The 283010-nt window shown below is 47.7% G+C and overlaps 9 protein-coding genes across 20 annotated transcripts; 3 read left to right on the top strand and 6 right to left on the bottom strand.

Moving 5' to 3' along the window:
* Positions 1-50287: 50287 nt before the first annotated feature.
* LOC114603214 (cation channel sperm-associated auxiliary subunit gamma) lies at positions 50288-96677 on the bottom strand. Of its 5 annotated transcripts, none has more exons than XM_028742033.2 (30): positions 96559-96677; positions 91693-91929; positions 89864-89917; positions 88115-88259; positions 87074-87200; positions 86129-86198; positions 85123-85278; positions 84581-84752; positions 82716-82853; positions 81416-81481; positions 79430-79540; positions 78413-78463; positions 76359-76488; positions 72375-72486; positions 70169-70333; positions 68612-68730; positions 66481-66694; positions 63884-63946; positions 63158-63341; positions 60792-60919; positions 59931-60011; positions 59636-59692; positions 57728-57884; positions 57533-57596; positions 56198-56296; positions 55015-55113; positions 54097-54189; positions 53588-53687; positions 52011-52137; positions 50288-51182 (listed from the first exon to the last, which is right to left on the bottom strand). In XM_028742033.2, the coding sequence occupies exons 2-30, from the start codon at positions 91903-91905 to the stop codon at positions 51055-51057; spliced, it is 3423 nt and encodes a 1140-aa protein (XP_028597866.2). In that variant the 5' UTR covers positions 91906-91929; positions 96559-96677; the 3' UTR covers positions 50288-51054. The 5 variants fall into 5 exon arrangements, with proteins under 5 accessions (XP_028597866.2, XP_028597867.2, XP_028597868.2 ...); XM_028742034.2 differs by lacking the exon at positions 96559-96677 and adding an exon at positions 96472-96496; XM_028742035.2 differs by lacking the exon at positions 96559-96677 and adding an exon at positions 94909-95148.
* Positions 96678-98911: 2234 nt separating this feature from the next.
* On the bottom strand, positions 98912-101452 carry LOC144328555 (uncharacterized). The gene is made up of 2 exons (XM_077932518.1): positions 100857-101452; positions 98912-100287 (listed from the first exon to the last, which is right to left on the bottom strand). Exons 1-2 carry the CDS (start codon positions 101450-101452, stop codon positions 99279-99281), a joined length of 1605 nt encoding a protein of 534 aa, XP_077788644.1. The 3' UTR covers positions 98912-99278.
* Positions 101022-103783, bottom strand: LOC144328515 (uncharacterized). The gene has a single exon (XM_077932327.1). It carries the CDS (start codon positions 102600-102602, stop codon positions 101775-101777), a length of 828 nt encoding a protein of 275 aa, XP_077788453.1. The 5' UTR covers positions 102603-103783; the 3' UTR covers positions 101022-101774.
* Positions 103784-104088: 305 nt separating this feature from the next.
* LOC144324866 (cation channel sperm-associated auxiliary subunit gamma-like) lies at positions 104089-148752 on the bottom strand. 6 transcript variants are annotated; one of them, XM_077932321.1, is made up of 30 exons: positions 148670-148752; positions 143884-144120; positions 143214-143267; positions 141459-141603; positions 140418-140544; positions 139479-139548; positions 138466-138621; positions 137924-138095; positions 136062-136199; positions 134767-134832; positions 132783-132893; positions 131766-131816; positions 129724-129853; positions 127625-127736; positions 125424-125588; positions 123865-123983; positions 121731-121944; positions 119457-119519; positions 118730-118913; positions 116377-116504; positions 115521-115601; positions 115226-115282; positions 113075-113231; positions 112880-112943; positions 111603-111701; positions 110408-110506; positions 108268-108360; positions 107759-107858; positions 105802-105928; positions 104089-104984 (listed from the first exon to the last, which is right to left on the bottom strand). In XM_077932321.1, exons 2-30 carry the CDS (start codon positions 144094-144096, stop codon positions 104857-104859), a joined length of 3423 nt encoding a protein of 1140 aa, XP_077788447.1. In that variant the 5' UTR covers positions 144097-144120; positions 148670-148752; the 3' UTR covers positions 104089-104856. The 6 variants fall into 6 exon arrangements, with proteins under 6 accessions (XP_077788447.1, XP_077788448.1, XP_077788450.1 ...); XM_077932322.1 differs by having other exon boundaries at positions 148583-148695; XM_077932324.1 differs by lacking the exon at positions 148670-148752 and adding an exon at positions 148625-148663.
* An 86-nt stretch (positions 148753-148838) lies between these two features.
* Positions 148839-159023, top strand: PSMD8 (proteasome 26S subunit, non-ATPase 8). Its single transcript, XM_028742040.2, has 7 exons — positions 148839-149062; positions 151539-151611; positions 152612-152714; positions 153886-154051; positions 156585-156685; positions 157598-157706; positions 158365-159023. Exons 1-7 carry the CDS (start codon positions 148889-148891, stop codon positions 158500-158502), a joined length of 864 nt encoding a protein of 287 aa, XP_028597873.1. The 5' UTR covers positions 148839-148888; the 3' UTR covers positions 158503-159023.
* GGN (gametogenetin) lies at positions 158393-170938 on the bottom strand. The gene is made up of 4 exons (XM_028742041.2): positions 170883-170938; positions 165979-168455; positions 161773-161975; positions 158393-160574 (listed from the first exon to the last, which is right to left on the bottom strand). The coding sequence occupies exons 2-4, from the start codon at positions 168274-168276 to the stop codon at positions 160442-160444; spliced, it is 2634 nt and encodes an 877-aa protein (XP_028597874.2). The 5' UTR covers positions 168277-168455; positions 170883-170938; the 3' UTR covers positions 158393-160441.
* Positions 170939-177394: 6456 nt separating this feature from the next.
* On the top strand, positions 177395-214067 carry SPRED3 (sprouty related EVH1 domain containing 3). 3 transcript variants are annotated; one of them, XM_028742042.2, is made up of 6 exons: positions 177395-177454; positions 201194-201365; positions 203745-203913; positions 206740-206807; positions 210651-210812; positions 211448-214067. In XM_028742042.2, exons 2-6 carry the CDS (start codon positions 201198-201200, stop codon positions 212165-212167), a joined length of 1287 nt encoding a protein of 428 aa, XP_028597875.2. In that variant the 5' UTR covers positions 177395-177454; positions 201194-201197; the 3' UTR covers positions 212168-214067. The 3 variants fall into 3 exon arrangements, with proteins under 3 accessions (XP_028597875.2, XP_028597876.2, XP_028597877.2); XM_028742043.2 differs by lacking the exon at positions 177395-177454 and adding an exon at positions 177471-177817; XM_028742044.2 differs by lacking the exon at positions 177395-177454 and adding an exon at positions 178669-179081.
* Positions 214068-226764: 12697 nt separating this feature from the next.
* On the top strand, positions 226765-243409 carry FAM98C (family with sequence similarity 98 member C). Its single transcript, XM_028742045.2, has 8 exons — positions 226765-226887; positions 230516-230652; positions 232029-232163; positions 233360-233547; positions 234087-234170; positions 234371-234487; positions 235293-235460; positions 242368-243409. The coding sequence occupies exons 1-8, from the start codon at positions 226865-226867 to the stop codon at positions 242506-242508; spliced, it is 993 nt and encodes a 330-aa protein (XP_028597878.2). The 5' UTR covers positions 226765-226864; the 3' UTR covers positions 242509-243409.
* A 2437-nt stretch (positions 243410-245846) lies between these two features.
* Positions 245847-282787, bottom strand: RASGRP4 (RAS guanyl releasing protein 4). Its single transcript, XM_077932318.1, has 17 exons — positions 282579-282787; positions 273976-274178; positions 270479-270583; positions 268792-268855; positions 268552-268683; positions 266484-266637; positions 262288-262461; positions 261433-261549; positions 259600-259875; positions 257090-257170; positions 256186-256290; positions 250469-250578; positions 248619-248763; positions 247580-247616; positions 247352-247486; positions 246791-246987; positions 245847-246293 (listed from the first exon to the last, which is right to left on the bottom strand). Exons 1-17 carry the CDS (start codon positions 282599-282601, stop codon positions 246126-246128), a joined length of 2226 nt encoding a protein of 741 aa, XP_077788444.1. The 5' UTR covers positions 282602-282787; the 3' UTR covers positions 245847-246125.
* Between the last annotated feature and the right edge of the window lie 223 nt (positions 282788-283010).

Genomic DNA, 283010 nt, shown 5'->3' with positions numbered 1-283010 from the left:
GTTTCATATTTTTAAGTCTTTGCCCTTGCATGGAAAGAGTGGCATAATTTGATGCTCTGTTCCAGGCAGCACAATTTATTGTGAAATTTAGCTTAGAAACCACATCAAGGATGGGGCCTGTGACTCTTCGAATGTTGCTAGGCTACAATTCACATCATCCCTGACCATGGGAACTGTAGTTCGACATCTGGAGGGCTACAGGTTCCCTGATCTACATACTCCTTCATCACTTCTAAAATTTAACAGTTATTTAAAGCCAACCGCTGTATCTCATTGTAAGCAATATTTCCAAACCAAACTATGGTTTTGTGCTAGATTGCTGAAAGATGCATATTATTCCCATTCCATTAGAGAAACTGAAGCAGAGAGGGTTGACTTGTCCAAGGCCTCCCTCATAAAAAGTCTTCTTCAGTTTTTGCTCTGTTTGTAAGGTGTGACCTTAAAGTTTGCAAGACTTCAGTGGCAAGGCAAGCAAACTTGTATTTTTTTTTTAAAAAAAGATATTTATTAGAATTTTACAAAATGAAAAAAGAAAAAAGAAAAATACAAAATAAAAATAGTTTTAAAAAAAACAATTCCATCTTTCCATCACTTATCTTTCATTTGCTTGTTTCCCAGACCTCCTCACACCTCCCTTTTTGTATTCCCGTTCAATTTGTTAGTTCAGCAAATCCTTCCCCTCTTTGTTTATCCTAATCTTTAATCTTAAGATAATGTAACATTCAATTTTTGTCTGTTAATAGTCCATTTTTTCATACTCCTTATAGCGTTATAGCTAAAAACCACATAACTTTTCAACCAACATCATTCTAACATTCATTAATTTTACAATATTTCTGTAGATAGTCTTTAAATTTCTTCCAATCTTCTTCCACCGACTCTTCTCCCTGGTCTCGGATTCTGCCAGTCATTTCTGCCAGTTCCATGTAGTCCATCACCTTCATCTGCCATTCTTCCAGGGTGGGTAGATCTTGTGTCTTCCAATACTTTGCGATAAGTATTCTTGCTGCTGTCGTGGCATACATAAAAAGGCAAGCAAACTTGTAAGGCACTTTGGACTTGATGGATGGCTGTGTGTGTGTGTGTGTGTGTGTGTGTGTGTGTGTTCTAAGGTCTAATCATCTGCAACTAAACTCTTGCAAAGTTGTCCTTAACTTCAAGATACACAATCTCGCAATGCATCTTGGACATGATAGATTTGTTTGTGTGTTTCCTTTCTGTGAGACAGAATCCTTAAAAGCACCTCCCCTTCTCCCACAACTGTAGATTGAACCAACAATTCCCAGAACTATTGGCTTCTAGAGGATATCTCTTATATTCTCTAAGAACAGCATCCAAACCATTACAAATCTACTAAAATACCACAATACACTACAGAACCAAGCCGTTAGGGGCCCTTCAATGGTCCATCTCAATTACACCATCCTCTGTCACCCTCCTCTTAGGTCAGCGTCAGACATTATGCAGCCACTGACCCAAGTCTGCCACCAACAAGGAGCTGTAGCCAATCTCTGAAAAGTATATACTTGATAGCACATGTTTCCAAACACCTGTTTGCCAGATTCATACGTATTAAGGTGTACAGCTGGGTTGGGGGGGAAACTTATGTCTACACCAAAAACAATTTGATGTGTGATGAGATCCTTAAAACTATAAAAGGGGCTGGTCAGGAGTATGACTGGAAATGCAACACACACTCTTCCTCCACTGCCCTCCCTTCCCCAGAGTTCTGGTTCCTTTCTATTTAAGATTTATGGGTAGCTTCTTATCATCTATGAACAGCCCACGTTCCACCTGGAGAGAGCATAGAGGGATCCCATCCATCATTGGGGGGGGGGGGAACTGTCACTGCCGGAGCTGGGTGAGTAAGGGGGAAGGGATTGCTCCCAGCCACCCTGCCTTAAAAGGGTTTGGCATTGCATCTTCCTTGCTGCGTACATGTTTCGCTCTCCCAGCCCTCCCCTCCCCGTTTATTCTGCAGCCCTGGAATACCCAGAGCCAAAACTCCATCCATTATCAGGCGCAGCCATGAGAGGGCAAGCCAACCATCTCTTGGAAAATAAATCTCCATGAAGAGGCAGGCCGGCTTGTTGGAACAAACCTCCTCCGTTTAACCCCCTGCTCGTGGCTCCCACAACAACGTAACCACTAGTCCTTCCTTCTACCTGTCTGCTGACGGTATAAGCAGATCCTGGGTTTATCCTCGATTACTCGCTCAGGTGTTTCTTCCTATATGCTCATTTGGCTGGCAAGGTGGGCAAATCCATGCACACTCCCATCTGTTGTTTAGTCGTTTAGTCGTGTCCGACTCTTTGTGACCCCCTGGACCAGAGCACGCCAGGCACTTCTGTCTTCCACTGCCTCCCGCAGTTTGGTCAGACTCATGTTTGTATCTTCGACAACCCTGTCCAACCATCTTGTCCTCTGTCGTCCCCTTCTCCTTGTGCCCTCCATCTTTCCCAGCATCAGGGTCTTTTCCAGGGAGTCTTCTCTTCTCATGAGGCGGCCAAAGTCTTGGAGCCTCAGCTTCACGATGTGTCCTTCCAGTGAGCACTCAGGGCTCAGAATTGATAGGTTTGATCTTCTTGCAGTCCATGGGACTCTCAAGAGTCTCCTCCAGCACCAGAATTCAAAAGCATCCATTCTTTGGCGATCAGCCTTCTTTATGGTCCAGCTCTCACTTCCATACATCACTACTGGACACTCCCATCTACCACTTTATAAACACAATGCAGGTTGTGGTGCAAACAAAGAACTATCTTCCCCAATCAGTTGGGTGCAAGCAAACTACTAGCTTCTGCAGTGGCTCAATAGGGTACTTGCTCTCAACTATTTTGGCCTGCGTTGTGCAAATCAAGCGATAAAATGTGCATGAAACAACGAAGGAAAGAGTCGGCTTTGCACGCGCATGCACACGCACACACAGTGTATGTGTCCACCCCTGTGTCCTACTGTTGTTGTTGTTGTTTAGTCGTTTAGTTGTGTCCGACTCTTCGTGACCCCCTGGACCAGAGCACGCCAGGCACTCCTGTCCTCCACTGCCTCCCGCAATTTGGTCAAACTCATGCTGGTAGCTTTGAGAACACTGTCCAGCCATCTCATCCTCTGTCGTCCCCTTCTCCTTGTGCCCTCCATCTTTCCCAACATCAGGGTCTTTTCCAGGGAGTCTTCTCTTCTCATGAGGTGGCCAAAGTATTGGAGCCTCAGCTTCACGATCTGTCCTTCCAATGAGCACTCAGGGCTGATTTGTGTCCTACTAGCAAGGTGCTTTTTCAAGCCTATAGCTACCACCTGGATCTATATTCACAGATGCTAACCCACAATGGAATCTCCATAAGCATGTACAGTACTAAAACCGTGGGGTCAAAGCTGTTTCTTTATACCACTCTTTAGCAACGGAGAGCAAGTAAAATGGGAAGTAGCTCAACGCATGACTAATCTGCATTCATGCTTTGGTGAATGTGCGCCCTTGAAGACCCTGGCCAAGCATTCTCAGCCTCAGTCTTCCTGTCTGTGTAATAGGGAGAAACTACAGAGGCCCTCAAGGGTCGTCCTGGGAAGGTCAGAGAGAAATGCAGGATGGAGTCGGAAGCGCAAGAGAAAACAGGCCATCGTCCTCACCATGTTCAGGCTATAAAACATTTCTTCCCCTCCTCTCCTTGCTGGGCACCCAGCCAGGGTCTGCATTTAGCTGTAAAATCATCCTGAGGAGTGCCAGAGGAACGGCCCACCCCAACCCTCCCCGGCAGAGTCATTAAAAGCTTTCAGAACACTGTCCCCAGCACAGTACACAACCGCCCACGCAGTGGCTAACACGGTGTCCTTGCTGGGCTGTGCCCTTGGCGAAAGCCATTTCCATCCCTCCTGCAAACTTTGGGAAATGCAAGCTTTTATGTGGTTCGCTCAGCCCACTTTAGACTGTAAGCTCCTTGGAGTCAGGGAACCAGTTTTATTGCATATACAGTCATAGGTAAAGGTAAAGGGACCCCTGACCATTAGGTCCAGTCGTGGCCGACTCTGGGGTTGCGGCACTCATCTAGCTTTACTGGCCGCTTTGTTTGTCCGCAGACAGCTTCAGGGTCATGTGGCCAGCATGACTAAGCCGCTTCTGGAGAACCAGAGCAGCACACAGAAATATCGTTTACCTTCCCGCCGGAGCGGTATCTATTTATCTACTTGCACTTTGACATGCTTTCGAACTGCTAGGTTGGCAGGAGCAGGGACCGAGCAACGGGAGCTCACCCCGTCACGGGGATTCAAACCGCCGACCTTACGATCAGCAAGTCCTAGGCTCTGTGCTTTAACCCACAGCGCCACCCACCTCCCTATATACAGTCATACCTCGGGATAAGTGTGCTTCAGGTTGAGCGTTTTCAGGTTACGCTCCTCGGCGACCCAGAAGTAACAGAGCACTTTACTTCCGGGTTTCGTCGCTCGTGCATGCACGGACGCTCAAAATGACGTCACGCGCATGCGCGGAAGCGGCAAGTCGTGACCCATGCACACACAGACGCGGGTTGTGTTCGCTTCAGGATGCAAACGGGCCTCCGGAACGGATCCTGTTCACATCCAGAGGTACCACTGTATATCCCACTTTTCCTCCAAGGTTCTCAAGGTAGCACATATGGTTCTCCTCCCCATTTTTCATCGAAACAACCGGGTGAGATGGATTAGGCTGACAGTGAGGGACAGGCACCCAGGCACCCAAGAAGCTTCATGGCTGAAGAAGGATTAAAACCCAGATCTTCCCAGTTCTGGTCTGGCATTCCTCTGGAACTCTGCCTTGCATCCAAAGTAGTGCTGTCTCTCATCCCATCAACGCAAGGATTTATGCTTGTGCAGTTGATCTTTCCTCGCTCTCCTCTCCCCATGCAGACCCTAAATCTGTTCCGGGGGGTTCCCCCCCAACCATCTGGAGCAGATTTGAGGAGGGTGTGGTGTATGCACGAAGCAGGCGGTGTGTTGGGCAAGAGAGATCCGTTGCGCAACTCAAATCCTTTCGCTAACAGAACAAGGGCACTGGAACCTGCCTTCTGTAAGACACCAGGGGAGCTTCCAGCTGGGAGCTTAATACTGCAAACAGGTTATTCGGGTATTGCAACAAGTTTTTTTAATAAAAAAACACCATCAGATGCAAACTAGAAGGGGTAAACCCAGAATAAAGAGAGCAGGAAATTTGAGCTGGCATTCTGATGACAACAACGTTGTGCATAGATGCTGTAGGGGGATAAATGCAAGGACACCTGTCTTGCAATGAACACCCACCTGTAAGCACCTGAAATAAGTAATAAATGTGGACCTGCCTTCTGATGCAAACCAATAGCCCATCTAACCCTTATATTGTCTTCTTTGACTGCCAATGGCTCTCCAGGGTCTGGGACTATTAGCTTTCATATTTCCGCTAACTAAGACCCTTTCAAACTGGAGGTGCTGCCGGAGATTGAATCAGAGATCTTACGTTTGCAAAGCATGTACTCTTCCACCAAACTCCGACTCCACTGAACTCTGCACATGCTCAGGGGCAGTGCTGCTATTGGGGCCCTTTGTAAAACGTAAGGCAACTTTTGCCTCCCACATGCCCAGAGGCACTCAGCCTGGGGTGCCAGTACAGTGGTACCTCGGGTTAAGTACTTAATTCGTTCCGGAGGTCCGTATTTAACCTGAAACTGTTCTTAACCTGAAGCACCACTTTAGCTTATGGGGCCTCCTGCTGCCGCCGCGCTGCCGGAGCACGATTTCTGTTCTCATCCTGAAGCAAAGTTCTTAACCTGAAGCAATATTTCTGGGTTAGCGGAATCTGTAACCTGAAGCGTATGTAACCCAAGGTACCACTGTACGGACTTAGCAGGGACATAAACTCCTCGTGGATAGTCAGTGCTGACGCAAATTCTCACACAAGTGGGATTTTTCTCCTTAATTTCCCTTTTTAGAAAAAAAAAAAGAGGGGGGTGTACAATGCCAGAATCTGACAGCATAAGGAGGAGGGACCCATTAAGGAATTAGCGCTCCAAAGCTGTCAAGGTTCCCCCCCCTTCCCTTCCCCTTAATGAGACGGCTCAATTAACCGCCTGGAGGAAGCCAGGCATGAAACACAGGGGGGCCCGCCCCCCACCCACCCTTGCCGTGTCTCTGCTGACGGCTTAATAGCCCCCTCCTCTTTTCCCAGACATCCTCTGTCATTTTCACAGGGCCCTCATTATAGCAGGGATGGTTGGTGGTGGAAAGCTCCTCTGCAAATATTCGCCACTTTCTCCCCATCCTCAATTTGAGGCACACGCAGCCCTTGCCCTTCTCGAGTTCTGCCTTGCTACTGTTCCCGCTTTCCTTAGCACCCTCCTCCCTCCTTTGCAACCCCCCCCCCCAAAAAATTTAACCGGCAAAAATATTTGCGGGGAGGGTTGTGGTTCAATGGGAAGAGCCGTGGCTCAGTGGCAGAGAACGTGCGCAGCGTGCAAAAGGTCACGGGGTTCAGACCTGGCAGCATCTCCAGGTAGGTGTGGGAATGACACCTGTCTGAAATCCTGGAGTGCCGCTGCTGCCGGTCTGAGCTAGACTGGACCAATTGTCTGCCTCGGTGTAAGACAACTGATTGGGTCCCTAAGAAGAAGAAGAAGAAGAAGAAGAGTTTGGATTTGATATCCCGCCTTTCACTCCCTTTTAAGGAGTCTCAAAGCGGCTAACATTCTCCTTTCCCTTCCTCCCCCACAACAAACACTCTGTGAGGTGAGTGGGGCTGAGAGACTTCAAAGAAGTGTGACTGGCCCAAGGTCACCCAGCAGCTGCATGTGGAGGAGCAGGGAAGCGAACCCGGTTCACCAGATTACGAGTCCACCGCTCTTAACCACTACACCACGCTGGCTCTCTAAGGGTCATCCAGCCCAATCCTCTGCAATGCAGGGATCTCAAGCACCCATGAGAGAGGGCCACCCAACCTCTGCTTAAAAACCGTCAAGGATGGAGAGTCCACAACCTCGCGAGGGAGTCTGTTCCACGTTCAAGCGCTGTTCCTGCCAGTGTTCAGTCAGAATCTCCTTTCTTGCTATGCTGATGCCATAGACCTCACTCTCTTGCAGTATAGTGGTACCTCGGGTTACAGACACTTCAGGTTACAGACTCCGCTAACCCAGAAATAGTACCTCGGGTTAAGAACTTTGCTTCAGGATGAGAACAGAAATTGTGCTCCGGCGGCGCGGCAGCAGCAGGAGGCCCCATTAGCTAAAGTGGTGCTTCAGGTTAAGAACAGTTTCAGGTTAAGAACAGACCTCCGGAACGAATTAAGTACTTAACCTGAGGTACCACTGTACCTGCTATGTGGGAAATGCACACCCACTGAAGACTAATGAGGTAGCCTTAAGCACTTGTCGAGCTTCAGCCTATCATATGCTCCACCAGGACGGCGCAAAGTGCAACCATCTATGTTTGCAACACATGGGTGAAGCATAATCTGTGCAAGAAACCATGGATAAGAGTGACTCTTCCTCTGAATTCATTAACATGCAAAAGTAAGGTCCCAAATGCAGATCCATGTAGGTAATAATAATAATAATAATAATAATAATAATAATAATAATAATAAATTTTATTTATACCCCGCCCAAGACTGGGCTCAGGACGGCTAACACCAGGTATAAAAACAATTGATTAAAATACAACTTAAAAACAAGATTAAAATACAACATTAAAATGCAGCCTCATTTCAGTAGAAACTCAAATCAAAAACTTTTTGGGGAATGAAAACGTCAAGTCTTCACCAAGGCCAACTATCCAGACTGGTCCTACATGGGCCAGAAAAAAAGCCAGGGAAGTCCCCAAAGAGGAGTTCCATCACAGAAGGAGAAAGAAAAAAAGGAAAGATGGGAAGGGGATCAAGTTGATTCCAAGCCAAAGGCCAGGCGGAACAATTCTGTCTTACAGGCCCTGCGGAAAGAAATCAGACCCTACAGTACTTCCCTGGTCACCTATGGGAAGTAAAGATCACTTCTATGAGACCAGAAGCAGCAATATCTGTCAACTAATTTCCAACCATTGCTACATTTCCAGGTCAGGAACTCCTAAGTGGGCAGCCCTCTCCATCTCTGTCTTCAAGACTGCAGTATAGTGGTACTGGTATACCTGCAGTATAGTGGTCGATTGACAGCCAGAAATTCCTATATATAAGGATAATCTCCAGTCTGGAACCAGGGCTATAGTTACGGACGTGTGGAGCTAAGGATCTGGTTCCCTTGGCAATATTCTAGGTCCCTCCCTGGACTTTTGCCATTCTTTTGGAGAAGTAAACCTTTGCTCTCTTTTGCTTGTGAAGATATAATGGGAGAGGTGCATGCAGATGCAAGCCAACTGCTCACCAAATTGTAACACCATCAGAGAACTTTAAACATATTAAAGGTAAAGGTAAAGGGACCCCTGACCATTAGGTCCAGTCATGACCGACTCTGGGGTTGCGGCGCTCATCTCGCTTTATTGGCCGAGGGAGCCGGCGTACAGCTTCCGAGTCATGTGGCCAGCATGACTAAGACGCTTCTGGAGAACCAGAGCAGCGCAAGGAAATGCCGTTTATACCTTCCCGCCGGAGTGGTACCTATTTATCTACTTGCACTTTGACGTGCTTTCAAACTGCTAGGTTGGCAGGAGCAGGGGCCGAGCAACAGGAGCTCACCCCCTCGCAGGGATTCGAACCGCCAACCTTCTGATCGGCAAGTCCTAGGCTCTGTGGTTTAACCAACAGCGCCACCCGCGTCCCTTAAACATATTAGTCTACCTGTATTTCTGTTCTGGAAGTTCTGCAGTTGTTTCCTCCGGCCCTTTAGGTCATGCGACCATAATTTTTTTGGCTCAAGGCCTACCCGGAATGCTGTTTGTGGTCCACACACAGCCACATATGTCCTCTGCTGATGGGAGTTGCAGTCAAAAACATCTGGATGGTGATGTAAAGGAAATAGGTGGTGGGTTTTTGACCATTAGTCCCAGTTTCAACCCCAGAGCAGATTATGGAAGTTCAGAGCCTTAAATTCTGCCCTTAGATTATCAGACTTTGGATAGGCAGCAATCCATCAGTTATGAGAGAGGGAGAAATTTTGTGCCTGCTGCAGTCCCCAACACACACACACACACACACACACACACACACACACACACTCCTACTCCCCCCTCTCTCTCTTTTTTTAACAAAACAAATCTAGTGAAATTTCTACAGGCCATAAATCTGGCTAAGATTGAACTGCACTCGGCACCCATCAGCAGGAGCCATCCATCTTGCCAATGAAGTTTCATTCCGAGGGAAGAATGAATCGCGCTGTGAGGGTACCTGGTAATTAAATTCCGTTCGCCACCCGTTCCAGCCTGGGCTGGTCAATGGAGAAAACATTTGTCTTTGGGAAAACCGCCACCCTTCTCCAAACTCCAAATCAAGACTCTAGGAGACTGTTTCCCATCTTATGGATTAAAGCCATTGATTACTGTCTGGGCACATTTATCATGGGAAATAGCTTTATATTGCAAAGTTTAGAGCTCTAATTTGTCATCCACCCATCCCCGGCGCTAATCATATTTTTATTCAGATTTAATTTGTTTTCTCTTTGCTTGCTTTCCCAAACCCACACCCCCTCTTTGCTCAGCAACCTCGCTAAATTTACGCTTCTTTTGTGCTTATGGGTTTGATAGGGAAGCCCCACCTCGCCCAGGTATTTATGACCTGGTGAAATTGTGACATCTTGGGGGGTGGGAGGAGATTCTTTTGTGGGGAGGGAATTAGCAACTGAATTTACACAGATGTTTCGAGAGCACTTACTTGGACGTGGGGTTGCCAACATTTGGACGGGCCCCTTATCCTATGCCCCATATGGCACTTTGACCTGCAGGTGTTAGTATGCTACCAAGCTCATCTCTACGCCATGAAAAGTTTTTGTGGCCAAGCTGCCGTAAAAGGCACGGGGCAGCCTATTTGCCGATCGGCTGGTAAACCCATTTCAACCCATGCTAAGAAGCTTTGTCTTTAGACAAGCCTACACCAGACAGGCAACTGTTTCATGCATATTTGTTTTATAAAACCATTGATTTTTTATCTATATTTTGATAAATTGGATTATGCCTGACTCAGATCATAGAATCATAGAGTTGAGGATCATCTAGTCCAACCTTCTGCAATGCAGGAATATGCAGCTGTCCCATCCGAGGATAGAACCTGCAACCTTGGCATTCTCAGCACCACGCCCTAACCAACTGAGCTATCCACTTGTCTTCATACCTGTATTCTGTCTTACTTGTATTTAATGCTTTCAGTATTTTCTTGTTAATATTTTATATTGCTTAATGTAAACCTCTTAGATGGGTTTCTTTTATTAAGCAGTACAGTGGTACCTCGGGTTACATACGCTTCAGGTTACAAACTCTTCAGGTTACAGACTCTGCTAACCCAGAAATAGTGCTTCAGGTTAAGAACTTTGCTTCAGGATGAGAACAGAAATCGTGCTCTGGTGGCGCGGCGGCAGCGGGAGGCCCCATTAGCTAAAGTGGTGCTTCAGGTTAAGAACGGTTTCAGGTTAAGAACGGACCTCTGGAACAAATTAAGTACTTAACCCGAGGTACCACTGTATATAAATCTAGGTAGATGATAGAGATGATAGATAGATAGATAGATAGATAGATAGAGAGATAGAGAGATAGAGAGATAGACAAGATAGATGATAGATGATAGATAGATAGATGATAGATAGATAGATAGATAGATAGATAGATAGATAGATAGATAGATAGATAGATGATAGATAGATAGAGATAGATAGATAGATAGATAGATAGATAGATAGATAGATAGATAGATAGATGATAGATAGATAGATAGATAGATGATAGATAGATAGATGATGATAGATAGATAGATAGATAGATAGATAGATAGATAGATAGATAGATAGATATAGATAGATTAGATAGATAGATGATAGAGATAGATGATAGATAGATAGATAGATAGATAGATAGATAGATAGATGATGATAGATAGATTAGATAGATAGATAGATAGATAGATGATAGATAGATAGATAGATAGATAGATAGATAGATAGATAGATAGATAGATAGATAGATGAATGATAGATAGATGATAGATAGATATAGATAGATAGATATAGATAGATAGATGATAGATAGATAGATAGATAGATAGATAGATAGATAGATAGATAGATGATAGATAATAAATACCCTGAACTCCTTCCTACTGAAATAAATCCTTGGCCATGTGTCGCTGGCCACTACCCTTGCAATCCCAAGCAAGGTAGATAGTAGTGGTCAAGCAGCTGTTTCCAGGGGCATAAGTAAAAGTGGAATTTGTGAAACTGGGACTTTGGGGAAACCTGCTGCCTGTGGCTGAGGCCTAGTCTGATGAATTTACCTGTATGTGATCTTAAAGGTAAAGGTAAAGGTACCCCTGCCCGTACGGGCCAGTCGTGTCCGACTCTAGGGTTGTGCGCTCATCTCACTCTATAGGCCGGGAGCCAGCGCTGTCCGGAGACACTTCCGGGTCACGTGGCGAGCGTGACGAAGCTGCTCTGGTGAGCCAGCACCAGCACAGCACACGGAAACCCCGTTTACCTTCCCGCTATAAAGCGGTACCTATTTATCTACTTGCACCCGGGGGTGCTTTCGAACTGCTAGGTTGGCAGGCGCTGGGACCGAACGACGGGAGCGCACCCCGCCGCGGGGATTCGAACCACTGACCATGCGATCGGCAAGTCCTAGGCGCTGAGGTTTTACCCACAGCACCACCCGCGTCCCACCTGTATGTGATCTTAGTCTTCTCCAAATCCATATGAACATAAGAAGAGCCCTGCAAGTGGATCAAGCCAGAGGCCGATCTAGTCTAGCATCCGGTTCTCACAGTGGCCAATCCGATGCCCCTGTGGGGAGCCAGCCAACGGGACCCGAGTGCAATGGCAGTACTCCCCAGTTGTGGTTCTCAGCAGCGGACATTCAGAGGTCTTCCACATTGGAGGCAGAACACAGCCGTCATGGCTAGTAGCCAGTGATAGATTCAACAGCCATTAATTTGTCTCATCCTCTTCTAAAGCCATTCAAGTTGATGGCCATTACTACTTCCCCTGGGAGGCAGCTTAACAATGCACTGTGGGGAGAAGGACTTTGTTCTGAATCTTCCAACATTCAGCTTCGCCGGCTATCAATAAGTTCTAGTGTTAGGAGAGGGACAGCAAAACCTCTCTCTGTGTCTCCACTGTCTTCATGTTGTTTAGTCGTTTAGTCGTGTCCGACTCTTTGTGACCCCATGGACCAGAGCACGCCAGGCACTCCTGTCCTCTACTGCCTCCCGCAGTTTGGTCAAACTCATGCTGGTAGCTTCGAGAACACTGTCCAAACATCTCGTCCTCTATCGTCCCCTTCTCCTTGTGCCCTCCATCTTTCCCAACATCAGGGTCTTTTCCAGGGAGTCTTCTCTTCTCATGAGGTGGCCACAGTCTTGGAGCCTCAGCTTCAGGATCTGTCCTTCCAGTGAGCACTCAGGGCTGATTTCCTTCAGAATGGAGAGGTTGGATCTTCTTGCAGTCCATGGGACTCTCAAGAGTCTCCTCCAGCACCAGAATTCAAAAGCATCAATTATTCAGCGATCAGCCTTCTTTATGGTCCAGCTCTCACTTCCATACATCACTACTGGGAAAACCATAGCTTTAACTATACAGACCTTTGTTGGCAAGGTGATGTCTCTGCTTTTTAAGATGCTGTCTAGGTTTGTCATTGCTTTCCTCCCAAGAAGCAGGCGTCTTTTAATTTCGTGGCTGCTGTCACCATCTGCAGTGATCATGGAGCCCAAGAAAGTCAAATGTCTCACTGCCTCCTTTTCTTCCCCTTCTATTTGCCAGGAGGTGATGGGCCCAGTGGCCATGATCTTCGTTTTTTTGAGCTTCAGACCATATTTTCCGCTCTCCTCTTTCAGCCTCATTAAAAGGTTCTTTAATTCCTCCTCACTTTCTGCCATCAAGGTTGTGTCATCTGCATACCACTGTCTGCATACCATGTATATATAACCTTTCATCACGTCACGTGGCTATTCACAACCAGTTGCACCAGAACATGGATGACCATGAATCCCGCTAGCATCCAGTTGAGAGTATCACAGTATGGGTGGATGGGTGCCATTCATTCAGTCATCTTTATTTAACAGAAGAACATAAGCCTGCTGGATCAGGCCAATGGCCTATCTAGTCCAGCATTCTGTCCTCACAGTGGTCAACCAGATCGCTGTGGGAAACCCACAAGTAGGATTTGAGCACAAGAGCCCTCTCCACACTCACCCTGGCTTCCAGCAAGTGGTATTCAGAAGCTGTGGATGCAGAAGCTATAGCCATCATGGCTAGTAGCCATCGATAGTCCTCTTCTCCATGAATTTGTCTACTTCTCTTTTAAAGCTAGCTAGGTTGGAGACGCCTGCTTCTTAGGAGAAAAGCAATGACAAACCTAGACAGCATCTTAAAAAGTAGAGAACAAAGGTCCGTATAGCTCAAGCTATGGGTTTCCCAGTAGTGATGTATGGAAGTGAGAGCTGAGGGGGTTGGACTAGATGACCATTGGAGTCCCTTCCAACTCTACGCTTCTATGATTCTAAGAACCTAAGATGATCCTTGCTCAATCACACCAAGGACCCATCTACGGCAGCAGCTACAACTCCCAACACCTTTTGGCTATGCTTGTAGGGCTGGTGGGAGCTGTTTGGCAACATCTGGAGGGACAGAGGTTCCCAACACTAATAATAATAATAATAATAATAATAATAATAATAATAATAATAATAATAATAATAATTTTTATTTATATCCCACCCTCCCCAGCCGAAGCTGGGCTCAGGGCGGCTAACAACAATAAAATAATACAACATTCTAAAATCATTTCATTATAAAATTAATTCAAATCAAATTGATGGGAACCATTGGGCTAGAGGTCTGTGAAGATTTACCAAAGGCCTTAGCCAAAGGCCTGGTGGAACAGCTCTGTCTTGCAGGCCCTGCGGAAAGATGTCAAGTCGCGCAGGGCCCTAGACTCTTGTGACGGAGCGTTCCACCAGATCGGGGCCACAGCCGAAAAAGCCCTGGCTCTGGTTGAGGCCAGCCTAACCTCTCTGTGTCCTGGGACCTCCAAGATGTTTTTATTTGAAGACCGTAAGTTCCTCTTTGGGACATACCAGGAGAGGCGGTCCCGTAAGTACGAGGGTCCTAGGCCGTATAGGCAGCATTCTGTTGCCCAAACAGTTTCCTCTGGGAAGACCAGGAGCAGGAGATGAGCACAAGAGAGCTCTCCCGCTCATTAATTTCCAGCAACCGGTCTTCCAGAAGCATTGCGTCTCTGATCCTGGAGGTCACACGTGCTCATGGTTGCACATGCTTCCATTTGCACATCCCGCCTCAAGCAGTGTGCCTAGTCGCCATCACAATGTGTAGCTACAGCAGGATCGGGGCGGCAGTCTTTGATCTACGGCCCTTCACAAGGACCTGTCATACCGGTGACGCTTATTGCGCTTGCGAGTGGAGGCAGGCGGTGGAAAGGTCCAAAAAAATACGGCTGCTCTCTTGGCTGCATTTCTGAGGAGAATGATGCCACTTTCCTGGAAACGGAGACGCCTGCTCTGCCATAATTCTTAATTATGCTGTTTAATGGAACAAAAGGGGAACTCCGGTGTGGCTGAAGGTCACTCCGTGCCATAGTGGAGAAAAATGTGGCTGGGGTCCCATATTGCTTTTGACCTTCAAGTTCTGGGAAGTGGGAGAGGGAGGAGGGGAGGAGGAGGGGAAACGAGAAGAGGCAACTTTTTGGTCATATAAAGGCAAGATGGACCACGTAAGGAGGTTGAGTAGATGGCTGTGCTTTGGCGACAGAGGGGTGGGGGAATGTTGAGTCAGTTTGAATGTGGAGGGGTAACCTTTTTGCAGCGGTGTAGCGTGGGTTGTCAGCACCCGGGGCAAGGCAAGTAATTTGCGCCCCCTAACCCGTGGATTTGCGCCCCCTAACCCTACAAATCTATGCCTATGAATGATGGTCCCTCTCTCTCTCTCTTTCTCATATTCCAATTGATTCCCATTTCCGCCGATCGATCCCCGAAGCTCTCACCCAGCGAAATTTGTGCGTAATTAGGCTTCGCCATCCCTAATCCTGCCGCTTCCACCGGGAAATCATGACGGTGCGTTTCTCCTCTCCAAACTTTCCCCGGCCCTTTGCCAGCCGGCGCAGCCCTTTTGGCTACGAGCTCCCCTCCTTCTCTGCCCGCTTCCGACCCCACCTCCCCGTCCAGCCTCCCTACCTCCTGAAAAAAGGCGACGGCGCCGAGCAGGACACCCCCGCGGCCATCAGAGAGAGGCGGGGCCGAGGGGGGGCAAGCCAATGGGCGAGGCGAGGGTAGGTGGCCATGGGGGCGGGCGCTGCCGCAGTCCTCGGGTGGGCAAGGTAGGAGCAGGCGGAGGCTGGCCGGCCGCTCTGACAATAGGGGCGGGCCGAGGGCACGACGGGGCTGGGCCCTCTGGACTCGCGCCCCTCCAGATGTTGCAGCCGGTGCGGCCGGCACCCCTGGCACCCCCCACGCTACGCCACTGCCTTTTTGTAGTGTATAGTGGTCACATTACAGGAGGGCCCTGAATCCCCTTACCTTTTGTAACGGCTCCCTTAGCTACTGTTTTTAGCATACTATGGGGAGGTGCGACTTGGCTAAAACTGTTGGGGGTCAGGACTTTTCATTCAGGGTCTACATATTTTTCAAAGGTTGGAGGTAGCTGCACTTTAAGTGATAAGGTAAAGGTAAAGGGACCCCTGACCATTAGGTCCAGTCGTGGCCAACTCTGGGGTTGCGGCGCTCATCTTGCTTTATTGGCCGAGGGAGCCGGCGTACAGCTTCCGGGTCATGTGGCCAGCATGACTAAGCCGCTTCTGGCGAACCAGAGCAGCGCACGGAAACGCCGTTTACCTTCCCGCCGGAGTGGTACCTAATTATCTATTTGCACTTTGATGTGCTTTCGAACTGCTAGGTTGGCAGGAGCAGGGACCGAGCAACGGGAGCTCACCCCGTCGCGGGGATAGAACCACCGACCTTCCAATCGGCAAGCCCAAGAGGCTCAGTGGTTTAACCCACAGTGCCACCCACGTCCCTACTCTTTAAGTGATAGGAGGCAACAAATTCTGAAATGTAGGAAATAGGTGGTTGCCTTATTTCATTTATTTATTTACTAAATTTGTATACCGCCCTTCATCGAAAGATTACAGAGCAGATCACAATTTCAAACCTTTGCCTTGGTGGGGTGGGGGTGACAGCAGAAAGTATTTGATTTGCTGTTATCACAAATGCTGTAGAGGTGAAATTAGGGTTGGCACCTTTGGTCAGGCAAAACATTGGACAGGTTGGGCAAAATAAATAATAGGTCGGGGTGAGGAGTGCGAGATATACACACACACACTATAATGACACGAAACGCCCCTTTGTGGAGGGGCGTTCCTCACATTCAGAGTCCTGCCTTCTGGCCCCGGTCTTCCCCTTGATGCTCGTAGATGCGCAGGGTCAGGGGTGCAAGGGGTGCGGGGCACCTGAGCGCCGAATTCTAGGAGGCGCCAGGCACCCACCGCTGAAGCCACCTAAGCTCTTAACTATCTACCTGTTATGAAATAATTTTGATCAAGCTAGAAAAACAAAATACATATATACCGAGGTATTACCGAAATGTATACCTACTGTTTCACTAAAGGAATTTTTACTTTGTGCGCTCATTTACCAAAGACGCGCTGCGCTAGCGGCGGCGCTTGTCATTCACAACGGCGGCGCTTGACTCAACGATGGCGCTTGTCATTCTCAATGGCGCCATGCATGCAAAATTAACTCTTACATCAAAATATTATGTTACGTATTGTATTGAGCTGCGCTGCCTTGCAGCAGCAGGGTCAGCAACGCCTTTGACACGACTGATGTTTCTCCTAAGTAGGTGCCTAAACAATACTTATAAGTTTAAATGTGGTGGTGTTGTATAAGTGTATTGTAAATAAATGAGCAAATAAAAAAGTTTGTTTCTTTTTCCTCCCTTCTTTCGTAAACGAGAGATAAGGCGTAAGCGTGGTGTCTGGCATAAGCATAATGAAAGTTAATTTGGGGGCTAAACTAAATTTGGGGGCGCTGGGCGGATCTTTGCACCCCGGCGGCACATATGCTAAAGACTGCGCTGGGCAGGGTCTAGGGGTAGATGGAAGGGGAGGTCAGGTCAGGGTGGCAGTAGAGTCGCCCCATGCTAGACTGGCGGGCGGCGGCTGTGGAGGAGCACCAGCGAGAGGGAAGGAAGGAGAGGGAGAGGAAGCTGCTCCTTCCCCCAGGGATTGGCAAGGCATCTTAAAAAGCAGAGACATCATCTTGCCGACCAAGGTCCATATAGTTAAAGCTGTGGTTTTCCCAGTAGTAATGTATGGAAGTGAGAGCTGGACCATAAAGAAGGCTGATCGCCGAAGAATTGATGCTTTTGAATTATGGTGTTGGAGGAGACTCTTGAGAGTCCCATGGACTGCAAGAAGATCAAACGTATCCATTCTGAAGGAAATCAGCCCTGAGTGCTCACTGGAAGGACAGATCCTGAAGCTGAGACTCCAATACTTTGGCCACCTCATGAGAAGAGAAGACTCCCTGGAAAAGACCCTGATGTTGGAAAAGATGGAGGGCACAAGGAGAAGGGGACGACAGAGGATGAGATGGTGGGACAGTGTTCTCGAAGCTACCAGCATGAGTTTGACCAAACTGCGGGAGGCAGTGGAAGACAGGAGTGCCTGGTGTGCTCTGGTCCAGGGGGTCACGAAGAGTCGGACACGACTAAACGACTAAACAACAACATCAACAACAACCAGGCATGGGCCAGATCACGCCCGCTGAGATCCTCCGTGGGCCAGGCTAGCCCAGCGCAGCGCGACACTGAAAATCATGTCTGTGCATGTCTGCGGCACCAGAAATCACTTCTGCAAATGCCCAGATGCCGAAAATCGTGCCTGCACAGAAGCAATTTTTGGCGTCTGGGCATGCGCAGAAGCAATTTCCAGAGCCGCGGAAGAGAGACCCCACGCCACGCCACGCCGGTTTAGCACAGCGTGTGGGGACTTGCTGAGTGGACGGCTCGTGGGCCGGTTAAACAGGCTCTGTGGGCTGCTTCCGGCCCATGGGCCTTAGGTTCCCTACCCCTGTCCTTTCCCCTTCTCTCTATTGTCGCTCGTGTCAGACCAGGCTCCTTGTGGGACACACTGACAGCAAAGCAACCACAATTTGGGGCCGGCCAAGCTTGAATACAGGGGGGAAAGGCTTCTCGTTTGAAGTTCAGATGGGACAGGGGACACTTTTGCCCAAATACGGAACAATCCCATTTTTCTAGGGATGGCTGGCAGCCCCAGGTGAGATCCTGGATAGTGCTCTGGCGCTCTGGGTGTGTAGCACATCCCAGGACACTGGGAGGCATAGGAAATATGTTTTCCCCTGATCCCAACATCCCTAGAGGAAACACACACGCAGGGCCTGGGGCCTTCATTCCAGCTGCAGCATTCCATCGAGGAATGGGGCCTCTCAGTTATCTTTCCAACCTCTAGTGATAACAGCTCAGTGGGGAGAGGCAAAAATACCCCAGTTCTTCCCAGGAAAACCTTGAGGTAGAGAGAGAAGCCCTAAGCCATGCAATTATACTATTGAAAGCCAACAAAAGACAGGCACCTGTTAGTTAGTTAGTTAGTTAGTTAGTTAGTTAGTTAGTTAGTTAGTTAGTTAGTTTTAGTTAGTTAGTTAGTTAGTTTTAGTTAGTTAGTTAGTTAGTTAGTTAGTTAGTTAGTTAAAAAAAAATACAGTGGTACCTCGCAAGACGAATGCCTCGCAAGACGAAAGAGTTTTCGTTTTTTGAGTTGCTTCGCAAGACGAATTTCCGTATGGGCTTGCTTCGCAAGACGAAAACGTCTTGCAAGTTTGTTTCCTTTTTCTTAAAACTGTTAATACCCAGGGAATTCTGAGGGAATTCTGGAAGGACCACTTCGACATCGTCACCTGCTTGAAGATGATCACCACAGCCTGGGACGGGATCAGTCAGAGAAATTTGAATTGCGCTTGGCGCAGCCTGTGGCCGGACTGTGTGGCACCAAGTGACTCTGATGCACCAGAGTCAACAGTGGTGCAGGACATTGTTTCCTTGGGGGGGACCATGGGCCTGGAGGTCACAGAGGAGGACTCTTTACAGTATGTGTGACTTTAAGGAGCACTTAATAAACTCTTTTTGTACCAAATTTGGCTTTGTTTGGACTTTTTTTGACCATAGGAACGCATTAATTGATTTTCAATGCATTCCTATGGGAAACCGTGCTTCGCAAGACGAAAAATTCGCAAGACGAAAAAACTCACAGAACGAATTAATTTCATCTTGCGAGGCACCACTGTACTAAAATTGAAGTATGGAATATATATTTTTCAATAAGTAAATAAGCATGGGTCTCTTTTCCTTTTGAGCCAAACTGAAGGAAAATTTCACCACACCATCAGATCAAAGTCTGGAGGGGCAGCTAGATAAAGAATTGGTTAGTCCAACTCCAATAATTGGGCCCTCAAGTTTCAGCCATTTTGAAAGCCCAATACACTGAGATAGCACTACGTGGTAGGAACTCAAGATGGTGGGGGAAACTTGATTCAGTTTACATTTAAAGGCAAATGTACATAAATTGCACTTTCTGAAGCAAATAGAGAACGAAAAGACAGTCATCGTTCGAAAACGGCACTCTTCCAAACTTAGCAGGGCAGTTCTCCAGCTGAATAATGCCTACAAAAATGAATTCACGGAGGCAAAGTGTGCCTATAATGCATGTACAGTGGTACCTTGGGTTAAGAACTTAATCCGTTCCAGAGGTCCGTTCTTAACCTGAAGCTGTTCTTAACCTGAGGTAACACTTTAGCTAATGGGGCCTCCCGCTGCTACCGCACCACTGCGGTGCGATTTCTGTTCTCATCCTGAAGCAAAGTTCTTAACCCGAGGTACTATTTCTGGGTTAGCGGAGTCTGTAACCTGAAGTGTCTGTAACCCGAGGTACCATTGTATTCATGAAAATAGCACACAGTAGGCCCACAATTTATGTGGTGGTTATTTTCCAAGGGTTGCTCCTAAAGCCCAAATCGCATAATGTCGAAACCTGTTGGGTTCAATGTCAGGTGCGATTGCCAAAGTCGTTTTCCTTGGAACCCCGCCTCCTTCCTAATTGATTCGATTTTTTTTGGCCAAGAGCATAAAGCTGAATGCGCCCAAGTTAAACGCGCCCAAGGCTTACTGTGCAAAAATGCATTATATTGGAAATGTGAAAAATGTGCATATTAGACCAAGCTGCATGCAAAGATGTGTCTATTAGGATAGATTCCCCAATAAAATGCTGGTGAATTTTCATGAGGATTTGCTTTAAAAGGAATTCACAAACTGATGTGAACTGAACATTTAAGATTGGAAAAATGAGACGGGGGGAAACCGAACCATTCAGATTTGCCCATCCTCACTGAAGACACAAAAAGGTGAAGAGAGTGGTTCAGGCTGGACTCGCCCCTTCCCTAAAGACTGCCCGCCCCTCTTTGGGGCAAGACCCACTGAGGCTTGGGTCCAGGCAAAAACGCCTCGTTCCAGCCCCCCAAGCCTCTTGTTTCCTTGCCTCCAACCTCTTGGCCCCCTCTCGCTTTCTCCCTCCTCGGCACTTTTAATTTTCCAGGCTGCGCTCAACTCCTGGGTCAATCGCAACATTTTTCTTCCCTACTGTCAGCCAAGCCATCGCGCTGAGCCAGAGAAGGCAAAGCCCAATCAACCGCTCTATGGATTGAAATCGTTGTTTACGGCTGGGGACCATTGATCACCTAAATGGCTTTATGTTAATGAAGGCGGTTTTCACTTCCATTTTTCTTAGCCGCCTTCTGAAAACCTTTGACAGGTGCCGCAAAGCTGCAAGTCTGCCTTTCCCCCCCTCCTTCCTTTAAAGCCACAGCAGCCCTCTTCTTTTTTTGTCCTTTAATAATAATCATTTTACTTTAAAAAAAAAAAAGAAGAAGAGGAAGAAGATTTTGTAACAATAAGAGATAAGTCCAGACCAAAAAGAGAGAGAGAGAGAGAGTGAAAAAAGGAAAGCTTCGAAAAGGGGCAGCTCTTAAAGAGCTCCAGAGATGAATCAGAAATAGGTTACGGATTATACACAATTGGAAAGAAGCCCGAAGGCTGGTGGCGCAGCACAAGTATAGCTCTGGAGGGTGGTGAGGTTGGGATCCTGACACTGGAAAAGGGCCTACCCCCATTTCCAACAGCACCACCACACTCACTTTCTTCACAACACCCAAGAAGTTCAGAGACAATGGGAGGGAATTCTTTGTTTACACGACCCACCTAGAATCATAGAATCCTAGAGTTGGAAGAGACCACAAGGGCCATCGAGTCCAACCCCCTGCCAAGCAGGAAACACCATCAGAGCACTCCTGACATATGGTTGTCAAGCCTCTGCTTAAAGACCTCCAAAGACGGAGACTCCACCACACTCCTTGGCAGCAAATTCCACTGTTGAACAGCTCTTACTGTCAGGAAGTTCTTCCTAATGTTTAGGTGGAATCTTCTTTCTTGTAGTTTGGATCCATTGCTCTGTGTCCGCTTCTCTGGAGCAGCAGAAAACAACCTTTCTCCCTCCTCTATGTGACATCCTTTTATATATTTGAACATGGCTATCATATCACCCCTTAACCTCCTCTTCTCCAGGCTAAACATGCCCAGCTCCCTTAGCCGTTCCTCATAAGGCATCGTTTCCAGTCCTTAGATAAATAGGTACTACTCCGGCGGGAAGGTAAACGGCGTTTCCATGCGCTGCTCTGGTTCGCCAGAAGCAGCTTAGTCATGCTGGCCACACAACCTAGAAGCTGTACGCCGGCTCCCTCGGCCAATAAAGCGAGATGAGCGCCGCAGCCCCAGACTTGGCCACAGCTGGACCTAATGGTCAGGGGTCCCTTTACCTTTATTATTATTATTATTTTCATTATTATTATTAATCTCTAAACAACTTAATCTGTTTTAGCTTCAAACCATCCTCCCCTCCCCTGTTATAGAGAAAACACCCCACCATAGCACTCTTAACCTCGCACAGGTACTCCACGCATGGCCATACCTGCTCACTTTCACCTCTGTATGTTGGTGCCTCTGTTCCGCTGCTCTAGGGGGAAAGTGAGCTTCCCTCCCTCCCTCCTGCTGGGTCCATGAGCCCTAATCCCAAGGCTGCTGGTACATCCCAAACTTAATCCTGCTCTAAGCTCTTTAGAGATTGTTTGCTGGGGGAATCCTTGAACTCGCAATTGGGAGAGGCGGGGAACACGGGGTTTCTTGCCAATCTCCTTTGGGTCTTTGTGCGATTTAAGATTTCGGAGTTCTTTCTTTCACGGCTGTGCTTGACGAGCGACTGAGCGACCCACCACCCACCCTCGCCCCCTGCGCACATCCCTTTCCCGTGGGACCCCATCCCCACAAGAGAAGTCTTTGCAGCGCAGTTAGAGACAATATATGTCCTCTCGCTACACATAAACACATGTGCGCACTCATGTCCGATTTGAGCATTCGGTTTTTCTCTTTGGAATCTTCCCAATTTTCTGTTATTGGTTTAATCATCGCTGTCCTCAACATTTGTACAGAGCTTGTGGCTGCACAAAGTGCTTTCACACACATGATCTCCTCCTTACAATCACCCTGGAAGGTTGGCCAGTATTCCCATGTTGCAGATGGATGGTGAGGAGGAGCTAAGTGATCTTGTCTTACATGCAGGCTCGTTCAGGCTAGAGGCAGACGGCAGCTTTTTCCTCTGAGAGTCAAGAGTAATTGCTGGTAGGGCAGAAGGCAGGGAGCCCAACAGTAGGTGGCGTCAGAGGCAATGACAGGCAGAACCAACCAGTTACGGCTTTGTCTCCATCCTTCTGCCTTGCTGAGTTTTGCAAGGGCAACACTGAAACAGAGGAGGAGGATGTTGGCAGCCAGGTCATCCTTTGAACTGGTTATTATAATTACAGTGGTACCTTGGGTTACATACGCTTCAGGTTACAGACTCCGCTAACCCAGAAACAGTGCTTCAGGTTAAGAACTTTGCTTCAGGGTAAGAACAGAAACCGGGCTCCAGCGGCGCGGCAGCAGCAGGAAGCACCATTAGTTAAAGTGGTGCTTCAGTTTAAGAACAGTTTAAGGTTAAGAACGGACCTCCGCAACGAATTAAGTACTTAACCAGAGGTACCACTGTATACTTAATTTTTAAAATTATCTTATTGATTAATTTTGTATACCGCCCTTCACAAGACAAACACACAATATATATATTAAAAACAAAACAAAACAGACCAATAATCCCCTCCTACAAACACATTTAAAAGGGCATAGGATGTTAGTCAGCCAAAGGCCTGGTTGAAGAGGAATGTTTTTGCCTGGCACCTAAAGGTGCTAGCCAAAACTACCTGGGGGAAGCATTCCACAAGTGAGGGGACAATGCAGAAAAGGCCCATTCTTCTGTTGTCACCCTCCAGACCTCTTGCAGAGAAGGCACATGAAGAAGGGCCTCAGATTATTATCCACAAGGCCGTAGATTGTTGAATTAGCCAAAGGCCTGGTTGTAAGAAGGCAGGCAGCTGAGGGCTGGTTAAGGGGAGACTGAGGTTGGTGGAGCAGTGCCCCATTTGCACAATGGACCACCCACCACCAGTGTTGATTCGAAAACTTGGCAAGCGTTTTTCACCAGAGATGACAGCCAGATCAGAGTGATGTCCACATGAAGCATGGCAGGCAAAATGTTCCCTAAGCTACTCTGAGAAACTTTTGTCCCACACCAGCTTCTGTTCATTTGTGGCCTGCCAAGATTTGAACCCAGCACCTAGAGTCATAGAATTGTAGAGTTGGAAGGGACTATGAGGATCATCTGAGTCCAACCCCTCCAATGCAGGTATCTTTTGCCCGAGTTAAAGTTTGATCCCTTTGGTATTAGGCTGCAAACATTTATCAAGTAAAATATTTTTAGCAAGAATGCTGCCAGGGCACCCAAACCTCTACTGCTGGCTTATGTAGGCCATGAATCCACCAGGAAGTTCTCAGGAATAAGTCTCCCTTGCACAGCTTCTTTTCATTGCAAAGACTCACTTTTAGGTGGGTTTTGTGCCCCAAGGTCATCTCTGTCCATCCCTCCTGCTCCACTGCTTGTAATGGCATCTAAGAACAGGGATGTAAAGGAGGCTGTGATCTGCATGCTATCCTAGGTTCACTGCAATCATCGCTATTTCGGTTCCACTACAGTTTGGCTTCTGCTGTAGCCTATATTATTTGCCTCGCTGTCCGCTGAAACATGTAATTACTTATGCAATAAATTTGAAGGCGTTTTAGTGGGAGGAAAGCAATGCGTTAAGCAACATAATTATTTATGCAACATTTGTGGACTAAAAGGAACAATGATAGTGAACGCTGCTCATATTCCCTTGCATAATTTCCATTCCTGCCCTCTGATGAACATGTGAACTGTGGGACTTCCAGCTCCCGTTTCCATTTCCAGCAGAATCCCCCAACACTGTTTCCCAAGAAACACTAGCAGAATGCAGCCTCCTCATAACCAAGCCACCCTGGTCAGTTCAGGTCCCAGAAAGCCCCTGGTTTAAGCTGTCAGGTACGGCATTAGAGTTTTCTCTGTTGTTCCCACTTTGCAGCTAAAACAACTATGGCTGAAAGGCAGTGAAAACAGCTAAGATGGTATTTGAGTTTAGGCCTTTTGGATTCAAAGCCCAGACCCTCCAAGTGTCCCTATTTTCCAGGGACAGTCCCAGATTTACAGAAGCCGTCCCAGTTTCTGATTTGATCCTGGAATGCCCCGCTTTTCCTTAAAGGTAAAGGGACCCCTGACCATTAGGTCCAGTCGTGACCGACTCTGGGGTTGCGGCGCTCATCTCGCTTTATTGGCCGAGGGAGCCGGCGTACAGCTTCTGGGTCATGTGGCCAGCATGACTAAGCCGCTTCTGGCGAACCAGAGCAGCGCACGGAAACGACATTTAACTTCCCGCCGGAGCGGTACCTATTTATCTACTTGCACTTTGACGTGCTTTCGAACTGCTAGGTTGGCAGGAGCAGGGACCGAGCAACGGGAGCTCACCCCGTCGCGGGGATTCGAACCGCCGACCTTCTGATCGGCAAGTCCTGGGCTCTGTGGTTTAACCCACAGCACCACCCGCGTCAATAATAATAATAATAATAATAATAATAATAATAATAATGGGGTTCAGGCTTCTATGTTGGGTCAGACTGCTGGTCCCTCCAGCCCAGAATGGTGTCTTCTAGCCCCCAGCACCCAAACCTGGGATTCCCCATTTTTTGAGCGGCGACGCCAGGGATTTAATTTAACTGAGGTAGCAATCCTAACTCTGTTTCTACCCAGAAATAAATCCACCTGAATTAAATGGGGCTTACTCCCACGTTGGGGTTTACTCCCAGGGAAGGAGGGTTAGCACTGCAGAGTCATTATGTTTTTATCACTTCCTCCCACGAAAGAGCTCAAGGCAGTGCAAACCACAACCCTGTAAGATAGGCTAAGCTGAGCGGTAGTTAACTTGTCCAATGTGAGCCTGTGAAATTTCTGCCTGACTGGGGATTCAGACTCCTCAATCTGAGGACAACACTGCAGCCACTCCGCTGCCACACTGGCTCCCAATCTGAGACCCTCCCGTGACCAGCATATCCTCGGTCATCCAGTTATTGGCTCTCCCCTGGAAAAAGAGAACACAATAGAATCATAGAATTGTAGAGTTAGGAGGGACCCCCCAGGGTCATCCAGTCCACCCCGTTGCAATGCAGGAATCTCAGCTGAAGCATCCATGAGAGACGGCCATCCAATCTCTGCTTTAAAACCTCCAAGGGAGGAGGTTTGGCAACAGGCAAAATATTTATCGCCACAAAGTTCTTTGTGTCTGCCCCTTTTTCAAAGCCCTAAATAGCCTCGGTCCAGTATACCTGAAGGAACGTCTTCACCCCATCGTTCTGCCCAGACACTGAGGTCCAGCGCCGAGGGCCTTCTGGCGGTTCCCTCGCTGCAAGAAACCAAGTTACAGGGAACAAGGCAGAGGGCCTTCTTGGTGGTGGCGCCCGCCATGTGGAACGCCCTCCCATCAGATGTCAAAGAGAACAACCACTACCAGACTTTTAGAAGACATCTGAAGGCAGCCCTGTTTAGGGAAGCTTTTAATGTTTAATAGGTTATTGTATTTTCATATTCTGTTGGAAGCCGCCCAGAGTGGCTGGGGAAACCCAGCCAGATGGGCGGGGTATAAATTATTATTATTATTATTATTATTATTATTATTATTATTATTAGCGCTGTGCAAACTGACAGTGCCATCCAACTCTACCATTCTTGTGACTCTATAATGATGATAATGTAGAGATGGAGAAAGGAAGCTGACGTACACTGCAGCAGTCCACTCTTTTATCTAGTATTGTCTGCACTGACTGGCAGCAGCAGCAGCTCGATAGGGTTTCAGCCAGGAGTCCTTCCCAGCCCTATCTTGAGATGCTGGGGATCAAACCTGGGGCCTGCGCTACAAAATAGCACCAAAATAATCGGTGCCAATTAGTTCATGTGCCATAAGGTAAAGGCAAAGGGACCCCTGACCATTAGGTCTAGTCGTGGCTGACTCTGGGGTTGCGGCGCTCATCTCGCTTTACTGGCCGAAGGAGCCAGCGTACAGCTTCCGGGTCATGTGGCCAGCATAACCAAGCCGCTTCTGGCAAACCAGAGCAGCGCACAGAAACGCCGTTTACCTTCCCGCCGGAGCAGTACCTATTTATCTACTTGTACTTTGACGTGCTTTCAAACTGCTAGGTTGGCAGGAGTAGGGACCGAGCAACGGGAGCTCACCCCGTCACGGGGATTCGAACTGCCGAACTTCTGATCCGCAAGTCCTAGGCTCTGTGGTTTAACCCACAGTGCCACCCACATCCCAGCAGGAATGGTAAAAGGTAAAGGTAAAGGTACCCCTGCCCGTACTGGCCAGTCGTGACCGACTCTGGGGTTGCGTGCTCATCACGGTTAAGAGGCCGGGAGCCAGCGCTGTCCGAAGACACTTAACCCACAGCGCCACCCGTGTCCCATGCACCATATGCACACGCAATCTATCTAGCAATTGTTCTCTAGGGAGACGAGTTGGTCTTTTAATATTGGGGATTTGTGAAGGGGAAACTGCCACAGCCTCCAGTTTTGGGGAAATTGAAGATATTGTTTCATCTCATTTTTTAAAAATTAAGAATAATAATAGTCCAAACACAGGCCTGCAAAGATGTGTGTTTGAAGATACACATGCATAAATGCATATATACAGTCTGGCTACTTATTCTGCACCCCCCCCCCACCTTGCCACAGCCCCATAAATACATGCACAACACACACACACACACGCTTTAGATTCTGGCGCCCTGACTGAAACAATAGTCCTTTTGAACAAGGGCAATAGGACTTGGTAAGGGGAGCGAATATTCTCCTCTCATAGCTGCCCCCCCCCCCCCGGTTGCTAATTGTGCAGTGTCTGCCCTTTGCAACGGGGTGGGGGGAGGGTGCTTGGGTTTCAGCCGGTTCCTAAATGATGCTATTTGTACTGTTTGGTTTGGCTGTTAATGGAGCCAGCCGGGGCAGGAGCTAACGCCTGGGGGTCACTCCCAGGCCTCTCCGACTTCTCCTCGTCGCCTGCTTAGGCACACGGTCATCAGGCCTGACCTTCCGCTTCCTGTATTTAGTCTGGCAGAAGCAGGGCAATTAGGTGATGGCACAGGGTTGGGGCAAACACTTCCTCATCCACCCAGCCACAGTGCTGCTGTGCCATCTGGCTCAACACCAGGGTCATGACAGTCAACAACAGGGTGCATGTTCACGCCACAGCTGGGGATGAAGGTGTCACTAATGCATAGAAGAGCCACATAAGAGATGATTGGGCCAAAGTTGGGTGGAAGAAATGAATCCAGGAGTCCAAAATCTGAGCTTTCTGCAAGCGGTGCTTGTATAATTTCAAGCAGATTTCCAGACCCTCCATGTGTCCCTGTTTTCCAGGGACAGTCCCAGATTTACAGGAGCTGTCCTCGGGTGCAAGTAGATAAATAGGGACCGCTTACTAGCGGGAAGGTAAATGGTGTTCCGTGTGCTGCGCTGGCTCGCCAGATGCAGCTTGTCACGCTGGCCACATGACCCGGAAGTGTCTCCGGACAGCGCTGGCCCCCGGCCTCTTGAGTGAGATGGGCGCACAACCCTAGAGTCTGGCAAGACTGGCCCGTACGGGCAGGGGTACCTTTACCTTTACCTTTACCCAGTTTCTGATTCGATCTCGGAACGACCCTCTTTTCCTTAAAGGTAAAGGGACCCCTGACCATTAGGTCCAGTCGTGACCAACTCTGGGGCTGCGGCGCTCATCTCGCTCTATAGGCCGAGGGAGCCGGCGTTTGTCCGCAGACAGCTTCCGGGTCATGTGGCCAGCATGACTAAGCCGCTTCTGGCGAACCAGAGCAGCGCACGGAAACGCCGTTTACCTTCCCGCTGGAGTGGTACCTATTTATCTACTTGTACTTTGATGTGCTTTTGAACTGCTAGGTGGGCAGGAGCTGGGACTGAACAATGGGAGCTCACCCTGTCGTGGGGATTTGAACCGCCGACCTTCTGATCGGCAAGTTCTAGGCTCTGTGGTTTAACCCACAGCGCCACCCATGTCCCTCTTTTCCTTAGGACGTACTTATTTTCATCAGAGAAATGTTGGAGGGTATGGAGTTATGTGACACACACACACACCCCGAGCCAAAGAGATAAGTAACTATACCATCTTTAGAAGACACTTGAAGGCAACCCTGTACAGCGGTACCTCAGGTTACATACGCTTCAGGTTACATACGCTTCAGGTTGCAGACTCCGCTAACCCAGAAATAGTGCTTCAGGTTAAGAACTTTGCTTCAGGATAAGAACAGAAATTGTGCTTCGGCGGTGCGGCGGCAGCAGGAGGCCCTGTTAGCTAAAGTGGTCTTCAGGTTAAGGACAGTTTGAGGTTAAGAACGGACCTCCGGAACGAATTAAGTACTTAACCCGAGGTACTACTGTATAGGGAAGTTTTTAAATGATTAATGTTTTATTATGCTTTCATATATGTCAGATGGGCAGGGAAGAAGAAGAAGAAGAAGAAGAAGAAGAAGAAGAAGAAGAAGAAGAAGAAGAAGAAGAAGAAGAAGAAAAAAGAAGAAAGGAAGTCCCTGTTTTCATCAGAGAAATGTTGGAGGGTATGCATTTCCAGAACACTGAGGGCTAGGAGCTCACTAGAAAGAAGGAAGGCTAATATTCTGAGGAAGCTGAATTCTGTGTCCACATTCCATGCTTTTTTCTGCAATCCAGCATATCCTCAGCAACTGCAGAATCATGCCCGTGAACATTTTGAGACTTAGCAAGCTCTTTCCTCCTCTTATCTTATTCTTAGGAACACACTTATTTTTTAAAAAAGCATGAAGACAAGCTCAAAGGCTTTGGGATCTTTGGGCACACAAACCCAGCCCATATGGGAGCCATCAATTCCACATGACGCCAAAGGTGAAAGGTCAGCTCTGTGTCCATGCTGCCTGCCCAGGAAATACGACCTTTCCCAATTACACGCAGCCAAGCTGACCCCTAGCCACTGGACTGCAGGCCTGATCCTGACTGAGGAGACCTAGCTAAAGTACTGGCACCTCCAGAGCAGCCTTGGCTATCTATCCTACCCAGAGACAGTCTCTGTCCCCAAAGATCATACAGTCAACATGGAGGCAATTCTGGTCATCCCATTTTGGAGTATGTAGAAATAAGTGTTTAAAAACACTGCAAAATTGTTCAGAATAATATGGAATAATATGTAGTTGTGGTTGTTCAGGGCTGTTACAGTTTAGAAAGTTGGCTTTGTATACAGTGGTACCTCGGGTTACATACGCTTCAGGTTACACATTCCACTAAGCCAGAAATAGTGCTTCAGGTTAAGAACTTTGCTTCAGGATAAGAACAGAAATCAGGCTCCAGCGGCGCAGCAGCAGGAGGCCCCATTAGCTAAAGTGGTGCTTCAGGTTAAGAACAGTTTCAGCTTAAGTACGGATCTCCGAAATGAATTAAGTACTTAACCCGAGGTACCACTGTAGATGCAGTTGCGAAAACCTCTGGGGAGGGAGAGAAGTTCAGTTTGGCTGGGATTTTGATGCGAATCTAATTTAACTGAAACACTGCTATCGCTTGAAATTCACACCCCGAATTTCGTGATGCAGTTCTCCAACCAAATAACGTGCACAAAAAATGTGTTTGCTGTGGGAAAGTGTGCTTAACGATGTGTGTATTGGTGGAAAAACTATATAAAATGCACTAAGTTAGGGGAAACTGCTTGCAAGAATGTGCATGTCAGAATAAATTTGCCCTTAGATGCCGACAAGTTTTCATGAGGATTTCTTTTTAAAAAAAAAAAAATGAACTAATCTGAAAACATGGAGAACTGAAGAGTAGGGAAATTAGAAACTCAGAGGAAATAAAATTGACAGATTTGTTCATCCCTAGGGGTAGGGGAAGCCCCGCCCATTGTCTACAGGACCTGCAAAAGGAGAGGGAAGTGTTCCAAATTCTCGTGATTTTACTAGCCAAAGCAGAAAAGCATCAACTCAAATATAACCAACTATTGATTTAAACAGTATTTAGTTTCTTTTTTAAAAGAAACGGGGAAAAGTTTTCCCCATCACTTTTTAATATTATAATTATTTTTTTAAGAGAGAGGACAGAAGCATGTCATTAAGGACAATGGGGAACTTTAATCAGGTTTGCTCGAAATAAAATATATATAGAACCTCACTAAAAAGATTTGAATGAAGGTTTTAGGAGCGCCGGCATCAAAGCCTGGTTGCCTTTTGAAGTTGTTAATCCCTCTTGGAAATCATATTTTGGGCATAAAAGCTCACAATAGAAGGAGCTATGGAGGTCAGGCCCTGGATGTCGGCAAAATCATATCCCTCCGAGATGTCTCTATTATATCTCCCTCCTCGTCTCTCTTGGCTTCACAATCCCCCTATTGTTGCCAGAGGTCCCCACCGTTATCGTGTTATACGAAGCTGGGGTGAGACGGAGCTGGAGGGAGAGACAGAAAAGAATCTTGCAGAGGACAAATCAGGTCTAGCAAGGAGGTTGGAGAGAGAGAGAGAGAGAGAGAGAGAGAGAGAGAGAGAGAGAGAGGGAGGGAGGGAGGGAGGGGGTATTTTCCCCAGGAAAGGTGGTTGTCTGTTGAAGAAGGAAACCCCTCCTTTTTCGGAAGCAAAGCCCCTCTGCCTGGGAGCAATGCGATGGCCACAATGTTCTGTCATATTATTTATAGCAGCATAAGAATTAATGGCAGCACCTCGATGGAGAATGCAGCACAATATATAGGTAAAGGTAAAGGGACCCCTGACCATTAGGTCCAGTCGTGACCGACTCTGGGGTTGCGGCGCTCATCTCGCTTTACTGACCGAGGGAGCCGGCGTACAGCTTCCGGGTCATGTGGCCAGCAGGACTAAGCCGCTTCTGGCGAACCAGAGCAGCGCACGGAAATGCTGTTTACCTTCCCGCAGGAGCGGTACCTATTTATCTACTTGCACTTTGACGTGCTTTCGAACTGCTAGGTTGGCAGGAGCAGGGACCGAGCAACGGGAGCTCACCCCGTCTCGGGGATTCGAACCGCCAACCTTCTGATCGGCAAGTCCTAGGCTCTGCGGTTTAACCCACAGCGCCACCCGCGTCCCTGGCACAATATATAGATTATTATAAAAAGGTCTCTGCCCCAAAGAAGCTGCAGAGTTCAAATACAAAAAAGGACAGGAATGGTCTCCTTTGAGAGGTTGTGGACTCTCCTTCATTGGAGGTTTTTAAGCAAAGGTTGGGTGGTCCTCTGTCATGGATGCTTTAGCTGAGATTGCAGGGGTTGGACTAGATGACCCTCGGTGTCCCTTCCAACTCTATAATTCTATGATTTGGGCCCATAGGCACAAATCTGCATAAAATCTGCATGTGCTAATTTCATGTGCAGGTGTAAATTTAGGATTTAAGTGTCACAGAACCAACCAATTCCCCATCCAAATAATTCCCAAGTATATTATTCGGTCAATTGGCACCTCACCCCAGAACAGTTGTTGCTCCTGTTGCTGTTTTATTGAATTTATATAACCAGAGGTCTTAGGTTCTCTTCAGTTTGTTTATCCCCAGTTCTTTCCCCAACCGATTGTGCTCCAAACCAATTCCCTCTCCAAATCACCTATCAATAAGATAAACTTAATTTATTTCCCTAAAATTCATCTCCTACCCAGTAATTCAGAACACTCCCCAATGCATTACCTCTCACACCTACCCAGAAACATTTGTGGCTCTTAGGGAGAGACCAGGGGCTGTCTGCCGGGGACCAACCCTCTAGCAACACCCCCTGATTAGAATTCCTGCAGTTCATTAATGGACGATGGGTGTAAACCTCTTCAGAGTCATCAGAAGAACCCTGCTGGATGAGACCATCTGATCTGGCATCCTCTGTCCCACAGTGACCCACCAGACACCTGCCTGGGGACCCCACAGGGAGGACTCAATGGCAGTCGCCCTCTCCTGCTCTTGCCACCCTTGCCAATGGTGCTCAGAGGCAGCCTGCCTTGGAACATGGAGGTTCTATATGGCCACTAGAAGGGACGCGGGTGGCGCTGTGGGTAAAACCTCAGCGCCTAGGACTTGCCGATCGAAAGGTCGGCGGTTCAAATCCCCGCGGCGGGGTGCGCTCCCGTCGTTCGGTCCCAGCGCCTGCCAACCTAGCAGTTCGAAAGCACCTCCGGGTGCAAGTAGATAAATAGGGACCGCTTACCAGCAGGAAGGTAAATAGCGTTCCATGTGCTGCGCTGGCTCGCCAGATGCAGCTTGTCACTCTGGCCACGTGACCCGGAAGTGTCTGCGGACAGCGCTGGCCCCCGGCCTATAGAGTGAGATGAGTGCACAACCCTAGAGTCTGGCAAGACTGGCCCATTCGGGCAGGGGTACCTTTACCTTTATATGGCCACTGCGGTCAGTTGCCATTGATAGACTTATCCTTCGTGGGTTTGTGTGGCTTCCTTTTGGAAGCTATCCAAATCAATGGTCTTCACTGCATTTCACGGGAGCACATTTCTTAACTCCATTGCATGATGTGCAAAGAAGGGTTTTTATTTCGCCTGCCCTGAATCTGTAAAAGCATAACTGATCAAGATTTGGTATGGTGTGGCTGGGTGTGGTCATAGGGCTGAGTTTGGTGGTTGCTTGTATTTTATTACCTGTTGCTTTTAAATTCCCGAGAATCATTAGATTGAAAGGTAGGGTATAAATCTTCAAAAGGAAGGAAGGAAGGAAGGAAGGAAGGAAGGAAGGAAGGAAGGAAGGAAGGAAAGACGTCAGATTTCAAGCTCCCTCTCAGCCGCAAAGCTCACTGGGTGAACTTGGGTGAGCTGCCCTCCCTTGGTCTAAGGATGGATGCATCTGCCCCCATTTTGGTTCCTCACAATTTTACATTTTTCCAGTCTCAAGTTCAGGTCTCCACATTTCCACACCAGTTTGCATTTTCTTAAAAGTTTCCAAGAAATTTTGTCCGCATCTTACGTTTGCACTTCTCCTATTATACACATTATCGTATGCAATTTCCCCCAATATAAGCATTTTTGCAGCAATTTACTCCTGATATAATGTACTTGGTTGTGTTGTTTTCTCTAAAATGTGCATTTTAACGTACACTCCCCCCCCCCAATGTATGCATTTTGTACACTTTTTTGGTGTGTGTGTGTGTGAAAAACTGCACTGCAAAATTCTGAGAAGTGTGGATTTTGATGGCTAGCTACATTCCGGTTCATGCATTGCTTTGGAAAGTATGAACTGATTCTCTTCCCTGCCTGCCTCCTTCCCCCTTCCTTCACGCTAGCCAATGTCATCCATTCATTATACCTAGCCTCAACCCTGGTAGGGAAAAGAGATGGCAGTGGTGAACACTGGTGAGCCTAGGCACAAAGTACAACCATCGCCTCTGGCATGAACCTGTCAGCATCGCCCTTGAGCCAGTGCCACCAACTGGACTCATCCACGTCAGCCCTGACTGGGCTAGGCGAGCTGGGTAGCACTTCCAGAGACCACCTTCTGCACAGGAACAGGTCAAAGTGCTGTGGACTCACAGCTTAGAGTTGTGAGCACTGGATTCACTTCCACAAGAAGACAGTCATCGCACAGCAGAGTACAGCAGAGCATAAACGACTCGGAGAGCAGCTCTGTAGAATATCTTCTTTTATTCTATGTACAACTATAATACACAACTATGTGCAGAGCTAAATGAGGTCTAAGCGAAAATGCTGAACTGCACTGAGTGTCTGCAGCTGCTCTTAGCAGCAACCTTATCTATACACACGATCTCTCTCTAACTCTCAGTCTCTCTCTCTGTGTGTGTGATGTGAGGCTGGAGCGGAATAAGTAGAGAGCAGAAAACCGCCCCCTCCTCTCTGGAGAATCAGCAGAGAACATCAGCAGATTCTTGGATATGGGAGGGGGGAAATCTCCTCAGAACCCACCCACTTTCTGGGACCATCATCTTTGGCTTCGTCCAGGGTGGAGACTGCCTATGTCAGAAATATCATTACCAGGGACAGGACCTTCTCAGTGGTAGCCCCCGAGCTACTGAAGAGTCTCTTGAAAGATATTTGGTTGCCCTATACTCTGTCTTCATCAAATCCCTTTTAGTTTTACAAATGTTTAGCTTTATAAATATTTAGCTGTTGCTGCTTTCTGGGTGTTTTTTCACTGGTGTGTGCATGTGTGTGTGTTTTAAACTCATGTTTTATATTGATGCTTGCTGCCTGGTAGATTATACTGTAGAAAGGTTATAAATATTTCAAACCAACCAACGAAAAAGAGAATTAAGAACCCTTTGACAGCATGTGCGCACAAACACACTTTTTAGTTGTGTCTGTTTAATGCCCTACCTCCAAAGAGAAATAAATAACTAACCATTTTCTTTTTGGTTTGGTGTTATAACATATTGGAATTAATTTTCTTTTCCTTTAAACTTTAAAGGAACAGACAATGGATGGAGGTTTAAAGAAAGTGCCTGTCCAAAGATGGGAGGGGCCAGGGGTGGGTGGGGTTATAGAAGTGGGTGGGGCTACATACCGACGAAAGAAGAATGGCAGACAAAATTAATGGACTACGCAGAATTGGATAAAATGACAGGAAGGAGTCAAAACCTGCGGGACCAGAGATTTACAGAAGATTGGAAGAAATATACGAATTATTTGAAGAGCAACTGCAGTCAACAAATTACGTTAGTAGGACTACAAGAAGTTTTGTAAGGAGAAATATATGAAATATTACAAAGTGAAAAAGAACAGAGATATTAGTTATTAGGATTTAAATGTAATAGTGAAAGTAAGAAACGTATATTAAGTGATTAGATTGGAAAATTTTCAGGTGTGATTGATGGAAGTCAACAAAATTGTATAAGATGTAAAAGTATGTTTAATTACTGTTGAAAATGATATGTTAAAAAACTAATAAAAATTTATATATATAAAAAAGAAGTGGGTGGGGCTACAAGACCAAACACCACAGAAAGAGTTTCAGAATACGTAGTCCTGTGGGATAAGACTTAAAATGTCTTAAAATGTCTTCTTTATGGTCCAGCTCTCACTTCCATACATCACTACTGGGAAAACCATAGCTTTAACTCTAGGGACGTTAGTTGTCAAGGTGATGTTTCTGCTTCTTAAGATGCTGTCTAGGTTTGCTCTTGAAAGCAGCCTTCCCCAAACCAGTGCCCCCCACACCTTTGAGATTACAAAGCTCATAAGCGCTGGCCAGTTGTTTTGTGCTACAGCTCCCTTAAGGCACAGCCAGAAGCTTTGGACTACAGTTCCCACCAGCTGGCTACTTGTGCTGGCTGGGGCTGGTGGGAATTATAGTCCAAAAACACCTGGAAGGCTCCAGGTTGGCTGATTTAAAGTCATGCAGAGCTCAGGGAATGGAAAGCAAATCTCTCTCTCTCTCTCTCTCTCTCTCTCTCTCTGTGTGTGTGTGTGTGTGTGTGTGTGTGTGTGTGTGTGTAAAAGGGAGGGTGGTTTTCCTTCCCAGCAAAGACGGCAGTGGCAGACCTTGGTGTCTCAAATTTCAACTGTGGAACAACAAAGTTTTGCACCCCCCACTTTTCGCCTTCTAATAATAATAATAATAATAATAATAATAATAATAATAATAATAATAATTGCACCCCACCCATCTTAACTGGGTTGCCCCAGCCACTCTGGTCAGCTTCCAAAATACAGTGGTACCTCGGGTTACATACGCTTCAGGTTACATGCGCTTCAGGTTACAGACTCCGCTAACCCAGAAATAGTGCTTCAGGTTAAGAACTTTGCTTCAGGATGAGAACAGAAATCGTGCTCCGGCGGCGCAGCAGCAGCAGGAGGCCCCATTAGCTAAAGTGGTGCTTCAGGTTAAGATCAGTTTCAGGTTAAGAACAGACCTCCAAAACGAATTAAGTACTTAACCCGAGGTATCACAGTATATAAAAACATAATAAAACATTACAAATTAAAAACTTCCCTATACAGAGCTGCCTTCAGAGATTTCATAGTTGCAGCACCCTCCGAGGCTCCATGCCCAGTGCGACCGAACCGGTCACGCTCCCCTAAATCCGCCTCAGAAGACATACCCCATAATTGTTTACAGGGCAGTGGGGTATCATGCACACCCCTCACCAGACCCGCTTTGCACCCTCCTTGAACGTTTTTGCCTGGCTGGAATGTGTCCTGCACCCTGGGGATGGAGGATATCATGGGTGTGGGTGGCAACATCTAGTCTACGGTACAACATTTACATTAATGGCTCCATCCACTCCATCCATTATTGGCATGTGCCATTCCACTCCCACCTCCTGAATGCCATCCTAGAAGAGAATGTAGCTGTTGAGCTGAGAATTGTTCCCTGCCTCTGACTTGTAAGAACTTTGTACCTAAGAACAAGAGCCTGGGTATAATTTTCCCTCTTTCGCCCAATCCACTCCCCCCTCCTTTTGTGTTATGTCCTTTAGATTCTAAGCTTGAAGACACGGACTGCCTTCTTATTTTAAGCTGCTCTGGGATTTTGTGAGGGTACAAGAGTGAGGTGAAAACGCTCCAAAAAGGAGGACTCTCTGGCTTGGACTCTCCTGGTCTCAGGGAACTTGCTTAGCTAGTTCCCAACTTCTGACCATACAGATTCCTGGTTTAAGCATCAGAGCTCCCAGCAAGACCCTCTCTGGGACCATGGTTAGCCTAATTTCCCCAGAGATATGAGGCATGCCATGCCATATATCCGCCAACTCTCTTAATCAGGATGGATCCAAATGATCACAGTACGACATGATCTAGTTTCTGTTTTCGTTGGCAACGGGGAAGTAACCTCTCTCAGCCAAGCTCTCAGTGCTAGGCAAAACTGAATCTGTTCTGTGACTTCTGTGATTCCAGATGGAAAACACGGTTTCTTGGAGACCTCCAGTGGCTAAATGGAGAATAGCTATTGGCAACTGAGAGTCTCTCTTCTCACTAGGCCTGGGTTGACCAGAAGTGCTTTTGGTCCTTTGCTTTTTACACAGGTGCATCTGGGAAAGTAAGAGCTGGCGGACAGATTTAATGATGAAAGGAGTTGGGTGGATGCTGAGGTCAGTGACGGATGGGTGGATGGATGACCTTGACGTTTGGTGGGATGCAGAAGCAATGCCATTCCAAAGTAGCCCCCTTTTCCTGCTCTGACCTCTTTTTCTTAGCTTCTCCCCTCTTTCCAGTCCTCGGGGCTCTGTTTTGCCCTTTTATCAGCTCTTGAAGCCCCTTCTACCTTACAGACCTCTCCTGTCTGTGTGTCCACGGATTGTGGGTGACACGTCTTCCCTGGGACATTTGCTTACACCTCACTTGGAGAACAGTAGGACATTCTAGTAGTAGTGATGTATGGAAGTGAGAGCTGGACCATAAAGAAGGCTGATCGCTGAAGAATGGATGCTTTTGAATTATGGTGCTGGAGTAGACTCCTATGGACTGCAAGAAGATCAAACCTATCCATTCTGAAGGAAATCAGCCCTAAGTGCTCACTGGAAGGACAGATCGTGAAGCTGAGGCTCCAGTACTTTGGCCACCTCATGAGAAGAGAAGACTCCCTGGAAAAGACGCTGATGTTGGGAAAAATGGAGGGCACAAGGAGAAGGGAACGACAGAGGACGAGATGGTTGGATACTGTTCTCGAAGCTACCAGCATGAGTATGACCAATCTGCGGGAGGCAGTGAAAGACAGGAGGGCCTGGCGTGCTCTGGTCCTGGGGGTCACGAAGAGTCGGACACGACTAAACGACTAAACAACAACAACAACAAGGACATTCTAGAACGTCTTGATGCAGCTTGCGAGGATAGACTTGTGCAACTTTGGTCAGATCTGCTCATTTACACGCGTACACAATCATGATCCTTTGCACAGACGATCACCCCTGCTGCATTGAAATGAGCACGATATCCTTTGCAGGCCCAGGAATTAGCGTGGTCTGGTGATTAGAGAGTCAGACTAGGACTGAGGAGGCCGAGCTTCAAATTCCCACCAAGCTGTGAAGCTGGCCAGATGACCTTGGGCCTTTCGCACACTTTCTTTCTCAGCCTAACCTGCTGCACCAGGTTGCCAAGGGAATAAAATGGCTGCAGGGATTAACCGTTTGTCTTGCTCTGAGCTCCTTGGAGGAAGGGCAAGGTAAAAAAGAAGAAGAAGAATAAATGACTCTATGTTCAGCTCACTGGCCAGGGTCTGGTTATAAGCACAGAATGCTGATTAAACCATGTTAAGATGTAGTTAATCTGCAATTTGTTGAGATTAGCTGAGACTCTCTTGAGTTTAGGTTATGCCCCAGAGTCTTGATGTCACGTTAGTTCGGCACACACAGAAATATTGTTCTCCATTTATTGGGTGCAGTTTGGGGAGGGAAGAGGACACTCAAATACTCTTTTTAAAAAAGCTTGCCTTTGGGATTTGCTTGGAAATAACCTACTAGGCCTCTTTCCTGTGCAAATCAAGCCCATCTCCAATTAGTCCAGGTCCTCCTCCTCAAGGCAGCGAAGTCTTCTTTTCCTTTGAACCCCTCCGAAGCCGGAACAGGTCTCCATCTCCGCTAATTCCATTTGACACCCGTGGCCAAAAACCTACCTTCAAAATAGGCGATTTCTCCTGCTTTAATTGGGGACACTTCTTCCTTAATTCTCTTTAATTAGACAAATTGGCCGCGGCCTCCAGTGACGGCGGAGAGGCCCTAACAGTGGGAGGCAGGAGGTTAATAGCAGCTAAAAATAGCTTGCCGGTAAGGACCTCAGTAGGAACACAGAGCAAAATACATTCTTCCCTAATTCATCCTGGGGGAAGAGGTGGAAGGTAGTGGCTTTTGAGGGCCTGCGGGTGTTTTCTGGAGGGCGCAGTCTTCCTGAACTCAGTGCTCCCTTATTTTGTTTACCATCAAGTGAATGGATTTTCTCCCTGGACACCAAGAATACTTTCTAGTAGAGGCTGTGTAGACAAAGCCACTGGCAAATGTTCTGCCAACATTCCCCCACAGGGAAGCCAGTTACCATATTTTTCGCTCCATAAGACACACTTTTTTCTTCCTAAAAGTAAGGGGAAATGGAGAATATTATGAAAATGATATACAGGTGGTACATGACACCAGTCAAGCTTGCAAAAATCTATCATTTGCCCGATAATAAATGTTGGAAATGTAAAGAAACTGAAGGTACATTCTTTCACCTTTGGTGGACGTGCCCAAGGATTAAGGCTTTCTGGGAGATGATATATAATGAAATGAAAAAGGTATTTAAATATACCTTTCTGAAGAAACCAAAGGCCTTTCTCCTGGGCATGGTCGGCCAACTGGTGCTAAAGAAGGATAGAACTTTCTTTATGTATGCCACAACAGCAGCAAGAATACTTATCGCAAAGTATTGGAAGATGCAAGATCTACCCACCCTGGAAGAATGGCAGATGAAGGTGATGGACTATATGAAACTGGCGGAAATGACCGGCAGAATCCGAGACCAGGGAGAAGAGTCGGTGGAAGAAGATTGGAAGAAATTTAAAGACTATTTACAGAAATACTGCAAAATTAATGAATGTTAGAATGATGTTGGATTGAAGTTAAGTGGTTTTCAGCAGTAATGTTAAAAAGATGTGCAAAAATGGATTGTTAACAGGTGATAATTTAAAGTTATAATATATTAAGACTAAAGATTAGGATAAAAACAAAGAGGGAAAGGATTTGCTGAACCAACTAATTGAATTGGATACAAAAAAAGGAGGTGTGAGGAGGTCCGGGGAACAGGCAAATGAAAGATAAGACACAGAAATATTGAATTGTTTTTAACTGTTTTTACTCTGTATTTTTCTTTTTTCTTTTTGTAATATTTTGAAAACCTTAATAAAAAAATTTTTTTTTAAAAAAAAGTAAGGGGAAATGTCTGTGCGTCTTATGGAGCGAATGTGTGGTCCCTGGAGCCGAATTGCCCCCCTGGGAGGGGGGAGGTAAAACCCCATGGATCCTCAGGATTTTTGCATTGGGTCACCCCAGATTCACCATCAGATCACATAGCATGTCCATGGCTACAGCCTGCACCAAAAAAACCACGCATCCACTGTTTCATGGGCACAAAAACGTGGTTACAAAGCACGGATCCACATGGATCCTCAGGATTTTTGCATTGGACTACCACAAATTCACCGTCAAATCACATGTCTGTGGCCACAGCATGAACCACAAAAACCATACATCCACTATTTCGTTCAGAATAATTTTTTCCTCCTCTAAAAACTAGGTGCATCTATGGTCAGGTGCATCTTATGCGGCGAAAAATACAGTGGGTGCCAACGCTGACTTTTCCCAACCAGGTTAAGAATTTTCAGAGGATTTTAAAGATCTGGGGATGGGGGAGTTAAGTTCCTGTGCTGCAATTGGCAGCTTTGTACCTTGGTATGTGGTTGGTATTGCCTTAGCGTTTTATTGTACTGGTTTTGCATTTGAGTTTATACGCGGGTTGTCTCTTAAGTTTATTGCGGTTTTATTTTTGTATGGTTCTACTGCTATCTTTTTATTCTCCTTTTATTGTACGATGCCCAGAAAAGTTGTTTTATGAGGCGCCTTGTAAATAAAATACGGTTTAGCAGCAAGGCTTGCAGATGAGCTGGAACTTCCAACTTCACAGACCCTATCTATCTGGGTGAATTTTTCACTTTTCGACATTTTCACACAATACCTTGTACCCAGAAATAATAATATTTCGAACTTCAGTGAAGAATGGAAAGGGTCTGAGTTCCCCTTATCCAAGAATATTGATGGAACAGAGCCCTGATGTGTATGAATAACAGCTGGCAGATCCATTGTTGTGTAGAAGGGGCTCAGATTACTTAGAACTTCTCGATGCATTTTAAAGATCACGGATCCTCTTAAGTGTGAAGCAATCTACAATGTGATGCACAATTGCCACCTCACCGTGGGATTCTGGTTTGCAGCTTTGGGTTGGAGGGCAAGTGCAAACAACTTCCACTAAGTTCAGTTGTAATTGCAATCTACAATTTGTTTGAAACCAATAAGTACCTATATTTAAGCGAAGTACGAGAGGAAAGGGGAAAGCAAACAGAAGGTTCCCTAAGCAGAAGAACTGATTGCTAAGCCACTGTGTGAACTGTAGCTCTGTGAGGGAAATAGGCACCTCCTAACAGCTCTCAGGGTTAAACCACAGAGCCTAGGGCTTGCTGATCAGAAGGTCGGCGGTTCGAATCCCTGTGACAGGGTGAGCTCCCGCTGCTTGGTCCCTGCTCCTGCCAACCTAGCAGTTCGAAAGCAAGTCAAAGTGCAAGTAGATAAATAGGTACCACTCCAGCAGGAAGGTAAACAGCGTTTCTGTGCGCTGCTCTGGTTCGCCAGAAGCGGCTTAGTCATGCTGGCCACATGTACGCTGGCTCCCTCGGCCAATAAAGCGAGATGACCGCCGCAACCCCAGAATCAGCCATGACTGGACCTAATGGTCAGGGGTCCCTTTACCCTTTACCTTTAACAACTCTCAGCATCCTTAATAAACTACAGTTCCCATAATTCTTTTGGGGGAATCCATGACTTTAAAATGGCATCGTGCTTCTTTAAATGGCTAGAGCCAATGGGGACTAATTCAGCCCAATTTAGTTGACTAATCACCTGCCTTTTAATGCATTTGTTAAATAAATTTAAATGCATTTGCTGACTATCAAATTCTCGATATAGGTTCCTCCTTGAAATTCTAAAGGAAGCATGAAGTGCCTTACAGTTTAACATGCAAATGCTCAGCCTTCTCTTACCTTGTGCCCTCCACCAGATGTTTAGGGAAATAACTCCCATGAGCCCCAGGCCATATGACTACACTGACTGATGGGACTTGTAGTCCCAAAAAAACAGATTGGGGAAGGCTGTGCATGATGGAAATCTTTTATTTGTTGTTGTTGTTTAGTCGTGTCCAACTCTTCATGACCCCATGGACCAGAGCACACCAGGCACTCCTGTCTTCCACTGCCTCCCGCAGTTTGGTCAAACTCATGCTGGTAGCTTCGAGAACACTGTCCCACCATCTCGTCCTCCGTCGCCCCCTTCTCCTTGTGCCCTCCATCTTTCCCAACATCAGGGTCTTTTCCAGGGAGTCTTCTCTTCTCATGAGGTGGCCAAAGTACTGGAGCCTCAGTTTCAGGATCTGTCCTTCCAGTGAGCACTCAGGGCTGATTTCCTTCAGAATGGATAGTTTTGATCTTCTTGCAGTCCATGGGACTCTCAAGAGTCTCCTCCAGCACCATAATTCAAAAGCATCAATTCTTCGGTAATCAGCCTTCTTTATGGTCCAGCTCTCACTTCCATACATCACTACTGGGAAAACCATAGCTTTAACTATACGGACCTTTGTTGGCAAGGTGATGTCTCTGCTTTTTAAGATGCTGTCTAGGTTTGCCATCGCCTTTCTCCCAAGAAGCAGGCGTCTTTTAATTTTGTGACTGGTGCCACCATCTGCAGTGATCACGGAGTCCAACAAAGTAAAATCTCTCACTGCCTCCATTTCTTCCCCTTCTATTTGCCAGGAGGTGATGGGACCAGTAGCCATGATCTTCACTTTTTTGATGTTGAGCTTCAGACCATATTTTGTGCTCTCCTCTTTCACCCTCATTAAAAGGTTCTTTAATTCCTCCTCACTTTCTGCCATCAAGGTTGTGTCATCTGCGTATCTCTTATTTATGTTGAGCCATAATTTACAACAGAACACACCAGTACCAGAAATAGTGTAAACAAAGGTGGCTCCTTAACACTGAATTACTGGCACTTACTGAGTAGTCAAATTAAACTTTAGCCCGTTTGCTTTGAGAAGGAAGTGTCTATCATGGGCACAAAGGGGGATGCCAGTGGGTCACTTGTTGCCACCAGCCCAGAGCTCCCTGGAAATTCTCCTGATCCTTCTCTAGATTCTTCTTTTAGACTCCACATCCAACAGCAATGTTAATGATCCTGTCTTGATTAAAAGTTCTGATCCGGTGGCCGTGGGCCCCGGAGGAATTGTGGAGTGCTGGTGGACAGAATTATGCAATGCAGACTTGGATTCCTTTATCTCTGCTTCCTCTCACTTTCTCTCTCTTCTCTCCTCCTTTTGGGAGTTGAGACCTTCGTAATTCTAGCTGAAAAGGAGACTAAAAAGGAGCTACTACCAGAGGGCTGTCTGAAAGGCACTTCCCAGGCCCTTTATCTGTCTAGGAACTGCTGCGGATTAATAAATGGCAACCAATGATGAAAAGGAGCTGGCCCTTGAAAGGGTTTGCTGAATGGAGAAACCTCCCTCTCTCGCTTTGGGTCTCCAGGGCCGGCAATGTCGCTATCTGCCAGCGAAGATTCAGCACTGCTGCCGAGAGATAAAAACCAAGGCCCACAGAGCCAGAGCCAGCTCTGAGAGATCTTGTCAGTGAGATCTAGGCTGCAGTTGGATGCAAGAAACAGAAAAGCCCTGAGAAGGGTGGAGTCACCACCCAGAGAGATTTACTCTAAAGTAATAATGCTGGGCTCTGCACTGGGGCTAGAGCAGCAGTGTGCCTTATACCAGGATGGATCAAGCCTACAAAGTCAGACTAACAGTTCATGAACAGAACATGTATGCAAGCCAGCAGCAGATTGCAGGGAACCGAGCAGCCTGTGTCAGATAGCAGAACCTGCAGGACCCCGGAGAGCTCCCAGGGATCACAGATGTTACTCTATAGCAGTGTTTCCCAACCTTGTGCCTCCAGCTGTTTTTGGCCTACAATTCCCATCATCCCTTGCCACTGGTCTTGCTAGTCAGGGATGATGGGAGTTGTAGGCCAAAAACATCTGGAGGCACAAGGTTGGGAAACACTGCTCTATAGCAGGCATAGGCAACCTCGGCCCTCCAGATGTTTTGGGACTACAACTCCCATCATCCCTAGCTAACAGGACCAGTGGTCAGGGATGATGGGAACTGTAGTCCCAAAACATCTGGAGGGCCAAGGTTGCCTTTGCCTGCTCTATAGCAGCATTTCCCAGACTTGCATCTCCAGCTGTTTTAGGACTACAGTTCCCATCATCCCTGACCACTGGTCCTGCTAGCTGGGGGTGGTGGGAGTTGTAGTCCAGCAACAGCTGGATACCTGTTTGGGAAGCACTGTTCTATAGAATATCAAACCTTCTTCAGTCAAAGGGCTGCATTTCCTCATGGGCAGCATTCCAGGGGCTGCATGTCAACGATTGCGGGGGGGGGGGGGGGCAGAGTAGTGGACAGGGCCAGAGGCAACAGGTAGACAGGGCCAGGGACAAAAGCAGGCTTCCTCAACCTCGGCCCTCCAGATGTTTGTGGCCTACAATTATTATTTATTTATTCATTCATTCATTCATTCCCTGCCCATCTGGCTTGGCTTCCCCAGGCACTCTGGGCTGCTTCCACAGTGAGAGCCAGTGTTGTGTAGTGGTTAAGAGCGGTAGTCTCGTAATCTGGGGAGCCGGGTTTGCGTCTCCGCTCCTCCACATGCAGCTGCTGGGTGACCTTGGGCCAGTCACACTTCTTTGAAGTCCCTCAGCCCCACTCACCTCACAGAGTGTTTGTTGTGGGGGAGGAAGGGAAAGGAGATTGTTAGCTGCTTTGAGTCTCCTTAAAGGGAGTGAAAGGCGGGATATCAAATCCAAACTCCTCTTCTTCTTCTTCTTCTTCTTCTTCTTCTTCTTCTTCTTCTTCTTCCAACAAAACACCAATATACAATAACCTATTAAACATTAAAAGCTTCCTTAAACAGGGCTGCCTTCAGATGTCTTTTAAAAGTCTGGTAGTTATTTTTCTCTTTGACATCTGGTGGGAGGGCGTTCCACAGGGCAGGTGCCACTACCGAGAAGGCCCTCTGCCTGGTTCCCTGTAGCTTTGCTTCTCATAGTGAGGGAACTGCCAGAAGGCCCTCCCATGATCCCTAGCTAGCAGGACCAGTGGTCAGGGATGATGGGAATTGTAGTCTCAAAACATCTGGAGAGCCGCGGTTGAGGAAGCCTAGACAAAAGCAAGCAGAGTAACGGATGTGACTCTTTTACTTTCCTATATTCCAGCCAGGCAAAAGGGATTTCAGCACCTCCCCACACACAATGCTTCAGTCTCCATCCAGGCATGCAAGGAACAGGATCCCAATTCAAGGACATATTCCAGCCAACAAAGTCTAGAGCGCGCTACTTCCGGGTTTTGCCGCTCGCGCATGCGCATGCGCTCAAAATGGTGTCACGTGCATGCGTGGAAGTGGCAAAACGTGACCTGTGCGCGCACAGGTGTGCCGTTGCGTCTTACATTCCATTCAGGATGCGAACGGGGCTCCGGAACGGATCCCGTTCGCATCCTGAAGTACCACTGTACTGGTAGTAGTAGTAGTAGTAATAGTAGTAGTGTGATGGCCTGGGAATCCGATTCAGAGAGTGAATCGGAGGAATCCCAGCCTGCACAGGAGTCCCCGCCTCCAGGGCCGGCTGAACTGGGGCAGGGCCTTGATTCTGAGGCGCCTGCACCTGTGCCGGATCCTCAGGAGCAGGCACCAGGTGAATCCATTCTGGCTCCAGAGGTGGTTGAGGACTCAGTGCCTGCAGGTGAGTCTCCCCCGGGGCCCAGTAACCCTTCAGCCTCTCCTGAACTGCAGAGGCTTAGGGCAGAGAGGCGAAGGGAACTGGTTTCTCCCAGGAGGAGTGCTCGCCTTAAGGCCAGGAGAGGCGGGGCTCCTGGGGGCCGGGACCGCCCCTGGCCTCAGAGAAGATAAAGGCCAGTCAGCCCAGTCCCAGGTTGCGGGAGCAACGTCGTCATTGAAGAGCTGTTTCGGCCAGCACCCAGTCCTGTTCCTCCAGTGTTCCTGTTCCCCGCCCGGCTTCCTGCTTCTGATCTTCGAGTGTTCCTGTCCCTGCCCGGCTTCCTGCTTCGGACCTCGCCTCGCACCTTGTGAACTATTTCCAGGCTAGTGACTCAGGACTGAACTTTGACTACGGTAACAGTAACCTTCCCCCCGGGACCAGCACAAGTAGTATTACTCCAGTCAAACAGCACAAGGAGTACAGCATGCAAGAGGGGGTCATGGAGAAAAGTGCACATCTTCAGGCCAGTTGGTCCTTAAAAAACCAAAAAAACAACAACCTCTAGTCCTCAGAGGCAGGCTACATTCAGAGGCTCAGGAGGCCTTGGCTCACCTCCAGCCCACATGGGAGCAAGTTGCTCATTTGGAGCTCTCCATGGTCCTGCAACAGCGGACCTACCTTCAGTAGTCATCTGGAGCAAGATACAGGTTAGCTCATGGCTGTGCAGCAGCAGAAATATCCCTGGAAGCTGCCTTACACTGAGTCAGACCATTGATCCATCTAGCTCAGTACTGTCTACACTGACTGGCAGAAGCTTTCCGGGGTTTCAGACAGGGAGTCTCTCCCAGCCCTAGCCGCAGATGCCAAGTATTGAAGTTGGGGCCTTCTGCATGCCAAGCAAGTTGTGATTCAGAGGCTGAACCGGAGGAATCCCAGCCTGCACAGGAGTCCCCGCCTCCAGGGCCGGCTGAGCCGGGGCAGGGGCTTGAATCTGAAGGGCCCTCACCTGTGCTGGATCCTAAGGAGCAGACACCAGCTGAATCTGCTCTGGCTCCGGAGGTGATGGAGGACCCATTGCCTGCAGGTGCTCCTCTCCCAGCCCTGTCAGGGGAAGGTGAGGTTGCCTCTGGGTCCAGTAACCCTCCAGCCTCTCCTGAGCTGCAGAGGCTCAGGGCAGAGAGGCGGAGGGAACTAAGTTCTCTCAGGAGGAGTGCTCGCCTTAAGGCCAGGAGAGGCAGGTCACCTGTGGGCCAGGACCGCCCCTGGCCTCAAAGGAAATAAAGGCCAGTCAGCCCAGTCCCAGGTTGCGGGAGCAACGTCGTTGGAAACCTGTTTCTGCCAGCACCCAGACCTATTATTCCAGAGTTCCCGACCACGCCCGGCTTCTTGCTTTGGACCCCGCTTCGCCCTTGACGGACAGCCTCCAGACCCTCGACCCAGGACCGGACTCAGACCACGCCGTACGGTAACCCCCCCGGGACCAGCACACAAGTGCTCTGTCACTGAACTACAGCCCTTCCTCTACAGGAGGACCTCTTGGGGCACCCACGCTCACACTAAGCTATGGCTTGGCATAGCATGATGTGAGGAGACACAAAATTGAAGCAAAAATTGGTTTCCACATGTTGCAATCTCTAACTACCGACTGTTGAAGAGTGCTTATCAGATACACCTTGATATTGCTTGCAAAGCTCATGAGAGACAGTACGGAATGCTTCACCTCGCCTCATGTGTGGACTGCCCCTGAGAAGGGGACTCTCATTTATATGCGTGAAGCAAATTCTCAATTTCAATTCCGGAAAAAGAAGTGCCTGTCACCAGTGCTCTTTTTCTAGAAAAAGAGGTGCCAGAACTCACCATGAACACCTGCCTTGTTCTCTTATAATGGCAATGGTGCCCACCTGAGAGGTGCCAGAACTGAGTTCTGGCTTTAAAAAAGCCCTCCCTGTCACCTATCAGAAGTTTGGGCATCACCAGGCAAGGCAATCAGATACATTTATAGCTCCCTTCACTCTTGGGGAAATTTCTTTTTCTCTTGTTTTCTTGTTAACGCTTGCAAAATAAATTATTTCCTACAATGCAGTCAAGCTCAGGAATCAATGATTTGGTGTTTGCAGCGGGTGCAGACTGCCCTCTAGTGGATTACCATAGTAGCACAGATCTTAAAAACTGCATTTTTCTTAATTAAAAAACCAACAACTGGTTTTAAGGAAATGCAACTTCCTTAATACTTTATCCATATTGTCCAGGGCTTTCTTATCTGATATCTGTCGTAAGTGTAGGTTGCCTGTGGCAATACCTGTTCAGAGCCATGGACTTGTTAATAGCTTGGAGATGTGTTAATTGGCAAAAGCTTCTTGATATAACACGTTTTGGGAACCAATCAAGGATGGGCAGCAATTAGCAGAGGTGGACCTTGGGGTCTCAAGTTTCAGCGGTGACCTGTGCAAGGTCAAAGTTCAACGCTCCTCTTGCTTCTCGCACACCATTCTAAATAATAGTTACAGCATCCTCAAGGCTCCATGCCCAGTGCAGGTGTAGTAAGCAAGCAAGCAAGCAAGCAAGCAAGCAAGCAAGCAAGCAAGCAAGCAAATAAATAAATAAATAGTGTGTGTTTCATAAATTCTGAAACAAGGGGAGTTGAGTAGAGTAGAAAAATCAGGAATGAGGACTGGGGCGGGGGGGGGAGGCAGCGCTTCTCTTTCTGGGGGAAATGGTTCTTTATAAGGATTTACCTAATTCACTCTGCGCAGTAAGAGGGGCAGAGCTGTACTGCTGAGTTACTTTGGAATGGGTATGGAACTGAAAATACTTTGGAGAACGTTAGTCCAGGGTTTGTGTGGGATTTGTTGTCTAACTGCTATCTAGCTGGACTGGAGGCAATGGGGTGAAGAAGCCTCTGCATTCTACAAACTGTGGCTAGCCTTCCCTGGCAGGTTTTAGTAGCCAGCTGCAAAGTCCAATCCTATGAGCAAGGATACTTAGAATTAAAGCCCGATCCCACTTAAAGTATAATCTCTAGTTGCATTTAGGCACCTAATGTATAAATACTACTGCTTTAAAAGAATCCTTTGCACATTTACCATATGTTCCGGCATATAAGACAACTATTTAACCCAGGGAAATCATCTCCAAAGCCTTGTCTTACTCCTTTCCCAATTTTGAACCAATCAGTTATTCTGTATCCAGTTTTAACTGTAGCTTCTTGTCCCACATAGAGATTTCTCAGGAGACAGATGAGGTGATCAGGCACTCCCATTTCTTTAAGAACTTGCCATAGTTTGCTGTGGTCGACACAGTCAAATGCTTTTGCGTAGTCAATGAAGCAGAAGTAGATGTCTTTCTGGAACTCTCTAGCTTTCTCCATAATCCAGCGCATGTTTGCAATTTGGTCTCTGGTTCCTCTGCCCCTTCGAAATGCAGCTTGCACTTCTGGGAGTTCTCAGTCCACATACTGCAGCTTACCCCTCACAAAGCTAGATTCCCAGCACCCTTTAAAAGCTATGGTTCCCAGAATTATTTTAGGGAAGTTGTGTGATTTAAATGTATGGCATGCAGGCAGCCTCTGTCCAGAGGAGCTTTCAGAGGTCAGCAAAGATGAATTTAGAGCCCCTTGTGAGAGACAGAGCTGCTCTCAGGACTTCTGCATGATTCCTCCTTCTCTCCATTTTAATACCAGATTACAAGGAGGGAGAAAATGCAAACTGAGCCTGATATTCTCCCCTCTTTATCCGCTTCCACCTCGCAAGTTAACCCTCTTGTAGTTTCCTGATCCCCAAGAATTTGCCTATAAAATGAAACTTGCATGCTTTTAAATTCATGGATTGCTCAGTCCTTGTGGGAGTGCACTGGGGGGAGGGAATCCTTGCTCCTGTCCTGACTGGGGTGTCTCTGTGTGTGTCAATAATAATAATAATAATAATAATAATAATAATAATTTTTTTTTATTTATACGCCGCCCTCCCCAGCCAAGGCCGGGCTCAGAGCTCAGCTCATAGGTCAGACCTGTGCAATGAGAAGATGATGACTTTCCACCTTTATGTTCTGCACTCACTGGAGGACAAAAGATACTCCTTACCAACAACCAAATTGCACAGCAACCAAATGTTTAATGAACCATGTAACGTCTTGGAATGACCATCAAAAACTAACAACAACATTAAGTGGACAGATAAGAAAATTGGTAAAAAGGATTATCTGCCTCCTTTTTAAAGAAATGACTGGGGAAAGGTGCAATGGCTTTACATTCATTCACAAACTGCCTCTACACAGGCAGATGTTAAGCTGAAAACAGGCCTGGAGTTTCATGTACAGGATCAGGCACTTGTCATGTGTAAGGTGGATCAATCAGGTTTTTAGTTAAGTTGGCCTGTCCGGTTTAATTCTGCAGCTGCTTTCTAGCGTCAGGATGAGACACAGCAGCTGAGGAAGCATCAGGGCAATGGAATACATTACATATTGACCTGAGATGACTAAAGGGGTTTGAGGAAAAGCAAAAGGGTGCTGCCTAGGGTGATATAGTTGAAACTGGGTAGTCTCTGGGTATCTCCCACCAACTGGTCTTAGTGGTTTTACTGACACAGATTTCTGGAATGGTTCCCATGCATCTTGCAAATGGGCCAACTGAACAACTTGCTCACAGACCATCGTGTTTTGTAGTTTTTTAAAAGCTTTGTGATTCAGATGTCATTCGGTTGTTATGTCCAAGGTGGCTGTTGTTTGCTCCATGTCAGGACACTGCAAGCAAAGAGGAGCCCTTTGCAAGCTCATCAGAGGAAGGAGAATCACAGAGGGATGGTGCACCCAGACACAGTGCAGGGCTAATGGCAGAAAGGGCCTGGAAGCTGTAGCCGACATTAGCGCGTTTTTGACTGGGGGGGAGGCCCTTTCGTGGATTGTGGTGAACTGATCCCGCTGAGTTCAGAGGCCAAGTGTTGCAGGGATCCTTGACTGGTGAATGAAGATGAGAAGGTGAGGCTGGATTCTGGCAGGAGAGAGAGAGAGAGAGAGAGAGAGAGAGAGAGAGAGAGAGAGAGAGAGAGAGATTCAAATGGTTCCAGAAATAGCTGAAGATGTAACTCACAAGACGCTGAGAGGCTCAATACGTTGACTGTTAAACTGGTTCCATGGAGCATGCTTAGTCCCAGTTTTTGGACTAGCAAAGCAAAAAAAGGGGAGGCAGGCCTGGTACAGCATCTGTGAAAGTGTGCCTGCCTGCCCTAGTACAGCTGAGCTAAATCATTAGGTGACCATAGGCCAAGAGTCACCAATGGCTCCCATGAGGGTCTCCTCAAAAATCCACAACTGACAGGAGATTGTTCACTCTTTCTACTTCATTCCTGTTTGCACGGGCCCAGCCTCTCCTACACTGAATATGCCCTTTTAAACCATTCCAACAGTTTAGGGCAGAGGTTCTCAAACTTTTTGAGTCCACAGCTCCCATGACTAACTACATTCTTTCTGCAGCAACCCTGTGGAGAAACACGCTCTGAGCCTCAGAAGCCCAGCTATGTCACCCCTCGCCTGCAGAGACGGCAGCCCCTCACCCCATTTCAAACACCCTTTCTTGTGATGTGTTCCCTCAGCCTCCTCTCCTCTCCCCTCTTGGTGAGTTAGGATTGCCATATCCCTGCCTCCTCAAGATACAAATGACATCTTCCCATGTTGATGGGACTGGCAGACCTAAGTCCATAAGGCAAACCAAAATTGTCCTTCCTGCTAAGAGATCACATTTTCCCTATCGGATGGTTCCCTAACAGAAGTCTCAAGGAGGTTTTGTCCTCCTTAGTGCCCCTGCTTGTTGCCAACTCACCTATTCGCATAGCTAAAGCTTCCTCCAATCTCCGGAATGTTTTGTTGAATACGCCCTTGACCAAGGGGCCCGCGATGTAAACCACTATGTATAGAAGAAGCAAGCCAATGATGATGGCTACTGTAACCTTGGAGCGGAGAGGGGGGAAAGAGAGAAGGTGGTTGTTAATTCCTAATTGTTAGCAATACCTGTTTGTGAACAGAAACCTCAAAAATTGCTAGGAGAGGGAGCAAGAAAGGAATGTGGGACTGCACACAAATGTTCATTCCCTTCTGCAGATTCAGGCTAGCAAAAGATAAAACCAATGGGATCAGCAACAAGGGTGTTGCAGTGTATCCTCCTTCCTAGAACGACTGTTTCTGTTTGGGTTCAGCCACCTATTCTCACTCCCTGCCATGCTGCTTCCCTTTTCCTAAACGGCACAAAGCGTGGCAAGAACGATGGCATTTGTTCCCATGGCAGAATTCACTTGCACAAGACATACTGATGGCCACCAACTTTAGAACAGGGTAGGGAAATTTATGCAGGATAAGGCTGTCAGTGGGGTACTGGCCACGGCGGCTACCTTCTACCTCCACTGTTGGAGGCAACCAGCCTCCGAATACCATTTGCTTTGAATCACAAGTGGGGAGGCAACTCTTATGCTTGCTTGCGGGCTTCCCAGGGAGATCTGGTTGACCATGGTGAGAAGAACAATTCTATACTCACTTTGGCCAAACAGATGGCAATGAGAAGCCCCCAGGCAAGACAATAGGATTTGCCCCATTGGTGATTCCCAGCAACTGGTTTTCAGAGGCCTACTGCCTTCATTCAGTCTTCTACAGTGCTATGCTACAAGCACAGCTGGTTCTCATCTTTATAGCCTGAAGTAATAATAATAATAATTTATTATTTATACCCCACCCATCTGGCTGAGTTTCCCCAGCCACTCTGGGCAGCTCCCAATCAAGTGTTGAAAACAGTACAGTGTTACATTTTTAAAACTTCCCTGAACAGGGCTGCCTTAAGATGTCTTCTGAATGTCAGGTAGATGTTTATCTCTTTGACATCTGATGGGAGGGCGTTCCACAGGGCGGGTGCCACCACCGAGAAGGCCCTCTGTCTGGTTCCCTGTAACCTCACTTCTCGCAATGAGGGAACCGCCAGAAGGCCCTCGGAGCTGGACCTCAGTGTCCGGGCAGAATGATGGGGGTGGAGACGCTCCTTCAGGTATACAGGACCGAGGCCATTTAGGGCTTTAAAGGTCAGCACCAACACTTTGAATCGTGCTCGGAAACGCACTGGGAGCCAATGCAGATCTCTCAGGACCAGTGTTATGTGGTCCTGGCGGGACTTTGAACTTGGGTATCCATAGGGCCACTTTATTCCACATGACGCTGGCCATCACCAGAGCCCCCCTGAAGTATAGGGGGGTCTGTCATGTCTAGATGGCTGGGGGGGGGCTTTTTCAAGTGGGGCACTCCATATATGCCCTCTACAGGGAGACTTGCATGGTGTTGACCCTGATGTCCTTTTGGTCATCAAGCAAAGGCTCCATACAGAAAGAATGAAGATGCTCAAGGCACGGCGGCTGTTACCTTCAAGAGAAAGATGGCCCGGGTGGGGCTGAGGCGCAAGCCATGGACATGGATAATGAACTCCAAGGCATAATCACAGTAGGTGCTTTCGTCGACACCCCTATGGAAGCAAAAGAGGCAGGACGTCAGTTGACTACTGGTCTGAGCAGGCCAGCTTAGCTTTGGTCAATTGCTGTTTACAGCTCTCCCAGTGCTTAGATCTTTACATAGGCTCTTCTTGGTTTCTGACATCATTCATCTCCTAGTACCTTCCAAACCATGTTTCTTCTCCATGCTTTCAGAGTGGTACTTTCCCCCATCCCCACGACTTAAGTAAGGCCATTAATTTCAATGAGTCTAGTCTACGTAAAACTCAAGTTGAAAACCACCTTTTGATTGTGAATTGTTTTAACTTGTGCTCAGGAGTTATTATGGCGGATAGGTAGCCTATCAGTATAATTCAGTTCAACTGTAAATTAATTTAATTCTTTTTAAAATGAACCAAACACATTTTAAAAACTCACACCTACCTGTTTGATACTTCCACCACAAAGAAATAATCAGGAGCAGCCAGACCCTGGGGGACAATATCATAGCAAGGAGAATTCGTCTGGCAAACCCACCTGTGGGAGGAAAGGGATTTTGCCTTATGATGTCTTACATGGTAGGCTGTTTTAATTCATGTCCCTAGCTGGGGACCAATAAAGTGGTTTAGTCATGCTGGACACATGACCCGGAAAGCTGTCTGTGGACAAACGCCGGCTCCCTCGGCCTGAAAGTGGAGATGAGCGCCACAACCCCATAGTCACCTTTGACTGGACTTAACTGTCCAGAGGGAACAGTTTAGGGAAGCTTTTAATGTTTGATGTATCACAGTATTTTAATATTTTTTTGGAAGCCGCCCAGAGTGGCTGGGGAAGCCCAGCCAGATGGGCGGGGTATAAATAATAAATTATTATTATTATTATTATTATTATTATTATTATTATTATTATCCAAGGAAGATGAATGTTAGAAGATTCAGGACAGGCAAAAGAAAGGCCTTCTTCACACAGCACAGGGTTAAACTTGTTCCCACCCGATGTAGTGATGTCCACTGACTTAGGTGTTTTTAAAAGGGAATTGGGCAAATTCAGTGGCTACTAGCCACAATAGCTATGTTATATGTCCGCTGTTGGAGACAAATGTGTCTCTGAATGCCAGTTGCTGGAAAGCACAAGTGGAAAAATGGCCGCAACCCCAACGCTTCTTGAATGCTTCCAAGAGCACTTGGTTGGCCCCATGACAATCTGAAGCTGGACTAGACAGGTCTTTGACCTGATTCAGCATGGCTCTTCTTATGTTTTATTGCCGACCAAATTTCATATTTCATTTGGGAAGAAGAATTTGGGAGGTTTTAGATCAGAAACTGACACCCACACCCAAAGACGCAGCAAATGTTTCCTTACAAAATCCCAGACTCAGCTTGAGAGAGGATATGGAAACCTTCGGAATCAACTTTATCTTCGTGCATTTCAGCCCTAAGCCAGATCAGACTTGATGTTGCACTGGAAAGAGAATATGAAATCAACCATGAATTAAGACAGCTAAGCTTTGCAAGGAAGCCTAAAGTGGTTACCAGACCACTCACATCCTTAATAGCCCGTTGTTACCCACCCACCCTTGCCAGCCTTTACATTCCTGTGTTCATCAGCTATCGCTCATTATCAGCTTCAAAATAGAAGGGGGGGAATCAAATCTCTTACAACTCGCCAGTGCTTTTTTCTGGAGGAATGCTGGGGTACGCATACCCCTACACGTTTTGTGAATCTTTGTACTTTTGTCTATTTGCTGTATTTATTTTTCCCAATTTGAACAATAAAATGGTGATTTTCTTGAGTCAAAATGAGAGTACCCCTAAACATTTTTTTAAAGAAAAGAAAAAAGCACTGCAGCTCACAGCTATTTCTCTGCTCTATCCCCCAAAGTGGAGGCAATTCTCATCACAGACCAGACAAGTGGCTGTTTGTAAGCCACAACCCAAGGGGCCACAGATCAGTAGGCAGAGCACATGCCTCATTCTCAAAAGGGTCCAGGTCTGAGCACTGATATCTCCAGTTAAATGGTTACAGGAAAAAGGACCAGGAAAGATTCCCCCTTCCTTAGAGACTGTGGAGACACTGCCCGTCAGAGTGCACTGGCAATAGTGGCCCTCCAGATGTTGTCAGAATTCAGCAAGTCCCCAGTCCCTGGACAGAATAATCCAATGGTCTGTTGCAGTCTGAGGCAGTTTCCTCTGTCCACAATTCTGAGAAGGCGGCCATTGGCTGCTTCTGCACTAGGGCCATTTAGCACTGCTGAGGTATTGCTTCCCCTTAGTCATCTGGAAGGAGTGAACCAGCAGGAGGAGGAGCCTCCTCTGTGCATAGGCAGTTGGGGGACCACAGGAGCCTGTGATTATTTAATTGCGCTCTCTCACTCTCATACGGCAAACCAGCACTTTTCTTACGTGGGCATGTTCAGCTTGGAAAGACTGGTCCCAAATGGGGGTCTTTTAAACTGACTAAAAATGTTGCATTTGAATAAGACATAGATACTAAACAGCTAAGGTCACAATGCTAGGCACTGTGTGGGTCTGCAAAATGTGGTCACCTGCCATTCACTGTGTTGTACTGAAAGGTCTCTTCCTCACTGAAGTATCGGATGTTCTCTATCGAAAATGGTCCCCCACCAATTACTCTGAAGATGTAGCTGCCAGCAGAATAAGCAAGATGGAGGTGAGTTTGCACAAGCTTTAACGGTTAAAAAAACCACACCCATTCACAAACAGCTCAGACAAAACTGCCATTTCTCCTATCACAGCAAGAAGAAGAAGAAGAACAAGAAGAAGAACAAGAAGAAGAAGAAGAAGAAGAAGAAGAAGGGGAGGAGGAGGAGGAGGAGGAGGAGGAGGAGGAGGAGTTTGGATTTGATATCCAGCTTTATCACTACCCTAAGGAGTCTCAAAGCGGCTAACATTCTCCTTTCCCTTCCTCCCCCACAACAAACAACAAACAAGCCGGGGACCCACTCTCAGAGGATACCAGTCACTGAGAGGTCAGGGGAATCAACAAGAGAATTTCCTTCAGTATCTCGCCTGATAAAGGTTGCCAACCAGGGCAGTTTTAGAGCCATTCCTAGGCCTGAAACCAAATTAAAATGGGTCGAAATAACCCATTTCCTCTGGGCATGCTGGCACGTGGGCCACCACGATCCTCCCAGGTACCTTTCCCTTTTAAAAAATTAGGATGTCCTATTCATAGATCACCTGTGTGTCCCATCGAGTGAAAACTTGCCTCTGGCCACCAAGCTAAGCTCATGGCAGAGGTTCCCTGGCTGTGTCCTTAGCCGTGATGCTAGATCAGTTGGGGTGTACCGTTAGTACAAATGTATACCTGCCAGACAATTTTCTTGCCTTCAAGGGTGTCACATAGCAACTAGGGACTCTTGAGGAATTTGTTCTTGGTGTGTTTTGATACAAACTGACCCAATCAACACCACTCAAACTAAGGTGCAGATCAGAAGTTAGTCATCCTTCACACCTCTCCAGAGTTCACGATGCAGTTCTCAGTTCAAAAAGAAAACGCATCAAATTGCATATTTTGAGAGAAAATGTATTAAAAACACGTATCTAGATGCAGATTTGAAAATTAATGTGGACATGGGGTGGTGGAATGCGTTTTCGAACACATACAAAAATGGAAGGGACTGGAAACAGTCTTCTCTGTCCTTCCCTAGCGACAACAGGGCTTCATCTGATTGGCCTTCAGCTTTACCTGGAAGTCCCCAGCGAAAACCTCTTGGGTCATACCGGCCCCAAGGCCTGGGCACCCTGGCGTTGACCTAGGTGCCTCCATCTTACCCTCCCCCTGGCCTTTGAACAATATGCTCAGTGGAGATTCACTGCAAAGCGACAAAATGCCATGAAAAGCACAGCTCAGCCCTTACCTTCCATTGAAACGTCCCGAGTCTCCTGTCACCATATCTTGGATCAAAAAAGAAGGGTAAAACACTGCAAATGAATCAAGCAGGTGTGGTATCACCATGTGTCTTCTGCCTGGCACCCATCATTCCTTCATTAACTTCACCTATGAGCCTCACAGATCTGACCCACCCAGACACCCCACTTCACCCCAGCCTTACCATCACTGAAGGAGAAGCAAGGCATCTCAGGGTCTTTCTTGATACAATCGAAGTAGCGCTTGTTCTTGACGGTAGTCTCATTCTTGGTGGAAGTGATGTCAAAAGCTAGCCTCTTGCCTGGGGGACAGCCAATGTAGACCGTGGACACATAGCTGCCCTGTGGGGGCAAGCGAATTGGAAAAGGAAAAGGGGCCTTTTTTTCTCTTTTAGAACACTGGATTGCAAACTCCCTCTCTTAAAAGGACCCCTTTTCACCTCTGTGTCTGCTGCGGAATCCCTGCATGTTGCAGAGGATAATTTGGACAGGCATCTCCTCGGAGGACCCCTCGGTCAATGCCTAAGGTACCTTCACCTTGACCTTCATGAAGGGTTCCCTAGAACAGTGTTTCCCAACCTTGGGCCTCCAGCTGTTTTTGAACTACAATTCCCATCATCCCTGACCACTGGTCTTGCTAGCTAGGGATGATGGGAGTTGTAGTCCAAAAACAGCTGGAGGCCCAAGGTTGGGAAGCACTGCCCTCGAATGCACCCGAGAGGACTCGCCACGCTTTTGTACTAGTTCTGCTCCTCTGCCTTGGAACAGAAGTCTGGCCTGCAGGAATTTTTTTGATTATTTCTTTTCTGGCAAGGCAAGGATTGCACCTCCTGGCAGGTGTCGCACGGAAGGCAACAGGCAGACTTTGTTGCGCCCTTGCGGTGGCCACTCCTCACGGAGGTTGCCAGCTGGTCACAGTGTTTGCCCTCCCAGCTTGGTGAGCCCCTGGTGGGAGCGGCGGCTGATGATCCTCGGCTGGCTTGGTGGTCTCTCAGCAGCACCAGAGCTGCAGCTACAGCAGGCCTAGGAGGAGGGCAGTTGAGACCAGGCTGAGGTGCCAAGTGCAGCCTTTTACCGGCTGCCTGTCCTTGGCTGCACAGCACAAGGGCAGGTGCCAGCGGGTCCCAGGTGAGTGGGCAGCTTTCCTTCTGTGCTCCCGCTGCAGGGCACATGCCTCAGCCAAGGGAGGCCCTGGGGAAGGAGTGGTGCAGGCCAGAAAAGTCCAGATTCCAGCCGGTGGGAGTTCTGCCCAGAGGTGAGCACCCCTTAGCCAGCCACGAGGAGAAAGAGGCACCACCGTGGCTCCAGAAGATGGCAGCCATGTGGCCTTGTCATGGGGGCGCCTGGTTGCGCACCCCCCAGAATTCTGCACCCGGGACTACGAACCCCATCGTCCCCCTCACATTATGCCACAGTCTGGAGAAGAAAAACATGGCTTCCTTAATTTGCCACCCAGGTACCCCCTGCCCAACAGGGCCTGTCATGACCGACTCTAGGGTTGCGCGCTCATCTCACTCAAGAGGCCAGGTGCCGGCGCTGTCCGAAGACACTTCCGGGTCACGTGGCCAGCGTGACGTAGCTGCATCTGGCGAGGCAGCACCAGCGCCGCGCACAGAAACGCCGTTTACCTTCCCGCTATAAAGCGGTCCCTATTTATCTACTTGCACTTAGGGGTGCTTTCGAACTGCTAGGTGGGCAGGAGCTGGGACCGAACGTTGGGAGCTCACCCCGCCGCGGGGATTCGAACCGCCGACCTTACGATCAGCAAGTCCTAGGCACTGAGGTTTTACCCACAGCGCCACCCGCGTCCCTTTGCCACCCAACAAAGGCACAAAAGCAAGGCCAGTCAAGGTGGCTGCCACACCTCTAAACCATTCCCACAGCTGTAGGCTGCAGAGGAAGACTATTCACGGCAAACAAGCTGCCTTTCCAGAATTACTGAGCTTCTCCCAGACAAGCTCTCAAGAATTTTCAGCATTGTCAGGTACCATGGTGGGGAGTATCAGGTGCCAACTGCCTCCTCCGGGGCTGCTACCAGGAGGAGAGAATTGAGAGAAATTACCTTCCCTTCAAGCAATCCAAGCCACCCTTACCCTTATCCGTGGTCCGTTGGATGTGTACTCGTAGCAGTTCATTCCCGAGTGTGCAACCTGGGGGAAGTAAATACAAGCCAAGCAAATGTCAGGGGAAAGGCAAATTCTAGCCACTTGTATCCCAGAGGAGTACAACTCAACAGATCAGAAGCAAGAAGCAGTGTGGCAGGAGACTGATTTCACGTGCCACCTTTGGTACACTGAAGCGGCACCAGGTGGCCTATCCTAGCCCAAGAGCAACAATTCTGTGATAGAAGACAAGACCCTGGGACTTCAGCAAAGACTGCCTTCTTACCTTTAAGCCAAAAGAACTCTTCAGAAGGTTCTTCCCACTCAGCTGCTGGTACGGGTAAACACCTCTGTCATGAATTTCTATCTGTTGTTGTGAGGACGAAGAGATGCAGTGGTGCAAAAGAAACAGAAGTTTAAAATGGAATCAGTTTTAATAAGAAACCAGCTCTCTAATGGCATTTCCCCCTTGTGAGCCACTCAATGGTGCAGAATGGATGGCCAAGAATACTCATAATATCAAATCTTGCCACCTCTAAGCGCATGTCAGGAATCTTTGCTTGCCAGTGATGCACCCTTAAATAACACGGTGCTTCTTCTCGGCATTTCCGGCTGTTGTTTATATTGGTTCTAATGATCTATAATCCTGTGATTTAACATATATTTTGTATTCCATCCTGGAACCTTAAGGTGAAGAGAGGCTATAAATCATATAATGTGGTTATGGAAGAAACAAGACCTTCTGGGATGCAATGCTATAAGCTCCTCCATCGTAGACTCAGCATGTATGTGCGTGTAAATAAGCTATATATGACATAAAGACGCCACATTCCGAGGAAACTGAACCTTGGGTAAGCGCCTGGAACCCCTGGAATCACACAAAGCTCAGAGACTGGGGTGGCATGCAACAAAGTAAATATTTGTAGGCCTTCTTTACACTTGCAGAAAGGCACTCTGTATATGCTCAGAGATGCCAGGAATTTTGCACAAACGTAAGATTGCAAGCATAGTTTCAAATATGTCTCAAAATAAGAATGGGGTTCAGGTTTCTCACATATCAAAATGCTGATCGGATCAAGCCTGCATTTCTGACTTTTCAAGGGGGATTTTGCCTCATTTCATCATCTAGGATTTGAGAGGCCCTTACCTGATATAGTACTGAACCTCTGCTGATGAGCTCCTGCCTATGTAGATGTGAATGAATATATTCAGGATGGGCTAAGATGAGAGTGAGCCAGATGTTTTGGAGAGAATTTTCATCTGCTGACTCCCCCACTGCAAGCAAAATGAAAAAGCTATCAGCCAATGCAAAAGAATAGGGCATGTACATGTGGAACAGAATGTTGGTGCTTGCCATGAATATTCTTCTCGCTGGGCATGCAGCAACCATGTGAGATATGACCCCCTCTTACTTCTTGGCAGTAGCACCCCAGCTATGGAAAACTCTCTGCTTCGAGCTCTGACTGATGCCAAAGTTGGTTATCTGTCGGCACCAGCAGAAGACTCATTTTCCACCAGGCTTTTTGAGGAGGCTGAGGGCTATTGTCTGTCTACTGGGTCACATGGCTATTCTATCTGATATACTGTATTTAGTAGGCAGAGGATGACTGTACAGTGGTGCCTCGCAAGACGAAAATAATCCGTTCCGCGAGTCTCTTCGTCTAGTGGTTTTTTTGTCTTGCGAAGCAACCCTATTAGCGGCTTAGCGCTATTAGCAGTTTAGCGGCTATTAAAGGCTTAGCGGCTTAGCGGCTAAAAGGCTATTAGCGGCTTAGAAAAAGGGGGGGGAGCGGAAAAAAATCGCAAGACTCGCAAGACGTTTTCGTCATAGGGAAAATCGTCTTGCGAAGCAACTCAAAAACGGAAAACCCTTTCGTCTAGCGGGTTTTCCGTCTTGCGAGGCATTCGTCTTGCGGGGCACCACTGTATTCTATTTATTCTATTCTAGTATATTCCATTTTGTTCTTATTGCTTTTTGAATTGTTGTGGCCCACCGTAAGATCCCGTGAAGAGGGATGGAACATAAATCTTGTAAATAAGTAACACTGCTGAGAAGAAAACCTGTGACCACGGTTTTCCTGGAGACCTCTCCCGTCAGGGGTGGGGTGCCAGGAGCAGGTCAGTAATAACTCACATGGTGTCAGTGAAGTTAACTCTTTATTCAGAGGAACAAAGAGCTCCAGAGACCAGGCCTAGTGAGCACAGCAACTCTTCCCGTTAGATCTTGCCCCAATGAGGCAGTTGCAAGGACTGAAGGTCCCTGTTTTCCCACAGTGGCCTACACTGCCCCAGGTCCTTCCCAAGCAATCTGAGCCTTCTCCGCCTTGTTTGTCTCTGCTCCAGCCTCTTCAGGTTCTGGGAGACATTTGAGGAGGAGAGCTGGTCACAGCAAGAGGGGGAGACACCCTGGCTTCTTCACCAGCCTGACCCATCTCTGCTTCTTGCCCCTCCCTCCTCTCCGGCCTCCGCTTCTGCCTCTATTTCTGGACTGCTCTCTGCCGCCGCCTCTTCCTGCTCACTAAACCCTGCTACCTCTTCAGCTTCCGCCTCCCAGTCTGCTCCCTCTGACCACTCATCCTTGCCCCACCACCACTCCCCGGGCTCTGAGCCTTCTTCCCTTGGGGATTCCCCACCTGGTTCCTCCCCCCCCCCCATTTCTCTGTGTCCAGCCAATCCATGACATCCCTCTGCCAGCCCCTCAGTTCTGTTCCATGTCTGTGCTACTGTAGAACCAGAAATTAGAAGAAGGGAGGATCACAAGTCAAAATTAGGAGGAAGCATAGCCTGGGCCAACTCGTATTACCACTGCAAGACATCCACATATACAGGGTGGGTCTTTTAAAAGAGGCCTCGTGGAACATGTGTACTCTGTATCCACAGGGCCTCTTTTAAAGGACTCACCGTGTGTGTGTGTGTGTGTGTGTGTGTGTGTGTGTGTGTGTGTACAGTGGTGCCTCGCAAGACGAAATTAATCCGTTCCACGAGTCTCTTCGTCTTGCGGTTTTTTCGTCTTGCGAAGCACGGCTATTAGCGGCTTAGCGGCTATTAACGGCTTAGCGGCTATTAGCGGCTTAGCGGCTATTAACGGCTTAGCGGCTATTAACGGCTTAGCGGCTATTAATGGCTTACCGGCTTTAAGAAAAAGGAAACAAACTCGCAAGAACTCGCAAGACGTTTCGTCTTGCGAAGCAAGTCCATAGGGAAATTCGTCTTGCGGAACGACTCAAAAAACGGAAAACCCTTTCGTCTAGCGAGTTTTTCGTCTTGCGAGGCATTCGTCTTGCGGGGCACCACTGTATAAACACCTTATGGGGGGGGCGTGTTGACATCATGGCTTCACTGAGTGTGGCCTTAGATATCACCACATGCCCAAGAAACAAGAAGTTCACAGTAGATATCAACATTACATTCTCAGTTGGGTGTGGGAGATGCCCTGTAACTGCTGTGTTTTATGTGACAGATCCGCCCCTCCCTTCCTCTATCACAGCAGTTCCTGAGCTCAACACCCCTTACTGCTCTGTTTCGTTGTTCTCATGCTCAGGTACAGAGAGAAGGTGTATTCGGTGTTCTTGTCAAAGTAGAGCTTGGAAGGCAGTAAGTTTTCAGGCATCTGATCGTACATCTTGATGTAGTTGGCCATGTCGACATAGATGCCCGCCGAGGTGTTCCAGTTGCTGGCCACATAGGTGTAGTATTCCTGGGAAGCAAGAAAATGATCATCTTCCACTCCCCGCCCCCACCCTTTGTCTCTTCCTTCCAAGTGCTCCATAAACTGTGCCTTAGTCATGGTTGCAACAGCCCTGGAAAGTAGGCCAGTATTGCTATCCATTGACAGTGTGATTGGTAAGTATTGGCTTGCCTAAGGTAAGGCATACAGTGAAGATAGGGGCAAAGCCCAGGTGCAAACTTGGGTGTTGCAGCAGTTAAAGGTGAAGCGTGTTGGTTAGGAAAAGGAAACACTCATACATCAAAATTATGACTGTTTCTTTACTAAACGATTCATATTGCATGTGTGTCTATCACACATCAACTGACTGTCAAATCCCTTAGCAAGCAGTCAAAAAAAAAAATGGTGTCTTCAGGAAACACAACAGTATTCCTCTCTCTCCTTGAATATCAAAATCACTTTATTTTGGTTTTTTTACTTAAAAAAGAAAGTTTAAGACCAGGTTAATGTTAATCATGGAGTGGTGAGGGCAGTTGTTTCTAAGGAATGCTTTTCAAAATGTTTGTTCTTACCGCATCCTCTTTCTTGTTCTTCCACCATCTCCATGTGGGGTCATGGACTGGGTCAGCATAAGCCTAGGGAGAAAAAAAGAATTGGTAAGGGTGAGTTTGAAGACAGACAGGCGCACAAAAACTATCACTAAATTAGCAGCAAAACCTGTTTAGAAATGCAGAAATAATATACAATTTTATTTAGTGTGGGACAGCATAGAAACCTCCCTGCTATGGTCCACCAAAGCAGAGGTCATGGCAACCGATCTGGGTGGATGAAGTGGCAGGTGGTGGCAGCTCCTAAGAGGAAGGGCTTGAAGAAAGACAGACGGTGGCATGAGAGATAGTAAGCTGGCATGTTGGAATCCTGGAAGCCAAGACCCTAGTATGGTGGGAGAAGCCCAGCAGAGATTTAACATCACAAAAACATGCCAGAGAGAAATATAGTCTGTGAAACCTTTAAAATGTGCCCTTTTGAGTCCCAAAATGTCCCCTTCTAGAAGCTCTTTCCATCTGTCCCACTTCCCTGGCACAGAGCCAGACCACATGTTTGGCAAGTCATAAAAAGGTTTACTTACAAAATTCAAAGGTCAGATTCATGTGCTTTTCCATACAGCGGTCAGAAAATATGCACAGGCATTTAAAACACTGTCTATTTACAGAAGGTAAAAGTTTCTAAACTATTGATAGAGAGGGGAAATTAGTATTACTACTACTACTACGATTATTATTAATTACTATTATGAAACAAAGGATGCTGGTTAAAGTCATGAGGCTGGAGTGACCAGTTCAGAGCTCCTTACATACTGAAGTCCACATGGGGAATGAAAGATACCAAAGGCTTAGTCATTCATTTCTTCTCCAGGCTTAGCCTATGGTTTAACCCCTTCATGCTCTTATTAGATTGGAACATTCTAGAGTTATAGGAGGCTAGAACTTTACATAGGCCTTCCCTCTGACTACTGGAAGTGGGATGCCTGCTGCGCTATTTAAGGAGACAGTGGAGACAGAAGATTCTTATATGCTTATGATGATGAGTGAAGCATCTCTCACTTGGACAAGAAGGATGTAACCAAAGCGGGGGGGGGGGGGAGGAAATCCAAAGGTCATTTAGCTGCCTCATCCAACACTGTTGAACTAAAGCAAACAGTAGGGACCTTTGCAGAAAGCATTTTTAAAAGCTTTCAAATGTTTTTCCTTCCATTAGCAAGAAAAGAGAGGGAGAAGTTTAGAGGTGCTCAAATGTGTAGTTAAATTTTTATCCCAATTTCGAGGAGGTGAAGGGAAAATCAGAGCAGCAGGGGGGCTTCAGATTCCAGCTGCTTCCTGTTGTAAACAAAAATTGCCCTTTTCCCTTACATTACCATATATCTAAGACCTCAAAATTCCTATCACATTCCCTACATGGAGGATCTATAACTCCAGTTGAGCCAGGGCTTCAGAGAGGCCGACAGGGTCAGAAGGGGGGGGGCCCTACTACATTGGCTCTCCATCTATGATGTCAGACAGCATTCTCCAAAACATCCTGGGATGCTCTCCAGCAGGAGTAGGCAGCCTAAGGCCCATGGGCCACAAGCGGCCCACAGGGGTCGTTTAACCGGCCCACAAGCCTCCCAATCGGCGAGTCCCTGCGTGCTGTGCTAAACCGGCGCAGCGTGGCATGGGGACTTGCTTCTGTAGGGCCAGAAATTGCGCCTGCGCAGACACCGGAAATTGCAGGCACGTGTGCTCACACACACACGCAATCCAGCCCACAGAGGGATCTCTGCTGGAGTGAACCGGCCCAGGCGAGGTAAACCGTACCGACCCCTGCTCTTCAGGAATGTTACAATTGAGCTTGAGTGCCCAGAAATAGATGCTGGATCAGGGGTTCCACTGGCTGAGGCCTGTGTTTAAATAGTAAGTCTAAGGGATAAAGGTAAAGGTAAAGGTACCCCTGCCCGTACGAGCCAGTCTTGCCAGACTCTGGGGTTGTGCGCCCATCTCACTCAAGAGGCCGGGGGCCAGCGCTGTCCGGAGACACTTTCGGGTCACGTGGCCAGCGTGACAAGCTGCATCTGGCGAGCCAGATCCGCACACGGAACGCCGTTTACCTTCCCGCTAGTAAGCGGTCCCTATTTATCTACTTGCACCCGGGGGTGCTTTCGAACTGCTAGGTTGGCAGGCGCTGGGACTGAGCAACGGGAGCGCACCCCGCCGCGGGGATTCGAACCGCCGACCATGCGATCGGCAAGCCCTAGGTGCTGAGGTTTTACCCACAGCGCCACCCGCGTCCCAAGTCCAAGGGATAGCGACCCTTATTTTGCTGACTTTAATTTGCATAAGCAACATGTGCCTTTGTGGCGCAAACAGCAGAATGCTTTGCCATGAAGAATGCAATCACTTGGTTGTTTTAGGCAGCTGGTTTTTAAAAAATAAAGGCCTTTACACAATTTTCTTTTTGCTGGTTTATCGTTGTTAGTTTCAACAGCTGTTTTGGATTGGGGGTGGGGTGGGACTTAGCTTTGAGGACTTTGCTGCCAGACAGAAGCTAAAGCCTGTGTCTTGTGGTGGTTCTGAGGCCAGCGACTTTTCAGCCCCTCAAAAGAGAAACACAAATAAACAAAAGGTCTCCTCACTCTGTGGTAAGATGAGTGCAACTGGAGCAGCTGGTAGACGAGTCCCTGGTACACAATCAGCGACTTCTCATCATGAAAGCCAGTTTTTTCCATGATCTCAGGAGGCATAGCAAAATAATGTTCCATCCGGGTGAATTCCTGTGGCTGAGGTAGGTTCACATAGCGCACAACAGCGAATGGGCAAAGGTGGGCGAATCTGATGTAGTCTAATTCACTAAGAACAAACAGTTGGATGGAGTTTATAGCGGTGTGAGTAGAAAGTTCAAATGTTAGGAGAGCTTAAAACACCATCCCTTGCAGCATTAAAGTGGAAAATCTGGGACTAGGCTGTGTAGCCTTGTTGCAATTTTATTTAGGCTGGATTTTCTCCCTTTCCCTCTTAATTAAAAGAATCACGCAACAGGCTGCAGATTATGAAATAGTGGTTAATTACATAAGGTCTTGCACCTGATTCCAGCAGTTAACAGTGATGAAAACAAGGCAGGCAAATTCTACTTCTAGATTACAAAATACATAAAGGTAAAGGTAAAGGGACCGCTGACCATTAGGTCCACTCGTGGCCGACTCTGGGGTTGCGGTGCTCATCTCGCTTTACTAGCCAAGGGAGCCGGGGTACAGCTTCCGGGTCATGTGGCCAGCATGATTAAGCCGCTTCTGGCGAACCAGAGCAGCTCACGGAAACGCCGTTTACCTTCCCGCTGGAGCGGCACCTATTTATCTACTTGCACTTTGACGTGCTTTTGAACTGCTAGGTTGGCAGGAGCAGGGACTGAGAAACGGGAGCTCACCCTGTCACGGGGATTCGAACTGCCAACTTTCTGATCGGCAAGTCCTAGGCTCTGTGGTTTAACCCACAGCGCCACCTGCATCCCTACAAAATACATATTTTAATTCAAAAAGAAGCAGAGACCAAACAGAGGTCTGCCTCAGAAGCATGGTGGGCTGAGTTCTGAAGCAGGGGAAAGTAGAAAAGATTAAACCCTTTTGCCTTTATCACACCAGAGAACTCAAAGGAAGTGATGTCACTGCCTTCTCTTGTCATCAGGAACTCTGTGAGTCTTAACCCCTTCATATCCTTATATTCACCAAAACAAACAAAGTTATTTTGACTGCAAATTCCCATACAAAAAGCACATTCTAAACACAACCCCCAAGCCCTATAGCCTCTCTCCTCTTTCCAAAAATTTCAGGGCATAATACTGTGGGAGATGAATTAAGGATTAAATCCATAGATTTAGATCTAAACCTCCTATCCCATGTTTCTGTGAGAAATAAAAAAAGTGAAGGCTTTTTAGCAGAATAAGAACACTTATAATTTTGCAGCTTATTAAAGCCTGTGAGTTAGGTAGTTCTATCTTTCTAGCTCTTTCTTATGTGGTCTGCTGACCTTACCCTCTTCATCCCCATAGCAGAGAATGAACTACACATTTTGAGTAACATAAATGAAAAAGGTTTACTTACATTTCAATGCAGGCAGCAAATACAGCAAAGTAGTGTGCAGAAAAATACTTACAAGGTAAAGGTAAAGGTACCCCTGCCCGTACAGGCCAGTCGTGTTTCGAACTGCTAGGTGGGCAGGAGCTGGGACCGAACGACGGGAGCTCACCCCGCCGCGGGGATTCGAACCACCGACCATACGATCGGCAAGTCCTAGGCACTGAGGTTTTACCCACAGCGCCACCCACGTCCCTACAAATTACAGTGAAATAAAAGTTGATCGTCTTAGCTAACATGGCTGAAAGCAGAAGTTTTGCCAAGATTCCCAGAAGACCCCTTCCCAGAAAAGTACAGTGCTGCAGCTGACTGGAGGTCAGGTGTGAGATGATACCCCTCACTGCTAGCTGCTCCTGCAACCAGTTATTTCCCCTGGTTGAGGAGAAGCACTGGAGACCTGAGCAAGGCCTCTAATCTAAGGTGAAGAGCCCCCATCATCCATAGTCTGCTGTTGCAAACACTGCAGAGAGAGGATAGAAAAAAGATTTGAAAGAGGAAATGGATCCCAGGTACCTTGCAAATGAATGAGACAGTAGGCCTGAGACTTTGAAGAGCCTTTGCAAAACTACTTCTGCCCTGCCAGATGTTTGAGAAAAGTTCAAACGTGATGACACCACACTTTGTGTGTTCCACTCACTTGTGTCTCATCTCTTTGTTAGGGGTTGTTATCAACAGGTCATAGGTAAGGACGTGACTCAGAGGGAATTCCCTTCTGACTAATCTTCCATTGTCTGCAGTATCCGCCAAATAAACCAGCTGAAATAAAAGAAGCCCGGGTTAACAGATTTAGAGGAATCAGGTAGACAAAACACGTTTTAAATTTATCACCTCTAGTGTTTTGTTACATAATGGGATGCACGTCAATAATGTAATGGGATGTACGTGTATGGAGTGTTAGGGGAGGGGTCGTACCTCTGGTGGGGGACACATGATGCTCCTTCTGGGGTAGTTTGTCCACCTTTGGTCCCTAACCGCCCTAGCAGCTCTGCTGCTGCTAAGAAAACCTTGCCACCAACCTGAGCAGCTGGCCAGCTCTTTGTCTTGCAAATGTGATGAGAATCCAAGCAACACAGCAATGGGAGCAAGAGCGAGACTGTACATCCCAGTGTTACTTTCAATTCCAAATGTTTCAGATCAGGATGTGAGCGGCAGTGGTGAGTTGGGTGTAGCTGCTCTCTTGACAACGGCTGTTGATCTGATGTCTCCTATTTATTTGGAGCTGGGGCAATGGCAAGGCTGGGGGTTCATGGGGACGGCATCAGCACTCCCACCAGTGCCCCCTAATTAAATCTCACCAAGGCCTTGCCTCGGCCTCAGCCAGCTATTATTATTTATTCAATAATAAACAGCAGTGACATCCAGGGCTTTTTTTCAGCTGGAAATCAGTTCTGGCACCTGTCCAAGGGTGCCATTGTCATTACAGTGGTACCTCGGGTTACATACACTTCAGGTTACATATGCTTCAGGTTACAGACTCTGCTAACCCTTAGCCCAGAATAACTAAGGAGATAGTACAAGAATACTTGGCTAGTTTAGATGTATTCAAGTCTCCAGGGCCAGATGAACTGCATCCAAGAGTATTAAAAGAACTGGCAGATGTGATCTCAGAACCACTGGCAGTCATCTTTGAGAATTCCTGGAGAACAGGCGAAGTCCCGGCAGACTGGAGGAGGGCAAATGTTGTCCCTATTTTCAAAAAGGGGGAAAGAGAGGACCCAAATAATTATCGCCCAGTCAGTCTGACATCAATACCAGGGAAGATTCTGGAGCAGATCAGAATCTGGCTTCAGCAGAGAGGAAGAGCTGCGCAGCGCCCCTTCAGCGAAGCGGGAGGAGAAATGGAAGGGGCTCCGTTTCTCCTGCCGCTTCGCTGAAGGGGCGCTGAGCAGAGAGGGGGAGATTTTTTTTTATTTCTTTTTCTCCCCCACTAAAACCAGGTGCGTCCTATGGTCGGGTGCATCCTATAGAGCAAAAAATACGGTACTTAACCCGAGGTACCACTGTATAAGAGAACAAGGGAGCCATTCACAGAGAGTTCTGGCATTCTTTTTCTAGTAAAATAGCACTGGTGACTCCGGATTCAAGAAAACGCCTCCACACCACCACACATGCCTTGAGTGGTAACATGGCTCCCTTTTCAAACCAGCTACCTCCCGGATTACCCGTCAAGGCAAACACAGCCTAATGCACTCACCTCTTTCAACTGTCCATCAACAAAGAAAATGGTGAGTATGGAATGTTTCACGGTCAAGCTGTAATGTGGTGAGCCTCTCATCACCTGCAAATAATTGAACACATCCCAGGCTTCTGATGGATATACCTTTTTAATCTCTGTGCCAAGTTCTTTGGAAACCCAAATCTAGACAGAGGAGGGAAAGTAATGCTCAAGCGATGTAGTGCTGTGTGTGTGTGTGTGTGTGTGTGTGTACACACACAAACACACACAGCTGGGTTGATAATGTAGCAGAATGATTAAGAGACTAGCAATCTCACTTGCATTAACATGTCCTTATTTTCATCGGAAAAATGTTGGAGGGTATAGTTATCCGACCCCTGAGCCAAGGAGATAAGTAACACTACAACCTTTGCAAGACATTTGAAGGCAGCCCTGTGTAGGGTAGTTATTTAATGTGGCTGGGGCAACCCAGCCAGATGGGTGGGGAACACAACACCTGAAAAAAATCCTGTTGGAATCATTGGGCTTTCCTTCTGAATAAACATGGATAGGGCTAGATTATACACTACAAGCTATGAAATCTTTGGTTTATATAATGGCTCTAACATAAATTCCTAAAATATCCTTTATTTCTGCCACATGCTGTTCTGCTATAATTTCATTAGTTTGCTGTGTCTGTGTGTGTTATTTGTTAGCCACCCTGAGAATCCCACAAGGACAGAAAGGCTACAAATAGTTTAACTAAACTGTTTTGTCCCTTTTGGGACGCGGGTGGCACTGTGGGTAAAACCTCAGAGACTAGGACTTGCCGATTGCATGGTCGGCGGTTCGAATCCCCGCAGTGGGGTGCGCTCCCGTTGCTCGGTCCCAGCGCCTGCCCACCTAGCAGTTCGAAAGCACCCTTAGAAGTGCAAGTAGATAAACAGGTACCGCTTTATAGCGGGAAGGTAAACGGGGTTTCCGTGTGCTGCACTGGTGCTGGCTCGCCAGAGCAGCGATGTCACGCTGGCCACGTGACCCGGAAGTGTCTTTGGACAGCGCTGGCTCTCGGCCTCTAGAGTGAGATGAGCGCACAACCCTAGAGTCTGTCAAGACTGGCCCGTACCGGCAGGGGTACCTTTACCTTTACCTTTGTACCTGTTGGCCGATGCCTTTTGTCCTGTTTGTATTGTTTTGCATTTCAAAATAAAGGTTATGAAAAAGAAAGAAATCATACGTTCCTCAGCAATATTAAGCCCTGTTCCTCTAGAATAGACATGTCCAACTCCCAAGAGACTGCGATCTACTCACAGTATAAAAGAACTGGCAGTGATTTACCCATTGTCATTAGAATATTGACCAGTTTTTGGAGTCGGTGGAAGAAGATTGGAAGAAATTTAAAGACTATTTACAGAAATATTCAAAACAAAAAAAATTCCTTCCAGTAGCACCTTAAAGACCAACTAAGTTAGTTCTTGGTATGAGCTTTCGTGTGCATGCACACTTCTTCAGATACACAGAAAAGCTCATACCAAGAACTAACTTAGTTGGTCTTTAAGGTGCTACTGGAAGGAATTTTTTTTGTTTTGACTATGGCAGACCAACACGGCTACCTATCTGTAACCAGAGTTTTTGGAGTCGGTGGAAGAAGATTGGAAGAAATTTAAAGACTATTTACAGAAATATTGTAAAATTAATGAATGTTAGAATGATGTTGGATAAGAAGTTAAGTGGTTTTTAGCTATAATGCTGTAAGGAATATGAAAAAATGGATTATTAATAGGTAAAAATTTAATGTTACTATATTTTAAGATTAAAGACTAGGATAAACAAAGAGGGAAAGGATTTGCTGAACTAACAAACTGAATTGGAATACAAAAAAGGGAGGTGTGAGGAGGTCCGGGAAACAAGCAAATGAAAGATAAGTGATGGAAAGATGGAATTGTTTTTAACTATTATTTATTTATTTATTTATTTTATTTTTTTTGTAATACTTTGAAAATCTTAATAAATATCTTTTTTTAAAAAATAATAGAAGATTGACCAGAGTTTTTGAGATTTTTTAGAGAGCAAGCGTTGCTGAGCTTTTCTTTCTTTCTTTGGAGAACAATCAGGGGATCCCAAGATCAACCAGGATGAACCAGGGACACCTCACTATCGACAAGTAGATCACGATTGACCTGGTTGACATGTCTGCTCTAGAACAGCCAGCCCCTGGATCCATGAGAAAGATAAGCAGACATACCTCCTCTCGGTCAGTCACAAAGGCAATTTCCCCAGTAAACGACTGAACGAAATATTTGATGGGGGAATCATCTGGGAAGCTGGAGAGATATATATAACTCTGCTTGTCATTGCTGTAAAGAAAACGAGAAGAGATCTTTGTTTTAAATCCCCACCTCCTACAACATTTTGGTTGGAGCCAAAACAAATGTCTGCATTTAAATAGGAGTCACAACATATTATTTTGCCCACCTTGTGAACACTACCTCTCTATTAAATCAGAACCAGTGAGGGCGGTGAAGGTCCTGTGTGAGTGTCTGGAGGCGGTTGGAGGGTGGATGGCGGCTAACAGATTGAGGTTGAATCCTGACAAGACAGAAGTACTGTTTTAGGGGGACAGGAGGCGGGCAGGTGTGGAGGATTCCCTGGTCCTGAATGGGGTAGCTGTGCCCCTGAAGGACCAGGTGCGCAGCCTGGGAGTCATTTTGGACTCACAGCTGTCCATGGAGGCACAGGTCAAATCTGTGTCCAGGGCAGCTGTCTCCCAGCTCCATCTGGTACGTAGGCTGAGACCCTATCTGCCTGCAGGCTGTCTCGCCAGAGTGGTGCATGCTCTGGTTATCTCCCGCTTGGACTACTGCAACGTGCTCTACGTGAGGCTACCTTTGAAGGTGATCCGGAAACTACAACTAATCCAGAATGCGGCAGCTAGACTGGTGACTGGGGGCGGCCGCCGAGACCATATAACACCGGTCTTGAAAGACCTACATTGGCTCCCAGTACGTTTCCGAGCACAATTCAAAGTGTTGGTGCTGACCTTTAAAGCCCTAAACGGCCTCGGCCCAGTATACCTGAAGGAGCGTCTCCACCCCCATCATTCTGCCTGGACGCTGAGGTCCAGCGCCAAGGGCCTTCTGGCGGTTCCCTCATTGCGAGAAGCAAAGCTACAGGGAACCAGGCAGAGGGCCTTCTCGGTAGTGGCACCCGCCCTGTGGAACGCCCTTCCAGCAGATGTCAAAGTGATAAACAACTACCTGACATTCAGAAGACATCTTAAGGCAGCCCTGTTCAGGGAAGTTTTTAACGTGTGATATTTTACTGTATTTTTGGTTTCTATGGAAGCCGCCCAGAGTGGCTGGGGAGGCCCAGCCAGATGGGCGGGGTATAAATAATAAATTATTATTATTATTATTATTATTATTATTACTACTACTACTTCCATTACTGTATCAAGTCAAACACGGGAGCAGCTGTTAGCCTTACAATCCAGTCCACCGGCCTAATTATGACTGGTAGGACACTTCTCAAGTTGGCATCTGGTGTCTTGCCAAAGTTGGCCCACTGTGACTTAGGGCTTATCTGCATTTCGTGCTGCTTTACTTCTCTGTCGGAGCAAATGGCAGTTTTGAGTTTTCTCCAGATTCACATTTGCTCTGATCTATCACTAAAGTTTTCCCTTCGAAAGGAATGGAGCAAGCGGGAAACTGCTCAGACCTATGCTTTCCAGGCACCGCACAAGCGAAAGCGAAGGGTGGAAGAGCCCTCGGAGACAGTCTGGCTTATCTATTGAAGAGTGTTTCATACAACCTCCCTTAATAGCGTCAATATTGGAGGCGGTTGTCAGGGTCAACCCTGCGCTAGGCTCAAAACTGAAACGAGGCAATAAGTCAACCCTTCTAACAAGTGATTCTAAGCAGCAATCTAGGGCAGTAATTGGTATTAGAAATGTTATGAGAAGTGTAAGGTCTAAGATAGGGGTAGGCAACCTAAGGCCCGTGAGCCAGATGCGGCCCAATCGCCTTCTGAATCCGGCCCACGGACGGTCTGGAAATCAGTGTGTTTTTACGTGAGTAGAATGTGTCCTTTGATTTAAAATGCATCTCTGGGTTATTTGTGGGGCCTGCCTGGTGTTCTTACATGAGTAGAATGTATGCTTTTATTTAAAATGCATCTCTGGGTTATTTGGGGACATAGGAATTCGTTCATCCCCTCCCCACCCCCACCCCGCCAAAATACAGTCCAGCCCACCACATGGTCTGAGGGACGGTGGACTGGCCCAAGGCTGAAAAAGGTTGCTGACCCCTGGTCTAAGATATAAAATAAATGTTCACAAATGGACCAGGCAAATACATACATCAATATATAAACCACATGTCTGAAACAGTAATAATAATAATAATAATAATAATAACAACAACAACAACAACAATTTTTTATATATATATCCTGCCCTCCCCAGCTGAAGCCGGGCTCAGGGCGGCTAACAACAATAAAATAGTACAACATTCTAAAAACATTTCATTATAAAAATTAATTAAAATCAAATTGATGGCAACCATTAAGCTAAAGTTCTGTAGAGATTGCCAAAGGAGGGAGTCAGGCTGCACCCTGACCAAAGGCCTGGTGGAACAGCTCTGTCTTGCAGGCCCAGCGGAAAGATGTCAAGTCCCGTACAGGAAAAAAAAGTCCTGAATCTGTGTATGAATAGGGTGGATTCAGGTGACCATTATCAGGTACCCTGGCAAACAGGATTTCTGCTGTTGACCGCCTCCTTCTGTGATGTATGTATGATGTTTCAGGGGGGTGGTCTTGGGCTCCAGGGTGGGCAATTTCAAAAGTCTATATAAGAGCTTGCACTCCAATGTTCTGGGTTCCCCCTCCCTCCTGCATGTGGTAAGTGAGGACCCTGTTATAACAGTTTAATAAAGACCAGGCTTACTAGCTGCTTTGTTTCTCAATATTCTCTGGCTGGCCTCTGTTATTTTCTCCTACCGATAGAGAACCTACATAAGGACTCTATACGGGCTCTTGGGTACCCCATAAGGGAAAAGGAGAAGGTTTTTTCTTATAACAGAGGCAACAACCATTTTACACGCACCTAATTAACAAGCGAAAATTGCTGCAATCCGGAAGTGGTTGGAAAAGGGGGCGAATGGATTCAAGATGGACTTCTGCACGCAGCAGTTAGAAACGCAACTTCCGTGCAAAACGGTTGCTACCAGTACACTTCATGCATTCATGAAGTGGGTTGTGATCCACAAAACTTTATGCCAAGTTCCCCAACATCTCCCCCTCCCCCAACCACTTGAAAACATTTGCAGATCCTAGCAGAGCCTTTAATATCATTTTCTCCTAGTGCTACCGTTTTGTAATACACCGAGCTAGAAGCTGCATAATTTCTATGGGTTCTTTTATTTCTTATATGTTGTAGTGTATTGCATTACAATAGGAATACCATAGAATTCAAATTGTAATGCAATATAAGAAATAAAAATACAAAAAATACAAATAAAATCTATATGAATATTAATGCAATGGATGAGCTGTCTCCCGTCTTCAACCACAAATCCACAGACACACCACAGACCACTGAATGATGCTTGAGGACCACTGGTGGAATGAGGATCAGTTTGGCAGATCCTGTCTTATACCATAATAAAATGGTTAGTTTTTAAGGTGCCACAATACTGTTGTTTTTGGTCTTTTCCAAGCTTTATAGAAACAGCACTGTGAGAAAACTGAAGATAAGCCAAGAGAGTATAAAAATTATGGTCGACATCGTAGGAAAGTCCATTGCTACTAGGGTGCAGATTTAGATTTCTGGGCACTAGATTCAGTATTTTCTCTTTTTTTGACATACTTTTTTGTTTTTGTTTTTTCAAAAACACAGAATATAACAACCTTTCAAATACATATCAAATACTTTTGCTCCACCGAACACGTGACTTCCCTCCTTCCCTTCAACTGGCTTTCCCATTTCTACTAAATTGTATGCGCATTTCAACTGCCGGTTTCTGTCCTTCATTACGTTACAAGATTTATTTCAGTCCTGCTAGTGTCTTCACATTTTTGCAATAATCTTTCAAATCCTCAATAAATTTACTCCAATCTCTTTGGAATTTCTGGTCGCCTTTAGATGCAGTATTTCCTAAAGATGAAAGTAATATAAACAGAAAGGTGTCTGGAACCATATTCACACCAGCAGGCTTTTCGCAGGGAATCTTACCTTTGCAAGATAGCATTCCCCCAGATGTAAAATATATTACTGAAGGGGTTCAAAGCCAAACCTCTTGGTATAAGGGTTGTGTTTGTGTAATGCTCCAGTCCTAGCAACAACACAAACCCTTTATCAGAGGCTGCAACAGAAAAAAGAAGAGAAGTTGACTACAATGGATGTTCTAAATGGGGGTGATAGCAGTTATGAGAGTAACTAGAAAAAAGGATGCAGCGGTGGAAACCATCTCTCTTTCCCACAGCTATTCCCACTCCATATTTGAAGATTCAGCTTGACTTTTTGAAACAGGAGCAAACTGCACAGTTTTGCATTCTTTGCTTCTCTGAGAGATAGATTTCAATGGACTGCCTTTTCCTGGGTCAGTTCTCTAGAGATGAGGGATAATATAATAATATAGTGATAACGTGGCATACGGCAGGGTTGAGGAAGCTGTGGTCTGACAGCTGTTGCTGGACAACCTCCATCTTTGATCCTCCAGGTGCTGCTCACCTACCATCCCTAGCCATTGGCCGTGCTTGATGGGCCGGCCAACAACATCTGGAGAACCAGGGGTTCCCCACTACTGACATATGGGAAACCAGGGGAGGGAACCGCCCTGAGTGAAAGAGTCCTGGCCCTCACCCTGCCCCTCTCCTGTGGCTGATATTTAAAGGGGGAAACAGGTACACGTTAATGACACAAGGGACTTGTCCCTTAAGCAGGGAATTCTGATGACCCTCGTATTTTTCGCTCTATAGGACGCACTTTTTCCCCTCGAAAAATTAAGGGGAAACGTGTGTGCGTCCTATGGAGCGAGTGCAGGCGTCCTATGGAGCGAGTGCAAGCAACGCGAAGCCTCCGAAGTGCAGAGGGAGCACTCCCTCCGCGCTCCAGAGGCTATGCGTTGCTTTCGCTGAAGCCTGGAGAGCGAAAGGGGTCGGTGCGCACCGACCCCTCTCGCTCTCCTGGCTTCAGCGAAAGGAACCCAAAGCCTTTGGAGCGCAGCGCGAGGTCCCGCTGTGCTCCAAAGGCTTCAGGCGGCTATCCCTGAAGCCTTTGGAGCGCAGCAGGAACTCGCGCTGCGCTCCAAAGGCTTTGGGGTTAGCTGCGGAAAGCCTCCGCAGGACAGCAGGGTGCCTGCGGAGGCTTCAAAGGCTGTCCCCAAAGCCAGAACAGCCAGACGGAGCGCCGCTGCGCGGCGCTCCGTCTCACTGTTCTAGCTTCGGGGTTAGCGGCGCAAAGCCTCCGCGGGGCAGCGGGGTGCCTTCATCCCGCTGCCCTCCGGAGGCTTCGCGGGCTGTTCCAGAAGCCTCCGCAGGACACGGGGATGAAGGCTCCCTGTGCCCTGCAGAGGCTTCGCGCAAAGCTAGACCAGCTAGAGGGAGCGCTGCACAGTGCTCCCTCTAGCTATTCTGGCTTTTGGATGGCCCTGCGAAGGCTCCGCAGGGCACGGGGATGAAGGCTCCCCGTGCCCTGTGGAGGCTTCGTGCAAAGCCAGACCAGATATCCCAGCGGCTATCCCAGAAGCTAGAACAGCAAGAGGCTATCCAGAAGCCAGATCCCTCTTGCTGTTCTGGCTTCTGGGATTCAGATTTTTGTTTGTTTGTTTGTTTCCTCCCCCCCACCCCCAACTAGGTGCGTCCTATAGAGCGGAACATACGGTATGCGCTGCTTTGTGAGGAACCATGACAAAGCAATGTAAAAACGCCCCATGAATCCACTCCACATATCTGCATAACTTGCTCTCATTATGAATTCCCTTCGGTTCAGAACTTGGGGTTTTGGCAAAGAGTTCCAGGATTAATACATACTCAACGCCCCTTCCAACTTGTCTGACATTTAACTATCCTCCTGTCCTTGCAATCAGAAGGGTCAAGGGTTTCGTTGCCATCCCCGCCCCCATACCTTTGAATGCACAATAAAGGGAGAAGTAGAAGCTGCAAATTCCGCTAGCAAGTTTGGAGCCCGGGTCTTAATTTTTGTGGCTTAACACAGAGTACACAAGTGTTGTCTTGTGCAAGTAGCAGCAGATTCTGCCTTGTCTCAAATGCTGCAGCCTAACTTACCCTTGGGAACTTTTTCAGGGATATGATAAATAAATTCAAAATGCTTTACATCTGCAAAGTGAGCAGAGAAAACATCCAAATGTTAAAATTGCCTACTTATTTACTTTATTCCATTCATGCATAAGCTTGGGGGAAATGAAAAGGATGCAATAGATGGTATACCAGTAATTACAATTAGTTGGACTGAAATTACGCTTGTAACTGAATTTTCTATGGAGTACAACAGCAATTGACTTGGACTAATATATGCTTCCTTCTATCAGAATACAGTGAATCCATACATTTGATAACAACTCATGATCGATAAAATTAATCCATTTTTGCCTGCGGATATCCTGCCTTTGATTTTGTTCTCTAAATCTAATAAAGTAGGTTTATTTAGCCATGAAAAGCCTAGCTCTTTAATTTATCATACCAATCTTTACTTGATGGTACATTTGCCACTTTCCATTTTCCCATGTACAGTGGAACCTCGGTTCCGAAACGTTCAAAAACCAAAGCATGCATTTCCAGAACAATTTTGGCTTCCAAAAAGCGTTCAAAAACCGAAGCAGTTATTTCCGGGTTTTGGGCGTTCAAAAGCCTAAACGTTTGACTTCCGAGACCTTGAAAACCGAGGTACCACTGCATAAACCTCTGGCTGCAACTAATGAACAGGAAACCATTTCTACACACTCGTTCCTTATAATGTCTTTCAGACAATATAGTAGGACAATAACGCAGTGGAAAGGGTCTCAGTATTTCAACATCTTTTCCAAATGATATTTTATTTTCCTTCAGTTCCCCTGTGCCCCCAAATCACATTTTGGCACTTCTAGCATGTGGCGGGGTAACTTCAGTGCACCTGAATTTGCTCATTTTACTCTTTATTTATCTGTCCCTTTCTCTTTTTGTGTCATGATTGTTAGACAGGTTCCTGCCAGAATAGATTTGATTTTGATTTTTTTAACACCACCAACAAGTTGAATTTCAAGTACAATAAACAATACGAATAACGCTTAAGAGAGCCAGTCTAACCTAGTAAGTATACCACAATGGTGTGTTTGTCTGTTCCCGTCTCATGCACCAGCAAATATATCCGGTTATCAGCCAAGGAGTAAGTGGCCCATTTGATGGAGCATGCCGAAGCTAGAAGGGAGAAGAAGATTGGGGCAATGGGAAAATTGCATTATTTAAAGAGATGTCACTGTAGGTTTTGCATTTGTGGCATGAACACATCTTCCTGCTGGCCACTCTGAACAGACCACATTGCTCCTACTATTATGCCATGTCTCTGTTTACCCATATGTTGAGTTTTATACCAGCTTAAATGTCATCTTCCAAAGAACTCTGGGAATCATCCTTTAGTGGAGCTATTTAAGTACACTGGGTGAAATCTTTAGTGGTGTTCCCAAGGAACTACAATTCCCAGGATTTCCTGGGAAGAGGAAATGAATGCTAAATCCCTGCAGACTGGTGGCGGGCAAATGCTGTTCCCATCTTCAAAAATTCAAAAGAAGACCCAGGTCATCCCTGACCAGTCAGCTTGATGTCGTTAGCAGGAAAGGTCTTTGAACAGACCAGGAAAGGTCCTAGAACAGAAGATTAAACAGTTGGTTTGTGAGCACTTGGGAAAGGACGCTTTGATTATTGAGACCCAGCGTGGCTTTCTCAAAGACAAGTCACGCCAGACGAATCTCATTTCTTTTTTTGACAGAGTTACAAGCTTGGTAAAGGGACGCGGGTGACGCTGTGGGTAAAAGCCTCAGCGCCTAGGGCTTGCCGATCGAAAGGTCGGCGGTTCGAATCCCCGCGGCGGGGTGCGCTCCCGTTGCTCGGTCCCAGCGCCTGCCAACCTAGCAGTTCGAAAGCACCCCCGGGTGCAAGTAGATAAATAGGGACTGCTTACTAGCGGGAAGGTAAACGGTGTTTCCGTGCGCAGCTCTGGCTCGCCAGAGCAGCGATGTCACGCTGGCCACGTGACCCGGAAGTGTCTCCGGACAGCGCTGGCCCCCGGCCTATAGAGTGAGATGGGCGCACAACCCCAGAGTCTGGCAAGACTGGCCCGTACGGGCAGGGGTACCTTTACCTTTACCTTTTACAAGCTTGGTGGATCAGGGGAATGCTGTGGATGTAGCGTATCTTGATTTCAGTAAGGCTTTTGACAAAGCCCCACATGCTGTCCTTGCAGAGAACGCAACTGTTAGCTGGATTTGTAGGTAGTTGACTGACCAGACCCAAAATCAATTATTTAAAAGACTGTCACACGGAAGATGGAGCAAGCTTGTTTTCTCCTGCTCCATAGTAATGGAACTAAATCAGTGGGTGCAAGTTACAAGAAAGGAGATTCTGATTAAACATCAGGATGAACTTTCTGATGGTAAGAGCTGTTCAACAGTGGAAAGGACTCCCTTGGGAGGTGGTGCACTCTCCTTCCAAGGAGGTTTTTGAAGCAGAGGCTGAAGGGCCATCTCTTATGGATACTTTAGTTACCTGCATAGAAGGGTTTAACTAGATGACCCTTGGAGTCCCTTCCAATGCTACAATTCTATGATTCTATGAAATAATAATTGTCAGAAGTGCATACAGTTATTCCCCCCCCCCCATTATTTATACCACCTTTCATCTGAGGATCGCAGGGTGGTTTACAATATAAACAAGATATACATAAGATATGCCCAGAATAGTTATTCATAATAAAGAAACCATTCCTGGTCTGCATCTGGGTTAGAATTGTTCTTAAGAGGTTTTTGTTTTGTCTTTGCTGATTTTGGATTCCTTTGGAAGGACAGGATATAAATGTTATAAAGAAATAACAGTCACGGAGAAAATTAGCTCTCCCCAACCCAGCTCATTCCATGTTGTACTTGGTTGGATTTTGGGTCCTGAATTGTGATCAGGGAAACAAAGACATATATGGCCCATTCTGGCTTTACCTCCCTCACTACAAAGCTCACCATAGTGGCACGAGACTGTGGAGGCTACCCAGTGGGAGGCACATTTTAAAAATCAAAATGGACGTACCCCTTACAAAATCACATACTGTCTCTTCCTTTTCCCTCAAGGATCCAGAAGCCTTCACAATCCCATCTATATAGAAAAAGGAACCATGGGTAGGGTTAAAATGAGTGGACTGCTTCTCCTTTCCCACTCTCCAATGGACAAAGCCTCCCATTGCCAGCACACGTATACCCTCCTTATGATCCAGGAGTCATGCTCTGCCCACTTTCTTTATTCAATTTGTCAGGAAATGTTCCGAGTCATCCACACAGTAATAACATAATTTAAAACGCATTAAAATAAGGCAATTATGAATTACCATAATACCTGAAAATTATCAAACATTTCAGCAAACGTAGCTTAAAACTTGAGGACAGTCCATAAAAACAAAGAATTAAAAATATGAACCTGAAAGCTCCCCCAATATCCTACAGAAATTGACATTTCCCTACTATTTGGAAGCGGCTTTCTGGAACCCAGCATCTCTAGCCTAGACTCGCTAATAATAATAATAATAATAATAATAATAATAATAATAATAATAATAATTTATTATTTATACCCTGCCCATCTGGCTGAGTTTCCCCAGTCACTCTGGGCGGCTCCCAATCAAGTGTTAAAAACAGTATAGCGTTAAATATTAAAAACTTCCCTGAACAGGGCTGCCTTCAGATGTCTTTTAAAGATAGGATAGCTGCTTATTTCCTTCACATCTGAAGGGAGGGTGTTCCACAGGGCGGGCGCCACTACTGAGAAGGCCCTTTGCCTGGTTCCCTGTTGCTTTGCTTCTCGCAATGAGGGAACCGCCAGAAGACCCTTGGCGCTGGACCTCAGTGTGCAGGCTGAACGATGGGGGTGGAGACGCTCCTTCAGGTATACAGGACCGAGGCCGTTTAGGGCTTTAAAGGTCAGCACCAACACTTTGAATTGTGCTCGGAAACGTACTGGGAGCCAGTGCAGATCTCTCAGAACCGGTGTTATGTGGTCTCGGTGGCCACTCCAGTCACCAGTCTAGCTGCCGCATTCTGGATTAATTGCAGTTTCCAGGTCACCTTCAAAGGTAGCCCCACGTAGAGCACGTTGAAGTCCAAGTGGGAGATAACTAGAGCATGCACCACTCTGGCGAGACAGTCCACAGGCAGGTAGGGTCTCAGCCTGCGTACCAGGTGGAGCTGGTAGACAGCTGATCAATCATCCAGCTGAGACCACACCATTCAAGTCTTGCTCAACACCCCGTTGCACAGAACAACAGAAGTGCATGCCCCTCCTCAAGCTAGCCCCCATCCATTCTGTCCTATAGTCCTACGTGGGGCAAGATAAATACCTCTAATTGTGATAAGAAAGAATTCTCCTTCCTGCCAGCCGCCACCAAGGGCAATCACATATTCAGAGCCATTCATTGGGAAAAAGACTGGGTTCAAGGTTCTCACGCAGACATGGTTCAATATGCGTGTCCAGAGCTCTAAAGAAATAGAAGAGAACATGTGAAGAGCCTGGCAGCTGGATCAGCCCCCAGCCTGCCCAGGATCCTGCAACCAGATGCCCCTGGGAAACCCGCAAGGAGTATGAGTTAAGTATCCTTCTGTGCCTTTTGTTCCCTGGCGACTAGTATCCAAAGGTATCCTACCTCTCATTCATGTATCGTGACAAGTGGTCACAGACAGTGCTATCCTCCATGAAGTTATCTATACCCTTTATGACAGTCCATGACAACATCTTGTGGTAGCGCATTCCAGAGAGAGATGTTCCCGATCAGTTACTCTAAGCACCTCGCAAAGGCATAGGAGCCTTGTTTGCCGGATGGTTTGTCAGATTACAATGTTATGAGGGGGTGCATTATGGGGTGTTAGGAGAGGGATAGTACCTCTGGTGGGGGACACGTTGTGCTCCTTCTGGGGTACTTTGGTCCCCACCCTGCACTCAGCTCTCACTTGTGGCTCCTAGAAGCTGTCAACCTGTGACAGCTTCTCACACCCTGGGAACATTTTCAACAGGCTGGCTAAACCAGGTGAGGGTAGCCAATGAGTCTCAAACCCTCAGTGAGTTAGGGACTTCCCTGCATGCGCAGACAAACTGTGGCAGATTAAGTGGGCTCAACCAGTCAAAAAGGAGGTTTCTGCACATGCTGTAGAGAGAAGTGAGGGGCAGATGGGGCTCACCAACCTGGGGAGGTAGCCCATCTAGGAGAAGGAAAACACTGATCCTCAACTTCCACTGCCTTGTGGGATATCTTCAGGAGAAGAAAAAGCTATGGAATGAACCCCACACAAATCTGGAGTGGAATCCCTAAGACGGTTGGATGGTGCCTTGTATGCTTCCTTTCGGCAACTCCTGCAGTCAAGCTGCTGCCAAACATCTTGCCCAGGGAATCTTGTCGTCTGGGCAGCCCGGGACCTCCATACACAGGCTTGAGCCCCAAGGAGGTCACTGCTCATACAGCGGTTTGAATTCACTCCTGGAGGCACACTCCACTGTCTCCTGAGACAGATGGATGCCAATAACAATGGGCCCTCTTGGTAGAGCCTCTCAGAATTTGGAGCTCCCTTCCTAGAGAGGCTAGACTGACTAGCTCCTTGCCACCTTCCACCATCAGGTGAATACTGTTTCATTCTGGCAGGTTTGGGGAAACTGGCTGTTTTTAAGGAAAGGGCTTTTAACAGCACTGTGCTGTTTTTAATACCGCATGATGATGTTAGTGATTTCCTAAAAGCTCATTGACAGAGGTGTACTGTATATGACAGAGGTGTATATGACAGACAGAGGTCTGTCATTGACAGAGGTGTATAAAATTATGCATAGCATAGAAAAGAGGATAGAGAGGAGTTTGAATTGGGCCCAGACACTAATTGGCGGTCAGTGCTGTTTTGCCTCTTCCATTGTCAGCACTGCGCTGCCAATGCAGTTACAGTGGCATAACCATGGTGCTACATGGGGGTGGGTCCTCCACAGTGGCACACCTTCAAGATGCACTGCCACAACCAGGGGTTAGTCCATACTCTATCCTTGTCCAGCCAGTGCAAGTTGAGGGCAGGACAGCTGTTAACGTGACTAAGGATTCCCTGCCCCCAGAGAAAACGGAAGAGCATAGCTCTCATAGAATTCCATCTGTTCCGTAACGGAAGGCATGACAGTTAAAGTGGCATAAAACCAATACAAAACTGTGCCTTTTGGCTTCTCAGGCTCACGTACCAGACCCAGAGGTGTTCACATGCAAGATTGGGTAATGTCCCGTGTAGTAATAGACAAGCTGGTTCTGCCGGATGAACAGGGTGCTCTCTGTACTAATGGCATCAACAATGGCAGAGGAGAATGTACCCTGTGGGCATGAGAGGGAGCCAATCCAGCAACTGTCAATGCCCACCTGTAGCAGAAAAGGAGACAAAGAGAGACAAGGGTGGAAACAGGCTCAGCTCCTACCAGGTTAAGAGTTGTGTGGGAATTCCCACAATGCTGTGCTTTGTTAGCTGTAATGGGCATCCTCTGTGTTAAGGGTGTCAGCTCTTGAGCTGCTTTCAACTGGAGACGCTGGGGACTTAACCTGGGACACACTACGCACAAAACATGCGGTCTGCCGAAGTCAAGGTCCACCACCGTTGGACGGCTACAACTTCACTTGCCGGCACCAAGCTCATGTGTGAACCACTGGGGGAGTTCCAGCCCCACCGCACCCTTGCCAACACAGAGATGCCATGTCAGAGATGTGCTTTGCAGAGGGCTCATTTCCCCTTTACCTCTATTGGAATGTAATCCCAAAACATCGAGTCCGACATGAAGACAATCTTGCTCCGGGGAATGCCGCCAAGGATGAGCACAGGGGCTTGTCCATAAGTGTACCACAAGGGACGCGATGGGTCTTTCAGTTGCAGGACATTCTTCAAAGAATCTAGCTGTGCTTGGTAAGAAGGGACCAGAGAGGAGAGTCTGTCTATCACACCAAAGCCACTGAGGACCAACAGGTATCTTCTACAGAATCCAAGGGTAAAACTTCAGGGGTACCGTGCCAGGCCCCACCCACAAGGGCAGAGTCAGGGAGTGTCAAGGACTGGCTGGATGCCGAGGAGCAGTGGGGGGCACCAGCCGGGTTACTCCCAGGGGAAGAAGGCTCAGAGCCAGGGGACTGGTGGTGGGACGATGATGAGTGGTCAGAGGAAGAAGACTGCGGGGAGGAGGTGCCGGAGGCTAGAGGGCAACAGGGTTTAGTGAGCAGGAAGAGTCTGTTCCAGAGTACAGTTCAGACTCTGAGGCTGAAGCAGAGGCTGGAGAGGAGGGGGGTCAAGAAGCTGCAGAGGAATCTAGGGAATCTCTCTCTCTCTCTCTCTCTCTCTCACACACACACACACACACACACTGCAACCAGCTCCCCGCCTCGCCCCCCAGTCTCTAAGAATATGCAGAGAGATGAAAAGAGCAGACTGCAGAGTTTTTACTGCTACTGTCACTAGGAGCCAGTGCATGATTATAAAGGAAGTAAATCTAATTTTCAAACTTACTTTGCAAGTTGTTGCCCGATTCTTTGTTTAGCAGGGTAAGGAAGAGGAAGCCAGCTTACTTCATAGCTGGACTTGCTCAAAAGGAGACTTTGCAGCCTAATTCCTATGCTTTTCTGCTACCAAAGATGGGATCCGAAAACTCTGTTTAACCCCCACAGGCAAATGCAACCAAATCTGCAGACTGCAAGTAGCAGTGGTTAGCAGACTGTAAGGCCACTTGAGATCGCTACCAACCCCAGCATTTTACCTTTTCTCCAATCTTGATCTTCACCTCATTTTGAACAAATCCCACATAGCCATTGATATTTATGGCAAACCTATACATAAGGAGAAAAAGAATATATGTGTTTTCTTTTGCTACATTTATATACTTTTTCTTAAAAGCTGTCAATTCCATTCAAAATACCGTAATGGTTTGCTGTCAGAGAGACTTGAAACAAAAGGGGGGAGGGGGGAGGGGAAAACTAGCCAGTTCAATTACCAACACTTTCATGTAATTGTTACAGAATGGCCAAATGGAACTGTCAGTCCAGGAAACAGTTCTGGGAGGGGAGGAGCCACACGGCAGTCGGCTCCAGCCAGGAGGATGGAACAGGCCTTGCTGTGTCCCCTTGGCCCATAGACACAGCCAGGTGGAACTGTCACTGGTGGAAGATGGTTCTAGTTCTGCTGAGCTGATCAAGAGAGCTTTGCTGCCAGTTCTCTTTCTGTAATAGACTGACAGTTTTGGGTTTTGTTTTGTTTTAGGTTTCATTCAAAAATATGGCACAAGCAAGATACAGTGGTGCCTCGCAAGACGAAATTAATTCGTTCCGCGAGTTTTGTCGTCTTGCAATTTTTTTCGTCTTGCGAAGCACGGTGTCGGGAAAGTTTTGGAAAAGCTTCAAAAATCACCAAAGTCTTTAAAAACCTCAAAAAAGGCTACCACACCGCGTTCTATGAGTTGCACCTCGAAGTCAAGTCGCAACTGTATTAATGGTGTTAAGAAAAAGGAAACAAACTTGCAAGACGTTTCCGTCTTGCGAAGCAAGCCCATAGGGAAAATCGTCTTGCGAAGCAGCTCAAAAAACAAAAAACCCTTTCGTCTAGCGAGTTTTTTGTCTTGCAAGGCATTCATCTTGCGAGGTACCACTGCACTGGCACACGTGAAAATGTTCTTGCTGGGTCTACAAACTAGAAACGTATCCCTCACCTTCTCTTTTTCACAGGGAGACCAATGCCGTTGCTCTCCACCAACACATCCAACACAACAGTGCCGTTCAAGAAGGGCATCGGCGTGAACCAGCACATTTGGCAAACTTCCTCGGTGTCGCAATTTGCTGGAGGCAGAGAAGGCATGGAAAGGTCAAACGGTAAAGGACCCCTGGACGGTTAAGTCCAGTCAAAGGCGACTATGGAGTGTGGCGCTCACCTCACTTCAGACCGAGGGACAGACAGTTTTCCGGGTCACGTGGCCAGCAGGACTAAACTACTGGTGCATGGAGGAACATGACGGAAGCCAGAGCACACGGAAACACTGTTTACCTTCCTGCCACTGCACTACCTGTTTCTCTACTTGCACTGGTATGCAGTGGTATGCACTGGTAGGTTGGCAGAAGCTGGGACAGAGCAACAGGAGCTCACCCTGTTGTGCGGATTTGAACCGCCGACCTTCTGATCAGCAGGCCCAAGAGGCTCAGTGGCAGAGCAGGAATCCCCTCCAAAAGCCTAAACAGAGGGAGGACTAGAAGTGGGGAGAGGCTGCATCCCAGTAAATGCCTGCTCCACCCAGTGCTAGAGGCAGGATCATACACATGTTGGCGGAAGAGTGAGACAAAATATTATCCGCTATTTAAATTAGGTGATTCTTGTTCTGACTTCTGCCAATACATACATACAAACAAACACACACACACACAAACACACGTTTGGAGGCAACGGGGAAATGAGCTATTATCATCCAAGGCAGAAAATCCAACTGCTGCCTTCCCTTCTGCCAATTAACCTACAATGCAATCTATGAAGAGGTTCCCCAATGCAAGCTTAGAGAATTTACAAGTGAATTGGGCCAAACTGGGTCCAATCTGTCTGTCTGCTTATTTGTGGCCATTAGTGGCATCCAAAATTTGCTTTCTGAAGCTGAAAAATTCCGAAGGGAGCAAAGCTCCTTAAAAGGAAGCTACTCTCTAATGAGATACTTCCTTTTGTGCTTCCTGCTTCCGCACTGCCTCTTGGGGATGACATGCTGAAATACCTTTATCCCTATACGGAGCAGCCCTCATTTCGATCTGCAGCTGCTCCTGTTTCTGACGCACAGGGTGGACGGGTTCTGAAAAAGTGACAGTCACAATCGGCCTCAGTCCAGTGTAGTGACCTGTCCGCATTGCCCATGCTGAGTTCTGGAAGGAGGAAAGAAGTTTGTTGACCCAGAGTCCTTGTCACAAAATTACTCTAGTGTCACTTGCCTGTGCTGACTCAATCCAAGCACAGGTCTGTCAACTATGACATTAGTGTTGCGACTTACAGGGGAGAGAAGATGGCAGATTTTGTCGGTGTTTGATGATACAGTCAACACACACAATTGCCTCATTACGTAAATCATGTTCAGAATACCACAACACACACATAACTGGCTGTAAAGCAACATAACATTATATATACTAAAACTGTAATTGTCATATCAAAAAAATGCAAAGCACAGTTCCTGATGGCAGTAACATGATGTTGTTGTTTAGTCGTTTAGTCGTGTCCGACTCTTCGTGACCCCATGGACCAGAGCACGCCAGGTACTCCTGTCTTCCACTGCCTCCCGCAGTGATATGTTATCCCGCAATAATATATCATATTACCATTAACCTTCTATATGTTTTTATTGTCGTAAAGTCCAAGGATAGTCAAGTCCAAAGATTGTCAAGTCCAACGATTACAATGTACAGTTCCTGTTGGCAATGCCATTTCATACTGATATCATCCTTCTACATAGTCCTATGTCTTGAGAGTGTAACAAACAGAACTACTTAGTAACAACCAGTTCTCAGGATACACCCTTGTTTCGCCCATTGGGCTTCTTCAGCAACAAGGTTTCCAGGAGATTTTTTAGTTTGAAAAGAATACTTTATAACCCAAAAGAGTTTGAAATGAGGAATGAAATTAAGCCAGAGATGAATGAAATGGAACAAGGGACTGGAAAAATGAAGAAAGACGAATAGTGGGTTGTTATTACGGAGAGAATGTTCGAATAATTCTTTTTATGTAACTGACAGGACACAGAATAAGAAGCCCTTTTTCTTTTCTTTTCTTTTCCTATCCAGTCACTTACCCAGGGTTTGGTTTCCTTGGAATAAGAGACCGTGGTTTCTTTATGACATGTGGTTTATTTACACACATATGCAACCTAAACCTACAGTGGAGGGGCTCGCAGCATTAACACCCCAAGTGGTCTTGTTTCTCCCATAGACACAGCCTTGGATTCCAGCAGAAATCAAGCATGGCTCTGACTCCCTGGCTTATGCCAGCAGCCTGCTTCTAGCCCAACTCTCTCCCTCACACAACTATCCTGGCTTTTGTCCGTCTTACTGGCAGCCAAACAAGAGAGGGGCGCCCATCCATTTGTCCTCTGGCACAGAGCAGCTTCCTTTGTTATACAAAGGACCATACTGAGTTGGCAACTATGAGCCTTGTCTGGCTAATTCAGCAATGGAATCCTCCATTAGATTTTAATCCTTGGTGGAACCAGGAGCCCAGGAATTATAAAGGACTAGGGCATCAGGCAGGCTGACCGCACCTCCCCCCCCCCCCCAAAAAAAGACCTCACAAGATTATCATGCATCTCACAAACAGATGAAACAGAAATGCCACTTTAAAGCAGTGGCTTAAAACAGATTTATGTCCATAGTGCAAATCTGTCCATTGCTGAAGCAACAGGGGAACAAGGGGAAATGCCCCTTCAAATACAATGTGTAAGTATCCCTGGCCCTGACAAAGCATGTGGCTCTTCCCTTACCTGAAGTGTGCAGCTCAGATTAATTTTCAGGTAGTATGGAAATCCCAGGTATTTCTGTAAAAAGAGAAAGTTATTTCAATAGCTCTTTTCACTTGGACAGATTGTTGGCTTGACCTCTGCAGAGTAACAAGCTAAACGTTCTGGTTGACTGCTATACCAGCAGAGCCAACAGCAGCCCTGAATAAAACAGTTGATTTAATAAAATAGACCAAAGTAGCTGAGACTGTAAGGGATTCAAGCACTTGTGCCTGCTAGGAATCATCAAGGATGAAAGCAGAAGCTCCAGATTTATACACTGCTGTGGTGAGCTGGTCAGGTCTGCAGTTTGAGAGGGTCTCACAACTGGGATCTCCCCCTAAACTCTAGGTTGACGCTACCCACAAAGGCAGCCCATTGGTTCCCTCCGTTCTAAAAGCTTCCAAGTCAGGCTTGGCCTTTGCCTGGGATGCAATCAGCCCTGGCCTCTTCTGTTAAGCCTAGACTTTTGAGGATGTGTGCGACTGCTGTTTGTCTGATTTCCCTTCAGCCCTTGGTTCTAGGGGCTCTCTAAGTGACCTCTTGCCCACCCTCCTAACAGCTCCAGCTCAAGAGCCATGGGACCCAAGCAGCCCTTACTAGATAGATAGATAGATAGATAGATAGATAGATAGATAGATAGATAAATTTATTGTCATTGTCCGTATATACACAGTATACACAACAACGAAAATCAAACACCCACCCAAAGACCGGGTTCACATACATATTTGCACGTATCTCCAACACTCTCATCCTATTCAGACATAATCTATAAAAACATAACATAATCCAGAATATAACATAACCTATTAAAGGCATAACATAAACTAAAACCTATCTCATTCCTTCCTACTCCCTGCTTGCTATTTCTTGCAACTGGCCCTGAGATCATTATTTAGTGCAATCAGAGCTCTTGGATAGAAACTATTCAGAAGGCGTGTGGTTCGTGTTTTCATTGTCCTATATCTTCTGCCCGAAGGCAACAGTTCAAAGAAGTTGTAAGCAGGATGGGTGGGATCTCTCAGGATATTGTGTGACTTCTTCAAAGTGCGAGACGTGAAGATCTCATCCAGGGTTGGTCGTTGGAGCCCAATAACATTCTGGGCAATTTTAATTATTCTCTGTAAAGCTTTTTTATCCGTTTCAGAGCTGCTCCCATACCACGATAATATACTATAGGTTAAGACACTCTCGATGGTACTGTGATAATAGGACAGAAGTAGGTGCTGAGATAGATTCAGTCCCCTGAGCATTCTCAGGAAATACAACCTCCCCTGCACCTTCCTCACAACCGTATTAATATTTGCAGTCCATGAGAGGTCCTCAGAGATATAAATGCCCAGGTATTTAAAACTACCAACCCTCTCCACCTCCTCGCCATTTATGTGCAATGGTAAAAATACACTTTTCTTTCTCCTAAAGTCAATTATGAGTTCTTTGGTTTTTTTGGTGTTAAGCATAAGATTGTTTTCTTTACACCATTGAATTAACCCCTGTACTTCTTTCCTATAAGCAGTCTCATCGTTCTCACTAATGAGCCCCACCACTGTTGTATCATCCGCAAATTTGATGATTGTGTTGGACTTATACAGTGGGGTGCAATCAAATGTGTACAGGGAATAGAGAAAGGGACTTAGCACACATCCCTGAGGGGCTCCTGTGCTTAATACTAGAGTAGAAGAATAGTAAGGTCCCATTCTCACTGTCTGCGGCCTATCAGTCAGGAAATTCCTTACCCACAGACCCATGGCATACTAGCCATGGAAGGAAAGGAAGATCTTCTCTCCCACACCCAGGCATGTTGTACTCACTGCATTTTTGTCATCAGGGTCTATAGCTGAGTCTGTGAGTTCCTTGAAGATCTCAGCCACCCTTTTAACTTCCCGCTGGGTAAAGAAAATCTTTCGGTCGGTCCCAAGGTCAGCAAAATCATTGACTACAGCTACCCATTTGCAATCTGATGCAAATAGATGTTTCATGCACAGGAAAACAAGGGACAAGGTAGCTGCGAAAAGTTGCCACATCACAGATGCTCCTTGCAAAGGAACCTGCCAAAACAACAACAACAATCCCCTACCTTTTAAATTAACCCTTTTATGCAGGTGTTCTAAATAAGTAAGCCTCTTCCCAATATTTTATCTAACCTAAGAGGGGGCTTTCCACAGAGGGACTGGCTTGATATTTCATGGTAAGCTTCAAAGGAGGCAAAAAACAATATTAAAGTCCTATGTGGATCGTGTCCTTCAAACACACACCTTTACTTTCTCCTGTGTTAGTGAATAGCTGCTATTTACCCCAGAGGAAAAAGTAACATACTGGCAAGTGCTGCACAGAAGGCAAAACCAGTCGGTTCTGGGCTGTTAGCAATTCCTCTAGGATTCCACAAAGGAAGAAACATGTCACGTGGCACTTTTCGCTTGGCTGGTTTTTGCCTTAACCTCTTGTGTGTGGTAACAGGCACACACCTTTGTCTCTTGTGAAAGATGAGTGCCAACCTTTCCACTCCAGAAACTGTGCTCAGGGCAGTTTCCAAAGACTTAAAAATTGTCAAATAAATAAAAACAATAAACAACACAACTGGCCTTCTCCTTTTGTGGATAAGGAGCTGATGAACAGGAATCAAAGGACGAATTAATGGACAGTTCTCCCATTGGAAAGATGTAGAATGGAGTCCCCCAAGGATTGGTAGTGGACCTGTGCTTTTTAACTTGTTCATAAATGATTGAGAATTAGGGTGAACGGTTAGGGGCCAAGTTTGCTGATAATACTAAATTGTTCAGGGCAGTTAAAACAAAAAGTGAAGACCTCCAAAAGAACCTATATGAACTGTAGGAATGGGTGGTAAAATGGCAAATGCAATTCAGTGTAAACAAGTCTGAAGTGATGCACATTTGAACAAAAAAAAACTCCATTTCACTTATACCTTCACGGGGTCTGAACTGGCAGTGTCTGACCAAGGGCTGGTAGCTTGATAAAGATGGTGACCCTGTGTGCAGCAAGCTGTGAAAAGGGCAAATTCTAATCTTGAGACCATTAGAAAATAAATTAAAAATGAAACTGACTTTCTAATAATATGGGTATACAAATTTATGGTGCAATGGCATTTGGAATAATATTTATTTATTTATTTATTTATTTATACACCGCCCATCTGTCTGGGTTACCCCCGCCACTCTAGACAGCTTCCAACAAAGATTAAAAGTACATTAAAACATCAGTCATTAAAAACTTCCCTAAAGAGAGCTGCCTTCAGATGTCTTCTAAACGTCAAGATACCATGTTCCAGATCGCCTCACTTCAAAAAGGTTATGGTAGAGATTGAAAAAAGTTAAGAAAAGAACTACCAAGATGATCATTTAAGAACTGCTTAAATGTCTGATGCTGCGTTGTTTTTAATATTCAGTTGGAAGCCACCCAGAATGGCTGGGGAAACCCAGCCAGATGGGCGGGGTATAAATAATAAATTATTATTATTATTATTATTATTATTATTATGCACAGTACTATGGAGAAAGTGGATAGAGAAAAGGTTTTCTCTCTCCTAACATGTCACGAGTCCCAAAGTGTTGATGGGCTCAGGAGCAGAGTGGCAGACTAAGACGTATGAGGAGAAAAGGATGGTGGGAGAGCAAGGCCTGAGACCAGGGAGCAAAGGCGAGGGTAGGCACGTCCCTCTCCCAGAGCTGCTCTGGATGGGGGAAGCAGGACTTTCACCTCCACTCTTCCCTGCTGGGTGGGGAAGTGTGGAAACAGAATCTGGCGAGGGCCTCTGCCAGTGACTGAGAGTGGAGGAACCAGAGTTAGGAAGCAAAGGCACAGCCGGGTCACCCAGGTCCCAGAAACACTCAGCACTGGGAGCAGATGCATCCATTCGGATATGGTGAACATCTGCACACTCACAAGATTGGGCTTGACTTGCCCAGTCTTTAGAAACTGAGCAGATAGGCATGCCACCCCATGAAATTTACACCATCCATGTACAGTGGTACCTCCGGTTACATACGCTTCAGGTTACAGACTCCGCTAACCCAGAAATAGTACCTCGCGTTAAGAACTTTGCTTCAGGATGAGAACAGAAATCGTGCTCCGGCGGCGCAGCAGCAGCGGGAGGCCCCATTAGCTAAAATGGAGCTTCAGGTTAAGAACGGACCTCCAGAATGAATTCAGTTCTTAACCCGAGGTACCACTGTAGTTCTGAACTCATTTCCGATGCTGGAGTTCTTAAACTTGAACCGCTGCTTCTAGCCTGGCTAGCCATGCCTTAAGTGTCACCTTAAGCCTCAATTTGTAAGATAGTTTGTATTTTCAGTTAAAAGCGAAAGGCTGCATTTCAGCTGGCTGATCTTTTGCTAAAGCCAAATGTGTTTTTCAAGCTGAAGCTATGCAGTCAAAAGTTAGCACTACAGTGGTACCTCGGGTTAAGAACTTAATTCGTTCCGGAGGTCCGTTCTTAACCTGAAACTGTTCTTAACCTGAGGTACCACTTTAGCTAATGCCGCCACCGTGCGATTTCTGTTCTCATCTTGAAGCAGTTCTTAACCCAAGGTACTATTTCTGGGTTAGTGGAGTCTGTAACCTGAAGCGTCTGTAACCCAAGGTACCACTGTATTGGGTTCTTCCAGGAAACTTTGCATAGGACTGTGGTTATGCCATTCTGAATAAACTGAGTACAGTGGTACCCGGGTTAAGTACTTAATTCGTTCCGAAGGTCCGTTCTTAACCTGAAGCACCACTTTAGCTAATGGGGCCTCCTGCTGCTGCCGCGCTGCCAGAGCACGATTTCTGTTCTCATCCTGAAGCAAAGTTCTTAACCTGAAGCACCATTTCTCGGTTAGCGGAGTCTGTAACCTGAAGCGTATGTCACCTGAAGCGTATGTAACCCGAGGTACCACTGTATTCCGCTATGTACGGCTACGCTTCAGTGTCTATGAATGTATATAAAATAATACACAACGCAATCTCTGGGTTCTTCATGGGGGCCTGGCTGTGGGGGCTTTAACAATCAGGTCCTGTAGTTTGTCATTTACCCTCCTTGGTGCTTTGCTGTAGTGTCCTGAAAAGGATCATTTGCTGGCAACCCCATGGAGGCCTGGAAGTCCTCCAACAGGGAGGCCTTGGCCGGGATATTAAATTGCTCATTACAACCAGCATGGGAGACTCCAATACTACATTCTCAATGCCTGTTTCAATCTGTTACATCTGGCATAAACTCTGCTGTGTGTTTAATAACAACTTAAACCTGTCAAACATAAAAAATTAGAAATTACTTGAAAGAAAACCAATAGGCCTAGGATTAAATTAAGTTACAATTAAATAAATGGGATTTAGAATGTTAAGGAAAGTGAATAAGATGGACTATAAGATGGCAGCTCTACGCGGGGCTGCCCTTGAAGCTGTCCCAGAAACTCCAGTGGGTGCAGAATGCTGCAGCGAGGCTCCTCACGGGGTCTTTGCCATGGGAGCATATTCACCCAGTGCTTTTCCAGCTGCACTGGATCCTGGTGGAGTACAGGGTCAGATTTAAGGTGCTGCTTTTGACCTTTAAAGCCCTTCACGGCCTAGGACCCTCGTACCTACGGGACCGCCTCTCCCGGTATGCCCCACGGAGAGCCTCAAGGTCCATAAATAGCAACACCCTAGTGGTCCCGGGCCCTAAGGAAGTTAGATTGGCTTCAACCAGAGCCAGGGCCTTTTCAACACTGGCCCTGGCCTGGTGGAACGCTCTGCCTCATGAGACCAGGGCCCTGCAGGATCTGATTTCTTTCCACAGGGCCCGTAAGACAGAGTTGTTCCACCTGGCCTTTGGCTTGGAGCCAATTTGATTCCCTCCCTCCCTCTCTTTCTTTTTTCTTTTCCTTCTCCTCCTGCAATGAGGCTACATTTTAATATTTTAATGTTCCATTATTTTAATGTTGTATTTTATTTTTGTTTTTAAGTTGTAATCATTCTTCTTGTTTTTATTATTGCTTGTAAGCCGCTCTGAGCCCAGCCTTGGCTGGGGAGGGCGGGGTATAAATAAAATATTATTATTATTATTATTATTATTATTATTATTATTATTATTATTATTGTTATTATTATTATTATTATTATTATATAATTGGAAATTGTTTTAGTTTAATAATGATATTGGAAAGCTGTTACTTTTAACTACAAGGAAACTCAGAAGGGAGGGACTTGAGGAAGTCAACTAAGATGCTTAAAAGGTTGGATTTGTGAAGAATTAAGTTTGTTGTTATTGTTTATCTCTTGTTTTTTCCCCTCTCTTTTTTTTCTTTTTCTGTTTTTGTGTACCACTCTGCTTTGTGGTTTTTGTTATCATTTATGAAATTAAATAAATAAAAATTTATTTTTTAAAAAAAACACAAATTAAACCTGTCAAATAAACTTCTGCAGCAACGGAGCTACGTTGCCTGTGTCATTGGCCTGCGTTTCTCACGCCTGGCATCACACGCCTAGCCCCTTGGCTGGTGACGTCACGGGGCCTCACGCAGACACCTCCCTACTAGTGACGTCACCCTGGTGACGTTGAACGCTAACAGCTATTTCAAGACACTACGCTTCACAAACGTTCTCCTCAGCCCTCATACCTTCTCCCCCTCGCCGCCGCCGCCCCCCAAAAACCCGCCTACATCGCGCTCCCCAAATTAGCGCCTCAGCGCCCCCGCTTCAAACACCTCCGCTCGCTTCGCTGGGAGCCGTTACTCCGCCTCGCGCATGCGCTCCAAAAACCTTCCAGCCAATCGGGAGCGGAGCCGTTGGTGCGTCGCCGACACGCGCGCGCGCGCGCCGGCCTCGAGGCCGGTTGCCGTGGAGACCGCGCGGGCGGCCGCCAAGCGAGGACGTCGCGCTGGGCTTTTGTGACAGCTGCTGCCGCGGCTCCTTCCCCCTCCTCCTCAGCCGGCTGCCGATTCATGGCAGCGGGAGTGACTGTGATGGCGGCGGCCGGAGGGCCGGTGCTGAACGGGGCGGACGCGGGCGCCGCGGGGCTGAAGGAGGCGGCGGGCATGTACGAGCAGCTGAGGGCCGAGTGGAACCGCAAGAACCTCAGCCTGAGCAAGTGCGGAGACCTGCTGGGCCGCCTCAAGGCAAGGGGGCCGGCGGGGGCGCTTGAAACGGGCAGGGGCCCGAGAAACCGTCGCGGTGGGGGGGGGGAGCCTGGAAACAGCCCCGCCGAGGGCGGCGCGGCGCCACTAGAAACCGCCCTCGAGGTGGAAAAGGGGCGATAGAGGGGAGACGCGGGAGGCAAGGAGGGGAAGAGGGACCCCGGGTGGGGGTGGCTGGGGTGCCGTCTCGAGGGCTGCAGGGAAAGCGGGGACGGGGGGAGACTGCCATTTACAGCGAGGTTCTTAGTGGAAGCAGGCGCTGGGGAGAGGGGCGAGGAAGGCGGCGCAGGGGGGGGAAGCCTTTGTTCCGCGAGAAGGTCGGGCGGAAACCCGCGTGTGGGAGGCAGGGAGAGCGAGTGGTTTGCATGGAGGGGTGAAAAGCGGGGACCGGGGCGTGAAATAGGGGAAAGAGAGGGCGATCACCCATCCCGAAATATTGTGCATTAGAATGACAGAATCGTGGAGTTGGAGGAACCAGTCAAGGATGGGCAACAATTAGCAGAGGTGGACCTTGGGGTCTCAAGTTTCAGCGGTGACCTGTGCAAGGTCAAAGTTCAACGCTCCTCTTGCTTCTCGCACACCATTCTAAATCATAGTTTCAGCATCCTCAAGGCTCCATGCCCAGTGCAGGTGTAGTAAGCAAGCAAGTAAATAAATAAATAGCGTGTGTTTCATAAATTCTGAAACAAGGGGAGTTGAGTAGAGTAGAAAAATCAGGAATGAGGAGGACTGGCGGGGGAGGAAGCGCCTCTCTTTAGAAATGGTTCTTTATAAGGATTTACCTAATTCACTCTGCGCAGTAAGAGGGGCAGAGCTGTACTGCTGACTTCCTTTGGAATGGGTATAGAACTGAAAATACTTTGGAGAAAGTTAGTCCAGGGTTTGTGTGGGATTTGTTGTCTAACTGCTATCTAGCTGGATTGCAGGTAATGGGGTGAAGAAGCCTCTGAATTCTATAAACTGTGGCTAGCCTTCCCTGACAGGTTTTAGTAGCCAGCTGCAAAGTCCAATCCTATGAGCAAGGATACTTAGAATTAAAGCCCGACCCCACTTAAAGTATAATCTCTAGTTGCATTTAGGCACCTAATGTATAAATACTACTGCTTTAAAAGAATCCTTTGCACATTTGCCATACGTTCCGGCATATAAGACAACTATTTAACCCAGGAAAATCATCTCCAAAGCCTTGTCTTACTCCTTTCCCAATTTTGAACCAATCAGTTATTCCGTATCCAGTTTTAACTGTAGCTTCTTGTGTGGCAAGTCCCCTCCCCCATGTGAAATGAAGACACTGGACACAGTATTTAAGGTTAATGGGCATAAAAAGGCCACAACTTTATTGATTACAGAATTGGAAGGTATTGGCCTTAGGCATTGGCTCCTATCGACTACCTGGCATGGGGACCGGGAAGGGTTGTCCACAAGCTGTGGGAGTCCTGTTGAAGTACGCCAACTAGGATCCCACGGGTGTCACCGCTCTGGGGCGTGCCGGAGGCCCTTACCTCCCTAGGTTTCGGACAAGGCCACGCCCCCGGAGTCCTCTACGTCTACCGGACTACCCTTTCTTTTGGGGAAGGTGATGGCGCTTCCTTCCCCCCTTCATTTGCATAACAATTGCCCCTGCCAATGCCTAACCGGCACTCGAGCAAAGCTCGCCGCCAATACCTTCAAGCCTGCAACCAATTCCTAATCCCTGCTATGATGTCCCCCAACCAAATATCGTTTCCATCGTCAGACAGATGCACGCCATCCCATCTGTAGAGGGCCTCGTTGCTGTACTGGATGCTCGGGTGGCCAATGACGCCCCCGCCCAGAGCTGCCACTCTACGCTCCACAGCCCGCTGCAAGACCCTTCTTGCTTTATTGATTCCAACCGGGCTCACACAATCCCTCCATGTCCTCCTCTCAAGCAACGAGGACCACAGGATAGTAATGTTTGGGTAAACCGCCATCAGGCCAGCAAAATCGTCAAAGATGTTCCATCTCAAATCAATAGCTTTGCGGTACGCTAGGTCATTTTCCCCCAACTGGATGATCAAGGCATCCGGTGGGCCCTCAGAGGCGGCTCTCGCCATCACGGTTGGCTTAAATTCGCTCCAGCGCATCCCTCTTCGCGCTATCCACGTCAGCTCAACATTAGCGGGTAAGTTCAAGTTTTGCCCCAGCCTGGTACTCATGGCACGATTCCTGGCCCAGTGCACAATGCTGTGGCCCACCAACCAAATGCGAACCTTTCGGAATTCTGAAAAGCAAATAGACAAAGAAACCGAGGTCAGAGACGCGCCCACTAGTCATAGGTTCTTTCTTACGTAAGCTCTGTATGCATTAGATTTCCACCGGCCCAGATCCTTTATCCTCTCCGTGGAAAGCCCGAGGTGCACGGCGGTGGTTGCAGCACCAATCCGAAAGGAGTGAGCCGCAAATTCGGCCGCGGGCTGCCCACATGCAGCCAAAGCCCTGCGCATCACCCGTGTAAACTGGTTCCTAGCCAAAGGCGATCCGTCAGCATGAATTAACAGGGGGCCTGGGCTACTGGGTCTTAGGTAGAGGAAACGCCTTGTATCCCTAACCGGGCAGGGGCCACTACCTTGCGCAGCTGGTAACCGTAGAAGGGCCCCCCTGCCCAGCTGGTCAGTCTTGGAGCTCCGAACTAGGACTATAAGCTCGTTTGCTGAAAGGGTCAGATCACTTAAGAGAATACCCCTCTGGGCGTGGAGAGCCCCTCCTTCACAAACCATTTCCCCTATGCGAAGGGCCCCAAAGAAGGCTATGGAATAAGCGGCCGAGAATAGGCGAGCTTCGTATTTTGACCAGCATATTGCACGTAATTTTTTGTGTATCTGGGTCAGAATGTCGAAAGTTATGGGCCTCCTCCTGTCAGGGCTGGGGGGCTGAAGCCGGCGCCACCCTTCTAAAGTCTTACGCACTATAAATTTAGCACATGGGTCGGTGGCGAAAAAGTTTTTACAAAAATATGAAATCCCTGCGGACTGAATATTGAGAGTCTTAGGTGCCCTGCCCAGCTCTTTCAGGTGGGCTAAATAGTGGAGGACCTCCCTCGTTGAAGGAACAGATGTCCGTTTCGCGCTGGGAAATTTATTGCGGAACTTTAGGAAGTCAGCCCACGCTTTCTTGTAAGATCTCATTGTGGAAGGGGCGACTGCACCGAATACTCCTTTCATCACTTCTTCCTCCCAAGACTCCAGAGATGCTCCGGGAAAGGCATCGATGATTGTTCCGCATCCGGCGCTAATGAGCGGAAGTGCTCCATCTGAAAGCGAGACAGAGCATCCGCGATGTCATTATTGATACCAGGTACGAATTTGGCTGAGAAATATATATTGTTCTCGAGACACAGGAGGACGAAGGACCACAACAAGTTTCCCACCCTAGGGGTGCGCGCGGACTGTCTGGAAAGAACCGCTACCACTGCCTGGTTATCTGTGTTGAAACAGACCCTATGATCGCGAAACTGCTCTGCCCAGAGATGTACTGCCACTAGGATAGGGAAAAATTCCAAGAATGTAAGGTCCCGAGAAATGGGCTGGCCCTGCCAATCTTCCGGCCATTTTTTTGCACACCACTGACCCCTGAAATAAACTCCGAAACCCAAGGACCCTGCTGCATCTGCTTGAACTTGGAAGTCAGCATTGAGTGCCATGGAGTCCTGCCACAGGGATATACCATTGTATTTATCTAGGAATTGTAGCCAGACTTCCAAATCTGCCTTGACTTCCTTAGAAAGGTGGACCCTATGTTGCGGTGCCCTAAGACCAGCCGACAGCCGGGCCAGACGGCCACAAAAAGGTCGGCCCGGTGCCACCACCCTACAAGCGAAATTTAAGTGACCTAGCAGGGATTGAATTTGCCTTAGAGTAACCTTCTTTAGAGGCAGCAGCTGTTGTATCAATTCCCTAAGGGCTGCCAGTTTTTCCCGAGGCAGTCTGGACGTCTGGGCCACGGTGTCTAACTCGATGCCTAGATAGACCAATGAAGTAGAAGGACCCTCCGTTTTCTCCACGGCCAGTGGCACCCCCAGCTCTCCTGCCAGGGCCATGAAAGCCTCCAGAAGGGAGGAGCATCGTTGCCTGTTATCTGCCACCAAAATAAAATCATCGAGGTAATGCGATATGCCCAACGATCCTGTCCTGAGGCGTAGGGCCCAATCCAAAAAGGTACTAAAGGACTCAAAAGCTGAGCAAGCCACAGAGCAGCCCATAGGCATTGCTTTGTCAATGAAATACGCCCCCTCAAATCTAAAGCCCAGCCAACGGAAATCCGCTGGATGGACGGGAAGAAGGCGAAACGCCGACTCAATGTCACACTTGGCAAGGAGTGCCCCACGCCCAAATTTGCGGATCATTTTTACTGCTTGGTCGAAAGAGGCGTATTTCACCGTACAAAGCTCCTGGGGGATCGCGTCATTGACCGAGCCTCCCCTTGGGTAAGAGAGGTTGTGGATCATGCAGAATTCCCCTGGGGTCTTTTTTGGTACAATACCTAACGGGGATAGATGAAGTCCTTCTACTGGCGGCTCGGCAAAGGGACCTGCTACCCTACCTGCGCTGATTTCCTTCTCTATCTTTTTCCTGACTATCTCTGGCCTTTCTCTAACTGATTTTTGATTTTGTGGGTCCCCGGTGTTAGGGGGAAAGGACACGGGGATTCTGAAACCTGAGGAGAAGCCCTCCCAAAGGTACCGCGCGGCTTTCCGATCGGGGTATTGATCCAGCAGGGTTCTGAGGGGCTGAAGACGGATGGGGGAGAAGGCCAAGCCAAGATGCAAGTTACTGGCGGCTACCGGGCCCTTGGTGGGAGGATCCGGGGGCGCCCCTGTTATTGTTGTGGAAGAACCCCCTGCCCCCACGAAAGGGCTGCTGTTTGTTCTTGAAGCACGCAGAGGCGGGGTGGTTGTCCCAGCACCTCTCACATTCATGAAGATACTTACAGGAGGGTCGCGAGCATACACCCCTGTTGTACTCCCAGCAGTGGCGGCGCCGTTTCGCCTCTGTCTTACCCGCCTTGGCTGAATCCTCGTTTTTCTTCTCAATGTAAGGATTGACGTCCTCGCCCCAGTAATTAGGATCCATTAGATCCCATCGGGTAGAAGGCAGGAGAGAAGTGTTTCTACGGAAATTCTCATCATAAATTAAAGCGGCATTTTCTCCAGCTAGCGCGTGTGCCCTCCTCACGTGAGCCAGATAGGCAACCAAATCCATGGAGCGCCGCGGATAAGCCGCGCAAACGACTCCCATGAAAACCTGGGACCCATCCAGCCAATTCTCAAAGGTGCGCTCCGCTCTAGGGGTCCTATACCTCCGCTTACCGAAGGAGCGCCTCTTCTCACCTTTTCCTGTTAGCTTAGTCGGGGGGAGGAGGGTGAACATGTCCACGTAGTCCCCATTGAGGATTTTATTCCTCTTCTTCTGGGACAAATGGTTCCCCAATATAAAGTCGGTGGACTGATTGGTGGCAACTTTTACATCCTCCACTAAAGCCCCATCTTTCCAGTCCAGCACACCATTAAAGGTCTTACAATGGGAATTGGCCCTCCTTTCATGCGCCCAAAGTGGGATCCCATGATTCGATTCACCCAGACCCCAGTAGCTATCCATGGGGCCCTCGCTATCCAAATCCGAGGATGACGTACCTGAGTCGTCCTCAGTCTCGGACTGCTTACTTCTTTTCTTCTTCAAAGAAGTGTGCTTTTTCTTGGACTTTCTTTTCCCTCCTTGCGCCTCGACGTTGGCTGGGTTCACATTGGCGGCTGCCTGAGCACCTTGAGGTTGCACATGCTCCTCCACCAAGGCAGAGCCCGCGCTGTCATCGGTAGAGCTGTGCTGGGGCTGCTGCTCCTGGAATACACTAGCAATGTCTACAACCTGTGAAACCGTATTGCTGCTGGTCCCTTTGGCTATAGACTTCCCCCTGGTGTGACCTTTAACTGGTACCTTGCCCTTTCCAGCGCTTTGGCTGGCTTTCTTATTAATGGCTGCCTGGGCACGGGTATTGGGGCGACATGCATTTGAGGTTTCCTATTGTGCGCCGCCCACTGCCGCAACTGTGATGCCCAGCTGGCCTTGATTGTTAGGGGGGGTGTCAGGTATTACATCCTGTGATGGTTCCGGGGCCGGAGGAGCCAGAGCCCCAGGCCTGCATTGCCTGTAAAATGTTTCAAACGCCCTAAAAAACTGAGCAAAAGCTTGAGGATCGCAGGGCATGGCCATAACCTGGGCGCTACCGCCACTTGTGGACGGTGCCAGCTGATTGCCAGAAGTGGATGGCTGCTGGTCCCCGCCAGAAGCCATTGCAAGCTATATGCAAGGCCTGCTAAATCTCCAATTAACACCCCAACCAGGAATGCACCCGCTCCAAATCGGCACGCTGCCGCGGGTTTCCGGCTAGTTCAGTATTGTCTACACTACTTAAATGCACCTACTCAAAATCTATGCGCTGGCAAAGGAATCTGCCTAGTTCAGTATTGTCTACACTGGTTAAGGCCCGCCAATGATCTAAGATGCAGTTACCTTTTTCTAGAGATTTTCCTTATAAATTTACTCCCTCGGTTTATTTATTAATTCGCAACGACTACTGAAAAGAAAATACAGAGGTTGACAGCCGCAACTAAAAAGAAGGGCTATTGGGTGTAACTTGATTAACATACAAGAAAGAAGTAATTATTGATTCCCCTTTATTTATGTATTAATTATTGCCGTTATTATAATTATTCTTATTGCAATGTTCTCTTCAAGAGCAAGCGATGGGTTAAACAGGCGAAGTTAACCCTCTTGCAGTTTCCTGATCCCCAAGAATTTGCCTATAAAATGAAACTTGCATGCTTTTAAATTCATGGATTGCTCCGTCCTTGTGGGAGTGCACTGGAGGGGGGTAATCCTTGCTCCTGTCCTGACTGGGGTGTCTCTGTGTGTGTCAATAATAATAATAATAATAATTTTTTATTTATACGCCGCCCTCCCCAGACAAGGCCGGGCTCAGAGCTCAGCTCATAGGTCAGACCTGTGCAATGAGAAGATGATGACTTTCCACCTTTATGTTCTGCACTCACTGGAGGACAAAGGATACTCCTTACCAACAACCAAATTGCACAGCAACCAAATGTTTAATGAACCATGTAACATCTTGGAATGACCATCAAAAACTAACAACAACATTAAGTGGACAGATAAGAAAATTGGTAAAAAGGATTATCTGCCTCCTTTTTAAAGAAATGACTGGGGAAAGGTGCAATGGCTTTACATTCATTCACAAACTGCCTCTACAAAGGCAGATGTTAAGCTGAAAACAGGCCTGGAGTTTCACGTACAGGATCAGGCACTTGTTATGTGTAAGGTGGATCAATCAGGTTTTTAGTTAAGTTGGCCTGTCCGGTTTAATTCTGCAGCTGCTTTCTAGCGTCAGGATGAGACACAGCAGCTGAGGAAGCATCAGGGCAATGGAATACATTACATATTGACCTGAGATGACTAAAGGGGTTTGAGGAAAAGCAAAAGGGTGCTGCCTAGGGTGATATAGTTGAAACTGGGTAGTCTCTGGGTATCTCCCACCAACTGGTCTTAGTGGTTTTACTGACACAGATTTCTGGAATGGTTCCCATGCATCTTGCAAATGGGCCAACTGAACAACTTGCTCACAGACCATCGTGTTTTGTGTTTTTTTTTAAAGCTTTGTGATTCAAATGTCATTCGGTTGTTATGTCCAAGGTGGCTGTTGTTTGCTCCATGTCAGGACACTGCAAGCAAAGAGGAGCCCTTTGCAAGCTCATCAGAGGAAGGAGAATCACAGAAGGATGGTGCACCCAGACACAGTGCAGGGCTAATGGCAGAAAGGGCCTGGAAGCTGTAGCCAACATTAGCGCGTTTTTGACTGGGGGGGAGGCCCTTTCGTGGATTGTGGTGAACTGATCCCGCTGAGTTCAGAGGCCAAGTGTTGCAGGGATCCTTGACTGGTGAATGAAGATGAGAAGGTGAGGCTGGATTCTGGCAGCAGCAGAGAGAGAGAGAGAGAGAGAGAGAGAGAGAGAGAGAGATTCAAATGGTTCCAGAAATAGCTGAAGATGTAACTCACAAGAAGCTGAGAGGCTCAATACGTTGACTGTTAAACTGGTTCCATGGAGCATGCTTAGTCCCAGTTTTTGGACTAGCAAAGCAAAAAAAGGGGAGGCAGGCCTGGTACAGCATCTGTGAAAGTGTGCCTGCCTGCCCTAGTACAGTTGAGCTAAATCATTAGGTGACCATAGGCCAAGAGTCACCAATGGCTCCCATGAGGGTCTCCTCAAAAATCCACAACTGACAGGAGATTGTTCACTCTTTCTACTTCATTCCTGTTTGCACGGGCCCAGCCTCTCCTACACTGAATATGCCCTTTTAAACCATTCCAACAGTTTAGGGCAGAGGTTCTCAAACTTTTTGAGTCCACAGCTCCCATGACTAACTACATTCTTTCTGCAGCAACCCTGTGGGGAAACACGCTCTGAGCCTCAGAAGCCCAGCTATGTCACCCCTCGCCTGCAGAGACGGCAGCCCCTCACCCCATTTCAAACACCCTTTCTTGTGATGTGTTCCCTCAGCCTCCTCTCCTCTCCCCTCTTGGTGAGTTAGGATTGCCATATCCCTGCCTCCTCAAGATACAAATGACATCTTCCCATGTTGATGGGACTGGCAGACCTAAGTCCATAAGGCAAACCAAAATTGGCCTTCCTGCTAAGAGATCACATTTTCCCTATCAGATGGTTCCCTAACAGAAGTCTAAAGGAGGTTTTGTCCTCCTTAGTGCCCCTGCTTGTTGCCAACTCACCTATTCGCATAGCTAAAGCTTCCTCCAATCTCCGGAATGTTTTGTTGAATACGCCCTTGACCAAGGGGCCTGCGATGTAAACCACTATGTATAGAAGAAGCAAGCCAATGATGATGGCTACTGTGACCTTGGAGCGGAGAGGGGGGAAAGAGAGAAGGGGGTTGTTAATTCCTAATTGTTAGCAATACCTGTTTGTGAACAGAAACCTCAAAAATTGCTAGGAGAGGGAGCAAGAAAGGAATGTGGGACTGCACACAAATGTTCATTCCCTTCTGCAGATTCAGGCTAGCAAAAGATAAAACCAATGGGATCAGCAACAAGGGTGTTGCGTGTATCCTCCCTCCTAGAACGATTGTTTCTGTTTGGGTTCGGCCAGCTATTCTCACTCCCTGCCATGCTGCTTCCCTTTTCCTAAACGGCACAAAGCGTGGCAAGAACGATGGCATTTGTTCCCATGGCAGAATTCACTTGCACAAGACATACTGATGGCCACCAACTTTAAAACAGGGTAGGGAAATTTGGGGCGCGGGTGGCGCTGTGGGTAAAAGCCTCAGCACCTAGGGCTTGCCGATCGAAAGGTCGGCGGTTCGAATCCCTGCGGCGGGGTGCGCTCCCCTTGCTCGGTCCCAGCGCCTGCCAACCTAGCAGTTCGAAAGCACCCCTGGGTGCAAGTAGATAAATAGGGACCGCTTTCTAGCGGGAAGGTAAACGGCGTTTCCGTGTGCGGCTCTGGCTCACCAGAGCAGCGATGTCACGCTGGCCACGTGACCCGGAAGTGTCTCCGGACAGCGCTGGCCCCCGGCCTCTTGAGATGGGCGCACAACCCAAGAGTCTGGCAAGACTGGCCCGTACGGGCAGGGGTACCTTTACCTTAGGGAAATTTATGCAGGATAAGGCTGTCAGTGGGGTACTGGCCACGGCGGCTACCTTCTACCTCCACTGTTGGAGGCAACCAGCCGCTGAATACCATTTGCTTTGAATCACAAGTGGGGAGGCAACTCTTATGCTTGCTTATGGGCTTCCCAGGGAGATCTGGTTGGCCATGGTGAGAAGAACAATTCTATACTCACTTTGGCCAAACAGATGGCAATGAGAAGCCCCCAGGCAAGACAATAGGATTTGCCCCATTGGTGATTCCCAGCAACTGGTTTTCAGAGGCCTACTGCCTTCATTCAGTCTTCTACAGTGCTATGCTACAAGCACAGCTGGTTCTCATCTTTATAGCCTGAAGCAATAATAATAATAATAATAATTTATTATTTATACCCCACCCATCTGGCTGAGTTTCCCCAGCCACTCTGGGCAGCTCCCAATCAAGTGTTGAAAACAGTACAGCGTTACATTTTTAAAACTTCCCTGAACAGGGCTGCCTTAAGATGTCTTCTGAATGTCAGGTAGATGTTTATCTCTTTGACATCTGATGGGAGGGCGTTCCACAGGGCGGGTGCCACCACCGAGAAGGCCCTCTGCCTGGTTCCCTGTAACCTCACTTCTCGCAGCGAGGGAACCGCCAGAAGGCCCTCGGAGCTGGACCTCAGTGTTCGGGCAGAATGATGGGGGTGGAGACGCTCCTTCAGGTATACAGGACCGAGGCCATTTAGGGCTTTAAAGGTCAGCACCAACACTTTGAATCGCGCTCGGAAACGTACTGGGAGCCAATGCAGATCTCTCAGAACCGGTGTTATGTGGTCCTGGCGGGACTTTGAAGGACTTTGAACTTGGGTATCCATAGGGCCACTTTATTCCACATGAAGCTGGCCATCACCAGAGCCCCCCTGAAGTATAGGAGGGTCTGTCATGTCTAGATGGCTGGGGGGGGGGGCTTTTTCAAGTGTGGCACTCCATATATGCCCTCTACAGGGAGACTTGCATGGTGTTGACCCTGATGTCCTTTTGGTCATCAAGCAAAGGCTCCATACAGAAAGAATGAAGATGCTCAAGGCACGGCGGCTGTTACCTTCAAGAGAAAGATGGCCCGGGTGGGGCTGAGGCGCAAGCCATGGACATGGATAATGAACTCCAAGGCATAATCACAGTAGGTGCTTTCGTCGACACCCCTATGGAAGCAAAAGAGGCAGGACGTCAGTTGACTACTGGTCTGAGCAGGCCAGCTTAGCTTTGGTCAATTGCTGTTTACAGCTCTCCCAGTGCTTAGATCTTTACATAGGCTCTTCTTGGTTTCTGACATCATTCATCTCCTAGTACCTTCCAAACCATGTTTCTTCTCCATGCTTTCAGAGTGGTACTTTCCCCCATCCCCACGACTTAAGTAAGGCCATTAATTTCAATGAGTCTAGTCTACGTAAAACTCAAGTTGAAAACCACCTTTTGATTGTGAATTGTTTTAACTTGTGCTCAGGAGTTATTATGGCGGATAGGTAGCCTATCAGTATAATTCAGTTCAACTGTAAATTAATTTAATTCTTTTTAAAATGAACCAAACACATTTTAAAAACTCACACCTACCTGTTTGATACTTCCACCACAAAGAAATAATCAGGAGCAGCCAGACCCTGGGGGACAATATCATAGCAAGGAGAATTCGTCTGGCAAACCCACCTGTGGGAGGAAAGGGATTTTGCCTTATGATGTCTTACATGGTAGGCGGTTTTAATTCATGTCCCTAGCTGGGGACCAATAAAGTGGTTTAGTCATGCTGGACACATGACCCGGAAAGCTGTCTGTGGACAAACGCCGGCTCCCTCGGCCTGAAAGTGGAGATGAGCGCCACAACCCCATAGTCACCTTTGACTGGACTTAACTGTCCAGAGGTCTTTTGCCTTTACTTTTTTACAGATGGCAGGTGACCCAAAGAAGAGAGAAATAGAAGGGAAATAAAGCACATGTCCTCAAAAAGGATACTCGTAGAGCCGTAACATTTTTAGAGGAGGATAACCAAAATGATTTAGGGGTGGGAACAATTTCCCTGTGAGGAAAGTTTACAACTTTTAAGCCTTTTTAAATTGGGAAAAGGGCAAGTAAGAGGCAGGGACATGATAAGAGGGACAGGAAGTTGGGCATGGCTTGGAGAAAGTGGACAGAGAGGAGTTTTACTCCCTCATAACACTAGAACTTGTGACAGGTAGGTATCCGTGTTGGTCTCCCATAGTCGAAACAAAATAATAATAAAATTCCTTCCAGTTGCACCTTAGAGAACAACTAAGTTTGTTATTGGTATGAGCTTTCGTGTGTATCTGAAGAAGTATGCATGCACATGAAAGCTCAAACCAATAACAAATTTAGTTGTTCTCTAAGGCAGTGTTTCCCAACCTTGTGCCTCCAGCTGTTTTTGAACTACAATTCCCATCATCCCTGACCACTGGTCTTGCTAGCTAGGGATGATGGGAGTTGTAGTCCAAAAACAGCTGGAGGCACAAGGTTGGGAAACACAGCTCTAAGGTCTACTGGAAGGATTTTTTTTATTTTGTTTCGATTAGAACCTGTGGACATCCGTCAAATCTGTGTCCAGGGCAGCTGTTTACCAGCTCCATCTGGTACGCAGGCTGAGACCCTACCTGTCCGCAGACTGCCTCACCAGAGTGGTGCATGCTCTAGTTATCTCCCGCTTGGACTACTGCAATGCGCTCTATGTGGGGCTACCTTTGAAGGTGACCCAGAAACTACAACTAATCCAGAACGCGGCAGCCAGACTGGTGACTGAGGGCAGCCGCCGAGACCATATAACACCGGCCTTGAAAGACCTACATTGGCTCCCAGTATGTTTCCGAGCACAATACAAAGTGTTGGTGCTGACCTTTAAAGCCCTAAACGGCCTCGGTCCAGTATATCTGAAGGAGCGTCTCCACCCCCATCGTTCTACCCGGACACTGAGGTCCAGCACCGAGGGCCTTCTGGCGGTTCCCTCGCTGCGACAAGCCAAGTTACAGGGAACCAGGCAGAGGGCCTTCTCGGTAGTGGCGCCCTCCCTGTGGAATGCCCTCCCATCAGAGGTCAAAGAAAACAACAACTACCAGACTTTTAGAAGACATCTGAAGGCAGCCCTTTTTAGGGAAGTTTTAATGTTTGATGTATCACAGTATTTTAATATTTTTTTGGAAGCCGCCCAGAGTGGCTGGGGAAGCCCAGCCAGATGGGCGGGGTATAAATAATAAATTATTATTATTATTATTATTATTATTATTATTATTATTATCCAAGGAAGATGAATGTTAGAAGATTCAGGACAGGCAAAAGAAAGGCCTTCTTCACACAGCACAGGGTTAAACTTGTTCCCACCCGATGTAGTGATGTCCACTGACTTAGATGTTTTTAAAAGGGAATTAGGCAAATTCAGTGGCTACTAGCCACAATAGCTATGTTATATGTCTGCCGTTGGAGACAAATGTGTCTCTGAATGCCAGTTGCTGGAAAGCACAAGTGGAAAAATGGCCGCAACCCCAACGCTTCTTGAATGCTTCCAAGAGCACTTGGTTGGCCCCATGACAATCTGAAGCTGGACTAGACAGGTCTTTGACCTGATTCAGCATGGCTCTTCTTATGTTTTATTGCCGACCAAATTTCATATTTCATTTGGGAAGAAGAATTTGGGAGGTTTTAGATCAGAAACTGACACCCACACCCAAAGACGCAGCAAATGTTTCCTTACAAAATCCCAGACTCAGCTTGAGAGAGGATATGGAAACCTTCGGAATCAACTTTATCTTCGTGCATTTCAGCCCTAAGCCAGATCAGACTTGATGTTGCACTGGAAAGAGAATATGAAATCAACCATGAATTAAGACAGCTAAACTTTGCAAGGAAGCCTAAAGTGGTTACCAGGCCACTCACATCCTTAATAGCCCGTTGTTACCCACCCACCCTTGCCAGCTTTTACATTCCTGTGTTCATCAGCTATCGCTCATTATCAGCTTCAAAATAGAAGGGGGGGAACCAAATCTCTTACAACTCGCCAGTGCTTTTTTCTGGAGGAATGCTGGGGTACGCATACCCCTACACGTTTTGTGAATCTTTGTACTTTTGTCTATTTGCTGTATTTATTTTTCCCAATTTGAACAATAAAATGGTGATTTTCTTGGGTCAAAATGAGAGTACCCCTAAACATTTTTTTAAAGAAAAGAAAAAAGCACTGCAGCTCACAGCTATTTCTCTGCTCTATCCCCCAAAGTGGAGGCAAGTCTCATCACAGACCAGACAAGTGGCTGTTTGTAAGCCACAACCCAAGGGGCCACAGATCAGTAGGCAGAGCACATGCCTCATTCTCAAAAGGGTCCAGGTCTGAGCACTGATATCTCCAGTTAAACGGTTACAGGAAAAAGGACCAGGAAAGATTCCCCCTTCCTTAGAGACTGTGGAGACACTGCCCGTCAGAGTGCACTGGCAATAGTGGCCCTCCAGATGTTGCCAGAATTCAGCAAGTCCCCAGTCCCTGGACAGAATAATCCAATGGTCTGTTGCAGTCTGAGGCAGTTTCCTCTGTCCACAATTCTGAGAAGGCGGCCATTGGCTGCTTCTGCACTAGGGCCATTTAGCACTGCTGAGGTATTGCTTCCCCTTAGTCATCTGGAAGGAGTGAACCGGCAGGAGGAGCAGCCTCCTCTGTGCATAGGCAGTTGGGGGACCACAGGAGCCTGTGATTATTTAATTGCGCTCTCTCACTCTCATACGGCAAACCAGCACTTTTCTTACGTGGGCATGTTCACATGGTGCGCGGGCTTGGAAAGACTGGTCCCAAATGGGGGTCTTTTAAACTGACTAGAAATGTTGCATTTGAATAAGACATAGATACTAAACAGCTAAGGTCACAATGCTAGGCACTGTGGGGGTCTGCAAAATGTGGTCACCTGCCATTCACTGTGTTGTACATAAAGGTCTCTTCCTCACTGAAGTATCGGATGTTCTCTATCGAAAATGGTCCCCCACCAATTACTCTGAAGATGTAGCTGCCAGCGGAATAAGAAAGATGGAGGTGAGTTTGCACAAGCTTTAACGGTTAAAAAAACCACACCCATTCACAAACAGCTTGGACAAAACTGCCATTTCTCCTATCACAGCAAGAAGAAGAAGAAGAAGAAGAAGAAGGGGAGGAGGAGGAGGAGTTTGGATTTGATATCCAGCTTTATCACTACCCTAAGGAGTCTCAAAGCGGCTAACATTCTCCTTTCCCTTCCTCCCCCACAACAAACAACAAGCCGGGGACCCACTCTCAGAGGATACCAGTCACTGAGAGGTCAGGGGAATCAACAAGAGAATTTCCTTCAGTATCTCGCCTGATAAAGGTTGCCAACCAGGGCAGTTTTAGAGCCATTCCTAGGCCTGAAACCAAATTAAAATGGGTCGAAATAACCCATTTCCTCTGGGCATGCTGGCACGTGGGCCACCACGATCCTCCCAGGTACCTTTCCCTTTTAAAAAATTAGGATGTCCTATTCATAGATCACCTGTGTGTCCCATCGAGTGAAAACTTGCCTCTGGCCACCAAGCTAAGCTCATGGCAGAGGTTCCCCAGCCGTGTCCTTAGCCGTGATGCTAGATCAGTTGGGGTGTACCGTTAGTACAAATGTATACCTGCCAGACAATTTTCTTGCCTTCAAGGGTGTCACATAGCAACTAGGGACTCTTGAGGAATTTGTTCTTGGTGTGTTTTGATACAAACTGACCCAATCAACACCACTCAAACTAAGGTGCAGATCAGAAGTTAGTCATCCTTCACACCTCTCCAGAGTTCACGATGCAGTTCTCAGTTCAAAAAGAAAACGCATCAAATTGCATATTTTGAGAGAAAATGTATTAAAAACACGTATCTAGATGCAGATTTGAAAATTAATGTGGACATGGGGTGGTGGAATGCGTTTTCGAACACATACAAAAATGGAAGGGACTGGAAACAGTCTTCTCTGTCCTTCCCTAGCGACAACAGGGCTTCATCTGATTGGCCTTCAGCTTTACCTGGAAGTCCCCAGCGAAAACCTCTTGGGTCATACCGGCCCCAAGGCCTGGGCACCCTGGCGTTGACCTAGGTGCCTCCATCTTACCCTCCCCCTGGCCTTTGAACAATATGCTCAGTGGAGATTCACTGCAAAGCGACAAAATGCCATGAAAAGCACAGCTCAGCCCTTACCTTCCATTGAAACGTCCCGAGTCTCCTGTCACCATATCTTGGATCAAAAAAGAAGGGTAAAACACTGCAAATGAATCAAGCAGGTGTGGTATCACCATGTGTCTTCTGCCTGGCACCCATCATTCCTTCATTAACTTCACCTATGAGCCTCACAGATCTGACCCACCCAGACACCCCACTTCACCCCAGCCTTACCATCACTGAAGGAGAAGCAAGGCATCTCAGGGTCTTTCTTGATACAATCGAAGTAGCGCTTGTTCTTGACGGTAGTCTCATTCTTGGTGGAAGTGATGTCAAAAGCTAGCCTCTTGCCTGGGGGACAGCCAATGTAGACCGTGGACACATAGCTGCCCTGTGGGGGCAAGCGAATTGGAAAAGGAAAAGGGGCCTTTTTTTCTCTTTTAGAACACTGGATTGCAAACTCCCTCTCTTAAAAGGACCCCTTTTCACCTCTGTGTCTGCTGCGGAATCCCTGCATGTTGCAGAGGATAATTTGGACAGGCATCTCCTCGGAGGACCCCTCGGTCAATGCCTAAGGTACCTTCACCTTGACCTTCGTGAAGGGTTCCCTAGAACAGTGTTTCCCAACCTTGGGCCTCCAGCTGTTTTTGAACTACAATTCCCATCATCCCTGACCACTGGTCTTGCTAGCTAGGGATGATGGGAGTTGTAGTCCAAAAACAGCTGGAGGCCCAAGGTTGGGAAGCACTGCCCTAGAATGCACCCGAGAGGACTCGCCACGCTTTTGTACTAGTTCTGCTCCTCTGCCTTGGAACAGAAGTCTGGCCTGCAGGAATTTTTTTGATTATTTCTTTTCTGGCAAGGCAAGGATTGCACCTCCTGGCAGGTGTCGCACGGAAGGCAACAGGCAGACTTTGTTTTTCCAAAAGATATTTATTAAGATTTTCAGATTTTATTTTTTTTAATATTTTAAGATTAAAGACTAGGATAAACAAGGAGGGAAAGGATTTGCTGAACAAATTGAATTGGAATACAAAAAAGGGAGGTGTGAGGAGGTCCGGGAAACAAGCAAATGAAAGATAAGTAATGGAAAGATGGAATTGTTTTTAACTATTTTTATTTTGTATTTTTCTTTTTTCATTTTGTAATACTTTGAAAACAGGCAGACTTTGTTGTGCCCCTGCGGTGGCCACTCCTCGCAGAAGTTGCCAGCTGGTCACAGTGTCTGCCCTCTCAGCTTGGTGAGCCCCTGGTGGGAGCAGCGGCTGATGATCCCTGGCTGGCTTGGTGGTCTCTCAGCCTAGCCTAGGCCTAGGAGGAGGGCAGTCGAGACCAGGCTGAGGTGCCAAGTGCAGCCTTTTACCGGCTGCCTGTCCTTGGCTGCACAGCACAAGGGCAGCTGCCAGCAGGTCCCAGGTGAGCGGGCAGCTTTCCTTCTGTGCTCCTGCTGCAGGGCACATGCCTCAGCCAAGGGAGGCCCTGGGGAAGGAGTGGTGCAGGCCAGAAAAGTCCAGATTCCAGCCGGTGGGAGTTCTGCCTAGAGGTCAGCACCCCTTAGCCAGCCACGAGGAGAAAGAGGCACCCCAGTGGCTCCAGAAGATGGCAGCCATGTGGCCTTGTCATGGGGGCGCCTGGTTGCAACCCCCCACCCCCGAATTCTGCACCAGGGACTACAGACCCCATCGTCCCCCTCACACTATGCCATAGTCTGGAGAAGAAAAACATGGCTTGCTTAATTTGCCACCCAGGTACCCCCTGCCCAACAGGGCCTGTCATGACCGACTCTAGGGTTGCGCGCTCATCTCACTCAAGAGGCCAGGAGCCGGCGCTGTCCGAAGACACTTCCGGGTCACGTGGCCAGCGTGACATAGCTGCATCTGGCGAGGCAGCACCAGCGCCGCGCACAGAAACGCCGTTTACCTTCCCGCTATAAAGCGGTCCCTATTTATCTACTTGCACTTAGGGGTGCTTTCGAACTGCTAGGTTGGCAGGAGCTGGGACCGAACGTTGGGAGCTCACCCCGCCGCGGGGATTCGAACCGCCGACCTTACGATCAGCAAGTCCTAGGCACTGAGGTTTTACCCACAGCGCCACCCGCGTCCCTTTGCCACCCAACAAAGGCACAAAAGCAAGGCCAGTCAAGGTGGCCGCCACGCCTCTAAACCATTCCCACAGCTGTAGGCTGCAGAGGAAGACTGTTCACTGCAAACAAGCTGCCTTTCCAGAATTACTGAGCTTCTCCCAGACAAGCTCTCAAGAATTTTCAGCATTGTCAGGTACCATGGTGGGGAGTATCAGGTGCCAACTGCCTCCTCCGGGGCTGCTACCAGGAGGAGAGAATTGAGAGAAATTACCTTCCCTTCAAGCAATCCAAGCCACCCTTACCCTTATCCGTGGTCCGTTGGATGTGTACTCGTAGCAGTTCATTCCCGAGTGTGCAACCTGGGGGAAGTAAATACAAGCCAAGCAAATGTCAGGGGAAAGGCAAATTCTAGCCACTTGTATACCAGAGGAGTACAACTCAACAGATCAGAAGCAAGAAGCAGTGTGGCAGGAGACTGGTTTCACGTGCCACCTTTGGTACACTGAAGCGGCACCAGGTGGCCTATCCTAGCCCAAGAGCAACAATTTTGTGATAGAAGACAAGACCCTGGGACTTCAGCAAAGACTGCCTTCTTACCTTTAAGCCAAAAGAACTCTTCAGAAGGTTCTTCCCACTCAGCTGCTGGTACGGGTAAACACCTCTGTCATGAATTTCTATCTGTCGTTGTGAGGACGAAGAGATGCAGTGGTGCAAAAGAAACAGGAGTTTAAAATGGAATCAGTTTTAATAAGAAACCAGCTCTCTAATGGCATTTTCCCTTTGTGAGCCACTCAATGGTGCATAATATAATATAATATCAAATCTTGCCACCCTCTAAGCGCATGTCAGGAATCTTTGTTGTTTGCTTGCCAGTGACGCACCCTTAAATAACACGGTGCATCTTCTCAGCAGTACTGACATGTCCGGCTGTTGTTTATATTGGTTCTAATGATCTATAATCCTGTGATTTAACATATATTTTGTATTCCATCCTGGAACCTTAAGGTGAAGAGAGGCTATAAATCATATAATGTGGTTATGGAAGAAACAAGACCTTCTGGGATGCAATGCTATAAGCTCCTCCATCGTAGACTCAGCATGTATGTGCGTGTAAATAAGCTATATATGACATAAAGATGTCACATTCCGAGGAAACTGAACCTTGGGTAAGCGCCTGGAATCACACAAAGCTCAGAGACTGGGGTGGCATGCAACAAAGTAAATATTTGTAGGCCTTCTTTACACTTGCAGAAAGGCACTCTGTATATGCTCAGAGATGCCAGGAATTTTGCACAAACGTAAGTTTGCAAGCATAGTTTCAAATATGTCTCAAAATAAGAATGGGGTTCAGGTTTCTCACATTTCAAAATGCTGATCGGAGCAAGCCTGCATTTCTGACTTTTCAAGGGGGATTTTGCCTCATTTCATCATCTAGGATTTGAGAGGCCCTTACCTCATATAGTACTGAACCTCTGCTGATGAGCTCCTGCCTATGTAGATGTGAATGAATATATTCAGGATGGGCTAAGATGAGAGTGAGCCAGATGTTTTGGAGAGAATTTTCATCTGCTGACTCCCCCACTGCAAGCAAAATGGAAAAGCTATCAGCCAATGCAAAAGAATAGGGCATGTACATGTGGAACAGAATGTTGGTGCTTGCCATGAATATTCTTCTCGCTGGGCATGCAGCAACCATGTGAGATATGACCCCCTCTTACTTCTTGGCAGTAGCACCCCAGCTATGGAAAACTCTCTGCTTCGAGCTCTGACTGATGCCAAAGTTGGTTATCTTTCGGCACCAGCAGAAGACTCATTTTCCACCAGGCTTTTTGAGCAGGCTGGGGGCTATTGTCTGTCTAGTGGGTCACATGGCTATTCTATCTGATATACTGTATTTAGTAGGCAGAGGATGACTGTACAGTGGTGCCTCGCAAGACGAAAATAATCCGTTCCGCGAATCTCTTCGTCTAGCGGTTTTTTCGTCTTGCGAAGCCACCCTATTAGCGGCTTAGCGGATTAGCGCTATTAGCTGTTTAGCAGCTATTAAAGGCTTAGCGGCTTAGCGGCTAAAAGGCTATTAGCGGCTTAGAAAAAGGGGGGGGGAGCGGAAAAAAATCGCAAGACTCGCAAGACGTTTTCGTCTTGCGAAGCAAGCCCATAGGGAAAATCGTCTTGCGAAGCAACTCAAAAACGGAAAACCCTTTCGTCTAGCGGGTTTTTCGTCTTGCGAGGCATTCGTCTTGCGGGGCACCACTGTATTCTATTTATTCTATTCTAGTATATTCCATTTTGTTCTTATTGTTTTTTGAATTGTTGTGGCCCACCGTAAGATCCCGTGAAGAGGGATGGAACATGAATCTTGTAAATAAGTAACACTGCTGAGAAGAAAACCTGTGATCACGGTTTCCCTGGAGACCTCTCCCGTCAGGGGTGGGGTGCCAGGAGCAGGTCAGTAATAACTCACATGGTGTCAGTGAAGTTAACTCTTTATTCAGAGGAACAAAGAGCTCCAGAGACCAGGCCCAGTGAGCACAGCAACTCTTCCCGTTAGATCTTGCCCCAATGAGGCAGTTGCAAGGACTGAAGGTCCCTGTTTTCCCACAGTGGCCTACACTGCTTCCTAGCCCAGGTCCTTCCCAAGCAATCTGAGCCTTCTCCGCCTTGTTTGTCTCTGCTCCAGCCTCTTCAGGTTCTGGGAGACATTTGAGGAGGAGAGCTGGTCACAGCAAGAGGGGGAGACACCCTGGCTTCTTCACCAGCCTGACCCATCTCTGCTTCTTGCCCCTCCCTCCTCTCCGGCCTCTGCTTCTGCCTCTATTTCTGGACTGCTCTCTGCCGCCGCCTCTTCCTGCTCACTAAACCCTGCTACCTCTTCAGCTTCCGCCTCCCAGTCTGCTCCCTCTGACCACTCATCCTTGCCCCACCACCACTCCCCGGGCTCTGAGCCTTCTTCCCTTGGGGATTCCCCACCTGGTTCCTCCTCCCCCCCCCCATTTCTCTTTGTCCAGCCAATCCATGACATCCCTCTGCCAGCCCCTCAGTTCTGTTCCATGTCTGTGCTACTGTAGAACCAGAAATTAGAAGAAGGGAGGATCACAAGTCAAAATTAGGAGGAAGCATAGCCTGGGCCAACTCGTATTACCACTGCAAGACATCCACATATACAGGGTGGGTCTTTTAAAAGAGGCCTCGTGGAACATGTGTACTCTGTATCCACAGGGCCTCTTTTAAAGGACTCACCGTGTGTGTGTGTGTGTGTGTGTGTGTGTGTGTACAGTGGTGCCTCGCAAGACGAAATTAATCCGTTCCACGAGTCTCTTCGTCTTGCGTTTTTTTCGTCTTGCGAAGCACGGCTATTAGCGGCTTAGCGGCTATTAACGGCTTAGCGGCTATTAACGGCTTAGCGGCTATTAATGGCTTAGCGGCTTTAAGAAAAAGGAAACAAACTCGCAAGAACTCGCAAGACGTTTCGTCTTGCGAAGCAAGTCCATAGGGAAATTCGTCTTGCGGAACGACTCAAAAAACGGAAAACCCTTTTGTCTAGCGAGTTTTTCGTCTTGCGAGGCATTCGTCTTGCGGGGCACCACTGTATAAACACCTTATGGGGGGGGCGTGTTGACATCATGGCTTCACTGAGTGTGGCCTTAGATATCACCACATGCCCAAGAAACAAGAAGTTCACAGTAGATATCAACATTACATTCTCAGTTGGGTGTGGGAGATGCCCTGTAACTGCTGTGTTTTATGTGACAGATCCACCCCTCCCTTCCTCCATCACAGCAGTTCCTGAGCTCAACACCCCTTACTGCTCTGTTTCGTTGTTCTCATGCTCAGGTACAGGGAGAAGGTGTATTCGGTGTTCTTGTCAAAGTAGAGCTTGGAAGGCAGTAAGTTTTCAGGCATCTGATCGTACATCTTGATGTAGTTGGCCATGTCAACATAGATGCCCGCCGAGGTGTTCCAGTTGCTTGCCACATAGGTGTAGTATTCCTGGGAAGCAAGAAAATGATCATCTTCCACTCCCCGCCCCCACCCTTTGTCTCTTCCTTCCAAGTGCTCCATGAACTGTACCTTAGTCATGGTTGCAACAGCCCTGGAAAGTAGGCCAGTATTGCTATCCATTGACAGTGTGATTGGTAAGTATTGGCTTGCCTAAGGTAAGGCATACAGTGAAGATAGGGGCAAAGCCCAGGTGCAAACTTGGGTGTTGCAGCAGTTAAAGGTGAAGCATGTTGGTTAGGAAAAGGAAACACTCATACATCAAAATTATGACTGTTTCTTTACTAAACGATTCATATTGCATGTGTGTCTATCACACATCAACTGACTGTCAAATCCCTTAGCAAGCAGTCAAAAAAAAATAATGGTGTCTTCAGGAAACACAACAGTATTCCTCTCTCTCCTTGAATATCAAAATCACTTTATTTTGGTTTTTTTACTTAAAAAAGAAAGTTTAAGACCAGGTTAATGTTAATCATGGAGTGGTGAGGGCAGTTGTTTCTAAGGAATGCTTTTCAAGATGTTTGTTCTTACCGCATCCTCTTTCTTGTTCTTCCACCATCTCCATGTGGGGTCATGGACTGGGTCAGCATAAGCCTAGGGAGAAAAAAAGAATTGGTAAGGGTGAGTTTGAAGACAGACAGGCGCACAAAAACTATCACTAAATTAGCAGCAAAACCTGTTTAGAAATGCAGAAATAATATACAATTTTATTTAGTGTGGGACAGCATAGAAACCTCCCTGCTGTGGTCCACCAAAGCAGAGGTCATGGCAACCGATCTGGGTGGATGAAGTGGCAGGTGGGGGCAGCTCCTAAGAGGAAGGGGTTGAAGAAAGACAGACGGTGGCATGAGAGATAGTAAGCTGGCATGTTGGAATCCTGGAAGCCAAGACCCAAGTTTGGTGGGAGAAGCCCAGCAGAGATTTAACATCACAAAAACATGCCGGAGAGAAATATAGTCTGTGAAACCTTTAAAATGTGCCTTTTTGAGTCCCAAAATGTCCCCTTCTAGAAGCTCTTTCCATCTGTCCCACTTCCCTGGCACAGAGCCAGACCACATATTTGGCAAGTCATAAAAAAGTTTACTTACAAAATTCAAAGGTCAGATTCATGTGCTTTTCCATACAGCGGTCAGAAAATATGCACAGGCATTTAAAACACTGTGTAGTTACAGAAGGTAAAAGTTTCTAAACTACTGATAGAGAGGGGAAATTCTAGAGAGAATGCAGGCTGGGGAAACCCAGCCAGATGGGCAGGGTATAAATAAATTAGTATTACTACTACTACTACGATTATTATTAATTACTATTATGAAACAAAGGGTGCTGGTTAAAGTCATGAGGCTGGAGTGACCAGTTCAGAGCTCCTTACATACTGAATTCCACAGAGGGAATGAAAGATACCAAAGGCTTGGTCACTCATTTCTTCTCCAGGCTTAGCCTATGGTTTAACCCCTTCATGCTCTTATTAGATTGGAACATTCTAGAGTTATAGGAGGCTAGAACTTTACATAGGCCTTCCCTCTGACTACTGGAAGTGGGATGCCTGCTGCGCTATTTAAGGAGACAGTGGAGACAGAAGATTCTTATATGCTTATGATGATGAGTGAAGCATCTCTCACTTGGACAAGAAGGATGTAATCAAAAGTGGGGGGGGGGGGGAGGAAATCCAAAGGTCATTTAGCTGCCTCATCCAACACTGTTGAACTAAAGCAAACAGTAGGGACCTTTGCAGAAAGCATTTTTAAAAGCTTTCAAATGTTTTTCCTTCCATTAGCAAGAAAAGAGAGGGAGCAGTTTAGAGGTGCTCAAATGTGTAGTTAAATTTTTATCCCAATTTCGAGGAGGGGGAGGGAAAATCAGAGTAGCAGGGGGGCTTCAGATTCCAGCTGCTTCCTGTTGTAAACAAAAATTGCCCTTTTCCCTTACATTACCATATATCTAAGACCTCAAAATTCCTATCACATTCCCTACATGGAGGATCTATAACTCCAGTTGAGCCAGGGCTTCAGAGAGGCCGACAGGGTCAGAAGGGGGGGGGCCCTACTACATTGGCTCTCCATCTATGATGTCAGACAGCATTCTCCAAAACATCCTGGGATGCTCTCCAGCAGGAGTAGGCAACCTAAGGCCCATGGGCCACAAGCGGCCCACAGGGGTCGTTTAACCGGCCCACAAGCCTCCCGATCGGCGAGTCCCTGCGTGCTGTGCTAAACCGGCGCAGCGTGGCATGGGGACTTGCTTCTGCAGGGCCAGAAATCGCGCCTGCGCAGACACCGGAAATTGCAGGCGCGTGTGCTCACACACACACGCAATCCAGCCCACAGAGGGATCTCTGCTGGAGTGAACCGGCCCAAGCGAGGTAAACCGTACCGACCCCTGCTCTTCAGGAATGTTACAATTGAGCTTGAGTGCCCAGAAATAGATGCTGGATGAGGGGTTCCACTGGCTGAGGCCTGTGTTTAAATAGTAAGTCCAAGGGATAGCGACCTTTATTTTGCTTACTTTAATTTGCACAAGCAACATGTGCCTTTGTGGCGCAAACAGCAGAATGCTTTGCCATGAAGAATGCAATCACTTGGTTGTTTTAGGCAGCTGGTTTAAAAAAAATAAAGGCCTTTACACAATTTTCTTTTTGCTGGTTTATCGTTGTTAGGTTCAACAGCTGTTTTGGATGGGGGGTGGGACTTAGTTTTGAGGACTTTGCTGCCAGACAGAAGCTAAAGCCTGTGTCTTGTGGTGGTTCTGAGGCCAGCGACTTTTCAGCCCCTCAAAAGAGAAACACAAATAAACAAAAGGTATCCTCACTCTGTGGTAAGATGAGTGCAACTGGAGCAGCTGATAGACGAGTCCCTGGTACACAATCAGCGACTTCTCATCATGAAAGCCAGTTTTTTCCATGATCTCAGGAGGCATAGCAAAATAATGTTCCATCCGGGTGAATTCCTGTGGCTGAGGTAGGTTCACATAGCGCACAACAGCAAATGGACAAAGGTGGGCGAATCTGATGTAGTCTAATCCACTAAGAACAAACAGTTGGATGGAGTTTATAGCGGTGTGAGTAGAAAGTTCAAATGTTAGGAGAGCTTAAAACACCACCCCTTGCAGCATTAAAGTGGAAAATCTGGGACTAGGCTGTGTAGCCTTGTTGCAATTTATTTAGGCTGGATTTTCTCCCTTTCCCTCTTAATTAAAAGAATCACGCAACAGGCTGCAGATTATGAAATAGTGGTTAATTACATAAGGTCTTGCACCTGATTCTAGCAGTTAACAGTCATGAAAACAAGGCAGGCAAATTCTACTTCTAGATTACAAAATACATAAAGGTAAAGGTAAAGGGACCGCTGACCATTAGGTCCACTCGTGGCCGACTCTGGGGTTGCGGTGCTCATCTCGCTTTACTAGCCAAGGGAGCCGGGGTACAGCTTCCGGGTCATGTGGCCAGCATGATTAAGCCGCTTCTGGCGAACCAGAGCAGCTCACGGAAACGCCGTTTACCTTCCCGCTGGAACGGTACCTATTTATCTACTTGCACTTTGACGTGCTTTTGAACTGCTAGGTTGGCAGGAGCAGGGACTGAGAAACAGGAGCTCACCCTGTCACGGGTATTCGAACTGCCAACTGTCTGATCGGCAAGTCCTAGGCTCTGTGGTTTAACCCACAGCACCACCCGCATCCCTACAAAATACATATTTTAATTCAAAAAGAAGCAGAGACCAAACAGAGGTCTGCCTCAGAAGCATGGTGGGCTGAGTTCTGAAGCAGGGGAAAGTAGAAAAGATTAAACCCTTTTGCCTTTATCACACCAGAGAACTCAAAGGAAGTGATGTCACACACTGCCTTCTCTTGTCATCAGGAACTCTGTGAGTCTTAACCCCTTCATATCCTTATATTCACCAAAACAAGCAAAGTTATTTTGACTGCAAATTCCCATACATAAAGCACATTCTAAACACAACCCCCAAGCCCTATAGCCTCTCTCCTCTTTCCAAAAATTTCAGGGCATAATACTGTGGGAGATGAATTAAGGATTAAATCCATAGATTTAGATCTAAACCTCCTATCCCATGTTTCTGTGAGAAATAAAAAAAGTGAAGGCTTTTTAGCAGAATAAGAACACTTATAATTTTGCAGCTTATTAAAGCCTGTGAGTTAGGCAGTTCTATCTTTCTAGCTCTTTCTTATGTGGTCTGCTGACCTTCCCCTCTTCATCCCCATAGCAGAGAATGAACTACACATTTTGAGTAACATAAATGAAAAAGGTTTACTTACATTTCAATGCAGGCAGCAAATACAGCAAAGTGGTGTGCAGAAAAATACTTACAAGGTAAAGGTAAAGGTACCCCTGCCCGTACAGGCCAGTCGTGTTTCGAACTGCTAGGTGGGCAGGAGCTGGGACCGAACGACGGGAGCTCACCCCGCCGCGGGGATTCGAACCACCGACCATACGATCGGCAAGTCCTAGGCACTGAGGTTTTACCCACAGCGCCACCCACGTCCCTACAAATTACAGTGAAATAAAAGTTGATCGTCTTAGCTAACATGGCTGAAAGCAGAAGTTTTGCCAAGATTCCCAGAAGACCCCTTCCCAGAAAAGTACAGTGCTGCAGCTGACTGGAGGTCAGGTGTGAGATGATACCCCTCACTGCTAGCTGCTCCTGCAACCAGTTATTTCCCCTGGTTGAGGAGAAGCACTGGAGACCTGAGCAAGGCCTCTAATCTAAGGTGAAGAGCCCCCATCATCCATAGTCTGCTGTTGCAAACGCTGCAGAGAGAGGATAGAAAAAAGATTTGAAAGAGGAAATGGATCCCAGGTACCTTGCAAATGAATGAGACAGTAGGCCTGAGACTTTGAAGAGCCTTTGCAAAACTACTTCTGCCCTGCCAGATGTTTGAGAAAAGTTCAAACGTGATGACACCACCCTTTGTGTGTTCCACTCACTTGTGTCTCATCTCTTTGTTAGGGGTTGTTATCAACAGGTCATAGGTAAGGACGTGACTCAGAGGGAATTCCCTTCTGACTAATCTTCCATTGTCTGCAGTATCCGCCAAATAAACCAGCTGAAATAAAAGAAGCCCGGGTTAACAGATTTAGAGGAATCAGGTAGACAAAACACGTTTTAAATTTATCACCTCTCCTCTAGTGTTTTGTTACATAATGGGATGCACGTCGATAATGTAATGGGATGTACGTGTATGGAGTGTTAGGGGAGGGGTCGTACCTCTGGTGGGGGACACATGATGCTCCTTCTGGGGTAGTTTGTCCACCTTTGGTCCCTAACCGCCCTAGCAGCTCTGCTGCTGCTAAGAAAACCTTGCCACCAACCTGAGCAGCTGGCCAGCTCTTTGTCTTGCAAATGTGATGAGAATCCAAGCAACACAGCAATGGGAGCAAGAGCGAGACTGTACATCCCAGTGTTACTTTCAATTCCAAATGTTTCAGATCAGGATGTGAGCGGCAGTGGTGAGTTGGGTGGAGCTGCTCTCTTGACAACGGCTGTTGATCTGATGTCTCCTACTTATTTGGAGCTGGGGCAATGGCAAGGCTGGGGGTTCATGGGGACGGCATCAGCACTCCCACCAGTGCCCCCTAATTAAATCTCACCAAGGCCTTGCCTCGGCCTCAGCCAGCTATTATTATTTATTCAATAATAAACAGCAGTGACATCCAGGGCTTTTTTTCAGCTGGAAATCAGTTCTGGCACCTGTCCAAGGGTGCCATTGTCATTACAGTGGTACCTCGGGTTACATACACTTCAGGTTACATATGCTTCAGGTTACAGACTCCGCTAACCCTTAGCCCAGAATAACTAAGGAGATAGTACAAGAATACTTGGCTAGTTTAGATGTATTCAAGTCTCCAGGGCCAGATGAACTGCATCCAAGAGTATTAAAAGAACTGGCAGATGTGATCTCAGAACCACTGGCAGTCATCTTTGAGAATTCCTGGAGAACAGGCGAAGTCCCGGCAGACTGGAGGAGGGCAAATGTTGTCCCTATTTTCAAAAAGGGGAAAAGAGAGGACCCAAATAATTATCGCCCAGTCAGTCTGACATCAATACCAGGGAAGATTCTGGAGCAGATCAGAATCTGGCTTCAGCAGAGAGGAAGAGCTGCGCAGCGCCCCTTCAGCGAAGCGGGAGGAGAAATGGAAGGGGCTCCGTTTCTCCTGCCGCTTTGCTGAAGGGGCGCTGAGCAGAGAGGGGGAGAATTTTTTTTTCTTGTTCTCCCCCACTAAAACCAGGTGCGTCCTATGGTCGGGTGCATCCTATAGAGCAAAAAATACGGTACTTAACCCGAGGTACCACTGTATAAGAGAACAAGGGAGCCATTCACAGAGAGTTCTGGCATTCTTTTTCTAGTAAAATAGCACTGGTGACTCCGGATTCAAGAAAACGCCTCCACACCACCACACATGCCTTGAGTGGTGACATGGCTCCCTTTTCAAACCAGCTACCTCCCGGATTACCCGTCAAGGCAAACACAGCCTAATGCACTCACCTCTTTCAACTGTCCATCAACAAAGAAAATGGTGAGTATGGAATGTTTCACGGTCAAGCTGTAATGTGGTGAGCCTCTCATCACCTGCAAATAATTGAACACATCCCAGGCTTCTGATGGATATACCTTTTTAATCTCTGTGCCAAGTTCTTTGGAAACCCAAATCTAGAAAGAGGAGGGAAAGTAATGCTCAAGCGATGTAGTGCTGTGTGTGTGTGTGTGTGTGTGTGTGTGTGTGTACACACACAAACACATACAGCTGGGTTGATAATGTAGCAGAATGATTAAGAGACTAGCAATCTCACTTGCATTAACATGTCCTTATTTTCATCGGAAAAATGTTGGAGGGTATAGTTATCCGACCCCTGAGCCAAGGAGATAAGTAACACTACAACCTTTGCAAGACATCTGAAGGCAGCCCTGTGTAGGGTAGTTATTTAATGTGGCTGGGGCAACCCAGCCAGATGGGTGGGGAACACAACACCTGAAAAAAATCCTGTTGGAATCATTGGGCTTTCCTTCTGAATAAACATGGATAGGGCTAGATTATACACTACAAGCTATGAAATCTTTGGTTTATATAATGGCTCTAACATAAATTCCAAAAATATCCTTTATTTCTGCCACATGCTGTTCTGCTATAATTTCATTAGTTTGCTGTGTCTGTGTGTGTTATTTGTTAGCCACCCTGAGAATCCCACAAGGACAGAAAGGCTACAAATAGTTTAACTAAACTGTTTTGTACCTGTTGGGACGCGGGTGGCGCTGTGGGTAAAACCTCAGAGACTAGGACTTGCCGATTGCATGGTCGGCGGTTCGAATCCCCGCGGCGGGGTGCGCTCCCGTTGCTCGGTCCCAGCGCCTGCCCACCTAGCAGTTCGAAAGCACCCTTAGAAGTGCAAGTAGATAAACAGGTACCGCTTTATAGCGGGAAGGTAAACGGGGTTTCCGTGTGCTGCACTGGTGCTGGCTCGCCAGAGCAGCTTCGTCACGCTGGCCACGTGACCCGGAAGTGTCTTTGGACAGCGCTGGCTCTCGGCCTCTAGAGTGAGATGAGCGCACAACCCTAGAGTCTGTCAAGACTGGCCCGTACCGGCAGGGGTACCTTTACCTTTACCTTTGTACCTGTTGGCCGATGCCTTTTGTCCTGTTTGTATTGTTTTGCATTTCAAAATAAAGGTTATGAAAAAGAAAGAAATCATACGTTCCTCAGCAATATTAAGCCCTGTTCCTCTAGAATAGACATGTCCAACTCCCAAGAGACTGCGATCTACTCACAGTATAAAAGAACTGGCAGTGATTTACCCATTGTCATTAGAAGATTGACCAGAGTTTTTGGAGTCGGTGGAAGAAGATTGGAAGAAATTTAAAGACTATTTACAGAAATATTCAAAACAAAAAAAATTCCTTCCAGTAGCACCTTAAAGACCAACTAAGTTAGTTCTTGGTATGAGCTTTCGTGTGCATGCACATTTCTTCAGATACACAGAAAAGCTCATACCAAGAACTAACTTAGTTGGTCTTTAAGGTGCTACTGGAAGGAATTTTTTTTGTTTTGACTATGGCAGACCAACACGGCTACCTATCTGTAACCAGAGTTTTTGGAGTCGGTGGAAGAAGATTGGAAGAAATTTAAAGACTATTTACAGAAATATTGTAAAATTAATGAATGTTAGAATGATGTTGGATAAGAAGTTAAGTGGTTTTTAGCTATAATGTTGTAAGGAATATGAAAAAATGGATTATTAATAGGTAAAAATTTAATGTTACTATATTTTAAGATTAAAGACTAGGATAAACAAAGAGGGAAAGGATTTGCTGAACTAACAAACTGAATTGGAATACAAAAAAGGGAGGTGTGAGGAGGTCCGGGAAACAAGCAAATGAAAGATAAGTGATGGAAAGATGGAATTGTTTTTAACTATTTTTTATTTTTTTATTTTGTAATACTTTGAAAATCTTAATAAATATCTTTTTTTAAAAAATAATAGAAGATTGACCAGAGTTTTTGAGATTTTTTAGAGAGCAAGCGTTGCTGAGCTTTTCTTTCTTTCTTTGGAGAACAATCAGGGGATCCCAAGATCAACCAGGATGAACCAGGGACACCTCACTATCGACAAGTAGATCACGATTGACCTGGTTGACATGTCTGCTCTAGAACAGCCAGCCCCTGGATCCATGAGAAAGATAAGCAGACATACCTCCTCTCGGTCAGTCACAAAGGCAATTTCCCCAGTAAACGACTGAACGAAATATTTGATGGGGGAATCATCTGGGAAGCTGGAGAGATATATATAACTCTGCTTGTCATTGCTGTAAAGAAAACGAGAAGAGATCTTTGTTTTAAATCCCCACCTCCTACAACATTTTGGTTGGAGCAAAAACAAATGTCTGCATTTAAATAGGAGTCACAACATATTATTTTGCCCACCTTGTGAACACTACCTCTCTATTAAATCAGAACCAGTGAGGGCGGTGAAGGTCCTGTGTGAGTGTCTGGAGGCGGTTGGAGGATGGATGGCGGCTAACAGATTGAGGTTGAATCCTGACAAGACAGAAGTACTGTTTTTGGGGGACAGGAGGCGGGCAGGTGTGGAGGATTCCCTGGTCCTGAATGGGGTAGCTGTGCCCCTGAAGGACCAGGTGCGCAGCCTGTCCAGGGCAGCTGTCTCCCAGCTCCATCTGGTACGTAGGCTGAGACCCTATCTGCCTGCAGGCTGTCTCGCCTGAGTGGTGCATGCTCTGGTTATCTCCCGCTTGGACTACTGCAACGTGCTCTACGTGAGGCTACCTTTGAAGGTGATCCGGAAACTACAACTAATCCAGAATGCGGCAGCTAGACTGGTGACTGGAGGCGGCCGCCGAGACCATATAACACCGGTCTTGAAAGACCTACATTGGCTCCCAGTACGTTTCCGAGCACAATTCAAAGTGTTGGTGCTGACCTTTAAAGCCCTAAACGGCCTCGGTCCGGTATACCTGAAGGAGCGTCTCCACCCCCATCATTCTGCCCGGACGCTGAGGTCCAGCGCCGAGGGCCTTCTGGCGGTTCCCTCATTGCGAGAAGCAAAGCTACAGGGAACCAGGCAGAGGGCCTTCTCGGTAGTGGCGCCCGCCCTGTGGAACGCCCTCCCATCAGATGTCAAAGCGATAAACAACTACCTGACATTCAGAAGACATCTTAAGGCAGCCCTGTTCAGGGAAGTTTCTAACGTGTGATATTTTACTGTATTTTTGGTTTCTATGGAAGCCGCCCAGAGTGGCTGGGGAGGCCCAGCCAGATGGGCGGGGTATAAATAATAAATTATTATTATTATAATTATTATTATTATTATCAAGTCAAACACGGGAGCAGCTGTTAGCCTTACAATCCTGTCCACCGGCCTAATTATGACTGGTAGGACACTTCTCAAGTTGGCATCTGGTGTCTTGCCAAAGTTGGCCCACCCTGACTTAGGGCTGATCTGCACTTCCTGCTACTTTACTGCTCAGTCGGAGCAAATGGCAGTTTTGAGTTTTCTCCAGATTCACATTTGCTCTGATCTATCACTAAAGTTTTCCCTTGGAAAGGAATGGAGCAAGCGGGAAACTGCTCAGACCTATGCTTTCCAGGCACCGACCGCAGAAGCGAAAGCGAAGGGTGGAAGAGCCCTCAGAGACGGTCTGGCTTATCTATTGAAGAGTGTTTCATACAACCTCCCTTAATAGCGTCAATATTGGAGGCGGTTGTCAGGGTCAACCCTGCGCTAGGCTCAAAACTGAAACGAGGCAATGAGTCAACCCTTCTAACAAGTGATTGTAAGCAGCAATCTAGGGCAGTAATTGGTATTAGAGGTGTTATGAGAAGTGTAAGGTCTAAGATAGGGGTAGGCAACCTAAGGCCCGTGAGCCAGATGCGGCCCAATCGCCTTCTGAATCCGGCCCACGGACGGTCTGGAAATCGGTGTGTTTTTACCTGAGCAGAATGTGTCCTTTGATTTAAAATGCATCTGTGGGTTATTTGTGGGGCATGCCTGGTGTTCTTACATGAGTAAAATGTGTGCTTTTATTTAAAATGCATCTCTGGGTTATTTGGGGACATAGGAATTCGTTCATCCCCTCCCCCCTCCCTCCCCGCCAAAATACAGTCCAGCCCACTACATGGTCTGAGGGACGGTGGACTGGCCCAAGGCTGAAAAAGGTTGCTGACCCCTGGTCTAAGATATAAAATAAATGTTCACAAATGGACCAGGCAAATACATACATCAATATATAAACCACATGTCTGAAACAACAACAACAACAACAACAACAATCTTACCTTTGCAAGATAGCATTCCCCCAGATGTAAAATATATTACTGAAGGGGTTCAAAGCCAAACCTCTTGGTATAAGGGTTGTGTTTGTGTAATGCTCCAGTCCTAGCAACAACACAAACCCTTTATCAGAGGCTGCAACAGAAAAAAGAAGAGAAGTTGACTACAATGAATGTTCTAAATGGGGGTGATCAGTTATGAGAGTAACTAGAAAAAAGGGTGCAGCGGTGGAAACCATCTCTGTTTCCCACAGCTATTCCCACTCCATATTTGAAGATTCAGCTTGACTTTTTGAAACAGGAGCAAACTGCACAGTTTTGCATTCTTTGCTTCTCTGACAGATTTCAATGGACTGCCTTTTCCTGGGTCAGTTCTCTAGATGAGGGATAATATAATAATATAGTGATAACGTGGCATACGGCAGGGTTGAGGAAGCTGTGGTCTGACAGCTGTTGCTGGACAACCTCCATCCCCCGTGTATGGAATCTTTGATCCTCCAGGTGCTGCTCACCTACCATCCCTAGCCATTGGCCGTGCTTGATGGGCCGGCCAACAACATCTGGAGAACCAGGGGTTCCCCACTACTGACATATGGGAAACCAGGGGAGGGAACCGCCCTGAGTGAAAGAGTCCTGGCCCTCACCCTGCCCCTCTCCTGTGGCTGATATTTAAAGGGGGAAACAGGTACACGTTAATGACACAAGGGACTTGTCCCTTAAGCAGGGAATTCTGATGACCCTCGTATTTTTCGCTCTATAGGACGCACTTTTTCCCCTCGAAAAATTAAGGGGAAACGTGTGTGCGTCCTATGGAGCGAGTGCAGGCGTCCTATGGAGCGAGTGCAAGCAACGCGAAGCCTCCGAAGTGCAGAGGGAGCACTCCCTCCGCGCTCCAGAGGCTATGCGTTGCTTTCGCTGAAGCCTGGAGAGCGAGAGGGGTCGGTGCGCACCGACCCCTCTCGCTCTCCTGGCTTCAGCGAAAGGAACCCAAAGCCTTTGGAGCGCAGCGCGAGGTCCCGCTGTGCTCCAAAGGCTTCAGGCGGCTATCCCTGAAGCCTTTGGAGCGCAGCAGGAACTCGCGCTGCGCTCCAAAGGCTTTGGGGTTAGCTGCGCAAAGCCTCCGCAGGACAGCAGGGTGCCTGCGGAGGCTTCAAAGGCTGTCCCCAAAGCCAGAACAGCCAGACGGAGCGCCGCTGTGAGCTTCGGGGTTAGCGGCGCAAAGCCTCCGCGGGACAGCGGGGTGCCTTCATCCCGCTGCCCTCCGGAGGCTTCGCAGGCTGTCCCAGAAGCCTCCGCAGGGCACGGGAATGAAGGCTCCCTGTGCCCTGCAGAGGCTTCGCGCAAAGCTAGACCAGCTAGAGGGAGCGCTGCACAGTGCTCCCTCTAGGTATTCTGGCTTTTGGATGGCCCCGCAAAGGCTCCGCAGGGCACGGGGATGAAGGCTCCCCGTGCCCTGTGGAGGCTTCGTGCAAAGCCAGACCAGATATCCCAGCGGCTATCCCAGAAGCTAGAACAGCAAGAGGCTATCCAGAAGCCAGATCCCTCTTGCTGTTCTGGCTTCTGGGATTCAGATTTTTGTTTGTTTGTTTGTTTCCTCCCCCCCCCACCCCCAACTAGGTGCGTCCTATAGAGCGGAACATACGGTATGCGCTGCTTTGTGAGGAACCATGACAAAGCAATGTAAAAACGCCCCATGAATCCACTCCACATATCTGCATAACTTGCTCTCATTATGAATTCCCTTCGGTTCAGAACTCGGGGTTTTGGCAAAGAGTTCCAGGATTAATACATACTCAACGCCCCTTCCAACTTGTCTGCCATTTAACTATCCTCCTGTCCTTGCAATCAGAAGGGTCAAGGGTTTCGTTGCCCTCCCCGCCCCCATACCTTTGAATGCACAATAAAGGGAGAAGTAGATGCTGCAAATTCCGCTAGCAAGTTTGGAGCCCGGGTCTTAATTTTTGTGGCTTAACACAGAGTACACAAGTGTTGTCTTGTGCAAGTAGCAGCAGATTCTGCCTTGTCTCAAATGCTGCAGCCTAACTTACCCTTGGGAACTTTTTCAGGGATATGATAAATAAATTCAAAATGCTTTACATCTGCAAAGTGAGCAGAGAAAACATCCAAATGTTAAAATTGCCTACTTATTTACTTTATTCCATTCATGCATAAGCTTGGGGGAAATGAAAAGGATGCAATAGATGGTATACCAGTAATTACAATTAGTTGGACTGAAATTACGCTTGTAACTGAATTTTCTATGGAGTACAACAGCAATTGACTTGGACTAATATATGCTTCCTTCTATCAGAATACAGTGAATCCATACATTTGATAACAACTCATGATCGATAAAATTAATCCATTTTTGCCTGCGGATATCCTGCCTTTGATTTTGTTCTCTAAATCTAATAAAGTAGGTTTATTCAGCCATGAAAAGCCTAGCTCTTTAATTTATCATACCAATCTTTACTTGATGGTACATTTGCCACTTTCCATTTTCCCATGTACAGTGGAACCTCGGTTCCGAAACGTTCAAAAACCAAAGCATGCATTTCCAGAAGAATTTTGGCTTCCAAAAAGCGTTCAAAAACCGAAGCCGTTATTTCCGGGTTTTGGGCGTTCAAAAGCCTAAACGTTTGACTTCCGAGACCTCGAAAACCGAGGTACCACTGCATAAACCTCTGGCTGCAACTAATGAACCGGAAACCATTTCTACACACTCGTTCCTTATAATGTCTTTCAGAGAATATAGTAGGACAATAACGCAGTGGAAAGGGTCTCAGTATTTCAACATCTTTTCCAAATGATATTTTATTTTCCTTCAGTTCCCCTGTGCCCCCAAATCACATTTTGGCACTTCTAGCATGTGGCGGGGTAACTTGAGTGCACCTGAATTTGCTCATTTTACTCTTTATTTATCTGTCCCTTTCTCTTTTTGTGTCATGATTGTTAGACAGGTTCCTGCCAGAATAGATTTGATTTTGATTTTTTTAACACCACCAACAAGTTGAATTTCAAGTACAATAAACAATACGAATAACGCTTAAGAGAGCCAGTCTAACCTAGTAAGTATACCACAATGGTGTGTTTGTCTGTTCCCGTCTCATGCACCAGCAAATATATCCGGTTATCAGCCAAGGAGTAAGTGGCCCATTTGATGGAGCATGCCGAAGCTAGAAGGGAGAAGAAGATTGGGGCAATGGGAAAATTGCATTATTTAAAGAGATGTCACTGTAGGTTTTGCATTTGTGGCATGAGCACATCTTCCTGCTGGCCACTCTGAACAGACCACATTGCTCCTACTATTATGCCATGTCTCTGTTTACCCATATGTTGATTTTTATACCAGCTTAAATGTCATCTTCCAAAGAACTCTGGGAATCATCCTTTAGTGGAGCTATTTAAGTACACTGGGTGAAATCTTTAGTGGTGTTCCCAAGGAACTACAATTCCCAGGATTTCCTGGGAAGAGGAAATGAATGCTAAATCCCTGCAGACTGGTGGCGGGCAAATGCTGTCCCCATCTTCAAAAATTCAAAAGAAGACCCAGGTCATTCCTGACCAGTCAGCTTGATGTCGTTAGCAGGAAAGGTCTTCGAACAGACCAGGAAAGGTCCTAGAACAGAAGATTAAACAGTTGGTTTGTGAGCACTTGGGAAAGGACGCTTGGATTATTGAGACCCAGCGTGGCTTTCTCAAAGACAAGTCACACCAGACGAATCTCATTTCTTTTTTTGACAGAGTTACAAGCTTGGTAAAGGGACGCGGGTGACGCTGTGGGTAAAAGCCTCAGCGCCTAGGGCTTGCCGATCAAAAGGTCGGCGGTTCGAATCCCCGCGGCGGGGTGCGCTCCCCTTGCTCGGTCCCAGCGCCTGCCAACCTAGCAGTTCGAAAGCACCCCCGGGTGCAAGTAGATAAAAACGACTGCTTACTAGCGGGAAGGTAAACGGTGTTTCCGTGCGCGGCTCTGGCTCGCCAGAGCAGCGATGTCACGCTGGCCACGTGACCCGGAAGTGTCTCCGGACAGCGCTGGCCCCCGGCCTCTTGAGTGAGATGGGCGCACAACCCCAGAGTCTGGCAAGACTGGCCCGTACGGGCAGGGGTACCTTTACCTTTACCTTTTACAAGCTTGGTGGATCAGGGGAATGCTGTGGATGTAGTGTATCTTGATTTCAGTAAGGCTTTTGACAAAGCCCCACATGCTGTCCTTGCAGAGAACGCAACTGTTAGCTGGATTTGTAGGTAGTTGACTGACCAGACCCAAAATCAATTATTTAAAAGACTGTCACACGGAAGATGGAGCAAGCTTGTTTTCTTCTGCTCCATAGTAATGGAACTAAATCAGTGGGTGCAAGTTACAAGAAAGGAGATTCTGATTAAACATCAGGATGAACTTTCTGATGGTAAGAGCTGTTCAACAGTGGAAAGGACTCCCTTGGGAGGTGGTGCACTCTCCTTCCAAGGAGGTTTTTGAAGCAGAGGCTGAAGGGCCATCTCTTATGGATACTTTAGTTACCTGCATAGAAGGGTTTAACTAGATGACCCTTGGAGTCCCTTCCAATGCTACAATTCTATGATTCTATGAAATAATAATTGTCAGAAGTGCATACAGTTATCCCCCCCCCCCATTATTTATACCACCTTTCATCTGAGGATCGCAGGGTGGTTTACAATATAAACAAGATATACATAAGATATGCCCAGAATAGTTATTCATAATAAAGAAACCATTCCTGGTCTGCATCTGTGTTAGAATTGTTCTTAAGAGGTTTTTGTTTTGTCTTTGCTGATTTTGGATTCCTTTGGAAGGACAGGATATAAATGTTATAAAGAAATAACAGTCACGGAGAAAATTAGCTCTCCCCAACCCAGCTCATTCCATGTTGTACTTGGTTGGATTTTGGGTCCTGAATTGTGATCAGGGAAACAAAGACATATATGGCCCATTCTGGCTTTACCTCCCTCACTACAAAGCTCACCATAGTGGCACGAGACTGTGGAGGCTACCCAGTGGGAGGCACATTTTAAAAATCAAAATGGACGTACCCCTTACAAAATCACATACTGTCTCTTCCTTTTCCCTCAAGGATCCAGAAGCCTTCACAATCCCATCTATATAGAAAAAGGAACCATGGGTAGGGTTAAAATGAGTGGACTGCTTCTCCTTTCCCACTCTCCAATGGACAAAGCCTCCCATTGCCAGCACACGTATACCCTCCTTATGATCCAGGAGTCATGCTCTGCCCACTTTCTTTATTCAATTTGTCAGGAAATGTTCCGAGTCATCCACACAGTAATAACATAATTTAAAACGCATTAAAATAAGGCAATTATGAATTACCATAATACCTGAAAATTATCAAACATTTCAGCAAACGTAGCTTAAAACCTGAGGACAGTCCATAAAAACAAAGAATTAAAAATATGAACCTGAAAGCTCCCCCAATATCCTACAGAAATTGACATTTCCCTACTATTTGGAAGCGGCTTTCTGGAACCCAGCATCTCTGGCCTAGACTCGCTAATAATAATAATAATAATAATAATAATAATAATAATAATAATTTATTATTTATACCCCGCCCATCTGGCTGAGTTTCCCCAGCCACTCTGGGCGGCTCCCAAACAAGTGTTAAAAACAGTACAGCGTTAAATATTAAAAACTTCCCTGAACAGGGCTGCCTTCAGATGTCTTTTAAAGATAGGATAGCTGCTTATTTCCTTCACATCTGAAGGGAGGGTGTTCCACAGGGCGGGCGCCACTACTGAGAAGGCCCTTTGCCTGGTTCCCTGTTGCTTTGCTTCTCGCAGTGAGGGAACTGCCAGAAGGCCCTCGGCGCTGGACCTCAGTGTCTGGGCTGAACGATGGGGGTGGAGACGCTCCTTCAGGTATACTGGACCGAGGCCGTTTAGGGCTTTAAAGGTCAGCACCAACACTTTGAATTGTGCTCGGAAACGTACTGGGAGCCAGTGCAGATCTCTCAGAACCGGTGTTATGTGGTCTCGGTGGCCACTCCCAGTCACCAGTCTAGCTGCCGCATTCTGGATTAATTGAAGTTTCCAGGTCACCTTCAAAGGTAGCCCCACGTAGAGCACGTTGAAGTCCAAGTGGGAGATAACTAGAGCATGCACCACTCTGGCGAGACAGTCCACAGGGAGGTAGGGTCTCAGCCTGCGTACCAGGTGGAGCTGGTAGACAGCTGATCAATCATCCAGCTGAGACCACACCATTCAAGTCTTGCTCAACACCCCGTTGCACAGAACAACAGAAGTGCATGCCCCTCCTCAAGCTAGCCCCCATCCATTCTGTCCTATAGTCCTACGTGGGGCAAGATAAATACCTCTAATTGTGATAAGAAAGAATTCTCCTTCCTGCCAGCCACCACCAAGGGCAATCACATATTCAGAGCCATTCATTGGGAAAAAGACTGGGTTCAAGGTTCTCACGCAGACATGGTTCAATATGCGTGTCCAGAGCTCTAAAGAAATAGAAGAGAACATGTGAAGAGCCTGGCAGCTGGATCAGCCCCCACCCTGCCCAGGATCCTGCAACCAGATGCCCCTGGGAAACCCGCAAGGAGTATGAGTTAAGGATCCTTCTGTGCCTTTTGTTCCCTGGTGACTAGTATCCAAAGGTATCCTACCTCTCATTCATGTATCGTGACTAGTGGTCACAGTCAGTGCTATCCTCCATGAAGTTATCTATACCCTTTATGACAGTCCATGACAACATCTTGTGGTAGCGCATTCCAGAGAGAGATGTTCCCGATTAGTTACTCTAAGCACCTCGCAAAGGCATAGGAGCCTTGTTTGCCGGATGGTTTGTCAGATTACAATGTTATGAGGGGGTGCATTATGGGGTGTTAGGAGAGGGATAGTACCTCTGGTGGGGGACACGTTGTGCTCCTTCTGGGGTACTTTGGTCCCCACCCTGCACTCAGCTCTCACTTGTGGCTCCTAGAAGCTGTCAACCTGTGACAGCTTCTCACACCCTGGGAACATTTTCAACAGGCTGGCTAAACCAGGTGAGGGTAGCCAATGAGTCTCAAACCCTCAGTGAGTTAGGGACTTCCCTGCATGCGCAGACAAACTGTGGCAGATTAAGTGGGCTCAACCAGTCAAAAAGGAGGTTGCTGCACATGCTGTAGAGGGAGGTGAGGGGCAGATGGGGCTCACCAACCTGGGGAGGTAGCCCATCTAGAAGGAAAACACTGATCCTCAACTTCCACTGCCTTGTGGGATATCTTCAGGAGAAGAAAAAGCTATGGAATGAACCCCACACAAATCTGGAGTGGAATCCCTAAGACGGTTGGATGGTGCCTTGTATGCTTCCTTTCGGCAACTCCTGCAGTCAAGCTGCTGCCAAACATCTTGCCCAGGGAATCTTGTCGTCTGAGCAGCCCGGGACCTCCATACACAGGCTTGTGCCCCAAGGAGGTCACTGCTCATACAGCGGTTTGAATTCACTCCTGGAGGCACACTCCACTGTCTCCTGAGACAGATGGATGCCAATAACAATGGGCCCTCTTGGTAGAGCCTCTCAGAATTTGGAGCTCCCTTCCTAGAGAGGCTAGACTGACTAGCTCCTTGCCACCTTCCACCATCAGGTGAATACTGTTTCATTCTGGCAGGTTTTGGGAAACTGGCTGTTTTTAAGGAAAGGGCTTTTAACAGCACTGTGCTGTTTTTAATACCGCATGATGATGTTAGTGATTTCCTAAAAGCTCATTGACAGAGGTGTACTGTATATGACAGAGGTGTATATGACAGACAGAGGTCTGTCATTGACAGAGGTGTATAAAATTATGCATAGCATAGAAAAGAGGATAGAGAGGAGTTTGAATTGGGCCCAGACACTAATTGGCGGTCAGTGCTGTTTTGCCTCTTCCATTGTCAGCACTGCGCTGCCAATGCAGTTACAGTGGCATAACCACGGTGCTACATGGGGGTGGGTCCTCCACAGTGGCACACCTTCAAGATGCACTGCCACAACCAGGGGTTAGTCCATACTCTATCCTTGTCCAGCCAGTGCAAGTTGAGGGCAGGACAGCTGTTAACGTGACTAAGGATTCCCTGCCCCCAGAGAAAACAGAAGAGCATAGCTCTCATAGAATTCCATCTGTTCCGTAACGGAAGGCATGACAGTTAAAGTGGCATAAAACTAATACAAAACTGTGCCTTTTGGCTTCTCAGGCTCACGTACCAGACCCAGAGGTGTTCACATGCAAGATTGGGTAATGTCCCGTGTAGTAATAGACAAGCTGGTTCTGCCGGATGAACAGGGTGCTCTCTGTACTAATGGCATCAACAATGGCAGAGGAGAATGTACCCTGTGGGCATGAGAGGGAGCCAATCCAGCAACTGTCAATGCCCACCTGTAGCAGAAAAGGAGACAAAGAGAGACAAGGGTGGAAACAGGCTCAGCTCCTACTAGGTTAAGAGTTGTGTGGGAATTCCCACAATGCTGTGCTTTGTTAGCTGTAATGGGCATCCTCTGTGTTAAGGGTGTCAGCTCTTGAGCTGCTTTCAACTGGAGACGCTGGGGACTTAACCTGGGACACACTACGCACAAAACATGCGGTCTGCCGAAGTCAAGGTCCACCACCGTTGGACGGCTACAACTTCACTTGCCGGCACCAAGCTCATGTGTGAACCATTGGGGGAGTTCCAGCCCCACCGCACCCTTGCCAACACAGAGATGCCATGTCAGAGATGCGCTTTGCAGAGGGCTCATTTCCCCTTTACCTCTATTGGAATGTAATCCCAAAACATCGAGTCCGACATGAAGACAATCTTGCTCCGGGGAATGCCGCCAAGGATGAGCACAGGGGCTTGTCCATAAGTGTACCACAAGGGACGCGATGGGTCTTTCAGTTGCAGGACATTCTTCAAAGAATCTAGCTGTGCTTGGTAAGAAGGGACCAGAGAGGAGAGTCTGTCTATCACACCAAAGCCACTGGGGACCAACAGATATCTTCTACAGAATCCAAGGGTAAAACTTCAGGGGTACCGTGCCAGGCCCCACCCACAAGGGCAGAGTCAGGGAGTGTCAAGGACTGGCTGGATGCCGAGGAGCAGTGGGGGGCACCAGCCGGGGAACTCCCAGGGGAAGAAGGCTCAGAGCCAGGGGACTGGTGGGGGGACGATGATGAGTGGTCAGAGGAAGAAGACTGCGGGGAGGAGGTGCCGGAGGCTAGAGGGGCAACAGGGTTTAGTGAGCAGGAAGAGTCTGTTCCAGAGTACAGTTCAGACTCTGAGGCTGAAGCAGAGGCTGGAGAGGAGGGGGGTCAAGAAGCTGCAGAGGAATCTAGGGAATCTCTCTCTCTCTCTCTCTCTCTCTCACACACACACACACACACACACACACACTGCAACCAGCTCCCCGCCTCGCCCCCCAGTCTCTAAGAATATGCAGAGAGATGAAAAGAGCAGACTGCAGAGTTTTTACTGCTACTGTCACTAGGAGCCAGTGCATGATTATAAAGGAAGTAAATCTAATTTTCAAACTTACTTTGCAAGTTGTTGCCCGATTCTTTGTTTAGCAGGGTAAGGAAGAGGAAGCCAGCTTACTTCATAGCTGGACTTGCTCAAAAGGAGACTTTGCAGCCTAATTCCTATGCTTTTCTGCTACCAAAGATGGGATCCGAAAACTCTGTTTAACCCCCACAGGCAAATGCAACCAAATCTGCAGACTGCAAGTAGCAGTGGTTAGCAGACTGTAAGGCCACTTGAGATCGCTACCAACCCCAGCATTTTACCTTTTCTCCAATCTTGATCTTCACCTCATTTTGAACAAATCCCACATAGCCATTGATATTTATGGCAAACCTATACATAAGGAGAAAAAGAATATATGTGTTTTCTTTTGCTACATTTATATACTTTTTCTTAAAAGCTGTCAATTCCATTCAAAATACCGTAATGGTTTGCTGTCAGAGAGACTTGATACAAAAGGGGGGGAGGGGAAAACTAGCCAGTTCAATTACCAACACAGTCATGTAATTGTTACATAATGGCCAAATGGAACTGTCAGTCCAGGAAACAGTTCTGGGAGGGGAGGAGCCACACGGCAGTCGGCTCCAGCCAGGAGGATGGAACAGGCCTTGCTGTGTCCCCTTGGCCCATAGACACAGCCAGGTGGAACTGTCACTGGTGGAAGATGGTTCTAGTTCTGCTGAGCTGATCAAGAGAGCTTTGCTGCCAGTTCTCTTTCTGTAATAGACTGACAGTTTTGGGTTTTGTTTTGTTTTAGGTTTCATTCAAAAATATGGCACAAGCAAGATACAGTGGTGCCTCGCAAGACGAAATTAATTCGTTCCGCGAGTTTTGTCGTCTTGCAATTTTTTTCGTCTTGCGAAGCACGGTGTCGGGAAAGTTTTGGAAAAGCTTCAAAAATCACCAAAGTCTTTAAAAACCTCAAAAAAGGCTACCACACCGCGTTCTATGAGTTGCACCTCGAAGTCAAGTCGCAACTGTATTAATGGTGTTAAGAAAAAGGAAACAAACTTGCAAGACGTTTCCGTCTTGCGAAGCAAGCCCATAGGGAAAATCGTCTTGCGAAGCAGCTCAAAAAACAAAAAACCCTTTCGTCTAGCGAGTTTTTTGTCTTGCAAGGCATTCGTCTTGCGAGGTACCACTGCACTGGCACACGTGAAAATGTTCTTGCTGGGTCTACAAACTAGAAACGTATCCCTCACCTTCTCTTTTTCACAGGGAGACCAATGCCGTTGCTCTCCACCAACACATCCAACACAACAGTGCCGTTCAAGAAGGGCATCGGCGTGAACCAGCACATTTGGCAAACTTCCTCGCTGTCGCAATTTGCTGGAGGCAGAGAAGGCATGGAAAGGTCAAACGGTAAAGGACCCCTGGACGGGTAAGTCCAGTCAAAGGCAACTATGGAGTGTGGCGCTCACCTCACTTCAGACCGAGGGACAGACAGTTTTCCGGGTCACGTGGCCAGCAGGACTAAACTACTGGTGCATGGAGGAACATGACGGAAGCCAGAGCACACGGAAACACTGTTTACCTTCCTGCCACTGCACTACCTGTTTCTCTACTTGCACTGGTATGCAGTGGTATGCACTGGTAGGTTGGCAGAAGCTGGGACAGAGCAACGGGAGCTCACCCCGTTGTGCGGATTTGAACCGCCGACCTTCTGATCAGCAGGCCCAAGAGGCTCAGTGGCAGAGCAGGAATCCCCTCCAAAAGCCTAAACAGAGGGAGGACTAGAAGTGGGGAGAGGCTGCATCCCAGTAAATGCCTGCTCCACCCAGTGCTAGAGGCAGGATCATACACATGTTGGCGGAAGAGTGAGACAAAATATTATCCGCTATTTAAATTAGGTGATTCTTGTTCTGACTTCTGCCAATACATACATACAAACAAACACACACACACACAAACACACATTTGGAGGCAACGGGGAAATGAGCTATTATCATCCAAGGCAGAAAATCCAACTGCTGCCTTCCCTTCTGCCAATTAACCTACAATGCAATCTATGAAGAGGTTCCCCAATGCAAGCTTAGAGAATTTACAAGTGAATTGGGCCAAACTGGGTCCAATCTGTCTGTCTGCTTATTTGTGGCCATTAGTGGCATCCAAAATTTGCTTTCTGAAGCTGAAAAATTCCGAAGGGAGCAAAGCTCCTTAAAAGGAAGCTACTCTCTAATGAGATACTTCCTTTTGTGCTTCCTGCTTCCGCACTGCCTCTTGGGGATGACATGCTGAAATACCTTTATCCCTATACGGAGCAGCCCTCATTTCGATCTGCAGCTGCTCCTGTTTCTGACGCACAGGGTGGACGGGTTCTGAAAAAGTGACAGTCACAATCGGCCTCAGTCCAGTGTAGTGACCTGTCCGCATTGCCCATGCTGAGTTCTGGAAGGAGGAAAGAAGTTTGTTGACCCAGAGTCCTTGTCACAAAATTACTCTAGTGTCACTTGCCTGTGCTGACTCAATCCAAGCACAGGTCTGTCAACTATGACATTAGTGTTGCGACTTACAGGGGAGAGAAGATGGCAGATTTTGTCGGTGTTTGATGATACAGTCAACACACACAATTGCCTCATTACGTAAATCATGTTCAGAATACCACAACACACACATAACTGGCTGTAAAGCAACATAACATTATATATACTAAAACTGTAATTGTCATATCAAAAAAATGCAAAGCACAGTTCCTGGTGGCAGTAACATGATGTTGTTGTTTAGTCGTTTAGTCGTGTCCGACTCTTCGTGACCCCATGGACCAGAGCACGCCAGGTACTCCTGTCTTCCACTGCCTCCCGCAGTGATATGTTATCCCGCAATAATATATCATATTACCATTAACCTTCTATATGTTTTTATTGTCGTAAAGTCCAAGGATAGTCAAGTCCAAAGATTGTCAAGTCCAACGATTACAATGTACAGTTCCTGTTGGCAATGCCATTTCATACTGATATCATCCTTCTACATAGTCCTATGTCTTGAGAGTGTAACAAACAGAACTACTTAGTAACAACCAGTTCTCAGGATACACCCTTGTTTCGCCCATTGGGCTTCTTCAGCAACAAGGTTTCCAGGAGATTTTTTAGTTTGGAAAAGAATACTTTATAACCCAAAAGAGTTTGAAATGAGGAATGAAATTAAGCCAGAGATGAATGAAATGGAACAAGGGACTGGAAAAATGAAGAAAGACGAATAGTGGGTTGTTATTACGGAGAGAATGTTCGAATAATTCTTTTTATGTAACTGACAGGACACAGAATAAGAAGCCCTTTTTCTTTTCTTTTCTTTTCTTTTCCTATCCAGTCACTTACCCAGGGTTTGGTTTCCTTGGAATAAGAGACCGTGGTTTCTTTATGACATGTGGTTTCTTTACACACATATGCAACCTAAACCTACAGTGGAGGGGCTCGCAGCATTAACACCCCAAGTGGTCTTGTTTCTCCCATAGACACAGCCTTGGATTCCAGCAGAAATCAAGCATGGCTCTGACTCCCTGGCTTATGCCAGCAGCCTGCTTCTAGCCCAACTCTCTCCCTTACACAACTATCCTGGCTTTTGTCCGTCTTACTGGCAGCCAAACAAGAGAGGGGCGCCCATCCATTTGTCCTCTGGCACAGAGCAGCTTCCTTTGTTATACAAAGGACCATACTGAGTTGGCAACTATGAGCCTTGTCTGGCTAATTCAGCAATGGAATCCTCCATTAGATTTTAATCCTTGGTGGAACCAGGAGCCCAGGAATTATAAAGGACTAGGGCATCAGGCAGGCTGACCGCACCTCCCCCCCCCCCCCCAAAAAAGACCTCACAAGATTATCATGCATCTCACAAACAGATGAAACAGAAATGCCACTTTAAAGCAGTGGCTTAAAACAGATTTATGTCCATAGTGCAAATCTGTCCATTGCTGAAGCAACAGGGGAACAAGGGGAAATGCCCCTTCAAATACAATGTGTAAGTATCCCTGGCCCTGACAAAGCATGTGGCTCTTCCCTTACCTGAAGTGTGCAGCTCAGATAAATTTTCAGGTAGTATGGAAATCCCAGGTATTTCTGTAAAAAGAGAAAGTTATTTCAATAGCTCTTTTCACTTGGACAGATTGTTGGCTTGACCTCTGCAGAGTAACAAGCTAAACGTTCTGGTTGACTGCTATACCAGCAGAGCCAACAGCAGCCCTGAATAAAACAGTTGATTTAATAAAATAGACCAAAGTAGCTGAGACTGTAAGGGATTCAAGCACTTGTGCCTGCTAGGAATCATCAAGGATGAAAGCAGAAGCTCCAGATTTATACACTGCTGTGGTGAGCCGGTCAGGTCTGCAGTTTGAGAGGGTCTCACAACTGGGATCTCCCCCTAAACTCTAGGTTGACGCTACCCACAAAGGCAGCCCATTGGTTCCCTCCGTTCTAAAAGCTTCCAAGTCAGGCTTGGCCTTTGCCTGGGATGCAATCAGCCCTGGCCTCTTCTGTTAAGCCTAGACTTTTGAGGATGTGTGCGACTGCTGTTTGTCTGATTTCCCTTCAGCCCTTGGTTCTAGGGGCTCTCTAAGTGACCTCCTGCCCACCCTCCTAACAGCTCCAGTCAAGAGGCATGGAACCCAAGCAGCCCTTACTAGCCATGGAAGGAAAGGAAGATCTTCTCTCCCACACCCAGGCATGTTGTACTCACTGCATTTTTGTCATCAGGGTCTATAGCTGAGTCTGTGAGTTCCTTGAAGATCTCAGCCACCCTTTTAACTTCCCGCTGGGTAAAGAAAATCTTTCGGTCGGTCCCAAGGTCAGCAAAATCATTGACTACAGCTACCCATTTGCAATCTGATGCAAATAGATGTTTCATGCACAGGAAAACAAGGGACAAGGTAGCTGCGAAAAGTTGCCACATCACAGATGCTCCTTGCAAAGGAACCTGCCAAAACAACAACAACAATCCCCTACCTTTTAAATTAACCCTTTCATGCAGGTGTTCTAAATAAGTAAGCCTCTTCCCAATATTCTATCTAACCTAAGAGGGGGCTTTCCACAGAGGGACTGGCTTGATATTTCATGGTAAGCTTCAAAGGAGGCAAAAAACAATATTAAAGTCCTATGTGGATCGTGTCCTTCAAACACACACCTTTACTTTCTCCTGTGTTAGTGAATAGCTGCTATTCACCCCAGAGGAAAAAGTAACATACTGGCAAGTGCTGCACAGAAGGCAAAACCAGTCGGTTCTGGGCTGTTAGCAATTCCTCTAGGATTCCACAAAGGAAGAAACATGTCACGTGGCCCTTTTCGCTTGGCTGGTTTTTGACTTAACCTCTTGTGTGTGGTAACAGGCACACACCTTTGTCTCTTGTGAAAGATGAGTGCCAACCTTTCCACTCCAGAAACTGTGCTCAGGGCAGTTTCCAAAGACTTAAAAATTGTCAAATAAATAAAAACAATAAACAACACAACTGGCCTTCTCCTTTTGTGGATAAGGAGCTGGTGAACAGGAATCAAAGGACGAATTAATGGACAGTTCTCCCATTGGAAAGATGTAGAATGGAGTCCCCCAAGGATTGGTAGTGGACCTGTGCTTTTTAACTTGTTCATAAATGATTGAGAATTAGGGTGAACGGTTAGGGGCCAAGTTTGCTGATAATACTAAATTGTTCAGGGCAGTTAAAACAAAAAGTGAAGAGCTCCAAAAGAACCTATATGAACTGTAGGAATGGGTGGTAAAATGGCAAATGCAATTCAGTGTAAACAAGTCTGAAGTGATGCACATTTGAACAAAAAAAAAAACTCCATTTCACTTATACCTTCACGGGGTCTGAACTGGCAGTGTCTGACCAAGGGCTGATAGCTTGATAAAGATGGTGACCCTGTGTGCAGCAGCTGTGAAAAGGGCAAATTCTAATCTTGAGACCATTAGAAAATTAAAAATGAAACTGACTTTCTAATAATGTGGGTATACAAATTTATGGTGCAATGGCATTTGGAATATTATTTATTTATTTATTTATTTATTTATGCACCGCCCATCTGTCTGGGTTACCCCCGCCACTCTAGACAGCTTCCAACAAAGATTAAAAACACATTAAAACATCAGTCATTAAAAACTTCCCTAAAGAGAGCTGCCTTCAGATGTCTTCTAAACGTCAAGATACCATGTTCCAGATCGCCTCACTTCCAAAAGGTTATGGTAGAGATTGAAAAAAAGTTAAGAAAAGAACTACCAAGATGATCTTTTAAGAACTGCTTAAATGTCTGATGCTGTGTTGTTTTTAATATTCAGTTGGAAGCCACCCAGAATGGCTGGGGAAACCTAGCCAGATGGGCGGGGTATGTATAAATAAATAAATAAATAAATAAATAATAAAGGAGAAAGTGGATAGAGAAAAGGTTTTCTCATAACATGTCACGAGTCCCAAAGTGTTGATGGGCTCAGGAGCAGAGTGGCAGACTAAGACGTATGAGGAGAAAAGGATGGTGGGAGAGCAAGGCCTGAGACCAGGGAGCAAAGGCGAGAGTAGGCACGTCCCTCTCCCAGAGCTGCTCTGGATGCGGGAAGCAGGACTTTCACCTCCATTCTTCCCTGCTGGGTGGGGAAGTGTGGAAACAGAATCTGGCGAGGGCCTCTGCCAGTGACTGAGAGTGGAGGAACCAGAGTTAGGAAGCAAAGGCACAGCCGGGTCACCCAGGTCCCAGAAACACTCAGCACTGGGAGCAGATGCATCCATTCGGATATGGTGAACATCTGCACACTCACAAGATTGGGCTTGACTTGCCCAGTCTTTAGAAACTGGGCAGGTAGGCATGCCACCCCATGAAATTTACACCATCCATGTACAGTGGTACCTCCGGTTACATACGCTTCAGGTTACAGACTCCACTAACCCAGAAATAGTACCTCGCGTTAAGAACTTTGCTTCAGGATGAGAACAGAAATCGTGCTCCGGCGGCGCAGCAGCAGCGGGAGGCCCCATTAGCTAAAATGGAGCTTCAGGTTAAGAACGGACCTCCAGAATGAATTAAGTTCTTAACCCGAGGTACCACTGTAGTTCTGAACTCATTTCCGATGCTGGAGTTCTTAAACTTGAACCGCTGCTTCTAGCCTGGCTAGCCATGCCTTAAGTGTCACCTTAAGCCTCAATTTGTAAGATAGTTTGTATATTCAGTTAAAAGCTAAAGATTGTATTTCAGCTGGCTGATCTTTTGCTAAAGCCAAATGTGTTTTTCAAGTTGAAGCTATGCAGTCAAAAGTTAGCACTACAGTGGTACCTCGGGTTAAGAACTTAATTCGTTCTGGAGGGCCGTTCTTAACCTGAAACTGTTCTTAACTTGAGGTACCACTTTAGCTAATGCCGCCACCGTGCGATTTCTGTTCTCATCTTGAAGCAGTTCTTAACCCAAGGTACTATTTCTGGGTTAGTGGAGTCTGTAACCTGAAGAGTCTGTAACCCAAGGTACCACTGTATTGGGTTCTTCCAGGAAACTTTGCATAGGACTGTGGTTATGCCATTCTGAATAAACTGAGTACAGTGGTACCCCGGGTTAAGTACTTAATTCGTTCCGAAGGTCCGTTCTTAACCTGAAGCACCACTTTAGCTAATGGGGCCTCCTCCTGCTGCCGCGCTGCCAGAGCACGATTTCTGTTCTCATCCTGAAGCAAAGTTCTTAACCTGAAGCACTATTTCTGGGTTAGCGGAGTCTGTAACCTGAAGGGTATGTAACCTGAAGCGTATGTAACCCGAGGTACCACTGTATTCCGCTATGTATGGCTGCTCTTCAGTGTCTATGAATGTATATAAAATAATACACAACGCAATCTCTGGTTTCTTCATGGGGGCCTTGCTGTGGGGGCTTTAACAATCAGGTCCTGTAGTTTGTCATTTACCCTCCTTGGTGCTTTGCTGTAGTGTCCTGAAAAGGATCATTTGCTGGCAACCCCATGGAGGCCTGGAAGTCCTCCAACAGGGAGGCCTTGGCCGGGATATTAAATTGCTCATTACAACCAGCATGGGAGACTCCAATACTACATTCTCAATGCCTGTTTCAATCTGTTACATCTGGCATAAACTCTGCTGTGTGTTTAATAACAACTTAAACCTGTCAAACATAAAAAATTAGAAATTACTTGAAAGAAAACCAATAGGCCTAGGATTAAATTAAGTTACAATTAAATAAATGGGATTTAGAATGTTAAGGAAAGTGAATAAGATGGACTATAAGATGGCAGCTCTACGCGGGGCTGCCCTTGAAGCTGTCCCAGAAACTCCAGCGGGTGCAGAATGCTGCAGCGAGGCTCTTCACGGGGTCTTTGCCATGGGAGCATATTCACCCAGTGCTTTTCCAGCTGCACTGGCTCCCGGTGGAGTACAGGGTCAGGTTCAAGGTGCTGCTTTTGACCTTTAAAGCCCTTCACGGCCTAGGACCCTCGTACCTACGGGACCGCCTCTCCCGGTATGCCCCACGGAGAGCCTCCAGGTCCATAAATAGCAACACCCTAGTGGTCCCGGGCCCTAAGGAAGTCAGATTAGCCTCAACCAGAGCCAGGGCCTTTTCAACACTGGCCCCGGCCTGGTGGAACGCTCTGCCTCATGAGACCAGGGCCCTGCAGCATCTGATTTCTTTCCGCAGGGCCTGTAAGACGGAGTTGTTCCGCCTGGCCTTTGGCTTGGAGCCAATTTGATTCCCTCCCTCCCTCTCTTTCTTTTTTCTTTTCCTTCTCCTCCTGCAATGAGGCTACATTTTAATATTTTACTGTTCCATTATTTTAATGTTGTATTTTATTTTTGTTTTTAAGTTGTAATCATTCTTCTTTTTTTTTATTATTGCTTGTAAGCCGCCCTGAGCCCGGCCTTGGCTGGGGAGGGCGGGGTATAAATAAAAAATTATTATTATTATTATATAATTGGAAATTGTTTTAGTTTAAAAATGATATTGGAAAGCTGTTACTTTTAACTACAAGGAAACTCAGAAGGTAGGGACTTGAGGAAGTCAACTAAGATGCTTAAAAGGTTGGATTTGTGAAGAATTAAGTTTGTTGTTATTGTTTATCTCTTTATTGTTTTTTCCCCCTCTTTTTTTTTCTTTTTCTGTTTTTGTGTACCACTCTGCTTTGTGGTTTTTGTTATCATTTATTAATTAAATAAAAAATTATTTAAAAAAAAAAACAAATTAAACCTGTCAAATAAACTTCTGCAGCAACTGAGCTACGTTGCCTGCGTCATTGGCCTGCGTTTCTCACGCCTGGCATCACACGCCTAGCCCCTTGGCTGGTGACGTCACGGGGCCTCACGCAGACACCTCCCTACTAGTGACGTCACCCTGGTGACGTTGAACGCTAACAGCTATTTCAAGACACGACTACGCTTCACAAACGTTCTCAGCAGCCCTCATACCTTCTCCCCCTCGCCGCCGCCGCCCCCCAAAAACCCGCCTACATCGCGCTCCCCAAATTAGCGCCTCAGCGACCCCGCTTCAAACACCTCCGCTCGCTTCGCTGGGAGCCGTTACTCCGCCCCGCGCATGCGCACCAAAAACCTTCCAGCCAATCGGGAGCGGAGCCGTTGGTGCGCGCGCGCCGGCCTCGAGGCCGGTTGCCGTGGAGACCGCGCGGGCGGCCGCCAAGCGAGGACGTCGCGCTGGGCTTTTGTGACAGCTGCTGCCGCGGCTCCTTCCCCTCCTCCTCAGCCGGCTGCCGATTCATGGCAGCGGGAGTGACTGTGATGGCGGCGGCCGGAGGGCCGGTGCTGAACGGGGCGGACGCGGGCGCCGCGGGGCTGAAGGAGGCGGCGGGCATGTACGAGCAGCTGAGGGCCGAGTGGAACCGCAAGAACCTCAGCCTGAGCAAGTGCGGAGACCTGCTGGGCCGCCTCAAGGCAAGGGGGCCGGCGGGGGCGCTTGAAACGGGCAGGGGGCCCGAGAAACCGTCGCGGTGGGGGGGGGAGCCTGGAAACAGCCCCGCCGAGGGCGGCGCCACTAGAAACCGCCCTCGAGGTGGAAAAGGGGCGATAGAGGGGAGACGCGGGAGGGAAGGAAGGGAAGAGGGACCCCGGGTGGGGGTGGCTGGGGTGCCGTCTCGAGGGCTGCAGGGAAAGCGGGGACGGGGGGAGACTGCCATTTACAGTGAGGTTCTTAGTGGAAGCAGGCGCTGGGGAAAGGGGCGAGGAAGGGGAAGCCTTTGTTCCGCGAGAAGGTCGGGCTGAAACCCGCGTGTGGGAGGCAGGGAGAGCGAGTGGTTTGCATGGAGGGGTGAAAAGCGGGGACCGGGGCGTGAAATAGGGGAAAGAGAGGGCGATCACCCATCCCTAAATATTGTGCATTAGAATGACAGAATCGTGGGGTTGGAAGGGACCCCCAGGGTCATCCAGTCCAACCCCCTGCAATGCAAGAATCCCCGTGACTGCTTAAGATCCTCCCAAGGAAGGAGAGCCCACCAGCCCTTGTGGTACAGCTCCTACTGTCAGGAAGTTCTTCCTGATGCTTAGCCCGGATCTCCTTGGCCCCCGCATGTCTCCAGTGGGAAAGACTGTGTGCCTGACCGCTGCAGTACAGTGGTACCTCGGGTTAAGTACTTAATTCGTTCCCCAGGTCCGTTCTTAACCTGAAACTGTTCTTAACCTGAAGCACCACTTTAGCTAATGGGGCCTGCTGCTGCTGCTCTGCCGGAGCACGATTTCTGTTCTCATCCTGAAGCAAAGTTCTTAACCTGAAGCACTGTTTCTGGGTTAGCGGAGTCTGTAACCTGAAGCGTATGTAACCTGAAGCATATATAACATGAGGTACCACTATACTGAACTAGATGGAGCAGAGGACCTCATTCTACATTGGGCAGTTTCCTGCGCCCCTGTTTGAGGTGGCTCTGTCCCGGCAAGCTGGGTGCCGGGCTCCTTTGCTGCCGGAAGAGGAGGCCAGTGACTCAGCGGAGATGTTTTTGCCTGAGCTGCAAACCTGTTTACGAGCCTCTCTCTCTCTTTCGGCTGAGTCAGGTCGCTGAGACTTGCCGTGATTGAGGCAGTCCTTAACAGCATCCGGTCTCCAGCTGCAGCCAGCCAGCTGCCTCAATGGAGATTTCAAACAAAACAATTAGGCACAGCATCATAGCTGTCAACCTTCCCTTTTTCTGCGGGAGATTCCCTTATTCCAGCACCACTTCCTGCTGCTATCCCGGATTGTTAGATATCCCGTAGACTGTCCCCAGGACAGGTGAGGCTGCTGATCCCTTATTTTCGAGGCTGCTGATCCCTTATTTTCAAATCTGAAAGCTGACGGCTACACACAGCGTTCATGCACTATCCCAAAAGCATCATATAACAAGGGTACACAGCAGGGTTGGGAAAGGCGAGAGCCTGCAGTTGTTGGTTTTGGACTTCAACTGCCATCATCCCATTATTATTATTATTATTATTATTATGTATTGAATTTGTTAGTCACTTTATCTTGCCCAGGATAACCCAAAGTGACTTACAGACAGATAAGCAAACATACCATAAAAACCCACATAGGTGCATTAAAACCAAGACAGAAAGAAATACACTAAAAACATTCCAGCCACTTCTAGAAAGGCCACAGATAGTTAAATGCCAAAGACCTGATTATAAAGCTTTTTCCTGGTGCCTAATCCTTTCCCAGGGACGCGGGTGGCGCTGTGGGTTAAAGCCTCAGCGCCTAGGACTTGCCAACCGAAAGGTCGGCGGTTCGAATCCCCGTGGCGGGGTGCGCTCCCGTTGCTCGGTCCCAGCGCCTGCCAACCTAGCAGTTCGAAAGCACCTCCAAGTGCAAGTAGATAAATAGGGACCGCTTACTGGCGGGAAGGTAAACGGCGTTTCCGTGTGTAGCTCTGGCTCGCCAGAGCAGCGATGTCACGCTGGCCACGTGACCCAGAAGTGTCTCCGGACAGCGCTGGCCCTCGGCCTCTTGAGTGAGATGGGCGCACAACCCTAGAGTCTGGCAAGACTGGCGCGTACGGGCAGGGGTACCTTTACCTTTTTTAATCCTTTCCCATCAGCCATGGTTTCTGGGGCTGATGAGAACTGGAGTCTTAACAACTTTTGAAGGATTGCGGCCTCTCTGGTACTAGAGTGACTGGGGAAACTCAGCCAGATGGGCAGGGAATAACTATTATTATGATGATGAAGCTTCTAAGGTTGGAATACACCCGTTGACAGCTACCGGCTCTCCAAATTTGTCCAATTCTTCATTTTTTCAAGCCACCAGCCATCAATAGTAAGATGTTAAGTCAGACTGCAATAGCTCTAAACCAGGCTTTGCCAACCCTGTGTCCTCCAGGTGTTAGAGCTCTCTTCAGCCCCAGCAGTAACCTATCTCTCTCTCTCTCTCTCTGCTCTGTTCCAGTTAGCTCTGCTTGAACTCAACTTTCTGCCCACAACAGGCACAAAACTGACTAAACAGCAGCTTATCTTGGCAAGTGAGTATAATCCGACCCATGCACAAGGTTGATAGGAATCTCCTAACATAGAGAGAAATCTGTGAGGCAAATTCATCCCTCAAAAGTTTGCCGTTTGGCTGCCAACACAGTCTCTGTTCTCAAGAACAGCCACTGTCCTTGTTGCTGATGATAATTTAAAGAATGCATCTTCACCTGTCCCTCAGGCTTGGGAGAAAGTGACAAAATCACACTGTGGGCAAGGAAAAGAGCAAGAAACTTGATGAAACTTTTCCCTTCTCTATGTACCATTATTTGTTGGTTTGTTGTGTTTTAAGCTCTGCCTCATATTATTTGTTTATTTGGGAGTTTTTGTACCTCACCCACTAACTGAAGTTTACAATATGTTTTAAACATGACAAAATGGACAATGATACAGGGGTCACTACAGCAGGGGGGCAAAGGTGTATATTAGCTTTCTCCCCTTGTCCCCTGATGGTCCCACAAATGCCATTCTGTCGCTGAGTCTCCTGCCTTAGAACCAACAACTGAAGCAGCAAAATATTAGTCCCATACAGGCCAGAACTTCCTCACTGCATGGCTGCTGCTGCTGCTGCTGCTGCTGTTGCTGTCTCTCACAGCCCCTGGGCCTGGTGGCAGATGCAGGAGGTGCTGGTGGAGTAAAGATGTTGTAGGCTTCCCTCCCAGTTCTTATATGAGCCACCTAGAATCATAGAGTTGGAAGGGACCCAGAGCGTCGTCTAGTCCAGCCCCCTGCAATGTAGGAATCTCGACTAAAGCATCTATGACAGATGGCCATCCAACATCTGCTTAAAAACCTCCGAAGGAAGAAAAGTCCACAGCCTCTCAAGGAAATCAATTCCACTGTCAAACAGCTCTTACTGTTAGAAATCTGTTAGTAATCTTCGCCAGCCTTGGAGGCAAGATACCAGCTTGATCAGCTTGCCCTGCTCTAACATTGCAACTCCTCTGATTGTTGTTGCTAATGCTCTGCCCCTCATTTCCCTTCTTGCCCCGCAAGGAGATATTCTAGAAATCGGAGCACAGTGGAGTATCCTGAAGAAAGACATCCCATCTTTTGAGAGGTACATGGCCCAGCTGAAGTGCTACTATTTTGATTACAAGTAAGTATTCCTGCCTTCAAGCCTTTCAGATAATTGTTTTACTCATCAGGGTTTTTAATCCCCAAACCCAGCTTTGATGTTTTTCAGGAATTTTTTAAAAATAATTTTTCCTCAACGAAACAAAAACCCCATAATTCCTCTGATGTGCAGGGGGTGGGAGCACCATGAGGTGGGGCAGCAGAAGAGGCAAAATCATTCCTTTATATATATATATATATATATATATATATATATATATATATATTAATTTTCCAACACATAATAAAGACAATACAATACACAATACACAAACAAACAAACACATAAACACGTATAATTTCAAAACCTTCTTTTCATAAATCTTACTTCTCCAACTTCCCCATACCTCCCCTTTCTGCATCCCTGTTTCAGCATTTCTTCCGCAGGTCCTCACTTAATTTAACTGATTACTCATTTTTTACCTCCTTCTCTCTTACATAAAAGTCGTTTACAGCTGTAATCCTCTTTTTCCTGTACCCTTGACATTTTAGCACTCATTAATTTTACAACAATTCTTAAGATACATTTTAAAATTCTTCCAATCATTCTCCACCGTCTCTTTTCCCTGGTCGCGGATTCTGCCTGTCATCTCGGCCAGTCCCATGTAGTCAATCACCTTCGTCTGCCATTCTTCCAATGTGGGTAGTTCTTGTGTCTTCCAATACTTTGCTATAAGAACCCTTGCTGCTGTAGTAGCATACATAAAAAACGTCCTATCTCTTTTTGACACCAATTGGCCGACCATGCCCAGGAGAAAGGCCTCTGGTTTCTTGTGAAAGGTACATTTAAGTACCTTCTTTATTTCATTATAAATCATTTCCCAGAAGGCCTTAATCCTCGGGCACGTCCACCAAAGGTGATAAAAGGTACCTTCAGTTTCATTACATTTCCAGCATTTATTATTGGGCAAATGATAAATTTTTGCAAGCTTGACTGGGGTCATGTACCACCTGTAAATCATTTTCATAATATTCTCTCTTAAGGCATTACATGCCGTGAACTTTATACCGGTGGTCCATAACTGTTCCCAGTCTGCAAACATCGCTCAAATGATCATTTGGCTCAAATGATCTATTGCTCCTGTGCCTTTTTGGGTGTTTCTGGCTAAAGCACTCCGTAACACCAATTCAGCATCTCTCTCTTCCCTCCTCAGAGATGAGTTACCGGAGTCAGCCTACAAGCATCAGCTACTGGGCTTGAACCTTCTCTTCCTGCTGTCTCAGAACCGTGTCGCAGAGTTCCACACTGAGCTTGAAAGGCTGCCAGCCAAGGACATTCAGACCAACGTCTACATCAAGCACCCTGTATCTCTGGAGCAGGTGACGCCTCTCCTTCTCCTTGCTTTTCTCCTTCCCAGGCCCTGTGAATAGGTGCTTAACTAGCAAAGTGCCCTTAATTGGGTAGAGAGGAGGTATACAGTCATAGCATCATAGAGTTGGAATGGATTACAAGGGCCATCGAGTCCAACCCCCTGCCAAGCAGGAAACACCATCAGAGCACTCCTGACATATGGTTGTCAAGCCTCTGCTTAAAGACCTCCAAAGAAGGAGACTCCACCACACTCCTTGGCAGCAAATTCCACTGTCGAACAGCTCTTACTGTCAGGAAGTTCTTCCTAATGTTTAGGTGGAATCTTCTTTCTTGTAGTTTGGATCCATTGCTCCGTGTCCGCTTCTCTGAAGCAGCAGAAAACAACCTTTCTCCCTCCTCTATATGACATCCTTTTATATATTTGAACATGGCTATCCTATCACCCCTTAACCTCCTCTTCTCCAGGCTAAACATGGTCATGAAGGATTCTCTCTGAGCTCAGAGGGAAAGTGGGAGCGTGTCCCTGTTAGGCTGCACTTCACAGGTACTCTTGCTGCAATGACAATCCTGTGCTCTCCTCACTAACTCCTAGCTTAGAAGGGCAGGGCTTTTCATGCTCACCGCGGGGTGGAGAGACACTTTCTCCATGGCAAGCAAATATGTGGACTTTCTGCAGCATCCAGGAGAAGGAGCTGTGATCTGTTGATTTACTAAGTGGACATCTCTCTCCATGCCTTTTGAGAAGCTCATGAATCATACCTCGTTTGCTTCAGGTTGCGTGTTTTCAGATTGTGTCTCACGGCAACCCGGAAGTACCAGAAAGGGTTACTTCCAGGTTTCGCTGCATGCGCAGACGCGCAAAATGACGTCATGCGCAGAAGCAGCGAATTGCGACCTGCAAACGCGGGTCGCATTCTGCTCATGTTGCGAACGGGGCTCCAGAAGGGATCCCATTCACAACTAGAGGTACCAGTGTATTTAGTTATTTTGTGCCCCCTACCTCCCCCAGGTAAGCAATGAAATATAGCAATTTTCTAATGCAGCAATAAAACAGCGCAAAAGCACTTTCCAGTTGCATTTGAAAACTCTGCTTGTTTCTGGGAAGGTTTTAGCTTAGTAGGAGGAGCACTTTCCTTTCATGCAAAGGGTCCCAGGTTCAATCAACTCGTTCTTGGAAGCCCTGTAGACCACTGCCAGTCAGTGTTGGCTGTGCTGAGCAAGACGGGGCAATGCTCCAACTTGGTATGAGGCGCCTTCCTATAATTCTGTGCTCTATGAAACAAGGCTAAACTGCAGTCCTCGCAAGAGCGTTATGTCTGAAAAGGCTGCTTCTTGTGGAAACCAATCTTGGCTTTCCAAAATAGCAAGCCTTGTTCGTGGACCTTAAAAACCCACTGTGGGAAGAAGCCTTGTATGGGAGGAGAAGGTTTTCCTGAGATAGCGGGGGGCCTAGGCCACCCATTCTAAAGCAGTGTGTGTAACTGAAATAATGGCATATTCTCCCTAAGCGGTGTGCCAAAGGGTTAATAGAAAAGGTGGGTTGGATCCTGGAAAGGGAAGAGTTGAAGGTGAGGAGAGGGTTGCTGCTTTGGAGGAGTTGTATGAGGGAGTTCCAGACATAACACAACAAAAACTAATGCAATACGTTAATAATTGGATAAAACCAGCATTGGAAATTCGCCAGGGACATTTTGCACCTGGCTATTGGGCCTTTAGGGACGCGGGTGGCGCTGTGGGTTAAACCACAGAGCCTAGGACTTGCCGATCAGAAGGTCGGCGGTTCTAATCCCCACGACGGGGTGAGCTCTCGTAGCTCGGTCCCTGCTCCTGCCAACCTAGCAGTTCGAAAGCACGTCCAAGTGCAAGTAGATAAGTAGGTACCGCTCCGGCGGGAAGGTAAATGGCGTTTCCGTGTGCTGCTCTGTTTCGCCAGAAGCGGCTTAGTCATGCTGGCCACATGACCCAGAAGCTGTACGCCGGCTCCCTTGGCCAATAAAGCGAGATGAGCGCCGCAATCCCAGAGTCGGCCACGACTGGACCTAATGGTCAGGGGTCCCTTTTTAATGGGCCTTTGCGACCAGGTGAAGATGCCCAGGGGCCAGACATCTCCACCATCCGGAGGTGCATGCCTGGGGATCCTTGGATCGTGACTCTTTTCACACACTTAACAACACATCCTGTAGAATTCTATCCGTGATACTTTATCTGCACAATCAGAACAAATTTCAGGAACCAAAAAGTCATATTTAAAAATAGGACTTTCCAGACGTCTGGCCCCAAAATGGCAACTAGTCACTAGTCACCGTTTTGGTGACTGTAACCCTAGTTTAAGGAGCCATTTGGTGGCTATCTGAGTTTCAAACACTGGATAAAACCTTAAGACAACATGCTGTTCCAAAATTTTCAGTGACCACACCCTTCTTTCTATTGTGTATTGATTGCTACATTATCAGTTGTACGTGGCCTTGGTCAGCTACCTTGAAAAGATGACTAATAAATTGTTTATCTCTGTGATACTCTTCCTCTTTCCTCCTGCCTTAGTATCTAATGGAAGGGAGTTACAATAAAGTCTTTCTGGCAAAAGGCAACATCCCAGCAGAGAGTTATGCTTTCTTCATCGACATCCTGTTGGACACTGTCAGGTGGGTCACGCTCTCTTAGCTCTCTCAGACTCATTTTATAAACATGGGGTAAGGTCTCCTGCAAGGGCAGGTGATATTTCCTCTTGTCCACACCAGGAGTTGAGAATGAAGTATATTTGCCATTGGTATTCCTCGAAAAAGCACCCCCTATCAAAAGCCTGAGAAACTTGCCTAGTTCCCACCTGGTTGTGTCTGTGACACCATCCCATCCCTTTGTGGAATATGGTAGTTAATACAGACCAACACAGCAGTTCTGAGGATTACTGAGTATATGTGATGTGCTTTAAACCCTATAGACCCTGTAACCTCACAGCCCAGCCATATCTTAAGCACCTTGAAATCCCCCATCAGTCTCAGTGGGAGAGAATTCAGCACCTCCCTACGTCTCCTCTTGACATCAGTGGAGCTTAAGATCCCGGGCCACAGGGGGGTTAGGCTGGCCTCAGCCAGGGCTTTTTTTGGCAGTGGCCCCGATCTGGTGGAACACTCTGCCACAAGAGACTAGGGCCCTGCGGGACTTGACATCTTTCCACAGGGCCTGCAAGACAGAGCTGTTCCACCAGGCCTTTGGCCAAGGCACAGTCTGACCCCCTCTCTCCTTCGGTAATCCTCTCAGAACTCTAGCCCAATGGTTGCCATTAATTTGATTCTGAATTGATTTTAGAATGAATTGATTTTAGAATGGATTTCAATTAATTAATTGTGATCTTATGTAAACTGTGTTACTTTTATTGTTGTTAGCCGCTCTGAGCCTGGCTTCGGCTGGGGAGGGCGGGATATATATTATTATTATTATTATTATTATTATTATTATTATTATTATTATTATTAACCCTGCTTAGCAGCAGCCGAGTTGTGTGCCAAGAATTCTGGGTGACCTGCTTGTGTTCCGTTTTTCCCCTCCCACCCCAGGGATGAAATTGCCAGCTGCATTGAGAAGGCCTATGAGAAGATCCTGTTCAATGAGGCCACTCGCATGCTCTTCTTCACCCCCAAGAAGATGACAGACTATGCCAAGAAGGTGAGAATTTGAGTACAGACTTCCAGAGTTAACGTTAAATACATTACTTCTGGTAAATTAGCCACTGGAGGAGCGTGGAAATTTGTGTACCAGGCTTTTTATACTCCTCTACCTAAGGGACGCGGGTGGTGCTGTGGGTTAAACCACAGAGCCTAGGACTTGCCGATCAGAAGGTTGGCGGTTTGAATCCCCGCGACGGGGTGAGCTCCCGTTGCTCGGTCCCTGCTCCTGCCAACCTAGCAGTTCGAAAGCACGTCCAAGTGCAAGTAGATAAGTAGGTACTGCTCTGGCGGGAAGGTAAACGGCATTTCCGTGCGCTGCTCTGGTTCGCCAGAAGTGGCTTAGTCATGCTGGCCACATGACCCGGAAGCTCTACGCCGGCTCCCTCGGCCAATAAAGCGAGATGAGCACCGCAACCCCAGAATCGGTCACGACTGGACCTAATGGTCAGGGGTCCCTTTACTTTTACCCGTGTACTATCTGAAACCCAAGGGTTGGTTGCCAGATGTGAAATATATTGGCACTATTCTCAGCTCTCCTACAAGGCCAAGATGAGGGAGGGACCTTTGCTGGAGAAACAAGCCTCAGTGTTCATGGTTTTGTAGCATTGTTTAAAAAAACAAAGAATCTCATATAATGTCTCCTTGCCCTTTTACAGCGAGGCTGGGTTCTAGGCCCAAACAGCCACTACTGTTTCACAGGCCAGCAGCAGAAGCCGGAAGATGCCACCATCCCTTCGACAGAGCTAGCCAAACAAGTTATCGAATATGCCCGGCAGCTGGAGATGATCGTCTAGTCCCATGGGCTGGGACTGTGGGTTACCCTCCCCAATTTAGTATTTGTAATCCAGTTCCCATACAGTGGGCAGTCAATTTGCTTATATAGGAAGGGCGGGGGCTCTTTCGCCCCATCTTTTTCTCCTGGGATGCCAGAGTAAAAATTGTGCCTATCCCTGTGTCATTAACAGTTACATGGTTCCTTGGTCCTAGGTGGAGAGATGTTCTGGATGTGAAAGGGAGGGGGTCTGGTGATTCATGGCCTTTTCTGGCCTCAGAGGGGTGGAAATAGCCTATATTATTTCCTCCCCCACTTCCCTTGCATCATAGACCAGCCTGTCATTTGCTAATTGTTCAAAATTAATGCCAGGAACTGGTTGCACTGGAAACAGATACTTTTCTCTGCTTTCTGGTCAGCGCAGGGTTAAACTGGCCTCCCAGAATTGCGATCTGACTTTTGGTTTTGGTTTTTATTTGGTAACTTGCTGTCGCCTTTCGGTGCAAGCCACTTAGGTTAAATAAACACAGTTTCTTCTACAAATGCAGTTTCCCAAGTGTCATAAGTGCACTTGAAAGCTATTAATGCGGGAAGGCTTAGATAGTCGGACCCAACCAAGACGTGAAGCAAAACCATAGTTTAATAGTTAGTTTCAGGTATAAGTTTCCACGGCCACACAACCACTTCCATTTTAAGCTAAGCAGGGGTTTGTCCATTTTGTCTGAACAAAATGTTCTAGATTTCCCTGCAGAAATGCTGGAGAAGGGAAGAGCAAGCTTGTTGTTTAGCATTACAATAGAATGATCCCTGTGACTTTGTTGAGCAGGGTGCCAGCAGTACATCAGAACTGGACTACTAAATGCTGCTTTGGCGCATTACAGTTGTCAACTGATTAAAAAAAAAGTTTTAACAGTGAGGCACACATGCACACTTAGGAATCAAGTTACTGAGATGAGCCTTAACTTGCCCTTATACTGCTGTCCTGGCTGGTGTGTCCTCAGTAATCACACGTTTCCACAGGCTCAGTAGAGGCAAAAGAGGCTGAATAGCAACAGACAACACCTGTTAGGTTATTCTCACTTTATAGCAGTGTTTCCCAAACTTGGCTCTCCAGCTGTTTTTGGATTACAACTCCCATCATCCCTAACGAGCAGGACCAGTGGTCAGGAACGATGGGAATTGTAGTCCAAAAGCAGCTGGAGACCCAAGTTGGGGAAACACTGCTTTATAGCCGGCCTTAGCAGGTGTGGCCTGCCAGCATGAGCTGTGTGGACCATCAGAAAAGCTTGTGCTTTTGACCTGCCCTGGGTACAACCTTACACGTACCAGTGAATCCCTGAGCACCCACACTGATATCAAAAAGTTAGGACAGCCCACCTTGGGACATCCACACTGACCAGATTGTTGGCATATATGAGGAGTGGGAGACCCTCCAAATTTTGTTGACCTCCAGCTCCTAAAAGCCCCAGCCACCAGGACCAGTGGGCAGGGAAGATGGGAGTCACAACAACACCTTGAAGGCCACCTCTGGTACTTCTCATAGTTGGCCCAGAACTCCCTGCAGCTACTAACAGTTCCAGGAGAACCAATAGAATCCACAGGGCTGGCAGCCCATGGAGTTCCAGAGGTGATTCATAGGGACTTGTCATCCTCTTGCCTGGGCACAGTAATGGACAGAGATCCCCATTCTTTCTGGTCTCTCTTGTATGCCAGCCATATGACTTTCGCTGCCTCTGCTGGGCTCGTACGCACAGGTGCTATCTACCCGACAATCCCCAGAGCTCTAAAGTGGCCCGTTTCCAAACCCATCTGCAGAACTGGAAACCCGTTTGATTCCAATTTCAGTTCTCGAGGAGAAGTCCCGGCAGACTGCAGGGACCCCCGCCGCACGAAACGAAGCCACAGGCCAAGCTGGTGTGATGTACAGGGTTTATTTTTTGCAGAAGCCTGGGGAAGGGGGTTCAGTCCTCATTGGCAATGTGCTGCTGTTCGTAAGAGTCCAGGCAGAACTTGGTCCCGGCAACAAGCGAGACGGCCAGCATGGCGGTGGCGACCCAGGGCGGTTCGGTCAGGTGGTTGGTGGAAGGATTGAGCCTGTAAAACGGGGAGGAGAGCAGAAGCATAGGTGAGCAGGGTGGAGCTTTGCAGAGTTAGGCCTCTTACAATGGCTTGATTGAAATGCAACTGCGAAAGGGCAGCTGGTCAAAGAATACCCAGGATGAGCCTCAACGGATTAGAGTCGGACACGACTAAACAACAAGAAATTTACATGCGAGAATAAAAACCTTTAGTACTTGGGATGTTCAGTTCCCATCAGGCACAGCCAGCACAGCTAGTCTCTGCCTTTGAGAAACAGAGTTCTGCAGCCCCTCCTGCCTGGGTGTGGCATGCTAGTTAGGACTGCACGGGATAATCTGGGTCAGGAGACAACTGGCCTTTTTAGCACACAGCTTATCGCTCTCAACTAAACAGCCTCGGCCCAGTATACCTGAAGGAGCGTCTCCACCCCCATCGTTCAGCCCAGACACTGAAGTCTAGCTCCGAGGACCTTCTGGCGGTTCCCTCATTGCGAGAAGCAACGCTACAGGGAACCAGGCAGAGGGCCTTCTCGGTAGTGGCGCCCGCCCTGTGGAACGTCCTCCCACTAGATATCAAGGAAATAAACAACTATTTAGAAGACATCTGTTTAGGGAACAGCTTTTAATATTTGATGAATCATTGTACTTTAACATTCTGCTGGAAGCTGCCCAGAGTGGCTGGGGAAACCCAGCCAGATGGGCAGGGTATAAATAAAAAATTATTTTATTACTACTACTATTATTATTATTATGTTCCAGGCATAGCTACACCACACACTAAAAAGCTGGTTTGGGTCATTCTGACTTTCCAGGGAATCATGGGAACTGTAGTCTTTGGAGGGCAATGGGAATCCAACAATTCTTAGCACCCTCCTCAAACTACAGTTCCCAAGATACTTCAGGAGCAGCCACGACAGTTAAGAGCATTTGCAGCATGCAAGTGCCTCTTTAATGATTGGTGCCTGAGTTGGATTTCCACCCACTCTTTCCTCCCTGTCCCTTTCTCCTTGTTTTTTTTACTGTGGGGCAGGGGACTGTTGTTTTAATTGGCTATATGGAAGCCAGTCTGGGAGCCTTTGGGGATAAAGATGTAGGGTGCTAATGCTAATAATAGTAATAATAATAATAATAGTAATAATAACTCCCCCTGCCCCCCGAAGTTTGTTTTGTGACCAGCTGCTCGGGATTCGCACTCGAGGCTTCAGCCTGCTCACCAAGTTACGATGTTCTGGGGCAGTTTCCTCTGCTCCTGGTGTTTGCAGTAGCACTTCCTGGAACATGATTCTGCCACCTGGAAAGCCGGCCAGTGGTGGTGCGGGGGGGATCCGTTCGCCTCTCCGCCAGGGTCTGGACCAGTCTGGGCGGAAGCTGCATCCTCGTCAATGCTGGCGGGTTTCTCCAGGGGAGGGGGCGTTTCCTGGACATACAGTGGTTTTATTTGCTTAAAACGTTTCCACATCATATTTCCTACGCTCAAAACAGTTTACTGGAAAGTCCAGTCTGGATGATGATGATGATGATGATGATTTACATTCGTATACCACTCTTCATCTGAAGATAACAGGGTGGTTTACAACATAAAAAATACAACACGAAAACAAAAATACAGTGGTGCCCCGCAAGACGAATGCCTCGCAAGACGAAAAACTCGCTAGACCCAAGACGAAAGGGTTTTCCGTTTTTTGAGTCGTTCCGCAAGACGAATTTCCCTATGGGCTTGCTTCGCAAGACGAAACGTCTTGCGAGTTCTTGCAAGTTTGTTTCCTTTTTCTTAAAGCCGCTAAGCCGTTAATAGCCGTGCTTCGCAAGACGAAAAAACCGCAAGACGAAGAGACTCGCGGAACGGATTAATTTCGTCTTGCGAGGCACCACTGTATACGAAAAGCAAGCAAACAAATCAATAAAACCCCGCTCCTAACAGGCACAGTTAAAAGGCCATAGAGTGTCAATCAGCCCAAGGCCTGGCACCTAAAGATATGTAACGAAGGTGTCAGGGAGAGCATTCCACACAAGTGGGGAGCCACCACAGAAAAGGCCCTTTCTCATGTTGTCACTCTCCAGACCCCTCATGGAGAAGGGGCTCATGATGATCTCAGGGTCCAGGTAGTTTCATATGAGGGGAGCTGGTCCTTGAGGTCTTGTGGTCCTGAACTGTTTAAGGCTTTAGAGGTCAAAAACAGCACTTTGAACTGGGACTGGAAACAAATCGGCAGCCAGTGCGGTCGGACCAGGGTCAGTGTAATATGCTCAAACCGTCTTGCTCCGGTGATCAACCTGGCCACTGAATTCTGCACCAGCTGAAGTTTCCGAACCACCTTCAGAGGCAGCCTTACATATAACACGTTGTAGTAATCTTACCTAGAGGTTACTAGAACAGAGATGACAGAAGTCCCTGTCCAGATAGGGGCACAGTTGGGCCACCAGCCGAAGCTGATGGATGGTACTTTGCGCCACTGACACCACTTGAGATTCAGGCAACAGCGAAAAATTCAGAAGTATCCCCCAAGCTACCAGGTCCTTCAGAGGAAGTGGAACCCCATCAAGGGCAGGCAACCTCCCAGCCGTCCGGTCTATGGAACTTCCCACTAACAGATGCTCAGCCTTATCTGGATTGAGCTTCAGTTTTTGGGCTCTCATCCAGGCCATTATCAAGGCAAGACAACGGTCCAGCACATCCACTGCCAAACCTGCAGGTGTAAAGTGGAGCTGTGTGTCTTCCGCATATTGCTGACCACAGACTCCAGATAATCCAGCTCTGTGGTTTCGTGTACAGTGGTGCCCCGCAAGACGAATGCCTCGCAAGACAAAAAACTCGCTAGACGAAAGGGTTTTCCGTTTTTTGAGTCGTTCCGCAAGACAAATTTCCCTATGGGCTTGCTTCGCAAGACGAAACGTCTTGCGAGTTCTTGCGAGTTTGTTTCCTTTTTCTTAAGCCGCTAAGCCGTTAATATCCGCTAAGCCGCTAAGCCGTTAATAGCCGCTAAACCGCTAATAGCCGCTAATAGCCATGCTTCGCAAGACGAAAAAGCCGCAAGATGAAGAGACTCACAGAACGGATTAATTTCGTCTTGCGAGGCACCACTGTAGATGTTAAACAGCATAGGGGTTAAAATGGGACCCTGAAGAGCCCCACATTGAAGGCTCCATAGGGCCAAAGAGCGCGTCCAGTATATCTGAAGGAGCGTCTCCACCTATACTTCAGGGGAGATCTGGTGATGGCCAGCTTCATGTGGAATAAAGTGGCCCTATGGATACCCAAGTTCAAAGTCCTTCAAAGTCCCGCCAGGACCACATAACACCGGTTCTGAGAGATCTGCATTGACTCCCAGTACGTTTCCAAGCACGATTCAGAGTGTTGGTGCTGACCTTTAAAGCCCTAAACGGCCTCAGTCCTGTATACCTGAAGGAGCGTCTCCACCCCCATCATTCTGCCCGGACACTGAGGTCCAGCTCCGAGGGCTTTCTGGCAGCTCCCTCCCTGTGAGAAGCCAAGTTACAGGGAACCAGGCAGAGGGCCTTTTTGGTAGTGTCACCCGCCCTCTGGCATGCCCTCCCACCAGATGTCAAAGAGAACAACAACTACCAGACTTTTAGAAGACACCTGAAGGCAGCCCTGTTTAGGGAAGCTTTGAATGTTTAATAGGTTATTGCATTTTAGTGTTTTGTTGGAAGCCGCCCAGAGTGGCTGGGGAAGCCCAGCCAGATGGGTGGGGTATAAATATTATTTTTTTATTATTATTATTATTATTATTATTATTATTATTATTATTATTATCATCATCATCATCATCATCATCATCAATCATTCTCTGAAAACGACCATCAAAGTAGGACAAGATCCACCGCAAAGTGGTGCCACCCATGCCCAACTCAGCCACTCCAGGAGACCATGGTCGATGGCACTGAAAGCGCAGGTCAGGAGCATTCCGGACCCTGAGATTTCACGGCCCAAATCTGAGACCTGGTGATGTCATGGGGAAAGGCCCCTGGTGATGTCAGGCAAGCCAGCCCTGGAGATGGAGGTTAATTGGGAGAGTGGAGGAGGTCAGACTCCACCACAGAGTGTCTGTGCTATAATTTGAAGCTGGGCTGAAGCATGCAAGCTACATGCACAGTCTTCTTAATAATTCTTCTTTATTATTAAAGACACTCCCACCCACCTGGAGATTCAAGCCCTCTGCCTGCCTCCTCCCTGGAGGGGGCCAGGAAAACCCGGAGACTTCAGGTCAGACCTGGAGGGCTGGCAACCCTACCTGACATCATTATGAGGTCAGGTGGTATCTTCAATGGGGCTCTTTTTGGTGCCCATCAACTGATGGGTACCAAGAACCAGCTCCTTTGAACGTGCGCTGGCAGCGGCTATGAACACATTGCTTTCAAGGCAGCTCCTCACCCCGCCAATCAGCTGACTGGCACTGTGAGAGAACCCCTCTGAAGCCCGTCTGGGTCTTCGAAGCTGCTCCCTCCCAGTGCCCAACAACGGATCAGGACCTAGAGCCAGCCCCATTCTGCTAAGGCAGCCTTTCTCAACCTGTGGGTCCCCAGACATTGTTGAACTACAGCTCCCATCACCTCTAGCTAGCAAGGCCAGAGGCCAGGGATGATGGGAGTTGTAGCCCAACAACATCTGGGGACCCACAGGTTGAGAACCGCTGTGCTAAGGGGTTCCCGATCTCATCCATGCCTTTATCTGCCCCACATGCAATGTCACATGACGTTCAGTGTGGGGCAGGTGGGTTTGGTTTTGGGAAAAGATGCCTCATAGACCTAACAAGGACTCCTGCCGGGCCCTATATACCTGAAGGAGCATCTCCACCCCCAATGTTCAGCCCAGACACTGAGGTTCAGCTCCGAGGGCCTTCTGGTGGTTGCCTTACTGTGAGAAGCGAGGTTACAGGGAGCCAGGCAGAGGGCCTTCTCGGTGGTGGCGCCCGCCTTCTGGAACGCCTTCCCGTCAGATGTAAGTAAATAAACAACTATCTGACTTTTAGAAGGCATCTGAAGGCAGTCCTGTTTAGGGAAGCTTTTAATGTTTGATGTCTCGCTGTGTTTTTATTTGGGGGGTGGAGCTGCCCAGAGTGGCTGGGGCAACCCAGTATATCACACCCCTGGGCAGGCATCCTCAACCTTTTCAGACCCAGGACCCATTTCCAACCCAAACATGCCTCTGGAGACTCATTTCTTAACCTTTTACCCTATATATGTGCATGGTGGTTGCGCTCCCATTGCAACCCACCTTGGAACAGACCCACCAGTTGAAGACCAATGCCTCAAGGTACCCAAGGCCTTGCTTGTCCCAAAACCAGGTTGGAAAGGATGTAAAGAACCATAACAGGTCATTAACAGCAAGAAGGAATGAAGAGAGTGGGTAGCAGCCGTCAATGAATCGAACAAAGAGCAGCCAAATCCATGAGACTCACCAAAGGCTCGCCAAAATAAAACGGCCTGGCGACGTTTTCGAAAGGCGGGAAGAGGGGGACACCCTCTAGCCGCAGGGAGCTCATCCCGTAGCCTCGGGGCCACTGCTTCTGCCCCTTCCCCTTGGGCGCTTTCACTTTCGGCTGCCCTGAAGTTTTGAGTTTCTCTTTCGACTTTGCGGCAGACGGGCCTTGTTTCCGGATCTTGGGCCTCGCCTGGGCCGCAGCCGGCACCTTCTGGTCGGGAATCAGTCTCACGGGGGTGCACCGGGCAGAGGCGGCTGGACTGGGGGCCTCCAGCACCTCCCCGGGAGAGCAAGGCCTTGGGCCTAGCAGGGACGCCGGGGGCTGGTCTTCCTTTTGGGGGAACGGAGGAACGGCCAGCGGAGAATGGCCGCCCCGGACAGCATTACAGGCCGGTGGTTTCGCTGGGCCCGTTTCCTTGGCAACCCCTTCCAGGCCCTGCAGCCTTCTCCGCGACCTCTGGGCAGCCTCGTCAGCCTCCCCGGGTGCTTCGTGCTCTGCCAAGAGAGCCACAACAGGCTGAGGGGAGCCCATCGCCTCGGCCCCTTTCTCACCAGGGCTGGGTGGGTCGTCGCAGTCCTTGCCCCCGTCTTCAGCTCCCGCCGCGGCTTCATCCAGAGACACCTGGCCGTCGTCGTGAACAAACCAATCACACTTGGGGTCGCTCCCCAGGAAGGCCACGACCTGGGACACGGCCGTTCCAAACTTGGGCAGCTTCCGGCCCTGCCCTTTGCGGCGCTGGGGGTAGGGAGTGGGCGGCCGGGGCCTTTGCCACTCCGGCCGCTTGGTGTTGCCGGTGGACAGCTCCTCAAAGAAGGTGACCACTTGCTGGCTGGGGGCGTGGGGGGCAGCGGGCTCTTTGGGGGTGACCTTCTTGAAGTGCTCCAGGAACAGCTGGCTGAGTGAGGAGAAGTCCTCCGGGTTGCTCCTCTCCAGCCCTTTGAAGGACGGCAGCTTCTTGCCCGCCGCGGTGAGGTGGTGCAGGGCTTTCGGCAGCGCCGGGGCAGTGCCAGCGGGCGCCTTCTTCTGAGGGCACTGCTTGAGGACGTCAGCGTAGGAGATGCCGGAGGAAATGACGCCCGCTTTTTGCTTGACCGCCTTGATGCTGGGCGGCCACTGCCCCGGCTGGATGGTCACTTTGTACAGGAAGTTGAGGCCTTTCTCCAGCAGCTCCTGCATGGTCTCCGAGTTGACCCCTTCTGCCCCCAGGGCCTCGCCCTTTGCCCCGGCCTTCGCCTCGCTCCCTGAGCCTTGGGCCTTCTCCCCGGGGCTGCCCGGTGTCTCAGAGCAATCCGCAGGCAACTGGGAGGCAAGGGCCAGGCCCCGGGAGTCTCCGTCGCTGCCAGGGGCGCTGTCCCGCTGTCCGGGACTCTCTTTCTCCTTCTGCCCAGACCCCCACGACAGAAGAGCCTTCTTCCCTCCAGGTGGAGCCACACAGCTGGACACAGCTGAGCGGCTGGCGCTTTTCTCATTCAGAGGCCAAGGCCCTGCCGCCGCGGCCACCGCCACATCCTCGGCCCCCCTCAGAGGTTCGGCGCCGTGCGCCGGGCCCGCTGGCTGCTTCTTGGCCGAGGGAGCCGACTCCAGCACCCGCCCCTTGTTTTCAAAATGCTCCTTGGCGCTGGCTTTGATGTGCTGGGTCCAGCAGACCTCCATTTCCGCCACGTCCGGGGGCGCCTCAGCAGCCGGGCCCAGCTCCACCAGCTTCTTGGGCTGTAGCAGGAGGCCGCCCATGCCCCTGGCCTGAGGCACGTTCTCTGGCTTACCCTTCCCCTTTGCCGGTGCTCGCTTGGCGCCCAAGTCCCTGGGGTCAGAGGGCAGCGCTGGGGGAGGCCTCAGAGACGCTTTCGGCCCCTTGGGGTCCTCTGGCGGGGCGGGCGCCGAGCTCGGCCTACTCTGGAGGTCCGCCCTGCTCAGGCAAGCCAGCCCCCGCTTCTCCGCCCCTGGGTCCTTGTCGCAGAGGCTGGCCTCCTTTATCCCGCCACTGGCTGTGTTCTGCGCCCACATGGAGGAGAGCTTCAGCTTCGATTTCTTGGAATGATTCTTCCCCATCTCCGCAGCAGCCCCCGCCGGCCTGTCCCCTGCCCCTGGCTCGGTGCTCAGCAGCTGACTGGTAGCTTTCTGCTCAGGGGCCTGGAGACCCGGGGGGCGGCTCCCCAATTCATGCTTAGCGCCGCTTGCACCCCGGTCTGGCTTGCTCCTGTCCGGGTTGCCTTTCTCCTCCCCGTCTTTGGCAGTCTCTGATTCTTGTGTGACTTCTGATTGGACATTGCCCATTATATACAGTCATCCTAGGAATAATAATAAAAAAGTCCAGCGTGAGGAGGAGGAAGAGGAGGAGGCAGTGGCTAGGGGAGGTGATGCCAGGAGCGTGATGGACACAGAGACACATGAGCAGGTTCATGGAGGATGCCCCAATTTTGCCTGAGCGCAGAACATGTGGGCAGCCCAGCACCCTGAAGAGAAAAAGAAGAGTTTGGATTTGATATCCCGCTTTATCACCACCCGAAGGAGTCTCAAAGCGGCTAACAATCTCCTTTCCCTTCCTCCCCCACAACAAACACTCTGTGAGGTGAAAACAAAAAAAATTCCTTCCAGTAGCACCTTAAAGACCAACTAAGTTAGTTATTGGTGTGAGCTTTCATGTGCATGCACACTTCTTCAGATACATGAACACGAAAGCTCATACCAAGAACTAGCTTAGTTGGTCTTTAAGGTGCTACTGGAAGGAATTTTTTTTGTTTTGACTATGGCAGACCAACACGGCTACCTATCTGTATCTGTGAGGTGAGTGAGGCTGAGAGACTTCAGAGAAGTGTGACTGGCCCAAGGTCACCCAGCAGCTGCATGTGGAGGAGCGGAGACGCGAACCCGGTTCCCCAGATTACGAGTCTACCGCTCTGAACCACTACACCACATGACTATCCGCTGCCACAGGCCAGTTTGCCATTGCCAGCAACTGGTATTCAGAGGTGTAACAGCCCTGACAGTTGGAGGTAGAACGCAGCCATGTGACCAGTAGCCAATGGTAGCGTTCTCCTCTGCGCATTGGTCACTTCCTGTTTTAAAGCAGCTACGATTCCCCAAATTACCTGGGATGAGGTGAACCACTCTCTGAGGCGGATGGGGGACTCACAGCGACAGTCGGCACCCTTAACAAACTGCAGGGTATTTGTAAAAGGTAAAGGGACCCCTGACCATTAGGTCCAGTCGTGTCCGACTCTGGGGTTGCGGCGCTCATCTCGCTTTACTGGCCGAGGGAGCCGGCATTTGTCCGCAGACAGCTTCTGAGTCATGTGGCCAGCATGACTAAGCTGCTTCTGGCGAACCAGAGCAGGACACGGAGACGCCGTTTACCTTCCCGCCGGAGTGGTACCTATTTATCTACTAGCACTTTGATGTGCTTTCGAACTGCTAGGTGGGCAGTAGACTATTTGAGGGGCCATCTAAAGTGGCTCAGTGCCGCAGGTTCCTGTGCTTTTAACGGGGTCTTGCCATGCGCTTTCTCCCTCGAGAAGCCCCACTTCCTAAGTGTCTGCGCTTCAGACGGATGCTTAAAAGCAGAGGATCGGGGCCAGTTAAAAGGGCCATCAACCTGCCATCTCAGAAGATGAGAATGGCCTCCAGGCTGAGAACTGCATCTCTTCCTAGATCCTTTTCTTTTGGGGAACGGGCCATCGGCTCAGGGGTGCAGTATCTGCTCTGCAGACAGAGTCATAAAATGGTTTGAAGGGACCACAGGGGTCAACGAGTCCAGGGGTCTTTCACCTGACGTGGGGCTCAAACCCCAAACCCTGAGACCAAGAGACTCATGCTCTACCAGCTGGGCTCTCCCAGAGCTACAAGAAAGTTCCAGATTCAGGTCCCAGAAGCATCTCCAGGTGGGGCTGAGAGACACCCCTTCCCCGAAATCCTGGGGGTGCTGCTGCCTGCCAGTGTTGACAGTAATAAGCTAGGCAGACCCAATGGCCTGACTTTGGCATAAGGCAGTTTCCTAAATTCCTCTGCAGGGGGAACAGAATAAGGCTTAATGCTTACAAAGAAGGAAGGGGGTGTTGCTGGGGTTTTTGGGGGGTTGGGAGCACCTAGATACCTGAGTTTTCTGCCTAGAGTGGCGGGGCCTTGGGGGAACTGTTCATATTCAAGCCGCCTCCTGGTTAATTTGTAGTCTTCTCAGGTACGCGCACTGAGCCATCCCAAATAAATCCTCTTCTCAGTGAGTTTGTTAAAATGGCCTGCTTAAGCACTGATCCATCCTACACTAGATCCCATTCTTAGAAGGGGGGGGGGGGGACGACGACAGCACGAGTCTTGATTGGATCCTTTCCAACTGGATCCCATTCGCTAACCTTCAAACTTTGGGTGCTACTCACTGGGTTACAAAAAACCTGCAACTCCTTTCCATCTGTCCTCCCTAGAACTTGCTCACCCGAGTTTTTAATAAAGGGCTGTCCCGTTTGGATCACTTCTTAATGGATTTTAAAAAATATAAATGCCTCTCCTCCTTGGATTTACGCTCAGTGGATCTTACTGAGTTTTTTATTTTTTTTAAAAAAGCCTCCCCTCTTCGGATCTCTTTCCTTACTGGAACTTGCTCCCTTTTCACTTTGATCCGTGGGTTTTGATCCCTCCAGAAACCCTTCTCACTGTATCACAGGCTTAAAAGGGCGCATTTTGCTTTTCTCTCCCCCCCCCCCCCTTGCGGGATGTCTACTCAGTGAGTAAAATCAACAAACAGAAACACAACTCGCCCTTCGCCCTGCCTTCAGCTGTACTCCACGTGCTCGTCTCCACCCAAACCCCTTTCCAAGTTTGCCCCACCCTCTCAGGGCTGGCCCCTCCCCCTCAGGCCCCTCCTCCAAATTGCGGCCCCTCCCACTCACCGCCTGGCTTTGTGGCTGCTCCCGGACGGAGCTGGGGAAATGGAACGAGTGGGCGGAGCCGCAACGGATATAACGGACGCTCCGCCCCTTTTTTCCCCTGCGCGGGGGGGGAGGGGTTGCCAAGAATGCTGCCTCGAAGCCCCGCCCACCGATCCTGTGCGTAATTGCGCGCGGGTGTTGCAAGCACGGCTTTGCAAAATGGGTCTTTTTTTTTTTTTAATAACAATAATGTTTATTGAGTTTCATACAAATATAACACAGACTATAAAACAACTGAAAAATAAATAAAAAAACAGATAAAACAAATAAAGCGAATAAAAACAAAAGATATAATGTAACAGCAAACACAAACAATACAAATTGATTGATTAATTAATTAAACTTGCAACCTCATAAACATATCGCTTGACTTCCTCTAGTCCCTCCCATCTGAATTTCCTTGTAACTGAATGTAGCAGTTTTCCAATATCATTATTCAAAAACAATATTCCAATTATAGTCAGATTTCTTAACTTTTCTTAACATTCTAAATCTAAATTTATTTAATTAACTCCTAATTTAATCCTAGGCCTATTTGGTCCTTTCAGGTAACTTCTAATTTTTAATGTTACCATATTTATTCAAATAGTCTTTAAATTTCTTCCAATCTTCTTCATGCTCCTCTTCTTTCTGGTCGCGGATTCTTCCAGTGAGGTCAGCTAGTTCCATAAAGTCCATCATCTTCATCTGCCATTCTTCCACAGTTGGTAGTTCTTGTGTTTTCCACTTCTTGGCTATTAAAATTCAAGCAGCGGTTGTGGCATACAAAAATACCTTTACATCTTTCTTGGGCAATTCAAGACCAATTCAAGGAGGATGCAAAATGGGTCTTGTTGTTGCATGGGATTGTTGCTCTCTTGAGTCACAAGGTTAACCCCCAAAGCATGCATTGGGCCCGATTTAAACAAATGGTCAATTAAAATCACCTTGCTGTACAACCAAACAAATAGCTTAAGTGAATTGGGTAAGTTGGCTACATTGCAATGCATTTTCCAGGCGACCCAAAGCCGGCTGAGACAGGGAACCCGTGGCACCCCAAAGACGCCAGCTCCCATCAGCCCCAGCCCAGCATCAGTATTGATCGAGCAGTCACGAAATTAAAAGACGCCTGCTTCTTGGGAGAAAAGCAATGACAAACCTAGACAGCATCTTAAAAAGCAGAGACATCACCTGGCCGACAAAGGTCCATATAGTTAAAGGTATGGTTTTCCCAGTAGTGATGTAGGGAAGTGAGAGCTGGACCATAAAGAAGGCTGATCGCCGAAGAATTGATGCTTTTGAATTCTGGTGCTGGAGAAGACTCTTGAGAGGCCCATGGACTGCAAGAAGATCAAACCAATCCATTCTGCAGGAAATCAGCCCTGAGTGCTCACTGGAAGGACAGATCCTGAAGCTGAGGCTCCAAGACTTTGGCCACCTCATGAGAAGAGAAGACCCCCTGGAAAAGACCCTGATGTTGGGAAAGATGGAGGGCACAAGGAGAAGGGGACGACAAGGGCGAGATGGTTGGACAGTGTTTGCGAAGCTACCAGCATGAGTGTGACCAAACTGCAAGAGGCAGTGGAAGACAGGAGTGCCTGGCGTGCTCTGGTCCAGGGGGTCACGAAGAGTCAGACACAACTAAATGACTAAACAACAACAACAAGTTCACAGCCACTGGAGTGCAGTGCTTTCTTGAAATCAGCTAATCAGAGGAAGGAGTCGATTATATTTGCAATCATGGCTAAGGAGTAAAGTACCATTTTTGTTCTGGAAAAAATTCCAAAGCCCCTTGAATAGGACCGGTCAAGAGTCACCAAAATAAAAGCAGGCAGGTTTTTGAGTCTTGCTCTTCATCGAGCAAGATGTTCAGCCAAGGAAACAGCTGGCTTGGTATTGAAGCCATAACATCTGCATAGAATCACAGAATTGGTCCAACCCTCTGCAATGCAGGAATCTCAGCTAAAGTTGGTGGCCATATCGCCACCTCCTGAAGGAATGAGTTCCATAGCTGAACCATGTGCTGCACTGAAGAAGCCAAGCAGCGCCAGTAGGAGTTGGAGTTCAAACGTCGCAGAAGATAGGATAGGAGCTGTAGTGGATTGCTCAGTGAGGACGCTGAAATAGGCAACTTCCATGCTAGGGATCACTGGGGAAGGAATTGAACATAAATCTGCCGATAATATAATGTCATTCTTCAGACAAGGGCAGCCAAAATGGTCATGGGGGTGGAGCTACTCCCCATGAGGAAAATTTGCAGGGTTTGGGACCCTTCAAATAACAGGTGAGGGATGCAGATGGCGCTGTGGGTTAAACCACTGAGCCTAGGACTTGCTGATCGGAAGGTCGGCGGTTCGAATTCCCCGCGACGGGGTGAGCTCCTGTTGCTCGGTCCCTGCTCCTGCCCACCTAGCAGTTCGAAAGCACGTCAAAGTGCAAGTAGATAAATAGGTACCACTCCAGTGGGAAGGTAAACGGCGTTTCCGTGCGCTGCTCTGGTTCGCCAGAAGCAGCTTAGTCATGCTGGCCACATGACCCGGAAGCTGTACGCCGGCTCCCTCGACCAGTAAAGCGTGATGAGCGCCGCAACCCCAGAGTCGGTCACTACATTTTAATATTTAAATGTTTCAATATTTTTAATGTTGTATTTAATCTTGTTTTTAAGTTGTATTCATTCAACTTGTTTTTATTATTGCTTGTTAGCCGCCCTGAGCCCGGGAGGCTGGGGAGGGCGGGTATAAATATTATTATTATTATTATTATTATTATTATTATTATTATTATTACTGGACCTAATGGTCAGGGGTCCCTTTACCTTTACCTTTAAATAATAGGTGAGGAAGAGGTTGCATGATTGAAGTGCATACAATTCTGCAGGAGCTTAAGCTGGTCAGACCAAAGGAGCATAACTTGTATGTTTAGACCAGGACATGTTCTGATGAGATGCTCATTTCAACATTTCCCACAAGTGTGCAATGTGGCTGGGGAAAGCCACGAGCCATTTTTCAAACAAGATACGTATTTCTGACCAACCACATGCTGCTTTATTCCTCCTGCCACACTGCAGGGCTGGTTTTCGTTCATTAGCCGTGCTCGAATTAACCCAACGTACGATTGCACTGTGGATCGCCATTTTAGGATCAATTGCCTGCGTTGTTACTATCAGGGAGCGGAAATCAAAAGTGGAAATGTGAAAGCGGGGTGTGTGTGTGTGTCCCGTAGTCCAGCTTGGGAGCCAGAGAGGTGGATCTCGGGTCTGGACCACTGGTCTGACTCTGTGTAAGGGAGCTTACCTGTGCCTCACCTGCCTTTGGATTTTGCAGGTAACACTCGCTGGACCTGAACACACCTGCTCCCAGCTCTGCAGTCCATCCCCTCTCAATGCCGCCCGCCTTATTTTGTGCCTTTGAACCGAATGCCCCAATCACTTGGAAGGGAGAGGCAGAACAGGTAGGGGACAGCAAGGAGATGAAGGAGCAGCAGCAGCCTGGAATTTCCGGATCTGACAGCAGCAGGGACTCTTGAGAAGTGGGCCCTGGCAGATGTCCAGTGATAGCAGCCATTGTGCTGTCCCTCAGCTTTGTGGCAAAGATCAGTGCCTCTGACCACCATCTGGAGAGCTGAGTAGAAGCCCCCCACCCATCAATACTGAAGCAGTTTGAAAGGCACTCAGAAGTCACTCCCTATGGATTAGTTAATGGGTCTTAAAACACCTGTTAGGGACGTGGGTGGCGCTGTGGGTTAAACCACAGAGCCTAGGACTTGCTGATCAGAAGGTCGGTGGTTCGTATCCCCGCGACGGGGTGAGCTCCCGTTGCTCGGTCCCAGCTCCTGCCAACCTAGCAGTTCGAAAGCACATCAAAGTGCAAGTAGATAAATAGGTACCGCTCCGGCGGGAAGGTAAACGGCGTTTCCGTGCGCTGCTCTGGTTCGCCAGAAGCGGCTTTGTCATGCTGGCCACATGACCCGGAAGCTGTACGCTGGCTCCCTCAGCCAGTAAAGTGAGATGAGCGCCGCAACCCCAGAGTCGGCCACGACTGGACCTAATGGTCAGGGGTCCCTTTACCTTTACCTAAAACACCTGTTTGTACAAAAAAACCAGGTAGACACTGGTAACGCTGCAAGTTGTGAATATCCGATGGAGCGAAATGTCGGAAGATTCGGGGCAGCAGGGGTGCCAACTAATAAAATATTGGGGGTGAGGTACCCCCTGCCCCACATAATCTATCACAACACACACCATTTGAATGACAATGCCTATCAATTTTCGGGCCCTCCTGGCTCAAATATTTTATGGGAGGGGGAGTGTTGGCCCCTAGGAGTTGGCTCCTATGCAGGGCAGATAAAAGAGAGGACTTCTCCATGCAGACAGAGTTAAACTATGGAACTCCCTGCCACAGGAAGCAGCGATGGCCAGATTCATGGAGGAGAATTTAAAGACTATTTGAATAAATATTCTAATATTAAAGATATGTAACCACTTGAAAGAACCAATCAGGCTTAGGACTAAATTAGACTAAAGTATAATTATTAAAAGTATAAATAAGAGAATGTGCTATAAGAAAGGTAAAGAAATTGGAATATGACTGTAATATTGTTTTATGGAATAATGATATTGGAAACTGCTACATTCAAATTAAGAGGAAATTCAGATGGAATTAGAGGAAGTCAACTAAAATGTTTATGGAAATGGATTTTAATTAATTGGCTGAGTTTCTTTTTTCTGTTTAGGTATGTTAAGTTTGTTATTATTTTTTTCTTATTTTTCACTTTTTTATTGTGTTGTTGTTGTTGTGTTGTTGTTGCGTATTCTCTTTTTTGTTATGTCTATCGAAAATTAATAAATATTATGGTAAAAAAAAAATGATTCATGGAGGAGAGGGCTATTTATGGCTACTGGCAAAGGTGGCTGAATCCCAGGTGCTGGAAACCACAGGAGGAGAGAGGGATCTTGGGTTCGAATCCTGCTTACGGGGTTCCTGCTGGCATCTGGTTGGCCACTGTGAGAACACGGTGCTGGACTAGGTGGGCCATTGGCCTCTTCCAACAGGGCTTGTCCCTTCCTTCCTTCCTTCCTTCCTTCCTTCCTTCCTTCCTTCCTTTCTATACCAGCATTTGCCAACTCCCACACTATGTTGGCTGAGGCTGATGGAAGTTGTAGCCTCAAACATCTAGAGGGCACCAGGTTGGCAAATGCTTTTACACACACACACACATACACTAACACACCTCATTCATACAGATCTAGAAATCTACACACAACATTGCATGTCTAAAGCTGTAGCCAGCCTTCTGTCCTGTGTCACCCCAGAAGCAGATGGGCTGTGCTGGCCGGTCAGCAAGCACAGATAGACCATCACCTTGCCAACAAAGGTCCGTATAGTTAAAACTATGGTTTTCCCAGTAGTGATGTATGGAAGTGAGAGCTGGACCATAAAGAAGGCTGATCGCCGAAGAATTGATGCTTTTGAATTATGGTGCTGGAGGAGACTCTGGAGAGTCCCATGGACTGCAAGAAGATCAAACCTCTCCATTCTGAAGGAAATCAGACCTGAGTGCTCACTGGAAGGACAGATCCTGAAGCTGAGGCTCCAATGCTTTGGCCACCTCAGGAGAAGAGAAGGCTCCCTGGAAAAGACCCTGATGTTGGGAAAGATGGAGGGCACAAGGAGAAGGGGATGACAGAGGACGAGATGGTGGGACAGTGTTCTCGAAGCTACCAGCATGAGTTTGACCAAACTGCAGGAGGCAGTGGAAGACAGGAGTGCCTGGCGTGCTCTGGTCCAGGGGGTCACGAAGAGTCGGACACAACTAAACAACTAAACAACAACAACAAGGCAAACTAAGGCCCAGGGACCGGATCCGTCTCAATCACCTTCTAAATCCGGCCTGCGGACGGTCCAGGAATCAGCGTGTTTTTATATGAGTAGAATGTGTCCTTTTATTTAAAATGCATCTCTGGGTTATTTGTGGGGCACATGAATTTGTTCATTATTATTTTTCAAAATATAGTCCGGCCACCCACAAGGGTCTGCTGAAAAAGTTTGCTGACCCCTGAGATTGCTGTTGTTGTTTAGTCGTGTCCGACTCTTCGTGACCCCCTGGACCAGAGCACGCCAGGCCCTCCTGTCTTCCACTGCCTCCCGCAGTTCGCTCAAACCCCTGAGATAGACGAATATATCAGAAACAAACAACAACAAAGTTTTCTCTTTGCACTTAGGTGTGCCTTGACATCCAGCCAGCCACAAACCCTTCTCTTGCACATCTCCCAGAGAGGGCAAAGTGAAGCCCTTCCTTACCCCCCCAGGGACAGATGATTGGGCGAATAACATTTCTTTCACATTTTCCCTTCTCTATCTCTCTCTCTCTCTCTCCCCTTCGCCTTTTGATCTCTTCTCAGATTATTCCAGGGCATTAGGACCAGGTGGAAACCGCTGTCTACTTCTTCCTTTCTCATCTTTGGATTCTGTCCCCCCCCCCTTCCCGCCCCCACCCCCAGCTCCTGGCCTTCACCATCGGTGTAAGAGACACACAGTCCTTGCACCCAGGTTTTGGTTAGTATCAGCCTTGGACCAGGCAATTCTTAACAGCTGCAGGGAGGAAGGAGGCGAGATGGATTGGGGAGGAGGGGGGAGGACAGTAGGCAGAGGTGGGTAGGGGGAAATAGAGGGGGGGGGGAATTGTTAGAAACGATGCTAATTTGTCCTAGCTGGGTGGAAGATGGCTGCTAATTTGTCATCCTCTTTACGATGATAAATTGCAACCTATGCATATATATGCATATATCTGGGCATGCATATGAAATTCTAATTGATGGGGGAGGGCGTGGGGGGGGGAGGAGGAGGAGGAGGAAAGAGAGTCAGTCCCATCAACGTGAATATGCGAAGCTAACGTGCTGTAACGGCCATCGATTCACAGTGAGTCATTCTTCTGCTATATATATATATATATTTATATATCTTTTCCCTCCCTCTTTAAATATTTCGCTTTTTTCAAATATACGATTCTATGAATATGTGTATTTAGAAATCGCAAAGGGGGGGGGCGCATGTCGTGGGTTGCTTTAACAGCCCCCCCACCTTTGCTAAGCAATGGACGAGGTGGATGGAAAAGATAAGAAAACATCACCCCCATTCATAAAAAAAAATCTGTATATTCTTAAAACCTTTTTGCCAGGGTAGCGGCGGGGTGGTGATTTTATTAATCTTTTTTATCTCTGCTTTTTTTATTTAAAAAAACAACAACGGGTGCTTGGTAGCTTTAGCTGTGTTTTCCTTCTTTTAAAAAAAGGATATTCCTCCATCCATATACGTGGTGGGTTTTGGGTTGTTGTTTTTTTCAATGAGTCCTTCGTTTTCTTCAGACGACGAAGGTGGGTCTCTCTCTTTTTTTTATGAATGGGTTTCAATCCCACCGGAAAAAAAGAGGGTGGGGGGTCTATTTGTTTGTGAATCGAAGCCATTTGCATCTGGATTCATTCATAAAAAGGCAGGGTGCGGATAGAAGATTCATGGCGGTGGGCTTCTCTTGCCTGTCAGTTTTGGGTGCGTGGGGAGGGGGGCTAAAAGGGAGGGGGCTTTTTAGCCGGCTGTGTCATAGTGGAAGGATCTGGGATTGCTTCTGGGTGTTGTTGGGGGGATTTTTATGCGTTTTTTTACAGCCCTGGAGGTGTTGTTCTAGGGGTGGCGTGGGGGGGGGGTGGGAAATGAAAATTTCCTTGTCTCTCTGTTATTTTTCCTCCTTACAGTTTGATACAAAAAAATCCATTATGTCTGTTATACATGTATTAATTTCCCTCTGTTCACCTGTTGTTTATTCAAGAAACAGGGACAAAGAACCGAGTCTAGGTCATGTGACCCTCCATTCACAAAAATCCAGCCCAGGGTTTCCATTGAGATGGGCTGAAGGAATAGGCGGCTGGGCCATAGAGACGCGTACCTTTCCCTAAGCCCTCCCGTTCCTAGCGCTGTCAGATAGGGGTAGGGGGACTGAGAAACAGGAGAGGTGGTCGGGTGGCTGGGTCTGCAGCTCTCCAGAAAAAATTGTTGACAGCCCAGGACATACATCTGGCTTGGGAGGGGTGGGGGTGGGGAGGGCACAATTTTATTTTATTTTTTATTATTCCTTCAATATATGCAGCAACAACAGACTGCAGCTCTGCAATAAGGTTTGAAACTGGAAGTATGTATTTGAAATGTGAACTGTATAACCTTCCTTGCCTGGTGGAGGGAGGGGGGTGGAAATCTCTGTATATTTGTCGTAAAAGGGAATTAGCCGTTTGCATACATTTTCCTTCAAATATGTGAATGGGGGGGGGGGATTTGATTCATACAGAGGGGGCTGCAGGATGTGCGTGTTAATTCGTGGCTGCAGGGGAGGGGGAGAATAGATCAGGATTAATTTTCTACCCCCCACTAGAATAAATTTTTTGCTTGTGCCAAGGCCAGAGAGGGATGTGTTTGCATCAAATTTATTTCATGGCATGCTGTGTGTGTTTGTGTGTTGGGGTGAGAGGAGAGCATATAAATTTTTTTCTCACCCCCCCCTTCATAATAATGGTGTCGTTTTTTCTCTGAATTTGTCCTTATTCCAACTGGACGTGTTTAGGATTTGTTTTTTTTTAAAACCCCACAAAACTTTGTATGGAATATATTCACATTCCCCCCCCACCTTCCTTTTGGAAAAAAAGGGGGGGCTATTAGAACATTGTGGGAAAGAAGGGGGAATGTGTTGCACTGGAAAATGGGGAATTTGCACTGGTTTTGTGCATTTTTCGTGAAAGGGGGATTGTGGATGCTTCGGTTTTTTCAAAAAAAGTCAGTTAAGAAAAACGCACAAATAAATAGACAATTCCTCTGTTTTTCTTCATTTCTTCCCCTTGCCACATAAAAAAAACGAGGAATACATCTCTCTACTTTGCCTCAACATCTTTGATCTTGTAATACTTAATGTCATTTTCCATGGCAACGCATTGTGATGTCACCTGTATGTTGAAAACACTGTGTGTGTGTGAGAGAGAGAGAGAGTGAGTGTGTGTGTGAGAGAGGTATATATACATTATATTATAGGCAGTGAGGATCTGATATTCCTATCTTTGACTTTCGTTGCAATGACACCCCCCCCCAAAAAAATTTTTGGATAAAAAATAAATCTCTTCCCTTATCCTGGACAGCTCTGCTACAGATTCTTAGTGATAGAAGTGGGGGATTTGGGGTGGGGGGGATTTTCTTATATGGCACAGTGTGGATCCTGGGTTATTTATTCCCTTCACCTTTCTTATCTTTCTCCCCCCCCCCCCTTCAACCTACAATGCAAACCCCTCTTTTGTGCCATTAAAGGCGGAAACACGATATGGAGTGTGGAAGGGAAGAATCGAGGTGTTGCTTTCTCACCCGTCTATTTTCCTGCGCCCAAATTTCCATCATTTTTGTCCCCCGCAAATAAAAAGTTGGTAGGTTTTGCTCCGGCGAAGGATGAGAAGGGGCTTTCTTTTGCAGTGAAGCATTTTGCAAAAGAAAAAAAGGTTTTGTGTTTCTTTCTCCCTGCAAGAAATATTTAGAGCCATCAGGGTACCAGGATGGAAGGTTTCTCAAGTCGGTTTTGAACGCAGGTTTGGAATACGGCTTAATGGTCAGAGTCAGGTCAGGAACTGGAGGCGAATTCAGTCTTGACTCCTGGTGTCGTTGTCTAGTTTTGGGAAGAGCTTGTGTTGGCGTCAGGATTCTTGGAGGAAATCTACACAACTGACTTTAAACCGGATTCCGAGTCGGATCTTTTGCCGCAAGGGACATTCTGCCATTCCGTGGGATTGGGCCTAGGGGTGTCTTAGAATTCCTGGTCCCTTTGCCGACTGATCGTTCCCAGAGTCCCAAGATTCGTAGCAGGGGAGCCATGATGGTTAAAATGGTACCGAACTGGCCCTGTGTTTGCCATGTAGACATGACCTTAGCTTTTGCAATGCTGACTCATTGCGTAACCTTGGCTGGTCTTCCCTTCGCATTGCCTCGGACTGTGCAACATTTGGTCGATCCATTGGTTGGAGGGGGAAAAAACGATTAAAATTATTTGGTTCATTTTTTAAAAAAATGTTCCTGGTTTAATTGGGCCTCCTAATAGTTTTTTTAAAAAAACAAAAACAAAAAACTGAATACATGCAGCTCGATGCAACATGGATGGCATAGGAAAAACATGGAGGGAACATAAAGCCCGTTTTCTCTGACTCACGCAAGAGGAATTGCCTGTTCTAAGATGGTGTCTGCACAGACGTGGAAAAAACATGACTTACCTAAAAGCAGCACACGCCTTTAAGAAAACCCACACCTGATCTGTTTTATTTGCATGCAGGTTCTCCATTCATTGATTGCATGAGTTTAATCCATTAATCAGCAAAGGTTTGCTTCTGTCAGGCAGCAACCCTGCCTTTTCCCCACCTGTGAAATGGGTACGATGGTAAAGCGATCACAGCCCCGGTGACGCAGGATAAAATGAGTTCTAATTTGCAGGGCACGTAAACCCTCCTTTTAAAAGCCTCTCCTCCGGTGGGGAGAAAGGTGCTTTGAAACCCGGCGTTGACTTTTCTAAAATGCTGCCCTCCTTCCTCCCACCCCCCTTTTCCCTTTTTAACAAGAGGTGCAGTTCGAGATCTGCATCCGTGAACTTCCTTGCGGGCCTAGTTCTTTGACGGCTGAAGCCCACTGGGGACTCGTCTCGTATGTGGTCAAGAAAACACCCCGTAAGCCAACGAATGTTGTAGGGGAGCCATGGAATAAGCTAGAGATTGCTGCATGGATAGAGAGCCTCCCAATATGGCTTGACTTTTAATTTCCATCGTCTCTGACAATGGACCGTGTTGCCTGGGGCCGAGGGCAACTGAAATCCAACTACTTCGTTGAATCATAGACTTGTTGTTGTTGTTGTTTAGTCGTTTAGTCGTGTCCGACTCTTCGTGACCCCCTGGACCAGAGCACGCCAGGAACTCCTGTCTTCCACTGCCTCCCGCAGTTTGCTCAAACTCATGCTGGTAGCTTCGAGAACACTGTCCCACCATCTCGTCCTCTGTCATCCCCTTCTCCTTGTGCCCTCCCTCTTTCCCAACATCAGGTTCTTTTCCGGGAGTCTTCTCTTCTCATGAGGTGGCCAAAGTATGGGAGCCTCAGCTTCAGGATCTGTCCTTCCTGTGAGCACTCAGGGCTGATTTCCTTCAGAATGGAGAGGTTTGATCTTCTTGCAGCCCATGGGACTCTCAAGAGTCTCCTCCAGCACCAGAATTCAAAAGCATCCATTCTTTGGCGATCAGCAATAGACTTGTAGGGTAGTCCAGTCTCCTGCAATGCGGCCCCAATGTGGGGCTCGAACCCATGGTTCAGAGTCTCCTGCTACTTGCCACAGTCGCTGTGTCCTCCTTCCAACATCAAAGGCAGTATGCCTCTGAATCCCAGTTCCTGGGAATCATCTAATTATGGGGTTGGAAGGGACCCCACGAGTCATCTAGTGACTCGTGTTTTTGAACTACAATTCCCATCATGCCTGACCACTGGTCTTGCTAGCTAGGGATGATGGGAGTTGTAGTCCAAAAACAGCTGGAGGCCCAAGGTTGGGAAACACTGATCCCTCTGCAATGTAGGAATCTCAGCTAAGGCATCCATGACAGGTGGCTACCCAACCTCTGCTTAGAAACCTCCAAGGAAGGAGAGTCCACAACTTCTTGTGGGCGTCTGTTCCACCGTCTTCACAGCTCTTACTGTCAGAAAATTCTTCCTGGTGTTTAGTCGGAATCTCCTTTCTTGCAAGTCGAAGCCGTTGTTTTGGTTCCTACCATAGCTGTCAACCTTCCCTTTTTTTGCGGGAAATTCCCTCATTCCAGCGCTGCTTCCCGCTGCTCTCCCGGATTGTTAGATATCCCGTAGACTGTCCCCAGGACAGGTGAGGCTGCTGATCCCTTATTTTCAAATCTGAAAGTTGACAGCTATGGTTCCTACTCTCCAGAGCAGGAGAATACAAGCTTGCTTCCTCTTCCATGTTGACAGCCTTTGAGATATTTGAAGGCGGCTATCCTGTCTCCTGTGGGACGCGGGTGGCGCTGTGGGTTAAACCACAGAGCCTAGGACTTGCTGATCGGAAGGTCGGTGGTTCGAATCCCCGTGACGGGGTGAGCTCCCGTTGCTGGGTCCCTGCTCCTGCCAACCTAGCAGTTCGAAAGCACGTCAAGTGCAAGTAGATAAATAGGTACCACTCTGGCGGGAAGGTAAACGGTGTTTCCGCGCGCTGCTCTGGTTCGCCAGAAGCGGCTTAGTCCTGCTGGCCACATGACCCGGAAGCTGTACACCGGCTCCCTCGGCCAGTAAAGCGAGATGAGCGCCACAACCCCAGAGTCGGCCACGACTGGACCTAGTGGTCAGGGGTCCCTTTACCTTTACCTATCCTGTCTCCTCTCAGTCTCCTCTTTTGCAGGCTCACCATACCCAGCTCCTTCGACCGTTCCTCATCAGGCTTGGTTTCTAGACCCTTGATCACCTTGGTTGCCTTCCTCTGCACATGTATGCAAGTGGGAAGGATGCTCTCGCACTCAGGTCTTCCTTCCAGGGTTCCTGTTGGGGCATCTGGTTGGCCGCTGTGAGAACAGGACACTGGGCTATAAGGGCCTCTGGCCTCATCCAGCAGGGCTCATCTTAGGTTCTTAATAATAATAATAATAATAACAACAATAATAAATTTTATTTATACCCTGCCCTCCCCAGCCAAGACCGGGCTCAGGGCGGCTAACAACCAATAATAAAAACAAGTTGATTGAAATACAACTTTAAAAACAAGATTAAAATATGACATCAAAACATTAAGATGCAGCTCTTCACAGGAGGAGAAAGCAAAAAGAAAGAGGGGGAGGGGATCAAGTTGATTCCAAGCCAAAGGCCAGGCGGAACAACTGTCTTACAGGCCCTGCGGAAAGAAATCAGATCCTGCAGGGCCCTGGTCTCATGAGGCAGAGCGTTCCACCAGGCCGGGGCCAGTGTTGAAAAGGCCCTGGCTCTGGTTGAGGCTAATCCGACTTCCTTAGGGCCCGGGACCTCTAGGGTGTTGCTATTTATGGACCTTAAGGTCCTCCGTGGGGCATACCAGGAGAGGTGGTCCCGTAGGTACGAGGTACTTAAGGGTCTAATCCAATGGTAGCCAACCTGGTGCCTTTCAGAGGTTAAAGGTAAAAAGGTAAAGGTACCCCTGCCCGTACGGGCCAGTTGTGTCCGACTCTAGGGTTGTGCACCCATCTCACTTAAGAGGCCAGGGGCCAGCGCTGTCCGGAGACACTTCCGGGTCACGTGGCCAGCGTAACGAAGCTGCTCTGGCGAGCCAGCACCAGCACCGCACACGGAAACGCCATTTACCTTCCCGCTATAAAGCGGTACCTATTTATCTACTTGCACTTGGGGGTGCTTTCGAACTGCTAGGTGGGCAGGAGCTGGGACCGAACGACGGGAGCTCACCCCGCCGCGGGGATTCGAACCGCCGACCATGCGATCGGCAAGTCCTAGGCGCTGAGGTTTTTTCAGAGGTTGCGGGACTACAACTCCCACCATCCCTCTCCGCTTTCTACGCTGCCTGGGGCTGATGGGGAATTGTTGCCGGACAATATCCGGAGGCTGGTTACCCCTGGCCTGGGAGCAGAGGCAACCCTACTCTGGAGCAGGCCCTTAAAAAGAGACCCTGCGGGATCCAGACCACAGGTCCACCTGCTGCAACCCTACATCTGCGATCTGTCTCCAGTATCAGGTCTTAAGAGCTACACTGGCTCAAAGCACAAGGAGTCCCACATGGACACTTGCGGTGTCATCAAAACTATGTGGAGCCAGAGCCAATGGCAGGGCAGTGGGGTAGCTCAGTCAGTAAGAGACTCTTAATCTCAGGGTCCTGGGTTTGAGCCCCACGTTGGGCAAAGGATTCCTGCATGACTTTTCTGAATGCCCCCAAAATGCGGCATGGGGACTAGAACCCTGCGGAAGCCATTGTGGCAAGGACATCCCTTCTCAGCTCTGAGGTCAGGAGAATCTAAGGCGGTGGATGTCCTGTTGTGAGTGCCTGGAGGCGTTTGGAGGATGGATGGCGGCCAACAGATTGAGGTTGAATCCTGACAAGACAGAAGTACTGTTTTTGGGGGACAGAAGACAGGCAGGTGTGGGGGACTCCCTGGTCCTGAATGGGGTAACTGTGCCCCTGAAGGACCAGGTGCGCAGCCTGGGATTCATTCTGGACTCAGAGCTGTCCATGGAGGCGCATGTCAATTCTGTGTCCAGGGCAGCTGTCTACCAGCTCCATCTGGTACGCAGGCTAAGACCCTATCTGCCCACAGACTGTATCGCCAGAGTGGTGCATGCTCTAGTTATCTCCCGCTTGGACTACTGCAATGCGCTCTACATGGGGCTACCTTTGAAGGTGACCCAGAAACTGCAATTAATCCAGAATGCGGCAGCTAGACTGGTGACTGGGAGCAGCTGCTGAGACCATATAACACCGGTCCTGAAAGACCTACACTGGCTCCCAGTACATTTCCGAGCACAATTCAAAGTGTTGGTGCTGACCTGTTAAAGCCCTAAACGGCCTCAAAGTATACCTGAAGGAGCGTCTCCACCTCCATCGTTCAGCCTGGACACTGAGGTCCAGCTCCGAGGGCCTTCTGGCGGTTCCCTGCCTGCGAGAAGTGAGGTTACAGGGAACCAGACAGAGGGCCTTCTCGGTGGTGGCGCCCACCCTGTGGAACGCCCTCCCATCAGATGCCAAGGAAATAAGCAGCTATCCTCTTTTTAAAAGACATCTGAATGCAGCCCTGTTTAGGGAAGTTTTTAATATCTATTGCTGTATTGTTTTTAACACTCGATTGGGAGCCGTCCAGAGTGACTGGGGAAACTCAGCCAGATGGACAGGATATAAAGAATAAAATATTATTATTAAGAACGTAGGAAGGGCCCAGCGGGATGAGGCCAGTGGCCTCACCAGGCGGGCATCCTGTTCTCACAGTGGCCAACCTATTGCCTGTAGGGAAACCCACAAGTGGGTTTAGAGCGCAAAAACACTCTTCCCCCCACCTTCCAGACACTGGCATTCAGAAACACCTCTGCCTCCGACTCAGTCGGTGGAATTCGGGGTCGTGGGTTGGAGCCCCCACATTGGGCAAAAGAGTCCCACATTGCAGAGGGTTGGACTAGATGACATTTGTGCCCTCTTCCAAGTCTACAATTCTGTGGTTCTTAAGCCATTGTGGCTAGTAGCCATCAATAGCCCCGTCTTCCCTAAATTTGCCTAATTCTCTTTTAAAGGGCGGCTGAGCCACAGAGATGTACCGTATTTTTCGTTCTATAAGATTCACCAGACCATAAAACGCACCTAGTTTTTGGAGGAGGAAAACAAGAAAAAAAATATATTCTGAATCTCAGAAGCCAGAACAGCAAGAGGGATCGCTGCGCAGCGAAAGCAGCGATCCCTCTTGCTGTTCTGGCTTCTGGGATAGCTGCGCAGCCTGCACTCGCTCCATAAGATGCACACACATTCCCCCTTACTTTTTAGGAGGGAAAAAGTGAGTCTTATAGAGCAAAAAATACGGTAATCTCCAGAGGTGGTGTGGGTGAGGTGCTTGATGTGGCAGCAGTTTGCAGACACCCCAAGAAAGGGGCGGGTGACGACAGCCTGTCACGGTCCGCAGTTCAACTGGGTAAGCGTTGTACACAGCACCAAGGAAAACAACGGCTTGTGAATCCTAGGTTTTGCATTTCAGTGTGGTGTATATACATACACCCCTTGCGGGTTTCATAGTCAGTCTCTCCCCTCTAGGACTGTAATTGTGTGTGTGAGAGAGAGATTTATTTTATCTTAGCACAAGGGATCCTCGCTAAGCTACCGTTGTTGGCCGCCTTTAGAGGCAGCCATGATGCTCAAAACTGTGCGGCGTTGCGTAGGTACAACCCAGCCTCCTTACCTCGAGGAGGCTAAATCAGAAGGCTGTTGGGTATTGGTTTTTAAATCGCAAAACTTTCTCTGGCGTCTCCTGTACCGTTGCTCCCTAAAATTGACTCCGGCACAAAAACCGCTTCCTGGAACGTCCTGTGACGCTTCAGAAATATATAAAGGTCTGAGAATGAGGGACGAATCTGGCCAAAATTGCCTGCCCAAAAAACCCACACATCTGTCTTGGCTGCTCAGGTTTCGAGGGAGTTCGGGTTCGGATTTTCTGAACCACAGACCATGGAGCCAACCCCCCCCCCAAAAAAACCCTCCGTAGAAAATATATTGGAGTCAGTGTGCAGTGACATCCTTAATATTGCAGCTGGAATAAGTTGGTTATATTATTATCTGGAACTGGAAGGTCGACAGATTTGGGGGGGGGGTGGAATTGTGGAGAAATGACAAATATCTGTTGCGGTGGGTCAAATGCGATGAGTGGTTTAGGGCGTGTGTTTGTGGAAGGTGCATCATCTCCCCCCCCCCAAAAAAAAAGCTCTCAAAAGCCTCAGTACACCTCCCTGTTTACCTTGTGCCCGTAAAAATTTGCATACTATATATGCATTTTTTTTTTGCATTTTGTGTCATTTTTGACAGAAACTAGCTTCGCTTCCTTTCCTTTCCTTTTAGACATCTTTGGCAAGAACTCATGAGGACTAGCCCCTTGTTTCTTAATTTAAAAAACCAACAACCCCAACCTCTGAGAACTAAGATGTTCAGTGTCCAGCAGAAGCTGCTACTCTTTTGCTATAGAGGCCGCATCCTGTTCTTCCCAGGGAGAACTTGCAAGCCAGGCGATTCAGCCTTCTACACCCTCTAGCCTTCCTCCCAGGCCTCTTAACAGAAGTCTGCTCCTTGCTGCCGTTACACGGAAGCAGAAGGGAGGCGGCAAGTTGCCTCCTCGCCCCTCCTTCGCGTTCTGCCTCTTCATGCATTGTTCCTTGGTATCGCTGCATGCAAGCAGGCTTCGTGATCTGTGCAGGGGTGTATTTTAAATCTGTTTACCATACATGTAAGCTTCCTCTTCCAGTAAGCTGGGCTGTTCTTTTCATCAGAGAGAGAGATGGAGAATGAATCTGTGGCACCCCTTTAAAAATGTGGCTCAATATACTTTAGTGCACAGAAATTAGTGGGGGGAAGAGGGAGGATTTCAAATCTGTGCAAGAAAATTGTTTCGCAGGTTGTGATGAGCGGGGGGGGGGGGGCGAAGATGTCAGAAAGAGGAGAGTGCAAGGGGAGACAACTGGGTGTGCAGAGGGGCACCTTGCCTTTAAAATAAATAAAAATAAATAAGAGAAATCAAAAATTAATTTAAAAGAGGGCTTGGGGATGGAGAAGCCTTTGCAAGGCACCTGGCCAGACGGCAAGCTTTGGTAACCACCGTATTTTTCACTCTATAAGACGCACCAGACCACAAGACGCACCTAGTTTTTGGAGGAGGAAAACAAGAAAAAAATATTCTGAATATCAGAAGCCAGAACAGCAAGAGGGATCGCTGCGCAGTGAAAGCAGCAATCCCTCTTGCTGTTCTGGCTTCTGGGATAGCTGCGCAGCCTGCATTCGCTCCATAAGACGCACACACATTTCCCCTTACTTTTTAGGAGGGAAAGAGTCTTATAGAGCAAAAAATACGGTACTTTGTGTAGTGAACATGGAGTGTGTGTTTGTGTTAAAAAGGGGCAACTTCGGCTGATTATTTGAGGGAAGGGGCCTAAAATTGAAATCCACGCATATATGGTTACTGAGGCTGTATGTCCATTCGAAAGCGTTGCTGTAATGGAAAATGTCATCCCCTCATCCCCTAAGCTGGCCTTTCCTTCCAGCGGCGAGCAGTTTCCTTTTGTTTATCAAACTGTACATTTTCTCTCTCTCCAGTATTTCGAAAAGGGCATTTCTGTCGAGGTTCGGGTGGTACGTGGCTGCCTCTGATCAACTAAAATTTGGGTGATTCATCCATGGGCGGCTCCAGGTTTTGATTGGCGTGATGGTGGCAGGTTAGGGCTTTTCAGGGGTGGGCGGTGGAACCTGCCAGCCCCCCCTTTGGAACCGATTCGTCGGCTGGTGCAGAATTACTCCAAAACTGCTCTTGAGTCCGGCGCACGGCCGTAGCACCAGGAATTTGCCACACTTGCTGTTTGGGGTCCGCAGATGATGCTTTTCAGAGAAATATTTATTCCCGGCCTCCCAAGCAGGTGAGGGCCACTTCTGCAGGGCGGCTGACTTTTCCGACGTGGAATAAATCTGAAGGCAGCCGTTTCCCGACTGCACATTTTGCCGTCTGCAAGTGGCATGTGCTTTAAGCCCAGGATGGAGGCTGGTTTCGGAGCACTGCTGTGCGGAGACACCCCGCGACATTCTTGAGGACTAGCCTCTTAGGACTGGCTCTCGTCTGGATTAAAGACCTTCTCGGTCTTGCTTTTTGATCCACGGACATCCCGTTGCGGAAGCCGTACGCCAGGCTTAAATTGGTCGAAAGGTTGTTAGAAACGGCCTTGCAGAGCCAAAACACCAGCAAACCCAGTGTTCTGCTCCCGGCGGTGGTCAGCCAGATGTTCCTGGGGCCATTATGTTCTAGAAGTCCCTGATACTCTTCTGTCTGAGAATGCAATTTCTCCAGTCTTCGGTTTTTGGAGAAATTGCATTCTCAGATAGATGTTCCTGGGGAGCTGAGGCAAGCCGTAGATGTTTCAACCCAGTGCGCTGTCTCCGGTGTTTTGTTGTTGTCGTCCGTGAGCCAGGGAGGATGTCAAAATGGCTCTTCCTGGAGAAGCAGTTTTTCTCTGGGCTCTGATCCTCATCAGTAGCAATCACACGTGGGCAAGAGACTCAGGTTGTGTTGTGCAGAAGCAGGTAGAACGTTTTGAAGGTGGCCCGAGGCAGGGGGAATTAACAAGCAGAGGAACAGGTATTGGGGCTGTCAGAGACCAACTTTAATCCTCTTGCTAAGGGACCAGACCAGAGGCAGCAGCTATTTAAAGGGCACACTGGTGGCTCCTTTTTTCACCCGTTTACTGCAGGCCTGGAAGCTGCAGCGTCCCTGTTCAGCCACCTGCAGGGGTGGCACTGCAGAGCAGCCGAGATGAAGCCGCGGAGAAATCAAGTACAGTGGTACCTCAGGTTACAGATGCTTCAGGTTACATACGCTTCAGGTTACAGACTCCACTAACCCAGAAATAGTACCTCGGGTTAAGAACTTTGCTTCAGGATGAGAACAGAAATCGTGCTCCGGCAGTGCGGCAGCAGCAGGAGGCCCCATTAGCTAAAGTGGTGCTTCAGGTTAAGAACAGTTTCAGGTTAAGAACGGACCTCCGGAACGAATTAAGTACGTAACCAGAGGTACCACTGTACCAGAGTCCTTGGGCGCTGTGCCATCGCGTTGCCGGCAGGTAGATGCTTTGCAAAATGCCGCCTGCTTCGCTAGCCCTAGATACAAACCGAGCAACATCCTAATCTAGGGCCTGATCCACCACCAGGTAGCCCTTCCGAGCAGGATCCTTTGAGATGAGCAGCAGCTGCACAAGAGCACCGCCACGCCGGAAGTTGGCAACCTGTGCTCCGGCTGGGTTGGACAGGCCTTGGCATGTGTGCATATTTGTGTATCTATTTTTAGTGCACGTGCTTTGGAACTCCCTGCCGATGGACACCAGGCAGACTTCTTCGCTGAAGCCTTTCTTCCTGCCAGCAAAAAACATTTCTGTTTACGCAAGCCTACCCAGACACGGGTGGTGCTGTGGGTTAAACCAGAGAGCCTAGGACTTGCCGATCAGAAGGTCGGCGGTTCGAATCCCCGCGGCGGGGTGAGCTCCCGTTGCTCGGTCCCTGCTCCTGCCAACCTAGCAGTTCGAAAGCACGTCAAAGTGCAAGTAGATAAATAGGTACCGCTCCGGCGGGAAGGTAAACGGCGTTTCCGTGCGCTGCTCTGGTTGGCCCGAAGCGGCTCAGTCATGCTGGCCACATGACCCGGAAGCTGTACGCCGGCTCCCTCGGCCAGTAAAGCGAGATGAGCGCTGCAACCCCAGAGTTGTCCACGACTGGACCTAATGGTCGGGGGTCCCTTTACCTTTACCCAGTCGCGTAGGTCTTTTCACCTGGTCTTTAACTCACTGCTGAATTTAATTCTTTTCTGGGATGTTTTAAATAATAATGTTTTAACTGTTTCAATGAATAATGTGGATGTTCATCATGCATATGGTCATCATTCCCGGCCTTTGGTTCTGCTGCCTGGGGCTGCCTGGGAGTTGGGGTTCCAGCAAGATCTGGGGTGGCCACATGTCTCCTTTTCTGGATTTGCAGAATAAAGTCACAATTTTTTGCGGGGGGGCAGGGGCGGCTTTTTTTGGTAGTGTGACTAAAGGGAGCAGTGCACGTTGAATTTTTCAGCTTTCAAATTCCCAAAGTGGGGGGGGGGGCGCGCTAAAAAGTTGCAACGTGACTTGGGAATTCAAAAGATCGTTTGGTGGAATGAATACAATTTGCTTTTGCCTGGCAAGTCAAAAATGTGTGGAAAGTTGCACAGAGATCGTTAAAACGCGATTGCCAAGTGCTTGCAATTCTGTTATATCTTGTCGTTATTTAGCATTAACCGGCATTTTGCAGAAGGTAAAATTAAAACGCTTTGCTTTTCCGAAAGCAGCTTATATGCTTCTTCGCCAGACGCAGACTTTCCAAGCGAAATGTTGTCCAGTCACAAAATAGAAGAAGGATTTGAATTCCTCACACCCCAAAGCATATTTTTAAGACCCCCCCCCCGAAAGGACACACCCTAATGTAGGAAGGCCAATACCTCAACACCACTCGCGCATGCGCAGACGCTCAAAATGATGTCATGCGCAGAAGCTGCAAATCGCGACCCGTGCACGCGCAGACACGGGTTGCATTCTGCTCAGCATGTGAACGGGGCTCCAGAATGGATCCTGTTCGCATCCAGAGGTACCACTGTATTTTAAATTGGTTTTTTCCCCCTATTATGTTTTTACTGTAATTTTGCTGGTGTTAGCTGCCCTGAGCCTGGCGCTGGCCGGGGAGGGCGGGGTATAAAAAATTGTTTATTATTATTATTATTATTATTATTATTATTATTATTATTATCATTAGATGCTTTTACAAAACTATGTTCTCTACGTAAGCTGGGGATAGGCAAACAAGATGTGAACGGCACTCATAGTTGGATTACTGCAATGCGCTCTCTGTGGGGCTGCCCTTGGGGTCTGTCCGGAGGCTTCAGCTGGTGCAGAAGGCAGTGTTTAGATTGCTGGGGGGGGGGGGCAACCTGCCTCCGGCATATAACATCCTGCACATGTTGTTGCTAACATGTGAGTCCCTGTGCAATTCGGAACCAAATCACCGTATTTTTTGCTCTATAAGACGCACCAGAGCACAAGACACACCTAGTTTTTGGAGGAGGAAAACAAGAAAAAAAATATTCTGAATCTCAGAAGCCAGAACTGCAAGAGGGATCGCTGCGCAGTGAAAGCAGCAATCCCTCTTGCTGTTCTGGCTTCTGGGATAGCTGCGCAGACTGCATTTGCTCCATAAGATGCACACACATTTCCCCTTACTTTTTAGGAGGGAAAAATTGAGTCTTATAGAGCAAAAAATACGGTACCCTGTATCAACCAGCAGATATCTGTTGCCTGCAGCACAGTCTTTGCGGCAAGTCCCAAAGAACTCAGTAACTCGGGGCAGGGCTTTTAGTGTGGCAGCCTCTGCCCTGTGGAATACCATCCCTGTTGAGGAGAAACAGCCGGCGTCCGTTGCCTGTTCTTCCTGGAAGCAGCCAAAGACGTTTGCTTCCCCACAGCTGGATAAACAGTTCTTGACTCCAGTATCCGCTTCTAAGGGCTTCAGTCCCGCCGTCAATGTTATTTGTTTGTTTCTGTGTTTCGAACTGTTTTTAATTATTTTGCCGTGAGACGGTGGTTCAGAAAGCGATCAATAAGTCAGTGTTAAAAATAATAATTACGTATCTTTGGGTGCCGGGAAAAAGCTTTTTCTTTTTTCCCATCAGGACTTTTGCTTTTAATTATCTGTGGCCTTTTGCTGGAAGTGGGGTGTTTCCATCTACTTTTTAATAAACAGAATTCTCTTTTAGATTAGGTTTTTTTAAAAAAATGCTGGGTTTAACGTATGTATGTGTTCGTTTAAAATATTGTCAGTCGCTTTGAGTTGCCGTGGCAAAAAAGCCAGAATTAAATTTAATAAATCATAACAATGCCACATTTTTAAAGACCCTTGCAAAAACCCCTCACGCACATCTTCACCTGTGTTCAAAGTGTTGAATGCCACATCTTCTGGGCATGAACAGGTGTACATTTCAACCACTGTGCAAGCCTTGTGCAAGCAGATGAGGACGAACGCTGAATAAATAGTCGTCTGAAGGTTTGCCTGCCTACAGGAGCTGTCAGTGTTCTGCAGCTGCCTGCCTCCTTTATTTATGCTATTGCACATGTTCAACTAGTTTTCCACCCTCGTATCTCTCCCTTTTTTATTTATTTTTTTGCTTACGCTCTCTTATCAAGGACGTCTCTGGATGTGCTGCGCAGCGGCTGCACCCAGAGGCCTCTTTGCACAAGATTGAAACCAGCGTCCTCCGCCTCCTTTTCCTCCCAGTCAAGGCGACATCTCCCCCCCCCCCCAACCTGCCCCACCCACAGGCAATTTAATGATTAACTTTGTGAACAAGGTACCGAAAAAAACATCTGCTTGCTATAAGAATCAGATTAGATCAGAGTTTGCATAACGCTTGGCAGCTGAGGCTGCTGTTCCAGTGACTAGGAGAGGGCAAATCTCAAGCCAGCTGGCTTCTGCTAACATTCGGCCAAGACACAAGCGTGACACCTGCTTGACATGCAGAACGTCCCAGGTTCAAGCCCTGCCTTCTCCAGATACATTTAAAAAAGAAAAGAAAAGAGGTCAGGGAGCAGGTGATGGCTTAGACCAGCGGTCAGCAACCTTTTTCAGCTGTGGTCCAGTCCACTGTCCCTCAGACCATGTGGTGGGCCGAACTATATTTTTTTGGGGGGAATGAACGAATTCCTATGCCCCACAAATAACTCAGAGATGCATTTTAAATAAAAGCACACATTCTTCTTGTTGTTGTTTAGTCGTTTAGTCGTGTCCGACTCTTTGTGACCCCCTGGACCAGAGCACACCAGGCACTCCTGTCTTCCACAGCCTCCCGCAGTTTGGTCAAACTCATGCTGGTAGCTTCGAGAACACTGTCCCACCATCTCGTCCTCTGTCGTCCCCTTCTCCTTGTGCCCTCCATCTTTCCCAACATCAGGGTCTTTTCCAGGGAGTCTTCTCTTCTCATGAGGTGGCCAAAGTCTTGGAGCCTCAGCTTCAGGATCTGTCCTTCCAGTGAGCACTCAGGGCTGATTTCCTTCAGAATGGAGAGGTTTGATCTTCTTGCAGTCCATGGGACTCTCAAGAGTCTCCTCCAGCACCAGAATTCAAAAGCATCCATTCTTCGGCGATCAGCCTTCTTTATGGTCCAGCTCTCATTTCCATACATCACTACTGGGAAAACCATAGCTTTAACTATACGGACCTTTGTTGGCAAGGTGATGTCTCTGCTTTTTAAGATGTAAAATTGAGAGTGCCATAATAAAGCTGCAGAGATAGTGCAGGATAGTGCGCTACCGGAAATGATCTCCTTCAACTTCTGCCTTCTGGAAGAAGGTCCAGGGTTATAAAGACTAGGACTAGCCGCCTGAGAAACAGTAACGCTCCTTTGGGTAAACCGCTTTGTATATATATACTTTTTAATTAGTTTTTTTAACATATCATTTTCAACAGTAAATAAACGTACTTTTACATCTTATTCAAACTTTTGACTTCCATCAATCCTCTCTGAAAAATTTCCAATCTAATCTCTTAGTATACATTTCTTATTTTCCCTGTTACATTTCAAACTCATAACCAATATCTCTCTCTTTTTCTACTTTGTAACACTTCGTATATTTCTCCTTACAAAACTTCTTGTAGTCCTACTAGCGTAATTTGTTGATTACAGTTGCTCTTAATTCATATACTTCTTCCAATCTTCTGTAAATCTCTGGTCCCGCAGGTTTCGAATCCTTCCTGTCATTTTGTCCAATTCTGCATAGTCCATTAATTTCATCTGCCATTCTTCTTTCGTCGGAATTTCTTCTTGTTTCCATTTCTGGGCTAACAATACTCTTGCCGCAGTTGTTGCATATAAAAACAATTTAACATCTTGCCTATTAATGTCCTGACCTATAATACCAAGTAAAAATGCTTCTGATTTTTTTTAAAAAATGTATATTTCAACATCTTTTTCATCTCATTATATATCATTTCCCAGAAGTTCTTTACTTTTTTACATTCCCACCACATATGATAAAATGTTCCTTCTTTTTCTTTACATTTCCAACATTTATTATTTGTCTTATACATTTTAGCTAATTTCACTGGTGTAATATACCAGCTATACATCATTTTCATCATATTCTCTTTCAAAGCGTTACAGGCTTATCGTCCATTTTAATTATTATTTTTAAACGTTTGAAATCGTTGTTTTTACTGGTAATGTCCTTGTTTCGCTCCTTTGGGTAAACCACTTTGTGGAATGAATAAATGCTCCTTCCAGGGTATTTGTTGTGGTGGTTAGACCCACAATACGGGTGAACGGGAGAGTAGCAGAAAGTCTGAAAGGATGCGCAAGAATATATGCGAAATTAGTACAGATGTTGATTAACTGCCCGATGATACGATCATTTTGGTGCGAGGTGAGGATATATATAGAAAGAAATTGTTATTTAGGGGAACTGAATTTAATTCTACATTATATTCCGGAAATGTGGGAGATTTCAAGGGGTCAAAAAAAATATATTAGAAGCAAAAAAACTTGTTTTGATGAATTGGAAGAGCTGCAAAAAGATTCCATTGAGCACATGGATTGATAATATGGACAGATTAACTACATACGAACGAATTGCATGTCGACGCAAATTAAGAATGGATAAATATGAAGAAATCTGGAAGGAATATTTAAGCGATAAGGCGGATAGTGGTGGGGGGAGGACAGAGAGGTGGGAAAATATTGTTTAAAAATGTGTAGTTGTAGGTATATCAGTGTATTCAAATCTGAATTGTCAAATTGTGTTATTGTTATTATGGTTTTTGTTGTATGTGTCTTTTGCGGTTGATGTTTGTATCAAAAAAATGATTAAACTTTTTTTTTTTTTTAAAAAAAGAATATATACCTGGGGTGAGGATTTGAGCCAGACCGTAGAATTTCCCCATCCCTGATCTCTGGCTGTGGGGACCAGCAGTCAGCCAGAGCGGATGACCTGAGAGGTACACAATGGCCGAGCAAAAGCTGAGCTTTGTTGTTGTTTAGTCATTTAGTCATGTCCGACTCTTTGTGACCCCCTGGACCAGAGCACGCCAGGCAGTCCTGTCTTCCACTGCCTCCCGCAGTTTGGTCAAACTCATGTTTGTAGCTTCGAGAACACTGTCCCACCATCTCGTCCTCTGCCGTCCCCTTCTCCTTGTGCCCTCCATCTTTCCCAACATCAGGGTCTTTTCCAGGGAGTCTTCTCTTCTCATGAGGTGGCCAAAGTCTTGGAGCCTCAGCTTCAGGATCTGTCCTTCCCGTGAGCACTCAGGGCTGATTTCCTTCAGAATGGAGAGGTTTGATCTTCTTGCAGTCAATGGGACTCTCAAGAATCTCCTCCAGCACCAGAATTCAAAAGCATCCATTCTTCGGCGATCAGCCTTCTTTATGGTCCAGCTCTCACTTCCATACATCACTACTGGGAAAACCAGAGCTTTAACTATATGGACCTTTGTTGGCAAGGTGATGTCACTGCTTTTTAAGATGCTGTCTAGGTTTGTCATTGCTTTTCTCAGAAGCTGAGCTACGAAGTGCCTAATGCAAATCCTGCCTTTGCCTTCAGCACACTTCGTGGCCTGATTCTGTGCATCAACGCGAGCCAAACTGTCATCCTCAGGGTTCCTGCTCACGACATGCAGCTTGAAGGGGAATGATTCTGACCTACATTACAGGGCCGTTCTCACGGTTGCAACCGTTTACTTCAGGCATTTTGAATCATCTAAAACAGGGGTCAGCCAACTTTTTCAGCAGGGGGCCTGTTCACTGTCCCTCAGACCTTGTGTGGGGGCCAGACTATATTTTTTTGGGGGGGGATGATCGAATTCCTATGCCCCACAAATAGCCCAGAGATGCATTTTAAATAAAAGCACACATTCTACTCATGTAAAAACACGCTGATTCCCAGACCGTCCGCAAGCCGGATTGAGAAGGCGATGGGGCCGGATCCGGCCCCTGGGCCTTAGTTTGCCTACCCATGATCTAAAAACACGACACTCTCTTATTATTATTATTAAAAATTTTCTTGATTTACAAAAGTGTGTGCAATGTCTCTCTCTCTCGTGTGTTTTTTCCATGTAACATTTTTACAAATCAGTTTCATTTGTTGAAGGGAAGATATTTCAGGGAGAGAGACTGGAAGAAGAAAGGTTTATCTCACTGGGGAGAGCAGAGAGGATCCACCTGTTTCTGTGTGGGAAAAGCTATACATTTAAAGAGGACTCTGCATTTCCCTTTCTTTTGCTGTTTTTGTTTGTATTTAGATTACCATATTTTTTGCTCTATAAGACTCACTTTTCCCCTCCTAAAAAGTAAGGGGAAATGTGTGTGCGTCTTATGAAGCGAATGCACGCTGCGCAGCTATCCCAGAAGCCAGAACAGCAAGAGGGATTGCTGCTTTCACTGCGCAGCGATCCCTCTTGCTGTTCTGGCTTCTGAGATTCAGAATATTTTTTTTCTTGTTTTCCTCCTCCAAAAACTAGGTGCGTCTTGTGGTCTGGTGCGTCTTATAGAGCGAAAAATACGGTAGTTTCTTTCATTATGCTTATTGCATTGCATTGCATTATGAAAAAGCTTTAATACTTTCTTATAAAACCAGCAACATCACACCTCTTTGCCCTGGTTTTGGCAATTGTATATTTTTTCAGACTCAGGTGCTGCAACCTTCCAACATTTTGACTTCACCCCCCAAAGGGGCCCTTCTCCCAAGACAGATGGATGCCAACCAACCAACCTTACAGGGTGGATTTGATTTAAATCAAGTCAATTTTAATCACGATTTAAATCACTAGTCGGTAAGACTTGATTTAAATCTTTTTCTTTTTTTACAGAAAGACGCATTCTTGCTGGTATAATCTTAATATTTACAACCAGATGAAGGTTTCATTTTTAGAATAACAAATTTTCAGAGTAGTTTTTACAGTCATATCAAAAATTACTGATTTGCTTATACGATTAGAAATACATAGACAGATAATTATGAAATTATGGTGAGGTTCATAATAAGTTAACTGTTTATATTTGGACAACTCTATTGGAAGGAGAAAAGTAATCATTCCCTTAACAACAATTTAAACAATTTATTTAACTAAAACAGTAACATTATAGCGTATGTATCCATGGTTGTTAACTGAGGTGGTTAAACAAATTTATTTTTAAAAAAACTTGGACTGAGTTTTAGCACACATGAAAAACATAAAACAAATCCTTTTTTCCTGATGAATAGCTTTTGGACTATAATGTAACTTAAATAGAAAACTATATTTAGAAAGTTTTTTTTCCTCCAAAAGCATTTTACATATTTTAAAAATCCAATTTAAATTTTGAAAATCCAATTAAAAAAAATAATAATCTGATTTTTTTAATTAAAAAAAACCTTTTATTTTTATCCACCCTGCCTTATTTCTGTAATTGCACGTTTTTAAAAGTTGCATTGCAATGTTGTGTTGCGTGCAATGTTGTGTTGCAATGTTGCCACATACCCTGGGACCTTAGAGTGAAGGGCAGGTAATAGATAGCATCCATCTTTCTCGGGAGACAGTGGAAGTGTGCACATTTGGGGGTGAAGTCAAACCATTGGAGAATTACAGCAGCTGCTGTGGCTGTAGAGACCGATACAAGAGAGACATGTTTTGTTGCAGCTGGGGCAGATGAAGGCGTCCGGTTGTGCTGCTTCAGATGCACCTGGGCGTTCCTTCTCTCTGCCCTCCTCCTAGGAGCATAGCTGTCAACCGTCCCTTATTTGGCGGGAAAGTCCCTTATACCAGCGCCATGTCCCGCTGCTGTCCCTTATTGATGATGTCCCTTAAATTTCCCGGGTTTCAAAGGAAGCAGCTCCTCTCCCTCCCTCCCTGCCGGCCAGGGAGGAGGGAGGCTCCAACTGTGTTGTTTGGCTGTGTTGCTCACCCAATAAGGAGTCTAAGAACGACTGGGGGGTGGAGCTTGCATGCCTTGTGCCGATCAAATCAGCTGCGTTGCCAGGGGACTCGCCTTTGCTCAGTGCTTCCCAGCGGAGAGGTGACTGTGGTTTTCCTTGCCGCATCCCCTTTGCCGGGTTGCTGCGCTGTGGGAACCACCGCTTGAGGCTTTGTTTGGCTGCTGGCTGGGCTTTCTGCCTTTGGCTTGTAGGGGCTCAGAAGTTGAACATACCTGTGCCCCTTGGAAAATCCCTTATTTTGGCTGCTGATCCCTTATTTTCGAGGCTGCTGGTCCCTTATTTTCAAATCTGTAAGTGGACAGCTATGCCTAGGAGTCCTTAAACAACAACAACAAATAGTAATAAATTGGTTTGTGTGTGAGAGAGAGAGAGCGGAGGACCGTTTTCTCCCATGGCACGCGATGTTTCAGGGGCCGCTCGGGGGGGGGTTCAAGGCAGCTCCTCCCTGGTTGCTCTTCCTCTTTGCCCTCTTCCCCCCTTTTTTTTCTTTTTAAAAATACTTTAGATAATTAGAAGTTATTTGGAAGTATCAAATAGGCTTAGGCTTAGAATAAGAATGAATTGTAAAGCATTAAGGATTAGAATACTAATAAAAGAGAAGAGGACAGTAAATTGAAGGAGTTAATTTTATTGGAAATATGATTTTGGAGAACTGTTACAAGGTGATTCAATGAAATTCAGTTAGGGGGGATTTGAGGAAGTCAGCTAACAATGAAAGTTAAATTAGGTCTTAGAAGTAATAAGTGTTTTTTTAAAAAATTCTTTAGTATTGTAATGTGTTTTCTGTTGTGTGTTTTGTATGTTATTTCTGTTATAAATGTGGAAAATTAATAAAAATTTTGAAAAAAATTTAAAATGCTTTATTAATTTACCAATAAAAAAACCGATCAACAGCAACAATCCATTATCAAAACAGGTTAAAAAAAAAAGGAAAATAAAAACACAGCAAAAAAGATGAAGAAAAAAAACACAAAAACCAAATATTTTTCCAACATACAAACTCATTTCAGGACTACAAACTGTATTTTAAAGAATCTGTACATCAGATTCCTAGGAAGAATTTACCTTCGTATTTATACTTTTTCCGCATTCTTTCTGTTCCTCTAGATCGGTTTGAATCCCTTATTCGTTTTCTTTTTCCTCTACCTCTTTTCGCAGTTTCTATGCTTCCCTTACTATTACGTAATCTGTATTGAATTATTGAACGGAACGAGCTTTCCCTTATATCTGTGAATTCAATCAAGGCACCACAGCCAAGGGTGTTGTTGTTGGAACCATGTTTTGGTTTTTTAGTTTTTTTTATATGTAAAATTGTAATTTATTTCCCTCCCAAGTATCCAGAATAGCCCACCAACAAACAAATTAACAAAATGATGTTCATGTGGAAGTAAAGGATAAGGCGGTCCGATTACACCAAAAGAAACCTAGAACTCCTGTTAATGGGATAGTGCAAGTTAACAACATGTTGCTGGCCATGTCAGAACCTTCATTTGGATTTTAAAAAAAGTTTTACTTAACAATTTGACAAAATAAGAACTTTGGAAAGATGCTGTCCAAAATGACACTCACGTAAAATGGTACCTCAGGTTAAGTACTTAATTTGTTCCGGAGGTCTGTTCTTAACCTGAAACTGTTCTTAACCTGAAGCACCACTTTAGCTAATGGGGCCTCCCGCTGCTGCCACGCGATTTCTGTTCTCATCCTGAAGCAAAGTTCTTAACCTGAAGCACTATTTCTGGGTTAGCGGAGTCTATAACCTGAAGCGTATGCAACCTGAAGCGTATGTAACCCGAGGTACCACTGTATTTACAAACCGCAGGGAGCAAAGGGGGGGGGGGAAGATTAAAAATAAAAACGCAGAGAATTCATGAAAATATAGGTTTCCTTTTTCCACCCCAAAGGAGGGAACCATGTTTTGTCAGATAGTTTTCAAAACGGTCCCGTCCTTGTTTAACCTTGTCTCCAGAGTGGTTTCTTCTGAATTCTGCTATCTCTTTGCTCTCCTTCCTTCCCCAGTTACATGGTTCGGGTGCGGGCTGTGGTGATGACCCGAGACGACTCAAGCGGGGGTTGGGTGCCCATGGGCGGCGGCGGCCTGAGCCACGTCACCATCTGCAAAGTCCGGCGCCCAGAGGAAGGGCGGCGTCGCCAGTACCTGATCAGCGGGGAGCGCCTGCGGGACCAAACGGTGAGATCGACAGGGGTTTTATTTGGGGAGAAGAGGGGGTTCGCGACGTGCAGCTGGCAGGAAGGGAAAAAGGAGGTTGCAAACCAGAAGAGCCCACCATTGAAATAAGCTCAGCAAAAGGGCTTGGGTGTAACTTTCGACGCCTCCCTTTCCTTGGAGCATAGCTGTCAACCGTCCCTTATTTGGCGGGAAAGTCCCTTATCCCAGCGCTGTGTCCCGCTGCTGTCCCTTATTGATGATGTCCCTTAAATCTCCCGGGTTTCAAAGGAAGCAGCTCCTCTCCCTCCCTCCTTGCCGGCCAGGGAGGAGGGAGGCTCCAACTGTGTTGCTTGGCCCCCAGGAGCCCCTCCCCGCCAGGACTGGCGGGAGCCCGGGCCCTTCCACCGCCATCCTCCTCTTGGCCGCCGAACTGAGCGTCTCTGCCTGGGGTAACATCTTCGTAGCTTGGACTTCGTTTTGCGCGAAAAGTGGTTGCTGCTTGTAGTTATTTAATTGCAGTGTTTCATCAGCTTCAGCAGCAACCTCTGGAAATGAAGGGCTAAAAACCGGTGCTGCTCTCCAAAATTATCTGGTCCCTTTTAACTTCGTATTTCAGCTGGTTGATTAAAATCCCCTATTTTGGCTGCTGATCCCTTATTTTCGAGGCTGCTGGTCCCTTATTTTCAAATCTGTAAGTTGACAGCTATGCCATGGAGGCGCAGGTTGCAGCCACAGCAAAGGTGGCATTTTTCCATCTCCGCCGTATTATGCAGTTGGTCCCTTCCCTTTCTCGCCCTGATCTGGCCACAGTGATCCACGCGACGGTCACCTCCAAGCTTGATTATTGTAACTCGCTCTACGCGGGGCTGCCCTTGAAGCTGACCCAGAAACTGCAGCAGGTGCAGAATGCCGCGGCGAGACTCCTTACAGGGTCCTCGCTCCACGCTCCACCGGTTTAGCACAGCACGCAGGGATTCGCCAATTGGGCAGCTTGGTTCGGGGGCAGCTCATGGGCCATTTAAACGACCCCCATGGACTGCTTTTGGCCCATGGGCTGCAGGTTGCTGACCCCAGCTCTACAGCATATACAGAAACCTCCTTTTTGACTGTTGAGCCCACTAGTGGTCTCGTCCACCTGTGGAACGCCCTCCCATCAGATGTCAAGGAAATACAGTGGTGCCCCGCAAAACGAATGCCTCGCAAGACGAAAAACCCGCTAGACAAAAGGGTTTTCCGTTTCTGAGTTGCTTCGCAAGACGATTTTCCCTATGGGCTTGCTTCGCAAGACGTTTTCTTGCGATTTTTTTCGCCCCCCCCCCTTTCTAAGCCGCTAAGCCGCTAATAGCCTTTTAGCCGCTAAGCCGCTAAGCCTTTAATAGCCGCTAAGCCACTAAACCGCTAATAGCGCTAATCCGCTAAGCCGCTAAGAGGGTTGCTTCACAAGACGAAAAAGCCGCTAAACGAAGAGACTCGCGGAACGGATTATTTTCGTCTTGCGAGGCAGCACTGTAAACAACTATCAGACTTTTTAGAAGACATCTGAAGGCAGCCCAGTTTAGGGAAGTTTTTAATGTTCGATGTTTTATTGTGTTTTTAATATTCTGTTGGGAGCCGCCCAGAGTGGCTGGGAAAACCCAGCCAGATGGACGGGGTATAAATAAATTATTATTATTTATTATTATTATTATTATTATTATTATTATTATTATTATTATTATTATCTGCCAGAATCTGTCTTCGCATGCAGGGAAGTCCCTAACTCACTGACGCTTTGAGACCCATTAGCTACCCTCACCTGGTTTAGCCTCCCTGTTGAAGATGTTCCCAGGGTGTGACCGCTGTCGCATGTTGACAGCTTCTAGCAGCCACAGGTGAGAGTTGAGTGCAGGGTGGGGACCAAAGTACCCCAGAAGGAGCATGACGTGTCCCCCACCAGAGGTACTACTCTTCCTCTAACACCTCCTACACCCCTCTGGGAATAGTAGCTCTGTGAAACCATCTCACCCGCTGAAAGGGCCTGCACATAAGTCAAAGCCAAAGGCCTGGCAAAAACTAAATGCTTTTTTGTCCCCTCAAGATCTGGCACCAGGCGAGCCTTCCCAGGGAGAGCATTCCACAAGCGGGGTGCCACCACTGAAAAGGCCTGCTGGCGTGTCGCCGCCCTCAGAACCTCCAGCGGAAGTGGCACACAGAATAGGGCCTTCGGTGGCAATTGCGGGTTGCGAGGTCCCGCTATCTTTGTTTGGAGAGGATCTTTTGCGTACAGGGTCACAGCCTCACACTTCAAAGGGCAGGGCAGATGCAGATGTGGGGTGAATCCAGCCCTTTCTCCCCTCTCCCCCAGCCTTTGACCTCGGGTGGCGGCTGTTTCCCCTCAACCCCCTTCTTTCTCTACGGCAGACCATCTTGGAGTGTGCTCTGAAGAGGGACCTCGTCTACAACAAGGTGAACCCCATTTTCCACCACTGGAAAGTCGGAGACAACAAGTTTGGCCTCACTTTCCAGAGCCCTGCCGACGCCGTGGCCTTCGAGAGAGGGGTGCAAGCTGCCCTGGAGGAGATTGCTGAAGGTGAGGGGGCACTAGGGTGGGTGGGCAAGGTGACTTGCAGAGTCAGGGGCATCAGTGCTGCTTGCCAGGTTTCTCACACAATAATAATAATAATAATAATAATAATAATAATAATAATAATAATAATAATTTATTATTTGTACCCCCGCCCATCTGGCTGGGTTTCCCCAGCCACTCTGGGCGGCTTCCATAGAAACCAAAGATACAGTAAAATATCACAGATTAAAAACTTCCCTGAACAGGGCTGCCTTAAGATGTCTTCTGAATGTCAGGTAATTATTTATCTCTTTGACATCTGATGGGAGGGTGTTCCACAGGGCGGGCGCCACTACCGAGAAGGCCCTCTGCCTGGTTCCCTGTAGCTTTCCTTCTCGCAATGAGGGAACCGCCAGAAGGCCCTCGGCGCTGGATCTCAGCGTCCGGGCAGAACGATGGGGGTGGAGACGCTCCTTCAGGTATACTGGGCCGAGGCCGTTTAGGGCTTTAAAGGTCAACACCAGCACTTTGAATTGTGCTGGGAAACGTACTGGGAGCCAATGCAGATCTCTCAGGACCGGTGTTATGCGGTCCCAGCGGCCACTCTCAGTCACCAGTCTAGCTGCCGCATTCTGGATTAGTTGTAAGTTGTAGTTTCCGAGTCACCTTCAAAGGTAGCCCCACGTAGAGCGCATTGCACTCACCCCGTGCTTTTCAACATCTACATGCAGCTGCTGGGAGAGATTATCAGGGGGTTTGGGCTGGGTGTTCATCAATATGCGGATGATACCCAGCTCTATCTCTAAGAAGTACTGTTTTGGGGGGACAGGGGGTGTGGCAATAGTTATATTGGGACCCCGCTAATTGATTTATTGGTCCTCAATTAGCTATTTATGGCAGCCCGGTCCGGCGCGCTTCCCTCAGCTGCGCCACTCAGCTCCGTCGTCCGGTAGCTCTCAGTCACACCTTAGCAGAGATAAACACAGCGGTGAAAGAAACTGTCACGTCCTTTGACAAACACATGCAGAGTCCAGGTTTGTCCATTTCAGTTCTTTATTCCGACATTCCCCCAGGGATCTCCTGGGCTCCTTGCAGCCATTACACAAAGCTGCGTCTTTCTCCCTCAAAGACCAGAGGGGAACAGAACGAAACTCCTCCCAAACTCCTCCCAGCTTCTAAAAGCTGACGTCAGAATGTGAGGCATCATGGGAACTTCTTAACCAGTTAAGTTCCAAACTTCACAGGGGGCGGGCGGGTGTGGAGGATTCCCTGGTCCTGAATGGGGTAACTGTGCCCCTGAAGGACCAGGTGCGCAGCCTGGGAGTCATTCTGGACTCACAGCTGTCCATGGAGGCGCAGGCCAATTCTGTGTCCAGGGCAGCTGTTTATCAGCTCCATCTGGTACGCAGGCTGAGACCCTACCTGCCTGCAGACTGTCTCGCCATAGTGGTGCATGCTCTAGTTATCTCCCGCTTGAACTACTGCAATGCGCTCTACGTGGGGCTATATTTGAAGGTGACCCGGAAACTACAACTAATCCAGAATGTGGCAGCTATACTGGTGACTGGGAGCGGCCTCCGAGACCACATAACACTGGTCTTGAAAGACCTACATTGGCTCCCAGGACGTTTCCGAGCACAATTCAAAGTGTTGGTGCTGACCTTTAAGGCCCTAAATGGCCTCAAAGGTATACCTGAAGGAGCATCTCCACCCCCCATCATTCAGCCTGGACACTGAGGTCCAAATCGATTTTTAATTTAAATCACTAGTTGGTAAGACTTGATTTAAATCCTTTTTCCCCCCCAGAAAGATTCATTTTTGCTGGTATAATTTAAATATTTACAACCAGATGAAGGTTTCATTTTCAGAATAACAAAGTTTCAGAGTAGTTTTTACACTTTTATCAAATTACTGATTTGCTTATACGATTAGAAATACGTAGACAAATAATTATGAAATTATAGCGAGGTTTAATAAGATAACTGTTTATATTTGTAAAACTTTTCTGCTGTACTTTTTTGGAAAGAGAAAAATAATCATTTCCTTAATAACAATTTATTTAACTAAAACAGTAACATTGTAGCATATGTATCCATGTTTGTTAACTGAGGTGGTTAAACAATTTAAAAACCAACAAACTTAAGCACACCTGAAAAACTTAAAACAAACGATTATTTCCTGATGAATAGGCTTTGGGCTGTAATGTAACTTAAATAGAAAACCATCTTTAGAAAGCTATTTTTTCTTCCAAAAGCATTTTATTTTAAAAAATCCAATTTAAATTTTTTTTAATTGATTTTTTTTAAAAAATGATTTTTAAAAAATCATTGATTTTTATCCATCCTGCTCTAGAGTAAAAAAGGTAAAGGTAAAGGTAAAGGTAAAGGTACCCCTGCCCGTACGGGCCAGTCTTGACAGACTCTAGGGTTGTGTGCCCATCTCACTCAAGAGGCCGGAGGCCAGCGCTGTCCGGAGACACTTCTGGGTCACGTGGCCAGCGTGACATCGCTGCTCTGGCGAGCCAGAGCTGCACACGGAAACACTGTTTACCTTCCCGCTAGAAAGCGGTCCCTATTTATCTACTTGCACCCGGGAGTGCTTTCGAACTGCTAGGTTCGCAGGCGCTGGGACCGAACAACGGGAGCGCACCCCGCCGCGGGGATTCGAACCGTCGACCTTTCAATCGGCAAGCCCTAGGCGCTGAGGCTTTTACCCACAGCGCCACCCGCGTCCTGCTCTAGAGTGCATGGTACTATTTCCAGCCTAGCTGAAGCTTTGCTGTTTAAAATGGGGGGGGGGGGTTGTTTTTTTGGTGGCGTAACTTTTACCCCTCTGTTTTCATTCTCTCAGGTTCCCTCTCGCCTTCCTCTACCTCCTCCTCTCAGGACGACGCCGACGGGACAGACGAAGCTCTTGCCGTAAGCAGTTTCCTGACATTTCACGTGCGGCGCCTCTGAGTGTGTGCAGAGCGCCTTACTCCCTTGGCAGGAATTATACAATCACAGAATTGTCAAGTTGCAAGGGACCCTGAGGCAATGCAGAGATCTTTTGCCCAACGTGGGGGTCGAACCCACAACCCTGAGATTAAGAGCCTCATGCTCTACCAACCGAACTTATCCCAGCAGCTCTTCCACCAAAAACACCAAAGGGTTGCATCCCAACGTTTGTCAGGCCCTTTGGAATTAACGGCAGGGCTAGCTTAGCTCCATTATTTTCACTGGGTCTACTCTGTATCTAATTTAGTTGGGTGCAACCCAAAATCTGCACAAGGGAGTGCTTGCTGCACAAGATGGACCCGATCCTGCGCAGCTCTTCTTATAATCTCATGAACATCCCAGGAAATCCCAGAATGCATGTTTTGGTTTGGCTTGCCAAAATAATAATAATAATCATAATAAATTTTATTTATACCCCGCCTTCCCCGGCCAAGACCGGGCTCAGGGCGGCTAACACCAAATATAAAAACAATTGATTGAAATACAGCTTAAAAAACAAGATTAAAATACAACATTAAAGCATTAAAATGCAGCCTCATTTCAGTGGAAACTCAAACACTTTTTTGGGGATAAAAAACATCTGGCTAACTATCCAGACTGGTCCTACGTGGGCCAGAAAAAAAGCCAGGGAAGTCCCCAAATAGGAGTTACATCACAGGAGGGGAAAGGAAAAAAGAAAGAGGGGGAGGGAATCAAATTGAATCAAGATTCTTTCCCTCATGATTACCAACAAAGGTTTTGCAGGAGCATGTCCTTTGCCTGCTGAAAATTTGGAAAGCTGGTTTTTTTTGGGGGGGGGGGGAGTGGGCTGACTCTAATGCCAGCTAGGCCACAATAACAGAAAGTCATGAAACACATTGGGTGTGCTTGGACCGCTCACTCTCTCAGGCCAGCCCTACCTCACAGGGTTGTCGTGATGATAAAATGGGGAGGAAGAGAACCCACGTACCCCCACCTTGAGTGTCCCAAAGTTGCAGTGTGTGCTGGTCCTGAGGGTTAACCGTGCAGCAAGTCCAGTCCGAGGTCGAGGGTGCGGTATGGAGGCTGTCCGTCAAAGCTGAAGTGGGGTCCAAGGCAGGGAGTCGGGTGAGGGCAGGAACAGGCTACCAACAATGTTGCTCCCGCAGCCTGGGACTGGGGCTGGCCGGCTTTTATCTGCCCCGAGGCATAGGGCGGCCCCGATCCTCTGGTGACTCGCCTCTCCTGGCCTGGAGGCGAGCACTCTTCCTGCGGGAACTTAGTTCCCTCCGCCTCTCTGCCCTGAGCCTCTGACGGGGCTGAGGGTGGAGCACCTGCAGGCAATGGGTCCTCCATCACCTCAGGAGCCAGAGCAGACTCAGCTGGTGCCTGCACCTGAGGATCCCGCACAGGTGAGGACCCTTCAGACTCAAGCCCCAACCCCGGCTCAGCTGGTTCAGGAGGCGGGGACTCCTGTGCAGGCTGGGATCTCTCAGGTTCAGCCTCCGAGTCCAAATCCCAGGCCATCACACAGTGTAATGCAATGGATTAAAATAAATAACTGAAGTTTTGCACACCCTTCGTGCCTCTCGACAGGGACTGAGCTTTTGGACTTCAGAAACATCTAACCTGAGCCGCAGTTTGGCTGCAAGTCACCTCCATGCCAGTAGGGGCACTGTGGGCCAGGCAACCGGGAGGAGAAGCCAATGCCTGGACCAGGGGTCAGCAAACTTTTCCAGCAAGGGGCCGGTCCATTGTCCCTCAGACCTTGTGGGGGGGCCAGACTATATTTTGAAAGAAAAGAAAAAAACGAATTCCTATGCCCCACAATCAATCAATCAATCTTTATTATGGTCCAGAGACCCAACAAATCGTTACAAAGCAATACACAATTCATACAGCCTGCCTCCAGGTTAAACAAGCATTTTGTTCAGAATATAGGGATCATTGGTTCTTGCAACCACCAATAAAAACTTTGCCACTGCTAATGTTCTAGCATTTGTCCAGTCTTCCAATAGGAACCTGACATAGTAACCCTCTGATTTTCCCGGGAAAGGTACCAGCAAGGGTAATATCAGTTCAGCCCTGGCCTGCTCATATTTTGCACAGTGCAACAAAATATGTTTTATGGAATCGACGTCTTAAGCACACGAGCAAAGTCTGTCCTGGTAGGGAACTCCTCTCAACCTGCCATCCAACACTGCAGAGGGAAAGACGTTTAGTCTGGCTTTGGTGAAAAGCCTTCGATAGTTTGGTACTGTCAGGTTTTTAATGTAAGATGTTAACTTAAAGACATACCCATATTGTACTCCTGCTGCCAGCGGACTACAGACTGTGTGTGATCCAGATCGCAAGTCACTGTGTGCATTATCCCATAATCTTTGCTTTAACATCTTTTGGGCGCCTTCATAACCCAGGTAATACAGTTGGGGGGGCAGGGTGAAAGACCAATAGAGGTGGCTTTTTTAGCTATGGTTTTCTGCCATTTGCTGACAAATTCCTCATTGGTCAGGTGTTGGTACAAACCCTTCCCTAGATCAAACACTGAAATCCTGAGCCAATGTTTTAGGGCAGCCCACCACACTTTAGTTGAAATTGGGCATTCACCAGCTTCTAACAGAAGTATGGAGTTGGGGACACAGTTGGGTACCTGCAGCAGATATTGTAGAAATTTTGCCTGAAAGCCATCTAGCTTTGGCAGGTCCCCCTTATGCCAGACAATTGCAGCGTACAGGAGTTGGGAAATGGGTTTTGTGTTGAAAACCTTAAGGGGTTGCCCCACAAATAACCCAGAGATGCATTTTAAATAAAAGGGCACATTCTGTTGGCATGCGTCCAAGGAAATGGCAATTGGCAGGCCCCCAGCTGGCTCCAGCCCACCAACCGGCAGCCGGGCGATCTCCGGTCTTTGGTTCAGCATGTAACTGTGACTCGAGCTTCAGAAACCTTCAGAAGCTGAGCATGCAAGCCAACAGAGAATAAAACTCTTCGCAACAGAAGGGCAGATAGAGGCTGTCTAAAGTGTATTTTCAGGCCTTTTATTCAGCATCAAGACAAAGGGGAAAACATGTCTTCTCCCCTTCGTGTCCAAGCAAAAAGCATAAGCAAAAGCTATACACAAACGGAAGTTCCCAGCAAGCTGTGCCGGAATATTAACAGGCATGTGACACGCAACAGCTTGTTCCTTTTAAGGTGGAACGGAATATCTTAACACATTCTTGTTGTTGTTTAGTCGTGTCCGACTCTTCGTGACCCCCTGGACCAGAGCACGCCAGGCACTCCTGTCTTCCACTGCCTCCCGCAGTTTGGCCAAACTCATGCTGGTAGCTTCCAGAACACTGTCCAACCATCTTGTCCTCTGTCGTCCCCTTCTCCTTGTGCCCTCCATTTTTCCCAACATCAGGGTCTTTTCCAGGGGGTCTTCTCTTCTCCTGAGGTGGCCAAAGTCTTGGAGCCTCAGCTTCAGGATCTGTCCTTCCAGTGAGCACCCAGGGCTGATTTCCTTCAGAATGGAGAGGTTTGATCTTCTTGCAGTCCATGGGACTCTCAAGAGTCTCCTCCAGCACCAGAATTCAAAAGCATCAATTCTTCGGCATTCAGCAACTCTCCACTATGACCTGTTCATCTTGGGTGCCCTGCTTGGCATAGTTCATAGCTTCTCTGAGTTATTCAGGCCCCTTCGCCATGGCAAGGCTGGATTGAGAAGGCGATTGGGCCGGATCTGGCCCCCGGGCCTTAGTTTGCCTGCCCATGGCCTGGACCAAGGGGTAGTGTGGGACTCCGCCAACTCTCTTTCTCTCTTTCTAGGTCCACACGGACAGCGAGTCCTCGTCGAACAGCCGCAAGGAAATGCTGCCCAAACCCATCACCATCGTCACCAGTGAGTCCTCCTCCAGCTGCTACTTGCGGTCCCCGGTCTCCGAAGAGTTCTCCTTCAGCACGGCGCAGGGAGCAACGTCGAGTGGGCCGGTACGTGTCTGGGGCTTCTGGGTTATTGGATGTGGTTATTTTGAGGAGCCCTTGCTGCTGTGAGGAGTAATAATAATAATAATTTATTATTTATACCCCGCCCATCTGGCTGGGCTTCCCGAGCCACTCTGGGCGGCTTCCAAAAAAATATTAAAATACTATAATACATCAAACATTAAAAGCTTCCCTAAACATGGCTGCCTTCAGATGTCTTCTAATAGTCTGGTAGTTGTTGTTCTCTTTGATATCTGGTGGGAGGGCATTCCACAGGGTGGGTGCCACTACCGAGAAGGCCCTCTGCCTGGTTCCCTGTAACTTGGCTTCTCGCAGTGAGGGAACCACCAGAAGGCCCTCAGCGCTGGACCTCAGTGTCTGGGCAGAACGATACCTGCACTGTTTTATATTTTCTGTATGTCCTGTGACCATATTATAAAGCAGTTGTGTTCTCTGTTACAAATCAAGCACTGCTAGGAGTGACTTTCTTTTTTTAAAAAATAACAGTTTGAGAGCCACATGCTTTTAGGGATTTTGCATTGTAAGTGCTATTGGCGGTAGCGCTTGCCTGGGTTTCTCCGCCCTGCTTCGGCTGTGCGATGACCACACCTGTGTCCTTTCTGCCCCCTTCCCCACGGCAGGTGCAGCCCCAGACCTTGCAGCAGTTGATTCTCCCCGATGAAGAGGAGCTGGAGAGCATCAACCCTTGCAAAGAGCTCTGGGTAACCAAAGGCTACGAGGACTACCGCCGGGCAGTGGTTCAGAAGCGGCAGATGGACCCAGACAAAATCGACATGTGTGTCCACTTCGAGAAGGGAGGCGGTGGCGGCGGCGGCAAGTCTCCGCGGGAGAAAGAGTACTGCTTGCCCCCCGGGGCCGAAGGACGGCTCAAGGACCCCAAGGCCTCGCCGTCCTGCCACATCCATGGTGCCCCCTCGCCGCCGCGGCACAAGCCCCTGAAGGAGCAGCAGCAGCAGCAGGCGCCCCCCGGTGCGCCGGGCGTGGAGGAGGACATGGTGCCCTCCCGCTGCGTCTACTGCCGGGACGTCTTTAACCACGAGGAGAACGGGCGCGGGCAGTGCCAGGACGCCCCCGACCCCATCGGCCGCTGCGTCTACCAGTTCACCTGCATGTGGTGTGCGGAGAGCATGCTGTATCACTGCATGTCGGACTCCGAAGGAGAGTACTCGGACCCCTGCTCCTGCGACACCGGGCACCCGCACTTCTGCATCCGCTGGATGGCCCTCGTCACCCTCTCCCTCGTCGTCCCCTGCATGTGCTGCTACCTGCCCCTCCACGCCTGCCACACGTGCGGCGAGCACTGCGGCTGCTGCGGCGGCAGGCACAAGGCGGTGCGGTGAGGAAGCCCCCGGAGGGGTTCGGCGCAGGGCACAAGGGTTTTGGCCGCCGAGGCGGCAGGCAACTTGCCGAGAAAGCCGGAGGTTTGCTTAACAGGGGCCTGTTCCTCCCCGATTCCCTCTCCTTTCCCCTGCTCTTCTTAGGACACTTTAGGGGGGAAAGGGGGTGTCTGCGTTGTGTCCCCAGGCTGGCTGGCGGAATCCCGTTTCGTTTGTGCCCTCTCTCTTTTTGGAAACCCTTTTCTTTCCGCAGCGTGTGGCGTGGTTAAGGAGGGAACGGCTGTGGGGAAATGGATGGCGACATCTCGCCTGCCCGGTGTTTGGATGCTGTTTTGCAGAAGGTAGCTGGTTTGGTGTGACCTTAAAAAAACAACAACTCATGGGGACTTAAGAAAAGAAAAGGAACTGCTTTAATATGGAAGAGAGAAGTGAATGAAGACACTGTACGAAAAGGGACTGGTGTCTGCCTGCTGACTCTCAGACTGCCCCCCATTTTCGTAGATGAGTGGTACCTTCAGCGTCTTTGAAATCAGCCCCGTGTTTGCAGAACTGCTACGGATTTTGAGGTGGGAAGAGGCAGGCCTAGGCAGTTTTGATTCCACCAAGCCAGAGGCAGCCCACCCCCTGCGTATTTGGGAGGGGGGCACTGCCAGCTGCTCAACAACAACACTCCCTGTACCCATTTTCATGTAGGGTTCCATAAACGGGAGGCGAGGCTGGATTCACTTTGGAGAGGGATGTGTTTTGAGGGTAGCTGAACTTTCGTCTACTTCTTCACCACTGTCACCCCCAAAACCCACTCCCAAACACTTAGTATGAGCTAAACACACACACACACACACACACACACACACACACACACACACAAAATCTATGTCCTTATAGGTTGGTTTGACCTATGATGGTTGAGCTGGTTTGGGCTGATGGAAGCTGTCGTCCAAAACATCTGAAAGGCTCTTCAGGTTAGCAAAGGCTGGCCTATGGCGTCTATATTCATAACAACAACAATTTATTATTTACAGTATATGCTGCCCATCTGACTGGTTTGCCCCAGCCACTCTGGGCGGCTTCCAACAAAATATTAAAAACGTAATGAAGCACCAGACATTAAAAGCTTCCCTAAACAGGGCTGCCTTCAGGTGTCTTCTAAAAGTCAGGTGTTTATTTCCTTGACATCTGATGGGAGGGCGTTCCACGGGGAGGGTGCCACCACTGAGAAGGCCCTCTGCCTGGTTCCCTGCAACCTCACTTCTCCCAGAGAGGGAACTGCCAGAAAACCCTTGGAGCTGGACATCAGTGTCCAGGCTGAGTGATGGGGTTGGAGACGCTCCTTCAGGTATACTGGGTCGAGGCCGTTTAGGGCTTTAAAGGTTAGCACCAACACTTTGAATTGTGCTCGGAAATGTCCTGGGAGATTTCTCTCCTGTGGGAGAGTCTTGCTTTGCTGGGCCCCAGCTTGCAGTGAAACTCTTTTTTTCCGGGGAGCAGATTTCAGAGGCAGCCCCACTTTCCTGCCTCAGATCTCTTGTTTCTAAAGGAGCGGATGGAAAACCAGGACCCCATTTCCTGTCAGGCTTAGTCAGCGTGGCCAGGAATGATGGGAGATGTTCTCCAGAAACATCTGGAGGGCTCCGGCCTTTGCCCTTGCTCTAGGCAGCCTTGGCCAAACTTGCTGCCATTTGACTACAACTCCCATCACCCATGACCACTGGTCCTTCTAGCTAGGGATGATGGGAGTTGTAGTCAAATGGCAGCAAGTTTGACCAGCTCCCATCATCCATGACCACTGGTCCTTCTAGCTAGGGATGATGGGAGTTGTAGTCAAATGGCAGCAAGTTTGACCAGCTCCCATCATCCATGACCACTGGTCCTTCTAGCTAGGGATGATGGGAGTTGTAGTCCAGAAACAGCTGGGGCACCCACATTTGAGAAACACAGCTAACGTGATTCTTCAAAACAACAGCTCACAACTGAGCCCCAGCCCGGAGCTGGTGAGTTTGGTTTGATATCCTGGCTTCTTGCTTCAGGCTGTGTTTGGCTTGGTGGGTCACGCCGGACGCCGCAAAAGCAGTGCAGAGGACCGAGGTCTGGGGGAGAGCCCCTGTTCAGCAGGCAAAAGATCCCAGGTTCACCCCCTGGCACCTCCCAAGTATGAAGCCGTTCCCAAAACCCCGGGCGCCACTGGCAGTCAGTGTAAGTGCTAGAGAGATTGATGGTCTGGTGATATAAGATATGGAGCCTGTGGATACTGGTAGGGCAGAAAGCAGGGAGCTCAACAGTAGGGGGCGCCAGAGCCAAAGACAGGCAGAGGCAGCTAACTCTAGTTTTGACCTCCCTGCTGTGTTCTACAAGGGCAACCCTGAGGCTGAGGAAGTGGTTTTAAGGGACAATTGTAGGCAGCTGGAGGGCAGGCCGAAGTTGGGGGCAGTGCCCCACATTTGCCCTAACTGACCAGGCTCCAACAGGCAGCTTCCTAGGGTCCCCCTAAGCTGTACCACTCAAGCCAGGGGACAAATGCCGTTTACCTTCCCGCCAGAGTGGTACCTATTTATCTACTTGCACTTTGACGTGCTTTCGAACTGCTAGGTGGGCAGGAGCAGGGACCGAGCAACGGGAGCTCACCCCGTTGCAGGGATTCGAACAGCCAACCTTCTGATCGGCAAGTCCCAGGCTCTGTGGTTTAACCCACAGCGCCACCCGCGTCCCAAATGAGCTATAGGCAAAACCCCAAGGAGGTGCAGCCATTTGCTGAAAGAGTGACTGGGGCAACCCAGCCAGATGGGCGACGTATAAAAATTAAATTATGATTACCCTAAGCATGGGCAGAGTTGGTAGCCCTGCCTTATGTTTATCCTTGGCTGCCCTGGTTGCTGAGTGTTGACCCAGCCGAGCTGTCCTGGAGCTGCCAGCCTCAGTGTACGTAGTCTGGTTGGCACTTCCGCTATCCATACCAGATGGTAGCATAGGCGCCGACCCCATGGGGCCTGAGGGGGCCCGAGCCCCCTCAAAAATTTTATTGGGGGGGCTCGGCCCCCCCAATAATTAAAAAAAATTATCGCGCGCCTTGGCTCCCGCGGCCGGCGAGGGGAGCCCGGGCCGCGCGCGGCTGCTGCTGCCGCCTCTCCTGGGGGCGCCGCCTCCCCGGGCGGGAACGCTGCGGTTGCGCGAGGGAGGAGGGCGGCCCCCGGGGGCTGGGAGAGCCGGGCTGCCGTGGCCGAGAGGGCTGCTCTGCCGGGCGCCGCTGACATAATTTAAGCAAATTATCGCGCGCCTTGGCTCCCGCGGCCGGCGAGGGGAGCCCGGGCCGCGCGCGGCTGCTGCTGCTGCCGCCGCCGTTTGTGGTCATGGCGGAGCTGCCGCCTAGGGAGGAGGGGAGAGGGGGCTGGCGGGGGGGGCAGGCGGTGAAGGGGGCTTGGCTGCGCTCTCTCTCTCTCTCGCTCTCTCTCGGGCTCTCTCTCTCTCTCTCTCTCTCTGGCTCTCTCATAGGCGCCGACTCCATGGGGCTAGGCGCAGCACGCTCTCCCCTATTCGCTCACGAGGAGGCGGCGCCACTTTATTTGCATATTCATGAGCTTATTTATTATTCATGAGCTTTCCCGGGCCCCCCCAATATTTTTTATAAGTCCGCGTCCCTGGATGGTAGCCAATGCCTAGCAGAGGGCTGTACAGTTTGAAGGCAGGAGTAAAAAAAGGACTCCTGTACCTCCATCACTGCCTTGGTTCTGAAAATGAGGGGTGTTTTCTCAGTGCTTTATCCCTTCTCTCCCTTTCCCCAAAGTCACCAATCTTTCACTGTGCTCTCTGGGCTTTCAGTTCCAGTTTTACAAAGATACGGGGGGGGGGGGACATGGAGTCATGTGGACTAGATGCATGGAAACCAGCTGCCAGGACAGAGCTGATCAGGGCTTTTCAGATGTCCAAAGATCTCTCCATCTTTCTCCCTCCATCGCTCGGCTTTTCAGCGTCTCTGCCGAGCCACGCCAGTGCCACCTCCTCCCAATCCTTGCAAAAATAAAAATCGATTGGCCCAAATTTTAAAATGCTAGGGATTATGCAAAATAACCCAGGGTATGCAAATGTCAACCATTTGCGTCATTTCTTTCAAGGGCGAAATGCGGGTTTCCTTCGTGCAGAACTTGAGTGTGGGTGGTTCCTTCGAGATTTCGGCCCAGAAACTACATTGCTGTGTTAGAAGCCCAGGCAAAACAAGGATCTGCACTCAGATCTTTTCTAGCTTCTCAACAATCAGATCTAGACCTGGTTGTTGTTTTTTCTGAAAAAAGAAAATATTTGGGAAGATTCCCCCAATCTGTTAATTGCTGGTTTTCTTCAACTGGAAATTAAAGGGGAGGAATACTGCCATTTTGAAAGCATATTCCCGTTTTTACATTTCCACTGCAGAAACTGATGAGGGGAGTCAAAAGAAAGACTTGACCCGAGTAATCTGCATTTCAGGGTTGGATGAGATGAACTTTCTGGGTCCCTTCCCAGCAGACCCGTCTTACCCATTGAGGCTAGTGGCGCAGGGCTCCAAGTTCTGAAGGGCGCCAGGCGAGAGTCCGGGGAACACCGAACGAGCACACTGAGTGAGCAAGGCTGCGTGCGCTGCTCCCGCCGAATGTCAGCTCGGTTTTTTCCCTTTTAGCCTGTGTTGTAAACAAAAATTGCCCTTTTCCCCTTATGGGGTATCCAAGAGCCCATATAGAGTCCTTACATAGGTTCCCTATTGGTAGGAGAGAATAACAGAGGCCAACCAGAGAATATTGAGAAGCAAAGCAGCTAGTAAGCCTGATCTTTATTGATCTGTTGCAACAGGGTGCTCCCCTTACACGCAGGAGAGAGGAGGGACCCAGAAAAATGGTGTGCAAGGCCTTATACTTTTGAAATTCCCACCCTGTAGATCAAGACCACCCCCAGATGCATCATACATCACAGAAGGGGTGTAACCAAAGACCACCCCTCAGATACATCACAGCTACATCACAGAAAAGGCAGTCTTAAAACAGAAATTTGAATATTGTTTTTCTCCTGTCCTTGTTTATCTCCTGTCTGGCAGGTTACTTGACTGGATTTCCTGGGTAGCCTGGTCATTCTTTTGTAGTGATAAATACAGTGGTGCCTTGCAAGACGAAATTAATTCGTTCCGCGAGTTTTGTCGTCTTGCGATTTTTTTCGTCTTGCGAAGCACGGTGTCGGGAAAGCTTTGGAAAAGCTTCAAAAATCACCAAAGTCTTTAAAAACCTCAAAAAAGGCTACCACACCGCGTTCTATGAGTTGCTCCTCGAAGTCAAGTCGCAACTGTATTAACGGTGTTAAGAAAAAGGAAACAAACTTGCAAGACGTTTCCGTCTTGCGAAGCAAGCCCATAGGGAAAATTGTCTTGCGAAGCAGCTCAAAAAACAAAAAACCCTTTCGTCTAGCGAGTTTTCCGTCTTGCGAGGCATTCGTCTTGCGAGGTACCACTGTACTGGGCCAGGTCACAGGCTCACACCCTATTCATATCTTAAATGTGCCCTTAAGACAGGATTTGTGAGGAAAGAGACAATGGGGAGGTTTCCCACTTTGACCTTGCAGAGAAAACATTTGCTCAGTTTAGGAATCAAAATGGCTTCAGGTCGGTCTTCCTGTGCTGATCTATGTACGTGCAGTTATGAAGATTAGCATATATCTAAGACCTCAAAATTCCTATCACACCTGCAGGCGCCGAATTCTGTGGGGCACCAGAAGGCTAAAAGGGGAAAAAACCAAGCTGACACTTGGTGGGAGCGGCGCACTCGCCCTCGCTCACTCGGCACAGGCCCGCTCGCTCGGTGTGCTGCCTGCCGCGGCCACTGCGGCACGAAGCGGCCAGCTGTCCAGGCACTGCGTCCAGTCTCCCCCTCTTCCCCACCGGAGGAGCCGCCCTCCAGCCACTGCCCGCCTCCTCCTGCCCTAAAAAAAGGTCAATTCTGGGAAAGGCGGGCGCCAGAGGGATCTTTGCACCACGGCGCTGGGTATGCGTAAGACGGCCCTGTTTCTAAGTCTACCATTTGGTAATTCTATGAAGCAGATGTTTTTGGAGGGCCAAGGTTAGCTTGAGAGTTTAGGTGGTTTTCTCGGTCACTGCAGAAAAGTACGGAAAGCAAATCAAAGCCAGGGAAGAGACAATTCAAAGCATTTATCCCTTTTTCTTTCGTTCTTGCACACAGAAAACCAATCACCGGTTTAGAGATTCCTTAGGACGCAGGGCTTTCTCTGTAACCCGTTAGAAGCTTTAAGGAATGTAAAAAGGAAACACGAATCTATGTACTTGCTGGTTTGCTTTTGAGTGGTAAACGTTGGGGGCGTTATGGGATGTGCAATCCATTTTAGGAGTGAATGGAACCGGAACTACATTTCCCAGGATGCACCTGTGTTGGCAGACCACACTACCCTTGATATATAAAGAGTGGCAAAGCTCTCGTTTTTCTTAACGCCGGAAAAGTAACTATGGTTTGGTGCAAGATATAGTAATGCTCTTTTAATAGGGATGCTTACGCAGACAGGGTTCGGTTTACAGGGTACACGGCTGCCTTGCTCCCCATCTTTTAAGTTATTTTCCTTTACTGTAGTCTGTATGTGTGCGAGTTTGTGTGTGCAAACTTTTTCTAAGTCTTTAATTCTGAGACTGAGCTGGACAAAAGGGGGTGACAGCTTATACAAAACAAAAAGGTGCTATGCCAAACTGGGAGGGGGAAAACAGACATCAGGGGTTTCCAATTTAATTGAATTTATAGATCCTTCCCTAGGTGTAATGGTGGATAAGTATATGAGGTTTCTAGATGAGACATATCCCACTTCTGGCACCAATTATGAGAGGTCAGCATGGTTTCATTTCAACTACATTTTATCAGCCACTGCAATTTTCTTGGGGAAATAATGAATTTTGAGATGCCAAACAAAGTTTATTAAACAAGCAAACATGTTCCTGTTTCATCCTGACGATAGAATCAATATTTATTTCTGAACAGGAAATTTATTGCTGCAGTCCCGTGTTTTCATCTCAGTCATTTTGCTATAGGTTCCCATTTTACTGACTGAGAAACTGAGGCAGAGCCACAGAGCAGAAAATTAAAGTGTTGGTAAGGAAACAGGGACTGTGTAATACTAAATAGATACAGACGAGAGGGGGGGGCGGTTAAATCACTTGGCAGGCCACCTTAGCAGAGGTTTCCTGTTAAAAATAAGAAATAAAAACCCTCTTTGAGCCTCTCAACCAACCACCAAGGAAGGGAATGCCACCGTCACCGTCACTCAAAGAGGAGACTTAAACCAGAAATCTTGCCGAGGGTCTATTTTGAGGGACCTGTGTGAATGGAATGCTACCGAATTTCTCAAAATGCGTGAATTGCAATGCATTTGAGAACTTACCAAATCCATGAATGTTGATGCCACACGTATGCAGAAACCCAAAAGGGTGTTTTGAGTTGTGTGAAAAACACCCTAAAAGCATGTAACGTGGGCATAAAAACCTACAAAGGCACTGGGTATTGCCATAGGGTCAGTTTCACTCCCCGTCAAATACGGAAGACAGTTTTCTAAGCATTTTTAATGCTCATTTTTTAAAAAATTGCTGCTGCTTCCTGTGTGCTCATAAAGTGTTGCTAAGCAGTTGCCCGTAAGCAACCCCAAGACAATAGGGCAGGGGTCGGCAAAGTTTTTGTGGCTTGGGCCAGTTCACGGTCCCATAGACGCCGCAGTAGGCCAGAGTGTGTACGCACATATGCGCAAATGCTATTTCTGGCACAGTGGAGGCGTACATAGCTTCCCATTGGCTGCAGGAAGCTCCTGCAGCCAATGGGAAGATGGCCAGTGTTGTGGAAGGCGGTCCCCACTCTAGTCTGCGCCGGTTTAGCACAGCGCACAGGAACCAACCTAATAATAATAATAATAATAATAAATTTTATTTATACCCCGCCCTCCCCAGCCAAGACCGGGCTCAGGGCGGCTAACAACCAATAATAAAAACAAGTTGATTTAAATATAATTTTTTTAAAAAAAGATTAAAATACAACATTAAAACATTAATGTTCTCCTCTTCACAGGAGGAGAAAGGAAAAAGAAAGAGGGGGAGGGATTCAAACTGATTCTAAGCCAAAGGCCAGGCGGAACAACTCTGTCTTACAGGCCCTGCGGAAAGAAATCAGATCCTGCAGGGCCCTGGTCTCATGAGGCAGAGCGTTCCACCAGGCCGGGGCCAGTGTTGAAAAGGCCCTGCCTCTGGTTGAGGCTAATCTGACTTTCTTAGGGCCTGGGACCTCTAGGGTGTTGCTATTTATGGAGCTTGAGGCTCTCTGTGGCGCATACCGGGAGAGGCGGTCCCATAGGTACGAGGGTCCTAGGCCGTGAAGGGCTTTAAAGGTCAAAACCAGCACCTTGAATCTGACCCTGTACTCCACCGGGAGCCAGTGCAGCTGGAAAAGCACTGGGTGAATATGCTCCCATGGCAGAGACCCCGTGAGGAGCCTCGCTGCAGCATTCTGCACCCGCTGGAGTTTCTGGGACAGCTTCAAGGGCAGCCCCGCGTAGAGCGAATTATAGTAGTCAAGCCTGGAGGTGACCGTCGCATGGATCACTGTGGCCAGGGCGGGGCGGGAAAGGTAAGGGACCAACTGCTTGATGCGGCGAGGGTGGAAAAAGGTCGCCTAGTGGGTGGCGGGGGTCCATGGGCCGGTTAAACGACCATGGGCCTTAGGATGCCGACCCCTGCAATAGGGTGTGCTTTAAGGCTTGTTGCAAATGAGGAATCCTAAACAGCTGCCTCTGGCCCCAGAGGGTGGAAATATTTGCTCCCACCCTCTGTTGGCACAAACCACCCAGGGGCAAAGGCCCCCTGCCCCGAAGAGCTTACAGTCCAAACATTAGGACAGGTTTAAAGGGCCCTCACAGGAAAGGCCCCGTGTTTGTGGTCTTCCCAAATCCCAGAATTGGCGCTGCCAGTCCCTCCCATCGATGAACCGGCTCCTGGTCATTTCATGGGATGAATTGTGCCCTGTGGATTAGATCTTTCTTTTCTCCTACTCCATCTGCCATCCCAGGGTGTCAAAAGCAACTCATCCCATCCCTTCTCTCAGCTCTGCCTCTTGTTTCCTTTTCAAATTTCATACCGGCGTCCAGGGCCAAATGGCTAGTGGCTGGAGTCCTTGCATGTGTGCGTGTGGGTTTTGAAAGTTTGCACTTAGGATCGGGCTCCACAGCTGCGAACGCAAAACCATGGGCAGAGGGAGTCTCAACGAGTATTATATCGTGTTGCCTGGGGTTGTTTTCATTCTGTTTTATATACTTAAAAGGAGGGGGTTAAAGGAAACCAAAACAGATGAACGTGGGGTGGGGGGGTGGGGATTACTATTACAACCATAATCCTAATTACAAGGAATTTCTTGCGGTTGCCAATTTGATTCCCCACCCCCACCTCACCGTTTTAAGTATTTTATCACATTTGTATATTCAATATTGTAATTTCTGTGTATTTAAAAAAAAAAGATTTTAAAAAGAGCAGTACTGAGGACACTGGAAGAGAATGCTCTATTATTAAAAATATGTACTTTGTAAATTAAAAAAACACACACAGAGAGACAGAGAGAAACAGAGACAGAAGAACAGCCTGGTGTTCAGTTCTTTTCTTCTTCTTGTAGGGTAAGGAGGGTGTGGCTGGTTTTTCTAATTCCTTTAAAAAATAAATAATTGGTGGTCATTGTGGGGTATTTACAATGCAGTCACTCCAACAATGCGTGTTTGCTAGATAGACACGTGATCGGAGTTGAAGCTCAGAGTTTTCCTGTCAGTTTACTAGAGAGAATACCGAGATAGACTCCCACTGTGTATATCTAACAAATATATCCTCTCATAGCATCTATAAAAATGTAAAGGGACCCCTGACCATTAGGTCCAGTTGTGGCTGATTCTGGGGTTGCGGCGCTCCTCTCGCTTTACTGGCCGAGGGAGCCGGCATACAGCTTCTGGGTCATGTGGCCAGCATGACTAAGCCACTTCTGGCGAACCAGAGCAGCACACCGAAACACCGTTTACCTTCCTGCCGGAGCAGTACCTATTTATCTACTTGCAGTTTGATGTGCTTTCGACCTGCTAGGTTGGCAGGAGCAGGGACCGAGCAACGGGAGCTTACCCCGTCATGGGGATTCGAACCGCCAACCTTCTGATCGGCAAGTCCTAGGCTCTGTGGTTTAACCCACAGCGCCACCCGCGTCCCCCATAGCATCTATACACATCCCGATAATAGAGTGCACAAGGAAGAGGAAATATAATCTCATCCACTGTGTCATATGTATTGGGTTGCAGGTTCCTATCCTATTAATTGGAATTAATAGCCCTAAGTCATGTCCATTAATATCAATGAGTATACAGTGGTACCTTGGTTCTCGAACTTAATCCGTTCCGGGAGTCAATTTGACTCCAGAAACAGTTCGAAAACCTAGTTGCGGCTTCTGATTGGCTGCAGGAGCTTCCTGCAGTCAATCGGAAGCCGCGTCGGACGTTCAGCTTCCGAAAAACGTTCGCAAACCAGAACACTTCCGGGTTTGTGGCGTTTGGGATCCGATTTGTTTGCGAGTCAAGCCTTTCGAGTACCAAGGTACCACTGTACTCTGTGATTAATGTTGGGTACAACCCAGTTTCACATACAGTGGTACCTCAGGTTAAGTACTTAATTCGTTCTGGTGGTCCGTTCTTAACCTGAAACTGTTCTTAACCTGAAGCACCACTTTAGCTAATGGGGCCTCCTGCTGCCGCCACGCCGCCGGAGCACGATTTCTGTTCTCATCCTGAAGCAAAGTTCTTAACCCAAGGTAATATTTCTGGGTTAGCGGAGTCTGTAACCTGAAGTGTATGTAACCTGAAGCATATGTAACCCAAGGTACCACTGTATTTGGCACTTTTAGAGAGTGAGGCTACATCCAGACATTTAACCCTGGAAACTGTACTTGACCCCTCACATGACTACAATTCCCAGCGCCCTTAATAAACTCCAGTTCCCAGGTTTCTGTTGGGGGTGGCGCAATGTGCTTTAAAAATATGGTACGTGCACAGACTATGGCTGCAGTCCTAACTCCACTCACCTGGGATTCAGACCCATGGAATCCGCTAAGTCTTTGCCTCAAAAAGAAGGCATAGCTCGCTTATCTTTTCTTTATCTTGTAATATTTAAAACTCTTAAACCTTCCTCCTTCGCCACCCCCTAAACCTGGGCAGATGGAGTGCAGCTGACATTCCCTTGGTGCTGAGTAGCACAGTGCCGCAAAAGACTGTTTAGTGTCAGCCAGCCTTGCAAACAAATCCATACATGTTACTAGTCCCCAAGAAAATGGTATTTACAGCACTTAGAAGACTAAGAAAGTTTACTGTGGCATAAACTTCCCCTTCATCGGATGAATGGCATGCAAAATAGCGGCGGATTGTAAGCAGTGCGGTCAGAAATGCAAAGGTACAACAACTTACCGCTCAATTACAATAGCCTTCTGTCAGTTGTTTTTTTTTGGGGGGGGGGCGTACTACAACTCCCATCAGCCCCAGGGTAACATGGGATCTGTAGTCCCATACAAAAGCTGGAGAGCACCCTGTTGGTCAAGGCTGAATTGTTTATTATTAAATCTGTATACTGCCCTTCATCCAAAGAGCACAACATAAAATATAGCAAGAACGAATGCAGCAACAACAGGTGATTTGGTAATTCTAAGCTAATTAACCTCCATAGTGGGTCAAAGAACAGTTGCTGGTCCTCCCCCGAGTAGACCCACTGAATGGACATTATTAACTGAGGGCAGTGGTTCTCAAATGTTTTTCTCTGGGCCACACATTCAGAATAAAAATTTGCTTGCACCGATTTGCCACACTGATCTTTTTATAACATTGAATGCAACTACTTTATAATATGATCATGGGCTACCCAGAAACCATAAAACATTGCAGCTATGTAAGATCAGGAAGCATTCCTAAAATATATAAACAAGCCTCTTAAGTATGTATACAAACTCAGCAAGAGTTACGAGCCAGCTTTTGCCAGGTAATCTAATTTATATTAGGTCTAATTTGAGATAAACTCTCATCTCCTCATCAACACAAATAAGCCTTTCTCTTTTCTGATCTTTCATATTTGTCAAGAGTTGAAAAGCCCTCTTCGCAACAGTATGCCGTGGAGAACTGTGGAAGAATAGCCAATGATCTTGAAGAGAGGCATGGATACTGTTTCTGGTTGTATATATCCAAAAATAAAAATAAAAATTATTTTGATACTCTGCTATACTAGGTAAAGGTAAAGCACTGAAATGTTTAAATGTAACCTTGATTGTCTTTGGAGCTTCCTACTGCACCCTTTGAGAACCACGGACTGAGGCCCATGAATTTCAGTGGATCTACTCGTGAGTAGTACCTAGTTAGGTACAGCCCATTGTCTCCATGCAGACCCAGATGAATAGAACTTCATCCAGCAGTTTCAGCTGGGGAAGGAAGCCCATTGCCCTAGAAATCTTCCCTTTCCTCATGTGTAACCACCTTCATACCCTCCAACATTTCTCCGGCGGAAACAGGGACGTCCCATTCCATAAGGATAATTTTACCATTTATACCCCACGCATCTCATTGGGTTGCCTCAGCTACTCTGGGCAGCTTCCAACATATATAAAAACATAATAAAACATGGAACATTAAAAAACCTTCCCCATACAGGATTGCCTTCAGACAGCTCAGGGGTTAGATATCTCCATACCCTCCCAACATTTCTCCAATGAAAATAGGGACGTCCTAAGGAAAAGCGGGACATTCTGGGATCAAATCAGAAACCGGGAGGGCTTCTCTAAATCGGGGACGTCCCTGGAATATACCTTCAGATGAGGAGAGGAGCATTTTGGTACAAAACAGGGGACACAACAGGATTTTGCTGCTGTTGCTTGAAATTATACCCACTAACGCACCAAATCCAATCAAAGCACACTTAACAGTTGAGGAGAAATGTTGGAGGGTATGAAGGTGGTTATGTATTGAATTTGTATACCACCCTTCACCCGAAGATCGCAGGGCGGTTCACAACATAAAAATACAAAATGGAAGCACAAAAATACATCATAAAGCAAAAGCAAAACTAGCCAGTAATACAGGGGGGGGGGGCGCGCACTTGGACTACTGCAATTCGCTCTACGCAGGGCTACCTTTGAAGGTGACCCGGAAACTACAACTAATCCAGAATGCGGCAGCTAGACTGGTGACTGGGAGCGGCTGCCGAGACCACATAACACCGGTCTTGAAAGACCTGCATTGGCTCCCAGTACGTTTCTGAGCACAATGCAAAGTGTTGGTGCTGACCTTTAAAGCCCTAAACGGCCTCGGTCCTGTATACCTGAAGGAGCGTCTCAACCCCCATCGTTCAGCCCAGACACTGAGATCCAGCGCCGAGGGCCTTCTGGCGGTTCCCTCCCTGTGAGAAGCCAAGTTACAGGGAACCAGGCAGAGGGCCTTTTTGGTAGTGGCACCCGCCCTGTGGAACACCCTCCCAGCATATGTCAAAGAGAAGAACAACTACCAGACTTTTAGAAGACATCTGAAGGCAGTCCTGTTTAGTGAAGCTTTTAATGTTTGATGTATTACAGTATTTTAATATTTAGTTGGAAGCCGCCCCGAGTGGCTGGGGAAGCCCAGCCAGATGGGTGGGATATAAATAAATTATTTAATAATAAATAAATAAGCAGCTATCTTATTTTTAAAAGACATCTGAAGGCAGCCCTGTTTAGGGAAGTTTTTAATATTTAATGCTGTATTGTTTTTAACACTTGATTGGAAGCCGCCCAGAGTGGCTGGGGAAACTCAGCCAGACGGGCGAGGTATAAATAATAAATTATTATTATTATTATTTTATTCATCCATCCATCCATCCATCCTGTGGAATTCAGCAGCAAGGCCTTATAACCGAGGCAAATCCATCTGCACATGCTCAGGGGCATTTTGACCTTGGAGTGTGAGTTTGGGTGCGAGATCTCTGCACGTGCTCAGAGGCAACCAGCCCAGGCCTGCTGGTTGGCTTGCATTTAAAAAGAATCCGCACAGAGAGCGCAGGCGGGCAGCCTCGGATGCAAATCTCAGCGGCGCCCGCATCCACCATCCTGCAAAGCGCACCTGGAGAGGACAGGTGGCGGCGGGAGGGAATTCCCTCCGCAGGCCACGCCCCCTGCTCCTTCGAAGGCAAATAAGATCGGGCGCCGCTGATGCGCCAGGCTCTGATTGGTCGGCGACTTGGACTTTGATCTCCACGTGCGTCTGGCGAGTTGCCATAGCGACGGAACGTAACGAGGAGCTTTAACAGGCTGGATGCAGAGGCGGCCTCCTGATTGGCCCAGGACTGGGCCGTGCGGGGGAGGAGTGGGAGGAGGAGGAGGAGGAGGAAAGGGAATGGGCGGGCGCTCGGTTGCTATGAGAGCCGTCAGCCAATGTAGTGAGGCGAGCCTTCGACGTGATGGGCGGGGACATGTCCGTGCGTGGCCGAGTCACAACGGAGGTGGTGGGGGGCGGGGATAATATTCTCCTGCTCCAATGGGCGGAGCTCACCGGCTGGGCGGCTCAGCCAATGGAAAGCGCCGCCTCTGGTTCTGGGCATCGGCCAACGGGCGCGAAGCGGAACAGCTCGCCGGGCTTCGGATCTGCGCGTGCGCGAGGTGACAGGTTGGCTCCAGCGGAGGCATGGAGGGAGACGCGGCCCGCGGGTAAGAGCTTCGGGGGCGGAAAGAGGTTCGGGGGCCCACGAGGAGGCAGTTGGGGAAGGAAAGATGAACTTTTAACAGGGAGAAATGTAAAGTATTGCACTTGGGCAAAAAAAATGAGAGGCACAAATACAAGATGGGGGACACCTGGCTTGAGAGCAGTACATGTGAAAAGGATCTAGGAGTCTTGGTTGACCACAAACTTGACATGAGCCAACAGTGTGACGCGGCAGCTAAAAAAGCCAATGCAATTCTGGGCTGCATCAATAGGAGTATAGCATCTAGATCAAGGGAAGTAATAGTGCCACTGTATTCTGCTCTGGTCAGACCTCACCTGGAGTACTGTGTCCAGTTCTGGGCACCACAGTTCAAGAAGGACACTGACAAACTGGAACGTGTCCAGAGGAGGGCAACCAAAATGGTCAAAGGCCTGGAAACGATGCCTTATGAGGAACGGCTAAGGGAGCTGGGCATGTTTAGCCTGGAGAAGAGGAGGTTAAGGGGTGATATGATAGCCATGTTCAAATATATAAAAGGATGTCACATAGAGGAGGGAGAAAGGTTGTTTTCTGCTGCTCCAGAGAAGCGGACACAGAGCAATGGATCCAAACTACAAGAAAGAAGATTCCACCTAAACATTAGGAAGAACTTCCTGACAGTAAGAGCTGTTCGACAGTGGAATTTGCTGCCAAGGAGTGTGGTGGAGTCTCCTTCTTTGGAGGTCTTTAAGCAGAGGCTTGACAACCATATGTCAGGAGTGCTCTGATGGTGTTTCCTGCTTGGCAGGGGGTTGGACTCGATGGCCCTTGTGGTCTATTCCAACTCTATGATTCTATGAAAGAAGCTCAGGGGTTTGTGGGGGACACGTGAGGGAGAAGGGAAAGGGCTTCGGGGTGGGGAAGGGGAAAACAGGTTCGGGGGCACACCCAGAGGGAGCAGGGGGACAGAGGAATTAGGGCAACCGCAGAGGTGGCTGAGGTAGGGAAGGGTTTGGGGAAGGGGAAAGAGTTGGTAGAGCAGGAGATTCTTAATTTTCAGGGTCATGGGTTCGAGTCCCAAGTTGGGCAAAAGAATCTTGCATTGCAGGGTTCTAGAGTCAGGTAGGTAGCCGTGTTGGTTTGACACAGTCGGTCGATATATATATATATATAATAAATTGTCCAGTAGCACCTTAGAGACCAGCTAAGTTTGTTCTTGGACAGTTTGTTCTTGGACAGAGGGCCTTCTCACTAGTGGCACACACCCTGTGGAACACCCTCCCTTCAGATGTGAAGGAAATAAGCAGCTATCTTCTTTTTAAAGGACATCTGAAGGCAGCCCTGTTCAGGGAAGTTTTTAATATTTAACGCTGTACTGTTTTTAACATTTGATTGGAAGCTGCCCAGAGTGGCTTGGGAAACTCAGCCAGATGGGCGGGGTATAAATTATTATTATTATTATTATTATTATTATTATTATTATCTGAAGAAGTGTGTATGCACACAAAAGCTTATACCAGGAACAAAGTTAGTTGGTCTCTAAGGTGCTACTGGACAATTTTTTAATTTTATTTTTTATACATCACATTGTAGAGGGTTGGACTAGATGACCCCTAGGGTCCCTCTGCTTCTAGGTTTGAGGGCACACCCTGAGAGAGAGAGAGGTCTCCAGCTCTCTTTACTGGCCCCCCTGGAGCTCTCCCCTCCTCAGCCACACCCCCTCACCAGCTTTGCCCCACATCCCACCTCTGAAAGAGTCCCAACTTTTTGCCTCCAGGCCCACCAATCATTGGCCAGGCCGGTGCTTGGGGTGGCAGCTGAGGGAAGGGGGCAAGGGAGGGGTGAACAGCGACTGCTTTACAGCAAAAGAAGAAAGGTCCCTGCCGCAAGGAGCTTGCATCCAGAGTTTGGCACTGGGAGAGAATAGAGAGAGGGAAAAGGTAATGCTCTCTGCATGTCAGCCTGTGAAGCTCTGTATAGTTGGTGAACCCGGTTTGCCTGTTTCTGTGTGGTCAGCTGCTGAAGCCATTCAGGTATTCAAGGAGCAAGGCTCCCTGTGAGCCTATTTTCCGGAACCTGAAGCTGGTTTTAGTGTCTAGGCACCAAATGTAAGAAGTCAAAACAGTGTCATCTTCCTTCCTTCCTTTTCTCCATCTCTCTCCCCTGCCCCAACCTATTTCTGTTACTGGTTAAGGACAGTAGTGTTAAGGGTGTGTTGACCTGAGGGCTGCCTTCTTTGACGGGCAGCCTTCCACGGACTGTGTGCCAGTCTTGGGCAGGGCAGGAGGCAAAGGGTGTGCAAGTGGATGGGTGCGGCTCTCACCTTTACCCAGGTGGCGACATTCCAGACACACCCAAACATACCTGTCTGTTTGCTATCCAGGCAAGTTATCAGAATTCAGAGACCCATTCCAACCAAGAAAAAGCAGTCAAGGAGGATATGGAGCAGGTCTTGTGAGGGGGGGAGCCTGAGGGCCGGTTAGAGAGCCCTGGAGGGCCACATTGCGCCTGCAAGCCACTGGGTCCCTATCCCAGTACCAAGGAGTTGCAACATTAGAATATTGCCATGTTCAAATACTGCTCAAATCGGCAGTAGATGGTTAGCAGCCAGACACACTGATGTTTCCTCCAACACAATCGCCCCCCACGTAATGTGTCCATTATTTAATTTCCAAAGTGAGAAGTTTTGGGGGCTCAGTCCTGCTGGGATTTGCATTCTCTGATCTTGAAAACCTGTTTTTGACCCCTTCCGATGTGCGGAAATGGTGTATTACTCAGTTGCAGCTGTGAGAGGATCAGGGAGAGTGCTGGTTGTTGGGTCTCTTCGAATATAAGAGGCCTTTTAGGAACATATACAGATTCGGGCTGTTGGGTCACTTGTATACAGCCATTCTGCCAATGCAGAAATTGCAGCTTGACGTAGCAGCTTGCAGCAACCTTCCCTGACCTGGTGCCATTTATCGTGCAAAACACTTGGTGAAGGCTGGTTTAGAGGAAGGGTGGGTTCTGTGCACATTGCTTGCCAATCCTGCCAAGCCCCGCCCCCTGACAGCACCCTCAAGCCCCGCCCCATATCCTCACAGCTCCTCTGTGTCCCTCTATCCCTGCTTTCTTCAACTCTATGCTGTTGATTAAAACCACCCTTTTACAACTTGCCTTCTCTCTTTTCCCCGTCCCCTCCCATGGCTTCGTGCAAATCCAGGGTTGTGACGTGGCACTACCTATTCTCCAATGGGAACTGCGTGATGACAGCCTTACATTTTACTTATACAGTATAGGAAGAAGGGGGGGAACCAATCGTGTAAATAAAATCTCCTTTCTTTCCTCCCCCTCTTTCCTTTTTCCTTTCTCCTTCTGTGATGGAACTCCTATTTGGGGACTTCCCTGGCTTTTTTCTGGCCCACGTAGAACCAGTCTGGATAGTTGGCCTTGGTGAAGACTTGACGTTTTCATCCCCAAAAAGGTTTCGGATTTGAGTTCCTACTGAAATGAGGCTGCATTTTAATGTTGTATTTTAATCTTGTTTTTAAGTTGCATTTCAATCAATTGTTTTTATACCTGGTGTTAGCCACCCTGAGCCCAGTCTTGGCTGGGGAGGGCGGGTTATAAATAAAAAATATTATTATTATTATTAATTTCTCTCTTGCACCCAGGTGCCTGTCGATGGACGGTTTTGCTCGAGTAGCTGAAGCCGGTGTCTCCAGCCCCGAGTTCACAGCTCTTTGCTCTTGGCTGGTTTCCGAGCTCCGCAGACTTTGCCCGCTTGAAGAGGACGTGAATCCCACCCGTGGTAGGTTACCTGGCTTTGTGGGGAGAGATGAATGCAGCAAACATTTTCTTGCGCAAGAGTTAAAGGAAGACAGGGGGTGAAGGGTGTGTGAGTCAGCCTAGGGCCCCACAAGGAATCCCCCACCCCACCAGGCTGATAACATCTGAGAAGCAAATGTAATGTACCCCAGAGTCTGCGGGGTTTCATTAGCTGGCTTCTGGGTGGTTCACCCATGGAACTGCTTGCTGCAAGGTCCTGTTGCTCCAGCCCATCACTTCGATAAAAAGTGTCAAGATCATCAAGGGAGCTTCTAGCATACTGGAACTGGAGGGGGAGGTTGGAGGGGCAGAGAATGCCTGGAGGGATGGTTGTATTGGCCAGTACCAAGGACAACCCTTTCATCTGGCTGGGTCAGGATGGTATGGGGATGAGGGACCAACTCCCTTCTCTTGCGGGGGCCCAATTAGTGCCATTGCCTTCATTTAAGAGTTTGGGTGTAATCCTTGACGCCTCCCTTTCCATGGAGGCGCAGGTTACAACAACAGCCAAGGCGACATTTTTTCGCCGCATCAAGCAGTTGGTTCCTTACCTTTTCTGCCCCGACCTGGACACAGTGATCCATGCGGTGGTCACCTCTAGGCTTGACTTCTGTAATTCGCTCTACCCTTGAAGCTGTCCCAGAAACTCCAGCAGGTGCAGAATGCTGCAGCGAGGCTCCTCACGGGGTCTCTGCCATGGGAGCATATTCACCCAGTGCTTTTCCAGCTGCACTGGCTGCCGGTGGAGTACAGGGTCAGATTCAAGGTGCTGGTTTTGACCTTTAAAGCCCTTCACGGCCTAGGACCCTCGTACCTATGGGACCGCCTCTCCTGGTATGCCCCACGGAGGACCTTAAGGTCCATAAATAGAAACACCCTAGAGGTCCTGGGCCCTAAGGAAGTTAGATTAGCCTCAACCAGAGCCAGGGCCTTTTCAACACTGGCTCCTGCGGGATCTGATTTCTTTCCGCAGGGCCTGTAAGACAGAGTTGTTCCGCCTGGCCTTTGGCTTAGAATCAATTTGATTCCCTCTCCCTCTTTCTTTTTTCCTTTCTCCTCCTGTGAAGAGCTGCATCTTAATGTTTTAATGTCGTATTTTAATCTTGTTTTTTAAATTGCATTTTAATCAACTTGTTTTTATTATTGGTTGCTAGCCGCCCTGAGCCCAGTCTTGGCTGGGGAGGGCGGGGAATAAATTAATTTTATTGTTATTGTTATTATTATTGGTTGTTAGCTGCCCTGAGCCCAGTCTTGGCTGGGGAGGGCGGGGTATAAATAAAATTTATTATTATTATTATCCACTCCTCATTGAGCTGATGTTTTAGATTTCTATCCCCAAGTGGCATTGTGTCCTTTCAGGTCCTGAGGATGCTGAGACCTTCCAGATCGAAGTGAGCGGGCTCCTTGGGGAGCTGCATTGCCCCTACTCCTCGCTGACTGCGGGGGACGTAACAGCCAGGCTTAGCACCCCGGACAGGTGCCTCCAGCTTCTGTGTAAGTCCAGGCAGGAAGGGGCTTCTTCCTCGGCTCATTCTGTGCAGGTGGGCTCAGAAAAGACGTGGCTAAGAACTTCTGCTCCCATCCATAGAAAGGGTCTGGGGATCAGTGAGTCGTGTGGGTGTGTATTAGCTCATTTTTATCTTTTAAAAAATCAATGGGAGGTCCAAAGGGTGGGAACACAAGAATGAGCCTTTTCAGTGGTGGCTTCCGAGGCACTTCTGGCACCATTGTTACACATCTTCATGTCGTAAAACATTCATTTTTAAACAGGCCTTTGGCTTTTAACAATGGCCTTTTATGTGGGGTTTTTTTTATATGTGGGTTTTTTTTTGTAAGTTGCTTTTGAGTTGCCATGGCAAAAAAGGGACTAATAAATTTAATAAATAACAATAATATTTTACTTAATTAATTATATTATAGTAAGTCCTGTAACGTAATATGACAGCGTTTACCGATGCAATATAAGAAGGTTAACAAATAAATAAAATGCAAATACAGTGGTGCCTCGCAAGACAAAATTAATTCGTTCCGCAAGTTTTTTCTTCTTGCGAGTTTTTCGTCTTGCGAAGCACGGTTTCCCATAGGAATGCATTGAAAATCAATCAATGCGTTCCTATGGAGACCGTCCGGGGACAGAGGGGAAGCGCCGCGCGCCTTCCCCTCTGTCCCTGGACCTGTTTTAAAGCAAGGGAAGGGGCAGCGGGGAGAATCGCTTCTCCCTGTTGCCGCCCCTTGGTTCAAAAGGGGTCCGGGGAGAGAGCGCCTTCCCCTCTGTCCCCAGAGATTGCGGGGCTGGCAACGGGGAGAAGCGATCTTCTCCCTGCCGCCCCTTGCTTCAAAAGAGGTCCGGGGACAGCGGGGAAGACGCGCTGCGCTTCCCCGCTATCCCCGGAGCTTGCGGGGCAAGCTTCGTTTTGCGAAGCAAGCCCATAGGGAAATGCGTCTTGCGAAGGTGCTAAGAGAACGAAAAACTCCTTCGTCTAGCGAGTTTTTTGTCTTCCGAGGCGTTCGTCTTGCGGGGTACCACTGTAAAAAATAAAATTAAAAATATATTTTTTACTTAATTAATTCACAACCCCCACTTTTTTAAAAAAATAATAATCACCCTAGAAGCACTTAGGTCCCCAAGGTTTATGGGATATAAATTTAGGATGGGAACTGAATCCAGCTCTTTCTCCTTCCCTCGCAAGATTTTTTGAGCTCAGAGCTCCTGGCCGCCCGGCTGCTGGCTCGGAAGACGCCCCGTTCGCCACCGGAAAAAGAAGACCAAGCTGGCGAAGCGGTGAACGAGCTCCAACTCATCTGCCAAGCCCTGGGAATGGCGGACCTCGATCCAGGCTGCCCAGTCCATCAAGCCATGGCTGACATAGAAGCCAAGGTGGGGACGCATTGGGGGCAGGACGGGGCGGCTGTTTGACTTGCGCATGTGCCAAAGATATGGGAGGCGCTAAAGCTCCTGGTCTCTAATGAGAGCCAGTGTGGTGTAGCGGTTAAGAGCGGTAGACTCGTAATCTGGGGAACCGGGTTCGCGTCTCCGCTCCTCCACCTGCAGCTGCTGGGTGACCTTGGGCCAGTCACACTTCTTTGAAGTCTCTCAGCCCCACTCACCTCACAGAGTGTTTGTTGTGGGGGAGGAAGGGAAAGGAGATTGTTAGCCGCTTTGAGACCCCTTCGGGGAGTGATAAAGAGGGATATCAAATCCAAACTCTTCTTCTCTTCTTTTTCTAATGCTCCCTGCAGCTTAATTCTAGCTGTCTTGCTGAATGTTGGAAGCGGGGGGGGGGGGGGGGGCTGTTCAAGGCAGTTAGAGGAATAGAACCTCCCCCCCCCACTGCTGCTTTGGCTGCACCCCAATATGCAAATGGTCTGTTTCTTTCTCTCCCCCCTCAACAGCTAAACTTGTGATCTCCTCCTTAGATTTCGGAGGTGCTTTCTTCACTACCCCCTGAGCACCAGCAGATGGCGCCGCTCCTGAAGGCCACGCTGACCTCCGAGGAATGGGTAAGGACAGGCCAGGGGCATTGGCAACGAACTCCCCACCGCATGGACGCTTGCCCCTTCGGTCGGGACGGGTTGTCCTTCTCCAAACACGTCCCTGGCCAAAGCAGGGTTGTTGAGGGTGGTTCCAGGGTGGGTGGAAGAACAGCAAACGGCTTACGTCTCCCGCTTCCTCTTGCCCCTCTCCCAAATGACAACACTAGGGGGCGCTGGAGGGCATACGGGACTTGCTGTGCACGGAATATCAGTGCCGCCGACGCATGATGGCCACTCGTCTCGACGTCACCGTCGAGTCCTTCCATTGGTCCGAGAGGGCAAAGGTGAGTGAGCTGGACAAGAGGGGGGCATGTGCTTTTAAAGGGTTGAATGTGTTGGTGTGTGGTGGTTTTTAAGAATAGGGTAGAGTTTACATAAACTCACAGTCAATTAATTGAAATACATTCTAAAATCAGTTCAGAATCAAATTAATTAAATTCATGGCAACCATTGGGCTAGAGTTCTGTGAAGATTACAGAAGGAGAGAGGGGGTCCGGCTGTGCCTTGGCCAAAGGCCTGGTGGAACAGCTCTGTCTTGCAGGCCCTGCGGAAAGATGTCAAGTCCCGCAGGCCCCTAGTCTCTTGTGACAGAGCGTTCCACCAGATCGGAGCCACGGCCGAAAAAGCCCTGGCTCTGGTTGAGGCCAGCCTAACCTCCTGTGGCCCGGGATCTCCAAGATGTTTTTGTTTGAAGACCGTAAGGTCCTCCGTGGGACATACCTGGAGAGGCGTTCCTGTAGGTACAAGGGTCCTAGGCTGTATAGGGCTTTAAAGGTTAAAACCAGCACCTTGAGCTGGTTGTTTCTTTGCAGCCAAGCAGTGTGTAAATTTTAATAAATGATAATTTTTTTAAAAAAATATATATATTATATTTTGTGCTTTTTAAGTCGTATTTGTTTTCATTTATGCTGTGGGCCAACCTGGGTCCTTCCTGGTGGGGGAAGGCAGGATATAAATAAAAGAAATAACAAATAAATAATAGTTTTAATAATAGTTCAGCAGCATTGACCCGCCCTGAATAGAATTTGGGGAGCAGGTATTGAATGAAAAATGGGCTTCTTCCCTCAAATTTTGCCCCCCGCAACTTAGGACCGCAGCGGAGCTATGTCAGAGGCCTTCAAACCCTTGCGTCACTCTTTGATGGAAGAGTCCCAGGTCACCGTTCCTCACCTCCTGGCAGCGCGGGAGGACTTCTCCCGCATCGTGAAGACCAGCAGCGGAGCTTCGCGGGACAAGACAAGCTGTGCCGTCAACAAGGTACAGGGCTGGAGAGGGGTGCCGTTCCCCAGATGTTGGGATGGGGTACAGGAAAGCCCTATAGCAGGCCTGTGCAGTTGTGCACAGGTGCTCAGCAAGGCTGATTCCAGATGACTTGAATAAATGAATCAAACTACCCATTTCTCCCATCCAGGGGCTCTGGGCAATGGGGACCTGAGCTGTACCCGCGCAGCCTCCTTGTTTTTTATCCCTTAAGTGTGCTGGTTGGCAATTTCCCCACCCCAGAAATAAAATGCCAGAGCACCAGTCATTGATAGGGGAGGGAGGGAGGGAGGGAACAGGAAGTTCTATGTCACTTCCTGTCGAGATACAACAGGTGCCCACCCTCCTCACTTGTCGGAAACAATTGAAGGCATTTTTGTTCTAACACCTTTTTGATAAATGGGTCTTTACCACAAACACCAGCTTCTTCTTCTTCTTCTTCTTCTTCTTCTTTCTTTTGAGGTTTTATTCGAGTTCGGGATTTTTACATACATTATATTATCTCCTTACAATTTTAAATTTCCCGTACAATTTTTTTCCTTTCCCTCCCTCCCCCCCCCCCCCCAATATCCATTGGAAGGGTTCAAACTATTATCCTCAGCCACGGGCATAGCCTCTTTAGTTTCCACCGAATGTCTTTTGTTCCAGTAGTTTTTATGCATTGAAGATAGGGGTTCCATCTGTTCCTTATCGTGGTGGACTTGACCTTCCACGTTGTTTCCTGCAACAATGTCCGACTGAATAAGTTCAAACAAATAACTGTTCCATGCCTCTACTGTCCATTTTTCTGTCTTTCCAACCTAAAGCTATCGTTGCCTTTCCCGCTAATATCATAGCTTTGAAGGTAAACTGGTCACCTATCTCTATAGCCGTGTTCCCAAGTATACCCATTGTCATGAAATCAAAGTCTATTGAAAGCTTCGCTTTAAAAAATTCATTAATAACCTTTCGGATTTTATTCCAGAATTCCTTTACCACTGGGCATTCCCAGTACATATGGGGAAACCATCCCTTGGCTTGTTTACAGTGCCAACAATTAGAATTCAATCCTGCTACCATATTAGCTAGCTAGGCCGGAGTTTTGTACCATTTTAGAAAGAATTTTAATTCCAGCTCTCTAAATTTGCTTACTTTAATCTAATCTATTCCTTTCATTATCCTTTCAACCATTGATTCGCTAACTTGTTCTTCCTTACTCCACATCTTTTGAATAAGTTGAGTTGTCTGTTTCTTATTCTCTTACAGATTTTACCTATCATTCCTTGTTTCTTTTTTCCATTTGCTTGTATAGTTCCTCTATTGGCTCTTCTAAACTCAAGTTTCCTATCTCTTGGACTTTAGAGAGTTTGTTGTATAGTCCTCCAATTTTTAACCAATATAGGTTACCTATGTTCTCTATTGTCTCACCTTGCCAACAAAGGTCCGTATAGTTAAAGCCATGGTTTTCCCAGTAGTGATGTATGGAAGTGAGAGCTGGACCATAAAGAAGGCTGATCGCCGAATAATGGGTGCTTTTGAATTATGGTGCTGGAGGAGACTCTTGAGAGTCCCATGGACTGCAAGAAGATCAAACGTATCCATTCTTAAGGAAATCAGCCCTGAGTGCTCACTGGAAGGACACATCCTGAAGCTGAGGCTCCAATGCTTTGGCCACCTCAGGAGAAGAGAAGACTCCCTGGAAAATACCCTGATGTTGGGAAAGATGGAGGGCACAAGGAGAAGGGGATGACAGAGGACGAGATGGTGGGACAGTGTGTTAGAGGACATTCGGCACAGAAACATGTGTGTATACCTTTAAGAAGTTTCTGGGATTAATTGGCTGCAGGTGACCGTTGCTATAAAGGAAAAAAGCTGAGTTTTGTTGTCGGCCTGCAGGAATAACATCCACCAGAGTTTGTGTTTATTTGCTTAGTAATAAAGTCTTCGTTTTAGTTTGGGTTTTTACACCTATGTCTCCTGGAGTCACTCTGTCCTCTGCCACCGGCTGGAAATCCCCCTCCAACAGGTTATGGGCCCAGTCCCCAGTCCTGAGTGGGCAGAGACAGAGCGTGAAAAGAACCCAGAGACTGGAAGCAACTCAGCGTTTCTCAAGCAGCTGGCTGTGTGAAGGCATCGGCAGGGAGTGTCTGTTTGGGACCAGGAGCCGAACATTTCTTCAAGCCACGTGTGAGTAAGAACTGAGTGGAAAGCTGAAAGCTGGGTGGCGCCATGGCTGGACTTGGAGCTGGAGCTCAAGGGGGAGCTTCCTATTTTCCAGTAGAGAAACTGGGAGAGTCCAATTATATGTCATGGAGTTTACAGATGCAGGCGTTTTTAAAGAAAGAACAATGTTGGACTGTTATTGTTAACCCTCCTGTAAAAGAGGAGGATGAAGAAGTAGATGAAGCAGACCAAAGGCTGGAGGACAAAGCCTATGCCAATTTAATTTTGAGTTTAGAGAAGTCTCAGTTATCTCATGTGCGAGACCTTGAAACAGCAAGTGAGATTTGGCAAGCACTGAGAGCAATACATATTAGAGACACTGCTGGCAGCAAAATTACTCTAACGAGAGCTCTGTACCGAGCCAGACTAAGTGAGGGTGAATGTGTTTCAACACACCTTCAAAGAATGCGTGATTTATTTTCACAGTTAAATGAACTTGGGGAACATTTTTCTGAACAGAGAAAAGTTTATATTGTGCTGTCTTCACTTCCTGAGTCATGGGACAATTTAGTGATGACTCTGGAAGCAATCCCAGAAAGCCAATTAACAATGCATTTCTTAACTGGGCGTTTGCTTGATGAGGAGGAAAGACGCCATGAGAGGAAGGCCACAACCCCTCACTGTAACTCCAGAAATGGGAGGCAGTCCAGTAAAAGATATGCAACAGATGAGGAGCGGCAACCTAAAGAGGTTGTAGACCACAGAGAGGAAGCAGCTTTCACAGTTAGAAGATGCTATCGTTGTGGGTCAACCAAGCATTTAGTACGACAGTGCACTGTGTCTGTGGGAGAAAATACAAGACAAGGGCGGCCTGCGTTTGCTGGGAAGCGAGGAGACAGGAAGAGTCGAATCCAGTATGTTTCTGCAGCAGTTCGAGGCACCAGTCACGACGATGGACAAGACTGGATTTTAGACTCAGCAGCGACAAACATTTTTGTCAAGTCTGCACAAACCCTTGTAGAAAAGCAGCCTTGTAAATCTGTAAATGTAGTACTAGCTGATGGAACAGTGCATGAGTCAGCTGGAAAGGGTAGTGTGAATATCAACTGTTTAAGTACCAAGTTTACCAATGTTTTATGTGTACCAAGTTTAGAAAATAATTTGCTTTCAGTTACAAGTCTTGTTAAGCAGGGATTTAAAGTAACCTTTTCTGGTTCAGGCTGTAGAATAGAGAAAGCTGGAAAAGTGGTTACAGCGTCACTACAAAATGGTTTGTTTGTTTTGAAAGACCAGCTAGTAAGTGAGTCTGGGGCATGTGTTAAAGCCTGTAATAGAGCCTTGCATGATGAGTGCCAGCATCTGTGGCATCGTCGTTTGGGGCATGCCAATTTCTGCAGTATTGCAAAAATGCCAGAATTAAGCAAGGGAATTAAAATGAAAAAATGTTCAGTTTTTCTAGACTGCAATACCTGCAAGGAGTCTAAAAGTAAGCGAGGGTCTTATCCTGAAAGTACTAGAATTAGCAAGAGGCCATTTGCTTTAGTACATTCAGACCTTTGTGGGCCATTTGCAGAGTCTGAAGGAGGAGCAAAGTTTTTTTTGGTTCTTGTGGATGATTATAGCCGGTATACTTGGGTATATTTGTTAAAACACAAAAGTGAAACTGGTCAACTGATTAAGAATTGGGTCAACTATATAGAAAGGCAGTTTCCCTACAAAGTTACCCAGTTGCAAAGTGACCGTGGAGGCGAGTTCATGTCCGAAGCCCTCCAAGTTTGGTTGAAAAAGCGTGGTATTAGTCACCGTAAATCGTGTCCTTTTTCGCCTGAAGAAAATTCAGTTGCAGAACGCAAGATAAGATCTTTACAAACAATGCTAGATTCAATGCTATGTGATTCTGGCCTATCCAGGAAGTATTGGGGAGAAGGAATTCTGTGTGCTAACTACATACAGAACAGATTGTTTCATTCTACCATAAACAACACCCCTCATTTTTTGCTTTATGGAAAAAAACCCTTTTTGGACCATGTTAAAACTTTTGGTTGCTGGGCTTGGGTTCACATCCCAAAAGGACAGAGAAGGAAAGGAGAGCCTAAGGCAAAGAAACTTAGGTTTGTTGGCTATCAAACTTGGTCAAAGGGGTATCGTTTTGCACTAGGGCGTGGCAGAGTTGTAATATCAAGACATGCAGAGTTTTGTGAGCAAGATGGTTGGGTTCGTTTACATGGAAATTCAGAGGTTGTGTTATCTTCTGATGATACAGATAAATTTGTGAAATCTGAGGAAGAAAAGCCACAAATTAAAGAAGGTTCTGAAAGCGACAGTGATGAGGATTCAGGGGATAAGGATCCCAGTACACAATCTCCTAAAGCTGAACCAATTTCTCCTGAGCAGGGTGAATCAGAAGGGGAAGATAGTTCAGAGGGGGAGAGTGTTCAAGTTAGAAGGTCACAAAGAAGCAATAAGGGGGTACCTCCAGAAAGGTTTACTATACAAGAAGTTAAAACTGTTGATGTGAAAAAGGAACCTCGTGATTATGAGGAAGTTTTAAAGTTACCACACCAGGAAATAGTAAGGTGGAAAAATGCAATGAAAGCAGAAATGAAATCTTTAGCAGAACACAATGTCTTTACCATTGAGCCATTGCCAGAAGGAAAAAAAGGCAGTGGGCTGTAGATGGGTGTATAAAATAAAACACTTGGCAGATGGTGATGTTAAGTACAAAGCCAGACTGGTAGCACGAGGCTTTACTCAAAGAAAAGGTGAAAGCTTTGATGAAACCTTTTCTCCTACTGCAAGGAGTGAAAGTGTACGCTTATTGCTAGCTCTTGCAGCACAACGTGGGTTTAAGGTAAACCATTTTGATATTGAAACAGCTTATCTTAACGCAAATCTGCAAGAAGAAATTTTTATGAATCAAGCGCCAGGTTTTGAGGCAGGAGAACAGAATTCTGTATATAGGCTGAACAAAGCAATTTATGGGCTCAAACAGTCAGCTAGAAATTGGAACGAGTGTCTTGATAATGCATTAAAAAATCTTGGTTTTAAAAGAAGCTTAGCTGATAACTGCTTGTACACTAAAGGAAAGGGTGATAAACAAGAATTGTGTTTGTGTTATGTTGATGATTTGCTTTACTCTACAAAAAGTGACAAGCAAGTGGAAAAATTTGCAGAACAACTAAGAAAGGAATTTAAAGTAAGAGATTTGGGTCCAGTAAAAAATTATCTCGGTTTAGAAATTCAAAGAACAAACGATGGAAGTTTTTTGTTGAGTCAAAAAGACAAAATAATGGAATTACTTGAAAGAAACAATATGCAAAACTGCAAGGGAGTAAAAACCCCAATGGAAATAGGTTTTTTCAAAAATGAAGGAGAATGCACAGAACCTGTAAATCCTGAAATGTACCATTCAATAATTGGAAGTTTATTATACATTTCATTGTGGAGCAGACCAGATTTGAGTTATGCAGTTGGAATACTAAGCAGACTAGTAAGCTGTCCTACAGAAAATGCCTGGAAAGGTTTAAAACGCATTTTCCGGTATCTAAAGCAAACACTTGATTATTGTTTAAGATTACCATCTTCAGGGTCCACAAAATTGCAGTGTTACGTTGACAGCGATTGGGCCAACCTGCCTGATAAAAAATCAATTTCTGGAATGGTATTTCAATTTGGAGATTCTTTGATAGGTTGGAAATCCAAAAAACAAAGTATCATGGCCACATCAACAGAGGCCGAATACTGTGCATTGTCGGAGTTATGTAATGAGGTAAAATTTTATGTTCAGATCCTCAAGGATATAAACGTACAGTGTAATTATTCTATTCAAGCTATGGAAGATAATCAAGCCGTAATAACTTTGTCTGGATCTGACCAGTTTAGAAACAAATCAAAGCATTTGGAAATTAAATATCAAAATGTAGCTGAAAATGTAAAACAGAACCAGATAATGCTGAAGTATTGTGAAAGTACACAAAATGTGGCGGATGTATTTACAAAAGCGTTAACTTTTGAAAAACATGCACGACTGGTAGCAAAGTTGGGAGTTGCTGTGTGTGATATGTAAATATGTTCTGTTCTGTTTAAAATACTATTGTTTCTGTTTGAATGAGAGGGGGTGTTAGAGGACATTCGGCACAGAAACATGTGTGTATACCTTTAAGAAGTTTCTGGGATTAATTGGCTGCAGGTGACCGTTGCTATAAAGGAAAAAAGCTGAGTTTTGTTGTCGGCCTGCAGGAATAACATCCACCAGAGTTTGTGTTTATTTGCTTAGTAATATAGTCTTCGTTTTAGTTTGGGTTTTTACACCTATGTCTCCTGGAGTCACTCTGTCCTCTGCCACCGGCTGGAAATCCCCCTCCAACACAGTGTTCTCGAAGCTACCAGCATGAGCTTGACCAAACTGTGGGAGGCAGGGGAAGACAGGAGTGCCTGGCGTGCTCTGGTCCAGGGGGTCACGAAGAGTCGGACACGACTAAACGACTAAACAACAACACGTTCTCTATTACTTCCTGCAATGACTTTAAGGACTCTCCTCTATACATATATTTAACAATATGATATCCCTTAGCGTTTAGAAGCATCAGCTTCTTATTCTCTCCCCCCCCCCTTGTTTAGAATGTACTTCTAGCCTCTGTTTCTCTTATGCATAAACCGCCTTGCGCCGGTAGTTTAGAAGGCAATGAATAATTGGATGATGGCGATCATTAGGGACAGCACTTCCTGTTCACTCTCGCGTCCATTTCTTCCTCCCTCTCAGGTGCTGATGGTTGGTGACGTCCCGGATCGCGGTGGGCGTCCGAATGAGATCGAACCCCCTATGCCCACGTGGGAGAAGAGGCGAGAAGGAGGAGGCGGCCACCAGCGATGGGGCAAGCGGAGCAAGAAGAAGAAAAAATAGCAAGGGGCTGGATCCTGACCTCCTCCGGCGTGGGGTATGGTCAAAACCACCCTTCACTTTAGGGCAGGGAAGAGGCTTCAGGAAGTTCACCGCAGCAAGGATGCGCAGTGGATACAGCCCCAAAACCCAGCCTTCACCAAAGGTGGTTTCAGTGTTGCTTTTCCCTAGAATGCGAGGAAATGCAGTTTACAAGAAAGGTGCCCATTACCTTGAACCTGAGACAGTGGGCAGGGGCATGTGAGCTAACATCAGACATCTCTCCCACCCCCCTTCCCCACCCCCCTTTCACTTGCTTTAAAGTTGTTGGACACAGACGTTTGTGTTGTCCGCGTTATAGCTTGGTGCCGGATGAATTGCACCTTTCGAGCAGAGGTGGGGAGTCTGTGGTTCCTTCAGATGTCATTGGACTTCATCTCCCAGCACCACCAGTTACTGGGGCCAGTGATTGGGTGTGAAGGGAGTTGGGGGCCAATGTTCCCCGTCCCTGATCTAGTTAATACACAACTTGCAAGGATGAAGGAACAAGAGGTGCTGGATTTCTCAAGGTTTCTTTTTGGGCTTTAGATGCCGAATGTGGGTAGGAAGCAACCTTCCTTTTTGGGCTGGGTGGGCGGCATTTATGAGAAACCCAGCTTTAGAAATGTCCCGTTATATTTAATCGGACAATGTAGGAAGAGGGAAGATATTATTTTGGGATTTCTAAGCACAAACCCAAACTTCTTTGTACCTTTTCCTCCTCTGGATCATCTACAGGGCGGTTCAATTGCAACAGCCAATGAGTATGGGGTTTTGTTTGAATGGTGCAAGTTAATTTTTGTCGTTCTGAAGGGACAGGATTGAAAATGGCCAGGGTGGGTTCAGTGTAACACCAAGAGATTAAACATTTTCCTTGTCATTCAAACTCATTGTGCGAGGGAGTATGTGTGTGTTTAAAAACTCTAGTCGTCGTCTTCTACCTCTCTCTCTTTTATTATTGTGCCAGGAGGGTTAAGAGAGCAGAATACGTTAAAAGTCAGGGACAGTTTGCCATTTGAAGGACATTTTCCTCTCTTTTTTCTTTTAAGGGGAACTCACATTCCTTCCCCCTGCCCAAAAAGGAGGAGCGGTTACACAAAGCTTGTGGGGAGTATAGCTGAATGTGATCTTTATGGGGAGAGAGTTAGATTTAAACAATATACCGTATTTTTCGCTCTATAGGATGCACTTTTTCCCCTCCCAAAATGAAGGGGAAATGTGTGTGCGTTCTATGGAGCGAATGCAGGGGGGAGGCAGGCAGGAAAAGAAGAAGAAGAAGAAGAGTTTGGATTTGATATCCCGCCTTTCACTCCCTTTAAGGAGTCTCAAAGCGGCTAACATTCTCCTTTCCCTTCCTCCCCCACAACAAACACTCTGTGAGGTGAGTGGGGCTGAGAGACTTAAAAGAAGTGTGACTAGCCCAAGGTCACCCAGCAGCTGCAGGTGGAGGAGCGGAGACGCGAACCTGGTTCACCAGATTACGAGACTACCGCTCTTAACCACTACACCACACTGGCTCTCACTGGGAGAAGCAATACCCCCACCTCCTGCAAAACCCGCACACAAGCTCCGTGCGGCTCTTCCTCAGGAGGGAGAAGGGACTGACATGGCCAGTCAGTCCCTTCTCCCTCCTAGTAGAAAAGCCCGCAGGAGCCGCACACTCCTTAAAGGGTGTGTGGCTCCTGTGGGCTTTTGCGGGAGGTGGGGGTATTGCCATAGCCGCACGCAGCCTCTCCCTGCCGGAGAGGTGGTGCAGGGCTAAAGAAGCCATAGCCCCGGGCTTCCCCGGCAGCCTCGAGAAGCTCGCGGAGCAGCGGGAAGGCTTCGTGCCTTTCTGTTGCTCCCCAACCTGCTCTTTGGGGCTGGCGGTGGGGGAAAGCAGCGCTTCCCCCCACCGCCAGCCCCACAAGCTCGGGGAGCAGCGGAAGGCTGCATGTGTTTCTGCTGCTCCCCAACCTGCTCTTTGGGGCTGGCGGGGGGCTTCCCCCCACCAGCCCCAAAGAGCAGGTCGAAAGGAACCTGAAGCCTGGAGAGTGAGAGGGGTCGGTGCGCACCGACCCCTCTCGCTCTCCAGGCTTCCAGGGTAGCCGCCTGAAGGCGACTGAACGCACCTTGAACTGCCCCTTGTTTTAGAGGGGGAGAACAAGGGGGGGAAATTCTCCCCCTCTCTGGGCAGCGCCTTCCGCTTCCGCTTCTTGTTCTCCCCCTCTAAAACAAGGTGCGTCGTATGGTCCGGTGCGTCCTATAGAGCGAAAAATACGGTAATTCCTGTATTCAGTATGATGCATTGCATCTGTTCCCAGCAACGAATGTATTCCACCCCACATCCCCCAAATGAACAGAGGGTTAAAGGTAAAGGGACCCCTGACCATTGGGTCCAGTCGTGACCGACTCTGGGGTTGCGGTGCTCATCTCGCTTTATTGGCCGAAGGAGTCGGTGTACAGCTTCCGGGTCATGTGGCCAGCATGACTAAGCCGCTTCTGGCGAACCAGAGCTGCGCACGGAAACGCCGTTTACCTTCCCGCTGTAAAAGGTACCTATTTATCTACTTGCACTTTGACGAGCTTTCGAACTGCTAGGTTGGCAGGAGCAGGGACCGAACAACGGGAGCTCACCCCGTCGCGGGGATTCGAACCACCGACCTTCTGACCGGCAAGTCCTAGGCTCTGTGGTTTAACCCACAGCGCCACCCGTGTCCCTTGAACAGAGAGTTAAGGAAGTGAATAAAAGATTCAGGGTTTTTTTTTAAAGCAAGGCCGAAGGGGGTCAGTGGAAGAGGTCGCAGTCAGTAGGCGCTTCTGCCTCGCCCCTCATCCCCCTTTACCTGCCGCCGAACCCCCAGTTTCCACCTTCTGAGGATTCCTTTCTCCCAGTCTCTACTCTTGACATTGGAATCCCAACCAGAAGGTCACCCACTTCGCCCCAGGTAGCAAGGCAGGGTCCCTGTTTACGCACTCGCTCAGTGGTTAAATATAGCTTGCTGCAGAGAGCTATTGGCAAGCCACCACATGCACACAAGCCAAGGAGCTGCTTAGGTTCTTGAGCCATCCGGGACTGTTCAGCTAAGAAGAGCTCTGCTGAAGCAGTCCAGTGGCCCTCCTCGCCCAGCACCCTGCTCTCAGAGGCCAACTAAGTGCGCCAATGGGAAGCCCCCGCAGCGGGACCTGAGTGCAGCAGCACTTTCCCCATTTCCAATGCCCCAGCAGCTGGCCTTCCGCAGTCGGCTGCCTCTGACAGTGGAGGTGGAACAGGGCCGTTGTGGCTAATAGCAGCAGAACCCAAAACGTGCATCTGCAGCAGCACCAAAAAAAGAAGTAAGCTATCTGGTGGAGCCTCCGTTCAAGAAATAGTCCTTTTATTAGGAACAAAGGAAGCCCCTTAGCTTGAGTCCGGCTGCTTGTCCATCCAGCTCCGTATTATTGGCAAGGAATGGCAGTGGCTTCAGGGCAGCAGCATCCATTTCAAGCCATGGACCAAACCCGAGCCCTTTGTGTGCAGAGCATCCATATTCTCTACCATTGAGCGCCGTGTCCCTTCTCTCTGTTCCTTTCCTTGAGAGGTTCCACTTTCCTTGAGAGCTCACCGTTCCTGTGCCCTTGGCTCAGTTGGGCTTGGGAGGCAGGTGCGAGTTGTAGGCAGCCAAGGCCTTCCAGCAGGAGAAGGGGGGCAGGCTCGATGAATCTGCCTTCAGCAGCCAGCTGTTCTCAGCCTCCAGCTGCGAGTTGCAGCTCTGAAGGCTCTGGTTGACCAGCAGCAGCCTGTCCCGTTCCTGCAAAGGAGAGCGAGATGCTTCCAGCTTAAAGTGGGGGTTGCCTGTTTCCCCAGCAACTTTGGGCCTGTCCAGACCAAAGTAAAGGGACCCCTGACCATTAGGTCCAGTCGTGACTGACTCTGGGGTTGCGGTGCCCATCTCGCTTTACTGGCTGAGGGAGCCGGCGTACAGCTTCCTGGTCATGTGGCTGACATGACTAAGCCGCTTCTGGTGAACCAGAGCAGCGCACGAAAACACTGTTTACCTTCCCGCCGGAGCGATACCTATTTATCTACTTGCACTTCTGACGTGCTTTCGAACTGCTAGGTTGGCAGGAGCAGGGACCGAGCAACGGAAGCTCACCCCGTCGCGGGGATTCGAACCACCGACCTTCTGATCGGCAAGTCCTAGGCTCTGTGGTTTAACCCACAGCACCACCCGCGTCATAAGTAGCTTCCCATTATTGTTCCACAGAAGTCCCAGATGTGGAATCCTGGCCTCCCGAAAATCCTCACCTTCTCCACCTCCTTCAGCTCTTCCAGAAGCTGCTTTAGACTCTTGCTGTGTCCCCGTGGCTCCTGCGGACTGTCTGCATCTGTCTGGGTGCTGGCGTGTTTCATTCGCCGCCTGCCCGCTGGGCTCAACTGCACCAGGTTGGGGCTTTTGCTGTGCTCTCGTCTCGGCGGGAAGAGGAAAGCTTCTTCCTCCGAGCCTGCCACGTGGAATAAGGGAAGTGTGGTTAGAAACGTGGCCATCGTATCTGGAGGTTTGTTCCTGCAAGCAGTGTGGTGCAGTAGTTCTACAGTGCTGGGCTAGGACCTGGGAGACCCGGCTTCAAATCCCCACGCAGCCATGAAACGCACAGGATGACCTTTGTGAGCAAAACCTGTACTTTCTCGTGCTGGTTTTGAACTGGTGCTTCAAACCACAGTTTATGGTGTCGAGTGGAATTTGCTCTGCATTCCTGCTCTTCTATAGAAGCCACGGTTCGCAAGGCTGGGAAGCGAATAGCCTCCTTGCCACTGTGCATCGATGGAGCTGGTCCCATTGGAACCCCAGTCTGGGCACCCCCTTACCTGAGCTAGGGTGATAGGTGGCAGCCGGTGTGGCAGTCCGAGACAGGGTGCTCTCGGAGCTGCAGGAATGGAAGCGCCGCTGGCACTCCACCTCCACTTGGTCCTTGCACTGCTTGTGACAGATCATCCCACAGTCTGCAGGGAGAAAAGAGAAAGACCATCATCAGCGATAGGAATGTTAATAGCATCCTTTCCTTTTATTTAGTGCCCACTAGGGGGCGTGCTTACCCCGACATCTGTATCCTTGCTTGGAGACTCCCCAGAGCTAGAACAGGAGAAGAACACAACGACAACAGAGGTGTTAAGTTGAACTAGACACCACTTCTTTGCAAAGACTGACTGAGCGCCCTGCCCTAAATTTCAAAGGCAACATAGGTGGATGAGAGGTGGGGGACTTGCTCTAATTTGTGCCAGGGGACGCAGCTTTATTGCCCGCTTCAAAAGTGGCGGCAGAGTTCTGGGGATTTCAATTTTTGGGTTTTGAAACGTAGCAAGCTTCTAGACCTCATGGCTGCAGGAGAGAGGCTGCAAAACAAGCTGGTTCTTCTGCAGCAGCCCTCTCCAACTTGGCATAGTCAAGAGCTAGTGTTGGGTAGCCCAAAATTTCTGGAAGGCTGTTCTGAAGGGAGCTTATCTACAATCCCTCCTACTTCTCTAGCCCTTTCATCCTCCATCCCACCTGTTGTTGATTACTGCCACCACTAGGCATGCCAGCCCATTGTTTGCACTACTACTAACTAAAAGACAAAGAAAAAAGCAAATTCTCCAGTTTGGTAGCTCAGCTCAGCAGCTACTGTTTCTGCCAGTAATAGGGACTGTTTGGGTGGCTGGTGGGTTTTCTTTTTTTTTGAGGAGGTGGGGATGAGTGACGTGTATTGGTGCTGCCACCACCAGGGGCTGGCCAAGTGGCACAGACCCGTGGCAGGGCCTTTTCAGTGGTGCCCCCCCATTGCGGAACGCCTTCCCTAGTGAGTTATGCCTGCTTCCACCGTTATTAACTTGCAGGAGAAATTTGATTACATGGCATTTGGTGGCCGAAAGATACTGACAACCCCGAGATCCTTGGATAGAGGAATGTCCTCCGCTGTTGACTGCTTTTAGGGTGTTTTCGGCGGCAGCTACTGTGAGATGTTTTTAATTGCAATTGGCTTTAGAATACTTTGACCAAAGGTTTTTGGGATTTTTTGCTTTTAGCGTGTCTGCTGCCCTGGGCTACGTGGGGAAGGAAGGGAGGGGTATAAATCCATTTTAAATAAATTAAGCTCACAAAGCCATTGCAGCTGTCACAAAAGGAGGGCTTCTTAAAGGTGGCCTCTTGGAAGTTGTGCAGGAACCCGAGGCCTAGTTTGGAGAAGATGGCACAGGCCCGCATTAAATACTCGGACAGTTCTTCCCGGCTCCAGACGCCTTCCCTGCAGTTGAGAAGAAGAGGAAAACAGACACACAGTGTGTGGCTTCGGTCTTCCTCGCTTGGGTCATCGGCGCCTAGTGAATTCCTGCCCTACCTGGCACTTAAATAACCCTTATGTATTCAAATGGGGTGCTTTTGGTCAGTTCACACACCTCTGAGCCTCAGCTGCCCTTTACCAGGGACTGAGCCTTTAATGCGGCAGCCCTTGCCCTGTGGAACTCCTAATAATAATAATAATGATAATAATAATAATAATAATAATAATAATAATAATAATAATAATAATAATAATAATTTATTTATACCCTGCCCATCTGGCTGGGTTTCCCCAGCCACCCTGGCCGGTTTCCAACAGAATATTAAAATATAATAATCTATTAAACATTAAAAGCAGGGCTGCCTTCAGATGTCTTCTAAAAGTCTGGTAGTTGTTTTTCTCTTTGACATCTGGTGGGAGGGCGTTCCACAGGACGGGTGCCACCACTGAGAAGGCCCTCTGCCTGGTTCCCTGTAACTTGGCTTCTCGCAGCGAGGGAACCGGCAGAAGGCCCTCTGCTCTGGACCTCAGTGTCTGGGCAGAACGATGGGGGGTGGAGACGCTCCTTGCCAATTGAGGTCACCCTTGCTCACTTTCAGATGCCTCCTGGAAATTCTGTTGTTCAGGCCTTTCGGACCCGAGTTTCTCTGTCAACCAGAGAGGATGGGCCTGGCGTTCCTACTGCTTCTATTACGGTGTTGCGTTTCCAAGTTGCCAACCACCTTGTGATATTTTCTATGAGCGCGTGGTTTACAAATGTTTTTTATTTGGCTTTACAAGTAAAAATTTATAACAATCCAAATATATATCCATATATAGAGATTACTCTGAATCTCAAGACTTTCCTCCCCATCCCCTCCGTGGGTCCTATTGTGAACATTTACAACAGCGTATTATTCTATAATCAATATTTTATATCCATCCATATTTTCCATATTCTTTGTTACATTACAAGTGAAATTAGAATCCTGCTAATGTTTTCATCTGCTTGCGGTGGTCTCTTAAATAAATTATAATCCCCCCCATTACTGTTTAAAGTTTTAAATGTTTAAAATGCGACTCCATGGAGGGGGTGGGGGGGAAGTCCTGAGATTTGGCGAAATCTCTGTATATGGAAATATATTTGGGGGTTTTTAATAACTTTGTATTGGTAAAATCAAATAAAACAATTTCAAAAAAATGAATAAAACTTTCCCTGAGCTTTCCAGTGAGCATAGTCCATGGGTAGGCAAACTAAGGCCTGGGGGCCGGATCCGGCCCAATCGCCTTCTAAATCCAGCCTGCGGTCCGGGAATCAGCGTGTTTTTACAAGAGTAGAATGTGTCCTTTTATTTAAAATGCACCTCTGGGTTATTTGTGGGGCCTGCCTGGTGTTTTTACACGAGTAGAATGTGTGCTTTTATTTAAAATGCATCTCTGGGTTATTTGTGGGGCATAGGAATTCGTTCATCCCCCCCCCCAAAAAAAAATATATAGTCCGGCCCCCTACAAGGTCTGAGGGACAGTGGACCGGCCCCCTGCCGAAAAAGTTTGCTGACCCCTGGCATAGTCCCATCAATTTAGCTTGCCATTCCTCTCTGGTAGGGACTTTCCATCTCTGGGCTAACAGCATTCGGGCAGCTGTTGCCACATCCACAAAGAGTCTTCTCCTGAAATCCTGTTCACTCACCGCTCTCTTTCCAGCCCGTAAAAGGAGAAGGGGAAACTCGTGGAGATGATCTCGAAATCCTCCTCCGAGATGTAACCCCGCTGCTCAGGATCGTAATTCTTGAACACCGTCTGTTGGGGAAGGAGTCTTGTCAGAACCCATTGGAAGATAAGAACGTGGGCATTGGCCTCTAAACATACATCTGCTGTATATTTAACATTTAAAACCTCTCCATTCTGAAGGAAATCAGCCCTGAGTGCTCACTGGAAGGACAGATCCTGAAGCTGAGGCTCCAGTACTTTGGCCACCTCAGGAGAAGAGAAGACTCCCTGGAAAAGACCCTGATGTTGGGAAAGATGGAGGGCACAAGGAGAAGGGGACGACAGAGGACGAGATGGATGGACAGTGTTCTTGAAGCTACCAGCATGAGTTTGACCAAACTGCGGGAGGCAGTGGAAGACAGGAGTGCCTGGCGTGCTCTGGTCCAGGGGGTCACAAAGAGGAGGACGCAACTAAACGACTAAACAACATATTTAACACCTCTTCCCAAAGGACGAGATGGCAGGTCCCTGCCCCAAGGGGGTTGAAATCCAGATACTGAGACAAGGCAGCAAGTGGAGCGGGGTGGAGAGGAGGAGGAGGCTGGGGTAAGCAATAAGAATGAGTGATTATAGAGAGGTACCTCAGGTTAAGAACTTAATTCGTTCCAAAGGTCCGTTCTTAACCTGAAACTGTTCTTAACCTGAGGTACCACTTTAGCTAATGGGGCCTCCCGCTGCTGCGCCGTTGCCGTGTGATTTCTGTTCTCATCCTGAAGCAAAGTTCTTAACCTGAGGTACTATTTCTGGGTTAGCGGAGTCTGTAACCTGAAGCGTCTGTAACCCAAGGTACCACTGTAGAAGTTGAACATACTTCGCTCCCAGCTGCACTACGTGTTCAAAGCGCTATCATATCACTTTAAATAGTAATGGCGTCCTCCAGAGGATCCTGGGAACTGTAGTTTGTTCAGGCTGTTGAGAGCTGTTAAAGGTAAAGGTACCCCTGCCCTTACGGGCCAGTCTTGACAGACTCTAGGGTTGTGCGCCCATCTCACTCAAGAGGCCGGGGGCCAGCGCTGTCCGGAGACACTTCCGGGTCACGTGGCCAGTGTGACAAGCTGCATCTGGCGAGCCAGAGCCGCACACGGAAACGCCGTTTACCTTCCCGCCAGTAAGCGGTCCCTATTTATCTACTTGCACCTGGGGGTGCTTTCAAACTGCTAGGTTGGCAGGCGCTGGGACCGAACAACGGGAGCGCACCCCGCCGTGGGGATTCGAACCACCGACCTTTTGATCGGCAAGCCCTAGGCGCTGAGGCTTTTACCCACAGCGCCACCCGCGTCCCTGTTGAGAGCTGTTAGGGAACCCCTATTCTTCCCTCAGAAGAACTATAATTCCCAGAGTTTCTCAAGAACTGGGGGGGGGGGGTTGACCACTCTATGAATCGTGGCTCTGGAAGGGGCATGTGTGGGGTCTCCTGACATTACTGTTGGCATCTGTCTGTCTCGGGGACACAGTGGAGGAATGCGCCTTTGGGAGTGGAGTCAAATGTTGGAAAGCTGCAGCGACCGATATAGGAGAGACATGTTTTGTTGCAGCTGGCGTCCGGTTGTGCTGTCACAGATGTAAAGGTAAAGGGACCCCTGACCATTAGATCCAGTCGTGGACGACTCTGGGGTTGCGGCGCTCATCTTGCTTTATTGGCCAAGGGAGACAGCGTACAGCTTCTGGGTCATGTGGCCAGCATGACTAAGCCGCTTCTGGCGAACCAGATCAGCGCACGGAAACGCCGTTTACCTTCCCACCGGAGCGGTACCTATTTATCTACAGTGGTACCTTGACGTGCTTTGGAACTGCTAGGTTGGCAGGAGCAGGGACCGAGCAATGGGAGCTCACCCCGTTGTGGGGATTCGAACCGCCAACCTTCTGATCGGCAAGGCCTAGGCTCTGTGGTTTAACCCACAGCACCACCCGCATCCCATGTTGCAGATGTACCATGGTGTTTTTTCTCTCCGCACCCCTCCCAGCGGTCCTTCTTCCTCTGGTCACCGCTACGGATGCACAACCTATCTGTTTCCGGGCACAGTTACAGTCATGGCATCCACCTTTGTTGTTGTAGTAGTACGACTGTCTTTTTTCCTTTCTCCTTCTGTGCTGGAACTCCTTTTTGGGGACTTCCCTGGCTTTTTTCTGGCCCATGTAGGACCAGTCTGGATAGTTAGCCTTGGTGAAGACTTGACGTTTTTATCCCCCCCAAAAGTTTTTGATTGAGTTTCCGCTGAAATGAGGCTGTATTTTAATGTTTTCATGTTGTATTTTAATCTTGTTTTTTTAAGCTGTATTTCAATCAATTGTTTTTATATTTGGTGTTAGCCGCCCTGAACCCGGTCTTGGCTGGGGAGGGTGGGGTATAAATAAAATTTATTATTAGTAGTAGTAGTAAGGGTCACAATGCTGGAGTCGCGCATGCCCTGTTTCCTGCACCAAATTACACTTTCCTAATGTGAACGTCGCCCTCATTCTAGTTTTTCATCCTATCTTCTTCCTGCTGCGTTCTGCAAGGGCAGCGCTGAGACTTAAGGAAGCTGGGAGGCTTTACAACCTGGACTGGTGTTCCAGGGAGGTGGGGTGGTGAGAGGGCAGCAGAGCTGGCTCATAGCTGTCAACCGTCCCTTATTTGGCGGGAAAGTCCCTTATCCCAGCGCCGTGTCCCACTGCTGTCCCTTATTGATGATGTCGCTTAAATTCCCCGGGTTTCAAAGGAAGCAGCTCCTCTCCCTCCCTCCCTGCCGGCCAGGGAGGAGGGAGGCTCCAACTGTGTTGCATGGCTGCTCGGCCCACCCCCCTCCAGCCTCCTCTCACCAGCCTCGGCCCCTGGGAGCCCCTCCCCACTGGGACTGGCGGGAGCCTCGGGCCCTTCCGCCGCCATCCTCCTCGGGGCTGCCGAACTGAGCATCTCTCCCTGGGGCCTCCCCTCTGCCCATCGCCACTGCCGCTGCTCCCGCTAGGCGGTACTGCCGCTGCACCGCCGAAGGACCCGGATGAGATGGGCAGCCTATGAATTACTGAGGAGCCTTGAGAGGAGAGCGAGGGCAACCATAGAGAAAGAAGTTCAGAGAGAGGAGGTGGAGGCGTGGGCAGGTGTTCCAAGGGCTAACCATAGAGGGGGGAAGCGGAGGAAGGACCGCAAGCGCTTCTCCCATAGATTTGTAGTGGTAGACTAGCATAGATGGTCTGATCTGTGGGTTTACTTCGGGCGCTATTTCCCCCCCCCCCCATCCTGTCTGATGGAACTGAGAGCTGCAGATGGAGCACGAGAGAAAAGATACAGAACTGCAGCAGCATCTTCGTAGCTTGGTCTTCGTTTTGCGCGAAAAGTGGTTGCTGCGTGTAGTTATTTAATTGCAGCGTTTCATCAGCTGGTGTTTTGAGCAGCAACCTCTGGAAACGAAGGGCTAAAAACCGGCGCTGCTCTCCCAAATTATCTGGTCCCTTTTAACTTCGTATTTCAGCTGGTTGACTAAAATCCCTTATTTTGGCTGCTGATCCCCTAATTTCGAGGCTGCTGGTCCCTTATTTTCAAATCTGTAAGTTGACAGCTATGAGCTGGCTATGGAAGCAGAATGAGGTTCGTGGGGCAACCTCTTAACCAGGCCTCCCCACAGCCTGGCACAGGGCAGCGTTGAGCAGTCCACAATTAGGGGCTTTCGACAGAAATCTTAGACATTATCAGCCTCTTGACGCTTTCATCTGTCAAATGGGGGAGCGGAGGGTGTTTCTTCCCCCCTCCTCCCCCCACCAAGGCATGCACAGCCTGTTTCAGCAGCAAACTTTTATTTGCAGAAAAGGAAGTGGTTGGAGTGGCCGGATTTGAGCCTCTTCCTTCACTCTGCGTGGAAGGGGGTGGAGTAAAGCGGGAACAGGCACCCCTGAGGGGGCCCTCCTGCACCCATCGGGGGTGCAGAGCAGCAAAACACGACTCCAGATCACAACAGCACCCACCCAATGTGTCACAAAGGACAAAACAGACAGAGGTGGAGGCAGGCAGGCGGCTTAATTTCAACCCAACATGGCGCAGAATAAATTGACAATCGTGGGGCAGGGACCGAAAATGGCGAGAATGTCAGTGTTGGGCACAAACGCATGCAATGCAATCTTGGAATTGTTCAGTGACAAATGCACCCATGAAATGCACGTAGATAATTCTGCAATACCCTTTCTCTCCAATTAGGTCACCCAAAATGTTCCTGCCGTAATCAAGCTAAGCAACCCAAGAAGTCAACAAACTTTACCCAGTGCTGCAGAGATACAGCGGAGAGCTGTGGCAGTGACGCACGCATGCACACTCACACCCAGCCTGGAAATCCCGTGGAAATGTAATGTGCAGGTCAAACTGCAACGCCTCAGAACACAACACAGCCTGCAAAACGCAACATGCCCCTTTCGATTTGCTATTTATGGCCAGTCGACATCCTTCTAAGCAACTTTTTGATCCATGCTTATGGGCAGAAAGGGTTGAGTCTGTGGCCGCATCCATATCGTACATTTAAAGCTCTTCTGAGGCACATTAACAGCACATGGCTTTCTCCAAGGAATTCTGGGAACTGTAGTTTGTTACAGGTTATAGCAGGCATAAGCAAACTCGGCCCTCCATATGTTTTTGGCCTACAACTCCCATGATCCCTAGCTAATAGGACCAGTTGTCAGGGATGAGGGGAATTGTAGTCCCAAAACATCTGGAGGGCCGAGTTTGCCTATGCCTGGGTTATAGGAACTATAGCTCTGTGAGGGGGGAACTACAGTTCCCAGGATTCTTTGAGGCAGGGGAATTGTGTTTTAAATATGCTTTTGATGTGCTTTTTAAAATTCATGGTGCAGAGCTGTCCTTAGAAAGGACACTGTGGCTGAAAGGAATGCGTTCAGGTCCATTTGGTTGCATGAGTTTTACTGGCATTCCCCCCCCCCCATACATATTTTTATTAATTTTCACAGAGAAAAATCAGACTTTTAACAGAAAAAACTTAACATATTAAATCTATATACTGAATCACCAAAAATTCCAAAAAATGGGATTGCTTAGATCCTGAGGACTTCTCTCTACTCCCACCCCTGGTTCCTTTACAATATTTTATTTTATGTATATCCATATTACTTCTTAACTCTCTTAACTTCCCGTTTTATACTTTCTTCATAAAATTACAAGTGTTCCCTGAAATCCTGCCAATGTATGTACAGTGGTACCTCGGGTTAAGATCTTAATTCATTCTGGAGGTCCGTTCTTAACCCGAAACTGTTCTTAACCTGAAGCACCACTTTAGCTAATGGGGCCTCCAGCTGCCACTGCGCCGCCGCTGCGCGATTTTTGGTCTCATCCTGAAGCAAAGTTCTTAACCTGAGATACTATTTCTGGGTTGGCGGAGTCTGTAACCTGAAGCCTCTGTAACCCGAGGTACCACTGTACGTTGCTTTTATAAATATGCAATAAACACTCCTAATTTCTTTTTAAACTTGTTATCTTCTTAATTTCTAAGGTTTCCAGTTAGCATAGTCCGTTAACTCATATTTCCAATCTTCTTTGGTGGGAGCACTGGAAAAAGAAGCAGCTCCGGCAGTTCTACTGCCATTTAAAGCCAAAAGCAGAAACGGGTACCACACCAGTAGCCAGCTGCCTGTTTGGCCCTGCCATTGGGTTATTTTTACCTCAATCATTTGCTGGACGTGCCTCTTGACGGTGATCCGGTCAGGCTTGGGAGTGACGCCCGGTGCCCACTCCACCACCATGGGGGGCTTGAACTGTGTAGGAGGCTGTGAAGAGAGGGGGGGGCAAACACAGTGTGAGAGATGGGACTGAGCCGTACCGACGAAAGAAGAACGGCAGACAAAATTAATGGACTACGCAGAATTGGATAAATTGACAGGAAGGATTCGAAACCTGCGGGACCAGAGATTTGCAGAAGATTGGAAGAAATGTACAAACTATTTGAAGAGCAACTGTAATCAACAAATTACGCAAGAAGTTTTGTAAGGAGAAATATATGAAATATTGCAAACGAAGAGAAAGAAGAGAGACATTAGTTGTGACATTTAAATGTAATAGCGAACGTAAGAAATGTAAATTAAGTGAAAAGATTGGGAAAGTTTCAGATATGATTGGTGGAAGTAAAAAAAAATGTATAAGGTATAAAAGTATGTTTAATAATTGTTGAAAATGATAAAAACCACATACACACACACACACACCGTATTTTTCGCTCTATAAGACGCACCAGACCATAAGATGCACCTAGTTTTTGGAGGAGGAAAACAAGAAGAAAAAAACCATTCTGAATCCCACAAGCCAGAACAGCAAGAGGGATTGCTGTGCAGCAAAAGCAGCGATCCCTCTTGCTGTCCTGGCTTCTGGAATAGCTGCGCAGCCTGCATTCGCTTCATAAGATGCACACACATTTCCCCTTACTTTTTAGGAGTGAAAAAGTGAGTCTTATACAGCAAAAAATACGGTATATATACAGTATATATATATATAGAGAGAGAGAGAGAGATGGGATTGAGCCAAGGCTCCCCAAAAACTCCTTGGCTCCCTGGTCCTTCTCTGCCCTCTTACCAGTGATTTGGAACCTCTTGGCTCACGGGCGTATGAGAGGGAGTAGATCTCCTCATCCGTGTAGTAGAGGTCTAGGGAGAGCTGGGAGAGGAAAGGAAAGTTATACAAGGGAATGGTCCCATTAAGTCACACCCTTAGTGGCAGCGAAGGGCTGCCCTCCAGAATCGGCTGCAATCAAGAGTCCCAAGTCAAGTGTTGAATGGGAAGCATATTCAATCAGTAGGGCTCATCTGTAGGACTATTTTAGCCAGCTAACCCTGGTGATCATCTAATGTTTATTGGATGCATTTCCCTCCTAAATTGATTTTTTAATTATGAATTTATTGTTATTCGTGTTTTATACGGTATTTCATGCTGTTTTTCGTTGCATCAATTAAGTGTTTTAAATCTGTTTTTAGCCACCCTGAGCCCGGTTTTCTGAACCGGGAAGGGCGGGGTATAAATATTTTTTTAAAAATAATTATTATTATTATTATTATTATTATTATTATTATTATTATTATTATTATTATTATTCTCGCTGTTTCTTGTGGATAGACAGCTTCCTGTACCCTGTACGCTGCACCACTGTTCTGACACAACTCCCCATTACGTCCCCACGCACAACTGCTTAGGGTTGCCATGTTTCAAAAAGTGAAAATCCGGACACAAAAGTTGTTGAGCTATTTGGCTGAGTTGCTGAGCTGCTTGAAGGAAATTTGCAAGCGAAACAACACTTCCGATATGGGCATTTTAAAGTGAAATATCTGCCCGGATGCCGTTTTTGACAGATGGATCTCGGCTATGCCTGGGAAATCCCAGACGTATGGCAGCCCTACACCTGCTCCTTGTAGGGCAGTTCCCGAATAAACTATTATCCCATCTGGGCCCAGGCAACTGGCTAGTTCATCCCTGTTGTCTTTTCAGCGCTGATTGAAATGTCATTTTGTATATTGTAATTTTAGGCTATGACCTGCCCTGAGATCTATGGATGAAGGGCGGTATAACAACAAACAACAACAATAAAAAATAACAATAACAGTAACAATTAGTAATACCGAAGGCCTCCCGCTTCCAACATTAAAATAGGCATCTTTCCCGGTCTGCATCCATTTTGGATGCTTTCACTGATCCACCACTTGCTGGCCGGGTCTCCCTTGGAAGGAAGGGCAGGATATAAAATTTAAACAATTTAAGGTCCAATGCCCCCCCCCCCTGCTCCCTGGTCCGGTTGCTAAGCAGCACAGAAGTCGGCAGTTGCTAGGCAACGCAATTGCATGCGGAGCCAGAGGAGGCTACGTGAGGGCAGCTTGTTTACTAGGCCGCAGAGAGGCCTGCTGCTAGGCCCCACAGCTGCAAGCGGCGTGGCTCAATTTCCCCACACTCATGGCTGCTAGGCAACCCAGAGGTTGTGGTTACTGAGTCACACGTGAACGTACTCCGAGGGCCACGCACGGCACAGCGCCGGTGGCAGCCAGGCCGCTAGGCAACCGCACCACTTCCTGCCCCTGGCTGCGGTTGCTAGGCGACGGTTGCCGTCATGGCATTCTGCCTTCTCGTCCTAACTGATGCAACATGGTGGCCCATTCTACCACAATGGGATCAAACTCACAACCTTGGCATTATCAGAACAACGCTCTAACCGATTGAGCTAATGGACCCTCCCCCCAAAAAAATGAATATTGGGAGATGTAGTTTAAGGGTGCTGAGCTGTCTATCCTGCCTCATGGAGTTCCCTGGAAATAGGGATTGATTGGAAAAATGGAAACAAGAAGAACTACCGACGAAAGAAGAATGGAGGATGAAACTGATGGACTATGCAGAGCTAGATAAACTAATAGGAAGGATTCGAAACCTGCGGGACCAGAGATTCTCAGAAGACTGGAGTAAATGTACGGACTATTTGAAAAGTAATTGTAATGAACAGATGGCGCTAGTAGGATTGCATGAAGTTTTGTAAGGAGGATTATTTGAAACATTGCAAAAAAAGACTATGAAGAGAAATATTAGTTAATGATAAATAAGGGTAATAGGAAAATTAGGAAATGCGGAATAAGTGATAAAAACGGAAAATCACCAGAGGAGCTGACGGACGTCAAAAACATTGTATAAGATAAGAAATTATGTCTTATGAATGTTGGAAATGATACGTTAAAAAAACTAATAAAAATATTATATATATAAAAAGGAAATAGGGATTGATTGTGGAACCGCTTTGGGAATTATAGCTCAGGGTGGGGGGAATTAGCAGTGTCTCCTAACAACTCTCAACACCCTTAAACTACAGCTCCCAGGATTCTCTGGGGGAAGCCACGACTGTTAAAGAGACACAAGAGTGTTTTAAACGCATAGGATGGATGCAACCCGATCCATTCAAGTCGGTGGCTGCATTAGCTACGGCGGGGGCATTTTGTCCCATCCTAGCGGGGGCTGCGCGAGCATCCCTGGACGTCTGGCACACACGTACATATGTGCCCAACCCCACAGTTTCTATTTCCTCCTCCTCACGACTTAGGTCATCCGTTTCTTACCGTGAGTAGGTGCACCAGATCCTTGTTGGCTTCGAATGGAGGGCTGGCTTGTTGCAGAACCCGGAGTTCCCTCGCCGGCTCGTACAAACTCTGCAGCTTGCTTAAGTTGAGCCGCCCGCCATCCACGTGGTCAGGCATGGCCTCGTGCAAAGTCACCAGGTCCTTGAGGTGGACGCCGACGATGGGGATCTTGAAGCCATCGCAATCGGCATAAACCCGTCGGTACGTTCTGTAGTTGCCACACGAGGAGAGCAACACCGTCATCTCGGACAGCGTCTGGGGGCAAGAAGGAAGCAACATCAAAGAGGATGTTGTGGTCAGAGGGTAAGGGCAGGGTCAGCCCAAAAGGCTTTCCCACCCAAGGCGGATGCCAAAATGGTGCCTTCACCATTCAGTGTACGAAAACGAACCAGACCGGCAGGGGAATCTTACTTCAACACTGGCAATGTGCCTGCCACCACAGCTGAGGACAACCAGCTATCTTAGCAGGTGCAGATCTCATGGCACACACCTCTGTCTGCTCTCTCGGGGCCAGCCCTACCATTGGGCAGTGTGATGGCCTGGGAATCTGATTCAGAAGCTGAACCTGAGGGGTCCCAGCCTGCACAGGAGTCCCCGCCTCCAGGGCCGGCTGAGCTGGGGCAGGGGCTTGAATCTGAAGGGTCTGCACCTGTGCCGGATCCTCAGGAGCAGGCACCATCTGAGTCTGCTCTGGCTCCTGAGGTGGTTGAGGACCCATTGCCTGCCAGTGCGCCTCTCCCAGCCCTGTCAGGGGAAGGTGAAGCTGCCCCTGGGTCCAGTAACCCTCCAGTCTCTCCTCAACTGCAGAGGCTCAGGGCAGAGAGGCGGAGGGAACTGGGTTCTCCCAGGAGGAGTGCTCGCCTTAAGGCCAGGAGAGGCAGGTCACCTGTGGGCCAGGGCCGCCCCTGGCCTCAGAGAAGATAAAGGTCAGTCAGCCCAGTCCCAGGTTGCGGGAGCAACGTCGTTGGAAACCTGTTCCTGCCAGCACCCTGACCTGCTCCTCCGGAGTTCCTGACCACGCCCGGCTCCATGCCTTGGACCCCGCTTCACCCTTGACGGACAGCCTCCAGACCCTTGACCCAGGACCGGACTCAGACCACGCCACACAGTAACCCCCCCACTCTGGGGCCAGCACAGGCAGCCACGCCAGGCAGAAGATTTCGGGTAACACGAAAGGAAAGCAAATAGGCCACAACCACGCCATACCTTTGAAGAGCTACGATACCACTTTACCTGTCGTGGCTTCACCCAAAAGAGTCCTAGGAACACTCAACAACTCTCAGCACCCTAAACAAACTATAGTCCCCAGGACTCTTTGTGGAGAAGCCATGTCTGTAAAAGTGGTTTCAGGGTGCTTAAAACGTTTGGTGAGAACATTTTGCAATTATCTAGTGGACGTTTAGTTTGCAATTATTTTATTTCACTGTCAGAGAAGGGAAGAGGTGTTTTCAGAACTTCCTGCCGCGTGTGACAAAATGACTGGGCTGGGGGCGGGGATAACGCATCATTCGCTGCTTCGCCTCGGGCAGCAAAACACCCTGGGCCAGTGCTGCGCTATTCTTCCCTTGCGCTGCCAGAGGTGGACACTTTGCTCTGCCTAATGGTAGAGCCGGCCCTTGCTGAGAGAACTGCTCCCATTTCCTCCTGCCTCTTCTGGTAGATTTTGAAAGTGCTATTTTGGCTGCCGAACCCGAGGGCTTCCACACTTGGAAGGAAACAGCGCCTGACTCCCTCTCTAACATACCTCCCCACTCCTGTTCCCAAGGCTAAATTATTCCCTCTCTTCTCCACCCCCCCCAACAAAGTTCCTACCTTAGTGATCTCAGAAGGCAGAAGCGCGTGGGTGTCTTTGAGGCGGGCAATGGCGCTGTGGCAAAGCCCCCCCACAATGGCCATGAGGGTGCTGAAGTTCTGCAGTTGTCTTAACTTCTGCAAGTAGCGGAGGAAAAAACAGAGGGGTGAGAGGAGGGGCAGGAAGAATCACCAGCATGTCATGGGAGCCATCTTTTAAAAATACAAACGCACATCTCCTCGTCCCCCAACCTTCATTTGTCAGGATTTAAAACTCTCCCAGGGACACGGGTGGCGCTGTGGGTTAAATCACAGAGCCTAGGACTTGCCGATCAGAAGGTTGGTGGTTCGAATCCCTGTGACGGGGTGAACTCCCGTTGCTCGGTCCCTGCTCCTGCCAACCTAGCAGTTCGAAAGCACGTCAAAGTGCAAGTAGATAAATAGGTACCACTCCGGCGGGAAGGTAAACGGTGTTTCTGTGCGCTGCTCTGGTTCGCCAGAAGCGGCTTAGTCATGCTGGCCACATGACCCGGAAGCTGTACGCCGGCTCCCTCGGCCAGTAAAGCGAGATGAACGCCGCAACCCCAGAGTCGTCCGCGACTGGACCTAATAGTCAGGGGTCCCTTTACCTTTACCTTTAAAACTCTCCCACTAAGCCATGTTGGATCACTCGGTACGATGATCACAGAGGGAGGCTGTGCTCTGAACATGCTCAGAGGAACTTTCTCCTCTAGCCAGCAAGTACATGGGTAGAGATGGTCCTCTCCGATGCACTGCATAAGGGACATGAGCTCTGCACAGGGTTTTGCACTCCTTCAGCTCCCCTTTCTGCTGTCACCCCCTTCTTCCAGCAAAGCAGGCAGCGAACTTGCTTACCAGAGTCACACGGATGAATTTGGTGAATACTTCCGCCCTCTGCTGGGGCGTGGGTCGGTTGAGGACCATGACCTGCACCCACTGGGAGATGCTGTTGCACAAGGCGATGGCCCGCTCCAGGGCTGGACTGCCCCGCACTGACCCCCGCAGCACGTAATTCTGGAAATCCAAATACTGCCCAACACATAACAGGGAGAAAGGTTTTTTAATTATTATTTTACTAGATCTTACTAGATTATTTTACTAGATTTACTAAATCTTACTAGAAGAAATATTGTCTATCTAAATTAGGAATGGCCAAATCTGTTCTGTCCCCTGATTTTCCAGTCTTCAGTTCTCTGCATTTTCACATCAGTTTGACATTTTTTTTAAATGCTGAAAACTCACCAGCATTTTGGCGTGAAGATCTGATGTGCAAATGTTTGCATGCAATAATGCCTTAAAAATGTGTGCATTTTTCCAGCGTGATTTTCCTAAAATAATTCATTCTTTCAGAGCATTTTTAGGGACACTTAACCCTAAATGCAGTCTATGCATTGCTGTACGTGTTACTTGACTGCAGAAATTCAGAGAAGCGCGAATTGCAAAAGAAAGGTACTCCCAAGGGTCATCTAGTCTAACCCCTTGCAATGCAGGAATCTCCCCCCCAAAGCATCCATGGCAGGTAGCCATCCAGCCTCCAAGGAAGGCGAGCCCACCACCTCCCGAGGGAATCTGGTCCACTTTCAGACCGCTCTTACTGCCAGAAATTTCTTCCTACGTTTGGTTTGCCTTCATAGAATCATAGAATCATAGAGTTGGAAGAGACCACAAGGGCCATCGAGTCCAACCCCCTGCCAAGCAGGAAACACCATCAGAGCACTCCTGACATATGGTTGTCAAGCCTCTGCTTAAAGACCTCCAAAGAAGGAGACTCCACCACACTCCTTGGCAGCAAATTCCACTGTCGAACAGCTCTTACTGTCAGGAAGTTCTTCCTAATGTTTAGGTGGAATCTTCTTCCTTGTAGTTTGGATCCATTGCTCCGTGTCCGCTTCTCTGGAGCAGCAGAAAACAACCTTTCTCCCTCCTCTATATGACATCCTTTTATATATTTGAACATGGCTATCATATCACCCCTTAACCTCCTCTTCTCCAGCCTAAACATGCCCAGCTCCCTTAGCCGTTCCTCATAAGGCATCGTTTCCAGGCCTTTGACCATTTTTGTTGCCCTCCTCTGGACACGTTCCAGTTTGTCAGTGTCCTTCTTGAACTGTGGTGCCCAGAACCTTCGAATGAGAACTCAGGCAAATTCTCCCCATCTCTCGTCTAAATGCAGGGATCCCTTTTCATCAGTGGCGCATCGGGGAATTAGGCAAAAAGGGGTGCAAAGGGGATGGCCACACCACCCTGTGAGATAGACCATCTCGGAGGCTTCTGCGAATTTGTCTAATAAGCCATCGCTACATCTTGTGGGTAGCGAATTCTCTTAGCTAATGATACACGATGTACTTCCTTTGGTTTTCCCCGGTAAGCGAAATCAAGTGGGGGAGAGAGATGTCTTCTGAGAAGCACGTTGTTAGCGATCTGTCACAGGGCAGACCCTCTTAAGGGGTTTCAAGGGGGGGCTTACTAGCTCCTGCCGCTTCTCTTCCTGTTGCACCTGGGTTGGTGCCTCTCTGTACGAGACCCTCGACAAGACAGTTTTCCTAACTGCAGGGACCTGAGAGCTGTACCCTCAAGTCTCACTTCTGGGAACGGATTAGATCTACAGACCACAATTCCCTCCTTAGAGATATGCAAGATCAATGAGATCATCTGGGGAAATTATATTTGTGGTATTATTATTATTATTATTATTATTATTATTATTATTATTATTATTATTACTATTATGCTGCCCATCTGACTGGATTGCCCCAGCCACTCTGGGCAGCTTCCCACAAATTATAAAACCACAGTAAAACATCAAATATCGAAAACCTTCCTGCCTTCTTATGCCTTCTAAAAGTCAGATACAGTGGTACCTCGGGTTAAGAACTTAATTCATTCCAGAGGTCCGTTCTTAACCTGAAACTGTTCTTAACCTGAGGTACCACTTTAGCTAATGGGGCCTCCCACTGCCGCTGCGCAATTTCTGTTCTCATCCTGAAGCAAAGTTCTTAACCTGAGGTACTATTTCTGGGTTAGCGGAGTCTGTAACCCGAAGTGTCTGTAACCTGAAGCGTATGTAACCTGAGGTACCACTGTATAAAACACTGTTTATTTCCTTGACATCTGACGGGAGGGCGTTCCACAGGGCGGGCGCCACCACCGAGAAGGCCCTCTGCCTGGTTACCTGTAACCTCACTTCTCTTAGGAAGGGAACTGCCAGAAGGCCTTCGGAGCTGGACCTCAGTGTCCAGGCAGAACGATGGGGCTGGAGATGCTCCTTCAGGTATACAGGGCCGAGGCCGCTTAGGGCTTTAAAGGTCAACACCAACACTTTAAAATTGTGCTCAGAAACATGCTGGAAGCCAGTGTAGATCTTTTACACAAGCATGACCTGCTGCGTTAACAGTTGAGGTTGACCATAGCCATCAAGGAAAGTCACCTGGTGCTATGGAAGAAGTACCTGCCTCTGAAGGGTAGGACTGAAATTCTAAATGCACCAGGAGACCACCTGGTTCTGCAAATGCAACCTTAAAATAACTGTTTAGGAAAATGTTTTAGAATGCTTTTTAAAATGTGGGGTTGTTTTTTTATGCTAGGGATACGTCTGCCACCCTGGGTTCTATTTGGGAGGAGGGATGGGGGCAGAAACGGAACAAAGAAATATGTCATTATTTTATCTTCCCCCAGACCAGTGGCCGAATTCAACCCCCAACACCCAAAGAGGTAGAAAGATTAGAGTAAGGCAAGCCCCAGCTTCTGGTCTGATCTCGCACAATCTCTTGCTGGAGATCTCTATGTGTCTGTCTGCATGTGAGCAAAGCACAGCCCATCAGGAGTTCAATGCCTTTGCAGACAAGCCTGGGACAGAGGGGAGTGACGGGGATGGCCATTTCACAAGGTTTGACTTCGCTGCAATCGGAGATGTGTAATTTGGTGTGGAATCTCTGTTGCAGAAACCCCAAAAGGCCACTAACAGAAAGGTGACCAAGCAAGGATGGACAGGGGTGGGTGGAGGAAGGGAACTTCACTGAAACATCCACTGTAGCATTTTAATTTCTGTTTTAACAGCCCTGGCTGCCTGCAGTCGCCAATAGAGTGGACGCTCGGGTTGCGAACGTGATCTGTGCAGGATGCACGTTCGCAACCCACATCTGCGCACGCTTGGGTTGCAATTCAGCGCTTCTGCGCATGTGCGACCACCGAAACCCGGAACTAACCCGTTCCGGTACTTCCGGGTTTTGGCGGTCTGCAACCCGAAAAAACGCAACCTGAAGCATCTGTAACCCGAGGTATGACTGTATAAAGACAGCCGTACAGCCACATTCACACGTTGCATATAAGCACTGTGATACCACTTTAAAGAGTCGTGGCTGCTGCCAAAGGATTCTGGGAGCTGTAGTTTCTTAAGGGCACTTAACTCATGGTGATCTGCACTGATCATTGTAATTATTATTTTATTTATTTATTTATTTATTTATTTATTTATTATTTACACCCTGCCCATCTGGCTGGGTTTCCCCAGTCACTCTGGGCAGCTTCCAAGAGAACACTAAAATACAATAACCTATTAAACATTAAAAGCTTCCCTAAACAGGGCTGCCTTCAGATGTCTTCTAAAAATGACCGACTCTGGGGTTGCGGTGCTCTTCTCGCTTTATTGGCCGAGGGAGCCGGCGTACAGCTTCTGGGTCATGTGGCCAGCATGACTAAGCCGCTTCTGGCGAACCAGAGCAGCGCACGGAAACGCCGTTTGCCTTCCCGCCGGAATTTATCTACTTGCACTTTGACGTGCTTTCAAACTGCTAGGTTGGCAGGAGCAGGGACCGAGCAACGGGAGCTCACCCCATTGCGGGGATTCAAACTGCCAACCTTCTGATCGGCAAGCCCTAGGCTCAGTGGTTTAACCCACAGCGCCACCTGCGCTGCCTAATAATCCAGTATACTTTCTTTTAATTGTTGAATGATTCTGTGTACTTTGCGGCAGCCTTTGGCTATATGCAGTAAAACTGACTGAATTTCTAATCTTCCACCATTGCAGAACCTGAGTGTCGGCTGATCCCTACCGAGAGACGGCAGAATGCCTTGAACTCCAGGTAACTGAGGTGGTTGGCCAACTCTCCTGCGTCGAGGTGATCAAAAAGCAGGGACACTTTCCTCTTCTTGCCGCAGCCGGGGCTGCTTTGGCAGCTGAGGGATCGGGTCCACGTCCGGGTCATCCTGGAGACGGAAGCAAGGCCAGAACGCCAAGTTAGATGCTGAATACTTTGCATGCTTAGAGGTAGTAAAGGTAAAGGTAAAGGACCCCTGGACGGTTAAATCTAGTCGAATTTGACTATGGGGTGCAGAACTCATCTCCACTTTCAGGCCGAAGGAGCCGGCGTTTGTCCACAGGTAGCTTTTCCGGGTCATGACTAAACCATTTCTGGCACAACGGAACACCGTGACGGAAACCAGAGTGCACGGAAACGCCGTTTACTTTCCTGCTGCAGTGGTACCTATTTATCTACTTGCCCTGGTGTGCTTTCGAACTGCCAGGCTGGCAGGAGCAGGGACAGAGCGACGGGAGCTCACCCCGTCGTGGGGATTCGAACCGCCGACCTTGCGACTGGCAAGCCCAAGAGGCTCGGTGGTTTGGACCACAGCGCCACCCGCGTTCATGGTTAGCTGAACCCTTGACTGGAAACGCAGATTGGTCTGAGGAGCGTGGTAAATTACTCACAGTGGAGATGTGGAAGACAGGAGGGAGCGGGAAAATGGACTGCTGGGGTCCATTTGCTGTTCTGGGATGGGAGGAGATTCTTAAAAAAAACAACAAGGGGCAGGGCAGGATGGGAGATGCACTTTCTTTCTTTCTTTTATTGACTTAAGAAAATTATACAGACAGCAAAATGAAGAACCCTAAATTAACATTGCCTTCTACCGATAAGAAATAATAATAACTATTACAATAATGAAAATACTAAAAATACATTTACTTCCCCATTTGAACTTCTATTGTGGTTATAATATATTACTGGTTATAATATATATTGTGGTTATAATATATTATTATTAGAATCTATTACTGTATATCCTTTGCTGTCCCATATATTACCGTATTTTTCGCTCTATATTACCGCTCATATATTACAATAAAAAGGATAAAATGTTCAAATGTTAATAAAGGTACCTTCTGCATACCTCAGCCAATTTAAATTACCATATTTTTCGCTCTATAAGACGCACCAGACCACAAGACGCACCTAGTTTTTGGATAAGGAAAACAAGAAAAAAAATATTCTGAATCTCAGAAGCCAGAACAGCAAGAGGGATCGCTGCGCAGTGAAAGCAGCAATCCCTCTTGCTGTTCTGGCTTCTGGGATAGCTGCGTAGCCCGCATTCGCTCCATAAGACGCACACATATTTCCCCTTACCTTTTAGGAGGGAAAAAGTGAGTCTTATAGAGCAAAAAATACGGCATTTTATTTCCCAAATTCAACCTAACCCTCCCCTCCTGCCCACTGCTTCCCTTCACCTGTGTGAGATCTTCCGATCATAATATCTTTTTCTAGTTGCTTTAACAAAATAAAACTGTTAAATTATAATTACTTATTTTGTCCTTACACACTTAACAATTGTTAACTGCTTTAACACCATATTTCTTCATGTATTCCTGCATCAATCCGGGGCTGCTCTAGTCAAAAATTCTATACAGAATGGGAATGCATAGGGGAATATAAAGGTAAAGGGTAAAGGGACCCCTGAACATGAGGTCCTGTCGTTACCAACTCTGGGGTTGCGGCGCTCATCTTGCTTTACTGGCCGAGGGAGCCGGCGTACAGCTTCTGGGTCATGTGGCCAGCATGACTAAGCCGCTTCTGGCGAACCAGACCAGCGCAGGGAAATGCTGTATACCTTCCCGCCGGAGTGGTACCTATTTATCTACTTGCACTTTTTGGGGTGCTTTCGAACTGCTAGGTTGGCAGGAGCTGGGACCGAGCAACGGGAGCTCACCCTGTCGCGGGGATTCGAACCGCCGACCTTCTGATCAGCAAGTCCTAGGCTCTGTGGTTTAACTCACAGCGCCACCCGCGTCCATAGGGGAATATAGGGAGAGGCGCTTCCATGGCTTTGAGAATCTCTCGAACTCACGTGCCAGAGGTGTTCAGCAGCTGACTGTGTTCCCCCTGGCCTTCTTTCCTCACCACCTCCAAGATCTCCGCGATAGCCTCCTCCAGGTGTGGGTCCAGGTGAAAGGCCTCAGGGTAATTGAGGAGCCAGTACCTGAAGCCAGAGGGGAGAGGTTCAGTCTGGAGCTGCAAGAGACTCGGGGAGACGGGTACCCAGGCAGGATCTGGGGGCGAAGGGGAGGAACGGGGTGGGAATTTATACCGGATGAAGTGGCAGATCCTCAGCTGGCGCTCTGGCTGTTTCTTCTGAGATGCTTCTTGGTAGGTAGCAAACTGAGTTAAGGTTTCACCCCTCTCAGATTGGTGGGCAATGGCGCCGGGTGTTTCCCAGCACAAGTGTTGGTGCTGACCTTTAAAGCCCTAAACAGCCTCGGTCCAGTATACCTGAAGGAGCGTCTCCACCCCCATCATTCTGCCCGGACACTGAGGTCCAGCGGCAAGGGTCTTCTGGCGGTTCCCTCATTGCGAGAAGCAAAACTACAGGGAACCAGGCAGAGGGCCTTCTCGGTGGTGGCGCCTGCCCTGTGGAACGCCCTCCCACCAGATGTCAAGGAGATAAACAACTATCTGACTTTTAGAAGACATCTGAAGGCAGCCCTGTTTAGGGAAGGTTTCAATGTGTGACATTTTAGTGTATTTTTGGTCTTTGTTGGAACGCAGCCAGATGGGTGGGGTACAACTACTAAATTATTATTATTATTATTATTATTATTATTATTATTATTATTATTATTATTATGTCCTGCCTCTAAGCTCAGGATTTTCAGCTGTAAGCTAATCCAGAATGCGGCAGTTAGACTGGTGACTAGGAGTGGCCACCGAGACCATATAACACCGGTCCTGAAAGACCTACATTGGCTCCCAGTACGTTTCCGAGCACAATTCAAAGTGTTGGAGCTGACTTTTAAAGCCCTAAACTTTAAAGCCCTAAACTCAAAGGCCCAGTATACCTGAAGGAGCATCTCCACCCCTACTGAGGTCCAGCACCGAGGGCCTTCTCGTGGTTCCCTCCCTGCAAGAAGTGAGTTTACAGGGAACCAGGCAGAAGGCCTTCTTGGTGGTGGCACCTGTCTTGTTGAACGCCCTACCGTCAGATGTCAAAGAAATAAACAACTATCTGACATCTGAAGGCAGCCATTTATTATTATTAGTAGTAATAGTAGTAGCAATAGTAGTAGTAAAAGGTAAAGGGACCCCTGACCATTAGGTTCAGTCGCGGATGACTCTGGGGTTGCGGCACTCATCTTGCTTTATTGGCCAAGGGAGCCGGCGTACAGCTTCCGGGTCATGTGGCGAACCAGAGCAGCGCACGGAAACGCCGTTTACCTTCCCGCCGGAGCGGTACCTATTTATCTACTTGCACTGCATGCTTTCGAACTGCTAGGTTGGCAGGAGCTGGGACAGAGCGACGGGAGCTTACCCTGTCATGGGGATTCGAACCGCCGACCTTCTGATCGGCAAGCCCTAGGCTCTGTGGTTTAACCCACAGTAGTAGTAGTAGTAGCAGTAATATTAATATTTTGTTGGGAGCTGCCCAGAGTGGCTGGGGAAACTGAGCTATATGGATGGGGTATAAATAAATTAGATTATTATTATTATTATTATTATTATTATTATTATTATTATCTCTTCAATGTAAATCAGAGGGTTTTGTAGGGAACTCTCATGGGTTAAGAAGGCCTTTGACCTTGCCAGAGGTTGTTGACTCTGGCAGAGGCTAGCAGGGGGACAAGGAGAACAGTCTAGAGTGTCCCACTCCTGAAACCTTCTCCCTTGTTGCAAGATATGCTCCCTTTCCTCTAAGCATGAGGAAGGCCTGGAAGCATGGACAAGGGCATGTTTTCTGCGTTGCGGCCAAAGCAGCTCAGCGCTACCTCTGAAAGGATATGAAGCGAGGAGGAGGCGGGCCAGCTCTGCAGATGATACCACCCAGCTGTGAGCCGTCAATGTCATGTTCACCATGAAGTCGCTGGTGCAGAGGTTTCCATCCAAATCTAGAAGGGGAGAGAAAAGGGTGAGGCTGACGCATTTGAGGGCAGGAGGGGAGAATCATAGAATCCTAGAGTTGGAATAGACCACAAGGGCCATCAAGTCCAACCCCCTGCCAAGCAGGAAACACCATCAGAGCACTCCTGACATATGGTTGTCAAGCCTCTGCTTAAAGACCTCCAAAGAAGGAGACTCCACCACACTCCTTGGCAGCAAATTCCACTGTCGAACAGCTCTCACTGTCAGGAAGTTCTTCCTAATGTTTAGGTGGAATCTTCTTCCTTGTAGTTTGGATCCATTGCTCCGTGTCCGCTTCTCTGGAGCAGCAGAAAACAACCTTTCTCCCTCCTCTCTATGACATCCTTTTATATATTTGAACATGGCTATCATATCACCCCTTAACCTCCTCTTCTCCAGGCTAAACATGCCCAGCTCCCTTAGCCGTTCCTCATAAGGCATCGTTTCCAGGCCTTTGACCATTTTGGTTGCCCTCCTCTGGACACGTTCCAGTTTGTCAGTGTTTTAAATGACAATTTTGGGTTATATTTTAGTGATCAAGATTTAATATATATTTTCAACTGCCGCTATATCTGAATTGTCTCTTTTATACCCAATTGCAATGCCATGTATTCCTGTTGTGTTTTATGGTTTTCCCGATATCGTAAGTGAGCCGGAACTGGTCCGTGACCGTAATAATAAAATTCATTCATTCACCTGTGGATATTATCCTAACTTGTGACCCTATGACTACAAGGCTAGCATCTATAACAGGAAACCCACTAAACCGGTCCTATTAGTTCCTTTGCAAGATAATGGCCTTTGCAGGCCAGCTAAGTACTGCCATTTACATGTCCAAAGAGGCTGGCTTGTTGCCATAGAGACAGGTGGGTAGGCCTTTCCCACCTCATCTGGCTAGAGGCCACAGCATCCTAGACTCTAGAGCAGTGTTTCCCAACCTTGGGCCTCCAGCTGTTTTTGGACTACAACTCCCATCATCCCTAGCTAGCAAGACCAGTGGTCAGGGATGATGGGAATTGTAGTTCAAAAACAGCTGGAGGCCCAAGGTTGGGAAACACTGCTCTAGAGGGAGACCAAACAGGCAGGGAGGGGGGGAGCTGTGTGAAAGTGAGTTTTGGCTGGTGCTGGAGAAACAGAAGCATGTCTTGTTGCAGGAATTTATGTATAGGTTGGGGGGGGGGGTTTGCCCCTCCAGCAGATATCATGCACATGCAGCCCACTACCAAAACTAGCACAATCGGGTTTGTGACTTTTGTCCCCACAAAACACTTCATCACAGTTTCTTCCTGCCTATTCAAAGGGCCTTTGCTGCACGAAACCAAATGTAAGAATTCACTGATAAATGTACCTATGTACTGGCTCACTGGGAAAACTTCAGAAATTCATATAGACATGTGAGCTCAGCTGCTCAGCAGCCCCTCTGCCTGAGTGATAATCCCTGGCATCCTGATACCTGAGTGCCAGACAGGTAGCCATTCCAGAAATAACAAACCCAGATGAAGACAAAAGGGTGGGATTAACATGGTTGGGAAACAGGGAAATGTAAATATCTTTTCTGTTACACTTGATGGGTGTTTGGTGGAGGGCAAGGGGAACCATGGGGCAGGGTCCAGGATGCTCAGATTACGGCCACCAGACCTCCCCTTTCATGATGTAACCGTGATGTAGTTGGGGGGGGGGTGTAACATGGGGATTAGCAGCGAATAAAAAATTGGGTTCTCTTTTGTTCTGGGCTTCCATCTTGTTCCACCTGGTGGCAGGTGGGAGTCCTGTCACGACAGTCTTCAATCAAGACCAAGCCTACTGGCTGCTGTTTTGCTCTGGTATTCCTGGCTGGTGTCCATGTTTTTTGTCCAAGGGAGCCCTCAGGTTTCTCCGCTAACAGTCTTGACCCAAAACCTTTGACGGGGAGGCAAGTCCTGTTGGAGTGTTAGTGCCGCGAGCCCCTCCATCCTATGATCAGGTTTTGTGTGTGTGTGTGTGTGTGTGTGTGTGTGTGTAAATAAAATCATGTATGCTACAAATATCACAGTATATTTGCAAGGAAACCAAACTCTGGGTAAACACCGGCACCCTGGAGTCTTTGGCCGTTGGGGTTCATGCAAAACTATCACAAATGTGTTGTGCGTTAGGTTGTTACTGAAAGTGCAGTACGGTCAATTAAACAACATTAAAGTACCGGTACCCTCTTGTTTGCTTGCTTGCTTAACAGCAACATTTTTGAAATTTACTCGAGGGAATATTCTGGTTAAAGGAACCAAGGAAACTGGCTTAGAGGGGGGGGGGGGAGGTTGCCCAGATATTCTTTTGGTGGTCAGACTGGAGCCGGATAATAAGTGTTGGAAATGTAAAGAAACTGAGGGAACATTCTTTCACCTTTGGTGGACGTGCCCCAAAGGTAAAGGCTTTCTGGGAAATGATCTATAATGAACTGAAAAAGGTATTTAAATATACCTTCCCTAAGAAACCAGAGGCCTTCCTTTTGGGCATTGTTGGCCAAATGGTGTTAAAAAAGGATAGAACTTTCTTTATGTACGCAGTAACAGCAGCAAGAATACTTATCGCAAAACATTGGAAGATTTGCCCACTCTGGAAGAATGGCAGATGCAACTGATAGACTATATGGAATTGGCAGAAATGACTGGCAGAATCCGAGACCTGGGAGAAGAGCTAGTGGAAGAGGACTGGAAGAAATTCAAAGACTACTTGCAAAAGTATTGCAAATTGTATGAATGTTAGAATGATGCAGGATATAAGGATAATATGGCATTAGTGACATAGTTGAAAGAAGTATGTAAAAAATGGTCTATAAGAACAAAGGTGAAGTTAGAATAATATTATGTCAAACTTAAATAACTGATAATAAAGGGAAAAAATGGAGACATAATAGTTGAAATGTATAATATAAAATAAGATTTGAAAGAAGGTGAGGCATTGCTGAATAAGATTGTGTAAAAGGGAACACAGAAAAGGGAGATGTGAGGGAGTCTGGAAGGAGGGTTATGAAAACAATAACTAAGAAACTGGTTTTTTATCTCTTTTTTATGTCTTTTTTCTTCTATTTTTTAGGGGTTTTTTATTGTATTTTTCTTTTTTTGTTTTCTTGATTGATTGTGATGGTGTTTTTTCTTTTTTTCTATCTGGTTGTGAATGTGAAGTTTGTTTCATTGTTTAAAACTTTAATAAATATCTTAAAAAAAAAAAAAAACAGACTGGGAATTAAGCCCAAAGCCTTTTCCCTCTTGGTGGCTGGAACACTACCAGGTTCCTTCGCATCAGGAGACTCCAGAAAAAGTCACAGCTGCCCCACCAAACGCCTGGTCCGGGGGAAAGGCCCCAATCCCTCAACCGCCCCTGCCTTTGCCTCTCTCCGGTTTACCAAAGGAGCGAAGGCATTTTTCGATCAGCTCATCCAGGGTGCAGGATCGGTTCAGATCCCCCAAGGTGATGGAGGCCAAGGCCTGGTTGATCTCCCGAGGGTTCGGACAGGTCATCCGCCGCCGACTCTTCCGTCGGGAAATCCTGCAGGCACCTGGGAGGCTGCCACCTTCTGCGATGCTGGGGGCTTCGGCTCGGGATTTCCTGCAAAAGAATACTGTTAAGTTGTGGGTGAACATATCAGACGACACAGCGATTCTTCAGACAGCTCTTGTTTATTCACAGGCCAGAACAGAACTGAACTGAAGGGTTCAGCCAGCCTACTTATACAGAGCTCCACTAGAACGCAACAGTAACCACTTTCTGTAACTAGCCAATCACTGGACGTCACTTTCCATTCCTTATTTGCATATGTGGACCTGAGTGAAAACTATCTACAGTATCCCCCTGCTGGCCCAGGGTGAGAACTTCAGTACATAACAAATACAATTCCCAAATTGACCAAAGACACGAGCTTCAGGGACATCAACGGCGGTTGTTTTTCGCCCCCAAGAGAGACAACAGCAGCTGCTTTGAGGTGTAAGAGGACACACACATCCGACGTCCACTGCAGCTGGTAAAATGGACAAGCTGTCCAATTCCTACTACCCCACTCTCAGAGGAGCCTCTCTGTAATAATAATAATAATAATAATAATAATAATAATAATAATAATAATAATAATAATAAATAATTTTATTTATATCCCGCCCTCCCCAGCCAAAGCCGGGCTCAGAGCGGCTAACATCAAATGTATAATACATTAACATAAAATCAGACAATCAATTAAAATACATCTTCAAATCAGATCAGGATCAGAATAAAATCCAATCGGATGGCAACCCGCAGATTAGGGTTGGGGACCTTAAATGCTCACCAGGCCCAACTGTTTGTGCTGAACTTATGTGGGCCTGTTAGAAAAATTGGGAGGCCACTTTCATGCAAGTTCTTATGAAAGGGGAGAGGGAGTCAGACTGAACCCCGACCAAAGGCCTGGTGGAACAGCTCTGTCTTGCAGGCCCTGCGGAAAGATGTCAAGTCCCGCAGGGCCCTGGTATCTTGTGACAGAGCGTTCCACCAGATCGGGGCCACAGCTGAAAAAGCCCTGGCTCTAGTTGAGGCCAGCCTAACCTCTCTGTGGCCTGGGACCTTCAAGATGTTTTTATTTGAAGACCGTAAGTTCCTCTGTGGGGCATAACAGGAGAGGCGGTTCCATAGATACGAGGGTCCTAGGCCTCTGCATGAGTCCCTGGATGAGTAGTGCCTCTGCATGAGTCCCTGTTCTGGGCCTATATTTTGCAAGCTGCCGTGTGGTCGCTTTTGCAAGGGAATGTGGGGTGGAGATGCATATGTGAAGGGCCCATGGCTTTGCGCTGTGTGAATTTTGAAAACAACACCACCACCAAACCTTTGCAGGGTGTCAAAACCTAGTTAGACCGGTTTTAAAATTGGCCGGGGGGAACCCTTCCCCAGGTGTGGCAGCATCTGCCTGCAAAATTGGCAGACAGAAGAACTCTTGCTGGGAAAAGATCAGTAGTGTTATAAGAAGAAGAAAAAGTCCTTTTTCCTTATGGGTTACCAGAGAGCCTGTACAGAGTCCTTATGTAGGTTCTCTATCAGTAGGAGTAAATAACCGAGGCCAACCAGAGAATATTGAGAAGCAAAGCAGCTCGTAAGCCTGATATTTATTAAAGCTGTTGCAACAGGGTGCTCCCCCCACATGCAGGAGGGATGAGGAGACCCAGAACATTGGTGTGCAAACTCTTAACCTTGGGTTAAGAACTTAATTTGTTCTGGAGGTCCGTTCTTAACTTGAAACTGTTCTTAACCTGAAGCACCACTTTAGCTAATGGGACCTCCTGCTGCTGCCGCACCACCGCTGCACGATTTATATTCTCATGCTGAAGCAAAGTTCTTAACCCGAGATACTATTTCTGGGTTAGCAGAGTCGAGTCTGTAACCTGAAGCAGCTGTAACCCAAGGTACCACTGTATAGACATTTGAAATTGCCTCCCCTGTAGCTCAAGACCACCCCCAATACATCATACATACATCACAGAAGGGGCGGTCTACAGCAGAAATCTGTGTGTGTTGTTGTTCTACCAGCAAAGGCTTGTGTTGCATTGGGTAAAAGGCAACAAACTTGGTTCGCCAGAGGCACACCAAAGTAAGTGATCTGTATACCTTTTTTTTTAGGGGTCTGGCTTTGCCGCTCACTCAGCTTGTCTCAAAATCAACATTTGACAATTGCTTTTGAATTCTAAAGAAAGCGGGTTCCTACCACAAAACATTGCGGCGTGGGTAACTGTTAAGTTGTGGGTGAACATATCAGGCGACACAGCGATTCTCCAAACAGCTCTTGTTTATTCACAGGCCAGGACAGAACTGAACTGAAGGGTTCAGCCAGCCTGCTTATATAGAGCTCCAGTACAATGTTACTGTAACAACTTTCTAAAACTATCCATTCACTGGACATCACTTTCGATCCCTTATTTGCATAACTATCTACAGTATCCCCCAGCTGGCCCAGGGCGAGAACTTCAGTACATAACAGTAACCTCAGCCAGCCATGTCCTTGTCAAGAAGCGTGTGAAGTCCTCTTATTCTGGCTTTAACAGCTGCAGATAAACTGGCCAGCTAGACCTACCCTCTTCATGTCCAAAGAGGTGGGTTCTTTTGCTGCCTCACCTGGATGGAGGCCATGAAATCCTAGGATGGAGAACTAGAGGCCACAGAGCTGTGCGCTCTGTGCATGAGAGAGTTTGGCTGATGCTGGAAGCTGGAGACACAGATGCGTGTCTTGTTCTGTGCAGGACCCAAAGCTGTGGCTTGTAGCTTCCTTGGGAACCTCATGGGCTAAGTAAGATCTCTTGGAGTGTTAACGCTCTGAGCCCTTCTATATAATGAATTGAAGAAAATGTTGAAAATAACTTTTGTAAAAAAACCAACAGAAGCCTTTTTATTAGGTATTTTAAGCCAAGATATACCGAAAGAAAAGAGGACCATCTTCATGTATGCCACTGCAGCAGCGAGAATGTTGATTGCACAAAATTGGAAGACTGGAGAAATACCAACTAAAGAACAATGGCAAGAGAAGTTGATGAACTATGCAGAACTGGCAAAAATGACAGGCAAGTTAAGAAAAAAAGACAACAGTGACTTTGAAAAAGAATGGGAACCATTTATATTATACTCGCAGAAAGCCTATAGACTTGATGGCAGGACTTAAATAAACATTCACATTGTTAGTGTTAGAAAATGTGTAGAAGACAGAGAAATAATATGGTGTATTCATTGTTATTTTTTAGGTTTGATGTTATTGTATAAATATGTTATTAGTAACTTTTTCTTTTAGGTAAAGGTAAAGGTACCCCTGCCCGTACGGGCCAGTCTTGACAGACTCTAGGGTTGTGCGCCCATCTCACTCTATAGGCCGGGGGCCAGCGCTGTCCGCAGACACTTCCGGGTCACGTGGCCAGCGTGACAAGCTGCATCTGGCGAGCCAGCGCAGCACACGGAACGCCGTTTACCTTCCCGCTAGTAAGCGGTCCCTATTTATCTACTTGCACCCGGGGGTGCTTTCGAACTGCTAGGTTGGCAGGAGCTGGGACCGAGCAACGGGAGCGCACCCCGCCGCAGGGATTCGAACCGCCGACCTTTCGATCGGCAAGCCCTAGGTGCTGAGGCTTTAACCCACAGCGCCACCCGCGTCCCACTACTTTTTCTTTTAGGAGGCAGCAAAGTGGGTGAAAGGAGAAACAAACCAGAAGCGGAAGTTAGGAGAAGTCTAGGAGGGGAGAGAGGAAGGAATGCATAGCAAATGTTATGAATATGAGATGTGTGTAATGAATGAAAAAGAAAAATGAATAAAATTTAAAAACAACAAGAAACACACAAAAAACTCTGGGAGCCCTTCCATCCTATGCTCAGGTTGCATATATGTGTAAACAAAACCATGCATCCTAAAGACATCACAGTATCTTTCTAAAGAAGGCCACCGACCTTGATGGCTTTAAAAGAGGATTACACAAATTCTTTGGGGAGAAGCTTAAAAAGGTAAAGGTAAAAGGACCCCTGACCGTTAAGTCCAGTCGCGGACGACTCTGGGGTTGCAGCACTCATCTCGCTCTATAGGCTGAGGGAGCCGGCGTACACCTTCCGGGTCATGTGGCCAGCATGACTAAGCCGCTTCTGGCGAACCAGAGCAGTGCACGGAAATGCCGTTTACCTTCCTGCCACAGTGGTACCTATTTATCTACTTCCACTGGTGTGCTTTCGAACTGCTGGGTTGGCAGGAGCAGGGACCAAGCAACGGGAGCTCACCCCGTCGCGGGGATTCGAACCGCCGACCTTCTGATCGAAGGGAGAAGCTTATCGATGGCTAACTCTAGCCATATAGGCTCTGTTGTTCCTCCACAGTAGGAGGCAGCGACACTTCGGAATACCAGTTGTCAGAAACCACCGGAGGAGAGAATTGCTCTTGTGTTCGAATCCTGCTTGCTGGCTTCCCACAGACATCTGATCAGCCACTGTGAGAACAGGATGCTGGACTAGATGGGCCATTGGCCTGATCCAGCAGCGGTCTTCTTATGCTATTGAACCAAAGCCCAAGAAAGCGCCGTCCCGGGAGTCTCTCACTGGTGCATGCAACAATATTCAAACAAATGCAGTACAGTCATACATTGGGTTATAGACACCTCAGGTTGCGATTTTTCGGGTTACAGACCTGCCGAAACCCGGAAGTACCAGAATGGGTTACTTCTGGGTTTCGGCAGCTGCACATGCGCAGAAGTGCTAAATCGCGCTTTCCGCATGCGCAGAAGCACCAAATCGCAACCCGCGCGTGCGCAGCGCTGCGGGTTGCGAACGTGCCTCCCGCACGGATCACGAGCGTCCACTGTACGATACAAAAGGGGGGGAAAGGTATTGCTGCTTCCCGGAACGGGGGTTCAACCTTCAAAGTTTTCACTCCCTCTCTGCCCCCCTCCTGCGCGGCCCTCCTGCCACAGTGGTCCAATCAACTGCTTGCTAAGAATTTATCCTCCTCCTCCCCACCTCGCTCTTGCAATCCTCACTTCCTCAATGAGCAAAGGCTTGGACTTCCGCATTTCCCACCTCAGAGCATGCTTTCCCCACCCCGGTCTCTTGCATTTGAAAGTCGACCAGCCATCCAGCGACTGTACTTGGAAACCCAAATCTATACCAAGGAACTTCCTCCTCTTGCCCAACTTCCTTGTACGCACGGAGCGTGTGGGTCCCCCACCCGCAAGACCTCTCAGCGCTCCTCTGCGACTTTGTCTGCAATATCTCTCGAGTGGGGAAAGATCTCTCGCTCTCTCCTGCGTTGCAATCTTTCCAAACTCCCCTTTTGTTTTCTCCTGGCATGTGTGACCACAGCTGTTCCTTTTCCAACAGCTGAGCTTGCTGGATCAAAGCACCCACACACCTACTCGGCGCATGGAACTGAAACGACACCATGCAACCCACCCGCTTCCGGATTGCTAGATTCAAGAAGCACGGGTCTTTTACGAAAGCTAAGCTTCCCCACCCGCTGGGAGCAAGTTGAGACACTGCTAAACCTGAGCTGCAAAAGCAGAGCTATGCAAGACCTCGCAGCTTCTGCGAGTCAGGCAGACGTTGAAACCTCAGGAGCGGAATAAATATGAGCTGGATGAAAACAAATATTAAAATGCATGTCCTGGTTTCCCCGCAAGTCAAATGGCAGCGACCACAGGGCAGGCGGTGCAAGGTTTTTACATGCAAATTGCTGTCAACAGTCAGAGGAGCACAGTTGTGGATCCCTCAAATGATCACAAAGGATCAGGGACCGTCAGTTTCTACAACCGTTTAGAGTTTCTGCAATGCTCATATCAGATTGTGCACAACAGCACTGGCACCACAGGAAACATTGGGGTCCAAGCTGGTGGGCTACTACCCTTGTGCACTTTGTAGTTCGAAATCAACTACAGCGAGGTCTTGCATAGCTCTGCTTTCGCAGCTCGGTGTATCTGAAGAAGTGTGCATGCACACGAAAGCTCATACCAAGAACTAACTTAGTTGGTCTTTAAGGTGCTACTGGAAGGAATTTTTTTTGTAGTGATACCTCGGTTTAAGAGCTTAATTCGTTCTGGAGGTCCGCACTTAACCTGAAACTGTTCTTAACCTGAATCACAACTTTAGCTAATGGGGCCTCCCGCTGCCGCCGCGCGATTTCTATTCTCATCCTGAAGCAAAGTTCTTAACACGAGGTACTATTTCTAGGTTAGCGGAGTCTGTAACCTGAAGCACCTGTAACCTGAAGTGCATGTAACCCGAGGTACCACTGTACTCTATTCCAAACTTAAAAACGGAAAGCGTAATGCCGGTGGTCAACAAAAGAGGTTTAAAGACTCTCTCAAGGCAAATCTAAAAAAAAAAAAAGTAGTATTAACACCGACAAATGGGAAATACTGGCCTGTGAGCGCTCCAGTTGGAGAACAGCCTTTACCAAAGGTATTGTGGGCTTTGAACACACTCAAACTCAGGACGAAAGGGAGAAGCGAGCTAAGAGGAAGGCACGCTTAGCAAACCCTCACCATGATCAATTCCTGCCCGGAAACCTATGTCCCCACTGGAAGGATGTGTGGATCCAGAATTGGCCTCCACAGTCACTTACAGACTCACTGTTAAGACCATGTTCATGGAAGACAATCTTACTCGGCTACGAGGGATCGCCGAAGAAGAAGAACTTTGTAACACCCCTGTTATCTGTCTCCTAAAGGTAAAGGGGACCCCTGACCATTAGGTCCAGTCGCGGCCGACTCTGGGGTTGCGGCGCTCATCTCGCTTTATTGGCCAAGGGAGCCGGCGTACAGCTTCCGGGTCATGTGGCCAGCAGGACTAAGCCGCTTCTGGCGAACCAGAGCAGCGCATGGAAACGCCATTTACCTTCCCGCCAGAGCGGTACCTATTTATCTACTTGCACTTTGACGTGCTTTTGAACTGCTAGGTTGGCAGGAGCAGGGACCGAGCAACGGGAGCTCACCCCGTCGTGGGGATTCGAACCACCGACCTTTTGATCAGCAAGTCCTAGGCTCTGTGGTTTAACCCACAGCGCCACCCGCGTCCCCTCTGTCTCCTATCAGGCCCTAATTAATCAAGTTAACTGTCCACAAGGATGCTCAATCTGGTACCTATTGAAGAAGATGCACACGAAGCCTGCAATCCACCCCCCCACACACAGTTATTCGTTCCTGAATCTCACCCGAAACTGAATGCCTTTAGGAAGGTATTTTTATATGCAACGGCTGCAGCTCGGACTTCGGTGGCAAAGGGAGACAATTCAAAACAAAAAATTATGGAAAAGTGGGATATAAGATATATGGTATGTTCAAAAATACAGTAAAGGTTCGCTATCTATGTTAGCATTCGATTGACGTTGGAGAGAGACTGAGTTGAGAAATAAGACCAAGGGTACATATTAATGTAGGAATGTATTGGATAAAATGTAAAGAAATATACAATAATAAGAGTACATTCATTTGTAAAAAAAGGAATATACAACGGGATAGACAGGAGGTCCGAAGTGTTGGTATATATATTATTTTGGAATAGTTTTTTGCCCTTGTTTTTTCCTTTTAGTATATAAACATTGTATACATGTTGAAATTTATAGTATAATAAGCCTTGTGATGCAATATGATAATGTTTACCGATGTAACATAAGAACTTTAATAAATGAATGCAAATCCTCCTCTTTGGATTTTAAAACTGGACAGCTACATGTGTTCCTATCCAATTTTTTTATTTTGCTATGTGGCGGAATACTGCCCCTTTCCGGAATGGAAGATGACAAGGTCCCCAAGGACTTGGTCTGCAGGCAGGTCCATGGCAGACCAACTCCGTGTTACAAAGGTGTCTGCAAACGTGATATGAAAGCTGGCAATGTCAACACACCAGATGGCAATCCCTTGCAGGTGACCACAGTGCCTAGAGCCAGTGTCCAGAGGAAGAATGACCACTGGGAGGAGGGCAGAGAGAGGAAAAGCCATGGCACATTTGCAGCAGCACAACTGGACGCCTTCATCTACCCCGGCTGCAACAAAGCATGTCTCTGCTGCATCGGTGTCTTACAGCCACAGCAGTAACTCTCCAACAGTTTGACTTCACCAAAGCACACTCTTTAGTTGTCTCCCGAGACAGACAGATGCCAATCAATCAATCAATCAATCAATCAAAGGGATGGATGAAAAGTCCCCACAAACCCAGGGCCACATGCACAGGGACGACTCACCTCCTGCCTCTTTAGCCGTTGCAAGACAGGAAGAAGTTCAACAGGCATAGCACAGCAGCAGCCCCCACAAAAAGTTGGCAACTTGACAATACCTTGGGAACGGCAGCATTTCACCTGACGGCCAGGCGCTTGTGTGGAGTTTCCAGCAGCGGCGATCAAAATCAGAACGAAAAGACGCCCCGCCAGGAAATATCAAACTGGCTGAAATTTCCCCAGGTCACCATGACACAAAACAGGAAAATCCCAGTGAGTAAGATGAAGAAGGAGCGGCAGCTCAGTAAAGTTTGCCTTACCTCTTGCTCTCTCGTCGGATCATCTTCTTCCAACCAAGTCACCCTTTCGGTTCTCTGTGGGGCCGGGGGGTGGGGTGGGCTGAGGGCCTGGGGAGGGGTTCCTTCTTGCTTTCCTAGCTGAAACCTCTCAGCCAGGTGCTTCTGGGCTCAGCCCCAATTGGGGCAAACACAAGCAATACGGCAGAACGTCTCTTCCAGACCGCAGCACAGCTGAGTCAAACAGAACTGGTTGATTTTATGCTGATGTGCGGTTAAAAGGAACTGAGTTGCACATGTGATTGTGTGTGTGTGCGCGTGTGTCTGTCTGAGCATGCATGTGAGCAACAGATAGTACAAACAGGACTGAACGGTGTCAATGTTTGCACTGCCACTCAAAATCTTCCTCTTTTTTTTATTAAAAAAAGCACATTTGACAGCTGTGCAGCAGGCAAG

This window comes from Podarcis muralis, chromosome 7 (assembly GCF_964188315.1).
Source record: "Podarcis muralis chromosome 7, rPodMur119.hap1.1, whole genome shotgun sequence".
In the NCBI taxonomy this organism is placed as follows: Eukaryota; Metazoa; Chordata; class Lepidosauria; order Squamata; family Lacertidae; genus Podarcis; species Podarcis muralis.
The sequence above is the reverse complement of the archived record's forward strand: the minus strand, read 5'-3'. Positions and strand labels throughout refer to the sequence as shown.

Bases quoted from the DNA above. Each gene is read 5' to 3' on its own strand.
- LOC114603214 (XM_028742037.2), bottom strand. From the start codon at position 92,915: ATGGTCTCAAGATTAGAATTTGCCCTTTTCACAGCTTGCTGCACACAG. The intron at 88,260-89,863 runs GTAAGGGAAGAG...TCCTCCTTCCAG, and splicing joins ATCTGAGCTGCACACTTCAG to AACTCAGCATGGGCAATGCG. The intron at 66,695-68,611 runs GTGAGTGGAACA...GTTTGTTCTTAG, and splicing joins AACAAAGAGATGAGACACAA to TGAATTAGACTACATCAGAT.
- LOC144328555 (XM_077932518.1), bottom strand. From the start codon at position 101,452: ATGATCCACAACCTCTCTTACCCAAGGGGAGGCTCGGTCAATGACGCG. The intron at 100,288-100,856 runs GCAAATTCAATC...GTATCAATAATG, and splicing joins CTAAAGAAGGTTACTCTAAG to ACATCGCGGATGCTCTGTCT.
- LOC144328515 (XM_077932327.1), bottom strand. From the start codon at position 102,602: ATGGATAGCTACTGGGGTCTGGGTGAATCGAATCATGGGATCCCACTT.
- LOC144324866 (XM_077932321.1), bottom strand. From the start codon at position 144,096: ATGTGGCAACTTTTCGCAGCTACCTTGTCCCTTGTTTTCCTGTGCATG. The intron at 118,914-119,456 runs GTAAGAACAAAC...CTTGCTTCCCAG, and splicing joins AGAACAAGAAAGAGGATGCG to GAATACTACACCTATGTGGC. The intron at 112,944-113,074 runs GTAAGGCTGGGG...ATTCATTTGCAG, and splicing joins TTGCTTCTCCTTCAGTGATG to TGTTTTACCCTTCTTTTTTG.
- PSMD8 (XM_028742040.2), top strand. From the start codon at position 148,889: ATGGCAGCGGGAGTGACTGTGATGGCGGCGGCCGGAGGGCCGGTGCTG. The intron at 151,612-152,611 runs GTGAGTATAATC...TTGCCCCGCAAG, and splicing joins ACAGCAGCTTATCTTGGCAA to GAGATATTCTAGAAATCGGA. The intron at 157,707-158,364 runs GTGAGAATTTGA...GCCCTTTTACAG, and splicing joins TGACAGACTATGCCAAGAAG to CGAGGCTGGGTTCTAGGCCC.
- GGN (XM_028742041.2), bottom strand. From the start codon at position 168,276: ATGGGCAATGTCCAATCAGAAGTCACACAAGAATCAGAGACTGCCAAA. The intron at 161,976-165,978 runs GTGAGTCTCATG...CTGTATGTCCAG, and splicing joins TTTATTTTGGCGAGCCTTTG to GAAACGCCCCCTCCCCTGGA. The intron at 160,575-161,772 runs GTGAGCAGGCTG...CCCGTTTTACAG, and splicing joins CCCCAGAACATCGTAACTTG to GCTCAATCCTTCCACCAACC.
- SPRED3 (XM_028742042.2), top strand. From the start codon at position 201,198: ATGGTTCGGGTGCGGGCTGTGGTGATGACCCGAGACGACTCAAGCGGG. The intron at 203,914-206,739 runs GTGAGGGGGCAC...TCATTCTCTCAG, and splicing joins CCTGGAGGAGATTGCTGAAG to GTTCCCTCTCGCCTTCCTCT. The intron at 210,813-211,447 runs GTACGTGTCTGG...TCCCCACGGCAG, and splicing joins GAGCAACGTCGAGTGGGCCG to GTGCAGCCCCAGACCTTGCA.
- FAM98C (XM_028742045.2), top strand. From the start codon at position 226,865: ATGGAGGGAGACGCGGCCCGCGG. The intron at 226,888-230,515 runs GTAAGAGCTTCG...TCTTGCACCCAG, and splicing joins GAGGGAGACGCGGCCCGCGG to GTGCCTGTCGATGGACGGTT. The intron at 234,171-234,370 runs GTAAGGACAGGC...TGACAACACTAG, and splicing joins CGCTGACCTCCGAGGAATGG to GGGGCGCTGGAGGGCATACG.
- RASGRP4 (XM_077932318.1), bottom strand. From the start codon at position 282,601: ATGATCCGACGAGAGAGCAAGAG. The intron at 268,856-270,478 runs CATATCCTTTCA...CTCAGTTTGCTA, and splicing joins GGCCCGCCTCCTCCTCGCTT to CCTACCAAGAAGCATCTCAG. The intron at 247,487-247,579 runs GTAAGCACGCCC...TTCTCCCTGCAG, and splicing joins GCAAGGATACAGATGTCGGG to ACTGTGGGATGATCTGTCAC.